Raw genomic sequence first — 284,857 nt, 5'->3', positions numbered from 1 at the left:
ATCTTAGAGTGCTTTTAATCCTCAATATCCATTGGGAAAGAAAGCTCCGTGGTAGAGAACCTCTGATAGGCTACACCTGGTCATGTGACACGCTTGCCTTAAAGGAGAAGCCCCTAATTTCTCTCAACTTCTGTCGGTCCTGGATTTTTCCTCCCCCCTCTGCCTTTTTCTATCCTCTCCCCTCCCCTCCAAGAAAAGAAAGAGGCTCCCTGCTTGGCTCCTCTCCCCACCCCCTTCAAGAAAAGAAAGAGGCTTGGCTCCCCCCCCCCACCTTCTGAACTACCTTAACCATGTGCAGAAGACTTTCCTGTTTCAATGGGGAAGGGGGGAAAGAGGAAGACCCGAGTTCAAAGCGATCTGTGTTCCGCGGGGCCTGTAAAATGGAGCTCTTCCGGCAGGTCCTTGGTTGAGGCTCGGGTTCAGAAGACCGCAGGGGCTCCTCCACAACCACAACCAAGAACTATTGGCATCCCTGGGGATTGGGGCCTTGAGGTGCTGACAGAGGGGGGACATGAGAGGTAGAGAAGGGGGGTATTTTTCTTGTCACCAGAGTACATGGGGGTTTGGTTTTATGGCTTTTATGTTTTTATGTATTCGGGTTTTATTCTTGCTGCAACCCGCCATGAGTCAATTCTGAGAGCGATGGGCAAGACATCTAATTTTTATTATTATTATTATTTATTAATTAACCCGGGATGTCCCAGTTTCCACTTCTGCCTTTTGGCCACTTGCTGAATTCACTTACATTCCGGTTCCCAGGCTTTTCACCAGCTCTATCCCTTGTCCGTGTTTTATGTGCCAAACAAAAGGGTATACAAATATCACCCCAAAGAGTGTGGACACAATGTGGATGATCAGGTACCCTAAAAAAGAGAACCCAAGTTGTCTATTAAAAAGGGAAAGAAAACGGGAGCCCCCAAGAATTAGCCCCAAATGCATGCCCCAAAACAGACCTTCACGTACCCCACAGAAGATATGCAATTTGCCAGCCCGAGTACCTCGCTATGGCTGCCTGCAGGTGTTAAAATAAAATGGAGAGGCACTCTGATATGCTGCGATTTCACACATGCCAAGGGGGAAAAAAAAGAGATTCGTACCCTGTTCACCCCGATTGTTCAGCAGACCACATGCTTACAGGTTGAGAATCACTGCTCTACAGGCCTCAGGTTTTTCCTAACCCAGAGCTAGCAACCCTAGTTAGTTACTCATAATCTTCAGGGTATCAAATCTACCACAAGGGAACTCCCAACCTTATTGGGGTTGACCACGGCTGTTGCCCCATTCAGGGATTTAGAGGTTAGTCAATTCATCAAGTTTAACTAAGTACTTGATTAATTCACTGAGTACCTTCCTTGAGCCCATATGGCAAACTCCCAAAACCTCAGCCTAACTGCAGAAGACAGAACACACACCACCCTTTGGTCCTTTAAAAAAATAAGCAAGTGCTGCTTTGCTCTCAGTTCCCTCAATTAACAACATCCTAATTAGCTTCTACCTTGTCTAGAGTTCTTTGATACCAGCCATGACAGTGATGTTCAAGAACGGAGAGTGAGAGGTCTGCAGGGGTGGGAGGAGGTGGGTATCAGAATAGGTAGGGTGGGCGGTTTCAGGTAAGGTTTGCCGTAGAATGGGAGGGCCAGCCTCCAGTTGGGTCTGGGAGGTTCCAGAAGATTTGGGGACCTCTCTGTCCCCCTGGAGAAAATGGCTGCCTTGCAGGGTGGACTCTATGCCCTCCCTAGGCTTCGCCCCCAAATATTCAGGAATTCACCAACCCAGAGCGGCCACCCCAAGACAGGACTCCAAGGGATGAAGAGTAAGGCAGCCTGAAAAACAGAAGACCCAAAACTTACCACACTGTAAGAAAGTTTGCAAGAACTCAGCGGAAGGAATTGCTTCTCCCCTGCCCACAGTCGCTTCATGTGTTTTCTAGAGAAATTCATGATCATTTCTTCGCAAATATCAGTCTCCTTTTTTTAAAGTGGGAGTACATAAGGGCTTGCTGGAAGCATCTCCTTTCCCTCTTCCCTGCTAGTTCGCCTTTCCCTTTGCTGAAAGCCCTATGGCCTCTCCCCTTTTGCTGCTTCCTTCTCTCCTTCTAGGGTTGCTGACCTGGAGATCTCTTGGAATCACAAGGGTTCTCCCAACTACAGAGATCAATTTCTCTTTAATCAGCTCCATGTTGGGAAATTTCTGGAGATTTGGGGGTGGAGCACATTTCAGCAGGGTATAACGCTAGAGAGGCCACCCTCTCCTGTCCCTAAAATCTGAACTCCTCAGACTCAACCACAAAATCTCCAGAATATCCCAAACTGGAGTTGGTAACGCTAACCAGGTCTGTTCCCAGTTAGTCCTCCAGCAAAGGCTCAAATAGGTCAGGAAAGGGCCCTCCCCCTGCTTTTTACTGACAGAACCCAGCTTGGAATCTGTGGTTGCCTAGAAGCGGCCACGGAGGAAAGCCACCACTTAAAGGTACAGACGCTATCATTTTAGCTTTTTATTTAAACCCCCTCCCATACATACCGTATTTTATTTTTTAGATTTCAGATTTTTCTCCAAACCTGGGATGTTGTTCAGGTTCGTAGAAAGATCTTTCTTGCCCATTTCCTGCTGTAGTCTTGGCTAATTTTGCTATTACTATACAGGCAAGGGGGAAGCCTGAGAGGCTCACCAGGGGGGGGAAACCATATCTCCCCCTATCATGACTCCAAGCCCCACCACCTACCTGCAGCAAAAGCATATGGCAGGCTCTCCGAGCCCGGAGTGACTCCCAGCATCCCCCACCACAACTGACCCCAGAGCATCTCCTGGAGCTTCTCACAGCATTCACCACAGCGGCAGCCAGGCACCAAGCTGCTCTTGGAGTCTGCTGCCTCAACAGCTGGGCCAGTAGCTGTTCCTGACACCTCCACCATGGCGACTGAGCCAAGAGCTGGCATCTACAATAACAGCCATCACATCAGCTCAATTAGTAAGTTTTTTTTTAACTTCACATTTTTCTGCAAACCTAGAGAGCACCCCCAGGTTTGCAGAAATATACATCTAGCGTCAATGTGGCCCCCATCCACGGATTTAAGGATCCGCAGATGGGGTCCACATGTCACTGTTAGATATATAGATGATAAAAAAAAGCTCTAGGCCTCAAGACTGTAAAGCAAACCCTGTTCAGTCATGGCCAGTGAGTTATGGAAGGCCAGCATGAGTATGAAGATGCTCAGACTGTCCCTCCATCCTTCCCTGGGTCTTCTGGCAAATTGTCAGGGGTAAAGTACAGCCATACCTGTAGCAAGCCAAGATGTGGAATATGTAGCAGACGCTGGTGAGGCAGGCGGTGAAGGTGGTGACAGTCCAGACATCTGTGGGACAAGCAAGCATCACTTAGGGAACTCCTATCTCACCTTTCCCATTCAAGAATAGCCCAAACAGGTTTCAAATAGTGGAGGGAATTATATAAAAAACATTGTCCCGATGAAAGGATGATGTCTACAGCTAATCACATAAATAGAACCAAAAAATCATTATTGAGAATACTGAGCAAAACAGCAATAGAAGCATACTAATAGGAAGACAGGAGAAATTCATCAATGAATTATGTTTAAAGACCTTTTTGAACTAACGTAGCCTTAAATTATGAAGGGAAGCTCTGGGTTGGGAAATATCTGGAGATTTTGGGGGTGGAGCCTGAAGAAAGCAGGGCTTGGGGAGAGAAGGGACTTCAGTAGGGTATAGAGCCATAGAGTCTACCTTCCAAGCAGCCATTTTTTCCAGGTGAGCGGATCACTGTTTTCTGGAGATAATTTGTAATCCCAGGTTAATTACTGTGTCCATGTGGGTCTTGCTAAACAGACATATACTGAGAGCTCCTGGTTCTTAGAGGCTTCTGAAAACCCAGTTCAGGCAGGAGCTATGTCACACAGGGAGAGGAAACTTAATTCTTTGCCCCTATCTAAGGTTGTCAGGCCCCTTGATTGAAGTGGGGGTCTCTTGCCACTTGGCCCCACTACCCCACTGCTGGTGGGGAGGACTTACCCTAAAAATTAGCAAGACCCAGTCAACATTACAGCTATGTGTCTACATCACTTCTGACATGACCCAGAAGTAATCTCATCACATCGGTGACATTGGGGCAACACTCTAGTATTTGGGCAAAAACTCTATGGTAGAAGCCAAATTCAACGTAGAGTTTTGCCCAAATACCAAGGCATCATTCACTGTTGCTGCCTGATGACATCACTTCCAGATCACAATAGAAGTGATGTAGACAGGTTGCTACAGTTTCAGCTGGGCCTCCCTTTCATTCCCACTAATCCCCCCACAATCCCCTAACAGTGATGTTGTTGTTTTGTGCTGGGGGGAAGGCATTCTGATAGAATCTGCCTGTGACAACTTTTGTTCTGAGGAAAATAATTTTAGACAAAGAAAACATTTCTTACTAAAAGCTGAAAACAGATCTACACAGTGTTTGAAGAACCAGGGCAGATATTTTGCAGTGGGAATTTGGGCAGTGAGAAGATACTCCAAATTCAGGCAAATGAAGAGGGGAGAATTCTTCTAACGAGAAAAGAAGGCTCCCTGCTCAGTTTAAAGGAAAATCAGGCATGAGGATTTCCTTGGGCTTATGTGACAAAATGCGTGCTTCAAACTCCTTAGAAGACAGAAAGATACAGGTACATCTAGGATGGGAAAATTGGGGTACTAGTAGAAGGATATCTTCTAGAAACCATGGGAATTCAGGGGATGTGTTTTGGGATAAACACAGAAACCAAAACCTCTAAGTTAAAATAAAGCTGAACATCTAAGAAAAAGCCTATGAACATCTTAAAAGCTCGTAGCAAATAACTTAATACTGTAAAATAACTTATTTGTATTCCTCATTCCAACCATCCTTTCCTTTCTGTAAATAAATCCTTTCTGTAAAATAAAATCTTTTGTTTCTTGTTAACAATGGCTCGGTGCCATTCCGACAAATTTTAAAGAAAAAAGGGCTCTATGCCTTCTCCAGAAAGTCCAGGGCTGAGTAAAGCCAAAAGTTCTGTCAGTGACAGAGTGGGACAGTCAGAAGAAACCACACAGCTCAGTCTGTGAGGCACCAACCTTTTATTTTGGAGAGAAAATTTACCTCAGAGTGGGGAATGTGTGTGTGGGTCCATCATGCCAACACACACACATGTACAGTAAACCATAGAGGAATCAAACATAGAGATGCCAACTTCCAGGTGGGATCTGGAGATCTCTTTTTATTACAACTGATCTCCAAACAACGAAGATTAATTCCTCTGCTGAACATGGCTGCATTGGAGGGTGGACTCTATGGCATTGTACCTTGCTAAGGTTCCTCTCCTTTCCAAACCCCACGCTCCCCATATTCCATCCCCAAAATCTCCAGGCGTTTCTCAACTCAGATCTGGTGACCCTAAACAACAGATAGATTCTTGAAGTGTGATATAATGTTTGTACCTTCCGTGACACCAATCAACTCTTTCAAAGGTTGGACAAGCAATGCAAGTCCTTCTGAAGTATTTCTGGCAGCTACCAGGATCTCAAAATTCTCCTCCAGAGTGTTCAAGGCATGTAGTACAAGTTTCTTAACATAAAACTCCATCACAACAAACTGGACAAACAGATGAGAAGAGCTGTTTAGTTACTTTGGCAACTCTTATTCCGCTACATTATTCCATGCACTATTAAAAGTTGAAAATTAAATAAAACAGCTGAAAATAAATAATCAGTAACAATTTTACAGTTGAATAAAAAGAGAAGAAAAAAAAACAGATTTGAAAAGGATCCAACCCACCCCCAACCCCCTAATAAAGAGATTGGCAGAAATGAAAGAAAGAAAATGGTAGCAAACTACTCACTCAAGAACTTTAGGAATAAACGGAATAAGAGCGAGAGCAACATAAAATGATAGATGAGGGCAATGGGAACATGTTGTGAGTTCACAACTTTCACATCTGTAAACTGATCCAATAGAAGAAGAGTTGGTTCTTATATGCCGTTTTTCTCTTCTCAAAAGAGTCTCAAAGCAGCTTCCCTTTCCTCTCCCCACAACAGGCACCCTGTGAGGCTGAGAGAATCCTAATATTACTAAAGAAGAAGAGTTGGTTCAGCAGGTAAGGCTGAGAGAGCCCTGATATTACTGCTCAGTCAGAACAGGACTGTGACTAGCTCAAGGTCACCCAGCTAGCTGCATGTGGGGGAGGAGCAGGGAATTCAATCCGGCTCACCAGATTAGAAGTCCATGCTCCTAACCACTACACCAAGAATGTGTGAAGAACTTTGTTGGATCACACCAGTGGTCAAGGTGGACAAGCAGGCTCAAAGTGTTCCGAATGAATAAAACACATGAGCTCCATTGCCTAGATTTCCACTGCTATGCGATGCTGTCTTGTTCCAACCAGTTTCCTTAACTTAAGCTGGGTAGCCTTCCTATTCTGCATTTTCACTGATCTATTGGCTCAATAGCTATGGGCCTGGTATTTTCTGTAGCGCAATGATTATATTACTGCTGTTTATCAGAGTGATGGAAGCTTTTAAAATATTTTATTACATTTTTAGCATTCTTAGCCACTTCAGACCTGGGGCTTTTCGGTATGATGTTGTCGTTTTTTTAAATCAATTCTGGCATCATACTGCTTTGGTTTATCCCTTGATTTCTGCACACATTTTTGTCTCTTTAGATTTCACTTTAGTGGTGGGAGGGTGTTTCCCCTCCAGTTTTCTTCCCAGCTTTTTAAAGGACATTTTTACCCCAATTTTTTCCTGGAAGCCAATTTTGTGTCAGCATAATGTTCCTACCAGTTTTCTTTGCCCCAGTCATTCCCACCCCTCTCTATCCCAATTTTCAATCATGATACCACTCGCTACCTCCCCCCAGCAGTGATTTCAATCACTATAATACTGTAGTGTTGTAATGATAGTTACACAGGTTCTCTAAATTCCCACCTTAATTTTCTTTTAAGTGTAGCATTTTCCTCACAGAAGGGAGTGCTGTGATGCTACCGATAACCCTACCATGAAGGTCCTCATGATTTAAGCCACTCATGGGGAAAAGGGGAATTAACTGGCTCAACAACTATAAAAATTCACAGGTAGGGGCAGATGTGTGGAAGAGCCTTGCCCAAACCAACTCCAGCACTTCTGGGTCAACTCCCAAGAAGAATTGGTTCTTATATGCTGCTTTTCCCTGCCCAAGGAAGTCCCAAAGTGGCTTACAATCACCTTCCCTTCCTCTCCCCACAACAGACACCCTGTGAGGTAGGTGAGGCTGGGAGAGCTCTGACAGGACTGCTTGGTCAGAAAGAGCACTATCAGGACAGTGACTAGACCAAGGTCACCCAGCTAGCTGCATGTGGAGGAGCAGAGAATCAAACCCGGCTCGTCAGCCGCTGCTCTGAATTACTATACCTACTGGCTCCAGCATGCAGAAAAGGTCTTGAGCATGAATGTGGAGTTCAAAAAATTAAATTAAATTGCATAATTAGGAGCTCAGCTCTCTTTTAAAAATGAACAGGAGTGACTTGAGGTCCCAGGGTCATTTTTTTTATTTTCAAAAACAACCAGTGGGCAGGGCACTAATTTGCATAATGCAAATGAAACCTGGGCTTCACACCGTTTTCCTGACCTGCCTATTTACTCTACTGGGATAAACATTCTGGCCCAATACACCTGCAATCCAAAGACCTCACGGCAACCCCAAGGACTTTGCAACTGGAACATCCGCCCAAACAGAGGCTACAAAGTGGGAAGCCGTCTCTTTTACATAAACGTGAAAAGCATGAAGCATGGCTACTCAGCACTAAGACCTGAGCTCTCTTCCGTAAGTTCTTGGGCAGTAAAACATGGCCCACAAAGAATGTAGCACGGCGGAATGTCCTTTCTCCACTTAGAGCTCCCAAATGCAAAATCTCGGATACTTGGGGACCTTACCATGTAGAGGCAGATTATGGCCAGCCCAGCCAGGCAGATCATCCGGCTGGGGAATCGAAAGTAAGGGTCCCATTTGTACACTTTCCGCTGGACCCAGGATTCCAGAGGCTGCCTGTTGGTAGGTAGGAACAAGAAGGTGGGTGATCGCAAAAGGAAAGTTGGTTTGTGGGGAAGAAATGTCTCCTAATTCCCCCTCCATCCTCAGGATCACTCTTCTCTCTCATCCCTCTTTCTCACAAAGTATGGGCCCAGCGAAGGAGAAGTTCCCAGCAGGCATCTGCTCTGTGCTACAATCCATCCTTTTAAGATTTGATTAGCACTGCTTCTTAATGGGCCTTTTTATTTTGCTTACTGTCAGCCAACAATATCTTTGCCCCCTACTGAGGGAGGTTAGCTGTTAATCAGGAAGCAGAGCTCCTAGCAAAACTGGGCACAAGGAGAAGGGGAGTTGGGGGTTTAACTCCCCCCCTCCAAAAAAAGGTTAAATACAAGAAATAATACAAAAAGCGACTCATTGAATCAATGAAAACCTATTAACAATGGTACGGGATAGAAAAATAATAGGGAGTTTTAAAATGCAAGAAAAAGTGAAAAAGAATGAATTAAGAAGTTTCACAGAGGATCTAGAATGTATTATAACCTTCCTTTTTTTAAAATATCCTGTGCACAGACCTGGCTCTTACAGAATTAGATGGAAAGCAATGGAGGGGAGAGTTATTGTTCCCATTTACATTTTAGCCACCTACTTGGAATCATAGAATCATAGAATAACAGGGTTGGAAGGGACCTCCTGGGTCATCTAGTCCAACCCCCTGCACTATGCAGGACACTCACAGCCGTATCACTCTCACACTGTAACCTGACATCCCCTTGAACTTCTACCCTTCATCTCTACAAGCAGGATAAAGTAGTTATAGGGGAGAAGTGAGCATACCTTTACCAGTTTCCCCACAGTTTTGTCTCCCCTCCCAGGCTAAATCAGTTTGAGGATATTTAACAAATCCCATGACCTTCCAAACTTCACCAAACTGTGAGCTAATTTTTGCTGCAGCATCCATCCTGTACAGTCTTACAAAACAGAAGGTGTCGGGGAGATAGGTTTAAGACCATTTGATAAAGCAACTAATCTCAGAACGGATCTTGATTAGAGCATAGCTGCAGGTCAGATTCTTTAAACCAGGCTTTCCAAATAGGGTTCCTTGACAGGAAGTCACAGCCTTCAGCTTGCAAGACCTGAGCAAGGTTGCCAATCATAGGAATTCATGACGGTCACTAATTCATAGGGTCACCATAAATTGGAAGTGAGTTAGCAGCATTTAATAAATAACAAAGACTCAAGATGGATCCATCTCTTGTCCAAATATTGAGCAAGTAGAAACCCAGCAGAAGGCGCAAAAACTTTGAACCAACCATTCCCAATGGCAGAATAGGGGCAGCGTTACATCAGGGAGGGTGGGGATGTATGAAATGCTAGGGAAAAGAGTGAGAATTGGTTGTTCCAGATTGAAAAGGCAAGTGTCTTTGGAACTGAATGGCTGACTGCTCACTGCTTTGGAGGCTTCCTCATCAGTCGCTGGACATAATGAACCTGATGCATCTCCAGGAAAGACCTCTCCTCCTGCAAAGGGGAGGGAAAGAATTGCTTATGATCCAACAAGCCATGTGATTCAGCAGTCAGAGTATTCAAAATACAGACAGAACTGGTTCTCTGAATAACAGAATGGGGAAGCACTCCTTGAAAATACACAGGCTAGAAGAATGGGGAAATGCACGGTATGTCAAACATTGCAAGAAAACTGGTATAAGATTTTTTAAATAGATGACACCTAAAGGAATTGGTAAAATGTCCAAGAAAACTGACGGTAAATGTTGGGAATGGCATGATGCTATTGGATCCTTTTTTCATATGTGGTGGAATTGTAACTTGGTTTTAAAAATTTGGATTAAAGTCCATGATCAATTGCAAACTGTGTTCCAATGTAAATTTGTATTGGATCAAAAAAATATGTTGTTGAGCTTTTTACCTGCAGGTCTTCCTAGGCGAGGGGCAGAATTCTTGCTTCATGCAACAGCAGCAGCAAGACAAGGACCGTTTATGCACTGGGAACTTCACTGCCCCAGGTCCTGTGCAGGAGCACAAATCAGAGGCGGATGTCGTGCACCAGGCCAAATGCTCCTCCATGTGGGTGCAGGAAGAGGTGGGGCAACCTGCCATGACTAAAACTCCAGCCTGCAGCCTGGCATGAAACCTCCAGTGCATAAACGGTATAAGTAATGCTTCTGGGCTGGAAGAAACAACAGGAGCCACACCCGGACGTGGGGTGTGAAAAACTCAGAGAACTAGCAGTGACGGCCAAATTTAACAGACTTGCTTAATCCTAGGCCGCCAGAAGAATTTCAAAAACACCGGGACAAGGGTTTAAAATGTCTGTGAAATTTCTGTTCTGTTTTTTTGTAAAATCTGTAAGCCTGTTAAAATAAACATCTGTAAGCCTGTTAAAATAAAAAAGAAATTACATAAAAACAAAAGAAAATACACACCCTGATAAGAGCGTCAGGGAGTTCAGCAGCTATATAAAAGACAGAAGCTTTACACCAGGGGTAGTCAAACCGCGGCCTTCCAGATGTCCATGGACTACAATTCCCATGAGCCCCTGCCACCATTGTAGTCTATGGACATCTGGGGGGCCACAGTTTGACTATCCCTGCTTTATGCAAAACTGCTGAACCAGCTCTGTTTGAGCAAACTCCAAACACATCAAAAGCCATCTCCGACATTATCAGACTCATTTCCCTTTCAAGAGAATGGGGTTCAGGGGGCTGTGAAAGTGCCCAGCAATTTTGGATAAGGATTTTTTTAAATCCAAGTGTAACACTGCAAGTGTGCTATTGGTGGTTGGAAAGGGATGCATCTTCTATGCTGAGGAACTATGGTTGTATTTTAAGGTCCTGGAGCAACTTCTGTAAGTTTCTAAATATGGAGAACATGGGCAGTTGGAGGTGCCTATTGGCTAGTGTTTGTGTCATCAACATACTTCAGCCATGGCCCAGCACAATTTAATAACTGTTTTGAAAATGTTGCAAATGTTTTTGCTGAAGGACATGTAAGATGGAAGATGGGTATGTTTGTGCCTAAAACCATATATTTCACTGGATGATGGATGATGATGCAGACAGACAGACAGATAATCAGTCCATCTGAAGGATAAAAGGGGGACAAGACTGAAAGCAGATTTCACGTTCAACTTGCACACCTGTACATAGGTAAGATAAATAATACATCTGAATTCAAATGAAGGGTACATAACCCATTCTGGCTGCTATTCAGAAAGTTGTCACATAAAGGAATGCTATGAGTCAATACTCACACTTGGAAGACCCAGCCGGAGACGAACCCATAACGCTTTCACCAATATATGGATAAATCTGCCCAGCAGGAAACTCAGGCAGAGCAAGGAAGGCCAGTAAAATAAGATTTTTTCATATTCCCCCACAACCTGTGCAAAAAAGGCTTAATTAAGAAAGGTACCTGCCAATATAGTGACCGGTCACTCCTATGCTCAGGACAGATGTGCAGCTATTGCTCCTCCACACCAAAGCAACACAGTGCATCCTGATTGGCAGAACTTGATCCAAAGCTACCTGTTTTCAGCTCCAACAATATTCAATAGCTTATATATTGCAAAGGCCCTGCTATCCCCAGCCTGCTTCTCTCACTAAGTCTCCCAGGAAGCTGACGACCGTGTTGGTCTGTGCCACCCTGAAAACATGCCTAGATATGCCAAACTGGAAAAAATAAAGGAAAATTTGGCAACATTAGTTGCAGTATGTGTGAATTTATCAATCGCCTTCCCTGCCCAAGCTGTGCCAAGGCCAGATGCGGCTATATTGTCCATCCCAAGTTATGCTATTGGCATCTGCAGGTAATGTCCCTCCGTTCTGCACAGAGGGGGACCGTGGCAGCTTTGTCAGCTGGAAGGCAGGACAAGCCAGTGAGAGGATGGAATGCATTGCAACTGGAAGGACACTTGGATAGCAAATACTGTTCTATATTATACTGGACTCAAAGATTCAAGTGGGTAGACGCGTTGGTCTGAAGTAACACAACAAAAATTGAGCCCAATAGGATCTTTAAAAAAGATTTATTCAAGGCGTGAGCTTTCAAGTGCAGGCTCTCTTCCTCAAACTAAATGGAACAAGGATCATAAGCGTCCAGATATAAGGCAATAGAAAAATAATGGCAAATTTGTAAACTGTATCATAATATCCAAATAAGCCATATTATGCCGTATGATAATTCTTTGCTTATGATTCTTGTTCCATTCAGTCTGAGGAAGAGAGCCTCCACTCGAAAGCTCACGCCTTGAATAAATCTTTGTTGGTCTTAAAGGTGCTATTGAAGTCAAATTTTGTTATACTGTACTGAAGTAATCCCAGGAATAGAAACAGAAGGGTAACTATATGTGTTTTTTTTTTAACTGTCTTACATCTTTTCTTGTTATTAGAACCTGGTTGCACAGTTGCTCGTTTACAGTATGCAAAGCATCCAAGCTAGCTGAAGAAGAGTTGGTTTTTATACCCCACTTTTCACTATCTTAAGGAGTCTCAAAGTGGCTTACAATGGCTTTCCCTTCCTCTCCCCACCATGGACACCCTGTGAGGTAGAGGAGGCTGAGAGAGCTCTGACAGAACTGCTGTGCAAAAACAGCTCCAACAGAGCTGTGACTAGGCCAAGGTCACCCAACTGGCTGCATGTGGAAGAGGACTGGGGGAATCAAACTTGGCTCGCCAGACTAGAGGCTGCCTCTCTTAACCACTACACCACATTACTGAGAATCCAGGACAGCAGTCTAGAAAAGACGGATGCTTGCTTTGCTGCTCTGAGAGGGAAGGAAATAATACTGGCCACGAGAGATCTTATTCATCTAGTTGCTCCTTGCAGTTGACCAGGAAAGATTAACTGTGCAAGAGACACACAGCAGTGATTGTGTGTGTGAAAGCAGATGGCTTTCAAAGCGAGTGCTTTGCCAGGGCTTTCCTCTGCAGAGCTTTCCTTGGGAGTCTCCCATCCAATTACCAACCCTACTGTGCTTCCAAGATCTGATGAGATCAGGCTATGGCCGCTATGCCACGCCATCTTTCTCCTCTATGCAAGACGGATGGGAATAAACGCCAGGCTGCCTACACCTTTCTTAACCACTGCACGCTATGCCGGGTCATTGTGTATCTGTTTCCTGTTCTGGCATGGTGACTTGAACATCTGGGCTCAGATCCCATCATAAACCTCTGTTGACAGAAAGGATTTCCCTCTGCAGGGTGGTGCCTCCCCTGCCTCCTTCTGCAGCCAAAAGTGATCTCCAAAATATTGTTTTAAGGGGACCTTCTAGGCCAGGGGTAGTCAAACTGCGGCTCTCCAGATGTCCATGGACTACAATTCGCAGAAGCCCCTGCCAGCGAATGCTGGCAGGGGCTTCTGGGAATTGTAGTCCATGGACATCTGGAGGGCCGCAGTTTGACTACCCCTGTTCTAGGCACTAAATGAGGAGGGATTCAAAAGCCTGCAGTGGGGTGGGGGTGGGGAATTTGCAAACATCGACCTTCCCTTGGAAATTTTCCAGGGGATCCAACACCTTGTGTGAGAGCTTCAATCTCCTTTGCTGGATAACAGCCATCTCTGAAACCAAGTTGGTGTCACAACCATGGCTCAGAGAATGACCTGTTATCACCCAGTTTGGGTTTCATTTCCAGTCTTAAATTCTAACTAGGGGGTCTTGGGACAAATTGTTTTGTCTCAGCCTCAGCCCCTCCTAGGGAACATGGTAGCAACAATTCTGGCCTGATTTTCAAGGTGGTTATAAAGAGTACAGAGATCAGTTCTGTGAAGCACTTTGAGTTCAGAGGAGGAGAGAGAGAGGAGGAGGAGATGTTAACACAAGTTGTTTGGATTTCATTTCACCGGCACTAATCCACGTAAATCCAATTTTTTTCCGGTTAAACAATGAACTTGTTGGACTGCCTGTTTCTGTAATCCATGCCTTCCTTTCCTCTTAACCCTACAGGCTGCTATTAAAAAAATAAAGGAAATCAAACTCAACCCCTACAAGAAGGAGGTCCTGGGGCTAGGTGGGAGGGAGCCAGATCAGGAAGCGTGCTTACCCAGCCTGGCCAGGGTGTAGATTATCATCTTGCCTTCTGCCAGGAATTTGGGGGTAATCCTGGATGCCTCTTTATTGATGGAGGCATAGGTCATGAGAGTAGCCCATCTGCCATTCTTCCACCTATACCAGGCAAGGCTACTAGTGCCCTATCTGTCCCCAGGGCACCTGGCCACAGTGATCCATGAGACAGTCACCTCTAGGACTGACTACTGTAACTCACTCCACATGGGCCTACCTTTGCCTTTGCCCCGGAAACTGCAGCTGGTGCAGAAGGCAACTGCCAGGGTCCTCACGGGAACACCTTGAAGGACCCACATCCAGCCCATGCTGAAGCAGCTGCACTGGTTGCAACTTGCGTCCCAGATCAAGTTCAAGGTTCTGGTGTCAACCTTTAAGGCCATCTGTGGTCTGGGCCACACATATCTGAGGGACCACCTATTGCCTTATGCTCCCCACAGGGCTTTATGCTCTGTGGGTGCAAAACTGTGGGTGGTCTCTGGCCCACAAGAAGCACACCTGGCCTCAACCAGGGCCAGGGCCTTTTTGGTCATGGCCCCGACCTGGTGGAATGAGCTCCCAGAAGAGCTGCAGGCCCTGAGGGAGATATCACAGTTCCAAGATGGAGCTCTTCTACCAGGCATTCAGTTGAGGCCGGGGCCATTAAGATCAAGGGCAGTTAAGACCAAGGGCTCTTCCTCAGCTTCGCTGGGACAGCAGGCCGTTCCTTTATCAATATCCCTCTGAGGCACCTGATAGGTTGGAGGTTGTTGCACGGGAGGGGTTTAGTTGAGGTTTTGGGCTTCACCACCTGGGAGGGTTAGGATTTTAAGACGGGAATTATTTTACTGCTGCATTATGGGGCTTTATTCTTTGTAACCTGTTGCGAGCCAGCAAGCTGGCTCACGGCGGGTAAGAAATCTAATAAATAAATAATAAATAAACATTTCAGGATCACTGCATGAGCCGTTCTTACTTGTCCATGTGGGCACTGTACAGTGTTCAGCAGTATGACTATAAACCTGAAAAACAAACAAACAAAAGATTGACACCTTTTACATTGGAGACAAAATTGCATCCACATCTGCTGATCCAGAAGTCACCATTCTCCAACAAAAAAATTGCAAAGGGAGAATGCATCAGGAAGCCTGAGGCCATCTCCCAAAAAAACTTAACCAGGATTTGGGGTTCTTATATTATCATAGAATCCTAGAGTTGGAAGGGGTCATACAGGCCATCTAGTCCAACCCCCTGCTCAATGCAGGCTCAGCCTAAAGCATCCAGGATAAGTAGCTGTCCAGCTGCTGCTTGAAGACCACCAGTGAGAGGGAGCTCACCACCTCCTTAGGCAGCCCATTACTTCCCTTGAACTTAGTGAACATTTTCCACAGGATCAAACACCTCGTGTAAGAGTTTTTATCTCCTTTCCTGGATAACAACCATCTCTGAAACCAAGCTCATGTCATAACAATGGCTCAGAGAATAACAGCATTCTCTGAGCCATCTTTTCCTGTTATTAGAACCTGGTGGCACAGTTGCCACTTACAGTATGAAGAGCACACTGTTAAAAGGCTCAGCAAAACCTGAGGTAAAAGGCTCAGCAACTCTAGGAACTCTAGTCTTGGTGGTAATGGAAACCATTTTAATTTATGCTATTGCCCACAAACACAAGGGCGGTTAGTCCCTCTGCACCCCTCCCTTATTTCCTTAAAGCCCACCATCTCTCTGAGTGGCATTCAGGGCAATATATCTCGGGCTACTTACCAAGACCCCGTATAAAGGAGTCCAAGGATGGCTCCTGTAATCCGGAAATGTGTTGAAAGGCAGGCGAAGAATGGATAGGAAGAAAGGCCAACCTCCATGGCACAGACTAGAATCACAAGAGCTGCAAAAAGATAGAAATTGTGGCAATCTCTCCTGGAGGGGCCCCTGATCTTCCATACCCTGATCTCAACCATATACCTGGAGGAAGAGCTCCGTTTTGCAGGCTCTGCAGAATACAGGCAGCTCCTGCAGGACCCTCAGCTCTTCCAGGAACTCATTCCACCAGGTTGGGGCCAGGTCCGAAAAGGTGAGCTTCCCGGAGCCCAGGAACCACCAACAAGTTGGTTCCCGCAAAGCCCTCTTTTTCCCCACTACCAGGATCTCAGTGGCTTAGATCATCATTCCCCCCCCCCCTCATTTTCCCACAACAATCTTGTGAGGTAGGTTAAGCTGAGAGAATGTGACTGACCCAAAGTCACCTAGCAGGCTTCCATGGTCAAAGTGGGGATACTCCAGATAGCTTTCCCCCCCCACTAATATGCCAAGGCACAAGTAAAATCACTGAAAAGGAGGGAGAAGAAAGCTCTTTTATACTCCGCTTTTCACTGCCTGAAGGAGTCTCAAACCAGCTTCCAATTGTCTTCCCTTCCTCTCCCCACAACAGACACCCTGTGAGGTAGGCGAGGCTGAGAGAGCTCTGAGAGAACTGGGACTGGTCCAAGGTCACCCAGCTGGCTGCAGGTGGAGAAGCAGGGAATCAAACCCAGTTCTCCAGATCAGAGGCTGCCCGTCTTAGCCACAACACCAAGCTGGCTCCCTGGAGGATGTTTTATAAGACTCTCTTGATTTCAGCTCAGCCTTCTAAAGTGGTGGTTCACCCTGGACTCCTGGAATTCAACTACTGTCAACAGGAGCACTTCCCTTCAGCATTGTCTCCACTTTAAAACAAAATCTGGAGAAACCCCAATCACTGCAGGGAGTGGTGCTGTCCATAGGGGAGAGACAAACATTGTGAACTGCAACCTTCAGTGCGACGCATTTCTCTAATTTTCAAATTCTTTACACAAATAACTCAGGGAACAGAGGATTCAGTCATTGCAAAACTGATTCATGCACCAGGGTGGAATTTCTGGATGGGAGCCATTTACCTCGAGCCCATTGGGGCACTTGCACAGGGATGTATCCTTCTGAGAACAGGATCATGACCTTGCTAGCTGTAGCCCCAAAGGCGAAGGCTAGAGACCACCGATTGTGGAATGCCCCTAGAAAATCCAAGGGTCTGTGAACAAGAAGGGTTGGAACTTTACTAAGTCAACATCTGATGTGCAGGTACATGTTGTCTGGCTGGGGATGGCTGCCATGTTTTAACTCAACACAGGTGAATACAGAAGAAACACAGAAGATTACAAAAGGACTATAGAAGAATACAGAACATAGAAGAATACAGAAGAAATGCTGTAGCAGCCAACCATAGAAAAGGGGAGAATCAAATATTCTAGGTAATAAGCAAAGCAAACTGGGAACCGGGAGTTTATGCTTTGATTCAGGCATTCATTGTTCAGTTTGTCTGCATTTTCAGAGAAAGTAACTAGGAATTTAATTTCTGAGGTCTACAGAGCCTTATGGATAGCAAATAGGAAAGGGGGGGGGTCTGCATTAGGAGATCAAGTTGGTAGAAATGCACCCTCTCAGCAAACAACATAAGTAACCTTCTAGGGGTGCCAACCTCCAGGTAGGAACTGGGGATCTCCTGGAATTACAGCTCCAGACTCCAGAAATCAGTTTTCCTGGAGACAATGGATCGTTTGGAGGGGGAACTCTTTGGCATTGCACTCCATTAAGGTCCATGTCCTCTCTGGGGTCCATCCTCAAATCTCTAGAAGCTTCTCAACCTGGATCTGGCCAACCCAACACCCCATCTCCTACTGGTAGCCCTAACAACCCAGCCTTGGGAACCAGGGTACAAGCCTATGATTAGCAGATATACATGATGGAAAGTTACGAGCATAGCCTACAGGCAAAAGTTGGGTCTGATGACTGAGAAAGCTCAAGTAAGGTTGCCAACTTTGGTTTGGGAAATCCCTATTGAATTGGGGTATGAAGCATGAAGATGGAGGGGTTTGAGAAAAGGAGGGATGCAGTGGGCTATAATGCCATAGCGCCAACCTTCCTAAGTAGCCATTTCCTCCTGGAGAGCTGATCTCTGTCATCGGGAGATCGGTTGTAGCAACACCAGGAGGTCTCCAGGCCCTACAGGCAAGACTAATCTCTGGAGCCGTTCTTTATTCAGACTCAGTGGACGCAACAATCAAAGTGGAATTTTGAATCAGGGTGGAAGGGAGACTGGATATTTTTAAAAGCTCACTTATCTCCTTAGCCTTCTCAGAAGCACCCACTTGACCATGGTTGGGAAAAATTTGGTTTTTGCTTATGTTCCAATCATGTTCATTTTGTGGATCACACTATTTTGTGGATCTGAACTATTTGTTCATGGGTTATGTGGCTCCTATTTGGAGGGGTCACCAGTACCTATAAAGTCAAAGGGAGCAGCAGCAAGAGTTGCTCTAGACTCACATCACAATCCCACACTGTCTCTGGAGAAGGGGCCCTTGTTCGTCGATGGGTCTTTTCCCAGGCCTTCTCTCGAGGCAGGATAGCACTATCATGATGGCAACCTGCAAGAAGGGGACAAAGTCCATCAATGGGAATGTGTCAATCCAGAGCCTTGTTGAGGCAGAGGGAAGCTGGTCTACTTACTGATGGAACAAGCGAATAGTGTAGAAGGTGTTGCAGGTCAATTGAACTTTTGCAGGTTTCATTTTTCAGCACCCTGATCAGGGAACACAAAAGTAGATAAACAGACGTTATTTGAAAGCTACAGACACTGTGAACTGAGGCAGATTGTAAGCGGGTGGGCAGAAGGGATTGTGTTGGTGCTTGTCTCTTGTGGTCCTTTCTTGCATGCCTCTTTGGGATTGCCTCTTTGGGATCAAAAGGCAAATTTTTTGAGCTGGAAGAAGATGGCAGCTCAGTAAGCTGCTACTCAGCAAGCTCCCAATCCAGGTGGGGGCTGAACGCATTGTCGATCAGCAGAAACAGGTGAGGTGTGCCAGCCTCACCTATTATCTCCCCCTAGGGACTTTCTGAGCTCAAGGAGGCCCTAAACTGATCAATGGAGAGGCATTCTCCGAATCAAGGAGCTGTCTTTGCCATCTTCTTCCACCTCACATTTCTCAAATTTCAAAGGCATATTTCATCCAGACCAGACTGGCCAGGGATTCTAATTGTGGGGGCATCATCTGGGCATGGAATTAGGGTCACCATGGGTGGGCAGGTAGTTATGAATTTCCTGCATTCTGCAGGAGGTTGAACTAGATGACCCCCAGAGGCCCCTTCCAACTCTATGATTCTATGAAAGTTTCCAGCTCCCTTAAATCTGTTCTAACCAGTTCTCTATATGAAGCTCAGCTTCTGCTGGGAACATGAAGAGAACACAGGGGAGAAAGAGCCCCTCACTAAAACAGAAACTTCAGCATATTCAAACTCTTGTATCAATTTCTCCAAATCCTTTCTGAGCCCTTCGGAAAGCAACATAAATATGAGTCTATGCTGGCTCGCCTGGAAAGCCCTGGCACATTTGAAGGGGGCCACAGATTGGAAAATGTGAGCAGGAGAGACCAAAGGGTTTAGGGGGGGGCATGGTAACTGAACCAATAAAATAGCCTTATTGTCATGTAAGAAACTCAATATCTATTGGCATAACAGAGGACATGGGGGATTTCCAAGTGTGAAATTGATCACAGAGGCACTGAAAAATGAGAACTTTACTGTTTATGTTTATACAACGATATGCAAGAAAGATTTAATGACCTGTGAAACCTCAGAATACCAGACTGGATTTTGAAATACACAAACACACACACACACACGCAAAAGCTGCGGCAGAAATTCAAGAGAGTTTGATTGATCTTCAGAGCGATGTAATTGCACCTTGTCATTTTGGTCAGTTTCAAAAAGTTTTTTCGGTCATCGAGAGGGATCTGCCAAATATACTGTGGGGAAAAGCCCCCCCAATTTTCCTATTGCCTTTCCCTCGACATATTTGGCTGAATGCGGATTCAGTCAGGTCGTTTCCTTGACAAAATCCAGGAAGAGAATTGATTCCGCAACAAGAGGTGACCTCCAACAGACATTGTCTAACTTGGACCTTGATATGATGAAACTTGCAAAAAAAGCCCCAAGTGCAAGGATCGCATTAGGCCTGACAGTCCTTTAAAAGGTTTTTTTTCCAGTTTGTCGGAATGTTCACATTTCCTTGGTGTTCTTTCACAGTTTGTGTTGTGTTGCATCCTTGTTTGATAGGGGGCCCTGGAACCCGAGAAGTGCTCCCAAAAGGGCCATGGCTGAACTACTCTGACTGTGATGGTCCCGCCCGCCCCCTATTATCTAGCCAGTACCATTCTACATGTAGTTTAAAAGCCATTCCTGTGGGTACTCTCCTCTGCAGCGAACAGGAACTATTCTCTTCCCTCCTTCAAGCGACAACCTTTCAGGGCAATCATGTCCCTTCTCTCTTGTTGTCTTCCCCCCTGGTGCCTTTCCGTGTGCTGAAACAGCTGTGGGGGCTGTTTTCATCTGGCTAAATTTTCTTTTAAAATGGTATACAAGGCTACAGGTTGAACCCATGACCACCGTAACATAGTTTGGCCCTCATCTAAGATTAATAGAAAGTGAATGAGAGAAAGAGAGCCTACCGTGTTTTTAAAAAAAGCATTTTTAGGTTACTTTTCTCCCCAAAGGATCCAAAAGATCTTACAAAAGGGGGTGAAGGTCAAATTACCAAAAAAGAAAGAGAAAATAAACAAATCTCAACAAGGGGATGCCAACCTATCTCATCAACTCAAGGGCTGTTGTTCCCAAACGGTTGTTCTAAAAAAAAAGGCTTTTGTCAAATGAGCTTTGCTTAGGGATGCCAACCTCCAGGTTGGAAATGGGGATCCCCTGGGATTACAGTGCTTCTCCAGACTACCGAGAATAGTTCCCCTGAGGAATAATGGATATTTGGGAGGCTGGACTCTATGGCCTTGTGCCCCACTGAACTCCTTGCCCTCCCAGGCTCTCTCCCCAAATCTTCAGAGTTTCCACGCCTGGATCTGGCCATCCCTCCCCCATCCAACAGCTTTTATCATCTGTCAAAGAGCTGCCACCTCCCCCCACCTTCTCCTTTTAAATGCCAATTACATTCCAGCTTCCTTTATTTCAGTTTTATTTTTTTTAATGACATCTCTTTGCTGGAGGGGCAGAATCTTTCACACTCTGCCCACCTGCACTTACATAAGGTTGCCAGCTCTGGATTGGGAAATGCCTGGAGATTTGGGGGGAGGAAAGCCTTCAGCGGGAGGGGGGAGTGTGGTAAGGGCAGGGTCCTCAGGGAAGTATAATGTCATCAAGTCCACCTTCTGTTGTGGGGAGAGGAATGGGAAGGTGACTGTAAGCCGCTTTGAGCCTCCTTCAGGTAGGGAAAAGCGGCATATAAAAACCAACTCTTCTTCTTCTTCCCCCCAACAGTCCCTTTTCTGTAACCTAGTGGTCCCCAACCACCGGTCCGTGGCCCAGTGCCGGTCTGCAAAGGCCCTGGCACCGGGCTGCGGCTCCCTCTCCCCGCCCCCCCCCCCCACAGTAAAAAACTTCCCGGGAAGCAGGGCTGCGCATGCACGTATGCGCCATGCGCGGCCAAAATCGCGAATGCGGGCACTTTGCCCTCCCTGCTGCCGCTGGTCCCCAGCCTCAAAAAGGTTGGGGACCACTGACATAGAGGACAGCCACCAAGAGATCTCCAACCACCACCTGGAAACTGACAGCTGTACATTAGAAGAATTGATCCTTATATGTCACTTTCTCTACCCAAAGGAGTCTCAAAGTGGCTTCCAATCACCTTCTCTTTCTTCTCCCCACAACAGACACCCTGTGAGGGAGTTGAGGCTGAGAGAGCCCTGATATTACTGGAGAAGAAGAGTTGGTTCTGATATGCCGCTTTTCTCTACCCAAAGGAGTCTCAAAGCGGCTTCCAGTCGCATTCCCTTTCCTCTCCCTACAACAGACACCCTGTGAGGGAGGTGAGGCTGAGAGAGCCTTGATATCACTACTCGGTCAGAACAGCTTTATCAGTGCTGTGGAGAGCCCAAGGTCACCCAGCTGCTCGCCAGATTAGAAATCCGCATTCCTAACCACTACACCAAGCTTTGAGCAAAGTATACCAAGCTGTTCTTCAGACAGTATTAAGGTTCTTTGATTTTTTTAAATCACAGATTTGTGCTAAAGTTCCAATTAGTTTGGACCCCACTGGGATACAGAGATGGATTCAAAGCAGTAGGTCACAGGTGAGAAAGATAAACTGGGTATGCATACTCCATACCCACCACAGCCTGCTGATGAGCATCACAACTGAGAAGGATTTGATCACAAGACTCTCTGGCCCTCAGCATTCAATCTTTAACTGAATTCAGTGTTGTTCCTCTCCCCTCTGCCACAAAATCCAACGCCCACTGCCCTTTTCAATGCCTTTCCCTTAATTACAGCAGATTCCTAATTCTCTTGATCTAATCTCCCATGGTTTTATGTACCTCTGCCAGGTTAAATGACAACAAGCAACATGAGCACAACTATCTGCAAAGTGCAATTGAAAGACAGCCAAAGGTCACGCTGGCAGAACACCGATCTTATTAACAGTGCTCGTGGAGCCTGGCGTGTTGCACTTGGTTAGGCATCTGGATTGAATGCTTTGCACAACGGAGTCACCACCTCCAGGTTTTACTTCCTGGGAGAGTTGGGAAAACAGTGTGTGTTTGGGGGAGAGGGGGTAATGTTGCTGAACAATATTATGGGTCCCAGTGAAACATGAATGCCCAGCCAAATAACCGGGCCATTTTTGGAGCAGTGGGTTCATTTTTATGAAAATTTGGTTTCAGGAACACAAATTATCATGCATTTTGTCTGCAATGAATATGATAGAAAGCAGTTTTATATCATGCTAATCAGGGCCACGCCTCCTTCTCTAGAACTAGGCCTCCCCTTCCATTTCTTGCCGTAACTATCAAGGCCATAACTTTCAAGGCAAGTGAGAAGCCAGAGTGGTTTGCCATTTCCTTCCTTCCTTCCTTCCTTCCTTCCTTCCTTCCTTCCTTCCTTCCTTCCTTCCTTCCTTCCTTCCTTCCTTCCCTCCCCGGAGGCTCAGGGCGGTTTCTTCCTTGGTGGCCCTCCATCCCAGCCCCGAACATAATTGGCCCTCCATCCCAGCCCCATAACATAACATGGGTGCCTCCCCACTCCACCAATCCCCCCTGCAAAAGCTCCTAATCATTTCCCTACCCAACTCAAATGCCCCATAACCATTCCCTTTCCCTTTCCCTTTTTTCCATGCCCTGCTGCCGATTCAATATAACACACGAGCTGCTGAGAATCTAGAACCGCAAAATATGGATAGCCCACCCAAAGGGAGCCTCACGATCAGGACTTCAAGGCCCAAACTCACCATGTGTCTGTGGAGATGATTGTGGCCATTGCTGGGAAGATCCGTGCCAGAAAGATGTGTTCAATTTTAGATTCGTAAGTAAGCAATTACACCTCCGCCAAGGATTTTGGGGTCCTGCTGTGCACCCTGAGCCTTGTACAATGCAGCTTTTGCTTCTACCTTTGAGCATGTGGGTCTATCGCTTGCAGCGATTCTCAGCTTTCCGCAACAGTCCCCGTGGGCACAAAGCAAACATTTAGTTAAACATTGACTTTGTGCTGGCGTAAAAAGCGGATTCTGCAGTTCTTTTGCGAAATACTCTGAGAGGTTTCCTTGTTAGTGACAGATGCTGTAACCCTCCAGAGCGATCAGTACCAAGCTCCAGCCAACAGTGACAATACCAACAACAGAATCAAAGATAAGATGGAAAAGTGTGAAGGCTCATAAGGTACAAAGCTGTTGCTAGTGCACACATGGTCATTTAACCGTGACTGGCATTGGCTGGAGGCAGGATTGCCAACTTCCAGGTGGCACCTGGAGATCTGCTATCGCAGTTGATCTACAAGCAACGGCAATCAGTTCCCCTGCAGAACATGGCTGCATTGGAGGGTTGATTCTATGGCCTTATAACCTGCAGAGATCTCTCCCCTCCCCAAGGGATGCACCCCAGCTATGCCCTTTGCAAAAAGGGAAGCGGCTGCAATCCTTGCATTTTTATTCCTGGTTTACCAAAAGCAAGACAGGTCAGGCCAAGGCGAGGTTACCCATAATGCTTTGCATGCCAGAAATAAGCCAAAAGTGGCCTGTGTGTGAAACCAGGTCTCCAGCAAGAGATTTCCTGGATGTGAGCTGTGCCTGCCCAGTGTTTTTAGAAAGTGGGAGAGGCCAGGTGTAGTTTTTGACTAGCAAGCCTTCTAGTGGACCAGAGGTTGGATTGGCTGTACAGGATATTTTAAATGATGCTTTGGTGGCAGCTTCCACCACTGCCCAAGGATCTTCAGTGAGTGATGGAAGATATGCTGCGGCAGCCATTTTGTGGTTGGCTTCACCTCCTGTGGCAGCCATCTTGCAGCCATGCATACCACCCCATCAGAATTCTGAAGGCATCAACAGGCTCAAAACAGATGGGGGTCTCTGTTTAGAGCAGGGGTAGTCAAACTGCAGCCCTCCAGATGCATTCGCTGGCAGGGGCTCCTGGGAATTGTAGTCCATGGACATCTGGAGGGCTGCAGTTTGACTACCCCTGGTTTAGAGGATGTAATAGTATGTGGTCCTTGACACATTGAATTTTATAGGTGTTGAAAAGGGAAAAAACAGAGATTAATTTTGCAATTAGAGGATACAAGTGTGTGTAGGGGGTGACAGGTCAACAAAGGAAGAAGCAATGTGGAAATGCCACCACCACCCCAAAAAAGAAAACCATCTACCTCTCCAGGATTCTCAAAACCCTCAAGGTCTTGAGTGGAATGATTTCTTCTTTCCCTTCTGCTCCTTTTGTTTAAGTGACTCCACAGCTGTTTATAATATTCTATTCCTTCCGTGACTTAACCCAATGGCAGGACGTTGATTAAATCAGCTATGCTAGATTTGTATCTAAGGCTTATTCATCAAAAACTCTTTTTGTGGAAACTCTGGATGAAAGGTCTGAAAGCCACAATAAACTCAGAGCATTGGTCATCAATCTTAAGTAGTTTAAATGTACCAGTAAACATCTCTGATTAGAAAACATAATAAAATGCTGTACCAGTGGCACCCGTCTTCCGAGAAACTGGTGAAAATAATGAGCCTCTTGTGGCACAGAGTGGTAAGCGGCAAAAATGTTGTCTGAAGCTGTCTGCCCATGAGGTTGGGAGTTCAATCCCAGCAGCCGGCTCAAGGTTGACTCAGCCTTCCATCCTTCCAAGGTTGGTAAAATGAGTACCCAGCTTGCTGGGGGGTAAAATGGTAATGACTGGGGAAGGTACTAGCAAACCGCCCCGTATTGAGTCTGCCATGAAAATGCTGGAGGGCGTCACCCCAAGGGTCAGACATGACTTGGTGCTTGCACAGGGGATATCTTTACTTTACCCAATGAGGATTGTTAGGTATGTGGAGCTCACAATGCCAATTTTATACATATTTGGTGGAATAGAAGAACAGCAGAATTCTGGAATATGATCCCTACAGTTTTCCCCTAAAGGTATAAAGAATTACCATTATCCCCGTAGGATTCTTTTGTTGAATTATGTGGATTTCCTTATTAAGGATGTCCATGAATTTGTTCTTAGTGCTATAACATCTGCAAGGTTAACATTCACTCAAAATTGGCAGAATATAATTCCAAGGAAGGAGAATTGGCTAGAAAAATTAGCAGAGTGTATTTGCTTATGTAAACTGTTTATTACATGGCCAGGTGTCTGATAAGTCAGGAAAACTGAATGTTTTTTTAAAAAAATCTGAAATAAAGATAACGTTGAGTTTTTATAATTGATACTTATACGAGCTCTGTAATATGTATCCTGTATTTCAGTGCTTTGTTTGCATCAGATTTATTTCTCTCTTCCCTTTTTAAAAAATCAAATAAAATTTACAAAAAAACAAAATAACCATTTTATGACTATGCTGGTATCCTGCTAGGATTATTTACTTTATAGTCTGTCTCCCTTTCTCGCCAAGGCTCCAGGCAGACTACACAATGTAAACCAACACACTCAAGAGGATGAAACACCTAATACACAATGTAATAGGACTAGGATTACAGAAATATGAAATAAATCATAAGAATCACACATGGTGTATTCAATAACACAGACAATGCTACTACGCAAGTAGAAAACAATGCAGGGAGAGTTGGGTAATACATACAGCAAACCATGCCTACTTGGCATGGTAATATAGTCTACAAGCCATGCTTGCAGGGGTGGCCAAACTGTGGCTCTCTAGATATCCATGGACTACAATTCCCATGAGCCCCTGCTAGCATAATGCTCACAGGCTCATGGGAATTGTAGCCCATGGACATCTGAAGAGCTACAGTTTGGCCACCCCTGCAAGTTCTTCTTTGGCCTGGAAACAACATCCCTTCCCTCCCCCGTATGAACCTACGCACACACACTGGTCTTCTTCAGAGGCCCTGCTTTGGTTTGAGGCTAGATAGATAGATGGCAACATGAGAAAGGACTTTCTTGATCCTAGCACCAAAACTTCGGAACTCCCTCCCCGAGGAGATTCGTCTGTCTCCTTCTAGCGGTGAATTCCGCCAGCAGGTGAAGATTTTTCTTCTTTCCTTTGGCACACTCCCAATAACAGTGAAGAGCCCTCCTGCCTTGCCCTGGTGTTGTTTATGTGCTTTTATTGAATCATTTTATCATTTTAAATCTTGCTTTGAACTGTTCAAATGGGGACCTGAGTGAGGCCGCAGGTCTCCAGTGTCCTCTTTCGGCATCTGCAACAGACCAACTGGGCAAGGCCAGGGACGGGGGATGTAGAGAACTCCATGTAAAAAAAAACAAAAAACACTGAGTCTTCATAGCTGATAGCCTCGCATGTAGCCGGCTCCTCCTCGGTGTCCTCTGGCAGCTGGCGTTGGGCTGCAAGGCATGCGCACCAGCCTGAGTCTCCTTCTGCAGAGCTCCAAGGGCTCTGGCAACCCTGGAGAGGCGGGAACAGCTGGCTGCCCTTTGGCTCCTGGGTTAAAGCTGGAGGGCTGAGGCGATTCCGCATCCACTCTTTGCTGCAGTTCACAGAACTCCTGAATCTCATTCCCCTGTTGCTCACTGCTGTTTGCTGCCAATCAGCCACACTGGGTCTCTCCTCCTGCAAGGGGTCTTCACTGTCGGTAGTCCCCGGCTAGTCCACAACACCCTGACCATGTGGGAAGGTGGTTTAAAAATGTTTTTAAATTAATTAAAGCACCTTTCTGAACCATTCTGTTATGACTATAACCCTATTAACTGACATGCCCTTCTCAACAATTCTATCTAACAGTTTGCGGAATGCCAGCAGCGTGGGAGTGTCTGTGGCTCAATGGAAGAGTGCTTGGCCTGCAGTGCTTGGCAAGCAGAAAGTCCCCGGTTCAATCCCTGGCATTTCTAGTTAAAAGGATCAGGCACTAGGTGATGCGAAAGGCCGCTACTTAGGGCCCTGGAGAGCCACTGTCAGCCAGAACGGACGATACTGACCTTAATGGACTGTTGGTCTGATTCAGTATAAGGCAAGTTTCATGTGTGTTCCACAAAGGAGGGGGGGCACAGCAGAGAACATACATATACCAGACAGTTGCTCGTCTTGCCAATAGCAAGGTGGCACAACCAGAAGACCTTGCTCAGGTAAGCAAAGGTGTCATGGCACGGCTTCAAGAGCGACGGCGTCTAACCTGGCAAGCTGGGTTTGACCTTGGGCCAGTCGCAGCCCTGATAGAGCTGTTCTCACACAGCAGTCAGAGATCTCTCAGCCTCTCCTACCTCCCAAGGTATCTGTTGTGGGGAGAGGAAGGAAAGGTTATTGTAGGCCACTTTGAGACTCCTTCAGGTAGTGAAAATGCAGGGTATAAGAACCAACTCTTCTTCTTCAAAAGGGCTTCCATGGTAGCCATTTTGTGGTTCACTGTACCACCCAGTGGTAGCCATTTTGTCATGGTGCTCAACTGCTGCTCTCAAAATTCCAAAAGCGATCACAGGCGCATTAGGTTGGAGACTTCCCACTCTCAGTGGTAGAGAGGTCAGGTTCCCTGCAGGTCTTGTTTCAATCACAATTCATAGTCTGCCCCTCAGACGGTTTCGTGGTCTTCTCTGTGGCCCCACTTCAGCAGCAGACCGCATCAGACAGAACACTTTACAGGGAATTCCGCAGGCTGAGGAACTGATTTTGGCTTCCTGAGTTTCGTAAGACTGGGATTGTTCAGCAGCGTGTACAGCAGCAGCCATCTTGTCCTGGCTCTGGCTGACACCCTACAATCTAAAAGAAGGGAACAGGACATCATTTCAAAGCCTGTTTGAGACATACATCCCATACATCCTCTTCCTGCCATTATGGACAGCTCCTAAAGTGGTATCTCCACAATATACCCTTCCCTTCCCCTGGTAGTAATACGATTTGTTCACTTTTTTCACTTTTTGTTCACTTCCGCCCCAAAAAAACATTAGAAGTTGAAGCACACAATGATGTGTGAACAGAGGCAATGGGAGATAACAATGCCTCTCTCTCACACACACTCTTTTCCTTTCTTAAAAAATGCTGTCCACCATCAGCCACGCTGTTTGCACTAAATTTCAAGTTTCCAAAGGAGAGAGGGGTCAAGACAGGGGCATGAGGTACGCCTCAAAACATTGCCTGCCACACTGAGTCCTGAAGTTTGATACACCCACGGCATGAGTGTAGCCCTTGGTTGATGATTAGTGGCCCGAGACCATAGCATAATTTCTAAAATTAAATTTTAATCATCCATAACCACACACCTATAAATGCAAGAATTAAAAAAAAAACAGTAAAACTGACGTTTGCTTCATCAATAACACAATTCTGATACAAACTCCTCAAAAACAATCTTAGGAAAGGATGAATATTTCAAAATCATTTTCTCAGGAATTTATCTCTTTCTGCTTCATATTTTGGACAGTAAAAGAGAACACAGGATAGTTTCTAAAATGTGGGGTGTAATTGTGAACATTTAGTTTGTAATGCAAAGCTATGGCAAATCTAGACAGCATCCTAAAAAGCAGAGACATCACCCTGCCAACAAAAGTGCGTCTAGTCAAGGCTATGGTCTTCCCAGTTGCAATGTATGGCTGTGAAAGTTGGACCATAAGGAAGGCCGAGCGTCAAAGAATTGAGGCTTTTGAACTCTGGTGCTGGAGAAGACTCTTGCGAGTCCCTTGGACTGCAAGGCGAACAAACTGGTCAGTCCTAGAGGAGATCAGCCCTGACTGCTCCTTAGAAGGCCAGATCCTGAAGATGAAACTCAAATACTTTGGCCACCTCTTGAGAAGGAAGGACTCCCTGGAGAAGAGCCTAATGTTGGGAGCAATTGAGGGCAAAAGAAGAAGGGGATGACAGAGAATGAGGTGGCTGGATGGAGTCACTGAAGCAGTTGGTGCAAGCTTAAATGGACTCCGGGGAATGGTAGAGGACAGGAAGGCCTGGAGGATCATTGTCCATGGGCTTGCGATGGGTTGGACATGACTTCGCAACTAACAACAAAGTTTGTAATGCAGACCAATGCCTCCCATTTGAATAAGCCAAACTATACAAGTCAACAGAATGGTCAACTGGAGGAGCTCCATCCCCTTTGCCTTCTTGGGTTGGGATTAGGGTGAGAGAAGATTTATGGCGGGTTCATTTCTTTCCTGGCAGCAGAGTCCCTCTCTTATCCTTCCAGAAACACACACACACACACACATCAAAGTCACAAACATGTGATAACTTGACTGCCTACATCCTGTGACACTGTTTACCTGTTCCCGTCAGTTCAGTCCCGGCAACGGGAATAGCCTTCTGAAGTTCTTTTTCTCTGTGTCTGGTGACAAGGATGTGGCAGAAGTAAAGGAGGCTGGGATTCGTGTGGTAGTGATCCATGAGCAGCATGCCAACCCACGTCTTGAACCCTGCGGGGAGACCATAGTTAGTCTCTGAGGCGTACCAACAGCACTTTTTCTGCTCATCAGGGAGAAGACAAAGAAGAAATATCTGCGGGACCATCTGTCACCCTATGTCCCCACAGAGCTCTGCAGTTACTAACCTGCTGGTTGTTCCCGGCCCCAGGAAAGCTCACTTGGCCTCAACCAGGGCCAGGACCTTTTCGGGCCCCCCTTGGTGCTAAGCCGTGGTACGCCAAGGTCACCTACGGCGGGGGTTATGGCTCCCCTCTTGTCATTTCCCTATTGGATTTATACCACCATTTTCTTTGATCTATGTGTTGTAATTTTATGTCCCTTTTTATTTTGTTTTTTTTTGGGGGGAGGGTTAATTGTGAACGATTGTAACCCGCCACGAGCCAGTCTCGGGAGTGGCGGGAAATAAAAATCGAAATAATAATAATAGTGGGCTATTAGTGACTTACCTGTCCCCAGTACCCTTGGCCACAGTGATCCATGCAATGGTCACTTACAGACTGGACTTCTGTAACTCGCAGGCCTTCCCTTGTCTCTGACCCAGAAATTGCAGTTGGTGCAAAATGTGGCTGCTAGGGTCCTCTCCAGGACTTACCTTTCCCTTCCTCTCCCTACAAAAGACATCCTGGGAGGTAGGTGGGGCTGAGAGAGCCCTGATATTACTGCTCGGTCAGAACAGCTCTATCATGGCTATGACAAGCTGGCTGCATGTGGAGGAGCAGGGAATCAAACCTGGCTCACAAGATTAGAAGCTGCCACTCTTAACCTCTACATCATGCCGGCACAAGTGTAATATATACACATAGGCACCTTATGACAGATCTGGGGATCCTCCAGGTTTCCCCCCATCACTTACCCATGTCGCAGGCTTCGTAACCTTTGGGCATGACTGGCCTGTCTATGCGTCCAATTAGCCAGGTTCCCAAAACGATGCTGCGCAACAGCCTCATCAGACAGGAAATCAGGCCCACCACCACGGTGTAGAAGAACAAGAAGTAGGTGAAGTTTTGGTATGCCTTTCTGCAAAGGAATCAGAGACATCTCTGAAGTGTTACTTCAGCTGACGCCCTGCATTGTAATGGGTTGTGAATGGGGAAGTTCTGCACAGGACTGGAGGGCATCGGAGAGCTGCCCACACTGACACCCATGACAGACGGAAGGATGCAGGTGTTCATGCTGAGCTGCCCACAGTCTGCACACTGCTGAGCCATCCTCCTCCTGCTGGGGCAGGTGTCACTGAGTGCGGGCATGAGTCCTAATCACCATGTCCTAAAAAAACCATTGCACCAGCCCTAAGAAAGCCCTACATCAACCAACCTCAGAGGCCTACAGTGTTTCCTCCGAAGAAAAGAGCAAGAGCCCGGTAATAAAGCAGCCTTTCTCGACCTTCTTACCGTTGAGAACCCCCTGAAATGTTCCTAAGGCTTCGAGAAACCCCATGATCATGTTGAATACGGTTGGGAAGCTTAGTTGTGTACATGCTCCCCCAGGGCTCCTCCTCTGCCCACCTCTCCAAGCCCATCACTGGCCATTTGGGAGGGTGTATGGGGCAACATGACCATATATGGTCATATCACCCAATAAATGTTTAATAACATTTGTAAAAATATATACAAAATTAATTAACTCCCACGCATTCAGGAAATAGGGAATAGGCTGCCTAAGGAGGTGGTGAGCTCCCCCTCACTGGCAGTCTTCAAGCAAAGATTGGATACACACTTTTCTTGGATGCTTTAGGATGCTTTGGGCTGATCCTGTGTTGAGCAGGGGGTTGGACTAGATGGCCTGTATGGCCCCTTCCAACTCTATGATTCTATGATTCTATGAAACCCTTCCAGAGCCATCAAGAAATACCAGGGTTTCAAGAAACCCTGATTGATAAAACCTGCTTTAAAGACTAACAACATTTTTGGCAGGGTATGAGCTTTCGTGAGTCACTGCTCAGTTCTTCAGTGACTCACAAAATCCCCTCCCCTCTCACAAATTCTGTTAGTCTTTTAGGTGCGACTGGACTCTTGCTCTCTTCGACTGCTACAGACAGACTAAGATGGCTACCCATCTTGATCTATCTCCATGGGGGGGGGGGGGATTCCTGAGAAAATCTCACGGAACCTGGGCAGAGGGCAGAGAACTGATCAGAAGGGAGCAATCTTTCACACATGAGATGCACTCTCTATGCAGAGTAAAACAATAGCTGAGGGTGGTGTTCCTAGCTATTACATATCTTAGAAGTTGGGGCTCCAAGAAGAAACTCTATACCAGTATTTGTTGGGGCTACACCTAACAGGTTTCTCTTGACCACCCAGCTATACTTCATAATTGGTTTTAGATAAGAGTGCATTATTTAATATAGTTGACCACTGAGGAAGACCCACTGGCGCTTGATCTGTTCATGAGCAGTTAGATCTGTAGTCTTTATATAGTTTTTACTTTGTTTTAACCTAATATTGGTGCGCGTTAATAAATAACTGTAGAATTTGATAATTGTTTTATAGCTCAACTTTTGAGTTCCTGCTTTTGAGGTTAGAACAAACACGCCGAAATAAACATGCAAAGGAGCAAGAGTGGCTTTTAGCACCCACTCTTCAAAGCGTGGCTAGTCTTCCTCAACAAGCAGAATTTCCCCCACGTCACCACGTCTGTGAACTCTGTGCAGTGGAATAATTCCAGGGAAAGGAAGAGAGAGGGAAAGAGCCCCTCTGGCAGGTACAGACCTGTTATCGAGTGCCAGTGGCTTCTGCTTGTCTTCTGGTGAAATCTTGGGCTGGAGAAAGAACCTCGATGCCATCAGAAGCATCAGCCGCTTGATCAGCAGGACGAGGAAAAAAGTGAGGCTGAAGAACAGGGGGCAGAAAAGAGACGGGTCTTGGCAGATTGTAGTGGAGGTTATCGGAACCTCCATAGGGAGAACTGAGACTGCCCGCCTCTTGTCCCAGGCCCTCAACATCCTGCTCCTTGTGTAGCTTCTGTCCGCTAATAAAGGGAGGGGAGGGTGGAGCTCAGCGGCAGCACAGCTACTCGATATGCAGGAAGTCCCAGGTTCAAACTCTGGGATCTCCACTTAAAAGGACCAGGCAGTGGGTGACACAAAAGACCTCTATCTGAAGCCCTGGAGAGCCACTGGCAGAATGAGTGGATAAGGCTATGATGGAGCAAGGGCCCGATTCAGTATAAGGCAGCTTCATGCATTCACTGGTTAAGACTACAGTCCAATTCACAAAGGGACAAATATGCACAAAGGAGGGAACTGAGCACATATCTCTCCAATGTGCTTCATCTCTTCCAGTGCTCATGCCAAGGACGCCTGCCTGAACCCCAGCCCTTGACAGTACAGAAGGCTCCACTGTGCTTCTGTATGCCGCATTCGTTTACCCTGAAATCGCCAGGTCTGGGTGGGATGCATGAACTTTGGGCTAAGGGTCACTTCCCCTACAACAGGCTCAAATTATTCTTCACCAGCTGTGTTTGAACTTGCACACTATTCACTGCATGGTGCCTTAGTGTTCATGCGCATGACATTTCCCTGCATGCACACTAGAAGCAAGAGACATCCGTTACCCACTCAAGTGGCCATCCTTTGCACATTTACAAAGTCTGGTGCTGCCACCAGAAGACCTAGTTATATTCTGGTAACATTGTAGTTCTTTTCTATATTCGATAATATGAACCATGCCCACACAATATTCTGCTGGATCAAGACTCAAGGCACTTTTACTGGCATAACTTTCTGCTGGATCCTTGTCAGGATCTTGACTTACAAGCTTATCTTAGAAATGCTTTTCTAGATTTCATAGCATATGAAGGACGTGCAATCATGTTTCATACACTGCTGATGACCATTTTCAAGGGATGTGAGATATACAATTGTCTTCCACTGATGCCCCCAGTCCACAGAAATTAGCAACTTCCTGCCTGGAAGATTATGGCAGTTATGTGATTTGCATGGACCTGCGACGTGGACAGACCTGATTATCACTTTGGTAGGTTTTTAAGGACATGGAAAGAAAAACTGCTATTGTAGTAGTTGGCATAGTACTGAAAGTATTCCAATAGCTATCTTCTGGCATCTTTTCCTGGTTCTTCTTCCTGGATTCCCCTAGGACGGTGGTTCTCAACCTGGGGGTCAGAACCCCTTTCAGGGTTGAATGACCCTTTCACAGGGGTTGTGGCAGGGTAAGCAGCTTGGCTGGGGACCCCATCCACACAACAGCCTTGCAGGGTAGATTGAGATAGAGCATTCGTCTGTCTGGAGCAGTGGAAAAGAGTGAGATCGGCATGGTGGGACAGGAGGCAGAACTGAACTGAGAAACTCCAGGAAAAAAAAACAATTTATATACCATCATGAACAATGGATCTTCATGCCATGGTCAGTTTCGGTTTAATTTCTGTGAAAGAACCCTTGCATAATTTATGGTTGGGGGTCACCACAACACGAGGAAGTGTATTAAAGGGTTGCGGCATTAGGAAGGTGGAGAACCACTGCACTAGGAAGAAGAACCTGGCCTTTCCTTCAAACATTGACTCTTTATTAACCGTATAATTATTTTTATAATGTTCACCTTAGCAAGTGCACTTACATCACCATTCCCCACTTGTCCAGCAGTTCCTGCCACTGACCATGTATCATGGGTATAATCACAATATATATGAAAACCATCACAGCCACCCACTGAACCAGATGCATGATAAAATATCCTAAAAAACAAACAAAACGAACGTCAAGTTGTCAGCAAAAGCAGGGACGCCCCATAATCTAGGCCAAACACCCGCCACATGTTCACATACCCCATACTGTGTATGCAATTTGCCAAGAAGAATATTTTGCCATTGCTACCTGTTGGCATTAAAAAAAGAACAGTCATTTATGCAAACATATGATAGCCATAATACAGGAATGAAATATATTCGTAGCACTTCCAAAGAGTAAACTAGTTATAGAATCAGCACATCTCTGGGCCAGGTTTTGGTGTGGGGGTGAGGAGGGCAGGATCCACAGCAAAATGCAAAAGACCTCTCGGACAAACAAAAGCACATTACATTACAAAATGACACTACTTTGCTCATTAAGAACATCTGTTGTGTTTCATACAGAACATATCAACAAGTGGTATGTGCAGAATAAACATGCGGGTGGTCTAGATAAGGCTCATAAATACACCATGTGCATATTCTTCTCTGATGAATATTGGAAGGGCTCAAATGTTAGCCTAAAAATGACACCCTCTCCAAACTATAGCTTCTGGTTTACATTTTAGGATACCTCCCACATTCACAGTACAGATTATCCGATGGGCTTTTGGGGAACTGTAGTGTCGCCTGTTACACCTCCAACTTTTTAACACAGCCTGCACAGTTAGGCTGGCAAACCCCAGCATGATTCAATGGGAAGAGTAACGCACAGTCCAGATCGGGAAGTGATTGGGAGTCAACTCGAACAAAATCCAAGTTGGCAAAGCCAGCAGTGGGAGATCATCCAAGGGGAAACAGCGGAAACTCACCACGCTTAAAGAATGTGAAACTTTAGCAAAGTCTGCCAAAAGGAACTGCTTCTTGCCCACCCGCAGCCGCTTCATGTGTTTCCTAGGAAGAAAGCAAGGTTGTTAGAGACTGGTGCACATCAAACCCCTCTCTGCCCCCATTCACTTGCCTCTCATGGACTGTTTATGCACTGGGAACTTCTGTGCCCCAGCTTCCATGCAAGAACACAAATCGGGGGCGGATGAGGCACGCCGGGCCAAATGCTCTCCCATGTGGGTGCAGGAAGAGGTGGGGCAACCTGCCACTACTAAAACTTCAGCCTGCAGCCCGGCATGAAACCTCAAGTGCATAAACGGTCATGGAGGCAACATTTGCCCTCCGTTTTTTCCCCCCTTCAGGGACTGAGCCACCCTAGTTGTCTGCTTTCTCCTTTTCTGAAGAATTCTGGCTCTCCCACCCTGTCACAAGATAATATCTTGGCTGTCTGCTCAGCCCAGGAACCTGAGGGAAGGAATGGGAGCCCCCACAGGTTTGGCCAGGCAAAACAAATTCCCACACACACTGAAAAGAAATCCAATACATAATGTTGCCCAGTATTTATACCCGGGTGCATAGCTAAACAGGGGGGAATCCTGTAGGCTCAGTCACTAAATCATCCCATTCCCCAATCTCGCAGAGGTAGGTGCTACAACTAACTACATTTAACATTATGTCTGCACGGGCCTTTGTTGCTAAGCGAGGAGCTCAAACTTCGGTTTGTGAATCTGTTTATGACTATGGCAGCAAACCATGGTTCAGCACAAGACCTGGTTTGCAGAAATTTCCATGCAGGCGTACTGTTAGCTGGAGAAACCTCTGAAAATGAATGGGAGGGGGGGAATGCTCACACTAGACAGAGGAAGCAGGTAGGGTGTGTGATCCCAAGCAACATTCCCACCATGCAAGCCTATGTAAAGTTACTTCAATCTAAGCCCACTGCAGTAACTCTGCACTGACGGCATTATTCATGGCCTGGTTAAGTTTACGCAGTTGAGCAGCGTTATGTCTGGCCAGGCCCCTGTACCCCAAAAGGTATTCATACCTATAGCAGACTAAGATATGGAACACGTAAATGATGCACGTCAGAGAGGAACTAGCGGTGGTGGCTAGCCAGGCACCTGCAAGAGAAGGAACCATCATCTTAAGACATTCCCTTGTAGCCCCACCCACCACCATCCTGGCAGCATTTTAACTGCACACATATTAGAGGGAATGGACAACTGGAATCAAAGTTCAGTGCGTCACATTGAAATAGAACCAGGGCAAAGACCCAGAAACTGCAACTGGTCCAGAATGCAGCAGCACATGTATATTTTTATATGTATATAGGCTCCATATTAGGCAACTGCATTGGATCCCCATTGAATTCTGGGTCAAGTTCAAGGTTCTGGTATTGACCGTTAAGGCCATACGCAGTCTGGGCCCATCATACCTGAGGGACTGGTGAACTGACTACACCCCCCCAGAAGCGCCTCATTCAGCCAATTTGAACTAATTGGTCATCCCCCGTCCTAGAGAACTACATCTAACTTCAAACAGGGCCAGGGCCTTTTTGGTCCTGGCCCCTACCTGGTTGAACAGGTTCCTGGAAGAGCTGTGGGAACTTTCTCCATTCTGATGGGCCTGCAAAACAGAGTTCTTCCACAAGGCTTTTGGTTGGTAAATGACTAGAGATAACATCAAATGGTCCCTCCCCAAGACTAATCCATCCCTGGAGACGGGGGGGGGGGATACAAAAACGAATGGTTTTTAGCTGATGCGGGTTGATTTATTCTTAACTTGCTTTCAAATTGTTAAATATTTAATATGTATTACTGATTTTAATGATGTCAACTGCCACAAGCAGATACATGCCAGGAGAGGTGGTATCCTTATCCATGGTTCTGCTATATATTTGTGAAACAGCCTGGGGGGTGGAACGTGTCCGGCTGTCCAAGTTGGAATAGGGCCAATCAGGTTGCAGCCAGCTTTGACTCAATTGGCCCTGCCCCTGCAGCTCCCACCCACAGTGCCTGTACTCTAGCCTCTTTGCTCTCAGATGCGCATCAGTGCCTGGAGCCAGCAGCAGGTAAAGGGAGAGGGTCATGGGCAAAGGGACATGGTGGAGGGCTTGCTAATGAGGGCCTCTTAGCCTGCTAGGCTGGGCCTGCTGATGAGGGCTTCTTGGCCTGCTAGGCTGGGCCTGCTGACGAAGGCCTCCCAGCCTACTGACTGCCTGCTGAGCTCTGTCCTGGCCCTGCTAACGAGCTGCCCAGCCCCCGCCTGCCCCACTTGATCTGGCTGTGAGTTGTGCCCCAAAGCCACCTTAAGCTGCCTGGCTGGGGGCGAAGGGAGTGGACCCTTTCAAGGCCCGTTCTTAGGAACGGGCTTTGAAGCTAGTACATATATAATTATAAAATAAAAAATTATGGAGTCTTTAAGAGCCAAATTGCATGTTATGGGCAGACATGAGAGAACCTGGGGCCACCAGCACTATTTAAAACAAAAATTACGCAATTTTTAATTCCTGCAAGGACCAGCAGCACATCAGCCTCACACACTCTTCTCCCCCCCCCCTAGCCTTCTCAAGTGCTGAAACAGGACCCCCCCACACACAGACACACAAACTATTTCAGTAGCTGAAAAGGCACTGTGGGGTGTCAGAATTGCATGGGGCACCCACGACACAGGCCTGATCAGGATCAAGACCCTTGTGGACATTATTAAATGGCAAAATTCTCATGCCCATCTAGAAGGAGTGGGTTGGCCCTGTGGTTGCACTCTTCTACCACTTCTGTATTTGGGCCCTGACAGCCAGTAAGTTGCAGAGGTTACTGTTGAACAAGGACCGTGGAAGCTCAGGCTAAGATTCTCTCTAACTGAGGAGCTGGCTGGCTGATCCTGGATCAGTCATTCTTCCTTGACCCAAGCTTTTCTCAAGGGGTTGTTGTAAAGATGGAGGAGGAAAATCACTTAGGCTTCCCTGAGCTCCTTGGAGGAAACATGGAGTAAAAATATAATCAACTGGGTAAAAATATAAACAGCTACATTTCCCCCCCCCCATGACCCCAAAGAGGGTTGAGGTCATCAGACCAAACCTTGCATGGGATCCCTGGGCCAAAAGAGGTGAGATTGGCCTTGACCATGGCCATTTTGGCCTTGGTCCTAACTGGTGGGATGCTCTGCTAAACAAGATCAGGGCTCTGTGGGACCTTAGCCATTGAAGTATTTCCTTCACTTTTCTCTCCACGACCGTTTATGCACTGGGACCTTCACTGCCCCACTCCCCTGTCAGGAGCACAGAATGGGGGTGGATGAGGTGCACTGGGCCAAATGCTCCCCCATGTGGGTGCAGGAAGAGGTGGGGCAACCTGCCACAACTAAAACTCCAACCTGCAGCCCTGTATGAAACCTCCAGTGCATAAACGGTCCACTAGGCACCCTGGCAAAGGAGCACAAAAAATATAGTTTTGACCAACAAAGCAAAATAAGCAGTAAACTGTCTCTTGTGGCCTTTGCAACTAGAGGTCAGAATCTGGCCCAAACAAGAGCTCGGGTACCTCAACAGGGTGCCCTTATCAGGAACTGTCCCCTGCTCCAGACGTGCTTCAATTCCATGGGATTTTGCTCTCCAACGCCCTCAAATTCACAGGCCTCCCCACTATTTGTACTATAGGGATATCATTGCCCATGGTGCTCGGGACTACACTGCTAAACATTTCTCCCCTTTCCAAACTCCAGCAGACTTCATGAGAAGCATCAGAGGCAGAAGCTACCTTGATTCAGAATCACACACCCCATCACATCTGTACCTGAAGCAACTTCTATAAATTCTTGCACCGAGCGCATTTCTTCTGAGAAGTTGAAAGCAGCAGCAGCTCCCTCAAATTCATTTGCCAGGTTTCTGGCAAGTGCTGAGATGTACTTGTAAACAATGATCTCAACCATAATAAACTGGAAGGCAAACGGAAAAAGGACAGAAAAGGTGGGTCTGAATATCTGAAAGGAAGCATGTGACTGCATGTACACACACATGGTTTTCTGAGGTTTGTTTGTTTGTTCAGCTTATATACCACCCCTCGCTATGCTATCTCTGGGCAGTGTACATAGAACAGAGAAACAAGAAAATACATTAAACATTTGCAACCACCTGAAACAAAGAAATATAACAGCAATGGCTAACGAATATGTAACATATATCAGATAACAAAGAACAGCCTAACAGATGTGTGGACGTATTGGGCGTTGGTGTTACTGTTTCCTGGAGCCTAGGTTGCTGATGGGGGTCCTCGTCACTGGTCTTATCCAAAAGCCTGGCAGAAGAGGGCAGTGCCCGACAGCCCAGGCAAGGCAGTGACGAATGAGAATCCTCTAGATTCCGCAGCAGGCTCTGCAGTCCCTATACAAGAAGTAGCAGCCATTTAACTGCTGGGCGGGGGGGGGAGGGATGTGCCACGCAGGCCCTTCACATACCATGTAAAGGCAGATGAGGACAACCACCGATGTGCTGATCATTCGGCTTGGGAACCGAAAGTAAGGATCCCATTCGTACAACTTCCGCTGAATCCAGGATTTCTCAGGCGGCCTGTGAGTAGGGATGAACCTATTGAATAGCAAGCTCAGGGACAATAAAAGGAAGCTTTACCCACTTCTTGGGGAGGGGGCTGTGGCTCAGCGGTAAAGCCTCTGCTTGGCATGCAGAAGGTCCCAGGTTCAATCCCAGGCCTCTCTTGATAAAAGGACCTGATGTAGGATTACTGATAATATTTATGAGGCATTTTGAACACTTTTGGTTGGTCTAGAAATGGTATTACTTCATTGGAGGTGGGAAAGATCTCTGCCTGAGACCCTGGGGAGCCTCTGCTTATCGGAATGGACAATGCTGACTTTGAAGGCCCAAGGGTCTGGTTCAGCATAAGGAAGTTTCATGCATCATGTGTGTCTCTTCATGATTCCTAAATTGCCTATAGAAAAGCATTTTAACAGGGTCCCATGTTCAGCTTTGCCCTTCAGTGCTCTGCTTCAGCCCTTCATCTTGAGGCAGGGGGCTGGCCTGTCCTTAACCAGCAACGATCACCCCCACACCCATCATTCATCAGCAGTCCTCACATCCTCTCCCACTCTCTTCCCTCTAAGGTGAACGACTTGGATCCCTCCTCCCTGCTCTAGAATGACAGAGCTGGAAGGGGCTATGCAGGCCAACCTCCTTCTCAAGACTGGATCAGCCTAAAGCTTTCGTGACATGTAGAGCACTCTAGAAAGAGTTTGGTCAGTTGGAGATCTGTTATGAAGACATTTGGCGATGCACTTTCCACCCCAAGGCCCCCAAGGAACAGAATGACCCTCACTGCAGTGGTGGTTTCCTCATCAGTTGTTGGACATGCAGAATTTGATGACGCTCCAGAAATGTAGACTCCTCCTGTGGGGAGAATGGAAGGAATGATACATGGTCTTATGAGACCTTCCTGGACTTTTTTGCCACTGAGGAACCCCTGAAACATTTTTCAGGCACGTCATTGACCCTCCAGGCCCATCATTGACCATTTTGGGAGGGGGGGGGTCGACATGACCCTATCAACCGATAAATGTTTAACAAATTTTTAAAAATCTAAAAATTATTTAATGCCCATCCATTCAGGAAACCCTTCCAGGGCCATCAAGAAACCCTAAGGGTTCACAAACCCTGGTTGAGAAAGCCTTCTCTATGGCCACACTGACTTCCCCCTGATTCAAGAAATCAGAAGCATCATTTTGATGTATTTTACCTTTTTAAAAAAGCAGAAATTGAATGTATCACAGAACAAATGCAGAAGATGTTGACAGCTCACGCTGGTCCATGAACCATTAGGAGCTTGGCCGGTCCCCTGCCTTGAACACAGTTCAGAGTTGGGACACCCTGTACCTTGACATCCAGAAACCCCAAGCAGCCATTGTTGGGGATATGCCCCCCCACCCCCAAAAGGGGCCAGGGAACTCAGCAGGCAATGGACAGAGATATCATACCCTGAACGTGTGTGGGCTCTTTATAAGCACAGGGATATTTTATATAGGGCTTTCATGACTTTATATAGCTTGGGTGGGAAAGTAGATCAAAGTCCAAGGCACATCCAAAAACAACCAAGGTTTCCAAGGTCCTAGAAATATTTAAGCATCACTGCTGGATGTGGATTCTTGCAGGAAATGCCTGTGGATCCAATTAAGAGTCACTTTTTTGACAGTCTGCTGAGGCAGCTATGTAGTTATCAAATACATGAACACGTTTGGAAAGAGACAGGGAGGACTACAGTCGTCAAGCTCAGACTGTCAAGAGAGCTCCCAGGGGGTCCCTACAAATCGTTAAAAAGTGGGAAGGCACTCACGTGACATTTTGAAAGTTGGAAGAGTGGGAGATGAAGGAGCAAAGACTGTCCTTTTATTTCGCCCCAGATTTGTCATTAGAGTAGCTAACTTGAACCAAAAGAAAAAAGGAAAGGAACTTGGCAGATTTCCTAGAACCCTGACTCTTCAATCCTAAACAGAGTTACCCCTCTCTAAGCCCACCGATTTCGGTGGACAGTTCATTAATTCTCAGACTCTTGCTGTCTTTAGGGGGGATAGTCTGTTTGATTCCATATCCATTGGGGTCCATTTCTGAAATAAAAAAACATCTTCTGTGAACAGTAAAGAATATGAAAACCTAAGGAAAGAATCTCAAGAAGACAGGAAGAAAGAAGTAATAGGGAAACACGGTTTCTTTAAAAATACTTACATGTAGAACAGCCTCCCCATTGAAGATTTTTAATGATTTCACAAAGATGCGAATAAATTGGGCTATCAGGAAAAACTGGCACAGGAATGAAGGCCAGTACAGAATGACACTTTCATACTGTTGTAAAATCTGAACACAAAAGAATATTAACAGTGTTACCGGTACACCTTCTCCCACCCTCTTTTATGTTTCTGCTTAATTTATACATAGGAAAAACAGCTGTTCCTCATCCTAGAAATCAAACCTCCTGTTCCCTGTAGACAAGTATACAACTGCTAGTAAGATTCAAAGGTCAAAGTAGTACCATGGACAGAAACCAGAGGGACAAAATTCCAGGGATCCTGGCTACTCCAGGGCCTCTTCTGCATGATGGAAAAGCTGATGAAAACTCACTAAATATATTGTTGTTTTTCTGATCTCTGCACAGAACAGTGAATTTACTCCATAAAACTGATTTTGCTCTGCATGGTAAACTCCCTCTTCGGTGCTTTAAGCGTCTTTTAAGTGTTGTTTCTGAAAGACGCTTTTCACCGATTCATTTCTCTCCTGCCTGCCTGCCTGAGACGCTCTATTAGTCATGCAGAGAAGCTCCTTAGTTATGCAGATAAGTGACTGCATTAGAGAACAAAGCGGAGTTGGCAAAACTACAGGGGGCAGGGCTATGAATTGTTTCATGCAGAAAGCATTGCAACGTAATTTTTCAACAGACTATATTCAATGCTTAACAACGATTGTAATATAATAAAGCAGTCTAAACTGGTTGTTTTTTAAACTGTTTTATTTGGCTCCGTGCAGAATACCTCCAGGAGCCCACAAAATCCGGTAAGTCACAGAATTTGTTTTCACATGGTATTTGAGTTGTGTCTAGGGAGTGGGACCTGTGTGGTATTGTTGGTTGGGAGCCTACAGTGGCTCTCAGCAGCCCTATTCATGAGCAGCCAACCTCTATAATTACAACCAAGGCTATTGCCCAAAACTAAAAGCTCAATTCACAGATTTCTCAATTAAGCAGTAATGCTGAGAGCTTTGGTTCCCTCTTGAGGAGAAAAATGGCGGATCAGCAGAGCACATAAATGCCTCTGCTTGTTGAATGTTTTTTCCATTCTGCCCAGAGAGATTTTTCACACTTCTTCACAAAGTTTCCTTACAAAATCAAAATAATGCTATGAAGAGGAGCAAAATAGCTCATCACAGTGAGGCAGAAGGCAAGTCAGTTGAGCAAGCGATTTCAGTAAGGCTATACTTATTGTTTGAAGACTGATTTCCAGTTCTGCGATACTGCCCTGTTGCATTATGTTGTTCATGTCACCTATCTATTCTCCATGGTGCTGTCAAGTCACAGCCATGACCCCATAGGCAAGAGGCAATGAGCCATTGCTGTTGTCTCACCCTGGATTTCGCATCCAACTTTTCACCAAGGTTGACCTTGCTTAGCTTCTGAGATCAAGCCACCCTGGGCTATCCAGGCCAAGGTACAGTGTATTTGTTAAGGAGCACCACCATTTCCCAGATATCTGGATGGTCTGCCTTGGATATATTAAGTTGTATATTGTATATAATGTACATTCTGGGATTTTAACTGCAAAAAAGACATCATAGTCAAGCAAGTGTAATTAAAAAGGGAGATTAAATCAAGTCACACAGAACCTAGTGAAAATAAGTCTTAGTACCGTATAAAGGTAAAGGTATCCCCTGTGCAAGCACTGGTTCATGTCTGACCCTTGAGATGGCGCCCTCTAGCATTTTCATGGCAGACTCAATATGGGGTGGTTTGCCAGTGCCTTCCCCAGTCATTATCGTTTACCCCCCAGCAAGCTGGGTAGTCATTTTACCAACCTCGGAAGGATGGAAGGCTGAGTCAACCTTGAGCCGGCTGCTGGGATCGAACTCCCAGCCACATGGGCAGACAGCTTCAGGCAGCATGTCGCTGCCTTACCACTCTGCACCACAAGAGGCTCTAGTACCATATAATAGAGGACAAATATTTAAGTTTCAAAATTCAATTTGTTTGTTCCATGCAGTGCAGGATTTCTTGTCATACTAAGTCAATCTTTGTTTCTCTGAGGAGCCAGAAGGTTGACATGCACATAAAAAGGTTTGACCTTATCTAGGAAGGTTCTCCTTGTTGACAAACGAATGTTGATAGTGTGGATAATGGAAAGTCTATTTTTAAGACATCCCTCTCCAAATAAAACTATTCCACTTTTTAAAGTTTTTATACCATCATTTTCCCAGTTGAACCACTACACCACTCTGGCTTTCAAGAAATACACAAATAACATACTTGAAAAATGAGAAAGGGACATAGGTGGTTGCCAGTTTGGGCAGAAGGACAGTCAGGGGCAGGGAAAGGAGAAATTAACCCTTTCCCCCACTGGCCAGCTTTACAGTGAAACCTGCTCCTATTTCAATACACAGGCATACATTTCCCCCTATAGGTGAAAGGAGTGGGGGAATTGATGCTGAGTGGGGGGAAATTGTTCAGGATCATTGGAGTCTGCAAGATCTTGTGTGCATAACTGAGAAGAATATAAAGGGTGTCCTGCAGGGGGCATCAGATGAGATATATATTTAGCATAGTTAGGATAGGAACTTCCTGATGATTTTAAAATTATCTCCTCCAGTACCCTGATTGGCTCAACAGGGGACTTCCTGCTCGCTTGAGCACAGTCCCCCCTGCTTCCCTCAAGAGCAGCAATTGGGCAACAGAAGAAACACAACAGCTGACAGTTAAGTTAGCTCTGTCCTTTCCTCTCCCCTACATAGTTGTTTCTCTTCTGAATAAAAACTACTTTAATCTTTAAGCTTCCTGGTGCTCCGCTCTTCCTGCATCCTGAAACTCTGCCAACAAGGAAAAGGTTAAAGAAAGGATGTTTTTTTGCCTTAAACAAGCAACCTCTGATTCCGTTAAAACAAACATGTTTTAGGAACATCCTTCAGGAAGTTTTATGTAAGCCTTCATTGCAACATCTAGTTTGGCCTAACCTCCCTCTAGTTCCCTTGGGCCCTGTCCATGGTCCTGACACTGCATATGTACCTGCTGTATTTCTGACCCTTGAACAACTATCTAAAGACACCTCAAACCACACATACAAGGCAACCTTTCTTCCGCAGGCCTCTCTCTTGAAGAGGACAGGCATGGGAAAATAAAATATACAGGCAAAATAAAATGCCTGGGGGAGGATATAGTTTGCTGCTTCATCTACTCTCATCTCACTCAAGTACTGGATCAGTCTGGATTTCTGTAGGCCAGTGGTTCTCAACCTTCCTAATATAGTTTCTCAAGTTGTGGTGACCCCCAACCATGAAATTATGCAAGTGTTCTTTCCCAGAAACTGAACCGGAACTGACCAATGGCGTGAAGATCCATTGTTCCGGATTGTATATAAATTGGTTTTTTCTCCAGGGTTTCTCAGTTCAGTTCTGCCTCTTGTCCCACCATGCCGATCTCACTCTTTTCCACTGCTCCAGGCTGACGAACGCTCTGTCTTGATCTACCCTGCAAGGCTGTTGTATGGATGGCACCCCCCTGACCAAGCTGCTTGCCCTGCCATGACTCTTGTGAAAAGGTCGTTTGACCCCCAAAGGGGTCTTGACCCCCCGATTGAGAACCACTGCTGTAGGGCAAATCCCCTCATTCAAGAATGGGAAGCCTGACCTTACAGAAGCCTGGAATTAGTGCACAGCTCTCTTGCCACAGCCCTCCTGGAGGAGCTTCAGGAGAAAGGGCTAACCTTTATTTTATTCCCATCTGAATGCTGATAACTCGCCTCTGGATGGATGGAGAGATGGAGAGACAGAGAGATAGACAGACAGACAGACAACAACCTTGCGGGGTAGATCAAGATAGAGTGTTCATCTGCCTGGAGCAGAGGAAAAGAGCAAGATCGGCATGGTGGGGCAAGAGGCAGAACTGAACTGAAATGCCGGGGGGGGGGAATATTTATATACAATCATGAACAATGGATCTTTATACCATTGGTCAGTTTTGGTTTAGTATCTTTGAAGGAACATTTGCATAATTTTATGGCTGGGGGTCACCACAACATGAGGAACTGTATTAAAGGGTCGCAGCATTAGGAAGGTTGAGAACCACTGACATAAACCTTGATTAGACCTAGACCTCTATAGTTTTCCCAAGACAGCTGTATCAACATGCTTTCAGCCCATGCAGCATTCATTAGGATACAACGGTCATAATTACATACATACACTTAAGGCTCCATGAGGGCACTGCACGACATCTATGAGCATGACTATTAGCCTGCAAAGAAACAAGACAAAACAATGGAGTAGCTGAGAACCCTTGAAATTGCCTGAATCACTGAATATGCATTTGCATCTTCCTTAAGCAAGACTTCCGTGGCTGAGTCTCTACAACAGAGCTTGTCAAATGCAGCCACATGCACATCTCCTGCCCACCCATGCAGACTCCCATCAACACTTTGCAGGGAAATGCCATCAGCAGCAATACAATTATTAGACTGGGGATGGTTCGTCCAACTTTCTGGAATCTCTTCTCAAAGACTTCTTCCCAAGAACACTCAATTCTGATTTGTACATTCCAACACCCCCCCTCCCAACACACACACACACACCCCTGACCCATCACATGGAGCCCAAAACCACCCACACAGCAGAGGTTTCCAACCGTGTCTTCAATGGACAGAAGCCCTAAGACTAAATCACTCCTTCAGTCTACTAATTCACTGCTTGCACCCACAGAGCAGGGGAAGATTTTATCTATTTAAAATATTTTTGGCCACCTTTCTTCCTTGCGGAGCTCGAGGCGGCTTACAATATACACAAAGATCACATTCTTAAAAAACATAAACCCCAAATCGCAATTTAGGACCTTTTGAGTCAACCGCAGCCCTAAATGAAACCATCACTGCACCCAAGCACTCACCCAAGCACACCCTCCGTTCTTAGAAGAGCACATGAAATGGGCCATTGGTTATTCTGACAGCATCCTTCCTTTGCACAAATGTAATGCCTCTTAGAGCAGGGGTAGTCAACCTGTGGTCCTCCAGATGTTCATGGACCACAATTCCCACGAACCCCTGCCAGTGTTTGCTGTCCGGGACTCATGGGAATTGTGGTCCATGAACATCTGGAGGACCACAGGTTAACCACTCCTGTCTTAGAGTGAGGGAAGAACTATTTTCCTTTTAAAAGCCTGACACTGGAGACCAAACTAAGTTAGCAAATGGCAAGCCCTGTCTGTTGCCAGCAGTAAGGAGAAAACTAAGCTGTAAACGAGGCCTCCATCACTGTATGACCCACAACTTCGACTGGGATCTTACAGGTCTGTGTCTGGCTGCCTCGATCCCAATGAAGTCTGCATGCCAGTGGTTCTCAACCTTGGGGTCCCACACAGTGGCAGTGGCAGGGGGTGGCAGCAGCGGCCCACAGTGGTAGCAGGCGGTGGTGGCGGCTGGCGGTAGCAGCGGGCGGAGGCAAGCAGAGGTAGGCGGGGTGGGCAGAGGCAGGCGGAGCAGAGCGGAGGTGGCAAGAGCAGAGCGGAGGTTGGCGTGAGTGGCCAGAGGCGGCAGAAGTGGGCGGGAGTGGCTGGAGGCAGGCGGAGGTGAACAGGGACAGCCAGAGCCGAGCGGAGGTGAGTGTGGCTGGCCAGAGGCGTCCAGAACAAAGCGAAAGTGGGCGGGAACGACCGAAGGCAGGCAGAGGCGAGTGGAGGCGGCTGGAGCAGAGCAGAGGCAAGTGAAGATAAGTGGAGGCTGCCAGAGCCAAGTGAAGATAAGTGGAGGCTGCCAGAGCCAAGCGGAGGCATGTGGAGGTAAGTGGAGGCTGCCGGAGCTGAGCGGAGGCAGCCGGAGCCATGGCACTGGCCGCTTCCACGCGGCTTCTTGATTGTTGTGTACCCCCACACACCGCCCCACACAAGTGCATGCCGCCCCTATCGCGGCAGGGCAAAGGTTGAGAACCCTGCTGTAATCTTGCTGAGAAGTGGCAAACACAGTTCAATGCAACGGGAAATTCTGTAACATCCTGGGTGATTCAGCAGAGACTACCACGAGCTTTCCAGAGACTCGTAGAGATACACTTCACACACCCCATCGTCTCCACAGTGGCACTCATGCCAGTAGCTCACCAGCTCGACGTATAAAGGAATCCTAACACAGCTCCTGTTTTCTGGTAATTTGTCGAAAGGCAGGCAAAGAAAGGATAGGAGGAGAGGCCCACTTCGATGGCGATGAGCATAACCCAAAAGACTATAAAAAAGAAAAAAGAATGGGAAGGGAACATTGTTCGACTCTTTTCTTCAACACCTGCAGATACCTCTGTGATTCCCCAACTGGGGCCTACCATCTTAGATTGGACAGCTACTGTAGCTCACTGGGGTTGTACATTAATCTGAGTTTCTGTCCTCTCCTGTCATTACTGTATGTAAGGCCAATCTATCGTACACATACTTTTGGACTGACACAGCCTGTCGTTGACATTAGGTTAGAGAAAACCATCTTGGAAATAGGGATCCTTAGTCTAGAATTTAAGAACTGGAGATACCTGTTTTGTACAAATTGGAAAAATTATCACAGGTCAAAAGGTGTTGCTGCCCATTTTGAGTGACTGGTGGCTCAAAAGACGGTTGTTACCCATGAAACAGACTGAGCAGAGCAAGTCTGCTGTATATGTACCAGATGCAAGCTCTTTTCTGTTCTCCGGAGAAAGTCTTTTTATGTACATCATCCAATGTCTCTGTCTGAGTGTCTGTCTGGAGATTTGATCTCATGAAAGGAGGGAATCCAGGGCTGCATCCAGGGCTCCTGGTCATTTTTAAATATTGAAGTATATGCAAAATGGAGCCGCTGCAAACCTTGGCCCTGCCAGCAGGGGCTTGTGGGAATTGTAATCCATGGACATCTGGAGAGCCACAGTCTGGCCACCCCTGGAACAGATCATGACGCCATGGAGACTGAGCACAAAGCTGAAAGCCCTAACTTGTGGGACTTGGTGCTTACAGAGCATCTTGCTTAAAGTTTTCATACTTTCCAAAGCAGCCCTCCACAGGCACACTAGTGTAGAACCCAGTTGGGAACAGGTGGATTCACAGATTAATCAGAGAAGGAGAGCCTGTTCTGTGTTCTCGAATCATAGAGTTGGAAGGGACCTCCAGGGTCATCCAGTCCAATCCCTGCACAATGTAGGAACTCACAACTACCTGCCTACCCACAGTGACCCCAATTTCATGCCCAAATGATCCTCCCACCACCTCTCCAGAATCCAGCCTGGCCTGGATGAAATTCACCTACCATCCCACAGTGGCGATCAGCAATTCCCTGAGTATGCAAGGAAGAGCCACAAGAGACAAACACTGGCACATCCCCTCCTTCCTGCCCACCCACTCACAATCTGCTGAAGTTCATAAAATCAGCATTTCTGTCAGATTACCATCTAGCCTCTGCTTAAAAACTTCCAAAGGAGAATCACCACCTCCCAAGGAAGCCTATTCCACTGAGGAGCTGCTCTAACTGTAAGGAACTTCTTCTGGATATTTAGTCAAAAATTCTTTTGAATTAATTTCAACCCATTGGTTCTGGTCTGACCCTCTGGGGCAACAGAAAACAACTCTGCTCCATCTTCTCTATGACAGACCTTCAAGAATTTGAAGATGGTTATCATATCACCTCTTAGTCATCTTCTCTCTGGACTAAACAGACCAAGTTCCCTCAACCTTTTCTCATGCAACTTGGCCTCCAAGCCCCTCACCATCCTTGTTGCCCTCCTCTGGACATGCTCGAATTTCTCTACATCTTTCTTCAGTTGTGGTGCCCAAAACTGAACACAGTACTCCAAGTGAGATCTTACCAGAGCAGAGATCTGGACACTATACTTCTTTTAATACAGCCCAAAATCCAGTTTGTCTTCTTAGCTACCAAGTCACACTGCTGACTCAGGTTTCGTGTATGGCCTACTAAAACGCCCTTGTCCCCATTGGCTTCTTGAGCCATGTTTTTTACCTCTGGCCACGCGAGGCATTTCCGGTTGGGGGAAGTCTTGTCCAAACAGGAACATGAGTTTATCAGCTGTTGCTCCAAATGCAAAACCGTACGACCATCGATTGTGGAACATCGAAACAAAATCAAATGGTCTGCAAAGAGGGAAAAAAGAAGAAGGAACATTAAGAATCTGAAAAGCACCAGGGATTCATTATGGAAATTTGTTCCTTTTACTCTGGAATGATGGGAACAATTACTGGAACCTAACAAAGTAATCCAACAAAGGGCTTTTCTGTATTCTTATTTTCCTTGTTGGTGTGTTTCTGTTGTTTGAGGAGTAGAGATCCTAGCCTCTAGGTGGGATCTGGGGAACCCCTGGAATTACAGATAATCTTCAGCTTACAAAGATCAGATCACCAGGAGAACATGGCTGCTTTGGAGGGTGGGTTCTAAGGCATGTTACCTCACTGAGGTCCCTGTCTCCCAGGCTCCACCTCCAAATTGTGAGCAGTTTCCCAATCTGCAGCCAACAGAAACAGCCTCCTGCCCTCCTCCAAGTGACAACCTTTTAAATACTTAAAGAGGGCTATCATGTCCCCTCTCAACCTCCTTTTCTCCAGGCTGAACATTCCCAAGTCCCTCAACCTATCTTCATAGGACTTGGTCCCTTGGCCCCAGATCATCCTCATCGCTCTCCTCTGAACCCTTTCAATTTTATCTACGTCCTTCTTGAAGTGAGGCCTCCAGAACTGCACACAGTACTCCAGGTGTGGTCTGACCCGTACTGTATACAATGGGACTATGACATCTTGTGAAAGAGTATCTCTTTCTGGAAGTACAGATCCATTGTAACCCTTTTAGCTGGTCATGGTGTTGTGGATGCCCCATTCAAAAAGTGAATAGCACGTAAAATTACTTCTATTTAAAGGTGGGGTTGAGAACTGGGACTTTAATACAAAATAGTGTGAATACTACATCATACTGAGCACTCCCACAGTCAGGGTGAAAACAGAAGGGAAATTCTTTAGAGTCAAACACCCATGCCAAGACATGGACAGTTTCCTGCCAAATGCCTTTCTCCATCACCAGGATCTTTTCTCCTCATGAGTTTCTTCTTTTCGACATTTTCTACACCCTCAGGAAGAAAATGCCTCAGGTTCTTCTCTCCTTGCTTCTCCATCTTGGCATCCCCCCACCCACCTTCTTCTCTTGGTCCATTGCCAGGCAACCAGGCCACTCTGCCTTTCTGTAAAAATCCCCCCTCATAGAGGGCCGTGTTTCCAGACCAAGGCTTGATCAGACTAGACTGATGAAAACATGTCACAAACTTTTAAAAACAAATATTTTTACAAGGCCTAAACTACCTTAATGGGTGTTGTTACTCATAGGATTAAGGGGAAGGGGAACCTCACCAGGTAGAGGTAGGGAACTTTCCCAGGTTCCAGGGCAAGTGTGAGTGGAGCTTCAAAGGTCATCCTTCACACCAGCTTCACACTTATTGTGGGAATAAAATGGGAATAGTATGATATACTGGACGTGGTTAAACAAGAAATGACAAGACTGAAAATCGACATTTTAGGAATCAGTGAACTAAAATGGACAGGAATGGGTGAATTTAATTCAGATGACCATCAGGTATACTACTGTGGACAAGAATCTCGCAGAAGAAATGGAGTAGCCTTCATAATCAATAAGAGAGTAGGAAAAGCAGTCTTGGGATACAATCCCCAAAATGACAGAATGATCTCAGTTCGAATCCAAGGCAAACCATTCAACATCACAGTGATCCAGGTCTATGCCCCAACCACTGCTGCTGAAGAGGATGAAGTTGATCAGTTCTATGAAGCCTTACAACACCTTATAGAAGCGACACCAAAAAATGATGTGCTTATCATCATGGGGGATTGGAATGCTAAAGTAGGAAGCCAAAAGATAACCGGGATAACAGGCAAGTTTGGCCTTGGAGTACAAAATGGAGCAGGGCACAGGCTGGTAGAATTTTGTCAAGAGAATACAATGGTCATAGCAAACACTCTTTTCCAACAACCCAAGAGACGACTCTACACATGGACATCACCAGACGGTCAACACAGAAATCAGATTGACTATGTGCTCTGCAGCCAAAGATGGAAAAGTTCTATCCAGTCAATAAAAACAAGACCAGGAGCTGATTGTGGTTCAGATCATGAGCTTCTTGTTGCAAAATTTAGGCTTAAATTGAAGAAAGTAGGGAAAACCACTAGGCCACTCAGGTATGAACTAAATCATATCCCCAACGAATACACAGTAGAGGTGACAAATAGATTTAAGGAATTAGATCTGATAGACAGAGTGCCTGAAGAACTATGGACGGAGGTTCGCGACATTGTACAAGAGGTAGCAACTAAAACCATCCCAAAGAAAAAGAAATGCAAGAAATCAAAATGGCTGTCTGAGGAAGCTTTACAAATAGCTAAGGAGAGAAGGGAAGTGAAAGGCAAGGGAGAAAGAGAAAGATACACCCAATTGAATGCAGAATTCCAGAGAAAAGCTAGAATAGATAAGAATGCCTTCTTAAATGAACAGTGCAAACAAATAGAAGAAAACAATAGAATGGGGAAAACCAGAGATCTTTTCAAGAAAATTGGAGATATGAAGAGAACGTTTCATGCAAAGATGGGTATGATAAGGGACCAAAATGGTAGGGACCTCACAGAAGCAGAAGAGATTAAACAAAGGTGGCAAAACTATACAGAAGAACTATACAAGAGCGAGCTTAACATCCCTGATGACCACAATGGGGTAGTTACTGACCTGGAGCCAGACATCCTGGAATGTGAAGTCAAATGGGCCTTAGGAAGTCTGAGCAACAATAAAGCTAGTGGTGGTGACAGCATTCCAGTTGAACTATTCAAAAGCTTAAAGGACGATGCAGTAAAAATGCTACACTCAATATGCCAGCAAATTTGGAAAACTCAACAATGGCCACAGGATTGGAAAAGGTCAGTTTACATTCCAATCCCAAAGAAGGGCAATGCCAAAGAATGTTCAAACTACCGCACCATTGCACTAATTTCTCATGCTAGCAAAGTTATGCTCAAAATCCTACAAGCTAGGCTCCAGCAATATGTGGACCGAGAACTTCCAGAAGTACAGGCAGGATTTCGAAGAGGCAGAGGAACTAGAGATCAAACTGCCAACATACGCTGGATCATGGAGAAAGCTAGGGAGTACCAGAAGAACGTCTACTTCTGCTTTATTGACTATGCTAAAGCCTTTGATTGTGTGGAGCACAACAAATTGTGACAAGTTCTTAAAGAGATGGGAATACCAGAGCATCTTATTTGTCTCTTGAGAAATTTATATGCAGGTCAAGAAGCAACAGTGAGAACTGAACATGGAATCACTAACTGGTTCAAAATTGAGAAAGGAGTTCGGCAAGGCTGTATACTGTCGCCTTGCCTATTTAACTTGTATGCAGAGCACATCATGAGAAATGCGGGATTAGAGGAGTCACAAATTGGGATCAAGATTGCAGGGAGAAACATCAACAACCTCAGATATGCAGACGATACCACTCTAATGGCAGAAAGTGAAGAGGAACTAAAGAGCCTGTTGATGCGGGTGAAGGAGGAGAGTGCAAAAGTTGGCTTGAAACTCAACATCAGGAAAACAAAGATCATGGCATCCGGCCCTCTCAATTCATGGCAAATAGATGGAGAAGAAATGGAGATAGTGACAGATTTTATTTTCCTGGGCTCCAAGATCACTGCAGATGGGGACTGCAGCAAAGAAATTAAAAGACGCTTGCTCCTGGGGAGGAAAGCTATGGCAAATCTAGACAGCATCATAAAAAGCAGAGACATCACCCTGCCAACAAAAGTGCGTTTAGTCAAGGCTATGGTCTTCCCAGTTGCAATGTATGGCTGCGAAAGTTGGACCATAAGGAAGGCCGAGCGTCAAAGAATTGAGGCTTTTGAACTCTGGTGCTGGAGAAGACTCTTGCGAGTCCCTTGGACTGCAAGGCGAACAAACCGGTCAGTCCTAGAGGAGATCAGCCCTGACTGCTCTTTAGAAGGCCAGATCCTGAAGATGAAACTCAAATACTTTGGCCACCTTATGAGAAGGAAGGACTCCCTGGAGAAGAGCCTAATGCTGGGAGCGATTGAGGGCAAAAGAAGAAGGGGACGACAGAGAATGAGGTGGTTGGATGGAGTCACTGAAGCAGTCGGTGCAAACCTAAATGGACTCCGGGGAATGGTAGAGGACAGGAAGGCCTGGAGGATCATTGTCCATGGGGTCGCGATGGGTCGGACACGACTTCGCACATAACAATAACAAGTATGATATAAGCTACTTTGGATCCCCATTAGGAAGGAACAGAGGGTATAAATGAAGTAAATATCTAATTTTGTTTTGCTGTGGAATAACTAAAAAGATAAATGAAGATGAAGTCACGTGAATTTTTTCCACTTCTCTGATACTGGAGGGAGCGATTCCCCATTGAACCCCACCAGCAGCGACACCTGTCAAGATTTCAGACTTGTAAATAAAAGCACCTCTGTGTTGCAAGAAGGCTGTTTTATTCAAGCTGTTCTCTAAGGACGTTCATAGACGAATCTAGCGCCCACAAGTCAAACCGATACGCTTATTCCCTCAGTTTTCCCGCCCTTCCAAAACCGTTAGTTTCCCACAAGCAAGCCATACTATCTATGGGTCTAGTTGTAGAGTCCAAGAACAGCGCCAAGGGAGATAACTGGGCAGCGGGCAATAACCTTGAGGTGCATGCCTAAATCTAAAAAGCAACATGATTACTGAGAAAGAACAAAATGGTTACAGAGAACAAAATGGTTAGAGAACAAAATGGTTACAGAGAAGGTCAGAGCAAGCTGTTACAATCATGGCAGAAACCAGAGGATTCTGACAACACGCAAACACTCTGAGAACAAAGGCAGAAAGACACAGTGAAAGAGTCAATTCAGTTTCCTAGAAGGGACATCATTCACTCTCCTACCCCCACATCTACTGAACTATCAGATTTGACCTGCCTGCGGGATCTACAAGAGATGAAAGGGAATGAAGACATGTGCCCTTTGGATTTCCAGAGTTGAAGGGAGACATTGTCACTGACTCCCACCCCCACTCCCCCTTGCTGTTTATATTTAGATAGTTAGATGCTTGTTTCCCCAGCACTGAGATCTCACTATTATGTGGCCTTTATAAAACATCTCCTGCTTCCCTTGAAGGAAACAAAGTTTAGTCCTTGGAGACCTTCAAGTTGCCTTCCTCCGTGAGTGAATCAGCGGTCTGGTACGGAGCTGGAAAATGTGGTTTTAATTTAAAAGTGTGTTTGTGTTTTTTCAGAGAGTCTCCCCTTTCCCTGGAAGAAATATTCTCCTGCCTTTGAGCTCTCCATTTAAACGGCTCAGAAAAATAGATAGGTTTGCGTTTTTTTCCCCTTTCTGAAACGTGGAGCCTTTCTGAGAAACAAAAAGCATTTTTATTCCTGCTTGAATACTTTTTCAAGCAGGAAAAATACTTTTTCACTATTTTTGAATACTTTTGAATACTTCTTGAATACTTGTTTCAATATTTTTATTCCTGTTTGAATACTTGTAGAAAAGCAAGATTAAGCTAAAAAGAAAAGAAAAAAAGATTATTTTCTCTTTTGTTTCATTCCTGTGTTTTGTTTTTGCAGTTTTGCACATATATCTTGAAACTTTTCCTGCGCTGCCAGAGCAGTAAGAAAGGCTGAAGGGAGTTCTGCTTCTCTCTGATCAAAAGAGGCTGAAACATGAATTGTGGTGATGAGACGATTTAGGTTTTTCACAGCTCAGCTCACAACAGTGGTCCAACAAACAAACTTGGTAAAAAAAAAAACCCATATCATTAATCAGCCCCAAGGCAACAGAAGGGAACCTATGTAGACACTTGTTGAAGCAGAGACCACGAAGATAGAAACTATTCTTTCTTTTATTTTATTTATTAAATTTATATCCCACCACCCAAGGCAAGCCGTCTCCTGGCGAGTCACATAGTTAAAACCCACATAAAACATAAAAAATACAATATCCCATTAAAAACCCCTTACATTACAACAAACATGGTGGTGAAAATCTAAGACCCTCCCTCCCCGAATGGAATGACTGCATCACGGCACGCCAGAAGGCCTGCATTAGCCGACAGCCACAAGTGTGATAGTCTGCAAATAAGGTGGCAATATCTTCCAGGGGGCTCTTGATCTGTATTAATTTGGCTACAAAATCAGTAAGAATGCTCTGAAAACTTAAGGAGGCACAAAGTGATTTTGCACATGTAGAATGCGACCATGGAGACATGAATGCCAATATCACTGGTTCCCACCCCTGGTGCTAGTTCCAGATGGCACAGAGCATAGACATGTGCATAGATCCCCTACACTTAGTAGTCTCTAATTTTGTAATTCAGTGTTACTGCTCTGTTTGCTGTGTGTCTTATCCCCATCTTTATTGCACGGTCCTCCCGTTTTGCAATCTGCCTCAAGACTCGTTTTCCTTCACTTACACTCCACGTATCTTCATTCATTTATTCCACTCAAAGGTCAGCCAACACAGATGTAAAAGCACACGCTAAACACAGATGAAAACATGCAAAAACATTTCATAATGCATAACCTCATTAAAGGTTAGTTCCAGGAACACAAGGAGGTTCAATTAAAGAATTGAAGCTTCTGCTTTTTTACTAACCAAGCCAAATTGCAAACAAATTGCAAACCACCTTAAGGGTGGATTCTTTAAGGCGATCTCTGCAGAGATGAGATGTAACAAAATTGTCAAATTTCGGTCAAATTATGTGCAGTGAACAAACATCCTTATACAACGACCTGGGGAATAACATGCAGGCAAGTGTCCCAGCTGTGTTCAGCAGGCTAAAACCACAAGCACCGACAATAGGGAATACCTAAGTATTTCCCTTGCAGCAGAAATGATGGTGAAGAGATAGGCCAAAGCAAAGACACTGTGGAATTTAGAAAATTCTATGGCATGGCGATAATTTGCTGGAACAAAGTTATGGCCGAATAAGAGTGGCTCTCTCAGCTTGCAGGGCTCTATCTCAGATGCATTGTTGGACGGTTTCTTGAGCTCTCAAAAGCCCAAGATGGCATGAAGCTCCTGGAGTAAACCCATAGAATTGTAATTTCTCAATGGCTTCCACTCATCAACATTTTTAATTATCTAAAAGAATTAAAGGGTTAATGCAAGAGGATTAAAGTTCAATTGAAGACAGAAGTGTGCCACTTGGTGCTAATTGCGTGCCTCAAGAGCCCCCAACCCTGATTCTATTTCAGGAAAGGCACTGGAAATGTAGCAAGGTTATAACTAGAGATTTAGAATAAAATTGTGTTTCCAAGAGACAGAAGTCCTTACAAGAGATGAGGGATCATCCTGTCCTGAAATACCTTAATAACATAAAGTTAGCACCTGCCAACTGGCGTTAGAAGGCAGCCAGGGTCAGGTGGGGCTTCTGTCAGTGGAGATGTGATTGGCTGTGCAGTTTTTCTAAAATGTTGCTTTGGCAGAGGATGCCACCACAGCACAAGGATATCTACTGTGCGACTGGAGGCCATCTGTGGCGGCCATTTTGTTGTAACCATTTTGTGTCTGCACCCATCATACTACATCAGAATTCCAGAAGTACCCATGGTCTATAAATGAAGCATGAAAGTAAATAAATAATCATGGTAGCTCCACTGACAGCTCTAGTCCTGAATTTGTCTAATTCTTTAAAAAAAACATATCACATGTTGCTGTACTGTATTATAATGATTTTAATGTAAATATGAATTGTATTGTAATAATTTTATCAACGATGATTTGTCCCTTGTTGTTTTTAACCCTGAAAGCTGCCCTAAGCCTTTGAGGAAGGCTGGCCTATAAGTAGAATAAATAATAATAATTAATAATAACATTAATAAACCATTCCATCATTTTAGTTTGCATTATGTGAAGAAGTTTGCACCTCCGACAGTTCCCATGAGCTTTTGTGCACATCCCTGGACCGGCGCAGATCAGAGAAGCAGCTGCGGTCAGTCTGTATCCATGTACTGCCTAATCTTGTTCTGTTCTTCCTACAAACACGGAGACTGAGATGAGGCCCGCATCTACAAAAACATTCCCCACCCGAGCACAAGAACTGACTTTAGAGAGGAAAGCCAAGAAGAGCCTCGTCAGAGCTGACAGCAGAAGAGGCTGAGCTATGAACGGAGAACCACCCAGTTCATATTTTGATCCTGCCACCAACTCAGTAGGTGGTCTTAGAGAAGGAGAGCGTAAGCCGCTTGGAGACCTTTTAAAGTAGAGGAAAGCAGGCTATAAAAACCCACTCCCTTTCTTCAAATTCCCAGCAGCAGTCATGCACACAGAATTGTTCCAAAGCAAGCTGACTCAGGTGCACTGAAGTACGTAATATGCACAAGCAGCGGCCCTGGGGATTTCAAGCAGCAAAGGCTAATAATCTCAGTCTTGTGAAACAACTTGGGGAAGTAGGGTGCAGCGGATGTAAGGGGAGAGCCATTCAAACAGTTCCCCCACCCTCAGCACAATGCCAATGCAACACCAGCAGCCAAAAGAGCTGTCCTTTCTATGCTGTCCCTGACCCCCAACTTCACTACCTCCAGCGTCTTGCACCGGCACTGTTCCCAAAAAGAGTGTCTCCAAGGCAACAGGCCTGGAGGTCTAGGCAGATCAGCTACAACAGAGCATTCTAGAATGGCGCCATCTTGCCCAAGAAGCTGCTGTACTCTGCTTGAGTGCTCTCACATGCAACACCCACATTCACCTCGAGCTTAGAGGTTCCTCTTTTCCTGCAGCTGCAGCAACAGGTTGATCAAGCAAGGCAGGGAGAGCAGCGACTTGGATCTTTCTGCCCAAGATGATCAACAGGATGCAGCCACCAGACTGATCCTGCATTGAGCAGAGGGTTGGCCTAGACGGCCTCTATGGCCCCCTCCAACTCTATGACCTAGGTTGGCCTAGAGAAGACCTATAGAAAGGAGAGGGTTGAGGTATTGGCATTCTGGAAGATCAATTGTTATTCAAGGAGTCCGTGACATGTCTTTCCTTCCACAATGATAAAATTCCTTGTCATACAACTGTACAAAATTCAGGAGCGACCATTGGGTCTCTCTCTGTAAAGTGCCTTTTTTTGCCTGTTTAGAGAAATGAAATTTGCCTCAGATTAAAGATATTTGCAGGTGTCTACCTCAAGCAGAGGACTTGTCAGCTGTTCATGACAATGCCGTTGGAGGATGGCCAACCCACCTGCAGCTAGAGAACTGGCGGGGGAGAGAGATGTAGGGTAGATAATGGCAGAATGCCAGTGCTAACTGCCAGTCAGGAACCTGAGTTCACCCTGCCTCATTTAGATGCTAAAAATCACACCCAGTTTTAAAACCCAACCCTCAGAGGGGCAAGGACCAAGCATGATAATCCTTAAAATCTAATCTGGATGGGTCTGATTGAGCAGAGATCATTAGGCCTGATAAGAATCTAGATCAGCCTTTCTCAATGGTATTACCATTGAGGAAGCCCTGAAACATTCTTCAGGCTTCAAGAAACACCAGGGGGCTTTTTGCACGCCTTCAAAATAGCACAATGGTTGCCAATTGAAAACGCTACTGATTTGCTGTTTTGCACAACGTCGTCGACAATCTGCCACACACCTGAAACCAATCTGCAAAAAGCGCTTCCTTGTAGCGCTTTCAGGGAAATCCCCAAAAGTGGATTCACCCTCCGGAAAGCGATACAGTCCTGCAACCAATCTGCAACACTAGCGAAAAAGACCTGTGCGTTAACATTGTTGCGGTTTCTACAAAGTCCCTCCCCCTGGCTCTCTTCTCTGATCTTCCAGCGAAGCGATCGCCATTTTTTTTTTCTCCGAGTGAGCGGGGATAAACGCACCAGCGAGCCTCTTTCAGTTTAGAGGCTTCCCCGGCTTCAGTCCCTCCCCTTTAGTCACTAAGCACAAACCACAGAAAAGCACGTTTGCTGAAATAAAGTCCCTTTATTTTTTACACATTCATTCAGCAGAAAATCGGGCCCGTGAGAGGGGGGGGGTTTCACTCGGAGGAAGCATGGCAACGATCAAACGATCAAACGACAGCTCAAACACACCAGGCAGCTGGATGGGTCTCTCCGTTGCAACGAATCTACCCAGATTCGTTGCTATGGGTCTGTTTTTTTTTTTTTAAAAAAACCTTTCTTAAAGGGAAAGGGGCTGTTTGGGAGCATGCTAACGGCTGCCCATTGGCTGCTTGACGGCCAGGGGCAGGACGAGCTTGGCAATAGCGCTTCCTTTCTAGCGATTTCTGCCGAGACCGGAAGCCTGTGGGAAACGCTACAAAACGCAACTGGATTCCACTACAAAGGCAGGTATGCATAACGACGAATTCCACTACTTTAAATGGCGATTTTTCATTCAGTGACCAATTTGCAACAAAGATCCCGGTGCGTAAAGCCCCCAGAAGTTGTGCAATGATGCACCACCACCCCCAGGCCCACCATTGGCCACTTGGGGAGGGGGCAAGAGTTGACATGACGATATATAGTCATACTACCTAATAATTTTTCTTTACAAATTTTAAAAATACATAAAAAATGAATTAACTTCCACTCATTCAGGAAACCCTTCAAGAGCCACCAAGAAACCCTGGCTGAGAAAGCGTGATCTAGATGCAGAGTAGACAATAATAATTGGGTGTGGCAGGATGCCAGTATAAAGCCAGCTGGCTGAGGGAGCTGGTTTGGTCAAGGAGTCGAGTGTCTGGGCACGCCACCACATCGGAGAATCCTGCCAAGAAGGAGAGCTGCAGAAGCCCTCCAGCTGCAGAGAAGACAGGCAAGGACTTAGCCTCCTCTGCTTTAGGGAGTAAAGGGGCTCCTGACAGGCTGCACAGGAAGACAGCAACCCCTTGCTTGATACGGGTTACGGTATTTATGCTATGCTAATACTTGTAATCCACCCACCAACTGGAGCTAACTGAAAGTCCAGGATATCTTTGTTCACCATCCCGCACACACTGGATAATGCACTTTCAGTGTGCTTTTGCAGCTGAATTTTCCTGTGCAGAACAGGAAAATCTACTTTGAAAGTGCATTGAAAGCACATTATCTAGCGTGTGCAAAATGGGCCCTGCTAATTGAGGTGAATTTATGCTCCTGTGCTATTCTTGCCTGCCTAATACAGGAGAAGATTCCCCCTTTTCCATTGAGTGCCTAGTTGTAGCCAGATCCAATAAAGAACCTGGCCAGAATTTTTGGCAAAATAGTTGACAACCTCCACATAGTCTAAGCCACATTTTAAAAAATAGATATAGATAAGCTTCTACTCAAGAAGGAAATGGAATACATTTTGATTTTCAATACCCTCATGCCTTCAGGTTTGAATAACAGAACTGAATTCTCTTTTAACTGTAAGGACCCTTTGTTTCAAGAAAAACACCCAGCAGATATTGCTCACAGCCCTTGTAAATGTTTCCAGTTGTAGATCAGCATTTAAGTGGGCTGCACTGCAGGGACTCAATGCCTAGGGGGAAGAGAAACCCAGTCTCTTGTTCAACTCTATTGGCGCAGTAAGAGATACTTTTTATGTGATATACAACAGTTAATTGTACACAGACATAGGTTGTTGTTCTGATCTTGTTTACTGTCTTTCGTTTTTAACAGAGATTAAATGTTTTCTGAAGAAAGGGTTATATTTCCAGAAAATAGCTTTAAACGGTAGCTATTCAAGCCTATTCTGGAAATCAAGATCCCCCCCGCCCCTGGGTTAATCATGGTGGACTGAGATCAATCCCCTGACCACTCTTGGGGGTGATGGTTGGGGGGGGTGGAGTTTGGTTGTGATTTCTTCCGTTGCGATAACAACAACAACAACAACAACAACAATAATAATAAAGGTTTCACCAGTCTGAAGAACACACTTTAAGTTGATTTTGTAAGGACTTTTGTGTCCAAATAAATTACATTATAATCAACATTCTTTCCTATCTTTTGCTCCTCACAGGATTTTCTCAACCTCCAAGCAGTGGCTAGAGATCTCCTGGGATTACAACTGATCTCCAGGTAACAGAGATCAGTTCCCATGGAGAAAACACCTGCTTTGGAAGATGGATTTTACAGCAATGAAGTCCCTCTCCTCTCTAAGCTCTGCCCTCCTCAGGATCCACACCCAAAATCTCCAGGTACTTCCCAACCTGAAACTGGCAAGCCTTAGAAAGAAAAGCTGCCTTTTTCACACATTAAATCCCCCTTGCTGGACCAGTCTTTTGGGCAAAAGGATTAAAGGAACCATACAGACTTCTCAACTCACATTACGACCCCACAACGTCCATAGAGTTTGTTCAGTTTTCCATCGATGCTCCATCTTCTTAATCGCCTTTCAAGGCAGGACAGCACTATAATGATGATGACCTACAAATCGGGAGAAAAGCCACGGAGGTTAGTGCGGGCAGTGATGAATCTTCAGAAACTAATGCAGGATAATGGGCATCAGATCTGCAAAAGCTCTACTAGCCCACGAGGAATCAAGAAGCTAGAAAGTGCTCTCAAAGGTACGGCCTTGACTCTCCATAACAGAAGAGTGTTAGCCTACTTATATTTTCAAATGATTAACAAGAACAGACTCGTTTTGCCACTCTGGCAGAGTCCAAGTGGACTTGGATAATGGAGACTCTTAAACTTTTGATCTTTAATTAAGCCACTGGACAGATTCTTTCTCTCAAAGGTATATCCGGCAGAATATATGTATACCAGATTGTCCATCTATTTCAAATGAAATGCTAAACTAGAACTCTTCAAAAAGATTAAATACTAGAGGCCGCCCTGGCTTAAACAGAGACTTGAGTTTCCTTAGTGAGTGTAATCTCTAATAGCTCTACAAGGGCTACTTTTTAGAAATCTTAACTGGCTGTTTTGGTTTGCCCTTGTCTGTCTCTGTGTAGCAACTTCCTTGGTGGTCTCCCATCCAAATACTAGCCAGGGCCACCCTTCCAAAATCTGAGACTGAGCCAGTCAGAACAGCTTTATCAGTACTGTGGTGAGCCCAAGGTCACCCAGCTGGCTGCACGTGGGGGAGGAGCGGGGAATCAAACCCGGCTCTCCAGATTAGAAGTCCGCACTCCTAACCACAACACCATGCTGGCTCTCCAGATGACCCTGAAGATCTCTTCCAACTCTATGATTCTACTAGGGTCATAGCCCATTGTATTCAGGAACACAATGGGTGCTAGATTGAGGGGGGGAGAACTGTATTAAAGGATCGTGGCATTAAGAAGGTTGAGAACCACTGGCTTATAGGAACAAGATGGCAATTTCCTTCTCACTCCCCACTTCAGATTCCCTACAAACTTTGCTCCCATGCCTTTCCTGAGGCTCCAGGGACCCTTAAAAACAAAAATCTGGGAAGGAGAACGCACAGGCTTCAGCAGAAGAGGAAGACCACACCACAAAATCTGCAGAAGGCTGGGTAAAAACCACCAATCAGAGAAGACCAAGCAGTCAACAATGGCCAGGGGTTTTCGATCTACTTACAGATGGGACAAGCGAGTAATGCAGGTACTGCTCCATGTCTATTAAACTGTGGCAGGTGAAGTTGGCCAAGTTGTCATCCTCACTGCTTATAAAACAAAGATAAACAGAGTTAGAAGTATATACAGATTTCAATACCCCCAAAAAACGTATCTTCTTATAACCCAACATCGCTGAAGACCAGTGCAGATGCAATAGGGATATTTGTGACTGGACCACCCCATGCTGTAAAGCAGGGGTAGTCAAACTGCAGCCCTCCAGATATCCATGGACTACAATTCCCATGATCACCTGCCAGCGTTCTCTGGCAGGGGCTCATGGGAATTGTAGTCCATGGACGTCTGGAAGGCCGCAGTTTGACTACCCCTGTCGTAAAGCAACAGCACTAGCGAAAGGAGGTTTAAGCCTCTCCCCTGCCCTCTTTTTACAACAAGGGGTGTACCACTGGATCAGACCAGTGACTCATCTAGTCCTGCATCCTGTTTTCTATAATGGTCAACCAGAGGAGGGCAAACAGACAAGGCACAGGACCTTTCCTCTGATGTTGCCTTCTCACATTGGGATGAAGAAGCTGACTGCTTCTAAATATAGAACACCTAGATTTGAACACCTTGGAGACCAATCATATTTTTGGGGTATGCGCTCTCGAGCCTGAGGGGTTCATTTTTCTGAATAACAGGGAGAGAAGATTTTTATCCCTCCATAGATACTAATTTTCTGTCCTTAAGCATTTCTTCTCTGCTCTAAGCAAGCTGATTACAATGTATGTTGTACCAATGCATCCTGAGTTCTGTCTCTGCAGCACCCTTGCCACTTTCTGACTGGTATCCATGGGCTTTCAGAAGCTAATTGACATGGGTCAGCCAGGTCTCAGCAATGTTGAGGACTCCTCAGAGGATGAAGGGGCCAGGCCAGAGGCAGCAGAAGTCAACAAACAAGAGGAGCTGCAAACATGCAAGACTTACAGCCAAGAGTTTGCACAGAGTCACTTCCACACACACACACCTAGCTCTGATTCAGCAGATGAAAGCCAGCTGCCTGTCTCCAGCCCTTCAGGATCACTTGCACCATCAGAGAGGTGATGATGCAGGTTGAAAGCCCAGCTATAGGCTAAGAGGAGAAGCACCTGCCTCATGGCTACCTGCTGAAAGTGACGATGAGTTGTTGCAGGACTGAGCAGCTGCTGTTTAACTATAAAACCTCTAGAGGGCTGTTGCTGTGGGGTATATGGATGCATTGTACATTATATGTTGATACCTCTTTGCTTAAGTTCTGAATGCTTTGACTTCTTTGACTAGACTATCATGCCTGCCTGACCTCTGGAATGCTGAACCTCAGACTGGAATCTGTCAAAGATGCGAGTTTCCAGCCTACCAGTCCTCGGAAAGAAATATTGGATTTCCCTGTCCCCAGACCTGGGACTGTGGAACAAACGCCCTTCTGATAGTTTGACTGAGACCGGGTTTGGACACTCACACATGCAGTAGAACACACCAATAATAGCAACAGGGTTATTGGGAAGATTTTTAAAAATCATAAGCATATGGTTACAATAAAGGAAATTGTTTTAAAAACAATTGCTCTTTTGGGTCCTCTAATAACCTGTTTGTCATGTCAAAAAAGCAGCACACTAGATTTTATTAAACCATTCATTCTGCCCTTTTTCCCACTTTCCAGTTCTAATCATTTTGGTGGTAATGAACAAATGTAAAACTAGCTTCAGATATGTGGGATCCACATAGCCTTTAAAGTATATTAGCAGTATTAGCTTCGGGGGGTATGTTGATAACCTAGCATTTTACTAGGCCCCCCGTTCTCCAAAACACTTGTATATCTTACAGCACGGTCAAAAAACATTAAATGTATCAGCAAATTATGACCCATATCTCTGCCATTTATCCCACAATGAATTAGAAATGAGTGCTATAGTGTGTGGGGATTCAGATACCACTGAAATAGCATTTTACTCTTTAAAAATTATTTAAGACCAGTTGAAATACCCCAAGGCCTAATGCTTTCCCAGATCCAACTCCATTTTTCCATACCAATATTAATCTCTTGCTCATTTTTAAATATAACTTGAGGGGCTATCATCTATATTAATAATAAATATCTTAGCAATACAGCTCCTAGATTTTTGGAGCCGTGATCAATAATTCAAAGGATGATGTCATTCTCAGCCCATCATATTTTCTCATCAATGTATTTACCAATCTGATCTGGGGGGAAAACGAAAGAGTGGGGGGTTAGACCCACCCATTTTCCAGCTGATTTCATCATAATCTAACACAAATCTTTAATTATTTAATGCTTTCCCTTCTTGCAGCACACTAAAATACTTGGGCACCCCTTGGGAACCTGCTGTGCTTTATTGGTGTCAGGATCTCAGACTTGTAAATAAGAGTTCCACTGTTTTCAAGTTAGAATCTTTATTCAAGCTGTGTCAATACTGAAAACTCAAAGACAGTTCTGGCTAAGCCAGGCCAAGCAGTACATTATAACAGAGGCTGTTAAGGCCATGGTACCGGGCCGCCAGCGGCCGCGCCTGCCTTCCCCTCCCCGCGCAGCGACGCAAACGCGCATGCGCGGAGCCGCCGTGCATGCGTGTTTGCGCCCCTGCTGGCGAAAACGCGCACGTACGGCAGTTATGCGCATGCATGTTAGCGCCACCTAGTGGCGAAAATGCTCATGCGCAGCAACTATGCGTGCGCGTTTACGTGCAGCTGCAGTGGCCGGGCCGCCGGCTCTCTCCCACCCTCGGAGGCGGTCCCCGACTACAAGAATGTTGGGGACTGCTGCATTATAAGACCCACATGACCCCCCCTAATTGGTAGCTGTTGGTAACAAGGGTATCAAGACAAGAAGCAACCCAAGTGCCGAGTCTGGGAACTCAGCCAACTAGCATACAGATAAGGCCAGCATGGGAGACTGACCTTGGGGAAACAGACAGAGGCTAGAATCTAGAAAGTTACAGCAGACAAGCAAAATGGTTACAGTATGATATAATATGAGCAAAGCAAGGCCCACGTAGGCATTCAATCATGGAAGAACCGTCAGGATTCTGACAATTGGAAGCATCTCTGTTTGGGGTGAAGAAGGTCATAAGTTCTATCACTGGCATTTCCAGAACGGTTCCCAAACTTGATCAGGCTGCCACCCCCTTGGCTCCCAGCCCACATCCCTAGTGCACCCACCCACACACACCCCTACACACATGAACACACACCTCTTTCCTGGTATTAGGCCTAATGCAAATTCTAAACACACTATGTTGCCTATATTGTTGATTGTTGCGCAGCGGCCATGTATACATAAAAGTCATTTGTAAACATACTTTGGATCCTCATTGTGAAGAAAGACAGACAGGGAAAGAGAGGGGAGGCAAGCAATGGAAAATCCCATGGCCAAGGGCAATTAGGAGAAGGCTTTTCCAGCCTCCCAAAGATGGAGACTTCTGGGAAAGGGTTGCTAACGCTGGGTTAAAAAATTCCTCGAGATCTGGGATAGAGTGTGGGATGGACAGAGGGTGAGGAGGGGAAGGAGCTCAGCAAGGAATATGGTCCCATCCAGCCCACCTTCTGAAGTTGTCGTTTTCTTCAGGAAGCTAAGCAGGGTTGACCTTTGTCAGCGCTGTGATGGAAGACCACCAAGAAAATCCAGAGTCACTACTACCCAGAGGCAAGCAACTGCAAGCCACCTTGGAACGTCTCTTGCTAGGAAAACCCAGGTGCAGCAGGAAGTGAGACTGCTGCCCCCCCTACTGCTCCAAAATTCCTCACTGCCCCTCTGGATCATTCCACTGCCTGGGGGGGCATACCGCCCATGTTGCGAAATCCTAAGTTAAAAGAACCAATCAGTGGGTGGTGTGAAGGACCCTGGAGAACGGCTGCCAATCTGAGAGGACAATGCTGACCTTGATGAACCATCAGTCTGATTCAGTACAAGGCAGCTTCATGTGTGTTCACATACTTCAGGAATTATTAGCCTAGAACACCATAACCAAGGAGCAGGGACCAGGACACTAACTCAGAGGAGAGGCACTAGAAATCTTATGTGTCAGGTGGTATGGATTGCAAACACAAAGCCCAACACAACCAGCTAGTGCTCCGAGTTGGAAAAACACAGATTTAGAATCAACCCACACGGAGACATGCCTTGCCATTAGAACCTCTCATCACCATGCTTTTGTCTCAAGGAACACTTCAAGGGGATGTGGCTCAGTGGGACAGCATCTGCTTGGCGTGAAGAAAGTTCCCAGTTCAATCCCCAGTGTCTCCAGTTAAAAAGACCAGGCAGTAGATGATGTTAAAGAACTCTGCTTAAGATCTTGGAGAGGGGCTCCCCTTCTAAGTAGCCAACGCTAACCTTGATGGACCTAGGTACATTGGAGCCAAAGTGTGGCATGGTGTTGGCAGGGGCTCATGGTAATTAAAGCCCATGGACATCTGGAGAGCCATGGTTTGGCCACCCTTGACCTAGGGTCTTATTTACTACTAGGAGCCAAGCCCAGTGCATTCAGGAATCCAACATTAGGGATTAGGGCGGTGGAGTTGAAGAACTCTGTGGACAGCCTCCCCCTCCCTTCAGGACCTGGAAAGGCTGCAGGCAGCTCTTAGGGAACTCACAGGCAGAGACAGCTCTCACGTGGCAGGGATCTGCAGCCTCCAAGCCTCAGAAGGAAATGGAAGGAGGAGGGGGTGGTCAGAGGCGGGGAACGGAAGGCGATTGGCTGGCTGCTGGACAGATAGGCAAGCCAGTTGGAGGAGGGAGCACTTAAGGCGGGACAGCTGCTTGATTGGGTGTTAAGCACTGAGTGGCACTTAAGCCATGAGACACGCTCCTCCTCCAAGGCATTACCAGAAATATATAGTGGGACAGATAAGACAGCTTTATGTATAAGTACCAAATTCATCCAGAATGAAGGAAATAGAATAGAAGGTTCAAAGGAAGGGGATCACTGCTCTAAAATTCTTCACTCCTCAGCACTGGCGCAGTCTCTGGGGTAGAGATGAGGATTAAAAACCTGGTACAGTCCCTGGTACAGAGTGTGGCCCCTTGTCAGCGGCTTGAGAACTGTCCCAGGTACTGCAGGGCTGATCTCAAATCTTGCCCCATTTGCATCTTGCTCCACAACCTCTGTTTTGTCTCTTTAATCCTGGATCCTGGCCACAAAGCAGACAACTCTTCTTGTTGGGTGTGTTTAGCCCTTTCCCCACACACATGCATGCCCCCTGGTCTATACTAATCTAATGTTCAAAAAGTATTTTTTCAACTTAAATGGGTAGATGACCTGGATTGCACAATATCTGTAGAAGCATGTCTCTTTCTTATTTAGAGAAAATTTACTGAAAATTCTTTATCAATGATACCTGACACCACATAAATGGGGGGGGGGGGAAATCCACAAGATGTATAAAAATCCACAAGATGTATGTTGGTTTTGTAGGATTTCAAACACAGACTTATATACGCATAGGGTGGTCTTGTACAGGGACCAAAAAAATGGTCATGGTTGAATGTATGAAAAATTAGGCTTACAGGTAGGCATGCTTCCCGACTGTATTCTGCATGACCACACCACTTCTGGGGTTTCTGGCCATTCCCACAGCTGCTCAGCTGAGAAGCAGGAAATATGGGGAGGGTCATAGCTGCCATCCTGAGAGTCTGATGCCACTCCTAGTCATGCTGGAAATGATGTCAGTGTGTTGCCAATGATGTTATTGTTTCATCTTTCCCTGGATCACTGAGCAGGGTATGTACAGCTTGAAAAAGTACCATTCAAGTAATAAACTAGTTCACTTTTTGGAGAATTCTTTTAAGGCAAATTGTAATTTATTCCCTCGAGGAACTTAAAAATATTATTACTTCTGTTGGGTCCACTGTGTAAGTGACCCTGCAAAACGGGGGACTGCGGGATCCTTATTTGGACTTGTTGGAACTAACCTGTTGAACTGCTGCCTGAAATGTTTTTGTATTGTATTATTGTACGCACATTTATAGTATTGTTTGGTTGTTACTAATTATTGTCTTGACAATGCTTTATAAATGACTAGTTTGCACTTTCTAAAGCATTATTTACTATAGTTTTAGAGTCACGATTAAACACACACACACACTCCTATTTTTCCTGGTATTCTCCATTTACTGTATACCCCAGTTTGTTTGTTGTATCCCCCTACAAGAATGGCAGGCAGTACTGAGGCAAGAAGCTCCCGCAGGAGGAGGCAAGCTACAGGCCAAGGATGGCCAAACTGTGGCTCATGGGAATTGTAGTCCATGGACATCTAGAGAGCCACAGTTTGCCCATCCCTGCCACAGGCTATGTGGGAAAAGGAAAATTAAACGAGCAAAGGAAGATTCACAAAAGGAGGGAGTTACAGACTACCAGGCACCAGGCTTTCTCGGCAGTGGTTTAGTGACAGCTCAAAGCATCTGGCAGAGATCCAAGACAGGAAAGAAATATCAGCTCTCTTAAAAGAAATAGAACAAGCTCCTGCATACGGGCATTCTTCTACTGCTAAGTCAGCTGGGTTCCGGCACATCAGTGAGAATGTTGTGAAAGGTTATGACAGACCCCTTAAGCGATGCCTCATCAACTGCAGAATTAAGGTTTCCAGCTAGGTAGCTAGAGATACGAAGAACATTTCAGGGTGGTCAGAAACAGTTCATTTTTGGTTCCTGGCTTGATTTTCAGGTTGGGTTTCTTCCCCCTTTTGTTATTTCCCAGAAAGCCTTCTTATGGATAAATTTGCAATAGGGGAAAATCCAGGGGGAGGACTCTTATGCAATATTTTTCCCCTTTCAGGATCAGGAATAAATGAAATGCTTTTTTTTAAGACAAAATTTTGCCCAATCAAAATGTTTGGTATGGAGATTTTAATGTTTACCATTACAGCGTGGTAGGCCCAGTGTACATTTCCAAGGACATTGCTGTTGCTTAAATATGACAGGTTTTGCTCAGTTAGTTGGTTATGGCATGTATGATAATACATTGGCTTCAGCTGTTGACATTTAACTCTTGTCCTTCTAGGTGTTATACTGGCTCAGATTTTACTGTCTGTATTTCTCACATTTCATGACTTTTCAGATGAAATATGCTATGGCAAAGCAAAGGTGAAACAAGATCTTCAATACCAGAACCTTGTCGCATATTGGAATAATAAAGAAGACAATCTTTGCATTTTTGGGTTGGTTTTGCCAGCTATGCCACAGTGTTTTTTCTCTCACTGATGTTGCAACCATTTCCTGTGGCTGCCTATAATTATTTGCTTGTACTGCACCAGACTCTTGGTCCATGAACCTGGGGCCTTCTGCAGACCAAGCAGACGCTCTCCCACTGAGCCATGGCCTCTCTCCTTATAAAGTGTAATCATATCCCAACATGCTGCTAATCATATTATGAATTATGAAACTGGTTCCCTCAGGGTAATCTATGGTCATGTGCCACTCAGCTGAGTCAGATTCTTCCTCCTGCCTAAGCAGCTCTTCTGCCTCTCGAAGACGGCTCTTAGGAAGGGAAGCAGAAGAAGCAGAAGAAGACGACGACTGCACTGTCAAAACAGCTTTCTCAGTGCTGTGGCGAGCCCAAGGTCACCCAGCTGGCTGCATGTGTAGAAGTGGGGAATCAAACCCGGCTTGCCAGATAAGAAGTCCACATTCTAACCACTACACCAAGCTGGCTCTTTTAGGCTTCTAAACTCCATACACATGCCAAGTGGTTCAGGTTTGCATGCTAACTCAGTCATTATAGTTTTTATGTTGATAAAGCAATGAAATAACTAAGTATTGCATATATTTCCCCAAAAATATCTGGTATTTCTTCGTGGAAATAAAACCCAGGAGGGAAAATCGTGTAAGTTTTCTTTCACCCAAGGCTTCAAGTTTTCAGGAAGTTTACATGTCTAGTGCCATTAGATAACTTTGGACTCTGGAATTTAAAGTCTTATTTCTCCCTCCCCCCGGGGATAAATGGGGTTTCCAGCCTCCAACTGGGACCCAGAAATCTCCCACTATTACAACTAATCACAAGACAAACAGAATCAGTTCCCCTGCAGAAAAGGGCTGGACATAGCATTATCCTCCACTGAGGTCCCTCCCTGGCCCAAACCCTGCCCTCCTCTGGCTCTACCCCAAAATTTCCCAACCCAGAGCTGGCAACCCAAATCATAATGCACACTTGAAATGCTGCATTACATCCTGCTGGGCGGGCTACCAAATCCCTGAGCAGGGCCTTGGACATCTATCTCAAGTTCAGACGTAATTGCACCATTAACATGTCCCTGTTTGTCACATTGAAGTTATTGGTCCTTATGAGTGGTTCTTGGGAGATGATCAAATTTTATTACAGTCGTTCAGACCAAGTTACATGAAGTCGATACATAAGAGACCCAAAGAATATGGTCATTTAATATAATACAATTTAAAACAGATCATAAAATAGGACTTAAAACTATGCTACTTTGGAGCATAGGATTTTTATGGCGGCGGCACAAAACTTAGCCAGCTGAGTTGTCACCTGGAGGGACTCATCACTTAGCAGCCTCTTTGCTCGATCTACATCATGATGTTCTGGCAACCAAGTTGCTACAAATGTCTACAAAAGCAGGGCAGTGGAACAATATATGCTCTCTTGTATCAATTTTGCCACTCCCACAAAAACATTGTCTCAGTGTAAGGGGAATGTTCTTACAGCGACCCTCTACAAGAGCTGAAGGCAAGACGGAGCATCTTGCAAGGCTGGCCCTTAGGTCAAGCTTTCTCAACCAGAGTTTTGTGAAACCCTGGGATTTCTTGACGACCCTGGAAGGGTTTCCCAAATGGGAGGGAGTTAATTTTTTTATAGATTTTAAAGATGTGTTAATGTATTGAGGTGATATGACCATATATGCTCATGTTGACCCATTCTCCCAAAATGGCCATGGATACTGGCAGGGGCTTTTGGGAATTATAGTGTGTGGACATCAAGAATTTGGCAGCCACTGGCTTAGGAATTAACCTAAACCAGGCTTTCTCAACCAGGGTTTCATGATAGCCCTGGAAGGGTTTCCCAAATGGATAGAATTGATTTTAATGTGTTTTTTAAATTGGTTAAACACTTATCAGGGGATATGACCATATACGGTCATATCAACCTGCTCCCCCCCTCTCAAAGTAGCTAATAATGTGCCTGGAGGGGGTGGGAAGGGGAGGGGCCCTGGGTGGGCGTGTCCACAGCCATGCTTCCCAAACATATTCTGCACGATCGCGCCACTTCTGGGGATTCTCGACGCTTGAAGAATGTTTCAGGGGTTTCTCAGTGGTAGAAAAGTTGAGAAAGGCTGTCTTAGATGGACTCAGAAACCTGCTGACTAGACCCTGACTAGATCTCGTTGATGCCATAAACTGGCAGCAGGGGCGTCGAAGGAAGCAAAGGAGAACAGGGCTCATGGGCATTTCACTAATCGGTATCTTAAAAAACTAAATGCACTGAAATATCCTTCTCTCCACTTACCCTCTCTTGAATGCTATAATGCGTGAACTGGCAGAAGTTCAAGTGACATGCACTTTTGTTCTCATCTCCTGGGTGAAAATGTCAAAGCAGGAATTCACACAATTAGTGTTTGCTAACTGTGGGTGATGCCTCTAAAATCAACTTAGCGTCAACACAACAGCACAGAGTCTGGAAAAAATTGGCGGGAAAGATTTGATTGTGCCTGGATTTGTGAATTGTTGCTTGCTTCTTCCAGCTAGTGTAGCTTCCTTTATTTCCAGCCAAGGCAGGATCTTCTGCTCAACATTTGGACTTCCAGCATGACTAACTGGAAGCCAGGCTGTTTTTCTTCCCATGGCAAGCTGCCAATTCAGAATCCATTGGGAGCTCCTTGATATGAAGGCCTGCAAAATGTATTAAAATTGGCCCAGAACAAGTGGCTTTGTTCCTGGTTTGTTGTTGGAATCTCTCTGGAAACTATCCTAAATGTGTTGGATTAATCTTTAAGGGGAATCTGTGTGCCCCTAGATATTAGCAAGCTAACTATTTTGATGCTTCTCAAAAGATTTCCATGAACATCAATGAGTTTTAAACTCTTATGAATATTCCCCTGTGAATCCATTGAGGTGGATGGGCTGTGAGGAAGAGTTGAGCCAGGGATTCCCCCTGGCACTGGAGCACCCTAGAGCAGCCATTTTCAACCTTTTGACCTTGGAGGAAAACCAAAAGTGGTGAAGCACCCCTCCAAAGAAGTGGGCAAGGAAGTAAGCTTTGGGAGCCTGCCAATCAATCATTTACTGTTTCCATTGTGGAGAAAGAGACAAATAGAGCAACAGTAGGGGTAGGTAACGTTTGAGGCCTCCCAAATTTCTGAAAACCACCCTGGGGAACTGCTGAATAACCTCAGAGCAGGGGTAGTCAAACTGCGGCCCTCCAAATGTCCACGGACTGCTGGCAGGGGCTCATGGGAATTGTAGTCCATGGACATCTGGAGGGCTGCAGTTTGACTACCCCTGCTCTAGAGTTCCACTTCCCTGGGAGAAGCAAACCCAGTGCAGGCAAAGCAAGTTTGAGGAAGAGTTCTGATCATTCTCATTTATCCTCTTTTCGTCTCTCCTCCCGACTGATGCCTCCAGCCCCTCTCCTTCTCCTTGGCAATCTCAGCTCCCATTCACAAGTCCCACCATGTAATGGCAGAGGCCCAGATCCAGCCCCAACTCCTCACAGCAAGCAACACCATCTAGAAAACTTCCTGGGAAGGAGAACCTGCTGTTGCTAATGGGGAAATCCCTACCCCTCTTCCCAGGGAAACAGGACAAAGCTGTAACCTGACCTGGAGAGCCCAGGCAAGCCCGTTCCTATCAGACCTCAGAAGCTGAGCAGGGTCGCCCCGGCTAGCGCTTGGAAAGATGACCTCCAAGGAATACCAGGGTTGGCAGTGGCAAAGCACCTCTGGACATCTCTTGCCTGGCTGCTGGACAATCTTAGGATCTCATGGCTACAGAACATACGTGCCATCTGATAAATAAAATAACAGGACACAGCTGAACTCATGAGAGATTATCACACCTCCCATATCTTTCTCCAGGTGGACTGGAACAGCCTCTAGTTACCCCAATTGCTCAAGAAAATGTGGGGGGATTAGCTTAGCGAGAGGGGGGGTAAACAGTGAAGACCATTTTACCAATATGTTATGAGATGATTACGCCCTTTGAGGAACCCAAGGCAGAAAGCAAGTATTTAAATATAAAGAATATAGCTTTATTAAAAAATAACACACAGGATAAACAATATGCAACTACACTAACACACATATGCAGGGAGAAATGAGGTAGGAAATGCCCAAGTTTCAGGGAAAAGGGTGTATATATTTACCAATTTGGATATGGGGGTGTGTAGATGGAAGGAGGAGAGGAATGTGAATGAGCCAGCATTTGAGTTGGGCTTGGATCTATCAACGAGGAGCAAATATTCCACATATATTTATCTGGATCGTCTCACCAGCCTTTAATTCAAAATAATACTGTTCCTTATAATTACATATACGCGGAGAACAAGAAATAATATATACATATCTGTTAGAAGAACATTAAGGAGAAAAAGAAGAATTAATATATTAAAAACCCAATAATCTACAGTGACTCTTAAAAGGCAGATGGGTAAATCTGGCCAGTGAATTTCTCCTTCCGGGGTATAATAAACAGTATCTATTGTGTATGAAATTTAGTAGCTTTTTTTAAAAAAATTGCACCTTCAATTTGTGTCCAGTGGCACCTTTAAGAGCAATAAAGTTTAATTCTAGGTCTTAACGGTGCCACTGGACTGGGTAAGCTGATTTCCATGCTTGGTGCTTTTGGTCAGATCCCAGCTGCGCGTAGCCCTTGCAGTGTTGTCTCTGAGCACCACAGGGCCACGCCACTTGCTGCTTTGTGCTTTCTTCATCTTTGCCTGTGCACCTGGGCTGTCAAAAGCTGGAACCTAGCCAGAGTTACATCCTTCTAAGCTCACATCTGCTCTCCTGGACTACCCAAGAAGCATTGGGGAAGTAAAGAACCACTTCTTGTCAGGGGCTATTCCAGGGAGCCTGGACTTGTTGGGCAAGCGCAAAGCCAGCGGAGGGGGTCTGCCCCCTCTAGAGTGTTACCCATGGCAACAGACCTCCAATTGTTACCCATAGCGATGAACCTCATATCTGGGCTAGAATGGCACCCTAGTGCCCCTACAATCATGACTCTGTGAACACTTGCTTGGCCTAGGCAAAGTCAATATAGCAATGCGCTGTAAAGAGAGCAACAGTGGCCATGTTATCCCCAGCTGACCTTGCTCATGAACTTTGCATCGCTGCACTAAGAAGCACTTTTGCATCTTCAATCAAGACAAAGGCCTGACGTTCCGCCCCCTGTCAGCCATTGTATTGCTAAAGTAGTAACTGGCCGACTTGCGTGCCTAATAAGACAGAAATGTGCCCTAACATGAATTTTATAATGTTATTTATTGTTGCTTTGGTAACATTTTAGTCTAATTTCGACCTGATCAGTAATGTTGAATGATGTGCATATTTTACTTTCTCAGCTTGTACTATGATAAGCTGATCTTTAATCATGATATTAAAGAACTCTGAACGTCCTGGAAAGTTATTGTTTTGAAAAACACACAGGACAAGATAGAATTGTGCTGAACCTTACTGGGCAGAAACCAAGAGTTAGAGCAGCAGTCCCCCAGGACCACCCTCTGAAAACTAGGGGAAAAAATGATCTGCCTTGATTTGTTTTCCCTCCAGTCAAAACTACAAAATTGCCAGAAGCTCAAATTGTGCTAAACATTTTCCTGTGAGTCTTCTCTTATCTAACACACACGGACAAGTCCAGATAGAAAGAACGGGCAGGTTTCTCACTTAGCACTACTGGCATTTAAAAACTGACTTTTGGATATTTTTTTTCATGTTGCGCTTCATTTTGCAACTGTATGCTGACCCTGGCATTCTAGGATATAAGCCAAGAGGGGAGACTTCCTTAGTGAATTGTTCGCATTTAAAGAAACAATATCTAACATGGTAACAACTTATGCTCCATCAGGGGCCAAGCCTGTTGCATTCAGGAATACAATGGGCGCTAGATGGGGGGGGGGAGTGGAAAAACTCTGTGGATGGCCTCCCCCCAGGACCTGGAAAGGCTGCAGGCAGCTGTTTGGGAACTCTCCGGCAGGGGCAGCTCTCATGCAGCAGGGATCTGCAGCCTGCAAGCCTCGGGGGGAAGTAGAAGGAGGAGGGGGTGGTCAGGGATGGGGGCTGGCCACTGGACAGACAGGCCAGACGGTTGGAGGAGGAGACACTTAGGGGCGGGACACCCGCCCTGAGTGGGTGTTAAGCGCTGAGTGGCAATTAAGCCATGAGACACACTCCTCCTCCAAGGCCTTACCAGAAAAATTAAGTGGAACAGATTATTGTTTTTAACAGTTAATTCTATTGTAAATATCAACCCTGCTGATTACTACGGTACTTTTGGAAGAGGGAGTTATTTTTCTAATGAGGCCAGCACAGTGTAGTGGTTAGCATATCAGACTAAAGTCCAGGAGATCCAGGTTCAAATCCCACCATTGTGCCATGAAAGCATGCTGAGTAACCTTGGGCCAGTCCCGCACCTCCAACCTATCCTACCTCACAGGGTTATTGTGAGATAAAAGATGTGTCTTGAGCCTCTTCATAATAAATTACCATAATACACATTTTTAACCACAGATACTTATCCCGGATGCTTTAGGCTGATCCTGCATTGAACAGGGGGATGGACTAGATGGCCTCTATGGCTACTTCCAATTCTATGATTCTACTCGAACAATATTTGCCCAGCCAACTGGTTAAATTTTTTTTGAACAGTCATATAGTGCAGAGGTGGTCAACCTGTGGTCCTCCAGATGTTCATGGACTACAATTCCCATGAGACCCTACCAGCAAACGCTGGCAGGGGCTCATGGGAATTGTAGCCCATGAACATCTGGAGGACCACACGTTGACTACCCATGATATAGTGGACCTTAGCAGATACACGGAATGAAGATTAACACAACGGCGTGGGTAGATGCATTTGCTGAAGCTTAATGAATATCCACCATCATTCAATTAGATGTGTTAATTCAGTCAAAAGATTTCATTACTCTACAAAGAGACTCAGAAGTAATCAGCTTCATAATTTCACTGGGCACATCATGAAAGGATTTCTCCAGAGACAGAAAGCAAGTGGCTTATCGGGTTCTCTCTCTTCACTGGATCGGAGGGAGGTGAGCAGTGGGGTGCCACGGGGATCAATACTGGGTCCGGTACGTTTCAACATTTTTATCAATGATCTGGATCAGAGGGTGGAGGGACTACTTATTAAATTTGCAGGTGACACCAAAACTGGAGGAATAGTGTACACCCCAGAATGCAGAGACAGAGTTCAACGAGATCTGAACAGGCTGAAAAAGTGGGTAAATGAGAACAAGATGCAATTCAACAAGGAGAAATACAGAGTTCTAGATCTGGGCCACAAAAATGAGAAGCACGCAGACTGGATGGGAGAGGCAGTGTGTGTGAATGAGATCTTGGGGTAGTGGACTGTAAGCAAAATATGAGCAGTGTGATGCGGCAGTAAAAACAGGTGAATGCAGTGTTGGGCTGCATTAACAGAGGCATCACATCAAAATCACAAGATGTCATAGTCCCACTGTATACCGCATTGGTCAGACTGCACCTGGAGGCCTCACTCCAAAAAGGAACTGAACTAAATTGAGGGAGGGCAGAGGAGAGTGACAAGGATGATCCAGGGCCTGGGGACCAAGCCCTGTGAGGAAAGGCTGAGGGACTTGGGAATGTTCAACTTGGAGAAGAGGAGGTTAAGAGGGGACATGATTGCTCTTTTGAAGTATCTGAAAGGTTGTCACTTGGAGAAGGGCAGGGAATGATTCCTATTGGCAGCAGAGGACCGGCAGTAATGGGTTTAAACTACGTGTAGAATGATACCAGATAGCAGGAAAAATATTTCCATGGTCAGAGTAGTAAGCAGTGGAATTAACTGCAAGGTTCTGGCAGGGGCTCATGGTAATTGTAGTCCATGGACATCTGGAGAGCCGCACTTTGTTCCCCATGCTATAAAGTTAAACCGTTATTCTGTAGAACATGACAAAGGCTGCAACATCTGCTTGGCACCAGCCAAAATTGTAACTATCATGGAAGAACAATACACAGATTGCAGACTGCATATTGGGAAACATGAACCAGAATGTGGGAACTGGCTAACTTATAAAGAGGCTATTGTATGAGAAATGGGCAGGCCAATCCTGCCCAGTGACCAATATGTTGCATCCTGACTGTAGTGCGATGATGAAATTTACGCAGAAGACCTTGTGTAGAGATTGTACAAGCTGAAGATGATTTACACATACTTGAGAAAGTAATTAGCATATTGATATAAAAGTTCTTGGCACTCTGGCTGGGGTTACCTCTCACTGCAATAAAAGCGTCACTGCTTACATTGAATCTCCCTGCTGCCTCTTCCATGGAGGTAAGGCACGCCAGGTCATGATCCCATTTGGACTTCAATGCTGTAACCATTACACTACATAGGGATCTCACATGGGATCACCACTCCTAAATTCAATGCATTCAGGCAGATATCTGAGGAACTCATGAACATTCAAGTATAAACTTCTCTCTGTATGACTGGGAACCTTTTGTTTTGCATAACTCCTCAAACTCTGCTTGGGTTCTTCAATTGTCAGTCTAGTCAAATCCAGGTTTAGAAGTTTGCCAAGAAATCTACACAGCTAAACCAGTGATATGCTTTAAATGGCTTGGAAGCTGTGTGTGGCTCTTTGACGTTTCACTTGTGGCTCTTCGGAGCACTGTTCCGCAGTGTGGCATCAACCTTATGGTTCAGGAAAGGGGGTAAGGCCCTTGCTCAGTTGGGGCTTGTGGTTTGCAGATGTTTCCTGTTGGATATTGTAACTGCACGCAAGAGGATCTGGGAGAGAAAGGGTTAAGAGAATTCTCTGGGGGGTTACACTCAGCAGTTGGCCCCACCCTCTCATGGGTCACTGAGTTGCTTTAGCCCTTGTTTGCCTTCTGTTTTGCTTATACAGGACCTCTCTTACCTGGGCTTGGAGCTGTAGCAAGTTAACCTTTTTGAAGCTAATCTATTAATCTGTTGAAGTTAATCTGTTTATTTAAATGTACCTACATGGATATGCCATGTAGGATCTGCCTGTGTTTTTGTAAGTAAAAAAATTCTTTCTCTTATTACCACTGGACTCCAATCATCTTTGTAATTTGTCTGAACAGCATTTCCCCCTTAACTGTGAACATGGAAGACTGGGGATACTGCAAAAAAAAAAAAAAGGGGGGGGGGAGAAAAGCTTCTGTGCTTCCAAATTGATTTTTTAAATTTTTACATGTAACCCAATACTTCCCTACCATGAAACAGCTACTGACTGAGGGAAAGTAGCCAGGCTCCTAAGATATAGGCTCCTGCCAAGGATGGAAGTCAATTTGCTTCCTTTCGTTGATGGTAATTGCAAATGGCCCTGACTCTAGGATCAGGGGTCGTCAAACTGCGGCCCTCCAGATGTCCATGGACTACAATTCCCAGGAGCCCCTGCCAGCATTCGCTGGCAGGGGCTCATGGGAATTGTAGTCCATGGACATCTGGAGGGTCACAGTTTGACTACCCCTGGTCTAGGATAGCCTAATCTTGAAAGCTAAGCAGGATCCACCATGGTTAGTACTTGAATGGAAGATCACCAAGGAAGTCCATGCCTGATCACAATGCAGAGGGAAGCAATGCAAAACCACCTCCAGACATCTCTTGCCTTTCAACCCCTACAGCAGGGGTAATCAAACTGCGGCCCTCCAGATGTCCATGGACTACAATTCCCATGATTGGGAATGCTGGCAGGGGCTCATGGGAATTGTAGTCCATGGACATCTGGAGGGCCACAGTTTGACTACCCCTGCCCTACAGGGTCCCCATAAGTCAGCTGTGACTTGACAGCAAAACACAACATTGCAGATGTGGCTATCTGTGAGCCCCAGCATGTGCATTGTTGTATCAAAGTACTGGTGAGAGAGGGCTGTGTTGGTTTTTGAGAGAAAATTGTATGTTTTTATTGTTAAGTGAATTTGAGAAAAAATACATTTTAAAACTGCAGATTTGGTTGTTTTTGAGAGCAATCCTAAGGAGTTCTGTTCAAAAGAAGTTCTATATTATTTAATGGACATTATGCCCAGGGAAAGTATTCCGGAGTGCAGGCTTTATGAAATAAACAGTCCAAAATGTGTGTTAATATTCATTCTGCGGTGTTTGCTAACTCTGAATTTGAGCTCGTGAGTAGGGCTGCTAGCCCCCTCCCCCATACCTGCCACCAGCAGGGGACTGGAGTGTAGCATTAGTGGATACTGGTTAGGAAACTCCTTGAGATTTGGGGATGAAGCCTAGGGAAGCCAGAGATCTCAGTAGGGCATAATACCAAAGTATCCACCCTCCAAAGCATCCATTGTCTCCAGGGGAACTGATCCCTGTAGCCTGGAGAGGAGCTGCTATTCTAGGGATTCCCCAGGGCCCACCTGGAGGCTGGCATCCCAACTTGTAAAGGATGCATTTTAGGTGCAGTTTTCTGAATCTGAATAGGGAATAATTAGTGTTTTGCATAAATAAGTGCCTCTCACAAACATTCACTAATACCATATTATGCCCCCTGCAGGGCTCTCCGCTCTGCAGGTATGAATCTGACATTCCCGGGCCCCCAGGACATTCACCTGGCCTCGACCAGGGCCAGGGCCAGGGCCTTTTTGGTCCTGGCCCCAACCTGGTGGAATGATCTCCTGGAGGAGCTAAGTGCCCTGTCTGAATTACCATCTTTCCACAGGGCCTGTAAGACGGAGCTCTTCCGCCAGGCGTATGGTTGAGGCCAGGGCAGAGCCCGGGTTCCATCCAAGATCTCTAATCCATTGGCCAGTCTTTCTCTCCTCTCTCTCTTACAGAATTAACGTCCGACCTCTCTCTGAACAAGCGGGGAAAGTGGGGAGAGTTATAGAATAGAATGCCATCTTTTTATTGTAATAATGGGGTATTTATAGGGTTTTATGTGATTTTACTGTGATTTTATATTTTACTGTGAACCGCCGTGAGACCTTTTGGAGATCGGCGGTATATAAATCCAGCTATAAATATAAATAAACAAACAAACAAACAAATAAAATCAGAGTCCAGTAGCACCTTTAAGACCAACAAAGATATATTCAAGGTGTGAGCTTTCGAGTGCAAGCACTCTTCCTCAGACTAGGGTTAGAGTTAGGTCTTAAAGGTGCTACTGGACTCTGATTTTATTGTGCTACTTCAGACCAACACGGCTACCCATCTGAATCTATTCACTAATACCGCCCTTGTGCCAGAAAAGGTAATAAGAGGGATTCGTCAACGAGCTATTTGGCTTAATAGCACCGGTTTGGAGGGCTAGCACAGAATACTAAATCTCCTTAACATGCTTAGGCGAATCCTCCACCTTTGATTTTCAAGGGCTAAATCTCCTTAACATGCTTAGGCGAATCCTCCACCTTTGATTTTCAAGGGCTAAATCTCCTTAACATGCTTAGGCGAATCCTCCACCTTTGATTTTCAAGGTCAGCGCTCCTGCATGAACTTCGAGAGGTTAAAGGAGTTTAGTCCGATTGTTCCCTAGTGCACTGAGAAAACACAAGGAAGTAGGGGCAAGTTGCACAGAAAAGAAATTCACAATAGAGCTTGCAGGGCTGGACAAAAGATGTTCCGGCGATGATTTGTCAGCTATAGAAAGGAAGCTGCCGCGAGAACCGAAACTACAGGACTGGAGTCGCGCCCAGTTTGTTTGGCATCGGGGATCTGGAGTATAATCCGATGTAACATGCCGCGCTGTATCTAAAAGGCCAGCGGGCATCGCTTACTGGAAGGCAGGATCATGGAAACGTCCGCCCTCACACGATTCCCGCGCGCAGAGCACGAAAACTAACGTCTACATGGACAGTGCGATCCGAAATGGAGTCAATCCGCTTCGAATTGCACCGCTTCGAATTGCACCGCCGGTCTCTGTGCCTAAAGAAAACCGTTTCGGACGGGCGATCTGGAGCGAGAGATCGTTTGCAAGGCGAGGCAGAGCGTCTCTCCCCCAGCCGCTCGGGTCCCATTGGCAGCCTCCCCCCACAGCCGTACAAGAACGCTCCAAAAACCCAAGCGGAGACTCCTGTCTGGGCTGGCTGCCGTCCCGCGCCCGTTCGCGCGGCGATCCACATGCACTTGAGTCGGAGAGCAGCCGCTAACTTTGCGGGGGAAGGGGCGGCCTCTGGGGCGCTGCTCTCCCCCCACCGCGAGTGCCCGCGCCCAGCAAGGCAGCCCGCCGCCGCCGGCTCCAATCTCAGGCGCCAAGTGGCGGCCTCTGGCCTCTTGCTGCGCCGACGGCTCCGAGGCGCGCCCCCAACTCACCCCGTGTCGTTCTCGACGTCCTCCATTGCTGCTGGGCTGGGGGGCGCGCAGCGGCGGGCGCAGAGGGGCTTCCGCGGCGCGTCCCGCCGGGCGACTGGGCGCGGCTGCTTCTCCTACTCGGACGCCGCCGCCAGCAGCATCTCTCCGCGGCCCCTCCCCGGCGCGGGCAGGGACTCCCCCGGGGTTGGGGGCGGGGGCGGCAGCGGCAGCAGCTGCGAGGGGGCCGGAGTCAAGGGGCGGGCGTTGGCATCCTGGGCAGCCGCCGCTTCCTCTCGGCCTCCTCCTCCGCCGGGCGGTGAGGCGCGCTCGGGGTTCCCGGGCCTGGCCGAGGCCCTCGTGGGGAGGGGGCGAAGAGGCCTTGGGCCGGGGCGAGAGAGAAGGCGGGAAGGAGGGCGGGCAGCGGCCGGAGGGCACCCTGGGCGAGTTAAAATTGGAAACAGGTCTCCGGCGGAGGCCCAAAGAAGGGCAGCTGCGCCGCGCAAGCGAGGGTCGCCAAGACACGGCGGCGCATCTCCGCGCCACAAACCTCACAGCAGTTTAAGCGACCGGCAGCCCTCTTGGGGGTCCCCTGGAATTAGAGCTCATCTCCAGGCGACAGAGAAAATGGCAGCATTGGGAGGGTGGCCTCCCTAGTATTATACTCCACCGAGGTCCCTACCTGACCCAAAGCCAGAGCACCCCCAAAGTCTCCAGTGGTTTCTCAACCTAGAGGCGGCAACCCCCAAACCAGCAGAGCCAAGACTTGGTAGCCCTGCCAGGGCTTCAGGGGCTGGTCAGCTCCTCACGGCCCTTCTCTGCCAACCAGAAGATGATGGTTTGGGTTTCCAGCTCCAGGTTGGGGAATACCTGGAGATTGGGGGAGGGGTGCCTGAGGAAGGCAGTAGGTTTGGGAAAGGGAGGTACTTCAGTAGGGTAGAACACCATAGAGTCCACCTTCTAAAAGATATTTCCTATCAGTGAACTGATCTCCTGGAGATCTCCAGCCACCCCCTGGATGTTGGCAACTATAGAGCCAGTGTGATGCCATGGTTAAGAGTGGCAGCTTCTAATCTGGCAAGCCAGATTTTATTCCCCGCTCCTCCACATGCAGCCAGCTGGGTGATCTTGGGCTAGTCACAGCCCTTTTCACAGAGTAGTCCTGTCAGGGCTCTCTCAACCCCTACCTGCCTCACAGGGTGTCTTGTTGTGGGGAGAAGAAGAGAAGGCAGTTGTAAGCTGCTTTGAGACTCCTGATAGTGAAAAACAGGGTATAAAAACAAACTCTTCTTGTTCTTCTTTAAACACTGGCATTTGAGAAACTTTCATGAGCTTCAGTTTCCCAGATGGTGTCGGATAAAGATGTGTGTATACCTATAAATGCCCAGACATCATGCATTTTCGGTGGCAAACACAGGATGTGATGCTAGTGTTTTCCGATGGCAATTGGACCACATGAAGTTGCTGCTAGATTGACACGTCATTAACAATAAACTTAATGGGGGGGGGGAACTATTATGGAAGGTGCACAGCAGCTTCTAAAGAGCCAATCAGCAGCAGGGCCCTTCTGCACACGTTGGATAATACACTTTCAACGTGCTTTTACAGCTGGATTTTCCAGTGTGAAACAGGAAAATCTCCTTTGAAAGTACATTATCCAGTGTGTGCAGTTAGTTACCGGGTCACAGCCCCATCTTACTCATTAATTGTATCTGAATTAATTTGGATATGTCCAGTCACAGCTGCCTGCTGCCAGCCCACTATATGTCACTACAATCTCCAGTTTTTAAGGAGGCACTGTTTAGGGGGGAAATCAGTTTGAGATCATGGAGATTAACTACTAAACTGTCTTTGTACATCTTCAGTGTCTGCCCCAGTTACCTAGCTCATTCTGCAGTTGGGTCTTGTAATCCAGACAAATACTGTATGGTGCAGTAATTAGCGTATTCAATTTGGACATGGAATGCTGAGGTCCCCACTGTGCCATGGAAACTTGTCAAGTGACCCTGAGGGCAGTCTTTCTCACTCCGCCTAACCTACCTCACAGGATTGTTGTGAGGATAAAACAGAGACAAGAACAACGTAAGCTTCCCGGTCCCTATTGGTGAGAAAGGTGGGGAATAAAGTGAATAAATAAGAATCTTACTTCTCTTGACATTATATTTGCTTAAAGATAGAAACCAGGAAGTGCGACTTTTAGAAGTATGATTCTACAACTAGTATGACTACTCTCCCCACCACAGGCTAGAACAAAGCACGGAAAGTTGTGTGCAAACTCAGTGAAATGTCATTCCATTCAAAGGAGGCAGATAGAGTTACAGAAGCCAAGAATAAATATCAGTGCCCACAGCTGTGGAGAGACGTATGGAGCCACCTTAGATACAGACAACATATCAACTACAAATGCTGGACATAGTAGGTAATTTTGCGTGGTGAAATAATGTATCCGCTGCGGTAGCACCTGGGAGACAGGTACAGGAATACAACCCAACAGACCTCAAGAGATAAAAGGATCTCACAAACAGCAGGCAAAAGGCAGTTTACTTTGCCTTGGAGCTGAACGGGCCCAGCCTGTATTTACATCGCCTCACCCCATGCAGATTTCAGTTCTTGGTGCAGCATGTAGAAGCAGAAGAAGAAGAGCTGGTTTTTATACCCTGCTTTTCACTGCCGGAGAGTCCTTCTTTTCCTCTTTCCACAACAGATGCCCTATGAGGTAGATGGGGCTGAGAGAGCTCTGACAGAACTGCTCTGTGAGAACAGCCCTAGGAGAACTGAGACTGATCCAGGGTCATCAGCGGGCTGCATGGAGGAGCGGGGAATCAAGTCCAGCTTGCCAGATTAGAAGCTACTGCTCTTAACCAGTACACTAAGGTGCATGAAACTTGGGATCTAATAAATATATTGAGGTACATACTAATTAAAGAATTGGCTAAGTAGCCCAGCCTATCCTGGGTTCATCAAAACTCAGAAAATAAGCAGGGATGGCTTATGGTTACTTCTTGGATGGGAGACCGTTGAAGAAGACTGACAAGGGATGCCAGATATCTGAGAAAGAGCACTTTGACTCAAAAGTTCAGATGCCAAAAATTCTTACTGGTCTCTGAAGTGCCACTAGACTGTAGCTGTTCTACTGAAGATCAACATGGCTACTGTCCTGAAGAGACCAGGGATGCTAAGTGTAGAAGAAAACAAGGAGAAACACCTCTTTTCTTCTCTTGCCTTGAAAATCCCGGAAGGGCTGGCCAAAAATTGCAATTTGGCAGCACTTATCAAGGATTCAAAATCAGAGTTCCAGGAAACTCTGGGGTGATGAGAGAGCTCCCCAGGGGTTATGCAGCCTTTCCCAGAAGTTCAGGTGGCCACTGATACCACTGGAGCCCACTTCCCCAGGCTAGCCCCTTTCTCCACAATGGAAACGGTAAATGATCCATTGATAGTCTGGCTGGCTCCTGCATCTTACTTTCATGGCCACTTCTCTGGAGGGGCCTGTCAAGACTTCTGGGATTCCTTGAAGCCTGCAAAATATTTCAGGGGTTCCTCCATGGTCAAAAGGCTGATTTCTGTGGCAGCCATGGTGGGAAGTGTTATGGGGAAGACTCTCATCCTCTACTTTTCAGTCCATAGACCCTACCCAGACTCTACCCCCTTGATAATTTATTACTTCCCTTCCGCACTCCTACCGCACTTAAGAAAGTGAAAAAATGTACTGTACTGCCGAAATTTAGCCCATTCCCCACATGGGGTCCAGTATTTGTCTATGAGGATGAGAACTCCCTTCCTTTCTCTCTCAAAGTGTAGCTTTGGTGGGGGAGGTATGTGAAATGCAGCTCTTAAGGGGGGTGTTGTGATACATTCCCACTACCTGGCAGCAAAGCAGCCAAGTACTGAAAGCTCAGTAAGTTTCTTGTGCAAGTTTCTTGTGGGAAAGTTTCTTGTGCAGTCCTCAGTGAAGTGCAGAGCAGGCCTTCTGCATCCCAGTAGGACCTTCCCACGAGAGACACCACATCCCCATGTGATTGTGTCCTAAAACCAGTGGCAGCCAACACTAGATTAGCAAGGCCCTCAATGGTACCTTTTAGTACGTACACCTCCTTTCCTTTCTTCTGCCCTCTGCCAAGTTTCCACTCCCAGTCAGAGGGGAGGGTGAGGTGAACCATGGTTGCTGTTCTTTCTCCTCAGAGGGGGCAGAAGTAGGAGGCCACGGGCTATGCAAGGGTTTGTAATGAGCCCCTTTCTAGAAGGGGGATTTGGTAGGGGTCCCCTGATTTTAGTCCTTTCTCAGGCAGGAGAACACCCTCCCTAAAAACAAATATTGAGTCGAGTACGAGTCAGTTTTGCTGCTCCTTAGCCTGTGCAGCTTCCAAAATCATCAGGAAAAAAAAAGTCATTTCCAGAACACAAGGAAATGCTGGCATTCCAGCTATTTATTTTGGGCGAATCACTTGTTATTGTGTGATTTTCCCATCAAGGCCACATGTGTAACAAAACAATGCAGCACATCCAAAGAAAAAAAAATAATTTTAAAAAGGAATCCGGTTACTTTTGCAAGTCAGAGCTCATTTTCTCAAATGCAAGACAGACGCCCTGTGTAGACTGTCTTTCCAAGAACAGTTATCAGCTCCCTGCAGTACAAAACATGACTTCAGGGTGTGGCTGGAATGCAAAACTACGACTGCTTAAGCCCTCTGTAAACTCAAATACTCCCAAAGCCAGGGCATGTTTTCCCAAAAGAAACGTCACCTTTTTCCAAGTAATAACCACTCCCAAGTAAATACACCTAAAATCTCCCTGTATTGGATTGCAGCCCACCTAAATCACAACTAGTTTTGCAGTGGGGAAAGACAGGAGGAGGGGTAGGAATTTCTGGCCAGTGGCAGGAAAAGGAATGGATCAGGTAGGTGGGGTATAGGCCACAGGAGATGAGGAGTGCCGAGTAGATGGAGGAAGCACAAAAGGATGAAGGGGGGGGGGGGGGGAACGTTTGGACAAAAGCAACCAACAGATGCAGGGAGGGAAAAGGGAAGGAAAAACTTGGCCAAGGAGGAATGAATCTGAAAGTCTGGGGCCACCTATTCACTGTAGTGTAGTGGTTTTGGTAGCATAGTGAGAATCCCCACTTGGCCATGGGAACTTTGGGTCAGTCCAGAGTCTCATCGCAACTTACCTCTTAAGGTGGCTGTTGTGTGGATAAAACTGATAACGGAAGAATGCTATCATCCATTCTGAATCCCCAGTGGAAAGAAAAGGTGTGTATAAATGAAGGAAATGCCATAACTGCCTGCCAGGAAAATCTCACAGTAAAGCAGCAGTTCCAAACTTCCTGGCACATGGGGGCCACATTAGACTGCCTCATGCCTAAAGAGGGCCACATCTTGAATAATAATGTAACCACACAATTAACCTCCCTATTTAGAACAAAAGTGAGCATTCAGAGGTGAAGGAATGTTAACAGGAACACAATCCACTTTGGAACAATATTTTACTGTGGAATCTTTTTATTTAGCTACACAAGTGCAAATATTGCGGCTGTTTTCCATTAGCCAAGACATTGATGTCCAAGTCAAGATTTGTGAAAGATACCCTTAAAATATCATGGAAATGTTCACCTGTAAGTCTTGACCTCCCCTTGGGCTTCACAATATTCATCTTGCAAAAAGTTTGTTCACAAAATGTAAACCTGTCTGCAACAAATTTCTTTAGGTTCATAAACATGTCAGGTAGGCCAGAATGGAAATCTAGCAGTTTTCTTTGTAAAAGTCTGAGATGATCACTGGCTTGTAAAATAATGAGTTCCATCTGGAAAAAGTTACTTGCATCTTCTTGTGCTAACATGCTTATTGCCTTTCCATGCTTACTGCAATCAGTGAATCTGTTCTGGAATTCCACCTGCAATAGGTTCAGTAGTTTGATGTGTCATTCAACAATGTAAATTCCTATCCTTCTCAAATTTTAGTCCACTGCAGCATAAGAAGTCTGAAAAGTTAACTTCACTAACTTGCCTCACAAGAATGTTTTGTTTTGCTTTAAAACTTCCAGTTCTGAATACATGTCACACACTAGTTTCCCATGCATCTGTAGATTCAATGTGTTCAGATGCTCTGTAATACTGAGAAAGCAAAATAAAAATTCATCCTGGGTCAGAAACTACTTCTTGACCTTTCCCTTTCTCTTTGAGAATGACATAAACTCCTTGATGAAGAGTGAAAAAAATGTTTTAGTACTGTCTCTGCTAAGCTACCTGACCTGCATGGTACAATAAATCTCCATATTCTGCATCTAGCTATGAGAAATTTTTTTGAAACTGACAATGAGTAAGGCTGTGATGTACAGGTATTACCAGTAGCAACACACCTCATCACTGGCCTGAAATGGCACTCCTCATGCCTCTACAGTCAAGACCCCCACTTTGGCCTAGGCAATGCCAAGGCACCCTAAAGAGAGCCAAAGTAGCCACGTTTGCCCTTGCTTGTGACCTCTGCCACACTGCACTGACTAGGCAGCATGTAGGTATCTTCATTCAAGACACAGAGATTCCTCCTTTCTGGCATCCCTCTCCAATACAACTATTTTTATTCACCACCAAACCTGCTTCCTGTCCTCACTGTCACACCAGTCTGCTAAGACTTTTATTACTCTCATCAACTAGATAGTAGAATTTCAACCCAGATCTGGAATCTTGCAGTAGCTTCATATTCATCCCCAAATACCACTCTTTGATCACCCTGATCTTTGCCATCCTGGAGCAATCAAAGCTTTTTATCATACAGATCAGAGGGAAATCACACCTTTTGTTTAAAGCCTACCTCCACCTATATGCCTTTTTACCACGTACCTGGCTAGGAAGAAGGGTATAAAATCTCTTCCCTTGAGCTCCGAAAATGTCCTCCTCTCTTTCATCTTGGATCCTACCAGGCGCCCAACTCAAATAGTGGCTTGTTCACAATGCTCTGTTTCTTCCTCTATGCACCTTGCGTCTAAACTGGCAATTATATGCACCCTTGCTGCCCCTCCTTCCCCAGAACATCTGCCATTTCCTCCCTTATTCCTCTATGCATACATGTGTTGGCGTAATTGCATATAGTCCATTATTGGTCTGGTGTGTTTTTCTTTGATAACATGACATTGTATATTTTTAATATTCATCGTCCACCTCGGATTCCTAGAAGGGTTCAATCACCTCATAAACATTGGCAAAAGATCTTCACTAGTTGCCCCTCTTTCGCATTGCCAATTTTAAGAGCACTTTGGGTAACACCTGGTGTCATTAATGCTGGACACAACAACACACCCCACACTTTTCCACTGAAACATCTTACTACCCAGCTCTTACAGATGAATGATGCACTAAAATTGCATAGAAACAATACCGTTTAATCTCAGTATCTCTTCATTGATTCTTGGGACTACACCAATTTTACTTCCCACCGTATTTCTTGCACCCTCCGTTGTGATGCTTTTTAATTTATCCCAACCCAAGCCAAAGTTTTCTGCTGATTTACACCCTGTCAAGGAGTCATTGTCCTTTTCAAACTCTGCCATGAACATAACTCTTTTTAAAATTTTTATTTTAATTTTTGTTCTAATTCTTTTTTTTTTTTAATTTCACAACTTTTCTGTAATTCCGAAGCTGGAATCTATCCCCCAATAAAAATTAGTAGTTGAGCAGTGTCTATAATTTCATTGCTGCCATAGAATGCAATTTTTTGCCTTTTCAGTCAGTGACATATGCAACTCTTCTGGACACCCCCAACACAAGATACCTTATCAAGGCATGCTTCCATTAAATTAATAATGTGTCAATGGTCTACCACTCTCGGTGATACATTTAGCAGCATGACAATAGGCCCTCCCGGTACACAGGTTCTCCTCAACATCTTTTCTAAAAACATTTTGCTGAAAAACATTGACTTTTGTGCTTCTCTGTTCTGACAGACTTTATCTGGTTCTATCCCCTCCTTTCCTTGCTGAGTGGCTCTTGTGACAGGATTCAAAGTGTCTTAACACTGTACTGCTTTACCACCGAAACAGTTTCAAGACAAAGTGCTCAAACCTTGTTCAAAACGAAGAAGTCCTCAGTAGTCCGTTTTTCATGAAAGGCGAGGAGCCCATCTAAAATTGCTTGTTCCTTTGAAACCACTTTCTTTTGCAGAGATCTTCTTAAAAGAAGTTTTAGCAGCACAGCAGTTGCAGAGTTTCAATATAATCCTTGAATAAGTAAAAATATGAGAAGTATAGTTTTGGGGGCCTAGCTCTTCCCTTTCCTATCAAATCCACCCCACTCTAGCTGGCATTAGCTGGGGATTTTCATTTTGACCATGGCAAAGAAGAGACCCTGCTCCATTACAACAGCCTGTGGGTCACATGCAGCCCCCAAGCTCTTTCTGTACAGCCCTCCAACCTGCTTGTTGGCTGCTATCACCCTGGAGTCATTTCCCCTCAGACCCACCCTATTCTTCCAAACTCACGCCACACCACCTACTGTTGTTCTTCCTTCCTTGGGCAAAAAAACCAAAACAAAACAAAACCCAACAACACAGCAGCAGCATTGTTCCCTCTGGTCTCCAAGGTTCTTTCTGGGAACTTCCTCTTGGTCCTGTTTCACCATTCTAAGGCCATGGGTAGCCAGCAAGACTCTGGTACCTGGACCACTCTGTTTTTTCACTCTCCAACTCCTTGCATTTCCATGTTGAAGGCTGTATACATGTGCAGGGAAGATGAAGCAGCTTTGCAAATGAGTTCAGGAAATGCCTGGCTGGCTCTTGTGAAAGTGGCAGGAGAAGGACAGGAAAAGGGCTGGTATTTTTTAAGGAAAAAAAGGATCTGCATACTGAACATTTCCAGGGCTCCGCCTGTCAAGGCCGCTCCAAGCGGCTTCCAGCATGACTGGTGAGCTTGTTGCTGCAGGCAAAAGCGTTCTTCTTTCCTCTACAAGAACTGGTTGCTTCTTGCCTTGCTTTCTGCCTCTTCTCCCCTAGTAGGGATGTCAGTCTCCAGGTGGGACCTGGGGATCCCCTAGAATTATAGCTCATAGACAGATCAGTTCCCCTGGAGAAAATGGCTGCTTTGGAGGGTGGACTTTTCTGCTCCACTGAGGTCCCTCCCTGCCCCAAATCCCGCCCACTCCTGGCTCCATCCCCAAAGTCTCCAGGTATTTCGCAACCCAGAGCTGGCAACCCAATCCCCACGAGTCTTCTCATGCATCGGTGATTGCAGGAGCAGTGATTGGCCCCTTGAGTTGAGAGGGAGGCGTAGTCTCTTAGAAGGGAAGCTTAGGAGGTGAACAGACCTGAGCAAGATTCTTAGGGCAGTGGTCCCCAACCCCCGGTACCGGTCCGGGGATCAGTCGGTACCGGGCCGTGACTCCTCCTCACCCTCCTCCCTGGCTGCTGCCTCAGGGGCTGCCCTGCCACTCTGCCACCGGTTCACCTTTGATGCTTTCCAGTGGCCGCCATGGCTGGGGCTTCCCCTTGGCGTGGCACTGCACAGCTGCTGCTGGCAGCGCCCCCCAGGGGGTGGTGGGAAGTCAGGAACACCGGCAGGAAAGCAAGTAGAGCAGGGGCTCAGCTGGTGGTGGCAACGTCCCTCTGCAAAAGACTACCTCCCCCCCCCCTGGGCCTCAGTAAAATTGTCAACCGTTGACCGGTCCCCGGTGGTAAAAAGGCTGGGGACCACAGTCTTAGGGTGTTTCCTTGGGATAGCATGACTCAGTTGTCCTAAGACCACTTCCCTGGGATTCTTGTTCCATGAGCTTGCCTTACCCTCTGAAGCCATCTTAACCAGTCCCCACAATGACATCTTGTGCCTAGTTAATTATATGCTGTGTAAAGAAGGATTTCCTTGTTATCAGCCTGAATTTACTGCCCATTAACCTCCTTGGGTACACTCAAGTTCTATTATTATGGGAAAGGAAGGAATAAAGTTTCCCCTATCCAAATTCTGTGCCCCAGGCATAATGATTTTCTACCATGCCTTGACATCTTTCTTCTGATCTCAAAAGCCTCTGAACCCTGGGCTATAGCCTTTCTTTAAAGGGAAAATGCTTCCAACGCCTTGATAGTGTTGGTTACCCTTTGCATCCTGCAGGTTCAGTGGGGCTCATTTGCTAAGAAAGAAATAGTTTAGAGGCTTAATGTGCAGAAATGGGAGGCTTTGGCATGGAGCTGAAAAGCATCACCTGATAAATAATATCCATTAAGCCTGTTTAAAGGGAAACGATTATTTTTCCCTCCAGTTACTTGACAAGCCCAAGAAGAGCTGCAGAGGTTAAGACTGTTGTAGCCCAAAGAAGCAGAAGTGTTGCAGCATGAGCAAATGTAATGTAGAACGAGCTTCTGTGGACTAGGATGAGGGTATAACAAAGTGAAGAAAGGAGTTGGTTTTATACCACGCTTTTCACTACCTTAAGGGGTCTCAAAGTGGCTTACAATCACCTTCCCTTCCTCTCCTCTCCGCACAACAGACACTCTATGTGGTAGGTAGGGCTGAGAAGAGTTCTGACAGAACTGCTCGGTGAGAACAGCCCTAAAAGAGCTATGATTAGCCCAAGCTGGCTGCATGCGGAGGAGTGGGGAATCAATTGGAGTCAGATGCTCTTAACCACTACAATAAGGCTGCCTGCTAATCTGATAGATTATGGCTGCAGTCCTCTTGATCTCGAAAGCTTCCATACAGGTACAAATCCAGTAGCATCTAGCCTAGAGCAGCAAGATTTTCAAGGGAAGAGCTTCCAAGAGTTAAAGCTCCTTACATCAGATATTACATGAGTATGTATTTTTTTTCTGCAGTCTTAAAATACTTTTGTTCCACTGACTAAAATGCCATTGGATAAAACTCCAAAGAAAGCTCCACTGAATCAAATAGGCTTTCTAAGCAAACCTGCATGAGATTGCTCCCCCTGTTGCACTACTATGGAGAGCAGAAACAGGATTGCCTGGAGGAGGGGGAATATCCTATCCCTTGAATGGAGTCTTAATGCACAGAAGACGGCAGCTGTAGTTTTCCATGCATTATATAGCAATCTAAGTCAAATGACATCCCATAGTGAAGGAACAGGACACTTTTTATCCAGGCAGTTAGCAACCCTGAGCTCTCTGAGAGTGTCAAATTATTATTATTATTATTATTATTATTATTATTATTATTATTATTATTATTATTATTATTATATTTATATCCCACCACTCCCTTGCGGCTTGTGGCGGGTAACAATATCACAAATCCCCATTAAAACCCCATAAAAACAATAATAACATTGCCAATATTGTCGGCATGGCAAGAACGGCAGCTCAACTTCCCCCCCCCTCCCTCCCACTACTAGCGGGTGGAGAGGAGGTCCTGATGATGTTTTGCTTCAGGTCCAGAACCCGAGTCCCCAGGGGAGGCATAGATCTATTATCAGCCCCGGCCTCAACCATAAACCTGGCGGAAGAGCTCTGTCTTGCAGGCTCTGCAGAACGTTGAAAGATCCTGCAGGGCCCGCAGCTCTCCCGGGAGCTCATTCCACCAGGTCGGGGCCAGGACTGAAAAGTCCCTGGCCCTGGTCGAGGCCAGGCGTGCTTCCCTAGGGCCGGGAACGACCAACAGATTTTCACCCACAGAGCGCAAGGCCCTGCGAGGGGCATAGGGCGAGGACCTACTGGGCAGCTAACGGGGACAGAGGAGGGTACTCAGTTGCCCTCACTGTAACAGAGAAGGCACAGAGGTTGAGCTCTCACAATTGCAGATGCTGACCCACCCATTGGTCCACCCTTCCTTCTGTACAGTTTCCATCTTTCAGCAACTTCACCCTCGGCATTTCCTCGCTGAATGACAGCAGCTGTTAAATCTGTTTCCAAATGGACCTGAGGCAGCAGCGCCTCACCACGGAGGTCCAAAAGATCAGGAAAAACTCTCTGCTGCGTAAAAGCCACAAAGGGTTCTTCATAATATTGGCAGCTTCCAACTGAGCAGCTGGTTGGAAGTGGGAGGGTGCCTGGGAAAGTCACGGCCAGCACCTCTTGAGTTCATGTTTGTCATTTAATTTTTAAAGAACAGTAATGCTGAAATTACTCTGATTTACAGTCTTGTAGACAGCAGCTGGAAGAGGCCTTTTCAAGTGGGCGCACGTGTCTGCATGAACTGGCTCCTCTGGGACACATAAGGAGGGAGCAGCATTCATAGAGAGACGGTGCTCTTTGCTGGTTTTAAAGTATAAAGGAGAAAGCTGGGAAAGAGTCCAAGCCACGCTAAGGACTGTAAGTCTCAAGGAAGTGGTGGAAGCAGCTTGCAAACAATTATATTTATATATATATATATAATGCATACACACCGCCTGCCTTCAAACACACAACAGTGCATGAGACTTGTACTATAGGGGCAAGCTGCCAAATCAGCTTTTGAAATCAGATCTCCAATGGCCAATTAAAAGCCCTAATGGGCAAACACTCCATCCCCCCTCCCAACTTTCTAAAAACATTTAGCGCTCCCCTCCTCCTCCTCCTCCTCCTCCAAGAAAGGCAGCATGTTGGGCCATCACAACATCCCTCTGCTCATCTCTCTACTACCAAAAAATAAACTGTACTTTTATAGAGTGCTATCTTTTAAAGTCACATTTCTTTAGTGTATTCCTTATCCTAGTCTTAGCTCCACACCATGAAAAACATCACCTGCCCTTGTCCACATGGTAAGCCTCTCTTAAAGAGGCTGAGCATTTTTCTCTTGGCTTGTTGGCAATCATCTACGCTAGTGTCCAGAAGAGCCAGAGGATAAGGTCCCGACTGGACATTATGTCATAAATCAAGGCTACTCTCTGGTAGGAGACAAGGCAACTGAGACATTCATCATAGAAAAGTGTTCAGAGATGTTTTATTGTGTCCAGGAGAGTATAGTTGGAACATCATGACAGAAAGTCTTTTGCTAAGAACATCTGGCTTGGCCAGTCTTAGGGTATATACAGACACTGCCCTGCCCCCCACCAATGCATCACTTTCCCACCGTTTGCTATTCCCGTGGCAGAAGGCCTTTTATCTTCAAAGGACAGACAGAACCAAGGGGAATCAATGTTTTTACACCTACTGGCCAAAAGGCATCCAGAATTACTCCCTAGTGGTTCTCAGCCTGGGGGTCAGGACCCCTTTGGGGGTTGAAGGTCCCTTTCACAGGAGTTGCGGCAGGGCATGCAGCTTGGCTGGGGGCGCCATCTACACAACAGCCTTGCTGGATAGAGCGAGATATAGCATTCTCCTGTCTGGAGCAGCGGAAAGAGTGAGATCGGCATGATGGGACAAGAGGCAGAACTGAACCTAGAAACTCTGGTGGAAAAACCAATTTATATACAATCATGAACAATGGATCTTCACGGAACCACTGTGCTGGAGCCATATCAAGTAGAATGAGAGAGAGTATCATGAAGGACACTCTTTTCCTTTTGGTGCTTTGCTCTGGTTTCTTCTGGAGGGACAAAGGGTATGTGTAAATGCGGACAGCAGTGCTGGAGACCTGTTTGCCCACAGCAATCTACATTTGGTGCCAGTGTGGCTGGAGAAACAGCACTTATAGAATGAACAACACAACTTTGTGTTTACTCAGAAGTAAGTCCCTCAAGAGGCCTCCCCAGTAAGTATACACAGGATGGTGGCTGTATTCTCTTCCCTATTGGTCGCTCCACACCCTGTAAAGCAAGACGCAGTGGTCTCTTACAGGTCTTCTGAGTCACCTATCAAATATGGCCCACCATTGTATATAAGGCCAATAGAGGTGCTAGCTGGCTTTGTATTGCGTTTTGGCAAGCAGGGTTTGTGGTGAGTTTAGTTTTAGTGCTTGGAGCTTGTTGTAAAGTTTTGCTTAGCTTGAGTTTGTCCTTGGCTATTCTTTGAGCATGCTCTGAAGTTTTTGGGAGGGAAGCCATGTACTTATGTTGCTATGGTGGCTAAGTCTGTGGCTGTGAGAGCTAGCTGGTACCTTCAAGGTATACTGCCTCTGGAAAGGGGGGTTAACTCTTGGGGAGAAGAATTGGAAAAGGTTTTTCCATAGGGTTGGTCACTAGTAGCAGTGGAGGGCTATAGTCATTCAGGAGTTGTGCTTTGGTATAGTTTTTCCATTTTGATGTGTGGTTGCCAGTTGAGCAATACCTCATAGGGAAAAGTGCAGACTCTTTTTCAGATATTAAATGCTGGAGGAAAATGATAGCATACCATGGGTGTTAAAAACTGACTTGAGGATTAATTTTTAAAAAATTGGCTGTATCTCTTAATATTCCATGTTTATTATGCAGGATTAGCATCTAGGGTTGCTAAAGAATTGGGAAATACCTGGACATTGGGGGGAGAGAACATCACCTGAGTCCACCTGACAAAGCTGCCCTTTTTCTCCAGGGGAATTGATAATGGTAACTTAGAGATCAATTCTAATAGTAGAAGCTCCTCTCAGTACCTCCTGGAGGTTGATGACATCCATAGCAATATCTCTGTCAAGCACCCACATGGTATACTTTCCAAGTGGTTGAGTTCAAGAATTGGGAAATTCCCAATGTTAGTTTAATTCTTGCTTTCAATTTGCCAGGTGGCCCTACTGGCCTGTGGAATGGCTATTACATCTGATTCAGACTCCTGTAGAAGACAGAGGCATATGTGAGGGTTGGCCACTCTTGCTTTTTGCAATTCCAGCTGTAGCCTCTGGGAGCACCTCCACTGACTACATTTGTAGGATAGATTCAAATGAGTAGTGTTGGTCTGAAGTAGCACAATAAAATCAGAGCCCAGTAGCACCTTTAAGACCAACAAAGATTTATTCAAGGCGTGAGCTTTCAAGTGCAAGCACTCTTCCTCAGACTCTTCTTCTGAGGAAGAGTGCTTGCACTCGAAAGCTCATGCCTTGAATAAACCTTTGTTGGTCTTAAAGTTGCTACTGCACTCTGATTTTATTGTACATTTGCAAGGAATTGAATGGACATTTGCACAGCCCTGGTGGGGTTCTTCAAGCTAGTAGACAAAATTTCTCAGTGGAAAACTTTTGGTGCTGCTGTTTCTGGGGGGGGGGGGTGGAATGGTGTCGATGTCTAGCAAACATTACTGCAGGCAAGGTTATGGTGGTTAGCACCATCATGGCCTAGTTCAACAGCTTGGTTATCTGAACGTGTTTCTTTTGGCTTTTTTGCAGTAGCATCTTGCTATGGCTGCGAAGGAAGAGACACCGAAGGAAGCAAGCACAGAAAATGAGCACCAGGTTGGTGGTTCATCCTTCCAGTACAGTGAAGCTTGGATGCTGCTATCAAAGCATGGAGAAATACACCTGGATTGAAACCTGTCTCTCTTCCTGTAGCAGCACTGAAAACCTCCAGAGGGCCCTGGGTGGTTCCTTCCCCTTCCCAGCAGTCAAGATGTACATAAGCTGTCTATGCCTCAGCAGTCACCTCCTATTCCCACGCGTTCCCCATGCTGGATTTGTGGTGGGGTAGTCCAGTTATGGAGTCGCCCTCATTCCACTGTCATTTGAACAAAATTTGAATCCAGTAATAGCTTTCAGAGCTATAATGTTTTTATTTAAGGCATAAGCATTTGTATGCATGCACAGCATGAAACAGCATTTCATCAACTATTACATGTAGGTGGTGGTGGGGATTAATTGCCAGTAAAGGCTAGTGGAATAAGTGACTGGGTGATTATAGCTGAGGCAGGATTAAAGCAGTTGGTAAGAGCTGCAAAGGAGCCTACAAATAAGAGTTAACAAACAGATGTCACAACTACATGTAAGTACATGTTCAAGAAAGTTCAGTTTGAGGTATAAGATGGAACTGAGGGACTATGATCCATCTGAATCCATAATGCTTAGATTTTGTAACTTAATGATTTCATGGAATCATAGAATAGAGTTCGAAGGGACCTCCTGGGTCATCTAGTCCAACCCCCTGCACTATGCAGGATACTTACAAGCCTATCGCTCATCCACTGTAACATGCCACCCCCCTGAATGTTTTATATGTTTTATACTTACTTATTATACATTGTTTTATATTTACTTATTATACATGGTTCTATTGGTTGTTGTGAGCATTGCCTAGTTTAAAACTGTTTTTCTTGAGCTCAGTGCAGAAGTATAAGATATTGACTTGGGCTTTGCCTTCATGTTGTAAAGTTCTGGCCTTCACAAGGATGCTGCTTGGCTCCGCTCAAGAAGGGTGGAGTCTAGCAGAAAGCCCTGTAAGGACCCTGCTGAGTCACAGATCTTGTTGACTTATTTTATTTATTTATTTATTGTATTTCTTCTTCCTAGTGTGTCATCAACAAAGTAGCTGCTCTGCCCATGGTCAGTGCTGCCTGCGAGATGGTTTCAGCCACGTACTCTTCTGCCAAAGAGTCCCACCCGGCTATCCAAGCAGTGTGTGACATGGCGGAAACGGGCGTGAAGACCGTGGCAACATCAGCTGTGAGCAGCGCACAGCCTCTTCTTGACAAATTTGAACCTCAGAGTGAGTAAACGCTGCAATTGCATAGATGCACACCTTGGTAGGAAAGTTGGACTTTTGCTCCCAGCTGGGCTTGTGCATCGCTCAGGAAAAGTGCAGCTGTGCATAGGTGCCTGTGCCATCTTCATAGCAGCAGTGCCAAGCTAGGAACCCTGGCTCTCCCAAAATGTTGCACGAATTGGACCGGCCATCTTTTGGAGCAGAAGGGCCGCTCTGGAAGTGTCCTGGTTGCATCCAGTTTAAATGTGCTGAAGCTTCTTGATAGCTTTGCGTGGAACTAGCCTGCTGGGCCATTCCCACAATAGCACTAAGGAGCAATTCCCTGCCCCCATGCCTGAAATTCCACACTGTTCAAAACACTTTCCACCAAAATACAATTCATGGATAAGTGGATGTTTATGAAACACACTTAATTTAAAAGAAAGCATACTATCTGGTGCAGAGAAACATTTGGTACTTGGACCAGCACTTTTTGGTTAACCGAGATTTCATACTGCATGTTTGGGGGTGGGGGGGCTGCTGTAAGCTCCCTTTAGGGATGCCAACCTCCAGATGGGACCTGGGGATTCCATGGAATTGCAGTTCATCTCCAGATATCAGATTCCCCTGGAGAAAATGGGTACTTTGGAGGGTGGACTACCACTGAGGTCCCTGTCCATCCCAGGGTCCATCTCCAAATTTCTAGAGGTTTCCCCAACCTGGATCTGTTAACCCTTCTCCTCCACTCCCCACTAGTGGCCAGAAAAGACATGGCAACCCTGGTTCCGTCAGAATATTTGTTTCCTCTTAACTGTGTCTTCTAAGATTCTCTTCTTTCAACTGTAAATGCTGTCGGCTTTTTCACACCTTAAATGCACTGCCAAATGAGTTAGAAGGAAACTCCTTGCCAGAGAAACTGATGAACTGTTGTGTCTGTTCCTAGAGGCTAGTCTATGGGTAAGGCCGGAATTCACTCGCATCACAGTTTTTTCCTCCTTTCATTCCAGCCTGAAGGTCTTTGTGCTGAAGGGGGTAGAACAGAGACCTCTTTAACGGGAGGTGTGTGTACTCCACGAGACAGACAAAGAGGTTGTGTGTGTCTTCTGGAAAAGTTAAAACCTGACCCCAAAAAATGTTTGGTTAGGGCAGGCTTTCTGAAGAAGAAGAAGAAGAGTTGGTTCTTATATGCCGCTTTTCCCTACCTGAAGTAGGCTCAAAGCGGCTTACAGTCGCCTTCCCATTCCTCTCCCCACAACAGACACCCTGTGGGGTGGGTGAGGCTGAGAGAGCACTGATATCACTGCCCGGTCAGAGCAGTTTTATCAGTGCCATGGCGAGCCCAAGGTCACCCAGCTGGTTGCATGTGGGGGAGCCCAGAATCGAACCTGGAATGCCAGATTACAAGTCCGCACTCCTAACCACTACACCAAACTGGCTCTCTGGACAGGGTTTTCGTGAAACCCTGGGGTTTCTTGATGGCTGTGGAGGGGGTTTCCCAATTGGATGGGAGTTAATTAATTTTTATATACACTTAAAAAAAATGGGTGATATGACCATATGTTAACAACAACAACAAAACCCACCAATGATGGGCCTGGAGGGGTAGAAAGGGTAGGAGCCTTAGGCATAAAAGTCCTTGACGGCTGAGCAGCAGATGCCTGTCCCAGCCCTGTTTCCAGCCCAGCAGAGTAGACTGCTGGGTAGTTTCTGGTGTTGCGGGGTGATGGAGCATGATGTCACATCCAGGGGGAGTTTCTGGGTGATGTCACTTCTGGTGACATGTGACTTCTGGAGGCATGGCAGAGAGATGGGGCCCGCGAACATCACTTCTGGGGTTTCTCAGAACCTGAAGAATGTTTCAGAGGTTTCTCAACAGCAAAAAGGATGAGAGAGGCTGGGTCAAGGTATCGAAAGGCACAAATTTATGTTCCATAAGCGTTCGCTTGACCCCTGCCTTCCATAGTGCCTTAAGATGGCCGATATGTTCTTGGCCTTCTTGGTCAATAACAACTGAGCGACTTTGTCCATGAATCAGCCTACTGCTGATTTTGCCCTGTGACTGTGAGGAGGGTAGTAATGCAAACCTTGACTGCAGTGAGGCAGCTAGGAAGAGATGTCACCTGTTCTTTTCTAGTTTCCGCAGCAAACTCCTATGCCTGTAAAGGCCTCAACAAGCTACAAGAGACGCTGCCTGCCCTGCAACAGTCGGTGGAAAAGGTAAAGGTTTCACCTAAATTCTTTCAGTACTTCCTGTGGCCTTCTCAGTTTGGGCCAAAATTCAGTCTATCGGCCTTTCTAGCATATGTTTTTCAGCTGATAAGCTGCTGCCTACAACTAAGAGGCACCCAACTGAAGATAGATCAGACAGCAGTATCATAACTATGACAAGATGGGTTTAGATCAGTGGTCCCCAACCTTTTTATCACCAGGGACCACTCAATGCCTTTTACTGAGGCCCGGTGGGGGGGGGTAGTTTACTCCTCTACTCTCAACCACTGCCCTGGTGCTCTCTGATCACTGTGGTAATGTTTAAACATCCCTTCAAAATAAGATACAGACATGCCACAACAATGAAGTGTGTTGTAAAGGGCTGGGGGGGATGAAGTAAAGGGCCGGGGGCAGGGACAAGGCGTCCTTCGGAGCTCACCTCCAATTAGTCGAAGGACCACATGTGGTACGCGGCCCACAGGTTGGGGATCGCTAGTTTAGATGACTGACCCCATTTTGGAAGCCAGATGGAGTGATCAATACTGTAGTGCAGTGTTCCTCACCACCTACTGGGTGGCAAACCCGGGGCTTTCTTCCTGCTTGCTGCATAGTGCATGTATGCGCGTGAAACAATTAAACCATGCGGCCTACTTCTTTATATATCTTGAGAAAAATAGCAATGCAAAGTTTTCTGCAGTGGACAGACTCCTCTATTGCTTCAACTCTTTATTTGTTCCTTATCAGCTTTGTGATTCCTGTCTAGTCTGCTACCTGTGGTCCTGATCCTGACACTGGAAAGATCATAATTCTGTTTCCTTGTCTTTTTGGCCCATGGCTCTCAAGGAAGCTTCTGTTGTATTCTTGCAGCTAGGTGGATCTCATGCAAGGTGGGCTCCCAGGTCTAGAGAGTTTTAAAGACTATTGGTGCAGTGTGCTAACAGCACAGGCAGACTCTGTGGCAGGCTTGGATGGCAGTAAGACCACAGGCAATGCAAGTCATGTTGCACTTCTGCCTGACCTCTTCCATGGTGCATTTAACTGAAGGCAAACCAAAGCACAGGATGTGGGCTGAAACCCCCCTGGAAGAATGGAGAAGCTTACCTGCTATGATTACCTGCTATTACCTGATTACCTGCTATGGCTCCTGCTGAGAGGGAGAGAGATAGAGACAAACTGCAAATGAGCCCCAAACTGCAAATGACCCTTGCTTCCCTGCTAGAAGGAGCCCTGATTACCTCCTATGGCTCCTGCTGCGATAGAGATCTGCGCCTGCTTGTGTCCCTTGGGTCCTAGCACCCATTGCATTCCTGGTTGCAATGGGCTTTGTTGCTAGTAGTAATATAAATAAATTGTTCTTCTATCTGGGTAGATACTTCAGTGATGGTTGTAACAGTAACTAGAAACAGCCTTTTCCTAGCTTGATATTGCTTGATATCCATGATATTGCTTCTTGGATTTCCCATCCTATTGAACTACACTGCGTGATCTGCTTTGAAAAGTGGCCTATGGTAATATAAATTGTTCTTCATTCTGGGTAGATACTTCAGTGATGGTTGTAACAGTAACTAGAAACAGCCTGTTCCTAGCAAGTGTGCTGAAAGGATCTCTGGTTCCAGATTGACTCAGAAGAAACTGTTAGGCTCTGCTCCAGTGGCATTCATAGCTGTCCTCCCTTGACTTTTGTCCCCTTGGACTTTTTCTCCAGGTGGTGTTGGATACCAAAGATCTTGTTGCAGATGCCAAGGACTCCATTTGTTCAAAAGTCACTGAAGTGAAGGACGTGGTGTCAAGTATGGTAGACGTGGCCAAAGAGACTGCCCAGGAAAGCATGGAGATGGCCAAATCAGCGGTGACCAGTGGGGTGAACACTGTGATGGAGACCAGTTTGGCCATGGTTGCTGGTGGGATTGGCAAAGTGATTGAAAAATCTGAGGAGCTAGTAGATCACTACCTCCCAATCACTGATGAAGAGCTAGGTAAGTAGTCCTGGAGACATGAGTTCCTTAAAGGTACCATTGCAAAAAATCTGAGGAGCTGGCAAATTAAAGGATGTCAAAGGAGGCGGGGCCAGCCACAAGATGGCGGCCCTGGCTTACCTTCAGTCAAAGCATTTGAAGAACTTTGTGTACTGGTACTTGTTCAAGGTCTGGTTTTCGTGAAACTCTATTCTGCAGCTTTTCAAGAACACCCGTCCTGTGTTTAAAAGAAAAAACACCCTGCAGGGGATGGTTAAATTTTTTTAAAGACAGAGTCATAAAAGTTACAACCACTGGAAGACTGCTCCCTGCCCTGAAGGAGTAAGCAACCTAAACTGAGAATGAATAGAAGGAAGGAAGGAATAGTAAAAAGAGCAAGGATTAAATGGAGTCTGCAGCTGTAGTAGGACTATTTTTTCAAGAATTTTAAGGGAAAGTCTTAACAATTAAGTGTTCAGAGACTGAATGTTAGTCCTAAAGCATAGCAGCAGCAATTGGGTCGTTGTGCAGAAGATTTGACAAGGGCTCCTTCGACATTTCCAGACTTAACACTTTAGAAGTAGCTAATTTGTTGCAGTCTTTGACCAGCGTAAACAATACAGTAAAATGAAATAAAAACAAGTCATAGTATTTACTTTAGGCCAAAACGTGGTAATTAAAAACAACAGATAAAACAGATATCACTGTTTGACCAAGCCCTTTTTCGAGAGATCGTTTTATTGCTTACAGACTATAAAGCAAAGGTTTTCTATAGCAAATGAGGTAGCGGGCTTTTTGCCTTCTAGTAGAAATGTAATCAGAAGGCTCTCTAAGGTTGCTGAGTGCTTTAAGTGTCTAAAGCAGGGGTAGTCAAACTGCGGCCCTCCAGATGTCCATGGACTACAATTCCCAGGAGCCCCTGCCAGAAAATGCTGGCAGGGGCTCCTGGGAATTGTTCTCCATGGACATCTGGAGGGTCGCAGTTAGACTACCTCTGGTCTAAAGGGAAGGAACAAGATACCAATTACAGGATCGTTATCCTCTGCATAGAGTTCACAGTGTAAAAGCGGGTGTGAGCGTTTCGATCACACCGGCAAAGCACGGACATAATTTCTGTGACTCCTTGGGTTGACAATGAAATCTCCCAGAAAGAGTGGCTGAGGGCAGGGCGTCATATCGGGCTCTAGAGAAGGCCCGTTTAAATTTAGATGAAACTCTTTCAGAGCAGACTTTCCTGTTTCGCACAGGAAAATCCAGCTGCAAGAGAACATAGTCTAAAGATAATACTTGTTCCTGCTGAACTTTCAATAGATTTAAGGGAGCTTAAAGGCATGTCTTAGTTTGAGTTGACAGTTAGACAGCCATTCTATGACTTCAGTTCTACTTCATTGTGCAAACACTTCTGTTCCACTCTCACATTAGTAAAAAGAGTGACGGACTATAATCTGGTTAGCCAGGTTTGATTCCTCACTCCTCTGAATGCAGTCAGCTAGGTGACCTTGGGCTAGTCATGGTTCTCTTAGAGCTGTCCTCACAGAGCAGCTCTCTCAGAACTCTCTCAGCCCCCCCTCCCACTTCATAGGGGGTCTTTTATGGGGAGAGAAAGGGCTTTGTAAGCGCTTTGGGACTCCTTCAGGTAGTATGAAGTGGGATATCATGCTCAAAACTATGTAATAGCTGCAGATCTGTAACTACACTGGTATGCGCTTCAGCTGCACGGAACCTGAAGGGTCCAACATAGACTGAAAAGGATTTAGGAGAAAGAGGAAAAGGAGATTCTAAAATCTCCTATCCATTTGTACAATAACTTAGTTTAAAATGTGGCCAGTAAGGGTGACGGAGCCAGTACGGAGTACAGTTCAAGTGTAGCAGCTGTTTTCAACCTTTTAACCATGAAATAATGGCAGGAAGTGACGTCAGCAGACTGTGCCCCTCCAGAAGTAAGAGGAGCCTTGGGAAGCAAAGGTTTTAAATAGGCAGGAGCCCTCCTCTTCCCATCATTGGCCACTTTGGGAGGGAGTGGGTGGGTCAACCTGCCCAGATAAGGGTAGAATGTTTATTTAATGCCTTTTTCTTTCATAGGGTGGGCCGTTTTGGAACCACTCATGCCGCAGTAGCATTGAGGGGCCCTTGTGGTACCACATGGTGCTTCAGTAACCCTGGGCTGGATCATCAGACTAGGAGCTGGGTTCAAATCTTGTCCTGCCATGGATGCTTGTGGGGTGACCCGTGGCCAGTCACACATGCTCAGCCTAAACTGCCCTTTTAGGCTTGTGGTATGGACTAAACGGAAGGGAGGAGACTCGAGAAGCCTCTTTGGGTCCCCGATGAAGGGGTTAAGTGGGGTATAAATGGCTGAAGTGACTCCTCCCATCTGCCAAGGGTCCTGATGAGGCTCAAAGAAGTGCTTGTGCTACTGTTGGACAGGAAGGGTAGGATGCTGCTAAAGGAACGAGCAGAGAAAGTGCGGAAAAGAAGAAACTGTAGCGGGTCATTCCTTTTCTAGCTCTAGATGGTCCACCTTGGCGTTCTTTCTGATCGTGGAAGTGAGAATTACTCCTTGAGGCCAAACTGTTCTGACCAAGTTATCTCCTCCCTCTAGCTTCTCTCGCAGCTTCCCTGCAGGTGGAAAGTTCTGGAATAGCTCCTATGGAGAAGCAGAAACAGCAGCAAAGCTACTACATACAGCTGGGCACCCTCTCGACCAAGCTCCGCTACAGAGCCTACCAGCATTCCCTGGGGAAACTTCAGCAAGCCAAGCAAAGCTCCCAGGAGACACTGGCCCAGCTTCAGCAAGCCATCGACTTGGTAAGGACTAAATCCACTTTTGGCAGTCTAGAGCAGGAGGTTCCAGCCTTGAGGAGCCAGCAGGTCCCTCCTCCTATGGAAGCAGTATCAGTCGCAACATGCCAAAAGGTTCCAAGCCAAGTAGTCTCCTGCCCTGGAAGCAACTGCAAGCCTTTGTGGCTGGGCTGCAAGCACGACTACATCCCATACATCTGCTTAATGGAGGACACTGCTCCTCCTTGCTAGCAGAGCACACACTGAGCTACTCTTCCTGAAGAAGCAGAAGTGGGCGGAGCCCTCCTTAAGCGAAGGAATTCCCAGAGCATGTGGGTCAGAATTCCCTGCAACCTCACCTAAGGAGCCCTTGAAGCCACCAGTGAGCACACAGGCACAGCCCAGCTGTTTACACAGCTTAACAACAGCCTTTCAAGGGCTGACTTCACCAAATGACTTGCTGACTGCAATTCCAACAATTTGGATAGGAGACCTCCAAGTATTTGGATGGCAGCTCTTCCAGGGACTACCAGGGGTCATGCTGCAGAAGCAGGAAATGTCCCTTGCCTGGCTGCCAAACAATCCTTGGATCTCCTAGCTACACTACACATACCATACAATAAATCTACTTATGGGAAGGGATGGAACCAAAGACTGAAGGGGGTTGGAGCTAAGTGAACGCTTACAACTAGGGGAGCCTAATTATGATACTACTTGATGTCCCAGATTAAGTATGCCAAGCAGGCTGTGGATCAAAAAATCCATGATGGACAGGAGAAGCTGCAGGAGATGTGGCGGGTCTGGAAGAAGAGCCAGCCAGTGGAGCAGCAGGAGGCTGATGGAGAGAGTCAGATGGAGGTGTGTTGCATTCTTAAAGTCTATTGGCCATACTGAGCTTGCATGATGACATGGTACTGCTGAAGCAAAGTCAGCCTTGGGCTGGTTAGTGCCTCTAAAGAGGCTCTCTGAAGACTGCCTATTCTTGTTTGTCACCCTATTTCTATCCCCAGCAGAGAGAAAAGCACTTTCAGGGAAGTCAGGCTCAAGGTCATCCAGAAAAGTCAGAATCATTGAATCCTAGAGTTTGAAGGGGCCATACAGGCCATCCAGTCCAACCCCTTGATCAATGCAGGATCAGCCCAAAGTATCCATGAGAAGTACCTGACCAGCTTCTGATTGAAGACTGCCAGTGAGGGAGAGCTCACCACCTCCTTAGGCAGCCGATTCCACTTTTAAACTACTCTGACTGAACATTTCTTCCCTGATACTTAGCCGGCATCAGTTTGATGGCCAAGTAGGATTATAAACCTGAGTCTCTCTGATTCCAGGCTCTTCTCTCCATAACAGATTGAGTCCAAGGCACTGGGCCTGTCTCACGCCCTAGCCCGGAAGCTCCAAGTCATCTGCAAGAACCTCCTAGTCAACATCCAGGGCCTCCCTGTTGTTCTTCAGGAAAAGATGAAGCACACCTACAGCAACATGGAAGACCTGCAGACAGCCTTTTCCAATGTGAGATCCTTCCAAGACATTTCCGGCAACCTGTTGGCCCAGAGTGAGGAAAAGATGGCCAAGGCCTGGGAGACTATAGATGAACTCCTGGAATATGTGGCTGAGCATGCTCCCCTCACCTGGATAGTGGGTCCTTTCTCTCCTGCTGAAACCTCAATGGCAAAATCAGCAGATCCGAAAGTGGAGGTGTAGATGGATGCCTGATGTCAACCCGACTCTTGAGAGGTCAGGCAGTAGGATGATGCTCCAGTGGATGGGTTCTGGTAAAGTAGGGGGCTTGTCTAAAAATGTAGCACTCTTTTTCTCTTGGTAAAGGAGATCAAAGCTGTGTTGGCTGACACATCTGCCTGCAGACTTAATAACGTCCTTCCAAGGAACTGGTGCATTTCTCAGCAATTTTCTTTAAAAGCTTCCAGGATTGGCATTTGACTAAGTTTGTGAGTTGTGTTGAGTCCGGTCCTTCCTTCCTGCTTGCAATGCATCTTAAAGAAAGGGTGTGGTATACAGAAGGCTGTGCCTTGAGGTTCTTATATCACAGTTGTGCTCTTGGTCTGTATGCCAATAAACAGTAAAGTGCAATGGACAGCTGAGTTGTTGGTCTCTTGAGTTTCAGGCTGTTTGGGGTCCAGCTCTTGTCGACCGCTGACTTGTGGGTGAGGCACTTAAGCAGAGAATGGCCTCTTGTATATTCATGCTCATTATGTGCATAGGGGAGGGATTCCCAACAAGGAGTCTGGGGAACCCTGGGGTTATGCAGCCTTTCCCAAAAGTTTGGATAGCCATTGACATCACTGGACCCCACTTCCTCTGTTGTTCTACAGGCCTAGTTTCCTTCACAATGGAAACGGTAAACGATTGATTGGCTGGCTCTCACACCCGCTTCTCTGGAGGGGCATGTCAACACTCCCAGAGTTCTTGAGGCCCGAACAATCTTTCAGGGGTTCCTTCATGGTCAAAAAGTCGAAAAAGGCTGGCATAGACTGTCTCAATATTATTGGCTTGCTTGCCTGGTAGAAGTAGCTCTTCCAAAATTGTTGTCACTCAGAGTAGCTGTGTTAGTTTGTCTGTAGTAGCAAAGGGAAAGAGTCCAGTAGTACTTTAAAGACTCACAAAATTTGTGGCAGGGTATGAGCTTTCACGAGTCGCTGTTCACTTCCGTAGATACAGCTAAAATGTGAGTCCATCTGTCCTTGAATCATGAGAAATGGAGCGATCTCAGATATCAAATGACAATAGCAGGTGAATAACAATAGCAGGGGTGATTGGATTAGGTGATGTATGCAGAGGGGTAGTGGGCTTGGAGAAATCAGCATTGGTAATGAGACAGGAAACCTGAGTCTGGATTCAGTCCAGGAGGATGCCTTGTCTTGAGCTTCATTATCAGTTGCAGTTCCAATCTTCCTCTGAAATTCCTTTGAAAAAGAACTGCTACTTTTAGGTTATCATGTTTCGCCACTTTAAAAATAAATACTGTGGTTTCTGATGTCAGACTAATGCCCAATTATTCTTTGTCATAGGGACTAGCCTCTTTGTCCAATGTGGAGAGTAGAAGGGCACTGCCGACACATGATATAAATCTATCGCATTAGAGGTTGAACAGCAGTATGAACCTGAGATGATATGGCTGACGCTACTGGGTCCAGTGATGGTGGTGCTGGAATCTATAGGAGATCAAAGTTGGCTTCTTGGTTTGTTGCAGGCCTGGTACCAGAGTCCATGGCCCTGTTAAGTAGTTTAGCATTGTAGGTGAGAAGCTGTCTTAGGTTAGCAGGTCTGTAAGCAAGATAACGTCAGCTACTCTGGTGCCCGTGTGAGGGAAACGTCACTATCCAGCATGGTTTATAGGTTAATAAAATAATATCTTGAACTAGCTTGAGTTGTGAGTTGCATGTGACCACCTGTGGCATTTGTTATATCCGTGGGTTCAGAGACCAGGACACTGGGAGTTCATTTCTGCTCTTTATTGTGACCCAGGCTCAAGGTAGAGGCAAAAAAAAACCCAACCCCTCCCAATTTATATACAATGCAGCACAATGGATCTTCACACCATGTATGCTATTGGTCAGTGTCGGGTCAAACTGATTGGACCCAGCTGTTGGGAATCTAACTGCACATTGGCTGATTGCATGCGGAGTTATGATCCTGTGTGGGACCTCAATTACCTGACACGAATTTTATTAGTCCATAAGGTGCTACTCGACTCTTGCTCTTTTCTACTAAAAATATGTCTGGGGACTAGTGTTGCCCAGCATCCTTCAAGGAGTTGGAGATCTCCAGGGATTAGAAATGATCTTCATCTAGACGTTTAGTGGGAGAAAATGGCCGCTGTGGAAGACGGACTCTATGGCATCATGGGGCACTGAAGTCCCTCCCCTTCCCAAACTCCACCCTCCTCAGGCTACACTCCCCGAAATGCCAAAAGATTTCCCAACCAAGAGCCGGCAACTCTACTGGGGTCCTTCATGTCATCCGCTGTCACTCTGAGCCAGTTTGTTGATTCAGTAGAATGAATAAGAAAACAGTACCTGGGGCAATACATTTCCATGCTTTTTCTTAATTAAAAAGAAAACTCCCCGCTTATAGAAAACTTATGTCAAGGTGAAAAGGTTCTACCTAGTTTTCTCCTGGACTGGATAACTTTGTCTTCACCCATGTATTTAAAGCCAATACATATTTGCCAGGCTGCAATCTGGCAAACCGGCAGGATTCATTTATTCACAGAGATTATCCCATTAGGCATGCCTGGCACGGCAGCACTTTAAGGGAACTCTAGTGTCAAACTGTTGTAAAAGGCAAAGAAGGAAGGCCAATTAAAAAAAAAAGCAGCCTTGTAATCCTGTACATAATCCATGTTTCTACATGTTCTGAGCTGCTTCCTTTATAACCTTAAACACGAGGTACAGTGTACTCCTTATGCATTGTCATAAAGATGTGGTGACAAGAGAATTGATCCAACAAGGTCTATGGTAGCCTAGAGAAATAATGCTGAGGAAAATCAAAGAAACAATGAATGGCATGTAGTGTGTTGAATGCTTTTGGATAAGGTTGCCAACCTCCAGGGATGGCTGGAGATCTCCCATTATTACCACTGGTTTCCGGGCAAAACAGATCAATTCACCTGGAGAAACCGAGCATTTTGGAAGGGCTCTGTGGCATTATATGCCACTGCAGTCTCTCTCCTCCCCGTGCTCCACCCCTAAAGTCTCCACGTACTTCCCAACCCAGAATTGGCAACCCTGTATTTTAAAGAGGGGTTTAAAAATGTGTTTGGGGTTTTGGATGTACTGGGGGCTTCAGTCTGTGGTAGGATGGAAGCCATTGTTTCTGAGCACCAGGAAAAGAGGGAGCATATACAAGATGCAGCTCCTTCTTGTAGCGCTGGAGTAGCAGGACTCCCCACTAGAGGGAGGTGGAGAGGTATGATTGTGAGAGGTCTTGGGCGTGCATGCAAGGATGCAAAACAATAATTTCAATGAGAGGCAGGGTGGGAAACTTCAGGTTTGGAGATGGTGCCTAGAGAGGACAGAGACCTTACTGGGGACACAAAGCCACCCTCCAAACATTCATTTTCTCTAGGGGAACTGATCTCTGGAGTTGGAAGATGAGCTGTGTTTCTGGGGGATCCCCAGGTCCCACCTGGAGGCTGGCCTCCCTACATAGCCCCAGTCTAGGCGTGATCATGTCAGTTCAACCACGCCTTCCTGTTTGAAACCATGGCCCCATCAATCAAATTATTAAATAAAAGAAAGAACCACGCCTTGGCTGTTTAAGCAAAACCCTGACGTGTACACAGTGGTCTGGCTTTACATCCTGCTGTTCTGACAATTGGGTGGGAAGGTGAAAATCCGGCTGGGTGACAGTCATTTTTATTTACACCGAGGCCCTGCTGTGCCTAGAGATTGAGATTCAGCCCAACCTAGTGCTTTGCATGTGGTTGTCCAGCAAGCCATTTGATACTCCAAGTGCTTTTCCTGTGGTTGTTTGCTGACTAAACCACTGCAGAGCCATTCTCCCAAACCTGCATCCCACAGCTACCACTAGAGGACTCTCGCTAGCTTTTGAGATTGCTCCAGCGGGTTTTACCCTGACAGAGCATGCCTGGATTTTTTCTTTCACTTTCCATTCCCTAGTATGCAATTTATAATTCCCATTTCCTCCGCCGGTTCCCTGTCTACTGCCAGCACACCCACTGACTTCTGTGGGGCGAGAGGGGCGTGGGGCTTCCTACCACCAGGGCTTCTGACTGGTCACTGGAGATCTGACAGGCTGTGTAGATCTTCTCAGAGGTTGCTTCAGCAACAGTTGCCATCTTAAGGATCTTCAAGGTGTAACTGAAGGTAAGCTGTATGCATGTAAACAATTATTTTAAAACAGTGCGTTCCCAAAAGGAGTCTTGTAAAACAGAACTTTTGCTTGAAATGTTGACGGTCTATGTATAACTTCACTCCTTGACTTTGAGGGGTGGAGGCCCACCACCCCGGGTCAGTATTCCAAGGGTGCTCAAAGGCTGAAAAAGGTTTGGGGTCCTTGAGATAGATTAATGTAATGTAATATATATAAATTTATTGGGTGATTACTATATATCAGGGGTAGTCACAAATTGTGGCCCTCCAGATGTCCATGGACTACTTCTGGGAATTGTAGTCCATGGACATCTGGAGGGCCGCAGTTTGACTACCCCTGCTATATATGGTCATGTCGACCCACCCCCTCCCAAAATATCCAATGATGGGCCTGGAAGTGGTGAGAAGGGGATGGGCCCCAGGTGGGCATGTACACAGCTATTATTCCCAACCACAGTGGCACCGCTTCAGGGGTTTCTCAAAGCCTGAAGAATGTTTCAGGGGGTTCTCAGGAGTAAAAAAAAAATGAGGAAGTGTGGTGTAAAATATAGATCAAATTACTAGCCATATTCATTCTCTGCCCCTCAAGAAGGTAAATGCTCTGAACTGCTGGCAAGGGTATGTGTGTAATGAAAAAGTTTTGAATTGCTCACATTAAAATCTAACAGATTCTGAATTCTGTCCATCTTCTAGGGAGCTAGGAATATGGTTCTCCCTCTTCTTTCACAACAGCCCTCTGAGGTAGGTAGGGTGGGTTTCCCTAAATGAGCACGGCAGTGTAAGGGTCACCGGGTGAGTTTCATAGCAGAGTGGAAATCTTTTCGTCTCTGAGGTATCCATCAGAATTATGCCTGTGATGCTCTGGAATAAGAGAATATTTTCATGAAGTCCCATAAATACAAGGATCTTTGGAATCCCTTGGCTGTGGTATCCTGGTCAACAGCAGATTTTTTTTGAGAGGAAGCACTCTGAACGGTGAAGAGTGACAAGTTGAGTGCTCCAAGGATCTAGATTTTAAAAAATACCTATCATATGGTACTTCATAAGAACTAGAAGGGTGCAGGATCACTTTCTCTCTGGCTCTGATGTGGGGATGCACATGTGCCGTATCATAGGTTTCTGTGCCTCCACCTGTATATTTGGACATAAAGTAAATATTACAGGAAGGCCATAGTGCCAACTCTATCTCCTCATAGACAGCTTCCCCCCAGATACATTTGCCATATGTTTGAAGCAGTCGCTGGATGGTTAGTTGTCTCGTGTGAAATGCAACCCCGTCAAGACTGAGTTCCTGTGGCTGGGCAGAAAGGAGGCAGGACAGGAAACTTGTTTACCCACTCTGGCTGTGGTGCAGCTTAACATCACACCCTCGGCTAGAAATGTGGGTGTGATTCTAGATACTTCCATTTCAAAGGAGGCCCAGATCACCCGTGTAGCCCAGACGGCATTTTACCCTCTTTGCTAGGCGAGGCTACTAGCATTGTACCTGCCCTCGGACTGTGTGGCTACAGTGATCTACACAAGGATCACCTCCAGATCATATTTCTGTAAATTGCTGAACATGGACCTTTGTCTTTGATCCAGAAATTACAGCTGCCAGGGTCCTCTTGGAGGACCCATATTCAGCCTGTCCTAAACCAGCTGCATTGGTTTCCAATTGTGGCCCGGATCAGATTCAAGGTTTTGGTATTAAGGCCATCCGTGGCTTGGGCCCTGCCTAAGGGAACGCTTGTCTGCTTGTGCCGTCCCACAGGGTTCTTCAGTCTGCGGGTACAAATCTACTTGTGGTCCCCAGCCCCAGAGAAGCACGACCCAGGCCAAGGCTTTTTCAGTCCTGGCCCCGACCTAGTGGAATGAGCTCCCAGAAGAGCTGAGGGCCCTGACAGAGGTGTCTTAGTTCCGCAGGACCTTAAAACAGAGCTCTTCCGCCAGGCCTTTTGTTGAGGCCAGGTTTCAGGGACAACTGGGACCCCTCCTCTGGCCAATGCTATTCCACTCTGTGATTCTGTACCAGTGACGGTTTGACTGTAAATTGGGGAAGCATTGGGGATTATACCTCCGTTTAATGCGGTTTTATGGGTTTTAATGGTATTGGGAATTTATGAATGATTTTAATGGGGTTTTGTCTTCGTGCAACCCGCCATGAGTCTTCGGAGAGTATCGGGATTAAAATCGAAATAAATACATAAATAATAAACCTCCAGCATTCTTCCTCCTTCAAAGGAAACTGCCTCGGGGGAATTGAGCACTGGAATGCCTTTCTGCTTGGGAAAGTGGGGACAATTCCCTTTCTAATGGATCCTGGAGTTGAATTTTTTCTAACATATTCAAGGGGTATGGAGTCCTCACTTCTTTCGCCCTGAGACACTCTGTCCCATACACAAGGGCAGGTTTTTAACTTCTTATTCTCTGGTATGCAAAAGTGTCTGCAAAACATTTAGCCATGTGATTTACTGAAGGCAATAAAATAAGGTTGACATTGGTGGATTATTCTCAAGTAGTTTGCCAGAATAAACATAAATTGTGTAGTTCTCTTCTGGGGATATTTAGAGAGGTACTGGTTAGATAATGTGTTTTGTTTGTTTGTTTTTAATGCACAATCAGTTTGAGAACTTGCCATGGTAAAGAATGTTAAATTGCAGTATTTGGTATATTTTGGTGGTTTACTGCTGATCGGAGAAGAGCCTCTTGTGCGCAGAGTGGTAAGGCAGCAGACATGCAGTCTGAAGCTTTGCCCATGAGGCTGGGAGTTCGATCCCAGCAGCCAGCTCAAGGTTGACTCAGCCTTCCATCCTTCCGAGGTCGGTAAAATGAGTACCCAGCTTGCTGGGGGGGTAAACGGTAATGCCTGGGGAAGGCACTGGCAAACCACCCCGTATTGAGTCTTGCTGGCTGGGGCTCATGGGAATTGTAGTCCATGACATCTGGAGGACCACAGGTTGAATATCCCAGCCTGGGAGAATCCTGTCACCTACAAGCACCATTGCAGGAGAAGGAAGGTGAGAAAGTCACGCTTCCCTACCAGAAAACCTTCCCACTGTAGAAATCCTCTGGGAGAATGCACCTTATTTATCCCCGATCCAAACTTCAATTCAATGCTGTGGAAAATCTATTCAAGTATAAAAATTAAGTTCTACACATATCCTGTATGTGTTTTATCAAATATCCATGTAATTAATGAAAAAGATGGCACATGAGAAAGGATCATCTGTAGCTTTTCTTGTGCCAGCCTGAATGCACTAGCATAGCGTTCTTACTCTTTTATGGCCGCAGAAGCCTTGAGGTAACATTTCACCTCGCGGAGGTGTTCTGCACTTGACACTGCAATGACCATGTGACTGTTTCCATACAGATGATCAAGGGTTATTTTTTTTAAAAAACCTATCATTTGGTGCGCCATAAAAACAGCTGTGCTGGATCAGACTCGTGGCCCATCTAGTCCCGCAGTCTGTTTCAAAAACTGGATGGCTAACAAGAAAAGCTACCTTACTCAGCATGGGGTAGTGGTTATGAGCGGTGGACTCTAATCTGGAGAACTGTGTTTGCTTTCCCACTCCTACACCTGCAGCCAATTGGGTCACCTTGACTATTCACAGTTCTCCTAAAGCTCTCTCAGCCCCACCTACCTCATAGGGTGTCTCTTTTGGGGGAAGCGGAAGGGAATTGTAAGCCACTTTGAGATTCCTTTGGGTAGAGAAAAGTGGCATATAGGAACCAACTCTTTTTCAGTAATATCAGGGCTCTCTCGGCTTCACCTACCTCACAGGGTGTGTGTTGTGGGGAGAGGAAGGGAAAGTGATTGTGAGCCACTTTGAGATTCCTTTGGGTAGTGAAAAGTAGGGTATAAAAACTAACCTTTCTTTTTTTAATATAATTTTGTTAAAGTTTTTTTCAATGCATAAAAGGTAAACAGTTATAGAACAGAAAAAAGGAAAAAGATAAAAGTATAAAATGTATAGCAAGAAAAGACTTAATAAACAATTATAAATATATTCCGATTTTACCCATCACCTATACATCTCACCAATTACTATTGCTTAGCCATTTTCCTTCTAGTTCAATATCCGTATTTCTCTTATCTAAAATCTCCTCTCTATTTTGTTACTAAACTGCAAGAAGTCCATAGGACATTTCCAGTTAACTCTAAAAGAGGAAATAAAGAAAAAAATATTTAAGGTTGCTCTGCTTAATAGTACCATTCCAACTTTTCTTCTTCGATGAGAAATTAAACGGTCAAATTATCTGGCAATGGAGGCTAGGAGTTTGAAAAGCTTTTTAAGGAGGTGAGACAGATTCACAGAGGATAGATCCATCAAGGTGACTAAAGAGACCCTCCATAACCAGAGGCAGCAAGGGATTCCCAACTAGGGGACTGTGGACCTCCAGGGGTCTGCAAGAACTCCCCTGCTGCCTTGATAGACTTAGCTACGAGTAGAGGAACCAATCACTTCCATTGCTCCCCCTTCTGTGAGTGAATTCTCTTGTGATTTCTGCACCTGGGAGGAGGTAGAGCCTGCATGCATACCCTTTCCTTAAACTACCTCCTGTCTCTCCTCCCTCAGTCCTCCACAAGCTGCCTATTAATGTGGGTGGTGATGTCACCTCAGGTGACATATCACTTCCAGGGAGTGTAGTAGGAAGGTGTGGCCAGGTGACTTCACTTCTGGGGCTATTGGAAGCATGTCAAATGATTGCAGGGGCTCCTCCACAGTCAAAAGGTTGAGAAAGGCTGCTCTAGAGGCAAATGAATTGTGCAAAGAAGTGAGATTACCAACTTGATTTTACTCTGGGTGACTGGGGGGGGGGATGGTAGCTGTGAATTTCCTGCATTGTGCAGGGTGTTGGACTTGATGGCCCTTGGGGTCCCTTCCAGTTCTTGGTTTTTTTACTTCCTACTACATTATGCATCCTTTTGCTTGTTACTACAGCCCAACATACCTATGTTTGCATGACCTTTGCTTCTAGCTGTTAAACAAAGGAGCAAGGATTCAAGGACTCGAGCCCTACCCTCATTTCCAGACGTCTGTGATTATACATTGTGAAATCTCTGAAGAGCCTTAAATTTCCAAGTTGCTAGCTAGCAAAGCCAAGTGCCCTAAAATATATCCAAAGGGCTAGGATATTTCAGTGGTTTATACTTTCATGGGAAAAGCCCATTTCCTGATCTTGGGAGAAGACACTGCACACACAACAAAATAAACCCACTTCCGTCTATTGCAGAATCTTAGAATCAGGCTCTGGTTCAAATAACGCCAGGTCAAGATGCCAAGGATTGGAACCTTAACAAGCTAGTTAACAAATTCACTGGGGACCATGTTGGGTTGGGAGCTCTGGATTGGGGAATACCTGGGAGTGGGTGAGATTTCGGGTGAGACCTCAGTGAAGTATAATGCTGTGGACTCCACCCTCCAAAGCAGCCATTTTCTCCAGGGGGACTGATCTCTTTAGGCTGGAGATGAGCTAGAATCCCAAGAGATCCTCCAGTCCCATCTGTGGACTGGCATCCCTAAGGCTGCACCATGCAACTGGAATGCAACCATTCACCACACTATTATAGGGCTGCCAACTCCAGGTTGGGAAATACCTGGAGATTTGGGGGCTGGGGCCTGAAGGCAGGTTTAGGGGAGGGGAAGGACCTCAGCAGGGTATAATGTCAATGCCTTCCAAAATGGTCATTTTCTCCAGGCGAACTTGTATCTATCACCTGGAGTTCAGTGGTTATGGTGGAAGAGCTCCAGCCACTACCTGGAGGTTGGCAACCGCATTACGTTATGTCGGCCCAACAAGGCCTGGATTTGCACCGGCCAGAGAACCAAGTCGCAGAACGCTGAAGCAACGGAATGGAACGTGCCACTCCACCCTGCAAGGGGAGGACCCCACGTGGACTATTCCTTCGCAACAATAACTCGTGAGGGGCAGTCATAGCGCAGCAAGGAGAAAAACGTCCCTCTCCCCCTAGTTCGTTGCCCTGGCGTTTTACCTGCAGGGATATGAAACGAGTACTGCAAAAAGGAGCGACCCTCCAATGATCCCCCCCGCAGCGTCAAGTGGCTGAATCCACCCCAGCACCCTTCCGCACGTGCCAACCGTAGGCTTTCCCGTTGAGCTCCTGCCCAAATCCAGTCTCCATGTAGGAGTTAAAAAGGGGAAGGGAAAAGTCGTAATACATCCCGTTTCATTGGCTCACGCTTCCTTCCCCCTCCCATACCCGGCGTCTCGATTGGCCAGCCTCCCATTGGGGGCGGGGAAAGGAGGACAGAACGGGCGACCGCGGAGGCGGCCTGGAGGCGCACGCGCCGCCTCCCCCAGCCCCCCCTTTTTTTTAAACCCCGCTGGCTAGTTCCCTCTGGCTCCGCCCACTTATCCTGGCGAAGCTTTGCGGCGGGGTGGGCGTGGCCGGGGAAGAGGGCGGGGTCCCGGGGGCGCCGTTGAGGGGCGGCGGCGGCGCTGGGGGGCGTGTGGGGCGGGGTCCTCGGCGGCCGTTTTCCCTGGTTCCTCTGCGGGTGTCGCTGGGCCGTCGGAGCCGGCGCGGGGAGTAGGCGGTCTGGGCCCCCGCTGGGGGCCGCCGTGGCCCTGGGTAAGTCGTCCCTTCCCGGGTCCGCTTCGTCCTTTCGGGGTGGGAGCGGCTGGAGGGACCCGCCTGGAGCCCTTGATTGGCCCGTGGGCGCCCTCCGAGCCTTTGCCCGCAAGGGAGGCGATGCACCTTCGAGCCAGGATTCCTCCCGGGACAGGAGTCGGTCTGGAGGAGGAGGGGGTGTGTGTCTTGATGCCTTCGTCCAGACTATGCCCGGGGTACCGAATTTGTTAACATTTTAATTACCCCCCCCCAAAAAAAATAAAGGGAGACGCTCGATGCGGTTATTGTGGTTCTCTTGGGTGTGACCCACGAACAACAGCCCTGTGAGGTCGCTTTGGCTCACACAGAGCCCCAGTGACGTAGATTAGCCTGGCAACGATTGGGCCAGAATGGCCCACGCTTCCTTGCAAGTCGGGGGTTTGCAACTGGGTGGACAGGGGTAGTCAACCCGTGGTCCTCCAGATGTCCATGGACTACAATTCCCATGAGCCCCTGCCAGCGTTAGCTGGCAGGGGCTCATGGGAACTGTAGTCCATGGTCATCTGGAGGACCACAGGTTGACTACCCCTGGACTAGAGGCTCCAGCTGGGACCTGGGGATCCCCTGGAGTTGCAGCTCAGCAGCAGGCTACAGAAATCAGGGACCCTGGGGAAATGGCTGCTTTGGAGGGTGGACTTTGTGCCCTTCTGAGGTCCCTGCCCTCCCCAGGTGTGCTCTCCAAATCTCCAGGAGTTACCTAACCTGGAGTTGGCATCCTCCCCCTTCTCTGCTGGTGGTTAGGGAACCTTACCTAGATACTAGTTTGGCATATTAAGAATGGCACTATATTAGCACTCTATTAAAATAATTTGTAAAATATATTACTGATGGTACACTTGAGTTCCTTTTTGTAGCTGTTTCCTATCCTGGCTTTCTCTTTTTGGTCAGTGATGTCATTCCTTGTATGTGGAAGATGTAGAGACCTTAAACCCCTTGGTCTGCTGTTTTTGACTTGCGTCCCTTTTACAGAGTAGTCCTAAACAGCTGTGCCTTTCTAAGTCGATTGATGTCCACGGATTTAGAAAGGTATAGCTCTGCTTAGTATTGTGCTGTTGGTGTCTCTACCCTTTGCTGTGTTGATGCTAGAAATTTCATGAACATTGCATTCTTTTTATTGTTTTAAACAAAAGGTACCAAGCAAGGGAAAAATGTGTTGGGGGGGGGAATACAACCCAGGAAATCAAAGGTGAGCAAGCAAACAAAAATCTCAAATAAAATACAATTCTTTAATGTCTAGTGCCCATAATTAGGATAAAAACTGCATACAAGGTTATCATTAAAAACATAAATCTACATTTAAAGCAATTTATGAAGTGTTGCATGTTCAGTTCCCTAGAATAACATTCACAGTTACATATGCCAAGACCAAATATGTTATGAATCCACTACTTTGGACACCTTGGCTTTTGGCTTGCACATGAGAACACACGCTGTGAGTTTAACTTTGGCCTAGGACAGGTTTCCTGAAATCTTCCTGACTTATTGTGGCATACTCAATATTATTTAATTAATGAATTTTATGCCTTAATAAGATGCCGATTCAGGTGGGTAGCGGTGTCAGTCTAAAGCGGCAGAACAGATTTAGAATCCAGCAGCAACTTTAAGGCCAACAAAGTTTTATTCAAGGTATATGAGCTTTAGTGTGCATGCACACTTCCTCAGATACAATATAGAATGCTCATATACCTTAAATGAAACTTCGTCGATCTTAACAGTGCCGCTGGTCTCTAAATTTAAACCCACATGTAGTCGGTGAATGTTGGTGTTTATCAGCATATGTCTGGGAAGCAGAAACATAGCCAGCGGGAAGTTTGGTGAATGCCCAGGCTTGTTATTTATGCCATTGAATGCTCACAAAAACCCTTTTCACTCGCATGCATCTCAGTGTTTGTAAATGTCTAACATAAGGATAGATTCAAATGAGTAGCCATGTTGGTTTGAACTAACACAATAAAACCAGAGTCCAGTAGCACGACCAACCAAGATTTATTCAGGGCGTGAGCTTTCGAGTGCAAGCACTCTTTGTCAGACTAAGCACTCGAAAGCTCACGCCTTGAATAAATCTTGGTTGGTCTTAAAGGTGCTAATGGACTCTGATTTTATTGTAAATGTCTAAATTCAACTGGGATTGCTAGGAATCATCCAATTGTCCCCTGAAATTGGATTCCTGTTGTGACGTGTTGAATGCAGGAGTTGTAAGTCATTCTGCTACACCAGGGATGGCCAAACTGGCTCTCCATATGCCCATGGACTGCAATTACCATGAGCCCTGCCAGCTGGCTGGCAGTCCATGGACATCCAGAGAACCACAGTTTGGCCACTCCCGTACTACACCAAAACTGATAAATCGGATGATTAGCATTAGTCCTATTTCCGTCTTGATTAAGAATAAATTTTTGGCATCTAGGGAGCACCTGAAGCAGTTTTGCACATGTTGTCAGTCTGGTAGAGTGGTTAGGAGTGTGGACTTCTAATCTGGTGAGCCGGGTTCGATTCTGCAGCCCTTCACATGCAGCCAGCTGGGTGACCTTGGGCTTGCCACAGCACTGATAAAGCTGTTCAGACCGAGCAGTAATCTCAGGGCTCTCTCAGCCTCACCCACCTCACAGGGTGTCTGTTGTGGGGAGAGGAAAGGGAAGGCGACTCTAAGCCGCTTTGAGACCGGGTAGAGAAAAGCGGAATATAAGAACCAATTCTTCTTCTAACAACAATCCTGTGAAGTAGGTTAATATTGTCCCCTCCTCCACTCAGTTGCAGGGCTGGGGCCAAAGGCCGCAAGTTTGTCAAAGGGCAAGTACCCATTTCTTTGCAAGCTAAACCGCATGAAACGGTTGGTATTTATCATGCATTATATAAATACTAGCCGCGAAGCCCGTCGGCGGGAAGGCTTTTCCAGGGCCGGGGGTGGTTCCTGGCCTGGGAGAAGCGGGCCCTCCCCCTCCCCAGGTGGCCGAAGGCTTCTCCCCCCAGGCGGCTGAAGGCTTGTCCTGGGCTGGGATGCACACCTGTGTGCTTCCCAGCCCGGGAGAAGAGGGCACGCCCCCCCTCAGCGCCGGAAAGCTTCTCTGGGGGAAGCACACCTGGCAACCTTGCAAGGTGCTGGGTGTGCTTCCTGGCCCCCGAGAAGTGCTCCCTCCCTGCCCGGCAGTCGGGCCTCTTACCTGGGGCCCAGCCAGGCCGTGGAGTGGCGGCGGAGAGTCAGCTAGGCACGTCTGTGAGGGACGGCTGGAGCTGTAAGACAGGGCCAATCAGGGTGCAGCTGGCTGCACCCTGATTGGCCCTATTCCAACTTGGACAGCCGGACCATTCGTCCCCCAAGGCTGTTTCACAAATATATACCGGAACCAATGGATAAATAAATGGTGCTCTTGCTCTAGGATGGATCATTTAGATTGACCTTGCTTCAAGGGAGAGGTGCTATTTATCCATCTTCTCTTGGGATTGGTGTACTGTGTGCCTTAGTAGTATCTTGTTCTTTGCTTCAAACAGTGTGCCAGCCTTTGCCTGGTGCAATTAAACTAGTTTGCCTCTCACCCATGCAATTGATGCTTGCTGGACATGTCAGGAAGGACACGAGTGTTACCTGGCACTCCACAAACGCTCAGAAAACCCATTACATGAGCATGCATGCAGCTGAGGAAGCTGCTTTCAAGGCTTATGTTAGATCCTCCCCCTCCCCCCAATTATTGCAGTTACTATGTTGTCTGATTTCTTCGCAGCAATAAGTAGTAAAAAAAAAAAAAGCTTGCCTCTTGCTGTGTTAGGTGTTATTACTGTGCCACAGATGCAGTAATGAAATCGCTCTATTTGCAAGGTTAAACACTAGGGCAATGTCGAGGCATTGGGCTACTGCAGAAAAATAACTTTCCAATATACAATTACTTCTGTGCCTGAATTGAGCAGTTTCTTTACACAATTGAGACAACAGCTGCTCTCTTCTGATGCAGTGTGCTGAGTAGGCTTGTTTTGGGTGACATATCCATGGCGTTTCCCGATTTGGGGACTGCCTCACCTTGGCTTAGTTCTCTGCCTCCCATTCCTCTTGAAGATGTTGGAGGTGATCTTGGCAGGCTCAGCGATGTGCCGTTCGAGTGTGTAGTTTATATTCCCAGCAATACGTTTTGTTCAGCGGAGTACTTGTATGCATAGCAGGAAGCAGAACTGAATGGCTGCAGCATGATCAAGGCCAGGGGTCACTGAGTAATCTTGTCTTGCTTTAAAAGGTGCCACATTTTCTGGTAGGGTATCTTGGGTGTTCGGCCTGCCTTGTCATTCTTGTGCTTGAGGACTTATTTGTGAGTATTTTCTGTATAGGGGATAGTCTCTTTATATGCCCTATCCTCTCCTCCTCCAAATATGCAAACTAATTGGATATTTTTGTGTTTTAAAAAATCTGCACTTTTCATTACAGTTGCCCATAGGATTTTAGCGATGGAATTGCCTTCTGTCGAAACTGCAGTTTAATTTAACGTCACAGGCAAGAGGAAATGATTGTTTTGCTGTTTAGGTAAGGCAGTTCTTTTAACAGAATAGGCCTGTCAAAATAATTTTTTTATCATCAGAGTATTTAAGCTACAGTCCTATAGAACAGTGTCTGGAAATGAATATCAGCTTTTATCTAGTGGGGAAAAGCTGTCTTGTTTCTAACAAGAGCTGTGCAGTCAGCTTCAGCGCTAAAATGCATTTAGGTAAGGGCTGCAACTTCAAAGGCAGCTGAAAAGTGTATGAAGCTTTAGGAAAACCCAGGAACATTTAAACGAGAACGCTGCTCTAAACTTCTGATAGTTGGGCCATGTTTCACTCACACACCCACTTTTGGATTGTATGAAATAAAAAATGGTGTATCCTGTTTTTTGCAGGCATTCTAGATGTACCCCCTGAACCAGTGGAAATGAGAACCCAGAGACATAATAGGCATCTTCATCTGTAGATGCATACTTATGAGCTTGGGGTCATCTGCCCATGTCTCATAGCATGCTAGCATACAATCAAAGTTACTGAACTAGAGAGTGGCCAGAGTGGTACGTTGCCCTTGTGGTTGTTGTGGAGTTGTTGGAGCAGAAATGCAGTTTTTCAAGCAGTCCCTTGCATCCGTAGGCCTGCTATTTGAGTATATCCTAGAGAGAAGTCTTAGAGTGCACAAGGATGCTGACACTGACATTGAATAAGCCTGCTTTATTTAAGAGACATAATGGCTATTTCATGTGCTCCTGTAGGCCACCCAGTGACCATTTACGCACTGGGAACTTCACTGCCCCAGATCCCATGCAGGAGCACAAATTGGGGGTGAATGAGGCGCACTGGGCCAAATGCTCCCCCATGTGGGTACAGGGAGAGATGGGGCAACCTGCCAAATCTAAAACTCCAACCAGCAGCCTGGCATAGAACCTCCAGTGCATAAACGGTCAGTGAGTGTATTTGCTATCAAAGTAACACTTGCACCTTCCTTCAAAGAGCAGGGTGTCCTTAGCAACTTGCGTAGGTCACCTTTGTATAGCTAAATCACAAATTGTGGGTCATTTTTACTTTAACAAGGGCTCCTCTGAGGTCAAATGCTGATGACTGCAAAATACAAGTCTTGGCAGATTATTAGATTTGATAAAACATTGTGTTATTAGGTAGCATTTCCCATGTAGCAAATATAGAACATGTTTTTGGATCGATTTTGTCTCTCTTCCTTATTTTGTTCTAATTTTTGGAGTTCCATAGGATGACCTCCAAAATGTTTTTCGTGCCCATTAACCCTGAGTGGTCCATGTGGTCACTGTAAACAAGTCTTTCCTTACAGAACACTACCCTTACTTCAAGGGACTCAGGGTAGTGAACATATCCCTTTCCATCCCATCAGCAACCTTATATGACAGGTTGGGTTGAGAGATGCAGACTGGCCCAAGGATCTTCACTGCTGAATCTTTGAACACGGATTTCCGTTGCCCAAGTATACGTGGCCTCCTTCTCTGCGTTGGCTCTCTTGCACCTTGTTGGAAATGTCTGGCAAGGTACTTGTGTGTTCTGTTTGCTACAACAATCCAAATTTAAAAAGCTGTTTTGGTTGCTGTGATTGTTTGCGGCCTTCTTTCCATGGGAATTTCTAACCTGTTCAGCTAGCGTTGATTATGTCGTTGCTGGGTTTACTACCCCTGGATCTCTTGCTTTATTAATTTAATGCTGCAAATCTCAAAAAGCATAAATAAAATAATAGTCTGAATCCTGATTGTCATTATCTTTCTGTTTCAGGTGAAAATGCAGGAAGCGGACCTAGTTAACAAAATGCTGCGAGCTGTTCTCCAGTCCCATAAAGATGGAGTACCTTTTTCTCGTTTGCAAGGGGAATATAAATCTTTGACTGGAGACTGGATTCCTTTTAAGCTGCTGGGGCACCCTTCTTTGGAAGCGTACCTGAAAAGCGTTCCTGGAGTCGTCAGGGTTGAGATCAGTAAAAATGGGGAGGTAAGCCATTGTGACTGGTGGGGTTTTTTGTCATTGGTATTGGTGCTACAGCTATACATGTAAAATCTACATGTCATTAAAGCTGTTGTTCTTGTAAAATCTCTAGGATTTAATGCAGATGTGCCTAATGTAGGCAGATAAAGAGTAGCCATTCGGTTAACTTATGTTGAGCTGCTGTTTTGAACCGGAACCTATTTTAAGACCCAAGTAGCAGCATGGAGTCCAGCGTGATTTTTTTTTTCCTTAAGTAGAGACCCTTCTACCATCTGTCCTCCCATGACATGCTTTAAAAATGGCAGTGTTGCCCCTTTAGAATCAATGTGCTGTGTGAGGTCCAAATTAAAGCTCATCTTTTTATTATTATTGTTTATGATATTTTTATCCCGCCATTTCCAGACAAGCTGGCGCGCAGTGACTTACAATGTTAAAACATAACGTCATAAATTCAAGCTAAAAACCAGATAAAACAGAAAAACAGTAATCCATAAAGATGGCAATCAGATAATCCTAAACCCCTATTCCTCTGATTCCATCTATTCACAGCTGTGTCCATCTGATGTAAGTCTGGGGACAATGGTAGGCCCCCTCCCGGGGGTCCAGATTGTACAAGCACAGTGGAGGACCCGATCTTATTGCCCAGTATGCAGGCCAGCCTCAACCAAAAGCCTTACGGAAGAGCTCCGTCTTGCAGGTCCTGTGGAAAGCTGACCATTCTGGCAGGGCCCTCAGCTCTTCTGGGAGCTCATTCCACCAGGCAGGGGCCAGGACTGAAAAGGCCCTGGTCAAGGTCAAGCGTGTTTCCCGGGGGCTTGGAACCTTCAAGATTCATACTCGCAGAGCAAAGTGTCCTGCGGGGGGCATAAGTAGATAAGTGGTCCTTCAGATAGGTAGGACGCACACCATGTATAGCCTTGTAGGTCAAAACCAGTACCTGAACCTGATTCAGAATCAGACAGGCGGCCAGTGGAGTTGTCGCAGCAACGGCTGGACATGGGTCTTCCAAGCTGACCGGGTTGTATGTGCACAGCTGCAGAAAAAGCCCCCCTACCCTGGCTGCCATTTCAGCTCAAAAAATGTTCATGTTGGGGGATGCAGAAGCACTTCCCACCATTTTGGAACAGAAGTGGACTCTCCTTCCTATTAAAAGAAACATTCCCCAGATCTGCTGTGTGCATGCCAGGAGAGTGAGTCTGTTGCAGGGAACCTGGGCCTAAAAAATAAACTGTGGTTTTTGGCCAAAACTTTGTGGTAGAGTTTTGTCCAAAACCCAGATGCCTTGTGCCTGCTCCCCCCTCTTCTCCCCCCCCCCAAACCTGCAGAGCCACTGTTGGTGTGCATCAGAGCTGCAAACAGCAACTCCACAAGTTAAATGGAGGGGAGGGGTGCGATGACTGTGGGTGACGTCTGTGGGCAGCAGAGCTGCAAACAGAGTCTCTGCAAGTTTATTTTCCCCCCCCCCACTCTCTTAAATCCTTGAAGCAGGGGAAGAGGGGTCAAAGTGGGAGATCCTCCAGACTCAACGGGGGTCTGGCACCCCGAGGTGAAAATAAGGTTGGCTTTATCTTTCCTGAGCAGGTCACTTGCCATGCTGTGGCTTGCCAGGAGACTGCAAGGATCGCTCAGCTGGTAGCCCGCCAGAGGACTTCCAAAAAGAAGACAGGGCGGCAAGTGAATTGCAGGATGCGGCTGAAAAGATGTGCTCCACTTGCCTTAGTGGGTAAGCTTGTCTGTTGGGAAATGCCACGCGGGTACGTGCTGAATTAATGGACTCCACACTAATCACCAGTGGAGCTTATCTATTGTGGTAATTCTGCTGACTGAATGAATTCCCAAATATGCTGCAGCGGATCATGTTGCAGAAAGCAACCTAGTCCTGCAAGTGTGCCTATAACTGCCATGTCTACCAGAAAGAAGGGCCTAGGGTCTTTCCCCTGTACACATGCCTTCAAGAAGAATGGACCGTCTGAAGCTCAGATACAAGTTACAGTGTTGTGATCAGAATGCCGGATTAGCATCCGATCTGAATCCCCACCAGGCCATGGCAGCTTGCTAGAGAAGTGTGAGGCTCTCACTCTCCCTCAGCCTCATCCACCTCACAGAATTCCTACTAGGATAAAATGGAGGAGAAGAGGATCATATGAGACACTTGGGGTCTCCATTGGAGAGAGAGAGATTGGGCATAAATAATCTAAAATAAATAATAAACAGTAATATACAAAACAGTTTTACCAGTTTTTAGGAGAATTAGTCTTGCATTTAGGTTTGTTTACCTTTTGGGTAAATATAGTAAACTGCATAAGGTAAAGGTATGCAAGCACCGTGTCATGTCTGACCCTTGGGGTGACGCCCTCCAGCGTTTTCATGGCAGACTCAATATGGGGTGGTTTGCCAGTGCCTTCCCCAGTCATTACCGTTTTACCCCCCAGCAAGCTGGGTACTCATTTTACTGACCTCGGAAAGATGGAAGGCTGAGTCAACCTTGAGCCGGCTGCTGGGATTGAACTCCCATCCTCATGGGCAGAGCTTTCAGACTACATGTCTGCTGCCTTACCACTCTCCGCCACAAGAGGCTCTTAGTAAACTGCATAGGAGAAAACAAATGTAAACTGGGTTGGAGCATATCATATACAGCAATGGTCCCCAACCTTTCTGAGGTTGGGTACTGGCAGGTCATCGGGTCGCGGCCCGCGTGCCGCGCCCGCGCGGGCCACGCCCATGCATCGGCGCCCACGCATCGGCCGCACAAGCTTGCGGCCTGGGAAGTTTTTTACTGGGGGGGGCGGGGAGAGGGAGCCGCGTCCCGGTGCCATGGCCTTGGCGGCCCGCCACCGGGCCACGGCCCGCAGGTTGGGGACCACTGATATACAGCATGACAAAATGTCCCTGTGCTGCTTTTTGAATGTTTACATAACCGACTTGATTAGTCCTGACCAGCCTGTACTTTGGGCTGCTGTCAAACCCAAGTTATTGAGAGAGGAAGAGGTGACTTATGTGCCGATAGTGTTTCTGAAGGTTCTGTTGACTGTATTATACACACTGCACATATAGCTTTTAGAAAATACGGATTTCTTGTGCATTTCTTTTGAACGTTCTATGAGATAATCAACCATTTCAATCTCTGTGTATATAAAATAATATATCCTGGGGGGGAAGAAAACCCAAGAGATGGGTTGACTCCGTGAAGGTTGCCCCGACCCTCAATTTGCAAGGCCTGAGCAAGGCTGTGAACAATAGCACATTTTGGAGTAGCCACACGTCAGAAGGGACTTGATGGCATTTGGTGCACTCACACAGCCTTATCTTGCTGATGGTCTGCTGAAATATGTAAGTCATAAGAAAGATGAGGCATCCTTCTCACATTCTGTTGTATTACAGGCAAGCCGAAATGCACTTTGAGGAAGCCTGGGTTCATGAGTCCAGTGGAAGAAAGTGAGAGGCCTACGCTCCCATTGCTGCAGAGCAGGGGAAGTCATGCTGTTGTCAGACCCAGCATGAGCACTGCACCATACCCTCTGTCCCCAGCATACAGGAGCGCCGAACCAAGAGAAGTCTTAATACAAGGACACATGACTGTGATGGACAGGTCAGCGTTTGGTTAAAAAATCTGCTGAGTGGTTGACACTACCTTCTACAATGGCAGCTAGGGGGTAGCTGCCCTCTGATTGTATGAAGAAACACACGGAATATAAATCTCAGCGGAAAGCTGAAACATTTTGAAACTCAGGCGAGGGCTGGCTTGGTCTGAAGCAGTGGAACAGAGTTTGAGTCCAGTGGCATCTTTAAGATAAGGTGACGAGATTTTAACATTGGTAAAGCGGGACACCATTGACCGGGGAGGTTCTTGATTAAAAATTTGGTCTATATGGAGCAACAAAAAGTTACATAGAGCTCATAGAACACAAAAATAGTATTGTAATATATATTTTTTAATTTCAACATAAGTACAATTTGCCAAGTACCCCTCAGATATCTGAAGAGGTGTGCATGAACACGAAAACTTATACCTCGAATAAAACTTAGTGGGTCTTAAAGGTGCCACTGGACTCAAAACATTGTTCTGCTGCTTCAGACAAACCCGGCCCTCACCGAGTTTCAAATTTTTTCAGCTTTCCGCTGAGATTTATATTCCGCACGTTTCTTCATACTGTTAATAGCTTGAGCAATGATTGCAACATTTTTTTGGTACATTTTGGTAGGTGATGCATAAAAAGAAATGTTCCGTCTTTTGTTCTGTGGGTTGATACCTATAAGTAATAAGAGAACCCTGTTCCATCTCTGCAGTGTTATTACACTGTTCTGCTAAAGTGGAGGAACATATAAATGGAGGGGGGTATTTTTGTATCTAAAAGATGATGAAATAGTTATAGTTTGTGAAGTTTGTGTATGTCTCATGGGGGGCGGGACTCTCACTCTCACTCTCATACACACACACACTTGTTTTGGCTAAGAAAATTAATGCTGCCAAGTTTGGGCTAATCACTTTGTTTAAATGTTCCTAATGGTATCGTTCACAATCCACTGCAAATCTTGGGCACCAAAAAACCATGTGAACCTGGTCCTTGACCGAGCTCTGATCACAAGAACAAACTTGCTTGCTTATACGTGTTATTGTAACGACTTCTTAAGATTTCTAGTAGTAAAAAAACCAACCGTTCCTTAGTAAAAACCTTCTTATGCTTAGAATGTATTAATTGTTTGGCTGCAAAAATCCTTAGCTACCTTAGATATTTTCCCAATACACCAAGTTTGGCTACTCCATTTAATACATGACTTCTCCATGAGTTAAATTTCATCTTGTCATAAGCCAGGATTTAAAAAATTGGAATTGGGCGAAAAAGGATTTCCAGGTGAAAATTAATGACAACTCTGAGGATTAGAGTTGATACTAGACAACTCAGATCTAACTATAGCTGATACTATTGAATTTTGGGTCTGCTAATAACACACGGGCAAATTTATTTTGCATAACTTCAAGTCAGTACAAATGTCCAAATCTCCAAACTGGAATTCAATATAATAACTGGAAAAGTATCTTTGTTTTGTAAATTTCTCAAATGGGGGGCACTAATCAGTTTCCTGTTCTGTAAAATCTGAGGCTACCAAACACGATCTTTTTGAAATCCTGCTTTGCATGTTCAGTGTGTACTGACCAAAAGTTGTGGAAGGCTAATCCTAGATAATTCTGCTTCAATGGGATTCCATCCATTGTCCATTGTGGAGATGGACTAATAGCCATGATCCTTGTTTTGTCACAATTTAGTAAACACTAAACTTATTTCAACAGCCTTCTAAGGCCAACTTGTATATGGAATATCAACCAAGTCAAGTAGTACTTGTAGCTTACTTATAGATTGTGGCCAAGTTACTGCCAAGTCTGCACTTGCATGTATATTCCTGTTACCGTCAGCAAGCTAGTAAAATAGCAAAGCTGAGCACAGATAGGTTTTTAGGATGTTTATAAACAGTTTTAAAGCATTTTTTAACAATTGGAATACAAATTGGGGGTTGGACAAGGTGACCCATGAGAGCCAGTTTGGTGTAGTGGTTAGGAGTGCGGCATTCTAATCTGGCATGCCAGGTTCGATTCTGCACTCCCCCACATGCATCCAGCTGGGTGACCTTGGGCTCGCCACGGCACTGATAAAATTGTTCTGACCGAGCAGTGATATCAGGGCTCTCTCAGCCTCACCCACCCCACAGGGTGTCTGTTGTGTGGAGAGGAATGGGAAGGCGACTGTAAGCCGCTTTGAGCCTCCTTCGGGTAGGGAAAAGCGGCATATAAGAACCAACTCTTCTTCTTCTTCTTCTCCCTTCCAACTCTATGATTCTATTTTCGATCTTTTATGCACCTACAGTCTGAATGAAGGCAGGTGAAGGCAGGTCGAAGTTCTGTTTATGCTTCAGCCCCCCTATGCATGCGCACACCAGCTGCCTTTAACTGAAGTTGAAGTTGGCAAGCTCAGCTGCTGCACCATCACTTTTCCCCCTGCATTGTTTGCTGCTGTACTGGGTCATCAAATCATGATTCAGATAATGGCTCCGCTGGCCCGTCACTGTGGTTGGCCTAAGCCTCTCAGAATAGCCCCGATTGCCCTCATAATCCCCCTGTTGTATGTCTATGGCTTGTTGTAATTGAGCATTGACTTGAAGTAGCAGAGGATGCCACCAGGGGAAAGCAGCCTGCAGAACGATATGTTAGCTTTTTCCTGGGAAGTACAATATTTCAAAGTAGGGGAGCCAGCATGGGAAAAGACATCATTGCTTGGTATTGGGAGGGGAAATAATTAGATCTATTAAAAAGAGCAAAACATACGAACACGGCGTCTGAGAACGAGTATGGGCATAATGGCATTGGTGAGGGAAGCTGAATAGGTACCTCAAGGTTTTGGGAAACCCCAGGGTTTCTTGATGGCCCTGGAAGGGTTTCCTGAATGGGTGGGTGATAATTAATATTAATATATATATTAAATTTGCGAAACATTTATTAGGGGATATGACCACGTATGGTCATGTCAACCCACTAACCTCCTCCCATAAATGGACAGTGATGAGCCTGGAGGGGTGGGAAAGGGGAAGGTTCCTGGGTAGGCAAATACACAGCTCTGCTTCCCAACCATATTCTGCACGAGTGTCCCACTTCTGGGGTTTCTCGAAGCCTGAAGAATGTTTCAGAGCTCTCTCAAAAATAAAAAGCTTGAGAAAGGCTGAGGTATCTAGTGGCGCCACTGGAAACCTCTCTCTTTCTTGGGCAAGGTTCCCAGATGTTGGTCTTCCATCTTTCCACAGTTCATCCGGTTCATCTGCTTGTCTAGCAGAATGGTTAGAGTAGATTAGGCTTCCTCACACAAAATTATTCCTGCACATTGAAAATAAGCACACTGTGCACAGTATAGTCCTTGCTGTGCTTCCTCTCTGCTTCCATGGGTTTATTTGCGCAAGAGAACATTTTAAAATGACATCTCCCAGTCTGCAGTTGGAAGCACTTAAGTCCATTGTACCATCTAGTTTGCCACATGTATAGATTCAGACTTGAGTAACATGAAGGAAGCCATGAGATTCAAAAGTAGCAGCCTATCTTCTCCCCCTCCCCCCCTCCTCCCCGAGTAATTAAAGGCGGCTGCATTGGCTACTTGGTAAATTGAAATATTATGAGAAATAATATTTCACCGAGTAATCAGTTTGTATGGAGAACTCTGCTTTCACACCTGCCTTTATCAGGCTGATGATTAGTCAATTTAACATTGACTATAAAAATTGTAAAATGTTCTCTTTAATTTCGCAAATGAAGTACCGTCTCCGGAAGGCAAAAATAGCAAACACAGCCAAGCACTTCATCCTGCCTTAAACATCTCCCGGGCAAGTGAGCTTGTGGATAATGAGCCCATCAAAATTGATGGGAATTTATGTTCCCCTCAGCTAGCTCTTGTTCCTAGCTTCTGCCGTGAGGGCGTATATATAAAAAGGAAAACGATGACTCAAGAGAGGTACAGTGGTCTACAGTCTTGTCAAATCACCTTTCCATCTTCTGTGGCTTTTTGATTTTTGCGTCAAAGACATGTATCGAATCAACCGGGCTTGAAGGGAAAAGGAGATGTAGCTGTCATTTCCTGCGTGACACTTTCCTGTGGAGTGAAATAGTCCCCTTGCCTCATGGACGGATTGCCTATAAACTTGACACGAAGGTCTAAAGCTTGAGTACAGATTCAGAGTACCTTTATTGGCATAGAATTGCAAAGCATAAAATGAAAATTTCAAACAGTTTCAGATGTAAAATCTATCGTAAAAGATTTTCATTTAAAATTGCCAGTAAAAACTTTGCTACTTTTATAATAGTTGCTGTGTCCCTCACATTTAGTATCATTTTAACCCAGTGTTTCTCGTTAACACAGCTGAATTTCAATTTCTTCAGATAATTAGCTAGCGGGCGACGAAATACTTCAAACTTAGGACACACCAGAAGTATATGGTACAACGTGTCAGGGACACTACATCCGTGTAAACAGTATCTCTCCTGAGGAGGGATCTTTAAAAATCTACCTCGGGTGACATTTGAGGGAAAGATGTTTAAGCGAGCAACTAGAAATGCTCTTCTTAACTGGCGTGTCTCCAAAATTTGGAGATACATGGGTATGGATTTGTAAGATAAGGGAATATCCCAGAAGTGGGGAGAACATACACTGTTGTTAGAAGAGCCCAGAATCTGTGTATCCTGATCTTCTAGTCCAGGGGTAGTCAAACTGCGGCCCTCCAGATGTCCATGGACTACAATTCCCAGGAGCCCCTGCCAGCGAATGCTGGCAGGGGCTCCTGGGAATTGTAGTCCATGGCCATCTGGAGGGCCGCAGTTTGACTACACCTGTTCTAGTCTCTGTGATATTAGCTTTAGTATCGTCCTTTCATCTTGCATGCGAAGGGCTTAAGTACAGACAGTCCCTCCTGCACAAATCCCCAACTTCTTTGAACCTGCAGGCACCTTTGGAATTTCGACCCAGTATTGCTGCCAGAGGAGGCAGCCATTGCGATCAGTTCCGACAGCAGTTCTTCAACATTTCAGGCAGAAGTTCTGTTTTTAACAGGATACCCTTTAAAACGAACATGCTGTTTTAAAAACATGTCCTTGCATACGCACCCCTTGCCTTCAGTCACCCACTGGAGATCCTTGTGACATAATGGCATCTGCTGCCCCAGCAACTTTTAAAAAAATATGCACACAACACGTTAAGTCCCCTAAGGCCCATTAGAAGCTTTACCTCATCCACTTCCTCTGAATACCTGGGCACCAAGAAATGTGTCAGCAGGCCCCACAGCATCCGTTGGGGGGGATCCCTCCTCTGCAGGCTTCATCTAGAACGCAGTTGGCTGGTACCTTGCAGTGAAAGTCAAGTTTACAGGAGTTCATTGGATCTTTGCCTTCCTTCTCTTTTTCTCTTTTGTTTAAAGGCCTGAAAAAAGACTAGTCCTCCCTCCGCGATTTCAGAAGGAGCTTCAGGTGCATCTGTCAAGAAACCTGTGTGACTTGAACGGTACGTTGTGCTGGCAGGACCTCATGCACACTTCTCTGCAACAGTTGCTCAAGGTGTAAACAGTGAGAGTGGGGCTCTGGTTTGCACTAAAGCTTTAATAGCAGGGAAAGTAACCCTTCAGTTTGCCCGCTGAATATTTTAATTGGCATTTTTAATGTAACTTATTTTCAAAGAAAACAAAAAAAGGTTACTGGGTTTAAGGATTCTGGTAAGAGCCTGCAGATTGCAGGAAAGGGAAGAAGGTGGGAGCGAGGGGTTGCCAGTACTAGAACAATGATGTGACCATGCAATAGGCTGAGTTCAGAATGCACTTCTGATAGTAAACTGGAATACGTGCAGGGCTGGCTTCTTGCAGAGCTGATGCATTTCCCACCCTAAGTTCTAAGCCTGTGTTGAACTCTGGTTTAAACACCCAGTTCATGAGGAACAAGGTAGCTCTGGGGACTCCGATGAACCTGAATGTCCATAATGGATGCTTGGGGTTGGTCTCTGAATTCTTCACACAAGGAGAAGAGGGGGTGTGCGCAAGCCCAGTTTACACACAGTCTGCCTTAATTCAGGTTAAAGGTGAGGTCTGAAAGCAGCCTTAGAATACGTACTTGCTTTCTTTGCAGCAAATACAAATGAAACAAGGCGAGTCATACAAGCTGTTCCTGCTTGCCCCGTGAGTGTTAACATAACTGAGATTCAGAACAGAGTCAAAGAGATCCTGAACAGGCACAGCAGTGGTGTATGGCTCTCGAAGATGCCACATCTGTACAGAGACGTGTATAAAGAGGACTTCAATCCAGGCTTGCTGCCCCAGTTTGAACACTGGCCGCACATTTGTGTAGTAGGTATCAACTTTTTTTTCTTTTACAGATACTTGCGTTAAACAAAAAAGTTGCTAAGTAATCCAGGTTAGCAGCAGCTTAGAATCCATAGCAAGGCACTCCTGAATTTTTCATCTTGCTTGTATTTATGTGCGCTCATCAAAAATGGTAGTCTGTCTTCACTTTACTGATTCCTGACTAGAAATGTGGACCTCACAGCTGGTAAAGCGAAGATGGGGTCAATAAGTTGTTAGGGCTTTGAGCAGATATCAGGAATTTCACCCTTTGTGCAGAATGTCAACATCCTGATTGTGGCAGAAGCATCGGTGGAATAGATTTAACTAGTTTTCGTTTGCTTTAGTTATCATGGGGGTGTTGTGCGATGGCAGAATTACCATTTTAATTTTAATTCCTTACTGGAAGGTTGGGAAGGGCATTATCGTGTCCCTTGGATATGAAGAGTGGTGCTAATGAATCAATGGGAAGTAGACCGGGCTTCCATTGCTCAGCTGTCAAGTCTTCCCATTGACAGTAACGATCCTTTAAAGTTCAAAGGGATAATCGTCCCTCGGAGTAGCTGTGGAGAGTGAAAATCTTCCTGAGCGGGTTTTGGATATTTCCAGGATCGGGCAGAAAACATTGGAATTAGGAAGATAGTGGGAAAGGCTTCTGCAATATTGGATATTACCAGTCAGAACCAATATAGAAAACATTGTGTCAGGTCATCAGCATCAGCATCATCGTAAGAGCCCAACTGGACCAGACTTTCCCCTGATGTTGCCTTTTGGCTTTGGGATTCAGAAGTATAGTGCCTCTGAACATGGAGGTTCGCCTCAGTCACCATGGCTAGTAGCCACTGAGAGACCTATCCCCCATTAATCTATCTAATCCTCTTTTAGAGTTGTTTATTTCTGTGGCCATTCCTTTGGCCGCGAATTCCACATTCGAATCACCCTCTGTCCTAAATAAATTGCCTTAAATAACACTATCGTGTATTTAATCATACTTGTCCGCTGTACTCAAATATACAGTAGCATGAAAAACATCAAGCTTGATTATGGCAGGAAATAGGGAATATTGTCTTTAAAAAAACGGAAATCTGCTCTCAGATGTGGGATATCAGTATAGACTTGTTGACTTACTTAATAATCCCCATCTATACTAGAAGGTAGTAGAATAAACCTGACCTGGATAGCCCAGTGTAGCCTGATCTCGGAAGCGAAGGCAAATTGGCCCTGGTTAGTGTTGGAGACCTTAAAGCAGGGGTAGTCAAACTGCGGCCCTCCAGATGTCCATGGGCTACAATTCCCATGAGCCCCGGCTGCAGTTTGACTATCCCTGCCTTAAAGGAATAACAGAGGCAGGCAGTGGCTAAACCACCTCAGTCTTTTGCCTTGGAAGTGACTACAAAGTCACTATAAGCCAGCTGTCGCTTGACCACCTCCACCTGAAGAACAAAATTTACAAATAACTCAGAAAAAGAGTTGTTTTTATTGGATGCTTTTCTATACCCAGGAGTCTTACCATCGCCTTCCCTACCCTTTCCCCACAACAGACATCCAGTGAGGAAGGTGAGGCTGAGAGAGCCCTGAGACTACTGCTCAGTCAGCACAGCTCTATCAGTGCTGTGATGGGCCCAAGGTCACTCGGCTGCATGTGGAGGAGCAGGGTATCAAACCCGGCTCGCTAGATTATAGAAGCCGCCACTCTTAACCACTGTACCAAGCTTGCTCCCAGGGTTTCCCTGGGGGTTCTCGATGGCCCCGGAAGGCTTTCCGGAATGGGTGGGAGTTAATTTTCTATGTACTTTTTTAATTTGTTCATAATTTATTGGATGACATGACCATATAAGGTCATGCCAGCCCACCCGCCCCCGCAGAATGGACAATGATGGGCCTGGAGGGGGTGGGAAGGGAAGGGGCCCCGGGTGGGCGTGTACACATCTAGGCTTCCCAACCATATTCTGCCTGATCACACCATTTCTTGAAGCCTGAAGGATGTTTCAGGGATTTCTGAACGGTAAAAAAGTTGAGAAAAGCTGCTAGAACTAGATGCTATCTGTATGTTTTCGTTTGTCAAGTTGCTTGGAGCTGTTTTATGTCGAGTGGTAATTATGTGCACAATTTTAAAGAAAATCTCAGGAAAGCACAACAGGTGAGGATTAAATAACATCACAGTTGAGGCCTTTGTGATGTGAAGCAGATGTTTAGGTCCAAACAACTGCTGGTTCCTTTATCCGACTGTTTGCCGTTCCTCTTCTCCCCAAGGCCCAAAAGGTGTGTTCTGGAGGCCATAGGGATGTCCTGCTCTTCCCTCCAACAAGAACACCTCTCCCGGAAAAGAGTGCCCCGAGCCAGGAAGGAAAGTCTCGGTCCACGTTAACCCACGAGCCTACCCAGAACAAAGCTGCTGCTCCTGCTGCTGCATCCCACGGGGACTTCAAGCAAAACATTGCAGCCCTCCTGTTAAACTATTCTAGCGGCCTTTGGGCTAACGCGCTCCCAAAGGTGTACGAAGACACCTACAAAGCAACCTTTCCACAAGACGTTCTGAGCCATCTCAACTCCCTCTCAGATGTTTGCACCGTGGACTACGTATCTGGCAACCCCAAAAAGGCAATCCTCTATGCAAAATCGAAACAGAACACCAAGAATGAGAACGTGGCCAGCAGAGTCCAAGTGCATGAAGACCTGAAGAAAGTGGCAGAGCAAGAGGCCTCTGCAATAGCACAGGAAGCCCAAGAGGAGAGTTCGGAGAATATAACTGTGCCTCCTTTAATAGTCCCAGCGGAAACATCGCCGTCAGTTTTGGTAGTGGAGCTGGACAATACAAATGAAGTTGTCATCAGGTAAATTGATGGTTGTGGCCTCCTGTAATGTTTCAGTAGTGTGTGTGTGTGTGTGTGTGTGGGAGGGGAGTGATTTTCTAGAATTCAAGTGCTGCTACTGCCAGCGACCCTGACTGTAAGGCTTAAGTAGCAGATAGTGGGCCCAATTCTTGAATTGCAGTTTTGTGTACTTTGATAGCCGCTTTTCCTTCTCTTGCTGTCAGGGTTTAGAACAGTGGTTCTCAGCTTGGGGGCCAGGAACCCTTTGGGAGTCGAACGACCCTTTCACAGGGGTTGTGGCAAGGCAAGCTGCTTGTCCAGGGGCGGGGGGCATCCACACAACAGCCTTTCGGGGTAGATCGAGATAGTGTTCGTCTGCCTGGAGCAGTGGAAAAGAGCAAGATCAGCATGGTGGGACAAGAGGCAGAATTGAACTGAGAAACCCCAGGAAAAAAAACAATTTATATACAATCATGAACAATGGATCTTCATGCCATTTGTCAATTTCGGTTTAATTCTTGTGAAAGGACACTGGCATAATGTTATGGTTGGGGGTCACTACAACATGAGGAACTGTATTAAAGGGTCACGGCATTAGGAAGGTTGAGAACCACTGGCTTAGAAGTTCCTCCACCACCTCGCTACATTGGATTGGACGCATGGTGCCCTCCGTTGTGGGTGGGATCCAGACATCCAATTCTAACAAACACAGTGGGATTCTAGAGTTTGCACACGTGTCTTGCTATACCATGTTTTACGCTATTTTTGAAATTCCTAATGTCTTCCGTAGGCTGTGTATTCCAGCTTTTGATTTGTATTGGATACAGTTGGGGTTATTGCTATCTACTGGAGGACCCTGGCCCCAAAGAAGCACACCTGGCCTTGACCTGGGCTAGAGCCTTTTTGGTCCTGGCCCCAACCTGGTGGAATGAGCTCCCGGGAGAGCTATCGGAGTTCTGCAGAGCATGCAAAACGGATCTCTTCTGCCAGGTCTTGGTTGAGGTCAGAGCCAGGACCAAAGGGTGACCCTCATTAGGTTATGCAATAGCATCCCGCATACTCCACTCTAGGGGGTGGATGGCTGCAAGGATGGGGGCAGGATTATACTGCCCATCTTGTATTATCCTCTTATCTTTGTTTGTTGTTTGTTATGGGATAGAGTTTTATCATGTTTTATGGGGGGGGGTTATACTGTACTCCCCACGAGTCTCCGGATCTCATAGGAATAAGTAAATCTAAAGAATCTAAGAAATAAGTAAAATTTTGGGAGGGGTGGCATGTCAACATGAGGATATGTAGTCATATCACCCGATAAACATTTAACAAATTTCAAAAATATATTAAAATTATTTAACTTCCACCTATTCAGGAAACCTTTCCAGGGTAGTCAAGCAACCCCGGGGTTTCATGAAACCCTGGTTGAGAAAGTCTTGGTTTGTGCAGGAAGAAGCAAATTTAAACTTGATTTAAATGAGTTTGAATTGCTTCTTTTAGAGATCAGAGTCTGTGCAGATATGTTCAGGTATAAAGATTAGTGCTATGTAACTATTGCTGGCCCTTGGGACAAGCTTATAAAGGAGAGCATGTTATAGAAGGTGGAAATGAGTCGCTTGCTAAAGACTGTTCTTTGAGGCCATGATTCCCGAGAGACAAGGTTGTGTCAGCTCTTACCATTTTATGGATTTCTGGATAAAAAGAGCTTTTTTACATACATACATACATACATACATACATACATACATACATACATACATACATACATATCCACCAGAGGACAAGTGCCTACATGGCAGAAAGAGGATCACCAACTAGTAACTAGGCTGAAGACTTTCATATAATGCAGCTTAAATTGATTAGCTCTGGATTGGATGCAGCCATGTGTGAACACTTAGCACTATTTTCCTTGTGCCGGTAGTAGCACTACATGAATTGCTGGCTCTGTGCATCTCAGTAATAATGTTTGGACATTCTGTGCCACTGGAAATCATAAGATCATAGAATCATAGAGTTGGAAGGGGCCACACAGGCCATCTAGTCCAACCCCCTGCTCTACGCTGGATCAGCCCAAAGCATCCTAAAGCATCCAAGAAAAGTGTGTATCCAACCTTTGCTTGAAGACTGCCAGTGAGGGGGAGCTCACCACCTCCTTAGGCAGCCTATTCCACTGCTGAAATGCTGTAGTGCAGTGGACTGCAACATTTTTAAGGCTGAGGACCGGTGGGGGGAGGGCGATCCGGCGGCCGCGCATGCGCAGCCGCAAACATGCATGCACGGCAGTTCTGCGCATGTGCGAAACTGCCGCACATGCATGTTTGCGGCCGTGCGTGGTGCAAATGTGCATGCATGGCACTCCCGCACATGCGCAGGCGGCCGCTCTTCCCTCTCCCCCCCCCCCCATGCAAAAAAGTAGCTTGCCGGGCCGCAAGCTAATTGGCCGCTTTGGTGGCCGATTTGCTTGCAGCCTGGGAAGTTTCCGACTGCGGGGGGGGGGGGGGGGAGCGGTGCCGGTGCCGGGGCCTTTGCGGACTGGTGGTTGGGGACCACTGCCGTAGTGTAAACGCTTGATGTACAAGCTGCAATCAAGATCTTTACTTCTGTTTGCAAAAAGATTCTATCACACGCAGGAATAGTCTGCTAGATCCAGCCCGTGGCCTCTTTGCTCTTGGGGCAGTTAATGGGGATGAAAAAAAAATCAGCTTTGCTAATCCACTTCTGTTGCCTCTTTCAGAAAAGATGGTTTGTCCACTATTGCCTTCAGTGCTCCTGTTTTTAATTACACTGATTTTGATTTCCACCTGGAATTCTGTAGGTACGTCGGCAAAGACTATTCTGCTGCCCAGGAATTAATGGAAGACGAGATGAAGGATCACTACAGTCAACAGAGCCCTTCAGCTCTTCCCATACGATCACTCAGAGTTGGCCAGCTTGTTGCTGTGCCTGCAGAGGAGGATGCTTGGCTGCGGGCAAAGATCATTGCCGTTGAAGGCAATAGGCTAAAAGTGAGTGTGCCCCATTTCTTTGCTAGCGACGAAGTCAAGTGCTAGCCCCCACGATTTGTCTACAGAAGCATTTGTGGTAGGGCAGTCACCTCTGCCATGACAACCAACCAACCAACCAACCAACTTTGTGTCTGCATGTCTCTCCTCTGGTTTCAGCTACAACCATAAAGTGCTTGGTCCAGGCCTTCTGTAAGAGTTTCTCTGGCAGGAACCTGTTCTTCCCAAGTCAGTGGCTCAGTAGTACAGCATCTGCCTGGCATGCAGAAGGTCCCAAGTTCAATCCCTGGCATCTCTAGCGGGAAGGAGATCAGATAGGAGATGTGAAAGACCTCAACCCAAAATCCTGGAGAGCCACTGCCACTCTTGAGTAGACAGGACTAACTTTGAGGGACCAAGGATCTGATTCAGTATAAGGCAGTTTCATGTGAATCTTCTTAGGGTCTTTCCAGCTTTGGAGGAGGAAAGTAATAACCAGAGCAGCTTTTCTCAACTTTTTTACCGTTGGGAAGCCCCTGAAACATTCTTCAGGCTCGAGAAACCCCAGAAGTGGTGCAATTATGCACAATATATGGCTGGGAAGCATAGCCATGTACATGCCCACCCAAGGCTCCTCCCCTTCCAGGCCCATCATTGGCTATGTGGGGTGACATTACCAAATATGGTTATATCACCTTATAATGTTTATTAATTAATTAATTATATTATATTTATATACCGCCTTCCCCGGAGGCTCAGGGTGGTTTGCATAAAACATATAAACAAAGTTTTACCAAAGTTGTTTACCAAATATATAAAAACTTAACTCCCACCCATTAAGGAAACTCTTCCAGGGCTGTCAGGAGATCCCAGGGTTTCATGAAACCGTGGTTGAGAAAGCCCGAACTGGAAGCAGGGCCTCCTTTTGACCTTCATATTGGGATGCGGACTCCGGATGTTTGTGTGACCTCCAGTTATACACGAAAGTCTTACAATCAATCAATAAACCAGTTAAAGAAAAAAACTTAAAATGGAAAGATCACCAACTGGAAACTTGGCTGAAGACTTTGTTACACCTTGAAAGTTATTTCAATCAGTGATTATAAAGTGAAAAATAATATCTGTCATTAAGGGGTTGGATCCATTGATTCCCTACCCCACTGCTCCGGTGCTACCACCACCACCCCCCCACACCCCATCGCTCAGGGTCGATCCCCTGTTCCCCCCAGGAGCAGTGTTTATTGGAGATGGGTGGGCTCAAGAGGAGAGGGAGGGGAGATAGGAAAGTATGCTTCCACTGCTGACAAAATTGCATTTGGGTCAAACCTTGGTGTCAGTCCTCGAGTGCTCAGTATTGTTTCTTCTGCATTACTAGGTGTGCTACGTTGATCATGGTTTCAATGAAAGCATTGAAAATACCAAAGTGTACAAGCTGGCAAAGCAGTTCTATTCACTGCCATTCCAGGCTTCAAAATGTAAACTGGCAGGTAAGAGAAATTCACTCAAACGATCTTTTTAAAAATAATTTTTAAAAAAATCATCCCACATTGGAATGGCGTTAGAGCAGTGAGGGTGGGAGGGGTTTATCCCAAGGAATGTTTGATTGTTGCAGTGGAAAAACTGAGATGTTTGGAACAGCCTGGGGGGAAATGCACAAATGGATCTGGAATAAATGGAATGTGCAGTTTGGCGCTCTCAGTTACTTTAGTATCAGATGTATTTGCAGTTTTGCTCACGGGGTGGGTTGGGGGGTTGGGGATTGTTGTAGGTGTTTTTATGTATTAGGGGTTTTATGGGGTTTTTACATGTTGTCACCCGCCACGAGCCTCAGGGGAGCAACGGGTTATAATAATAATAATATTATTATTATTATTATTATTATTAACAACAACAACAACAACAACAACAACAACAACAACAACAGAGAATTGAAACTTTTTTACATCTTTACCAATATGTAGATCAGTAATGTTTTATGTGCCAATGAAGTTAGAAAGGATGCATTTGACATTTAAAGCAACATAATGCTTTTATAAGAAACCGATATTACATATATTTGCATTGTTCCTCCAATATATTTTCTTTTCTGAAAAGTTTTTTTCCCCTGTGGCTTCACTATTTCTGGGACATTTATATCTGAGCATCAGGAGGGTTTGGGATCTTTGGGGACTAGTTTGCAGTTCTGTGTTGCTGCTTTAAAAAAAAAGTGTAGAAAGAGCTCTGTAGCAACAAGTGGTAACCCAGCAACTAGATTTTCTCACAAATTGTACCTTGCAGTGAAACTGTAACATCTTTTCTAATAGCCACCTATGGCCCCCATTTGTGGGTATTTGAATCTGTAGATCAGGGCCACAAGGAGGCTTAACAGATTCATTTTCTATACACTAGATGTCTTAAAAAAATACATGGGAAGAGCCAGCATGATTAAGTGGTTTAAGAGCAGCAGTCTCTAATCTGGAGAGCTAGGTTTGATTCCCCACACCTCTGTGTGCAGCCAGCTGACTAACCTTTGGGTAGTCACAGTCCTGCTAGAGCTGTTCTCACAGCAGTTCTGTCAAAGCTCTCTCAGCCCCACCTACCTCACAGGGTGTCTGTTGTGGGAAGAAGGGGAGGCAATTATAAGCCATTTTGAGACTCCTTCGGGAAGTGAAAAGCAGGGTATAAAAACCAACTCTTCTAAATTCCATGAAAAGTAAAGTCATGGTCTCTGAGCTAGTGCAGAGAACACTCCTCCTCTGTCCAGCAGTGGTAGAAGGTGACCAGGAGGTGTGGTGGCCCCAGTAATGTCTGTGTCGTGGGGGGGGGGGAGCGGCAACAAGCTATGGAAAGTTTTAGGCCCATCATGAGTGTTGGTGATTGGGGGGAGGAGAGTTGCTAGTAGCTGGTTTATGGCAGTGACATTGTGGAAGGAGAAGTTTCCGTGGACTGAGAACAGCAACAGTTCCACAAGCATTGTGGGGTAGCTGGGGGGCAGGCAGCCTTGGGGGCAGTGGGAAGGGGGGGAGAAGAAAGCACTGCAGCGGGCCCTGTACTGAGAAGCTGCTGTGGCTGTCAAAAAGGAAGTTGTGGCAGGCCCCCTAGTGGAGACTGGGAACTGCAGCGTGGGCGGGAAGCTACAAAAGGGAGCGTCAGTCTTACCCTGACTTCAGAGTAATGACACTTCCACCTTTTGGTTCTGTTTGGAGAATATGTACTCATGTAATATAAGAGGAGAAACACATGCATTTCTGGTTCACATTAATGGAAGCTGTTTCCGCACTGAGAATTTATGCATTGCCCAAGGTGTGTGACTCTGAATATCGGATGCATCCCAGGAATCAGGCACTAATGGTAGTCTGCATTTATAAGGTGCCATGACTGTCATGACCTTAGAACCCAAGTACTGTATTCTTGTATGCCAGACATTTTGCAAACCAGATCTCCCTGCATTCCTCTTTTTTTTCAATATCCGTAACTTCTTTTCTGGGGGCGGGGTCTGCTGTTCCGTTTAGGGTTGGAGGCCTTCTGCGACGATCCCGTTTTGGTCAAAATGGTGGAGACTCAAACCTGTGGCAAGATATTTGCCGTTGAAATACTGGAGAAAAGCGACGTTCCTCTCGTCGTCCTTTACGACACTTCAGGGGACGATGACGTCAACATCAATGCTACTTGCCTGAAAGCACTTTCTGACAAGTCTCTGGAGCTTCATCTCCAGGTAATATCCTCGTCTGTTTGTATCATTTCAGCAGGCATCCCGCAAGCAGGAACTGAGGATGCTTAAAATGTCAGAGGTGTTAATCAGGATCTCTGTTCTTGTGTTTCGCTAGGTGAATGCCCTCTATACAAATGTTAGAGTAACCAATGTATGTTCAGACGGGACTTTATACTGCCAAGTGCCATCCAAGGGCCTGACCAAGCTCTCAGAATGCTTGCAGAAACTGGAAAGCTATTTCCACCACAAGGTAAGTCAGAATTCCACATTAGTCAGTGACTGTGCTCAGCAGTTAGATGAGGTGCTTGTAGATTTATCTGCTCCATGCTGGCAGAGACCCATGGTAGTTGTAGTCCACGGACATCTGGAGAGCTGTAGTCGTCTCTTAAGGACTGTAAGCCTGAATTAACAGCCTCTTACATACTAATGAGAAATTCTAGAGTAGTCTGTTCTCCCCTTGTTGGCCATTTCCTTTACTAAAGTACAAGAAGCGTATTCATTTCAGCTGCTCCTTGTTTTTGCTGCCCAGTTGATGTATTGGCCATGCATGACTCCCATAATCAAAGACCTTTATTGGCATAGGCTATAAAACAATACATAAATCGGTATCGGGGTAAAATTCAAATTAAATTTAATACAAAATACTTGGAAAGGATAAACGACCCATTCCACGAACTTAATGGCAGCAAAGTACGCAGAAAAACTGCTACTGAAACCTGAAATAAGAGGGGCCCTATCTTCCAGAAGAAACAGCACCCGGACTTCTTACTCAAGCATGGTGTAAGATAATGTAATCGTGGAACTGCAAGACTGGGTCAGTGGAGTAACAAATGTGCGACTGTTGGGGGTTGATTTTTATTTCAAAGACATTGCCGATCTTCATAAGGAACCCTAACATATTTCCCTCTGGACCAAGACGATGGAAAAGAGCTTAGGCTTGCAAGCATAAAGCAAAGCCTAGACTGCGGATTTAGCAGCATAGAAAACCAGGAAGGGAGGAATTGATATGTGGGTTGAATGCCAATGGCTAAGGGCAAACATTTCTTGTTGCTCAATGCCCAACAGTATCTCTTACAAAAGTCTTTTCCCACTCCACAGCGGGAACACAAGGGCAATTCATTGTTCTTATTGATAGACACCTCTCACGATAACTACAAAGAGAACTGGTTGCGAGTAAAACTAAAGGACTTCTGACTTCCAACAATTCACAGTGCCCTTCTCCTTGGGCTGTTGGGGTTGTTAGGTATTCAGTCTGACTATAACTCTTTATTCCTGCAGGTGGCAGAAAGCTCCGTGGCCTTACCTTACTGTGGCAAGATCTGCTTGTTCAACTCTAAAGGAAAGTGGGCCCGTGTAGAGGTAGGAAATATTATTGGTTGGGGCTAACAAACGGGTTCCAGAAGGGTTCTAAACTCTTCTCTTGATTAAACTTGGGAAATGTGTCCTAAAGAGGAATGTTAATTTGGTTCCAGAACAGCATCCGACTTCCATCATTCAGTGGCCTATTTCTTCTCCACTGTTGCTAGTTTGGCACTAACCCCCCCAATTCCCCCGTGGGTTTTCTCTGCCAGTTTTTGACACAGCAGAATCTGGGTATGGCCGTAAGGTGGAGCCATTCCCCTTAGTGTAGGAATGAATGATCACTGAATCAAAGTTGGCTAAATGTGTTGCGTGTGAAAGTTTCAGCCGGCAATTGGTGAACTAAGTTAAAACAGTTTTATGATTCGAGAGAAACTGACTTAAGAACATTAAAGTAATTAAAGGAGAGGGGGAAAAAGAAAGGTTACAATGTAGTTTGACTTGATGTGATGAATTACTTGGAAAGTTTCTCAGATTGTATTCTATGGAGATGGCTGATGTACTAGAGACTAGAAATAATGGACTCGAATTGTTATAATGTAATAGTAGTAGTAATAAGTAATAATGGAAATAGCTAATTGAAGTTTCAGAGTGGTTGTTTTATGTGTTTTGTTTTTGTCATTTTTATGGTTCTTGTTATGTTGATCTACCTTTGTATGGAATTTCCCTCTTTTCTTCTGCATTGCCTTACCCACAGAAAAATAAAACAAATAAAAAAATTAAACTGCTGTGGTTACAGAGATGCTTGGTAGAGTTGTCGTGATTTACAGCTTGGTAGAGCAGTAATGTTTGCAGTGCATGGCCCTTAGTCCAGCTGTTGATTTTTAGCTCCTTGCTCCAGAGCAGCCTTTCTCAACTTTTTTACTATTGAGAAACCCCCGAAACTTTCTTCAGGCTTGGAGAAACCCCGGAAGTGGCGCAATCATGCAAAATATGGTTGGAAACCATAGCAGTGGGCATACCCACCCAAGTCCCCTCACCTTCCTACCCCTCCAGGCCCATCATTGGCCATTTGGGGAGGGGAGGGAGGTTGTCATGACCATATGTAGTCATTTTACTTGATAAATGTTTTTTTAAAAACATTTAAAAAAAATATGAAAAGTTAACTCCCACCCATCCAGGAAACCCCATGGTTTCATGGAACCCTGGTTGAGCAAGCCTGTTCCAGAGAGAGTTCCTTGGTCACGCAATAGTCAACCAAGTAGCTTCTGAATTATTTGCTTATGATGCCTAGTTGACCCCTGTAGTTTGAGATGCTTAAAATGTTGACATTTCTGAAGTCTCCGAATACTCTTAATGAATTCTCGATCTCATGAATGTTTATACATTGGCTATAAGTGTGAATTCTAAACTTCTGCTGTGGTAATTCAGTATTAATTTTCACGGCAAACATGGTGTAAGACAGGGGTAGTCAAACTGCGGCCAGCGAATGCTGGCAGGGGCTCCTGGGAATTGTAGTCCATGGACATCTGGAGGGCCGCAGTTTGAGTACCCCTGGTGTAAGAGTTCGGGTGTTGGACTAGAATCTGGGAATCTCGGGTCTGAATCTCCACTCCATGCTGGAAGCTTGCTGGGTGACCTGGGGCCTATTCTTTCAGCCTGCACTACCTTACAAGGTGGTTGTCATGAAGATAAAATGGAGAGAAGAATCATATAAGGTGCTTTGGTCTTCAGCCAGGGGGTGGGTGGTATAAATGAACTATATAAATAAATGTTATCAGCCTGTCCATTTTGATATTGTGCCCTTCCAATATTTCTGCTTTTTTTCTTCTCCTCAGATAACAAGTGTTCATAGCAGCCGGGCTCTTGATGTGCAGTTCATGGATACTGGAACAGTAGCATCTGTCAAAGTAGCAGAGTTGAGAGAGGTCCCCCCAACATTTCTCCGAGAAATTATTGCCATACCACCTCAGGTACAAAGCTTGCTGGTATTTTCGGGCTGCTTTTCCTGCTTGGTCCTTGAAAAGCTGCGGATCTCAATATACCTGTTGTGGGTTATTTTTAGGCAACCAAATGCTGCTTAGCTGACCTTCCTCTTCATATTGGGATGTGGACTCCAGATGCTGTACTTTGGCTGAGAGATACGGTGTTAAACTGCCCCGACTGCAGTGTTAAGGTAACCCAAAAAGCAATGTCACTTAATGTTCGAGGCGCAGGGTGTCTTAACCACCTGTTAGCATTGTACTATTTTTGCTTGCATTCCCACACATGCACACATGTTTCCTGGCTGGAAAAAAGCATTCATTGATGGGTGTTGGCTTTCTGCAGCCTCCATCTTTCCTTGTATGGTGTAATCTAATCTTTACTTATTTAACCCTGAAGTATTTGGTTGGGGGAGGGAGATTATGCTGTATGGCATGATATAACAGCTGGGTATCTATGGACTGATTCTGAGGCAGGTTCTTAAGATATGCTGTGAATTATGTACGTGGTGTTGGGTGAGCCAGCATTCCCTCTTCCATAAACGCTCATCTGCCATATTGGGCTGATCCAATTTTGTTAATCCTGCTGTTGCTGGCTGTCAGTAATTGGAAGTGGTCCTCCCTCCAAACAGATGAGTTTCTTTTGGTTTGATTATCACCTTAAATGGGCGTCACTTTGAAGCACCTGTCCACTCCTACCTTTCTATTACTTGCAACTTTAAATATTACTCCTATGGATCTGGGCTTTGTGCATCTGTCAGAGTGAGCTTAGACTCCAAAAATCTGATGCCAGAATAAAATTTGCCAGTCATTAAAAGTGCCTCCAGGCAAGCTTCCACAATTTTATTCCTTTTATTATGTACTCTGTTCTGTGATGCTGAGAGTGATTTTAAGCATCTGTTTCAAAATATTCCTTCCTGTGATAAAATTATGCAGATAGCTTGCTATAAAATACCTCACGCCCCGCATTATGGCAGCCAGAGCAGTCAAGAACTTAGACTGCTCCCTAAATTAGATCGGTCCAGCCCAGTAAAAGCCGCCACAAAACACCAAAATCTGGCCAAACCAACCAAAAACCTATATATTAGAAACCCAAGCCAAATTAAACTATGGAAAAAAATAAAGCCCAAAAGGAACCTAACAGATCGGAAGCTAAATCTACAGGACAATGCTAACACACTACAAACAAAAAGAACAAATCAAACTAGAAGAAGAAAGTGAAGGAAAGAAACAGATAGAAAGCTAACCAAGAAAGTCTGAAACCAAGGAAAAAGAAAGGTACCAAGCTCCGCTGGAGATGCCATCAGAGGCTGGCTACCGCTGCCATTGATTTGGGCTGTGCTGGAGGCTCTCTGCTGCCCGGAGCCGTGCCAGGCCACTGTCACTGCCACTAGGGCACTGGCACCGCAGCAGCAATCTGGATGGCTCCGGGAGCCACCATTGCTGCCACTGCTTGGAGGCCCACCCAGGAGTCACCACAGCTGCTGGGGCCTCAAATTGCACTGTGCTTGGTGCTCTGCTGCCCCAGGGGTGCTGTGATCTCCATTGCCCAGGTCACATTTTATCACCTTTGCCAAGCCAAACTATAAGCACCCTACTTAGCCCTGGAATCACCTACCCATAGTGATCAACGCAACAGTCACCTCTAGACTGGACTTCTGCAACTCGCTCTACACAGGCTGCCATTAACCTTTATCTGGAAACTACAGCTGGCCCAGAATGCAGCAGCCAGAATGCAGTAACACCAGGGAGGTCCCACATTCGGCCCATCCTCCAACAACTGTGCTGGCTTCCAGTCGAATTCCACATCAGACTTAAGGTTCTGGTAATCATCTTTAAGGCCATACACAGTCTGGACCAGTGTACTTGAGGGGACCGCCTTTCCGCCTACACCCCTCAAAGAGCCTTATGCTCCGCTACCTCCAACTGCCTGGTGATCCCTGGCCCCAAGGAAACTCGCTTGACCTCAACCAGGGCCAGAGCTTTCTCTGTCCTGGCCCCCAGGTAGAACGAACTCCCGGAGGAAATCAGGACCCTAATGAATCTGGAACAATTCTACAGGGCCTGCAAAAGGGAGTTCTTCTGCAAGGCATTTTGTTGTGGTCAACCTGAACCAATCACCTTCCATTGGCCCCCGAGCCTCCCTCCCATGAAAACCACCGCCGATTCGTCCAACCCACAGGGCCATCAGTATGTTGTTGTTGAATTAATGTTCTCACCATTGTTCTACTGTTCTATTATATTGTTATATCTGTTATCACCGTATTTTTATTATTTATAACTACTGAGTTCCCTGTTTTATGTAAACTATCCTGAGCCTTAGGGGAGGGTGTTATATAAATATAATAAATAAACAAATAAACTAGCAACATCTGACAGGGAGTCAAAATAGGGTTTAGCAGCCATAAACCCTTAGTCAGTAGAATAGCTCTGTGAAAGAGCACTGCCATACAGGCCTTCCTGAAGCCTGCCAACAAAGGCACCCTGGCACTTCTACAGTATCCTGCCTCTTAAGTCAGTCAGTGGGTGAACTTCAAAGATGTAAGAAGAAACAACAAGGCATGGACCGCTGTGAGGAGCACACATAGGAAGAGATGGTCCTTCTGTCCCCCACCTCACCAAAGTTGACTTTCTTAAGGTAGTGACTAAAGGAGAGAGCAGGTTTAATTTAATTCTAAGATCATTCCTTCTGCACACAGAATTTGACTCTTGGGGAAACTAGGACCATTTTCTCCATACCTCTTGGCCTGTGGGATAACGGACAACAGTTCCATCATTTTCCTCCTTTCCTTTTCAGCCCTTACCTCTCCAGAAGCAAGTCAGTACGCAAAAGTGGTGTCAAAACAGATTTTAGATCCTGCTAGAGTCAGTGACAGATCATTGTTTAACATTGGTTGATTGCTGTATATTGTAACTTGTACCAAGTCTTGCCAAAGCACTAGAAATGGAGATGTCAGCAGGGAGGGTTGGGGATATTTTACACTGGCATAAGTAGCTTTAGACCTGTCTGCAATACTTAATTGACTGTTTGCTTAACATGTTGTCAAGCGAAACCGTATGTTAAGTTACTTTGATGATTGTAGAGAGAAAAATACAGACTGAGCGGCAGTATTGTCATGCATGTTCCCTGCTTCTCTCTCTCTTTTCTATTGGCTTAAGGTTGTTAAACTGGATGAGTCTCATAGAATGGCACACATCTATTTATTCACACCAAAGAACTTCCCAGACCCAGACCGCAGCATAAACAGGCAGATCGCCAACGCAGACTTGTGGAAGTATCAGAAAGACGTCTTTCTGAGTGTCTCTTCTAGCAATTTCTCCCTCGGGAAGGGGAAAGGGGACTTTCAACACTGGAGAAACTTGGAGACTGAGAAGGGTCCCTCCGGTTCAGTTCCGCGCACCGTGGAGCGCAGTGGTGAGGAAACGGCATCGGGTATGCCACCTCGGTTGTCGCTGCCCAAAACTGGGGAGCAAATGGATATCTTTGTCTCCCTGGCCTGCCACCCCGGTTACTTTGTCCTCCAGCCTTGGCAGGAGATGCACAGTTTAGAAGTGCTGATGGAAGAGATGCTGCTTTACTACAGCCGAGCGGAGGAGAGACGGGTCACGGTCGAGAAGAACAAACTCTATGCTGCTAAAGTGGAGAACAGGTTAGTAGCGGTTGGATACGACTCCCAGGTTTGCACTGGCAGCTGCTGGTTTCAGCTCTGGTGATTCTGCTCCGAAGAGCCATAATAGATTGGAGCTTGAGATGCGAAGGCCCAGAAGAAACCCAGGAAAAATTGGGATGGGGGAGCCTTTTTCCCCCAAAGGAAATTTTTCAGCTTCATTTGAAAATTGGGGGGGGAGGAGTTTGAGGGAAATCTTATGAAATATTTCCCCTTTTAAAATGAATGAGTAAAATGCTTCTTAAGGCAAGGGTTTACATTCTTAAAAGGGTAGCTTGAAAAAACACCTGACTTTTTCTATTTTCTGATGAAATATTGGGAAATCTAGGAGGCTGGAGACATATACACTGGTTTTCCAATTTATTGTTTTTGTTTAAACAATTTTGGCAATAATATTGTTTAATAATACATTATTAAAGAATTGTGTCTTCGCTATTATAAAGTTTAGTATCCATGCATACTCGTAGTCCTGCTGATGTGACACTTTATGTCCAAATAATACTTTTGTTTACTGCAGACTTTAAACATTTTTCAGCATTTATTTTTTTTTCTAGCTGTCAGATGACAAATATGAAGGTTCATGTGGTCTAATAAACATAGGGTGCATTATTTAACAACTTTATCAAGCATTGAACATACTTGCAAGTTTTCTTCTAGAAAAAGATATGCCTGTATATCCCACGTAGAATGTTCGGTACTGTTACACATGATGCATTTTATGTTAAATTAGTGAAATTTTGTTAGATTAGTGAAAGTTTGATAAGGAACTATTGCACATTTCCATTTTCTCAAAAGCATGCTTCATCCCCTTTTCACTCATAGCACAGATTCATACTTTTACTCTGACAAATGTCATTCATAGGGAACTATTAAAATATTGAGAATGATGGACTTAACTAGCAGAAACATTTTAACTGATGTGTGTATATTTTTTGGGGGGGGTATACTTTTATCATAGGTGGTACCGAGTGTTAATCAAAGGAGTGCTGACAAATGGGTTGGTGTCGGTGTACGAGCTGGACTATGGAAAACACGAGCTTGTCAACATCCAAAAAGTACAACCTCTTCCGGACACATTCCGCATACTGCCGTTTCAGGCCATAACAGCCCAGCTAGCTGGTAGGTGACAGTCTTTATTAAGTGCTGAAGGAAAAGAAATGGAGGTAGGGTTTTCCCCCTTAAATACATACCTCAGAACTTTGAATGTCCTTTGGTGAGCCTTAATCTCGAAATGTTTAGATCCCTGCATGTGGCACCTGTGCTGTTCTCTCTGTTGCTGCTTCATGGTAGGTAGAATGTTGGGGGGGTGGGTAGCCCTGATCTTGGATGGCCCAGACTAGCCTCATCTCCTCAGATCTCAGAAGCTAAGCAGGGGTAGCCTTGGTTAGTATTTGGATGGGAGACCACCAAAGAAGTCCAGAATTGGTTACACAGAGTTGGGCACCTCTGCTCCTCTCTTGCCTTGAAAATCCCATGGAGTCACCTTAAATCCGCAGCCACTTGATGGCACTTTATACACACAGTTGGCTAGACACCTGCTATTAGAAGCCATTGTGCCCCAAGAGGAAGAGAGAAGGGATGGTGGCTAAGTGGGAGAGCATCTGCCTTGGTTGCAGAAGGTCCCAGGTTCAATCCCAGGCATCTCCAGTGGACAGAAACAGGTATATTAGGTGATCTAAAAGACCATTCCTCAAGACTTTGGAGAACAGTTGCCAGTCTGAGTAGATGATACTGACCTTGATGGACCAAGAGCCTGATTCAGTAGACAGCATCTTCCTTTGTTTGTCTCTTAGGAAAAGACATGTAGGACCTCCAGTGCTGACAAGAACCAGGAAACTGATTATGTTAAAGCATAAAATTAAAATAGCATTCTCTCTCCACAGCAAAGCGGCAACTGAAAGCCCAAAACAAAACTTGGCTTAGTAGCTAATTATAAGTTGTTTTCACAGGAACAAAAATGTCTCTGAAAAAGGACAAGGGAGAGGGCCAAATAGCTTGGTGCAAAACATTCCAGAGAGAGACACTGGAAGTCTCTCTAGTTCCTGTAAAGTGTACTCATTGTGGATGCACTCATTCATATAAGGTCCAAAGCATATTTCCTGATCCATTTTTGGTAATAAATGCTGGTTGAGATTGGGTACAGCTATAAGATACAGGTGCATATAGAAAGGTACATGTCTTTCAAAATGGACAGATCTCATCATCAGCCACCTTCACTCACTCTGAACTTCCTGTGAAGGTTGGTCCAAATGAAAGATTCCAAATCCTGGGTACTCCTTACAGTCTTCTGTGCCTTTTCCCTCCCTACTAGGAGTTGACCGGCAGCAGTGGTCTGAGGAAGCATCTGTAGTATTCCGAAACCACGTGGAGAAGAAAGCTCTGGTAGCACAGCTGCAAGCAGTTGTGGAGGGAGCTAATCCATGGGACCGAAAAGTCGTAACCTACCTAGTTGACACTTCCCTACCAGAGACAGATATATGGATTCATGACCTCATGACCCAGTACCATATGGAAATTTCAAAAGCTAATTAATCGGTTTTTGAAAACTTGAGTACCTTGAGCAATAAGAATGTGGTAGGCTTTAAACAAAACGAAAACGTGAATGTTAACATAGCTGTAACTAAAAAAAAAAAGTTGGTTGATTTCTCCTGGTTTTTTGCACTCTTTGTTTAATGCTAAGATTAACAAATACAGAATGTTATCTATATTAAATAAAGTATGCCTGTTATTCTATTGGAACGTTTTCTTGCTTCGCACTCAGTTGTATAAAGGGGAATGGACATGTTTGACTGACTTCAAGTGGTGGCCCGGTAGGCCAGATGAAAACCCCCAGGGGCATTCCTGTTTGCCCCTTGCATACCATAACAACCTCCTCAGGAACCTTGGGAAAGAGCTGCCTCTCATCTCGATAGCATTGACTAGATAGCCCAAGTATTGGATGCTGCCCAAGGCATTTTCATTGAGGTTTACATGATCAGGTATATGAAGAAGGGAACACCTTCTAGAGTCTGGCTACCCCACATCTGTCTGGAAAGCAATGGCTCCCTGGAAAATACATACTTTGGACCAGGAGTAGCTGACTTGTTTCTGCACAGATCAACCCATCAATGCTTGCTTTCACTCCTCCCCTAGTGCTAAGAAAACCTTGTTTACACATTGTTTCCAAGGTTTGGAATAACCAGTTTGAACATCATTGTACAATTATGCAGAACGGTCTCCTTCCTTCCCTGGTGGCTTTTGTTATAAAGTCCACTTGGATCTTACCTGCTGGTTCATTGACACTGCTGGAAGAAGGGATCTTCATTCTGTGCCTCCCCTTCCCAAATCTCAGTGGTATTCCTGCTATCATATAGTACGGTGGGGGGTCAGTCGTCCTAACAAGTAAGCAGCAGTGTTTATATCTTCCACACCCCAGGCTGCTGTATTTGCTACCTTATTTTTGGTTTGTTCACATAACTGAGCACCAGCTATGTGCCTGTGGCTTGACAGAATGAGAAGCCAGGTCCTCATTTGACTTTATTGAGGAGGGAATTAGCAAGAATATACTGCTTTTAGTGTCAAGAATTCCAGACCATGATTACAACTGAGGTTCGGGCAAAGTGTATTTGGTCTAATACATAGTGACACTGGTTGCAAAACTGGTAATCTATTAAAAGGGCTGGGACCATGATACAAATCTAGGGGGCATTGGGCCCATTTTATGGAACTGAGGATTTAAGTTTCTAGGCCCTGGGGAGATGAGCTCATCCAAACTTTCTGAGTAACATTCCCAGTTCTAGGGTTTACCGCATGGCCCCTCCCTGGTGGTTGGTGACATTTCAGGTGCTTAGTGGACCAAACAAAATAGGAATCATTCTTAGAATAAATTGTTAAGTGACTGCAGAGCCTACACACAGTGCAGTATTCCAGTGTTATGGGGCCAACGCACATGGTGCAGCAGGTGCTTTCTTCTTGACTAGACATAGGCTGGTTGCTGTAAATAAGCCTTATTCAGCATTCCTCCAGGAGCAGCGCCAGGGTTTTGTTGCCCGGTCTCCACCTCTGCATGTTTTGTTGGGAAAGTGTTTTGGGTTTGATGCGACGCCTTTCCAAGAAACGCAATCAGGATCTGAGGCTTCGAGGAGCCCGCGATCCCGGGTTTGCGCTCCATACATCGGCGCCCAGGATCCGCGTGCGCCCATGGCCAGGCGCTCCAGCCATCTGCCCTGGCCCGCCGCCCCCCGCGTGGAGCGAGCAGGCGCTTGGCTGCGGCGAGGCGAGACGAGGGGGGGCGGGGGTGCCGGGGCCTCTCGCCAGCAGCCAGTGAGGGCGGGCGGCCTTCGCGTCCGTCCGTCCTCTCGGCCGGATGAGTGACAGCGCCGGGGTGGGGTGGGGTGGGGGGAAGCCCCCTGCCTGCCTGCCTGCCTGCCTGCCTTCTCTCTCCCTGCTGCGCAACTTTGGAGCGTCTCTCCAGGGCGCGCGTGTCGGCGGCGGAGCCACGGGCGGCGTGCGTGTGCTTCGCAGGGCCCGGAGCCTGGGGCGGCGGCGGCGGCGGTGGCGGCAGGTACGCAGGCGGGAAGGGCCGCGGGGGGGCTCGGGCCCTGCGTGGCGCTCCCGTTCCCACGCCGCGCGGAGGGCGGTCATCCGAGCCATATCTGGGCAAAGCATTCCGCGGCCACCGAAGGGGACCGGCTGGCTCAGCGCGGTGGCGACGCGCCTATAAATAGCCGCCCCGGCCTGTAGCTTTGGGGGGCTTGGGGGTGGATGCTGGAAGGGTTTGGAGAGGGGCGGCAAGTCGAAGCGGGAGGGAGGGAGGGAGGGAGGCCAGCCTCCTGGTGGGACCGGGGCATCCCCCGGAATTACAGCTCCTGGCCAGACTGCAGAGATCACTCCCCCTGGAGAAAAGGGCTGCTTTGAGGAGGAGGAGTCGAGTTGGTCCTTATCTTCCGCTTTCCTCTACCCGAAAGAGTCTCAAAGCGGTTTACAGTCGCCGTCCCTTTCCTCTCCTCACAACAGACACCCTGTGAGGGAGGTGAGGCTGAGAGAGCTTTGAGAGAACTGCTCCATCAGAACAGCTTTATCAGTGTTGTGGGGAGCCCGAGGACACCTAGCTGGCTGTAGGTGGACGAGGAGCAGGGAATCAGAAACGGTTCACCAGATTAGATAGCCACCCGCCAAACCACGACACCAAGCTTGCTCTCCGGGCCACCCCGTGCCATAGGGTGGACCATGGCATTGTAGCCCACTGAGGTCCCTATCCTTCCCATATCTCCAGGAGTTCCCCTGCCTGGATCTGGCATCCCTACACCCCCTCCCCATCCCCCAGATGGCCTGGTGGGACCTGGCAACCCTACAGAGACAGCTGAGAAGTTGATTCTGTGGGTTTGCCGTCTATGGGCTTGGCCCTGTCGCTTGTGCCTGGTTTACTAACAACAGCCATCCTACACCTTAGAAATAAAGGCAGTGAAGCCCTTTTTTTTTGTCACGCTGGGGAGAAAATGTGCTTCCTTCAGTTCTGGAAATGCAGAAGGGCAGAGCCAGAGTGAAATTTGGTAACCCGCATTGATCCCCTTGCCTTGTTCAGCACTGCATGTGTGAAATTGTGTGGGGAAAGCACCTTTCTAAATAATCAGTGCCCAGGGGGCTTGCTGCATAGCAAGACAACGGTCATGCATAAGGACCCTATTTTAGAAACCCAGTGCATTGGTTGGGGTGGCTGCCCTTGAAAAATGCCTCCCCCCATAGCCAATCACACACTTCAGCTCTGGGGCCTTTGCCAGTCCACAATGTCCCTTCATGTCCCCCAGTGTCCTGTGCTGCATGGAGAACCTGGACTCTCTCATGGCTTTCTGTATTGACTTATCGTAGCTCAGCCTGGCTTTCCTACTTACCAATTTTTAACTTCACAACAACCTGATGATGTAGGCTAGGCTGAGAGTGCAGGACTGGACCAAGGCTGCCCCAGTGAGCCCTCATGGGTGGGGACTCCAACCTGGGTCTCCGAGATCCTCGCCCTACACTCTTAACCACGGCGCCACCCTGGCTGCCGGACCCCTCATACCAGCCCTGGTTAGCACAATTGGCAAGGAAGTAAGTTTGTGTTTAGAAATCGGGGGGGGGGGGGAGGGGGAGTGTCACTGGCTTTCCTCGCAGGTAATTCATCGCTCAGAGAGCGTGATCCATTGATCCTCTCTGCCAGACCCTGAGGCCAGTTCTCTCCCTTGCCTCTTCTGGGCATTATGAAACCTTACACAATCCCTGGCAAGAAAAGTGAGTCATCAAGCAGGACTGGTGGGTGGGTTGCCATGCTGCAAGGCGGGAGTGCTGTGGAGATGGGGGGGGGGGGGGGCTGGCAGAATAGTGTTGCCACAGGTGTAAAACCGGAGTTAAAACAGCAGCCGGGGTTGCAAGCAGATTGGGAAGGACGACCTTGCTTCTATCCCGTTAACAGGACCTTTATGCGGAGAATAGCGACATTTGAGTCCAGTTAGCATCTCTTGAGACGAATAGAATTTTCAGGGTATCGGCTTTCGGGGCTCCCGGAAGCTTATGGTTTTCCTTGTCATGTGGAGTTGTTGTTGTTGTTGTTGTTGTTGTTATTTAGATTTAGATTTAGATTTAGATTTAGATTTAGATTTAGATTTAGATTTAGATTTATTTCCCACCACTCCCCATAGGCTCGTGGCAGGTCACAACAGTCTTATCACCATTAAAATACCCATTGAAAGACTTAAATAAAGACTTTTATGACTGTAACCTGCCACAAGATGGTTTCCGATAGCGGCAGGATACAAATCAAAACAATAAATAAATGAGACGGGGGGAGAGAGACCCTAAAGACTGTTGGTAGGGTTGCCAGTCTCTTCCCCCCCCCCCCCAGCCACTGGTGGAAAATAGGATGGATGGGGTAGAGTTGCCAGACCCAGGATGGGAACTCCTGGAGATTTGGAGATGGAGCGTGGACGGGGACCTCAGTGGGGTCCAATACCACAGAGTCCCCCCTCCAAAGCATCCTTTTTTTCCAGGGGAAGTGATCTCTGTAGCCTGGAGATGAGCTCTAATTCCAGGGGATCTCCAGGTCCCACCTGGAGGCTGGCCTCCCCACTCTGGAGAGAAAAACAGGTAAGTGGTAAGCTAGCTAGCTGTTCAGGGAAACTTCCCTGAGGAACTTCCTTGTTTGCCATCATTGCCCTGTGCAGTCCTAACAGCTGGTGCCGAACCTAACACAGAAACCGGAGTGATGGTTTAGCATAAGGGTAGATAGACGCAGAAGAGAGCAAGACTCCCCAAACGGTCATGTACGCAAAGGAATTTTGCCAGCTGGTTGCTTTTCTCACCTTTGAGCTGCGCCTGTCAAAATTCCCTCTTCTGCACAGCTCTTAAAGGGTCAGGAATCCCTGATCTCTTTTTGATTGGGTCTACAGCCAGGCATTCCTCAGCGTGTCGCTTTCAGTTAACCGGGTGGTGTTTAGCTCTGCGCTGGAATGCGGCCAGCGTCTGAACAGAACCAGCATCAAGAAATGTGGATTTGTAGAAGCATTTTAAATAGAGGTGAATTTAAAACATATCTCACTAGGCTACTTCATCAAGATCCTCTAATGTTCCCTCCATGAGTTCTCTCACGTGCTGGTGTTTGTTTCTCAGAGTGTGCACTGTGAATCAGGAAAGTGCAGTTTTATCCTTATTACTAGCTTCAAAGCCCATTTTAGAAAAATGGGCTTTGAAAGGGGAGAAGGGGGAAGGGAGAAGGGGGAAGAAGGAGACCACCCCCCTCCCGCAGCCTACCTGATCCTGGCATCTGGGGGCTGTTGTCGCCATGAGAAGGAGAGCTAGGTGGCAGAGAGCAGGCCCCCGGCTAGAGGGGCTGGGGAGAGGGCTCTCTCCACAGGGCGTGGTGACAGAGAGCCGCCTCTGGGCCTGGGCAGTGGTCTCGCCGCAGCAGAGGCCTTCCTGGGCTCAGGGGCAGCAGAGAGGCCTCTTACAAGTGGGTGCACCTGTGGAAAGCTGTGCCTGGGCCCGTGAAGGGCTCGCGCCGTGTCTGTGACATGGCACCAGCCATTCTCAGGCGCAAAGGCAGCAGAGAGGCCCCCCTCCCCGCCGGCTGTGCCAGCGGAGAGCTGCTCCTGGGCCCAGATAGGGCTCTCGCCGCATCTGCGACATGGTGCAAGCCCTTCCCGGGCCCAGGGGCAGCAGAGGCCTCTCCCCGCTGGGTGCAGCTGCGGAGAGCTATGCTTGGGCCTGTGAAGATCTGTGATGCGGCATGAGCCCTTCCCGGGTCCAGAGGCAGCAGAGAGGCTCCCCTCCCCTTGGCCGCGGAAGGCCTTCTGCCACATCTGTGACGCGGCAAAAGGCCTTCCAGGCACCAGGGATAGCGCTGGTGGGAGCTGTCCAGGGTGGGCCCTGATTGGCCGTATTCCGCCTCAGGCAGCCGGAATGGCTCCACCCCAGGGCCAGTTTCGCTTTTATATATAAGAACCATGGATGGATGGATAAGGATAAGGCAGCCTTTCTCAACTTTTTTACCATTGAGAAACCCCTGAAATTTCTCCAGGCTTCAAGAAACCCCAGAAGTGGCATATGAACAAGAGTCTGGATGTGTACTCCTATTCAGCTTTTATTTGGGTTGCCCGTAAACGTGACCCATATTTTTACCATGCTCCAAATACCTAAACTCTGTACTCTACCGGCTTTCACTGTTTAAAACAAGCCAGTCAACTTTTTCCTCAGCTTTTAACCAGGTTTTAAACCTTGCAAACCCTGTTTGATCAGAGGTGATCGTAAGTGCAAAAGAAACATCATGCGCTTCCCACTTTTAGCCCTGTTGAAAGCTTTCAGCATCTCCAGACATTCTTTGTTTTATCTTCGCCTTCGGCTCTGGCCAGAAGAAAGGGGGAAAGTATTTGCAGCAGCTGCCGGGAAGATGATTTATGGGATCCTTGTGACCGTTTAAAAATAATTGCCCTGACTTACGACTTGAATTTTCACTTAACTCATATAAATCACACCCTTATACAATCTTGGCCAATGCACTTCTAGGGACTGACTGGCTGGTGTATGAGGGGGTAGGTTTAAAGTGTTGTAGCGATTTAAAACAACCTTCACACTCAGTTTGTTCCCCTTCTCCCTTTGACTCAGTGAGCGGCGTATTATAGTTTTACTTCTAAATAGGCTTGCCAGCTCCTGCTTGGGAAATACCTGGAAATTTCGGGAATAGAGCTTGAGGAAGGTGAGGTTTGGGGAGGGTATGCCGCCATGGAGTCCACCTTTCCAGCCATTCCCTCCAGGTGAACTGTTCTCTGTCACGTGGAATAGAATCATAGAATCATCTTTCCACCTTCATATTTAGTTAAGGGGTAAGTGGGCGGAGAGTGGGCGGGGCTTCCGATTGGCCCCTCAACCAGACGGACAACAGTTCTGACCAGTCAGGTGAAAGCGCAATCGGAAGAGCTGTTGCCAGAAGCCGAACCGACTGCCGTAAGTGTCCTGTCAGTCCGGCCTCTGGCCTTGCCGCTGGCCAGGAGGCCGGGAAAGGCTTTCTCAGGGCCCTCTGGCCAGGCCCACCGCGGGGGTCGGGCAGGGATAGCTTTGGCGCTGGCCTCCGTGCAGGCCTGCTGCATCAGAGACGTGGCAGCCCTGTTTGGAGGCCGGCACCAATGCCGGGACGCTGCCGGGGAGTCCAGGGGCACTTTTAAGACCAGGGGTAGTCAAACTGCGGCCCTCCAGATGTCCGTGGACTACAATTCCCAGGAGCCCCTGCTAGGATTTGCTGGTAGGGGCTCATGGGAATTGTAGTCCATGGACATCTGGAGGGCCGCAGTTTGACTACCCCTGTTTAAGACCAACAAAAGTTCATCCTGGGCTTAAGCTTTCATTTAATGTGTCTGAAGAAATGTGCCTACACATGAAAGCCAATCCAAGAACTGGTGGTGTTATGGGTGCCACAGGATTCAAGTTTGCCCTATAGCCATCATTTGTATTTTATGAGCTCTGAAACCATGCATTGCTTTCCAATGGTTCTCTTTTAAGCCAAAGGAGATTTTAATATGTCTAATATATATTGTGTAGAGTTGTTAATACATATGAGTTGTTAATACACATGATTGTTACTGACTCCTTTCTCCTTCTCTCCCCTGCCTCCAACCAGGAAATATGTGTTTTCATTTTACCCTTCCTCCCATCACATGCAGGATATCTATTTTGAAGAGACGAAGACAGATAAATATTTTTAAAACCGAATTGTGTTCAGAATGTCGTACAGAAAAGGACTGGAGAAATACCAGGATCTGGACGAAGATCGGATCCTGGCCGCACTGACAGAGGAAGAAATCAAGGTGCTCGAGGAAGAAATGGTGGAGCTCGATCCAGACGTAAGTGCTTCTGACGGGCGGGTAAATCCTGTTGATGGCATTTAACTGACATAGCTGAATGGAACCTCCATGGTCAGAGGCTGTATAGAGTAGTAAATGCTGGAAATAAATAACAGAACTATCACTTCGCGCTGTGCTTGAAAGATTCCAGCAGTGTCCAATTGGATGTTGGGATCCGAAGTCGCAGCAAATCCTGAACCACAGACTCTGGAAGCGCAAGGAGGGATCCCACTGTCCGTCATCATGGTTCTACTTATGTATTAATTTGGAAGATTTATATCCCGTCTTTCAGACCAGTCGGGCAACTATCGACTAAAACCACATCCATACAAAAACATTTGAAGCAAATAATGGAGGAAAGGGTTTCTATTTTTAAGGCAGCAGTTCCCAAATTCCTCAGTATGGTGACCCACAAGTCCAAATTTGCTTGTTATGGTGACTCATTGAACAGTGGCCCAAGGGTTCTTGGCCCCCTAGGCAACCTTTTGACTTAGACTGGCACCCATCTAGTTTGGCATTCCATTTTCCACTCTGGCTGACCAGATGTTTTTGAGAAACCCAACAACACGTCACAAAAAGGGCACAGCTGGCCTTCCAGCATACACTGCCTTTGTGTATGGAGATTACATTCTACCCTCTCCTTCTACATTACTTCCAGTAATTTGACTCTTACTTCCAGTAACTCATTCTACTAATTGTCCAGACACTTTATCCTCCATCAGCATGTAGACAAAGTAAAGAAACATTATTATTATTAGATTTATTTCCCCCCTCTCCCGACAGGCTCGAGGCGGGTCACAACAACTAACCCCATTAAAATTCCCATTAAAACATCAAACTACTAACACAACGGCTAAAAATCCCATCCCTCCCCCATTATCAAAGAGGTGAAGAGGAAAGGATGAGGGGAGTAGCATACACTCCAACTCCTGGGGGGGGGAGCGATGTCCCTGATTCGCTGACCCCAGCCTCAGCCATAGACCTGGTGGAAGAGCTCCATTTTATAGGCCCTGCAGAAAGCTGACAAATCCCGCAGGGTCTGCAGTTCACCCGGGAGCTCATTCCACCAGGTAGGGGCCAGGACCGAAAAGGCCCTGGCCCTGGTTGAGGCCAGACGCGCTTCCTTCGGACTGCGGATGACCAACAGGTTCTCACCCGCAGAGCGTAAGGCCCTGCGTGGGGCATAGGGCAGTAGGCGGTCCCTCAGGTATGTGGCTCCCAACCCTTAAAGGTTAAAACCAAAACCTCGAACCGGATCCGGGCAGCAATTGGCAGCCAACATACCATCTAATGCAGCCTTTTCCAACCTTTTGACTATGGAAGAGCCCCTGAAATAATTTTGCAGGTTTCAAGGCACCTCAGAGGTAGTCAGCTGGCCACGCCTCCCTGTCACACCTCATGGAAGTGGCCCTTCACTGGAAATGACATCACCACCCACATTAACAGGCAGGCTTGGAGGCAGTTTAAGGGAGGTGTGCAAGCTCTGCCCCCTCCTAGGCCCAGAAACCATGTTAGAAGTCATGCTCAGGATGAGGGGGGAGGGGAGCAATGAGAACAGCCAGTTCCCTGGCTTGTGGCTGAGTCCATTAAGGCAGGAGGAAAAATGCCGTGGATCCCCACCCCGAGCTCCTGGGGACCCCTGGAAGTTTACGGACCCCTAGTTGGGAATCCCTGATGTAATGTATGACATGGAAGATCCTGTTTCCGGAATTAGATCTTTGTTTCTAGAATACAAAAGAAAGCAATTGAAAAGTCAGGGGCAGCCATTAGGGAAGACTGGTCCGCAACACACTTATAGAGGCTCACACCCCAATTTTGGGTCCCGACCCGCAGGTTGGGAAGCACTGTGCCAGGGCTACAGAAAATACTGTGAAAGGATTTGCTTGAGGAAAGACAACCCCTGATCTGTTCTCTCTGAGCAAGTAGTCTGGATTCATGGAGCTGCCTGGATGGACAGAAAAATAGACCCAATCGGTGCAGTGGGACAAGATAAGTTGATGATGGTGGTGCCTTGTCTTTTTTGTTTTCTCCCCCCCCCCCCAATCTAGAATGCCTTGTTGCCTGCAGGGATGAGACAGAGAGACCAGACCAAAAAAACACCCACCGGCCCATTTAAAAGGGACGACCTTCTAGCCCACCTGGAGCACCAGGCCAGCAGCACCAAAGACCGAGAGGATCTAGTCCCTTTTACAGGAGAGAAAAGAGGTATGTCCACTGAGTTTCCTTGCATTTGTGTTTTTGGGAAGATTGGGAGTGTCGCTTGGGTTGCCAGCTCCAAGTTGGGAAATATCTGGAGATATTTTTTTTGGGGGGGGGAGTGGAGCCTGAGGTTACATTGCCAACTCCTTTGTGCCAGATATTTTCAGTCAAAATGGAGATCCCCTGTCCTAAAAAAGCATCTTTAAGCCATTATTCTACAAGGGTCAGATTTTCAGATTTCGGGGAGCCTTTATTGACATAAAGTACAAGTGTCATGACTTGATTCTTTTTTTAAAAAAGGAGTGTGTTTTCACTAAAACGCTTCCCTCCTTCCATGCATGTTTCAGTCATTTTGAAGGGAATACATAGAGGCTGTTTGAGTTTCATCTCGAGAGAGGGAGCCCAGAGTGCAGTTGCTTCTCCCCGAGGGCTAAATTTAGCCCTGCTCAACCTTCAAGCTGCTTTCTGGACTGCATTGGCCTTTGTTCTCCTTTTTGTTCTGAGTTGCACAGGCCGAGAGGACAGAAATAGCCCCCCATGTTACATTCCATGCCCAGAGCTATGAGTATGCTATCTCGTTCACAGGCCTCTTCTGGATTGTTCTCTGAAGAGACACCTCATGGCTTTTTTTTCCCCCTCTTCGTAACACGGCTTGTGTTGTCACTCTTTCACGTCCAGTCCTTCGAACTCCAGTTTGCTCTTCAGAATAACTCTGTCCTTGAAACCCTAAAGAAAACAAATATGTGCATTTTCCTCATGGGAAAAGGCATTAAAAGAAAAATGTAAACCATTCTTCTGCTAAGTGCGAACAATTCATAGTTCAAGTAATCCTTTACAATTAACGGGGTTGATGCTTCAAATGTACAGCTTGTGTTTTAGTTGGAAAATGTCACTAAATGTCACGAGCCTTCCGGGAAAGGCGGGAAATAAATCAAATAATAACAACAACAACAACAACAATATAATAACAATAAAACGGTATGAAGATCAGTTAGATCAGGGGTTCTCAACCAGGGTTTCATGAAACTCTGGGGTTTCTTGACGGCCCTGGGGTTTCTTGAATGGTTAGAGCATCTGCTTGGAAGTTTAATTATTATATTTTTGTATTTTTATATGGAGTTTTTACATTTATATAGTTATAATTATATATTAATTTTTAAAGTTATTATTTTAATTGAGATTTATAATGTAGTACAGAAAAGATAGAAAATAAGTAAAGTAGATGGTCATATCATGATAAATGTTTAACAAATTTTAAATATATATAAAAACTAATATAGCAGATAACTACATTATATTAATGTATATTTATTTATTTATTTATTTTATTTATCATACAAATTTTTAAAATCTGTTAAACATTTATCATGATATGACCATATATACACAACTATGCTTCTCAACCATATTCGTGCCACTTCTGGGATTTCTCGAAGCCTGAAGAATATTTCAAGAGTTTCTGAACAGTAAAAAAGTTGAGAAAAGGCTGGGTTAGATGGAAAAAAAAACAGGAATGGTTTTTAAAAATTGAGTCTACATAACCTTAGCATGGGGGGGGGGGAAGCGGTGTCAGTTCCCTGGCCAATGCATGTCAGTGTGGTAGTTATGAAGGTCTTAATTACTTTGATAGATTTGTTCCTCAGACCCATAAGAAATTTTGAGTTGAAAGAAATTATGTGTGTGCAAATAAAGGGTTTCCTATTTATTTATTTATTTATTATATGACACCCTGAAGGGATAAACACTGAGCCTCTTGTGGCACAGAGTGGTAAGGCAGCAGACATGCAGTCTGAAAGCTCTGCCCATGAGGTTGGGAGTTCAATCCCAGCAAACCACCCCATATTGAGTCTGCCATGAAAACACTAGAGGGCATCACCCCAAGGGTCAGACATGACCTAGTGCTTTCACAGGGAATACCTTTACCTTTACCTTTAGGGATAAACACTGGTAATCATGTTTGCATCCCATTACAGTTGTGTCCTTGCTTTATAATTAATATATTTTCATATTTTTGACATCTGATTGGAACTATTGATTAATGTATCTTTGTGTTTTTCTATATTCAAACTTTGTTAATTGAGGGCTGTTATTAATTAATTAATTATATTATATTATATTTATATGCCGCCATTCCTGAAGGCTCAACACAGCAAGCAACATAGTAGAATAGAAAAATATGGAGAACATTAACATATACCAATAGCCCAGTGGGTTGGACGGAGTTGTAGTGGGTGCCATAGGAGAGGCTGCTCAGGGGGGAGGGCCCATGGGAAGCGGTGGTTATTCCCCAGTAACCCATAAATGCTCTATATGAGCACAGAAGTGGCTGCTTATGACAGATTTAGAGACCTGCTTGTTTTTGTCCCGTTTTTGTTCATTTCCTTTGCTCACCGGGGGCGGGGGCCGGGGCTGCTAGGATGTAGTTGTCGGCAGGAAAGAACTTCAGTCCCTAAATCTAAACAGTTTCTGTGCCTTCTGGAAAGGAGCTGATAACCCTGTTTCTATTTACAGGGAAAGTCTGGGTCCCCAAGCAGAAGGCCACCGATCCTGTCTTGGAGAGCGTGACGCTGGAACCAGAACTAGAGGAGGCGCTAGCAAATGCTTCCGATGCTGAGCTTTGTGACATTGCTGGTAAGAGAGGAGAGTGTGCATTGATTGGAGCTTGGGGGCTGGAGGGGGGATCGCTATTTCTGTGGCTTCTGGCGCCGTCCGATGCAAAGTTATTCCGTTCTAAACCATTAAAATCGATGAAGCCACTTTGCATAAGCCTGAAATGCAGTCCTAAGCAGAGATTTAAGCCCGTTTACATTCGTGGACTCAGAAGGACATATTTATTTGTTTGTGTGTTTGTTTGTATTTATAATTAAATTTCCATACTGTCCCTCTCGGTATTACTGGCTCGGGGCAGTTCACATCATTGAAAATACAAAATAATAAATAATTGAAAACAGTTATAAAGCAGTTAAAAACACTCCAAACCCGAATCAGCTGAACATCTTAGTTTCTGTGTCTCCCTGTCCTATTTTTAGGGAGGGCCCTCTCAGATGCTATTGTTTAGTCATTTACTGGCCTCAACCAAATGTCTTGTAGGCCACTTGGAACTGACAAAGTTCCTGTAGGGCCCACAGCTCTTCCGAGAGCTCATTCCGTCACATGGGGCCAGGACCAAGAAGACCCTGCCCATGGTTGAGGCTGAACATACTTCTTGTTTTAGGATTGCACCGTCCTGTGCCCTGGTGCAGGTATTAAAGAAAACATGCCAGTGAGAGGTTTTAGGGCAGGGTTACCAACCTCAAGGTGGAGCCTGGAGAGATCCCAGAATTCCAGCCGATCCCCAGACTATGGTGATCGGTTCTCCTGGATGAAAGTGCAGCTGCAAAAGGTGAAGTAGAAGTCTCTGGAAATTTCCCTAGCCAGAGTTGATGGCCCTAGTTGGGGAGAAGCAGGTAGACAGTCCTCCAGCCCTGTTTCAAACCCTTGGCTGTGATAGCCTTCAAGCAAGCTTTCTCAACCAGGTTTTTGTGAATTCTTGGGTTTTTTTGACTGCCTTGGAAGGGTTTCCCGAATGGGCAGGACTTAATTAATTTTTAATATAATTTTAAAATTTGTTAAACATTTATTGGGGCATATAACCATATACGGTCATGTTGACCTGCCCTCCTTCCCAAAATGGCCAATGATGGGCCTGGAGGGGGGGAAGGGGCGGAGTCCCATGTGGGCATGTACACAGCTCTGCTTCCCAACCATATTCCGCATGATGGTGCTACTCCTGCGGTTTCTCCAAGTCTGAAGAATGTTTCAGGGGTTTCTCAATGGTTAAAAATGTTGACAAAGGCTGCCTTAAGAGTGAAGACTGACCTGGTACTTACAGACCAATAGAATTGTTTTGAAAGTCCCCCTCCCCATACATCATAAAATTAACTCTCATGGTGCTGCCGTTGACCTTCTTAACTAATCTCTTTTCCTTTGGTCACCCTCCTTGACCGAACCTGCCCACTCTTGCTTCAACTCTGTTTTTTTGTTTTTGCAGCCCGCTGTGTGTTCCTCTCGTGTTCCCCTGACATCATCCATCTCTTTAGGAATCGCAGAGGGAGTGTAAGAGACCTTAAGCTAGCGACCTCTTTAGCGGTGCAGTCCTGCTGCCTCAGGCCTGCTGGTCTGCCCTGTCTGAAACATGCTGCCGCTTTGCCATTTTTTATTCCACAAGTTGTGCATTTAAAACCAGCCAACAGAAATGGTCTGAATTGAATTATGGGAGCTTGCAGGCATGAATGCTGTTTACTGATCTGGTTCGGTATCATTCCTCGGTTGCAGCTTGGCTGGAAAGGGTCTTTTTGAAGCATGCTTGCTGTAGGCTGGTAATTGCTAAGTGCATGCCAGGACAGGGCAGCGAGCTGCCAGAAAGAAACAAAAGAAACATTTAAATGACACTGGGAGTTGAAAGTATCCACCCACAAAGGAGGTTGCCAGCCGCTTCCCTGCATGATTTGCTTCTCTGGTCTTTGTTCTTTCCCATCAGCCTTTGCTGATGCAGGCGGATAATTCCGCTGCAGCTCCGGACCAGGGCCCATTCCGCACATATAGGATAATGTACTTTGGCAGCTGGATTGTCCTGTGCAGAACAGGAAAATCTACTTCGAAAGTGCATGGAAAGTGCATTATCTATTGTGTGCAAAATAGGCCCAGGTATGGTCGAATGAGCCAGTCAGTCCCAATGCAGAGACAACAGCATTGCCCATCCTCCTGGGACATTTCCTGTTGTGTCTCTGCATGACTCACTGTTCAGAATTGGCCTCCTTGCAGTTAAAAGGTATACCCAGAATGGTAATTTGTGCAGGAGTGATGGAATAAGCTTCTTGGAAGGTCAGTCACTTACTAATGGTGAACCTTTGCATGACATTTTTTAATCATTTATTTTTTCCACTTGTATGCCACCCTTCCCCAGAAGTCTCGGGGTGACTCACAGCACTTATAAATTACATTAAGTTGCATACAATCAGTTAAATAATCAGTCCTAGAAATTATTAGCATTTGAAACAAGTTTCAGACAGGATGCCTCTTTCTCTTGGAGAGAGAAGGGCACATAAAGTGCATCCATATCTTGGTGGCAAATATTAATTGCAGTTCAGGCGCTTTAAATAGGGAGGCCAGAATTTTGATGCTGTTCCTTGGCCATAGGCCTGCCAGAACAGCTCTGTCTTACAGGCCCCATGAAACTGTTTAAGGTCTATCCCCATTGCAAATGCGTGTTTTTGCTGGTAAACACTCTACTCTGAAATAGTCTGCTGTCCTGGAGCTAGAAGAAAAGCTAGCTAAGAGAAGAGCTGGTTTGGCACTCTTTGAAATCTGCACCTGAAGTTCCGCTTTCCTTGAACCAATTAATTCATTTTCCCAAAGTCTGTTTAGCCCATGCTTTTCACATGGAGGGGCTGTGAATCAGTGGCAGAGCATCAGCTTGGCCTGCAGACTCAATCCCTGGCATCTCCAGTTACTAGTATCAGGTAATAGATGATGGGAAAGACCCCAGCTGAGGCCCTGGAGAGTCAGATGGTGCAGTTCAGTATGAGGCAGCTTCATGTGTTTTGTGCGGTTTTCAAAACACTAGGAAACCTCCAGGCATCTAGTTTGAGTTTCTTGTTAAAAAGTTCAGAACAGCAGAGAAGACTCAGCCTGTCGCATTTCAAAGCTACGCCTGATGGTTGCTAACACAGTCTCACAGAGGCAAGATAATTAATCAGCTGTCACATTCAGGCCAGTGCCTGATGCTTTTATTCTGCCCAGGAGTTTCCAAGAGGCCCAGAGGCAATTACAAGGTGATAAAGTACTAAATGAAGCAGAATTAGCTAACCATTCCACAACAGGACTGGAAGCCAGGTGTTCTGCCCAAGGGACCAGGGAGGACCACAAGCAAGGGTGGAAAGATCTCTGAAAAATAAACACAAGACACAAGCAATACTCTGTTTGACCAAGAGTCTTGGAGGGCAGAGTAGTGATTTACAAGAGTTTCCACCACAAATGGCTCAGCCCATCCTCTGCTTTTATCACCTTAATTACTGAAGCCCAGTTGTTCTGAGTCCAAGGTCCTGCACCAACTCAGTGTCAGGAGTCAAGGTCAAATGGTGCTGTACCAATAGCCTGACTTGCCAGCACATTCCCTGAGCTGTAAATCGCTTTCATGCGCAAGGCTCTGCTGGCTCAGGAGATCCCAAAGCTGAGAGGCAAACTGATTTCTGTCCCCTTGTCTCCTGCCAGAAAGAACAGCCCTCATCCCTCGGTGCTTCTTTTGCTGGTTCTGGCTCTAAATCCTGCTGCTCTGGCAGCCATTCCACCGGTGCGGCTCCTCATTCCTCTATTTCCTCACCCTCACGGCTGCCGCTGTCTTCCGGCTTCCCCTGAGACCACTAACCTGCTGCTGGTATTTCCCTTAGTGATGCATAGCCACAGGGAGAGGCCAAGAAGTCTTCCAGCACTCCTTTTCTGAAAGCAACTTCTGTGAGTTGCAAAGGCGGAGAGCCTCCTCTGTAATAAGCAAGAAAGGCGTTAAGGGACCAGAGCGGATTGGTTGAGGGAGGAAAGGTCTCCTGGGGGCAGTCTGCTTGGAAGCTGTGGGTCTAGGATGTAAATCACGACGATTCGATATAATTTGCTTGAGGTTGTTCACCCAAGGTGAGTTCTTTTGTGTTGCATTGCTGAATGCTCGGAATATAAAGTGAACCTTGGCTCCTCTGCGGCTGAGCACCTGGGCTGTGAGGGTTTTTTTTTTTTTTTTGCTGCTTGTACCGTAGCCTGCTGGCGTCTTTCCAAAGGTTTATTTGGGAGGGCCTGAAAAGCATGCCCTACCTGTATAGCTTTGTTAAAACAATGAATTTCCCCCCAGCATAAGTCCTTCAAGAATCCCTGGCTTGGGTCCCAAACACACTGTGGTTAGAGGATGACTACAGTTGTTCCAGGGGGTGAAGATCTCCTGGAAGTATAACTCTCTCCAGACGACAAAGATCGGTTTCTTTGGAGAAAATGGCTGCCTTGGCGCGTGGTCTCTGTGGTCTTCTACCCTGCTGAGGTCCCTCTCCCCCCTAATCCCACCCGCACCAAGTTCCACCTCCGAAATTCCCAGGAATTTCACAACCCAGACTTGGCAACTCTAAATTCATCCTTTACCTCATAGAAAGGGCCAGGTGTGCCTGCAGCCTACTTGGTAAACTATCCCTAATGTCCTCCCAGGGAGAGAGGAGAATTTCGTCACTCCCTGTATAGTGTATTTCTCGGAATGTGGATTGTGACCCCAAAGTGGGTCACAGATGTCTTGCAAGTGCATCAGTCTCCTGACTTACGGCAGGGGCAGTCAACCTGTGGTCCTCCAGATGTCCATGGACTACAATTCCCATGAGCCCCTGCCAGCAAACGCTGGCAGGGGCTCATGGGAATTGTAGTCCATGGACATCTGGAGGACCACAGGTTGACTGACCCTGATTTACGGGATGGCGGGGACTGTGCCCTCTTTCTGCTAGCAGTGGGGAGAGATGAAAAGAGAGTGGAGTGGCATTCTCTCTTTCCCTTTGCCCAGTAATTCCACTTGCTTCCAGTAGTTTGGGAGATGATGGGCATAACCTCTGCCCTTTCCCTCCCTGTGATGCCAGCAGCCTTGGGTGCTGTTGGTGGAGGGTCCCAGAAAATACGATAAGTTTAGAAGTGGGTTCCGTTTCCGAAATGTGAGAACCACTGCCTTCAGTTTCCTGGATTTAGCAGTCTGTTGCAATTAAAATTCCCCACAGAATTTTACTGACATTGATGTTTATCTAACCGTCCACGGACTCTGCAGCGTGGGATTTTCCCACTACAACCACTCTGCTTCCCCTCCCCCAAAAAATGCTAATCCGGGGAGAGGGTCCATCAAATCCTCAAGAATAGCATTGGGAGCAAAGGGAGGAGATTTGCTGGAAATTGCCACCCCTACTTTCATGATCAGAAATGCCATTCCATCAAAGGAAGAGACCACGTAGTTTGATACAGGCGAGCAAACCTACCAGGAGGTTCTCATGCTCTGTGCGGTAAGTTGTCACATCAAATCCCCAGTGGATTCCTTGAGAATGGGAACCCGTTTCACGTCATGCCACATGACCCGGGCTGAGCCCCATCCAACTCATTAGACCTCCCTCCCAACTCGCACCTCCATCTTGGAAATGGGAACCAAATAAAGCAACAGATTGTCCAGTTTTATGATTTCAGGCCCTTTCCAGGCTGTTGTGTACCTTGGCTCGCTTCTCGTCTTTCCAAAGAAAGGGAGTGTTAGTAAGCTTCCTTAGATTTTGTTTTGTTTCCCCCCCCCTCCTCTCTCTTGTAGCTATTCTTGGCATGCATACCCTGATGAGTAACCAACAGTACTATGAGGCACTTGGAACCACGACGATTGTCAACAAGGAAGGCCTGGACAGTAAGTAAGGGCTCCTCAGATTCGAGAGGACTGAACCAGCAGAGGCTTGCCTCTTGTGCGGTTCACAGCCATTCCTTTTGTTAATTTTCTCTCCTTTCTTCCATGTCTTCCAGGCATTGTGTTTGTATGTGAGCTTCGCAAAGTTTTGTTTTGAAGGTTCCGATTAAAAATTTCACAACTCAAACACCGTCAGATCTGATCTGTTCCTGTCCACAGGGAAACTTGACAGGCAGGACTGAGGCAATGTTTGGACCCCAACTTTTTGTTTTCTTTCTTTCACAAGACGAAGCCCCAGAACTTAATCTAAAGCCTTTTTTAAAATACAAGATCTGAACCCCAGTGTCTTTATATTAGGGTTGTCGTCTTCCAGGTGGGGCCTGGAGGATTACAGCTGATAGGCACGCTACAGCTACAGATGCAGAAAATGGTTGGAGGATGGACACTGACATGTCCCTGCTTCCCCAAACCCCATCAGGCCGTGCCCCTAAATCTCCAGATATTATAAATAAATAAGCCTGGAGTGGGTACTTTCCCCCCATATCGTGCTAATTGATTGCTCAGTATACAAGTCAAACAAGTTAATTTCCTGTGTTCCCTCACAGATGTTTAGCATTTATTCCTCTCTGGAAAGGATCATAGAAAAAATATCTCTGCTTAGATCATGTCGACCAGCCTTCCCCCGCCCCCTTCCAAAGTGGCCCATTACGGGCCTGGAGGGGTGGGAAGGGGAGGGACCCTGCTGGGGGGGGGTGCAAACAGCTATTCCTCCCAGCACTTCTGGGGTTTCTCGAAGCCTGAGGCATTTTTCAGGCGTTTCCCAGTGGTAAAAAAAGTTGAGCAAGGCTGCTCTATAGGTCAGATCCAAACTAAATTTTCCACACCAGAAGACACTTGGAGATTTCCCCACATTCTAATTTTCCTTGTTTGTACAGATCTGTTTCTTCGGGGTGGGGATGGGGGTGTTCTTTTCTACACATCTTTTTTTCCTCCCTAGCAGCCAATTCGGTATCACACAGTTTTATATCTGGCATCCGAACATAAATGTGTGTGATATTAAACTGACCGTTAGAAGGAACGAAAATATGTGCGGAATGGGGGGGGACTCTGAAGAAACTGGAGCTTACAAACAAGGAAACAGAAGAGATGTTTGCTCCCTCCCTCCTCCCATTGCAGCCCATTGATTTCCCTGAAATGTCCTTCCTGAGGAACAGAAAGACCTTCAGCTGTGGCCTGAGGGGAAAATCAGGAATCAGCAGCAGGAAAGCGGAAATGACACCTGTCTTTCCAGTAATGGAAACATCAGCCTATGTACAGCCAATGCCCTAAGGATAAGTAGTCAGAGAAAGGGGGACTTCTTAACCCCTTCTTTATTACTCTTTTCTTGCAGGTATAATTAAGCCTACACAATATAAACCAGTTCCTGATGAACCAAATTCAACTGATGTAGAAGAAACCTTAGAAAGAGTGAAAAACAATGATCCGGACCTTGAGGAAGTCAATCTCAACAATATTAAGGTAGGGGCTTCTTCCCTGGTAAGTTTACATCCGGTAGCAAGGATGGGGTAAATTTGAGTCACAGTTTGCTAGATCACTCCTCTTCCTAAACCCTACTGAAATAAATGTGAATTATTTGATGGCATTACAATGGATCTTACACAGAAGAATGTTCAGTGGATAGGCTTACCACTTGCCTGACTCAGTGGGCAAACCTCCATCCTTGGCCCCAATGCTTTGTCTTGATGTTTTGAAAAGTGGGAGAAAAAAAAGGGGGAATAGCACTGACAATGAAGCTCTTAAGAATGTCTCTGATCTCTATGATTAAGACCATAGAACCCTCCAGCCACAAGTGACTAATTATATGTGATGTTCTAGGAATCCATACAATCTCTATGGTTAAGACTTAGAACATCATGTGCAATTGATGTCACTTGTGGGTGGAGGGCTGGATCATGTGACATCAATTCAGCATGAATCCTTATAATCTTTATGCTCTGTGATTGAAATTGGAGGAATTCCTATAAAATCACAGAAAAGGTGACATCATATTTCTGAAACTTCACCTGCCCAAGGTAGTGCCTGAAAAATCTCCTGGGATTTGACAGAGCGGGGCTAGCAACTATACACTGTGGATCATGCCTAGGTATTAGGCCTGGTCTGCAAACACAGCAAAATATATAAAAACTCTATGGTGGTAGATTGGACCATACCACCTAAGTTTGCTGTTGATGGTCCCATTTATAATGCTTCTGTAAATCTAGGCAGACCTCTCCCTTCATTCCCATTTCTCAGCTACAATGATCGCTGTCTCTATTTATTGTTAAAGAATTGCATTACTTTAGGTCTCTGGGTCTTTGGGGGAGTAGTGATGTTTCTTTTTTGCTTTCTACCATCCCTAAAAGATACCTGATTGAATAGGAATGTTAGAAAACAGAAATCCCCAGCAGATTAAGTATATTAATTGTTCTGATTAGCAGATGCTGAGTAAACTACTGACTGGTAGTAAAAATATCTACTGAAAACTACAGTTTTATCTCGCCAACCCTACTGGGAGCTCAAGCAGATAGGCCAAAGAGCATATGTTTTGATCTTTAGAATAGAAATGGCAGGCGTGTAGTGCTTCTATTTGTACCAGGCCATGATGGGAAGGGAGGGTGGGTTTATTCCTTCATCCTCCATAATCAAACCCAGCACCGCCCCCCTCTCCATTCCACTAGTAGGGGTTCAAGCATTTTAAAGGAAAAAATACGTCTCCTTGAAAACATACATATCTTTTTCTTTAAAAGGCTAACAGCAGTGCAGGTGATCTGAATTGTGAAAATGACTCTTTTCCCTTCCCCGCATGGCCCCAAGGTAAATGGAAGTTGCACCAGCCTGCAGTTTGCATTGTACAAGCAGCCCAAGGTGTGTGAACGTCATCTCTTCTCTTCAAATCCAGAATGCAGAGTTAATGTCAGGGGATAATTGTTGGGAATATGGGGTGCTCAACCTCCCACCCCCAAAGTTGGCTCATTCCCTCTCCCCTCAGCCTCCATTTTGGGACATTTTCTCCCCTGCTGAATTTTGAAACCAGAAACAAGCTAGGTTGGTAGAAATAAACATTGAAAAACTCTTTGCCAGAGAGAATCAGCAGCGGGGGCAGCTGCATGACCCGTCTTCCCCACTGGTCATCCTCTGCCAGCAAAAGGAAAGAGACTGGGTGAGGGACATGTGCTTCCCTGCATTACGTGGCTCAGCCTAGAGACATCAGCCCTACCAGCCTTGTTTGTTTCTCTCCGAAGGACATTCCCATCCCGACCTTAAAAGCTTACGCCGAAGCGCTGAAGAGCAACACCTATGTGAAAAAGTTCAGCATCGTTGGAACCAGAAGCAATGACCCCGTTGCTTATGTAAGTGAGATAGATTACCCAGACTAATCTGCTCAGGGCAGCTTTTAGTGGATCAGTTTCCTTAAACGATGACCCGCTGGAGGAGGAGGGTGTCAAAATGTGATTCTGGTGTGGCGCATTCTTCCCTTGCCTGCCGGGAAATGATATTGAGGCAGAAATCCTACAAACACCCTGCCAGAAGACAAGCCCAATTGTTATCGGGGCAGCTTCCTTCTGACTAAGTGCACTTGGGATTTGACTGTTTCTTTGCATCCAAGCTTTGGTGGGGTTGTGGTTGTACAGAGAAGCAGGGGATGGGGGTACAGGAGGCCTAGCATGTGCTTAACACACCTTACCCTGTGTGAGCACAAGCAGGCACATGTCACTTGGCTCAGAGAAAAGATTTTCTGTGTTTTATACGGCTGAATTAGCACTCTGGGAAAGTGGGTTCTGTGCAGGCCTGCAGGTCCAGATGGGCATATTGAGTTGGGGAGGGGGTGTGACTCAGTGGAAGAGCCTCTGCTTTGTATGCAGAAGGTCCCAGGTTCAATGCCAGGTGTCTGCAGTTAAAAGGGATCGGCAACTGTTGATGTGAAAGACCACTCTGCTTAAGATCATGGAGAGCTACAGCCAGTCTGGGTAGACAGTAACAGTTTCGGATTTCAGTCCTTTAATGGCATAGGAACACTAACAAAATGATTGGCTTCTCATAAAGCAGAGATAGAGGAGCTGTCCAGCAAACCCTGCTTAGCTTCCAAGATCTGACGAGATTGGACTAGCCTGGACCATCCAAGTCAAGAATAGTTTGATACTAAAGGTAAAGGTATCCCCTGTGCAAGCACCGAGTCATGTCTGGCTCTTGGGGTGATGGCCTTTAGCATTTTCTTGGCAGACACAATACGGGGTGGTTTGCCAGTGCCTTCCCCAGTCATTACCGTTTACCCCCCAGCAATCTGGGTACTCATTTTACCGACCTTGGAATAATGGGAGGCTGAGTCAACCTTGAGCCGGCTGCTGGGATCGAACTCCCAGCCTCATGGGCAGAGCTTCAGACAGCATGTCGGCTGCCTTACCACCCTGCGCCACAAGAGGCTCACTAACCATGCTTAAAGGGAGGTGGAGCTCGGCACCTCTGAAAATTTAGCCAGAGCTTGTTTATCCAGTTCCAATTCTTGTGTTAACAGAGGCACACTTGAATGCTCAATTGAAATTAGAGATACACACACCCCTAAAACAGTTTGGGGTGAGGGGTTTGGCCTGCTTTCTTGGTTAGTCTGATGGTCACTGTTGGAGCTTGTGATAGGACAGCATCTTCCGGACCAGAGTCTGTCATGTGCTACTCCGCAGACTAGGCTTCAGTGCTATAGGCTGAAGTTGTGTCCATGGTCCTGATAATGCAAGGCTGTTGGCCATGAAAACGAAATAGGACCTCCATGTTTACCTGCAACGTGTCTCTGATTAAATAATCAGGGAACCTGCAGCAGAGGTCATGGCAGGTTTCTCAAGGTTATCAGCTGGCTGTTGCTGTTGTTATTATTGCTATCATTTTATGGAGAACATCAATAAAGACACCCCGTATATCTCTCCTTTTTGTTTCGCGCTCCTCTTCTGATGAAAGGCACTAGCAGAAATGCTAAAAGTCAACAGTGTCTTGAAGAGCCTGAATGTGGAATCTAACTTCATTTCTGGATCGGGGATCCTGGCCATCATAGAAGCACTTCAGAACAACAAGACACTGATTGAGCTCAAAATCGACAATCAGGTAACATAAAAATTACTATTTTGGCTCTCTTGTTCCCAGGGGTACACAGGCCCCAGTCTAGATCAGGACGCCAGCATGAACCTTCCCCATTGCACTGGTTTCACAGGGTGATGTGGCCCAGAGAGGGCATAGTCTCAGTGGGGAAATCTTCATGTATTCCATCAGTCCCATGGAGCTCTAAGCAAGCCAGACATTGACCACCCAGAGTGATTTCATGTTCAAAAAAGTACAGGATACACTACCCTCTCTGTGCACCGAAGTATAACTCTGAATCATTCACTCCTGCACACCTGAGTTCCTGGTAGGAACCTGGTGGTGCATATGCAATTGAGAATGCTCTTGAGGTGGCTGGACACAGCTTGAGGAGTGTGTCATATGCAAATGGGCCATGTGTGGGATAGGTGGTCTACTGCAGAGAAGGAGCATTTAACCCATGCACAGCCACAGTAGGGTGAATCCTTTGGAAATCAGGGGTACTTTCTAGAAGGATAGCATGAATTCCTACACCCAAATGCTGGGGATGAATGTTGACTGTCCAGCAAGCTCACAAGGGCCCCTTACTGAGACACCTCTGGGTAGTGAAAAGACTAAACTTACTGATAAGGACGCTTTGTTTCCTTCCTCTTTTAATAAAGAGCCAGCCATTGGGGAATAAGGTGGAAATGGAGATCGCAAGTATGCTAGAAAAAAACACATCTCTTTTGAAGTTCGGGTATCACTTCACCCAGCAAGGACCCCGGCTTCGTGCCTCCAACGCCATGATGAACAACAATGACCTTGGTGAGTTAACAGGTTGTGGCATATTTAGAATCAGAAGTTCTTTTCCAGAAGCAGGGTGGGAATTCTTCCATCCAACTAAACCAGGGTTTCATGAAACTCCAGGGTTTCATGATAGCCCTGGAAGGGTTTCCCGAATGGGTGGGTTTAATTAATTTTTTCTATATTTTTTAAATTTGTTAAACACTTATTGGTTGATATGACCATATATGGTCATGTTGATCCGCCCTTCCCTGCCCAAATGGCCAGTGATGGGCCTGGAGAGGGTGGGAAGGGGAGGAGCCCTGGGTGGGCATGTACACTGCTCTGCTTCCCAACCGTATTCTGCACGATCGTGCCACTTCTGGGGTTTCTCAAAGCCTGAAGAATGTTTCAGGGGGTTCTCAGTGGTAAAAAAAACTGAGAAAGGATCAACTAAACACTGAGATTGCTTATTGTCTCTTACCTGTATTGTTTTTGCCTTGCATAATATTGGGGAAGAGGGATAAAATTTGAGAGGAATTGGGAGATTCTGGGTTTGTAAAAAATTAGCAAGAATTGGCATATCATAAGGAGAGATGTGAATATGTTAAGAGACGAGTAGGTGAGAGAATAAGAGATGGCTGCAGAAGACACAACTATTCGTTCTAGCTACTGGATTGTGAATATTCCCACCCACACCACCCCCTGGTTAGGACTTTCCTGCATGACACACATGGGTCATCCTAACCAACTGAGGATAATATAGTAGATGTGATGTCACAACATTAAGAAGCCAATTCAGTTTGGCTACATGTTGATGAAATTTTATTTGTTGGTATTTCAGGGACTTGTATCCTGTCCTTTCTGGATTTATAAAATCTTGGAGGACAAGGAGATTTGAAGCTGTTATGAAAAAAAATTGTCAAAAGTTAGAGGGTGGAGGATGCTTTTGGTTACTGGCAAAAACTCTCAGGAAAAACACTGAACATTTGAGATTTGGCTCTCTTCTAGCTCCATCCCATCTATGATGGAATGTCTGGTAGAGTTAAGGTTATAGATGATCCATCCTAGGAGAACAACTTTGGAAATGGCAGTCTTTCTTTTGCTATCCCATTCCATTCCAGCGATACAGGGAGCAAAATTGTCTGCTGTAGATTCTTCACAATGTGGTGTCAGTAAAAAGGGACAATTGTTGGTTTGTCTGGGAACAAAATGCCATATAGACTTTGTGTGAGACAAGCTGAAGGGCAGAAGGTAGGCAGGGAGTCCTCAGGGAGCAGGGCAGGCCTAATTAAACAGTACACTATTCCTGGGTACAAAAGCAAGGAGGGTGAGAACTTTTCAGATGTGGATTATTTGTAGAAGCTCCAGTTATATGGAAGCCCAGCAAGTACATGAGGCTTGTTCCCTTTCAGCCTTTAAAAAAAATCAGTGAAAGTATCTTAGTTTTGCTAGGAATTTGGAGATTATTAAATCAGATCTTGTAGGATAAAAGTAACTGGTGTTGTTTGTTTTCTGAGTGCTGGATGCTGGCACTGGAGCCTTGGAGGTTAATTGGTGTAATCGTGTTAATTTATTTCACGTTTACAGTATAAGATTGGAACCGGCCATGACACGCCCCAAATGGCAGTCACCCCCCTGTAATCAGTAAAAATTAATCACAATTGATGTTGTCTTTATGGGCAGCTGACTGGGAGTCAAAGTTCTGACCAACAGGGCACAATGTATTGAAAAATTCTTCAATGCAGCCCTCATTGAAATAAATAGAAAGGCCTCAGGGGTCTCAAACTTGGATCTTTGGCAGTGGACAATGGTCATCAGCCACCTGCCGTCCACTGGCAGCAGGGCATGTTAGTTACATCAATGTAACTAACTACATAACCATAAGTGATGTCATGGTGGTACTCTAGGAATCTCCTGTTGAATCTTTATGGTAAAAACCATAGAGCTTTAGGAAATTCTTAGAACATCAGCATGTTGTCACATCCAGGCATGTAACCCCCATTTCCTCCTGCCCCAGTTTGTTCCACCCCGCTTTGCTGAGCAGAATCCCAGAATCCAGGATTTTGCTATACTGGGAGACCTGACACCCCTGCAATAGAGCCCAGGAATTTAATAGTCTGGACCACTGTGGCAGCATATGCTGGGCTGATCTTTGCCATGCTGCAGCGCCACCACTGCAGATGGCAAGAGGGTGTACTGCAGCTTTCAGCCTAACAAGAACAAGAAGAAATTAGTCATATCCGACCATCTAAAGCCACCAATTTATTTCCACGGAGCTTGTTATGGAGAATTTCCTGAGGCCATCAGATATTATATCTCGAGGACCAAAATACCAGGGGCCCCTCTTGCATATCACCTGTTAGCACCTTTGTCTTCTTGTTTGCAAGAGCTGTGTAGAAGGTATCTTACGTGGTTCTCATTTGCAGCTCGTATCCAGCGATGTGGCAGCCATTGGCATAACACGTCGGCCCTGGGACTGGACGATGTCTAAGTATAGATCTCCCCACTCTCCTTGACCATTGCTTGTCTTCTCTTGAACTGAACTAGCAGTGCCCTCCTACTTTTCCTACTAGGTTTATTACTCTCTTCCAGCTTCTGTTCTGGGATTCACTGCAGATGTCTTCCTTCCTTCTTTCTTTTTTTGAAAAGCTTCAACTCTCATGTTGGAAAAAAGACCTTTTGTCATCTTCTTTGTGACCATTGGCAATTCTTACCTTTTGCTTCCTCCCTTTTCCCTGTCTGCTGTTTCAAGTGGCTGAACACAGAAACGATGTCGGGGGTGGGAGGGATGGCGGGGAGAAGAGATTCACTGTGTAGAAAACTTGGCCTGTGCTTCAAGTGGTAAAGCAGTGGCGAGTTCAGACGGATTCATTCATGAGATTAGAGAGAAAGAAATAAAGAGACGGTTCCCATAAAATAAGGGCAAACCTAGAAGCAGAGGTCTAGTAGTTAGTGCCAAGCTAGGATCCAAAAGGCCAAAATTCAAAACCCTGCTCTGGCCCTGGAACTTGTTGGGTGACCTTGGTGACATGGTGGTTGTGAGGGCAGAATGGGGGAATGTTGTAAGCCACTTGGCATCCCCCTGGAAAAGAAAGGTGGGTAAATCAATTAATTACAAAGAAAATAGCTGTTTCCTGGAGTAAACTCAGCATATGATTTGGAGAGGGGAAAGTTATAAAAAGGGCAGATGTGCCTTTTCCTCCTTTCCTCCAGTATCGCCACCTAGAGTGTGTTCTTGAAGGAGCAGAACATTTTGTTAGCCCTGAAGGAAAAGTTGCAGCAGAGTGCCTGATCTCCAGATCTAGAGAAATGTGAGGTCTCAGCATTTGCCTGGCTGTGTACAAATTCTGCCCCCCCCCCCAAACCAGAGCATCTAACGTGGTAATAGAGCCATTTCTGCCTGCCACGGAAGTATTTTTTTGTTCTGCAACAACCTAGTAAGTTTTGCAGTAGAAATTCTAAAGCCTTTTTGATCAGATCCTACGGTTGTGGTGGAGGCAGAATCCTGGGAGAATTTAAAAAGAAAAGAAGGCCTTGTCTATCATAGAATTCATGGTAATTCTTAGACTGACCCAGAAGTAACAAAGGGTCGCTCTAGGAATAGCTAGAACCTGATGTTCTTATCATAGAGTTTCAGGCACTTCCTTTCTCAGTTCTGAGTAGCTCTAGGGGTGCCAGGAATTCTATGGTAACGTCCTATAAGTTGACAAGATCTTTTTTTTCCCCTCCCACTGCTGCAATGGCACCTAGGGTAGGTGATTCCCTCACCTTCATCACGGGCTTGGTAGTCCTATCAGATTCCGGAATGATGCAAGATAACCTATAAATACATCTAGCATAAAAAGTGGTAGCTCTGTCAGGGTACCTCCAAAGACTCTGGGAAGTTGCCATCTTGGGAATTGTTCTGCCGGGAACTAGAAGTTCTCCATTAATATGCCTAGCTCCAGGGTTCCTTGACTGATAGTAGTGACATTTATAATTGCTGTTTGACTACTTTAGCCTAGTCAATTGGTAGGGCATACCTGAGCTACAGATGTAGGGTTGGAGCCAGCTACCTTTTTTGCTAATGAAAAAGAAGAATCTTCTTTAACCACTGAAAAAGCTTGGGGTGGGTAAGACTTCAGGGAAACACTGACTGGATCCAACCATGTAACAGTCATCTTGGAAACTCTGGGTATTGTAGTCCAGGAGAGGGGATCTCTCTAAGCATACCCTCAAACTACAATTCCCACAGTTCTTTGAGAGGAATGAGAGTTATAGAGGCAAGAAATTGATGCAAATGGGTGGAGTAGATGGGGATCTGTTTAAAACAGCAGCACTGCTTAGATCAGAAGAGCTTTACCCCAGATTTTGTGTGTATAAACTTCTTTTTGTAGTGAGGTTGAGAATCTCAGTAAGCAAAATCCCTCTGCATAGGTGTCTGGGGACTTTTTGCCTCAACCTTGTTTCTATCCTCTTTTGTTCCCAGTGAGAAAGAGGCGGCTGGCAGATCTGAATGGGCCCATCCTTCCCAAGTGCCGGACCACTGTGTAGCTCTTGGCTGGAGGTGGAGTTGGCGAGGTCACGCCGGACTGAGAACTGTGGTGGAGCAACTGTGCAGTGAATTTGTGGTGCCTGAAGTTTGTTTGTTTGTATCCCCTCCTTGTGCACTCAAAAAGGTTTTCGACGAATTAGCGATTGTAGGCGAAAGATCTTTTATTATCAATGCATGGGAAATGCCTTTTTTGTTGTTGTTGGTTCTGGAAAAAGCTATCCCAACTTTCAGGCTGTTCATGTGGGATGATCTGAGACAATGCCTCATAGCGCAAAGATCTCTGGAGTTCAACAGTTTAGGCTGTCGCCTCCTTCACGGACAGATTTCTGGTGTGATGCGCATGAGTCGTTAGCCTCAAAGCAAAAAAACCAAACCACCCCAGATAATTGCTCTGCAGAGGTAGCCAAATGGTTTAAAAATACTTTATTGTTCCATTTTTCACTTGCTCTCAAGAATTAGAAAGCTACCATTTTGACAGTATTTCTGCCTTCCCGAAGTACATCTTCAATTCACACGCGTGAACGACAATCAGTTAGCGGCATCCCCAGCTCTAAGATCTAACTCTGCCGTATGTCTCCCTTTTGTAAAAGTTTATCTACACACCCACCCTATAGAAATAATGTAAGGCCACTCTTTTCCGAAGCACAACAGAAAGCCAACTGCTGAGTGGGCCGTTGGCCGTGACTCTTTTGTCATTGTGGTTTTTGCTGAAGAATTTCAAGAGACCTTAAAATTGTCCATTTAGACATGGCGTTCTCTCAAACCTTCTGATGGTACACACAAGATGGTTTGGAGCCACGTTGTTTCTGGAGGATAGCCTTGTCATTTATTTATTCCATGGCTTCTGCTTCAAAAAACGGCCCATGCTGTTGTCACGGGTTTCTGGATTGATGCAAGAGGCCCAGGAAGCCACTCCCTCTGCTGGACCACTCTGCACCTTTTGCTGTGCAATTTGCTGCAAAAATGCAGGAAGAGGCGGGGTAGATTTGCTCCGCCTCTGGCCTTCCTGGATTTTCTTGTGCAGCTGAAAGGCTGTGCCACCCTGAGGATCTTGCCAGGTACTGGTGCCATCTGCCTGGAAGTCAGACTTCCTGCAGACATCCGGCTGCTTCCTCGGCAGGAATATTATGACCTGCCTGCCCCCCACTTCAGGTGGAGGGTGGAAAAGTGCCAAGAAAGCAACTGGGGCGGGGGGGGGGGAGAGAACAGGATCTTGGCCTTCCCACTCAAATGTTGTCAGACCAGGGTTTGCAGCCGAGTGGGAATAGCTTACTCAGGTAGGCTAGATCCATGGAGCCCTGCGCAACTCACAAAAAGGAATGGGGAAGCGCCTGCTTGGTTTGCACCAAAATATTGTGTTGCTTGTAAATTATGCCTTAATAAAGCGTTGCTCATAAGGACATGGGCCAAGTGCGTGGACTGGGCTTTCTCGCTGGAAGTGCATCTAGCCCTTCTTAGGTAGTACAAATTCTTATGTTAAATCCCTTCGCTTGCCAAGGTTGGCTGGCCTGTGGAATACCAGCAAACACCCACTCAAGTTCCCAGACGTTTGCAAGGCCAGAGAGTCACCAGATGCCCAGATGAGATTATTTGTGGGCAGTTCGCTGAAGGACATGGCTTCCCCTCAGTTTAAGCCACTGATCATCAAATAATAGAAAGGCAGTTCTGCTGCGTTTCGAAACTTGCCCTCTTGGGCAAATCACCCCACACGCCAAGGAATGCTGGATGCCATATAATTTCCCTAAAATAAACAGCTCTGCCGTGTTTCTCTTGTATTGCACCACTGAATCTGCAGTTGAGAACGTGCATGTCATGATGTCATGAAGAGCAGCATGCGTGGGGCTAAAGAGAGCACTGGATCCCACCCCCGCCCCAGCACGATCCTATGCATCTTTCCTTAGCGGTGAGATCCACTGTGTCCAATATGGCTTAATCCCAGGTGTTTTGGACCGTAGCTTCTTTGATATCATAGTTTTAGCCAGATCAAGGCCAGCAGTTAGAAACAGCATTCTATATTTTTTTAAAGTGAGCTTCAGGGTCTTAGATTCTGAAATTGCTCAGACGCCATTCCTCCCCCAAGCCCAGCATTCCGCTGCAATTAGCAAGGGGATTCCGTTGGCCCTCGATGGTGACCTGATTTCATTTCCACACACGCCAGTGGCGGTGTGCATCCTTGGTTGCAACTAGTGGGCATCTCCATCTTAGTCTGAAAGGTTGCTCCTCCCAATTCACCCACTTCCCAGTAATGCCAATAAAAAAAAGAAAAAGTCCTTGGAGAAAGGCTGTCACTCAATGACTGGGCGCAATTTGCATGCACCATCTGCTCGACCCCTTCCTCCCCCGACTCCCCGATAGAGGTTAATTAGGAAAGCGGTATGCCTTAGGCCAGGGGTGGCCAAACTGTGGCTCTCCAGATGTCCATGAACTGCAAGTCCCATGAGCCCCTGCCAGCATGTCTTGGTAGGGGCTCATGGGGATTTAGTGCACAGACATCAGGAGAGTAACAGTTTGGCCACCGCTGAAGGAGTCCTCTGTGCACTGGAGAAGACAGAAGGCAGTCTGGGGGGATGCAAGTTCTGGTATAACGCGAGGAAGCAGAATCTTAACCCTCGGCCTTGGGTCATTCTCAGAGCACCACTCTTGAAGTTTTCAAAAATCGTTTTTCCAGCCCTGGGCCAGAGATACCATGGAGCTCATTCATCCAATCCTCTGGCAAACTGAATTGGGTTGATGACTCCTGGGGCATCTACTTTGCGAGTTCTTGCAAGTTCTATAGTTGTTACTCCTTGCTCCCATTTTGCAGTTGAGAGCACCGAGGTTGAAAAGAGAAGGCCCACCTAGCGCCAAGCATTGGGTCTCGGAGAGGCAGAATTTGCACCAAGATCAAATCCACTCCTCTAGCCTGTAGTCCCTGAAAACACATACCAAATGCTAGCGTAACACGATACTAATGGCGTCCACCCTCCTCCGGTCTTGCAAATCCAGTTGCAAGAGCCCACCTACTCGTCCATTTTTAGCATGAAAGGAGGCACAGTGACAGGAAGCCTTGTCTGGTCACCCAGACGAGAATCCTAGTCGCCCAAGGTGACTGCCTGAGTGTCTGTTTACAAACCTAAGGACATCTGATACCACGTCTGATCCTCTCAAGCTGTAAAGCCTTGGTACCAGTTCTTGTACTTCTCTGACAGGAAAGGCCCCACTATGCTGTGGCTTTTGGAAGACAAATTAACCCAGCACTGTCTCCCAGTGCTTGAGACACTTGGGGGTCCAGGGAGGGGCAGAGGCAGACTGTGCAAGTGGGACACAGCAGAAGGGCTCCTTTCTGCGATGGTAAGAGAACCACACAGTTCTCTCGCCTGCCTAGAACGTACCTCCTCTCTCGGGAAGAGCACAGACTCCATGGGTCTGCAGCAGCGAGTAATGCAAGCCCATGCTTGAGTGCAGAAGGCAAGATGTGCGTTCACCAGGGAACCAGGGCCCATCGTGGCTCCCTCACTGTGCATGCACGCGACAGCCCACCCACAGGTATGAACTTTTTGGAAGCTCAGGTAGCAATGCCATTGGCTCGTTTGCCCAGTGACCTTACTAAGCGGAGCTGCAGCAAGCGCGGGCAGCACTCTGCGTCGGATTGCAAGCGAGGGTGGTCACCTCGCATGAGGAAATAGCTGCGTAGCACCGTGGGTGTACTTTGGGAGGGGTTTGCTTTGGGCGCAACATTAATTGACTCCCAAGAGCAAATTGCATCAAAGCCCTGACGACTATCTAGATCAGAGGTCTGCAAAGCTGCCTAACGGAGCTGGTTGTCCCCCCCAGAACCCATTAACAGGGATCCAGGGATCAGGTCCTGAGGCAGACGCCTGTGCAGCGGAGACTGGTTTTCTGGCTCCAGAACTCTTCGTTAAACGCGTTCCACCGGCACCCGCTGCCGCATCTCTGTACACTCGCATTGTTCTTTGAAGGCTCGTCCAGATGGGTTGGAGGCCAGGAGGGGTCCCTTCTTCTGGCAAAGGGGGCAGCAGGCGGTTAGCCCTTCCCGCTGGCACTGGGGGCACGTCAGGACGAGCTGTCGACAGGGCTGGGTGGAGCAAAGCTGATACTGGTCCCAGAGATTCCCACAGTAGCGGCAAGCTACAAGAAGAAAGGGTAAAGGCCTATGTGGTCATACATTTTAATCAGCCTTGGTGGGCTGCCATTATTAATATTTGCCAATGGCCTGCTACAGTCTATGGACTCACCTAAGTCTTCTAGATTCTAGCCGGGCCACGAGTGAAGCGGCTGCTTTGGCGGCCACTTCTCTCGTGGCCTGGTGAGCTTCTCGCTGCAGGGGGGGGAGACACAGGCTTGGCCACCGCTGGCCCATTACTGAGGCCTTCGCAGCCCGGTACCGGGCCACAGACTGGGGATGGACAACCCCCGCCCTTAAGGACAAACTGAGACTTCCCCAAATCTTGCTGAAGACACTTCAGCAGACTTCACGCATGATACTCTTAAGGTGTACTCATGCACATCTGAAAAACATAAAGGCCCCAATCCAGTTTCATGCGTAAGCAGCAGCAAGCTTCCACCACACGGACCGGCTAAAGGAACACCCAGGAGCCATGGTAGCTGCAGGCCGCGTTTTTAAGGCCACATGCTCAGAGGAAAGCAGATGATGTTTCAAATATGGCACTGGAAGGCGAGAATCACCCACCTGAAATAACATCGCCATTGGAGGAGATGGTGTACCGCTCGTCAAAGACAAAAAGCTTCCCTCGGTAGAACCCGTCCGGAAATTCTTCCAAGTATTTATGGATGCCACCCTTGAGGTGGTACACTCCTTTGCATATGCCCTGTGTCAAAAGAGCACCAGACAAGCTGTAGGTTTTGGAATGTTTGATCTGCAGGTTGTGTTCCATCTCAGTATTCATAATCTCCAAAAATAGATTGTACACATCAGTTGCTTGTCTAGGACATGACTACCAATGTGCCCTGAGAACATCAAGAGTTTTGGTTCCACTTGGGAGGAACTGCTGTTGAAAATCCCTCAAGAATACAGACTATCCAGGAGTTCCCAGATGTGTCAATTACATTCAGCTGCATCAGCCACATCAATTACACTCCTCTTGCTGTCACCCTCTGTCCCCCCATTTAAGGTAGCATTTATCAAAACCTGCCCCTTTCCAATTTTGGATAAAGGCCTCCCTGAGGAGGGGAGGAAGATGCCATCCTTTGTGATTTCTAGCACTTTATGCTGCAGGAGTGGAATACACACTCTATGCTCTTGGAGGAGGGAGGGACAATGGGCCTTATTGTATTACTAGTATCAAAGCCCATTGTAAAAAAAATTGTAAAAATGGGCTTTGAAAGGGGCAGCAGGCAGGAGGGCGTGAGAGGGTGGCCACGGCACCCTTTGGCCCGCAAAGCGGGCTAAAGGGTGTGAAAAGCCGCCCCCGCCCTGCCGGTAGTGACAGGGCTTTGCGGCCCTCCGGGAGGCTGCAAACTCCCCCCCCCCCTCCCTCCTGCAGGCTGCAAAGCCCTGTCGCTGCCTCTCTCCTCGTGGGCGACAATGGAGGCCGCAACCACAAGGCTTCTAGCAGGCAAGGAGGGAGGGTGGGAGCTGGAGGGGGAGGGCCAATCAGGGTGAACCTGGACAGACAAGGCCCCGGACAGTCTCCTCCCAGAAGGCTGTTTCCCAAATATATAAGGGAGTGAAATAGTGTTAAGGATGGATGGTTTCAGTTTAGAATTGTAAGCCTCTTAAGACCCAAGGTGGACTATAAATAAATATTTTCATTTTAAAAAAAGATAAAAAATAGAGCCAGCTTGTTGTAGTGGTTAAGAGTGGCAGCCTCCAATTCTCCACATGAAGCCAGATGGGTAACCTTGGGATAGTCACAGTCCTGTTGGGGCTGTTCTCAAACAGAAGTCCTGTAAGAGCTCTCTCAGCTCTGAGTACCTCACAGGGTGTCTGTTGTGGGGAGAGGAAGGGAGGACGATTGTAAGCCGCTTTGAAATTCCTTTGGGCAGTACAAAGCGGGATATAAAACCAAAACCGTTGCTGCTTCTTTAATGAAAAATCCAAAATTTGAAGATTCTAGAACTCAAAATGGCTTCCATAACTAGATTTGAGAAGCCTTGACGTTAGTAGCTTTTCCTAACTTTTGACTTGCAGAGTCATGTATTTGGCCTTACAAAGAGCTCTACTGCTTCAATCATATTCCACGGCCCACCAGTTCTTCCAACAGCTCTTCATTTCTCCAAGACTTTTTACCTTGGATCTGAGGTAGGCTGAGCCTCTCTCGCAGCGGATCCCCCCGGTGCAGTACATCAGGACACGCTTCCCTCTGAAAAGTTCCAAGTTCTCATCGACGTAGCTCGGGAAGTAGCTGAATTTCCGGATGTCTGGTGCCAAACAGCCTTGGAAATGTCCCTGGAGTCCAAGGGAAGGAGGAGGAAATGTTTTAATCCCAAAGTTTTCCATGGTTTGGTGGGAGGTCATTATTGGTGTGGAACACATCTTCTGGCACGCTTGGTGAAACAGAAGTAGTCCGTAAGTCCTGCCCTCAACGTGCGGCAGAAGACATTGAGCAGCAGCCACTATGGAGGAGGCCAGTGGTGGTGGCGTGGCCAAGAAGGTTGGCCCAGCCATGGGATCACCACCCACTGAGTCAGGGCGAGCATGGCAGAAGAGAAGGCCAACTAAACCACAGAGCTGGCATTGGTAGAGGCTGGGTCAGCTACTGCGGCAGAGCAGGCCAGCCAAGCCACAGAGCTGGTGCCCACAGAGGCTGGGGCAACCACTGTGGCGGAACAAGCCAGCTCAGCTGCAGTGCCATGGGAGCCCCACAGCTGCCAGCCATGGGCCACCCAGCTGAGGCAGTGGAGGATTGCCAAATACAGCAGCCCTCCTGCCGCAAAAAGGGAGGAGGAAGACAGGAGTCTGTGTGTGTGGGGAAAGGGACAGGGTTGAGAGCGAGGAAGCAATAGGTAAAGGAGAGAGGGCAGCAGGGAGTGGGGGGAATGTGTGTGTGTGTGTCTCTAAGAGAGAGAGGGAAGGGACCAGGAAGGACGTCGTGGAAGCAAAAGGGGGAGAGACAAAGGGGGGAAGGAGTCTGTGCCAGCACCCCCTTATGTGGATGTGTTCCACATAAGTGATGAGAAACCTTGTCGGGAGATTTTTGGGGGAGCACAGAAAGCCTAGATCCATATGTGTTTGAAGACTGCATTGTTTTGCAGTTGGGTTTTTCACAGGAAAATGCATTGCTTGGACTTTCACACGAAAATCCAAATTAACCCATGATTACAACAGTACAATCTTCAAAGCGGAGTGGACGCCACCAAAATATCATTCTGCTAAAGTTGCAAGCAGCTACCGACACAATTCTGCCATACTCAGGAGAAAGCCTGGCAAACAACTATTTTACATAAATAAATTCAAAACACAACTGGGTAAGGCAGGAGGACCACACGCAGGAGACAGACTACTAGGAAGGGGCTGTGAATCAGTGGTAGAGCATCTCCATGGCATGCAGAAGGTCCTAGGTTCAATACCCGGCATCTCCAGTTAGAGGATCTGGCCAGAGATGATGGGAAAGGCCTCCGTCGGAGACCCTGGAAAGCTGCTGCCAGTCAGAGTAGACAATACTGACTTTGATGGACCAAAGGTCTGTTTCCTCTGGCTAGGTCAGAGCCGTGTCCTCTGGCAGCGGCTCTCCAGAAGGTCTTTCACATCAGTCCTTTTAACTGGAGATCCTAGTTGAATGAGTACAACAGAGTTTGTGGTCAATGAGTTGCCATATTCCCTTACAGACGTGACCTGCATGTTTAGCAAAAAGATTTGTGAATTCCCATTCAGTCTCAGGAGATGGGGTGAACCTTGGGGGTGAGAGGCAGCCAATTCCATCTGTCTCCACACTCAATCATCTTCCAATACCTTCCCCCTATCCGTACGACACACACTGCTGGTTCTTCCTTCTCAGGATAATGCCAGCATCCTAGGATATTTGCTTTCTCTTGGGGGATAGGATTTTGTGAACATGGATGATTGGCAGGAAGTTCAGAGCCAATTGAGGCTCAAGTGGCGGGGGGGGGGGCACCCTTTCTGGAACCGCATGAGTGATGGAAATGTGGAAGCCACAGTTTCTGCAGTCAATGCGGTCCCTTGTAAAAGAGAAACAAAGAGGCCTTTGGAGGGCACCTCTGATGAGCCAGTTCACAAATGTAACCTCTTCGACACAACTCTGAGAGCCAAAGCAGACACGGCCTGTGAGTTCCATGTCTGGACCTCCCAACAATTTGTAAAAACTTCCTCCTCGGGGGCGCAGGGTTACAGACGTCCCAGCATGCAGTGCCCTGAATCTGGTGGCAATCCTGTACACTCCTAAGATGACATTTTATGTGAACTGGTTGTACATCTGTGTGAGAGGGAGGTTGTTTGGATTGCTATACCCCCCAATGCAGAAAAGCCAAAAGATTTTTTAAAAGATCACCTACTATTTTACTTTCATAGAAGTTCCTGCAGTCCAGCAGAATGGTGTCCTTCTGTACTTTCTTACCCTGAGAAAGATAGTTCTCCACTTCCATATGAAACTCCTTTGGAGTTAAACGGATTCCTACAACCAATAAAAAAAAAAAACATATGTGGAGCATCTATACATCCCCCTGAGTCAGGACACAAAGCAGGTAAAATATATATGTATTGATTTCGATATTTATACCCCACTCTTCTCACCAATGAGGAGTCCAAGCTGTTTACAACACCCTCTCCTAAGTTTTATGTTCACAACAGCCCTTTGTGGTAAGTTAGACTAAAAGTGTGCGACTGCCCCAAAGTCACCCCGCGAACTTCCATGGCAATTTGACCCTCAGTCCCACCAGAACCCAAGCTGATATGCCACACCACTCAAAACACCACTAAATACAACACAACGAATCATGTGGCCAAGAGAGGAGCCTAAGTCTGGAGGGGCACGATGAAGAGAGGGTAAGTAAAATGTCTCTTTATGATGTTAACAAATTTTCATCCTCAACAAAATTAATCTAGAGACAAGTATCCATAGACAAATATGTCTCCTTTAAGCAATGCTGAAAGCTGAGGCTGAAAGCGGAGCAAGGTTCCGGAAAATCCTTGTTTCAAAGATATTTCCTCAGCAGTAAAACCCACGAGGCACAGAGAACAGATGCACTAACAGGCAGCAATACCTCAAGCTAATTGCTCAAGCAAGAAAACTTTAAACCGCCACTTAAGGAAGTGGGCTTCTTCCTAAAGGGCTTCTTCCTTGAGTTGTTGTCACAGGTTTTGCTGCTGAGGAAATCTTTCTGAAACAAGGAGCTTGTTCCGCTTTCAGCCTCAGCTTTCAGCATTACTTAAAGGAGACATTCTTGTCCATGGATTAGTTCCTCTGGATTAATTTTGTTTAGGATGAAGATTTGTTAACATACTAAAGAGTCTTTTTTACTTACCCTTTCTTCATTGCACTCATAAACACATCGATTCATATCTTGGCCACACAATTTGTTGTTTCTTTTGCTTGATCCCACTCCAATAGCTTCAGGTGGACTACCCCCACAGCCACACCACCCACAGCCACCCCATTATTTCCCCTTTGACTAGAGAAAATGAGTTTTTAAATTTTTTCTAGGTCAAAGGGGATGGAAATCGGGAGCCAGGTATGTCCTGTTCTAAGTGGACTCCATAGCTTCCGGATGCTCCCATTTATTGCAGGACCTCCCTGCAGCCCAGGTGGGAAGAATTCCCCGCTTTAGTCTAGCTCTGGAGAGCAGCTGCAGTGTCCTTTGACAGCATTTTCTGCATCTCCCTCTTGTCCCCCCTCAATCTGACGAGGCTTGTTCTTCATACCAGTTTCTTTGTAGGAGACTTTCTTGGGGCTAATCCCTAGAGGGACGATTTCTTCAAAGACACCAATCCGAAGGTCTGGGAAGCAGTGAGCTCCACCAGCGCTGGCCTGAGACACGGGAAGAATCGACAAATGAGAGCATGATAAAGAAACAATCCTGAGTTGATCTTCAGACAACAGTTTTTCCATAAGAGTCAAAGGCTGCCAGAGAGAGCGAGAGAGAGAGAGAGAGAGAGCGGTTTTCTGGTCTGTCTTTTTCAACAGCTGCTGACCAGAAGCAATGCTTGGAAAACAGGAAGTATATATTAACCAGAGGAAGCATGGAGGTTCCCTCAAATCACTTTTGACTCTTTTCAAAGTTAGGGCCATGACTGTCCCATTCTAATTTAGGGGCCAAAGGTAATGTTTTTAGGAGAATAACAATATTTCTCAAAGACTCTAATTACTGTAGAAATATTTGCTTAGATGCACAGGTTTTCTATGGGCAGAGGGATGTGTGTTCATGGGCTGCAATTCTCCTACCTCTATCTTGCCACACTAGTCAGAAATACCCTCTGAAACCATGGATACAGGGAAGATTTCATGCTGCTGGGAAGGGGGGGCAAGAAAGTTGCACTCCACAAGCACAAATCCCTCCCATAGAACATCACTGGTGGATCTAAGCCAGCCTTTCTCAACTTTTTCACCCTTGAGAAACCCCTGAAACATTCTTCAGGCTTTGAAAAACTCCAGAAGTGGCTCAATCATGCAGAATATGGTTAGGAAGCACAGCTATATACATGCTCACCCAGGGACCCTCCCCTTCCCACTCCCTCCAGGCCCTTCACTGGCCATTTTGGAAGGGTTGAGTGGGCCAACATGGGTGTGTGGGTCAACATGATATGGTCACATCACCCCAATAAATGTTTTTAAAAAATTAAAAATATATTAAAATTGATTAACTCCCACCCATTCGGAAGACACTTCCAGGACCATTGAGAAACCCCAGAGGTTCATGAAACCCTGGCTGAGAAAGCCTGATCTAAGCCAATATCATATAAGCCTTTTTATATGTGGCGATGTCCCAGGCACTAGCCAGTACCTCCCTATGGCAGTCTCACAACTATATGACAAGCAAAACTTCATTATTGAAGAGAAAGCAATCCTCAGATGAGAAAAAGGACAGGCACTTAGATGTCATGTAGAGATCAGCCCCTCTCACCTTGAAGTCATCCCTTGTCAAAATGCCTTTGAAGAGTGGATGAGAAAGCATCGTGTCCACATAAAGGCGGATTGCAGCTGTGCTCCCCCCGACAGTTCCGTTGATGCCTTCGGAAGCGATTCGTACCTGGAAGCCAAGAACAAAGTTCTGGATAAGTAGCAAAGACGGATGCCTTTCTCCGGCCCAAGACGCCTCCTTCCACCTCAAGTGCTCCTTCTGCCAGGGATGGAAGAGCCACTAAAGTTGGAACAAAGCCTCTTCAACCAGAGGAAGGCTTCCAACTTTACTGAGCAGAGTCACAGGATGCAGGCCAGTGATTTTAATGGGCTTTACTCCCAGGTAACTACAGCCTTAACAATTGTAACATGAAGGACATGTTCTACAACAGAGAGCAATAAGAAACAAAGAAAGGGAGCGGAATAAGAAAGATCTTGTGCAGATAATCTTTTGCTCAGCAAAATGCCCAGTCAGGAACAAATGCATGAAAAAACTTCCACACACATTGTAGGCAGGGCCTCTGCCAGAGATAACTTCCTGCCAACATGAGTGGACCATTACAACAACTGGAGGGAGGCTGTGGCTGGGGATCCTGCAGCTTATTACATTGCCCCATTCCCCCTCCCCCAGTCATGCTTCAGGGAATATCACTGCTTCAGGAAGCCTGCAGCCCCTTGAAGCCAATGCCGATTGTCCTCTCAAACCTATGTGCATGTCTAGCATCCAAGGGACAACACCCACTGTACTTGCAGAGGATCAAGAATGAATGTGAAGCAACAAAGGAGTGCAATGAACTTCCCTGTCCTCCTCTGTTCCATTCCATCTTTACAACCGTATTTATTTTTTTGAAAAGTTAGATATTTCAACTAGTAATCCATTAGGAATCCACCTCTGCTTCTACCCCAGTTGGTTCTTATATGCCACTTTTCCCTACCCGAAGGAGTCTCAAAGTGGCTTACAATCCCCTTCCCTTTCCTCTCCCCACAACAGACACCCTGTGAGGGAGGTGAGGCGGAGAGAGTCCTGAGATTACTGAAGAAGAGTTGGTTCTTATATGCCACTTTTCTCTCCCTGAAGGAGTCTCAAAGCGGCTTTCAATCCCCTTCCCTTTCCTCTCCCCACAACAGACACCCTGAAGAAGAGTTGTTTCTTATATGCTGCTTTTCTCTACCATAAGGAGAACCCCGCTGTCCTTCTGAAGCCACAGGGGACCCCCCCTTACCTTTCCTTTCAGGTGCAGGTGTTGACACAAGGCCTTCTGCCACAGACACAGTCCCTCCAGATCAGCCACCTCGCAGTAGCAGTAGAAGAGCAGAACCTGTCCCACCTCACTTAGGGGCACACAAAGAAAAGCAGAGTCAAAACAAAACGCATCTTCCGCTCAAAACCCAAGCCGTTTCTCCTCTACACGGCTACCTTCTCAGAATGCCACTGCTGTTGGGAAACAAACCTCATCAAATTGTCTGCCCCGATATGGCTTATTTCTGGGAACATCTCCTGAGGTCGATACAGGGCCCCCTCGGGCCTAGGGAGCTTGTCTGCGGAGACCTGGCTGCTTGTGACATCAGCTTCGGCTGCTCTCTGCTTTAGGATCGCGGCTGTCTGTTGCCCCACATCCACAAAATGCTGGGCGGCCACGTGCTGGTGGATGCCCACCAGGTCTTTGAAGGTCTGCTGGCAGCATCTCCAGTGAACCGTCCCTCGGCAAGCAGGTGTCGGGCAGCGAGAATCAGCGGCGGCTTCTTTGGCTTTGACAAAGAGGGCGAAGGCCTGCGACAAAGGATGCCGTGCAATGAGGAGGGCAGGTCAAGAGAAGGGGTACCGGGTCAAGAGCGGCCTCAGTGGGCTCTTCAGCTGGGGAGAGGTTGAAACTCACATGGCAGATGGACCCAACGACAAGACCAGGGAAATTCAAGCTTGGGCCTATTTGCTCATTTACTCACAGTGTGATTTTGCAAGGTTCTCGTGTCTTGTGCATCCAACGCTCACGGGGCCCAATGAGGTTTGTTGGGGGAACCCACGCACATCCCATGGCACTTGCCATGTTCATGACATCAAGTTGCAATCAACTCACAGCAACCCCAGCAAGGGGGTTTCAAAGCCGAGGTGGGTTGCCACTGACTTCCTCGGCAGAATCTTTTGTGGTGGTCTCCCCTCTAAGGAACGGCCCTGCTTAGCTTCCAAAGAGAACGTCATTTCCCCAAATAGCGCCCCCCCAGGGGACTGTTTCGGTTTAGGGAAACAGTGCAGAGGGGAAGGCTGAAGTTGCTTCTCCGCGATCCACGCACCTGGTAATTAAAAGAACCCACAACTCACATCTGCTTGTTGCACAGAACGCAAGGTGGGGACCCCATACTCAACCAGTGTGTAATCACCCTCTCAAATATGATGTGGGTCTCCTACCCCATCAGCAGGCCTCTGCCTTTCTAGTCTAGAAATATTTCTGTAAAATGTGGCACACACATATTTGTTTGCGTACATCCTTGTCTTCCCTTCTGCGCACACAACTGCATTGGAAACGAAACCTGCTTGCTAGACTGATGTGTTTGCAATGATGTGGATACTAGCCTGTAGGAGCCTTCCACGGTCACGCTCCTCCCAGTCTGAGCTTTAAAAATGGAGGAAAAAAAACATGTTTCTTGGCACAGCAGTGGGGGTGTTAGTCAATCAGCTCAGCTACTGAACTGCTGAAGGCTTTCAGGGTCAGAGTTAACTGATTAATGTGAGCCTTCCAGGTGGTCTATTAGATTTAGCCCCTGATGTTTTGCCAGGCTGGTGTCTTCAGAGTAAGGCACAGCAAGATGGGGAATCTCTTCCAAAGTGTGGAGTGTGTGAACAGTTGCTGGGCATTTTATTTACTTTGGGAGGAGGGGGAAGGAACACATCACAGTCCTGTCTCATCTGGGAGTCTCCCAGAATATGGATTAGAACTAGGAAGTGCTGGTTTCCGGGGGGGGGGGGGGGGAGATCTCATAACAGTTAATCAAATACGACAGGCAAGACTTTGACTAGTGGACTTTCTAATGAACTCCACTCAGCCACAGGAAAAACACTTCCTAATAGCCTTTCTAATGAACTCCACCCAGACACAGAAAGAGGCATTTGTTTTTATGCCCGGCTTTTCATTACCCAAAGGAGTCCTAAAGTGGCCTTCCCCGCTCCCTCTCCACAGAACAGACACCTTGTGTGGTGGGTGAGGCTGAGAGAGCTCTTCATGGCTGCATGTGGAAGAGTAGGAAATCAAACCCAGTCCCCAGATTAGAGGCCACCGCCCTTAATCACCACACCATGCTGGAAAAGTGCTTCCTAGTTCCAGCCCATCCCTTGGGATACTCCCATGTAAGACAGGAATGTGCTGTGTTTTACATACACCCAAAAAGTAAATAAAATGCCCAGCAACTGTTCACGCACTATACCCTTCGGATCAGAGAGATTCCCATCTTGCCAGGCCTTACCTCTGAAGATGCCAGCCAGTTACTGGTGAAATGCCAGGGCCTAAAAGTACCAGGCCACAGCCACACAGCCTAGAAAACCCACAACTAGCTCAGGCATTCCTTAAATTTTATATTCACACTAACCTTTGACTCCCCACCCATCCCAGCCATTTTGGAGCACGGTTCTCAATGTGCAAGGCTGCTCTCCCTCAGTTGGAGCAATGAGTTCTTCAGGCAGATCCGGTTTCCTCTTCTGGCTGCCAACAGGCCTAGGGGAAAATGTCCTGTCCTCTTGCTTGTGGAAAGTGGCATTAAGTTGCAGCTGACTTACAGCAATCCTGCAGAGTAGCCTTTCTCAACTTTTTTACCATTGAGAAATCCCTGAGATGTGCTCTAATTCCAGGGGATCTCCAGGTCCCACCTGGGGACTGGCATCATTAAGGAGGCCCTAGCAGCAAGTCAATGGCTCTCTTGGACTGTTCTACCTCACTGTGCTGTTGTGAGAACAAAACAGAGGAGGAGAGAAGGGTGTAAGCTTACTAGAGGAAAAGTAGGGGGAGTATGTTAGGGACACAGCTTGGGAGAGGAAAGAAAAACTGGGAGACCGAATGAGCAGAGCAGGGAGGCATAGTCAGGAAGATGGAGGTAGGAAACCACAAGCCAAAGCTTGGGCTTCAACAGGGATCCTAGCATGAAAGGTGCATTCCAAACGCTTTTGTTCTTGTGCCAGTTCCAAGCTTTCCACCCCACCCTCCCCACATTTGGTCACACTCCAGTGTGGCCAAGAAAGGACAGAATGAATCTAATACAGGAAAGGCACCGTCCTTTCAAAATGGCTTTTACAGAAGCATGATGGGGTCCGGATTCTCAGTGTTGCACTGCAGTGGTAAAGCAGAGCAGACGGATACAGACGATAGATTCACACTGCACTGAATGTTTCACCAAGATGCTTGGATAAATTATCAGGGTCTGTGGTCTACGCTACTGCGTACAGCTGGCTGAAACTAGGATCCCACTGGGGAGTTTTATTTATTTATTTTATTATATTTGTATTTTCTGGGAGGAAGGTAAGGGGCCCTGTAGATGTTGCTGATTTTGGTCGGCCTCAACCATATGCCTGGCTGAAGATCTCCTTTTTGCAGGCCCTGCAGAACTGCTTTAGTTCCATCTGAGCCCTGATGTCCTCCGGGAGCTCATTCCACCAGGTGGGGGCCAGGACAGAGAAAGGTCTGGCCCTGGTTGAGGCCAAGCAGGCTTCTTTTGGACCAGGGATCCTTAGATGGTTGGTGGTGGTAGAACGTAGGGCTCTTTGAGGGGCACAGGCCAAGAGGCAGTCCCTCAGGTACACTGGGCCCTGATCGCATATAGCCTTTAGCCAGATCCAGAATGACTGGTAGCCATTGCAGCTGATGAAGGATGGGCCGAATGTGGGACCTCCATGGTGTTACTGTGAACAGCCTGGCTGCTGCGTTTTGGACCAGCTGTAGTTTCCAGATCAAGGTTAAAGGCAGGCCTGCATACAGTGAATTGTAGAAGTCCAGTCTAGAGGTGACCATCGCATGTATCACTGTGGCTAGGTGTTCCGGGGCCAGGTAGGGCGCTAGTAGCTTGGCTTGGTAAAATGCCAGCTGCACTACCTTTGTGACCTGGGCTTCCCTTGTGAGAGAAGCATCCAGGATCATGCTCAGGTTCCTGGCACAGTGAATTGCTGAGAGCTGCACACCACCAAGGGTGGGCAGAAGCGCTTCCTCACATGGACCCTTATTTAATGTGCCATGTCAAGATGCTCTGCTACAGTTCTGTTTTTAGACTTCTGGCTGGGACCACAACCCTAAATCCTATTGCACTGTCCACTGAACATTCCACCCTGTCAATTAGAATCATAGAGTTTGAAGGGATCTCCAGGGTCATCTAGTCCAGCCCGCTGCAGAATTCATGAAATTCACAACTACAATTGTATGGACTCATTCTGTGTAATCCCCCTTGAGCTCAAATGGGAAAGGATTATAAATAACACAAATGAAATAAAATATAATAAACGTTGCAACACTAGCATGTTTTTTTTAATCCCCTGCCCACAAATTCTTCCCTCCTCCATTTTCTATCACAACAACCCTGTGGGGTAGGCAACAAAAAGCAGTACCTTCCTTTTTGCAGATGCATGCTTCTTTCTAGCCCTGGCGTCACACTCCGCTTTCAGGTGGCTTTTGGGTGAGAAAGGAAGTTGTTCTTTCAGTTCTAAGTCTGCAAACGTCAAAATGCTGGCATCTCTTTCATCATCTCCATCAGGCAAGGATGGCGAGATCATTGCTGTGTCACTGCAGCCAGGCATGAGGTTTTCTCTGGGGCAAGACAGTCCCAAAACAGGGATTTACAAACAGTCATAAGGGGAAATCTCAAAGCAGGTATGAGTGAAAAGTCATGGTGAAAACTGAACTGAGCAGGTATGGTGAAAACCGAACATGTTCTTAGAGCTGGGGATTGGCTTTGGGAGTATCTTTGTTGCCAGTAGTTGAAACTCACCTATTCTCCTCTGGAGCCACTTTCTTTTAGGGCTCTGAAAGTTGGGGAAAGCATTTAAGAACTAAAAAAAAAAAGAAAAGAAAAGGGGAACCAACCTGATGTTTTGGAGATGGGCAAGACTGGAGGAAAAAGAGCTGCTTTTTTATACCTTCATTATCTGAAGTAGTCCGAAAATGGCTTACAAACACCCTTCCTCTCCCCACAACAGACACCCTGTGAGGTAAGAGAGGCTGAGAGCCTAGGGCCCCGCAAAGCCTTAAACCAGGGCTGGGTGTGGCCTGTGAGTCCCAAAGCTTGGGAAGCCAGGGACCCAGCAGCCCTACATCTCTCTCACTGGGGGAAATCTCCTCACAGGAAGAGTATCCCACGGCAAGGCCAGCCCATGGCAATTCTGGCCAGTGGGAGCCCTTCCTAGCCCAGCCAGGCTATACTGGCATAGATGGGGTTGCCAACTTCCAGGTGCGGGGCCAGAGATCTCCCATTATGACAAATCAATCTTCAGACCTCTGTTTCCATGCAGGCCGTAGCAGTTTATCCATGTAGCGCCTTACAAGCCCTGTGGTTCCAGGGGCCCTGCACAGTGCCTTCTCTGCCATAGATGACTGTGGCCAGGTGCTGTATCCAGACCTGTGAGTTGCGACCCCTCGCAGCCATGACCCCCACACTTTAAGTGTACGTGGCATGGCCCGCTTGGCCCCTGGCTGCCCGCTGGCACTCCCACTAACTTCCTGTCTGCCCCGGCCACATAAGTGTGAAAATCCCCTTATTGCTCTCCTACCAAGGTTCGAGAAATGTTTTCAGCCAAGTGGAGGTGACAGCTGCCTCCAAATTCCCAACTATCCCTGTCCCTCGTGCCCCACAAGGAACAGCGCCAACAGGGCTCTGCTAGGGCCTCCTGGATCCTTAAGCTAGTTCTGGTGCTACGGTCCCGCGGATCCTTAAGCCGGCCTTGCCTGCCAGAAAGGGCAGCTTTGGAGAATGGGGCTCTATGGCACAAGTGCCAAACTCCGCAACCCCAAATCTCCGGGCATTTCCTAACCCGGAGTGGGCAACCCTATGGGGGGGGGTGGCCTGTGCCAGAAGCGACCGAAAGGCGAAGAGATCCATGCAGTGGGGCATCCCGGTGAGCAGCTGGCCGTGCCCGCACAGCCACAGGCGAAAGTTCGTCGAGTTAGCTGCCCTGCCCTCCACTCCCAGCCCCCAGAGTGGCTCCGTGGGGCTCCCCTGCTGGGAATCGGGGCTGCCCCCAAGCCTGGCCTGGGCAGCCCCTCCAGCCTGCGCCCCTCTTCACCTGGCCGCCCGCCGCACTCCTCCTGCGCCGCCGGGCTGGGCGAAGGGAAAGCATGGCTCCGGCTGGCCCCGCCCACGCCGCTCCGCCCCCACATCGCCGGCCGGCTCCAGGGACCGCGCGCAAGGCTGCGGCTCGGGCGACGTCGCCTTGCAAGAATACGGGAATAGAATGTGCGTGCAGCGGCACCTTTAAGACCGACCAAGTTTTGTTCAAGGCGTGGGCTTTCCAGCGCAGGCACGCTTCCAGGGGACAAAGATCTTCCTAAGGGTACAGATTTAAGGAGACGGATGGGACTAGCAACAGTCTTTTAATCCCTTCTTTCCACAACTGGGAAAACACCTGCCATTAATCACTAGCCTTGACATTTTTATTGCCCCTTTGTTTTTTTTGTGAAGGACAGCTGAACCCAAGAAACAGGTTTTGTTATTCTAGCAAGGAACTTGCCAGTCTTCGTCTTCTTGCTGCATATTTGTTGTGAGGCTGTTTCCCTCGTATCTGCACGCTTATGATTTTGTTTAGTTGTCTGAGGAAGTGTGCATGCACTCAAAAGCTCACACCTTGTTGGTCTTAAAGGTGCCTTGGAATTCACATTTTGTTCTGCTATTGCCTAGTCCGATGAGTTACTTCAAGAAAATTAAGAGGAAGTTGTGTATTATTCATGCTAAAAGACCATTTTTCCTTCATTATGCCCCACCTTGTACTCATAATGAAAGAACATCCTTAAAGCCTCAAGTCAACGTATCCCCATCTTCAGCTACGCATATAAAGCACATGTCCAAATATTACGGTTGTTTCACTGTCCTTTTGGGGTTCTTTGCTTGTTTCATTGATGGTTTTAATGTGGATAATGTTTATGTTTGCTGTTTTTCTGTCAGTCGTTATTTTGCTTTATCTTGTGAGCATCCTTGGCAGAGTCTCTGAAGAAGCAGCACAAACATTTTCTAAGTAAACAATAAACTAAAAATCAGTAGGGAAACAATTGGAGGAGCCATTAGTAACTGTACTGGAGTTTCCACTAGCAAGGACATCACTGAGCTGTTTATGGGGTCTGCAAAAGATAGGCTTGTTTTGGCCTGGGAAGGCAGATGTATATCATACAGGACAGCAGCCCTCTCTTCCTTCGTAGTTAGAAAAGCCCCATTCTTGAATCCAGCTGTTCTAAGAGCCAGCATGGTGTAGTAGTTCAGAGGGGCAGATTCTTAATTTGGAGAACCGATTAGTAAGTTCCCCATTCCTCATGCAGTCAGCTGGGTAACCTTGGACCAGTCACAATCCTCTTAGAGCTGTTCTCACAGAGCTCTCTCAGTCCCACCAACTTCACAAGTCACTGTTGTGGGGAGAGGAAAAGGTGTTTATAAGCTGCTTTGGGACTCCTTTGGGTAGTGAAAACCCAGTTCTTCTAATGTAACCTCTACGCTGGACTACTGCAATGCAGGTGACATAGGGTTTCCCTCAGAACAATTCAGAAGCTTTAGTGGCTGTAAATTTCAGACATATCTGAGATAAGCCTCTTGAAGCACAGAGAACCTATTTCAAAATAATTCTGTTGGTTGCTTGGTCTGCCCTCAGAAGGCCTTCAGGATGTGAGACCCAGATCTCTGAAGGGGCTGACACCCAGCATGAATCCACGTGCCAATGACGCTCCTCTGCTTCACTTCTTTCCAGCCTGCTCTCCAAAACAACAGCCCATTCCTTCGCCATAAGCTTTTTCAGTCCCCACTCTACCTTGCTTACTGGATAGCCTTAGTGGGACATTCACTGTCTCTTTCTCTCTTAACCTAGCCCAGCCCATAGGGTGATTATAAGGAATCAAGGGAGGAAGGTGGGAGACCATATATGCCACCCTCATCTTCGTCTTGGAAAAGCAGGATGGAATTAAAAGTAAGAAGTAAAACGAAATTCCAGTAGCAATTTAACGACTGACAACATGAGTTTTGGTAATTAAGTGAACTGTGACTTGGGACAGCTCAACCTGGAATAAATAAAGTCAGGAGGGGAACAATGTTGGTCTGAAGCAGCAGAACAAAGTTCGAGTCCAGCTGCACCTTCAAGATCAACCAAGTTTTATTCCAGGTATGAGCTTGCTTGGTAGTTTTGTTTCAGCTCTCCACGGCGCGGCTCCTCCTTGGCAACCAACACCTTCCCTCTTGGAAGACGCCGATCAAGAAACCTTCCTCTTTCTCGACGCTCCCTAACTCCCGTTTCGCTCCCCGGAAGCGTTTCGCCGATCACAACCCTCCAATCAGAAGAGGGCAAAGAGGCAAGCGGGAGGAGGGAGGAGACGTCCGAACAGGGAGCGGCACCATAGAGCCGCGCGGTGGCTAGAGCGGCATCCGCTTTTCGTACGCGAGCAAACCGGAAGGAGGGAAGAAAGGGAAGGAAGGAAGGGCGGACGGGCGGACGCAGGGCTTGCGCGCGCGGTTGGCTGGCTCTGGGGCGGGCGACGGGGAGGCCGCAGCGTCGGAGAGCGCCGGGAATTGGCGCGCGGGTGGCCGTTGCCGTGGCCCGGGAGCCCCTCACGCTCGCCCGCCTTGACTGCCCCCATCGCCTCCCTTTCCCGCGGCTGCTTTCGACCGGAGGAGCGGAGCCATGTCGCGCAGGCGGCACAGCGACGAGAACGACGGTGAGAAAGGGGGGCTCCTCTCACCCACCTCCCTCCCCCCATAAGCGAGGGGGCTCTGCCCTCTTCGTAGGTTGGTTTGGGAGTCTCTCTTCTTCCCTGAAGGGCGAGGGGCTGAGGCGGCTGCTTTGCGTGTTTACGCCCGCCCTTGTCCTTCTGCCCGACAGCTGCCCCGCGAGGTAGGCCAAGCTCACGCCGCCAGCTTCTCACTCGCTGCAGCTGATGCCGGGGCTCGGGATCGTCTTGGTGTGGTGGTTAAGAGCAGCAGGTCCAGATTTGCCGAACTGGGTTTCATCCTTCTCCATGCAGCCAGCTGGGTGACCTTGGCTCCGTCATGGTCCGGGTAGAGCTGTTCTCACAGAACAGTCCTGTCAGAGCTCTCTCAGCCCCACCTACCTCGCAGGGTGTCCATTGTGGAGAGGGGAAGGAAGACAATTGGAAGCTGCCTTGAGACTCCTTTCGGTAGTGAAAAGTGTATAAAAACAATTCTTTCCTTGCTGGGAGATCTGGGTTCAAATGCGCCATTCACCATGGTGGAATGTTTTTGGGCCTGAAGGGCTGCTTACACAGCAGTTGTGAGAAGAGAATGGTATGTACTTGGACTCACAGGCTTTTTTGACTGTGGAGGAATCTCTGAAATGTTTTTCAGGCTTCAGGGAACCAGGGAAGGGGTGACATACCCTTCAGAGACGTGGGCACAGAAGTAAGATGTGGGAACCAGCTAGTCAATCTATTGATCATTTACAGTTTCCATTATAGAGAACATTTAGGCTCCAGTGACATCTAGTGATGTCAACAGCCATCCGAACTTCTAGGAAAAGCAGTGTAACACCTGGGTTGTTCTTGCATATCCCCAGGGTTTTCTGGAACCCTGATTGGGAATCCCTGGCTTGGAAGAAGGGTGGGATAGAAATATGTGAAATAAATCAACTTTGCCTGGGCTGTGGAACCACGGCCTTTCCTCTGTGCCTGTCTATTGTTGAGTGTCAGTGACACATGAGGACATGCATATGTTGCGTTGGAGGATAAGCAAGTGAATGAGCCCGAAATGGAATAGCCAATGTCATTCGTTCTTGTAATTGTGCTCTTTGAGTATCAATGAGGACAAAGTTGATATCTAAGTTTGATGCTTAGTTTGATTCCTGAATTTGTTTCTGTATTAGCGGGGTCATTTATTTGTTTTAGGTCAGGGGCTGCCTGTTAGTGAGGGAAAATCTGTCATCTATGGTGTGTGAAAAAGAAAAGTCATTATCTAGTCTGAGTGGTGGTTATGATCTCCTTTGGATCTGCATTATAGAAGGCTGCTTCTGTGCACCACTCTGGTTTTGTTGGTCTTTTTATCGGATGAGTATGATAATTCCAAGAATATCTGTTGCAAGCCCTTCAGATGAGAGCACCTATTGGAGGGATGGGAACAAATGTGGCTATAATTGTGTTTGACTAGTGGCTATGATTAGCTTGGTAAACCCCTCATGATAGCTGGGAGCATGCAAATATGTGTGGAGGAAAAGGCAGCCTCTTCCGTTTGCAGGTTGATTGTGAGTCGAAAGTTGCTGGAATCTTCCTGTCCCTAGGCCCAGATAATGGGAGCAGCATTGATAGATAGTATTGACAGGAGATGTGTTAATGAGTAGGAGTTGAGAAAGCACTGCACTAAGTCATCTATGAAAACGTTGCATAGTGTGGTGTCAAAGTGAGACATGGGTCCATTATGCACGGCTGCCGAAACAGCGATTTCGGGTCACATGGAAAATGTGGAGGGGGAAGAAGCGAAGCAAACTGCTTATGCACGGGACGGGACGTAACTGCGGAAAAACCCAGAGTAACCGATTATGCACGAGGCGACCCCGGCGCTGCTTCTGGTTGCGCCCCGGTCACCCAGAAGCTGCGCTTTCTTCTGCGTTTCGCTAACACGGCTTTTTCAGCGGCATGCACCAAATCTGCGGCTGGTTGCAGCCGTCTCCGTGCGTTATCGGTGATTTTAGTCGCCGCCATTCCACCCCGAATGTGCGCTATCCCCCCCCCCCCCGTGCATAATGGGCCATGGAAATAAAATGTCAGTTCCTCGAGTATGGTCACACAAAGTGGGATCTCTAAACACAAGGTAGGCTTATAAAGTTGTTGCAGAAACAAAATTTGTTGTGAATGGAAATGTCAGTCTTTTGAATCATGGGATTTGCTAATTTGGCACTCCATTAATAAAACCTTGTATTAGACAAACAATATTTGCAGCCATACAAATGTGAAGATCTCAGTATGGCTTCCTAGTGGGTCTTAAGCAAATACTTACGAGCATTTTGTCTTAGAGCACCCAATATAGCATGGTCAGCATTTCCCCCCCACTGTGTCTTATCAAAACAGGAGGGCAGCGACACAAGAAGAGGAGAACATCTGAGTCATCTGAAATTGTAGATCGGCTGGAATCCTTAATATGCAGAGTGGGAGAAAAGGTAAGAGACTAGTGGCTTCTTATTTGACCCATTTAGCTTAGAGTCTTTGACAAGCATTTGAATTCTGCATGCCGCTTTTTAAAATACTTAGTCTTGAAAGTTGAGTCATCAGTATATGGGAAGGTCAATTGGTTTCTAATTGCTCCAAAAGATACAGAGACTGCACATTAGAGTGTACGTATAAACTGCAAACTGTTCATTGCAAATGGTAAGAAGAGGACAGAGCCAGGAGCAGATCTGGAATTGGTTCATGTAATGGCTTTTCTGTTTTTGCATCTAGGATCTCCCCAAATGGGAAAACAGTTGTTCAGTTCCAATCTTACACTGATTTTTTGCCCACCAGAATTCCTGTTTCAAGATGTCTTTTTATGGCCTGTAATTTTTTAAAAAATGAACATGCTGTTGAGAGACTGTAGACGGGAGATTCCAACTTTTGATTCAAAATAATTTAAGATAATTTTCCAGAAATTTTCCATATGTTCAAACACATCGTAGCATGCAAGACGTAGGGATACATGAAGTATTGAAGAATTGTAGGATGTATTACTCTCATGTATTGGAGAGATCTTAGCAAGTGAGAAAATATAGCACCTGCTTCGTTGAAAATAGCTTTACACTTTTAAAATGCTGGGTTTTTTCACCTTTGGCTGGTTCATGAGGCCTGATTGCTGGCTGATGGAAGGACAACATACTCGAACAGGGAGGAAAAAATCAAAATCTGTGGTCCAAAACATCATCTAGAGGTAGCGGAAACCAAGTTGCTGTGAGATTTTCGGCTCCCATCGCTAGATGATGAATATTTTTTCCTCTTATTAGATTTTGAAGTTTTTATTCCAGCATTTGGCCCAATATAGCTTCACTGCTGCTGTATTTAAAAACCCAGGGGTATACACCTAGCTCATAAACAAACTACCCAGTCTGGTAAATATCCTGACATAACAATCCAAGTAAAGGAGCAGCAAAGTCTCCTTTATAGGGACTGTTCAGTCATCGTGCCAGAACCTTCAAATTTACATTGATAGCTAGAATTAAAATAGCTTTCTTTTAAAATAGAAAGAAGGTAAATGTGTGTACTTGATGTGTGCCTCTCTATTAAACAGTAGCAAAGTGTACTAGTATTATTATAAAGACTTTTTCAAAAGCGTGTAATTGAACTTAACAGTGCTGACGTGTTTGTATCAACTAATTATACGGGCCTTTTCCTGCTGAGCAAGAGAGGTGAAGTAGCTTTAGCCCAGTGTTACACAAGGCTGATTGGTTAGTTGTATTTGACCACTTTGTTCAAGGTGCATGCTCTCCAAGAATTGCTAGTCTTTTTGGATCCTTGGCCTATGGGAGGTTTCATTACTCCCTTAATCAGGGGAATTGTTTTCAGTGCCAGCCATTCTGCTTATAGACATTAGCACTTGAAAGTGCAATCTCTTGCAGAGTTACTCCCCCTGAAGTCTACCTATCTTAATGGGCTTAAACTAGAGAAACACTTAGTGGGATAACACTGTAGGTCAAGCAGGAACCTGTGCAGTGACCTTCTTGGTAGCTTAACCGTGACTAGCAAACCGGAAGGCTGAAGGATTTTATTGCTCCTCTCAAACAAGTCATATTTTGTTGCATCTCCACTCTACTAACCACACCTTCCCTTGCCAATTTTCAACCCTGATGAAATGTTGTGATGGTAATTATGTTAATTATGGCTGTAACAGTAATCGGGACTCTCTTTCCATCAGGAATTGCTAAACTGCTTTAAACGCAGGTTTGATATCCTAATTAAGAGCGAAACTCTCTTAAACATAACCACAGCTTACATTAATGTCAGTGGCAGCTGTGGTTAGGAGAAGTGAGGTTCATCCAAGGAAGGGAGAGAATGCTTGATTCCATTGGCAGTTCTCTTTCTCCCTCGCTGGTCTTGAACAAGAGGGCATCTCTCTACTGGGAGTAGGCATATGGAAGTTCTTAAGCAGGCTTCCTTTCCCCCTTCTCCTACATTGCTTATTGTTGTATATTATATTGTTTTATTTCATCCTTCTCTAAAGGTGTAAGCCCATTTTCTTGCATTGTTCAATGCGTTTATTATACCGGCCTTCACTGCATTGTGTGTACGTGATTTTTTAAAAGAACTTTGCAATTTGCCTTGAGCCTTAATGAAGAATATGGATTGTTAGCAAAATCGTAATTGGCCACAGTAAAAATTGCACTAGGCCTAAGATGCGAACGTGCAAACGCCCTTCTAGATATTGCAGTTGAACTTGGAGCTGCTTGCTTTATCTGCCATTGTGGAGTTTGTAACATAGTGTTTTGAAAACCAGATTCCTGGCAGAGTTTGTCTCTTGTCAGGTTTTCTTGCCTTCTGCTAAGAGGCTGCGCATTGAATTTGCCTGTTACTGAGAACCTCCTTGATAATGTCTTTGGGTGATGATATGAATCAGACTCTCTCTCTCTCTCCTCTCCCCCCCCCTTAGAGTTCTTCCTCTTTGGAGAGTAATTTAGAGGACATGGCCGGGGTCCTGGAGGCAGATCTACCAAACTTCAAAAGCAAGATACTGCGACTCCTTTGCACAGTGTATGTATGCAAAACGTTTGTATGTATGCAAAACGTTTGTGGAACCAGGTGATAAAGTATTGCCTACATTTTGAAGCGCCCCTATGCTTTCTATCTGTTTGCATTTAAGGGCTTTTTGCTTTTAAGTCCTGGAACTGGGAAGAAAAACCTGACTGATTGGAAGGAGCAACCTGGGTAGAATGTCCCGGAGCTGGAAATGAGTTGTTCTGGTGTAAATGGGATGTTCTTCCTCATTGGACGTGCTTGACATTGATGGCTAGGAACAGCGTCAAGATTTAGTTAGGGACTTCTGGATTCAGGGGCAACTTTGTTGTGGGTAGTTCTCTTGATCACCCGCTTATTGGCTTCTGAGTGGGTTCTTTCTAGAGCACTGTAGCTAGTCGTTCAGCCACATGCTCTGCCTTGCAAATGCCACCATGAGCAGAATTGTTGCAACTGTGGGGGAGGGGGTTTCCCCAGGTCTTCAGCAGATTTATTATGACTTTGCCTCATTTAGGGCTTTTGGTTCACCTCTTCTTTTCAGCCAAGGCCCTGATCTGCAAGGATGGCTGATGTGCTGCACAGCTGCCTAACTGTGGAGCTTAAACAAGTGAAGCAAAGAAAAGAGTCAGTCGAGGATATGCAACAGTCCTATAGAATTCTGTGGTCAGGTAGAGGGAGTTGGGCCAGTTCACCGTCAGAGATGCTTTCCTCCTGCAGACAGAGCCTTGGCCTGTTATTGAAGGCCAAGTGTCTCAGCTGTTGGAAAGGGATCTGCTGAGAGCCCACCCAGAGCCAATTCCAGCTTCTAACTTCTTGCACCAGAGATGAGCCATCCCAAATTCAAAGCACATCTGCTTCTTGAATTTTGCTATGCGTCAGGATGCTGACAACAGGGGTTGCAGTCTGAGTTAACGTATTTGTTTGTTTTGTCTCCTTTTCATGGGGGGAAAAATCAGTGCCCGCTTGTTACCAGAGAAGCTGACTATCTACACAACTCTAGTTGGCTTGGTGAATGCCAGGAACTACAATTTTGGTGGAGAGTTTGTGGAAGCCATGATCCGTCAGCTCAAAGAGTGTCTGAAAGTCAACATGTATAATGAAGCTGTGTATTTAGTAAGTTGCTTGGTTGCTTTCTCGCTTCTTCTTTTTGTTTCTTTCTCGCTTCTTCTTGTTTTTGCTTCTTGTACTCATGTGGTTTGTCTTGCTGACCAGCAAACCTGAAGTCTTTTGTCTTGCAGGGCATATTGTGGAAAACTGAATCTCCTGCTCACTCATTTGAAAGTTTTGTGCTGGCCTCTCTCGTAGTTTTATTATAGCACCCCTTCAGGGCTGATGTTATGTCATTTTGGAATTGAATATTCCTGAAGCTGCCTTATCCAACCCTTGGGCTTTTGAAATCAATATTAGCTGCTCAGACTGAGCATGGCCTCTCCAGGGTCTCAAGCAAAGGTCTTTCACACCACCTACTGCCTGGTCCCCTGATCTGGAGGTGTTGGGGATTGAACCTGGGAACTTCTACATTCCAAACAGAGGATCTACCACTGAGCCGCCACCACCACTTGTGGTCATGTATGTTTTGTGATATGGTGCTGGGGTAGTCTACATCCTGACTACTTATTTTATGGCGAATGAAGGCCTGTGGTCCAGCACACTGTGAATTCCCTTTAACTTTTTAATAATCTACAGTAGGAACGTGGTGCCTGTTTTTCTGCTTTGTACCTGTTTGCTTGGTTTTTTTTTAACCCTGAGGAGGCCAGTTAAAATTTCTGCAGTGAAGCTGGGATTGAGGTTCATATGCTTCCCTGTGGAACTTACTGAACCGCAAAATGCCTATGTTTGTTTAAAGCTTGGAATGTGGAGTTCCTTTGCAACCTCTCTGCCCGTCGTGAGGGGAATAGAGGAAGGGAAACACATAGACTGACTCCTGATAATTGCCCCCTTAGATTCCAAGTCAGCCAAATGTGTGTCTGTGAGGGGTGTTCTTCTATAAAACCCTGGGGTGTTCATTTTCTTTCCCCAGGTCCGTTTTCTTTCTGATCTAGTGAACTGCCATGTAATAGCTGCACCTTCGATGGTAGCCATGTTTGAGAACTTTGTTGGGGTGACTCAGGAGGAGGATGTACCGCAGGTAAGCAGTGGTATTTTTGTCATCGTGGATGACTTACTGTTGAGATATAGCAGCAGTTCTCAATCCAGGGGTTGTGACCCCCGAGGGGTCATTCAGCCACGGCGGAGGAGGCCAGTGCCATGCTGCTGCCACCACTCCAGCCACTGCCGCTAGCTCTCCTGTGATGCTGGCCTCCGAGGCGGCGCAGAGGAGGCCAGCGCAATGCCTCTGCTGCTCTGGCCACCGGCGGTGTCTGTGCATGCGCACTGCCATATCTGTGCATGAGCCCGCATACCCTGCTGTAGGGGTCGCGGGGCGGGGGCGGTTGAGAACCTCTGAGATATGCCATTACAGCCGTATCCCCAAAGGGAATATTCCAGCACAGTCAGTTTGCAGGTTTAGTCTCGCTCCAAATTATTTACTTATGGGAGATGGGAGATTGGAAGCTGTATGAATAAGGCAGACTCCCTAATGTCAGGTGGGCAGGTATCACATCTTGACACCCAAGAACCTTTCTGCTGTAGCACACATAAATTCTTGTCCATCGTTGTGCCATATGTGTGAGATTATGAAACGCGCTCACATATGTGCTTTCACAGTAATTTTTGCCGTGATTGAGTTCTTATCAACTGTGGTTGCTGGCATACTATTAAAATTAAACATTCTGTCTTTAAGGTACATAAAGAGGGGTTTGTTCCTATCAGATTCAAGCTGTTGCCCAATTACTAGAACACTATTTGACAGGGCATAATTAAACCCCTGTTCAGTTATTGGCTTTGGTGGAGAGCTTGATTGGCAAGGGAATGGACGGTAGCAGGCCAGGGGTCCATCCCCCGTCTCCCAAATTATTTGCTGCTACTCTTGCCCTATAAGCTGCTCGTTCTCTCCCATCTCATATGCTGGAGTTGGCAACTGGAAGCCCAGATAATGCAACACAGGGGGTTGGATTTGACCCAGGACTGCTAGTTGCTGACTCCTTGGCTGAAGGATCTGGTTAGCCATTCATTAGCCTCCTTTATCAGCATCTCTAGAAATGGTATGTGTTATTTTGAAAAATGTCATTATCAGTGAAGTAAGTTAATTCTATCAACAGTTGAGGACCATAGGTCTGGGTAAAGGCAGGGTTAATAAGAACAGACATATTGTACATAGGCTGTTAAAAAGCTTTCTATTTGCATAAACTCTTCATGGGTGAGAGTCGATTGCTTTATGGAAGAAGAGCAGTTAATGGCAGAATGCGTGGCTTCCTAGGAAATGCAGGATTATTTCTTTTGTGTATCACAGAAAGAAGAAAAGGGCTGGTCCTGGTCCAGCTAAGAAAATAGAAAAAAATGGTGCATGTAGGGAAAAATCTTGATTTATGAAACCCCAACGTAAAGGGAAAGTAACATTCTACTAAGAATCTGAATTAATATTCCTCTGAGGAAGGTTGATGTGACACATGTTGGGGTTTCACAAATATTAAAGATTCTTTCCCTGCAAGCACCAGTTATTTTTTTTTCTGTCTTCTTTGTTACTATCCCAGGACAGAAGCAGGAAGTATCTAGTACACAAAAACCTGGGGGCAGTTCTGACATTCCAATCAAAATGTTGAGGTTTTCCTTCAGGGTTTCAAATGCAGTATATTCTTCAGACTGATCTGAAATGATCATGGCAAAGCACATGCACATTTTGTATATATAAAAATAAAATCTGATATGTTCTATCTTAATTTCTGATATGTGCTAGCTTATTGTTTGTGCAGAACAGGTGGATTTGAGCAGCTCCCTTTCAGTGGAGGCCCATGTCACAGGTGTAGCCTGCACGGCGTTTTTCCATCTTCGCCTGGCGGAGCTACTAGCACCCTACCTGCCCTCGAACTGTCTGGCTACAGTAATCCATGCAAAATGGAGCTTTTCCGCCAGGTCTTTGGTTGTGGACGGGACCAGGAACAACTGGGGCACCTCTTCCGGCCAACGCTATATACCATCTTGTGAACCCCCACCCTGTGTTGATTGGACTGCAGATGGGGGAGGAATGAGGGTTATGCTGCTTCTTGTGTTTTATGTTATTAAGGGGTTCAAGATTGGGGGTTTTATTTGTTTTATGTAACCCACCATGGTTCCATGGAAAGTGGTGGGATATAAACAAATAATAAATAAATAAGCTCAGCCACCTGTGCTTGTGCACAGCTGTTCTTATATTCATTTTTAAGGTTTGTGCTTCAGGCACAGTTCCAAAGCACTGCTGGACATCTTAAAATCCGAAGTCGGTCTTTACTATGTTTAATCTGTTGCGACCTGATCCATCATTACACTGACTTGGGATAAGAAATCTCCCGTGCTTTTTCCTCCTTACCGGCACACAGTTGAGCCTTATCGTTTTTGTTTGCCGCAGGTGCGCTGTGACTGGTACGTGTATGCCTTTCTGTCATCCTTACCTTGGGTGGGAAAGGAACTGTATGAGAAGAAGGATGCCGAGATGGACCGCATCTTGTCCCATGTTGAGAATTACTTGAAGTAAGGGAACCAACAGGCTTATGTGCTGTGCTTGGTGGGTTATTAATACCGTGGGAAAAGAGTCTTCTCTGAAGTTATTCTGAAGTGGTAGAAGCTCTTGACACATTATAGGTAAATGCACATAAAAATTGGTGCCCAAAAAATTGTGCTGCTAGTTACTAGGAAACATTTCGGGTTTTTTTCTGGCATGGTGAATGTCAAGTGTAGGACAGGCCCCTGCAAGTTATGGCTTGCAATTTGGGAGAAAACCTTTCCCTCCTTCCTCTTCAGCTCGAATTCCTACATCTGCTTTCAACATCATTCTGAGACATATCTGTGCTGTTTCTATATAATAACTAACCAAGACAGTTTATGAGACACAGACTGTGAAATCCTAGTTGGAGGTTTATATGGAATGCTCATTTGTGTTACGTGTGCAACGTAAAACTGTAGTTAAAACAAACCCCGGAAGGCAGAAGGGGCTTCGTGGCGGGTGGACGGCTGTTCCTGCTTTGCAAACTGTGGTTTGTGGAGAGTTAGATCCACACCAGACATAGGACTGAAGGCTATCTTTCAAAGTGCTCACCTTTTCCATGTGGGAAAGGAAGGGGCTGAGATTGTGGCCCCAAGACTTCATTACTACAGTTGTATATATTTGTGGGGCTCCAGTTTTGACAGTGGGCTTCTCTAAAAGAAAGAATTTCTTGGTAAGCAGCATATGGTGTATAATCAACCCATATGAAGAAGAGTTCAATCGGAAAGCTTGGCCACCTTATGCCCAGACTTTCTCTCCAGTTACAGGGTGGGCCTGTTCTAGGTGATGCATCTCACATTTTGACAACTAAATTACTAAATTAAATGTTTTTATTTTCCTCTTGCTTCAGACGCCGTCAGAAGATTCACGTGCCCATGTTACAAGTTTGGTCTGCCGAACAGCCGCATCCTCAAGAAGAGGTAGGTGTAGCTGGACTTCTTTAAGTCCATGCCGGTGCAGTCCATAAAGAATGTGCAGTTTGAATGCCTCATTTTGATTTGGGCTGCTGTGGGAAACTCCAGTGATAACTTTGGTGTGCTCTCCTCCTTCCTCCAAAGTTGCTGCTGTTTATCAAGAGGCGCCCTGGCACTGACTTTTCTGAATGCTGAAATAACAGTCCACTAATATCCTTTTGTTACCAGCGCTCTTTCTACCTGAATGGCTCCCACCCACCCCTAAACTTTGACCTAGACTGAATCCCTCCATCTGAGCAGGGCTGGAAATGGGAATTCCATCTTTCATGATTCCAGACTCCTTTGGGATAATAACTTGATGGAGCAAGCGATCGGTGTATAATTTTAACTAGATTAATTTTTAGGATTTTAAGGATTTTTATTGTATGGGGTTTTATTCCGTGTTTGTTGTGAGCTGTCCTGAGAGGGATGGTCTAGAAATGCAGTAAATAAGCCTATCTTGGTCGTGTCACACTGGGCTGATGAGCTTTCTGAAGCTTAGAAAGGAATGCTTAGCAGTCAAATGGATCCTAAAGCAAAATCCCCCCCCCAAAAAAACCCCCTGACATTCTCCATAATACCTCTTATTAGGAGCAACCAAATGACACCTAGTAATGCCTGAGTTTCAAGCTCACCAGAACTCATAATCAAACTAGACGTTGCAAAAAAAAAACTTTTAAAGGTTAAATGAATTCTTTTAAATCTTTCTTGGGGGGGTCACATCAGCCTGTCAAAGAGTTCTGGTGAACTCGCATGCTCACACGTTGCCGTGTCCTTTGGTTGCTCTTAATAAAAAGGTATCATGCAGATTGCATTCCTTGAATCTTAGCAGACGACTGCTTATCCCAGTGGTGGGTCTGGGGGGGGGGGGGGGAGGGAGTTCATTGCCAAGCTAGAAAGCATAAGTGGAGGGGTGACTTCAAAGGAGCAAGGAGAATTCCTGCCCAAAGAGCTTGGAAATCGCTGAAAGGTCATTCTTTTTGTCATTAAGTACTTAGACTGCCTCTGGGCTCAGGTTCAGAAGCTGAAGAAAGACCGCTGGCAGGAAAGGCACATCCCGCGGCCCTACCTGGCCTTCGACAATGTGCTGTGCGAGGCCCTACAGCACAACCTGCCTCCCTTCACTCCGCCACCGCACACGGAAGACTCGGCCTACCCGATGCCTAGGGTGATCTTCCGAATGTTTGACTACACGGATGATCCCGAGGTGAGCTGTGGGCAGGGGATGGGGCCTGTTCATCTGCCGCTGTGAGAATAAGCAGCTGAAGGATTCCTTCATCGCTGGGAGAAGCTGAAGTGTTCCTGAAAAAAATCAAGCCGCTGCATGGAATGTATCCATGTCCCTCGAAGAAGGTCACTGCACGCCACTGATTCCTCCTCTGCCCATACAGAGAGGGGAATTCACAACCGAGGGCGTGAAGGTACGTTGGGATTCCCTGGCTCAGCTGAGCTACACCTGATGGGCTTGGAGCAGCTCACATGGAGACTTCACAGCCCTCCTCCGCAGGCAGTTGAAGGGGGAGGGGTACGCCATGCCCTTGGCACAGCAGCCATCCAGCTGCTTCCTGATGCTCTCCAGATGGGCACAGTTCCCTCCTTTGGAGGTGGGGTGGGGGGAATGCTTTCTGCAGTCCACATGTGAGCTCTTGCCACTGGCATCAGGGGAGGGTGGGATTTCCACAAGCAGTTGGGTTTCCTTGGAGTTGCATGGAGGCTGCATGGACAGTGCTGGACACTGGAGAGGGGGCAATACAGAATTTCCTGAGTACCAGAGTGAAATGTGACTTCAGTTTTAATCCAGAAAAAAGAATCCCTACATTGAGCTAAATGGTAACTGAGGACACCCACAGGGTTAGAAACATTCATAGCTGAGGATCCCAACTTTTGTCTAGTCTCAATTTGATAATTTTGTTGGTTTGGTCCAGGTCAGAGATCCAGAGAGCCACTGCTGCTCATGCAAGGGTTAAGGTTTTGATTATTATTTTTTAGTAGCTGCTCTTTGCTTCTAAAAACAGCTGGCCACATGACATAGGAAAACTGCGGTTTGAGGAAAGTCAGAAACTGCCTTTTGTGTTCACAGAAGTAGCTTGGTGGGGGCTATGCCATTCTCTATTCTTTCTATCCTTTAGCTGGCGATTGGTGGAGGAGGTTGTTCTCTCGGCCAATACACTGCTGTAGGTGCCGCTGGATTTTTTTTTGCCTTGTTTATAATACGTTTCCAGTCTTGGCGACTGGTGACAGTAATTTTGGCCATGTGGATTGTCAGTTGCTGTTTTCTAAGGTCTTCCTCGATCGGTTGGAGCCACGTTTTCTTTGGCGCCAGTCGTTGGATCTTCCATTCAGTTGGTCGTTCCTCTGCTGGTGTTCATTCTGCAGACACGGCCAAACCATTGCAGTCCGCACTTTTGGATTTGTTCTTTGATTTGCGGCTGATTGTCACATTTTATCCGAATTGCCTCTGTTTGTAAACAGTAACAGAACTTAACTGTGGCCTATACACTTTCCAGGCTGAAAAGACTTGGCAAAATGTTTAAATCCCCATGCAAAATACATTGCTAGAACAGAGCTCTAATGACGGTCATGTGATCAGACTTTGCCATTCAGGCCGGCTGTGAGACTGTCCCTCTCGTCTCCTCTGCATCCTTCCCACAGGGTCCTGTCATGCCAGGCAGCCATTCCGTAGAGAGGTTTGTCATAGAAGAAAATCTGCACTGCATCATCAAGTCACACTGGAAGGAGAGAAAAACATGGTGAGGAATCTTGGCCTTTATATGGGACAGGGGTGTATGCGTGTGTGTTGGGAGGGGAATGGTCACCCTCCTCCAGCACTGTTTTCCATCCTCAGGTTGTGTGTGTGTGTTTGATTCATGGAGCAGAGCAAACTGCTATGTAGCGCCTCATGCACATAATATACAACTAAAAGCATATTTCGTTCTTCCTAGCTAGCCTCATATAGACTTGTATCCTCAGTCGCACATCTGTCTCTTTCTCTAGTGCTGCCAAATTACTGAGCTACCCTGGAAAGAACAAGATCCCTCTGAACTACCACATAGTTGAGGTATGTTTTCTTAACATAGACCATTAAATTTGACCTACTAAATACAACAGAGCCTCTTGTGGCGCAGGGTGGTAAGGCAGCCAACATGCAGTCTGAAGCTCTGACCTTGAGGCTGGGAGTTCGATCCATCCTTCCGAGGTTGGTAAAATGAGTACCCAGCTTGCTGGGGGGTAAATGACTGGGGAAGGGAATGGCAAACTACCCTGTACTGAGTCTGCCAAGGGAATGCTAGAGGGCGTCACCCCAAGAGTCAGACATGACTCGGTGCTTGCACAAAGGATACCTTTACCTTTACTAAATACAACTTAGGTAGTAAACTTCAGTCGATACAATCTGTCTGTCCAGTAACAGTGATACCCTGATTGGCATATAGCTCTAAAACGTACATTACAAAGCTATGGAGAATTGCTTCGGTCCGAGGCCCCTGAAATCTGCCCATTCTTGTTATACTTCATCTTAAATGAAGGCACAAAAGAAACCCAAAGAAATGCCTAATTTCTGACTGTACAGGTTGTGTTGGGAGCTTTAGCTGAGTGGGTAGGCAAAATGTTTGAAATGCTTCCAAAGTATTTGCACAGGCCTTTAAGAGTTAGGAAGTCAGTGCCTAGAATGGAAGTCTGGGGAGAAAGACACACAATCTGCGTGTGTCGTTGCGTTATGTCTTGTGCCGGTCGCTCCCTATTCCCACTAATCGCAGTGTGCTGAAATCCATCTGTGCACAAAAGGACAACAAATCTGGCAGACTCCTTGTCAAGGCAGCAACACTTCTAGCTTCGAAGTGGCCTGAAGTGGGGAGATCTTTGACCTTGTGAAATGGCAAAACAAAAAGCCACCTTCCAGTATGATGTACGCCAACATTCAGAGAAAGTCCAGGCAGATGACCAGATTGTTCTGCACGGGCCTGCTGGATAGCGAGACACATCCCATGTGGATAAGATGGTTGTCTGTCTTGGCTTAGCATCGCCCTGGACTCTGGTGATAGCCCATCCCTCGTTTTTTGCCCTTTCTTCTGCCTTGTTCGGTGCGATAACATGTATGTTGAAAGTGCCCTTGGCGTTCTTGCATGACATTTTTGCATAAATCTGCATTGTTTTATATAATGTTTATAAAAGCAGCTCTTTCACAAAGCAAGAGGGCCGAGAGTTATCAGGGGCAGGTTAACAATGCCTGTCAGGAGTGAAATCAGTCGCTTGCAGACCAAATGCATTTCCGCCTCTCCATTGAATCTGTTTTCCCCCCCACAGGTCATCTTTTCGGAGCTGTTCCAGCTTCCTGTCCCGCCACGCACAGAGGTCATGTACACAACACTTCTTATTGAACTCTGTAAACTTCAGCCTGGCTCTTTACCCCAAGTTGTATCCTTTCTTTTAAAAGTCTCTCTCATCCTCAGCGTGGTGTAGTGGTTAAGAGCAGTGGCCTCTCATCTGAAAGAGCCAGGTTTGATTCCCTGCTCCTCCACATGCAGCCAGCTGGGCTACCTTGGGCTAGTCACAATCCTGTCAGAGCTGTTCTTACTGAGCAGGGTGTTTGTTGTGGGGAAAGGAAGGGAAGGCGATTGTAAACTGCTTTGAAACTCCTTTGGGTAGTGAAAAGCAGGGTATAAAAATCAACTTCTCTTCTTATTTGGGAGCAGATGATTATAGCAGTAGCTGTTTTTCTTTTTTAGTACAAGCAGTGACCATGCTATCTTTGGGATGGAGATTGTGATAAAATAATACTGATAAATACCTTTTCCAGATTTTGCTTTTTGCATTGCTTCTTGTTACTTGTTTCAGAGGATTGTTTTCTTCCAACCACAGTGGCTTATTTCTCAGAGCGTCCCACTTTATAAGTATGCACTTAGAGTTAATTGGGATATCTCTTCCTATTCCAAATTGAACTTTGCAGTGTTTAGAAGTCAGAATAGGGCTGAAGTCAAAGGTGGTAGTCAGCAAGTGCAGTTTCCTTAATTATCCACTGGTAATTCTCCTCATTCCTAACTTAATTTCGTCATTGTAATTGGAAAGAGCTTTAATGGATTAATAAGTCTACCCATCATTTTAGTGTAGGGTTTCCCTGGCCATATGATTGGAAACCCCTGTTATTGTGGGGGTGGGGGAGTATTCTCCACCATATTCCCTCTATGAAAAGCCCTCCCCGTCAAAATATGCTTTCTAATATTTAACTGGAACCTCCTTTTCTTGTAATGTGTTAGAAGCAAATATTGTTAACACTCTGCTGTAAAGAGTGGGGTTGGAGGTGGTATCTGAAAGCTCACGACAATGTTTCTCCCTGGGTTTTAGTCCCTGAATAAGCTCCAAGATAGTAAGGAGATACTTTGGTTGGTATCTATGGTATATTTGTAAACCTTCACGGTGAAATGTTGCTCATCCTCAGCACCACGAAAAGTAAGTCGATTGCATATTCAGCTACTGGTGACATCTCTGAGAAGAAAGCAAAACATTCTTGTATCCACGGCTAAACTTTTTTGTCAGAAAAATGACTTGAAAGCTTAATTCTGGAAAGCAGGTACAATAAATAAGCATGCTGCCTCTGCTTTTGTATTATGGAGCTGTGACAAGTCTCTAACCGGTGGGAGGGGCAGGCTGCACATATCCCTCAAAACCCCATAACCTTTGGTACCTTAACCAGAAATGCACAGCTGGCACAAGCCACTGAAATGCTATACATGCGCCTGGATACAATGAATACAACATGCATAGACAGGTAAGTGTGGTAGATCACTAAGGAGCTCAGTGGAAGTGCCATCTTCCCCCCCAGTTTGTATATAGTTTTATGGGCCATTTTTTATGGGCCCTTCTTGTTTTTTGTGTCCCTGTAATGGCAGTGAGTTGGAAAGAACACTCCGGTATAAAATATATAGCTTGGTTTGGAAGTTAATGGGAGATGACCTATCGTTTTAAGATCTGTTTGGTTATGTAACCATTTTATTATTTTGTTGAAATTATAAGCCCTATTTCTGTATGTTTTATACATATTTTATGCCAATAAAAGGTTACTGACTAAAGTAACGACCCTGTGAACGGCCCTGGGCCAGAGACTGAGAAATAACCAGAACTTGAATTTTGTTTTTCATTTAAGGTTCATCAATTGGTTTTCCCACCATTTGAGCAATTTTCAGTTCCGTTGGAGTTGGGAAGACTGGTAAGTTTCTGGGTGCCCTAGTCTAAGCTTTTGCTTCGTGCTGCCTCGCAAAATGATTTAGCTTCCTGCTGTGCCCTTAAAGGTAGTGTCATTCTTAGCTCCTTCTGAGATTTTATTTATTATATTTATATTTATATACCGCCCTCCCCGGGGGCTCAGGGAGGCCTTGTCAATTTACAGTACATTCCCAAAATGGTGATGATTCTGGCTATTTGTGCGGAAAGTTAACTCGTCCATCTCCCTCGTTTAAAAATATTGCCCTTTTTGAGCACCTTATGTAGGAATAAATTTGCAATTTGCAGTCACACATCGTGCTCCAGTATTAATTTGCTTTCTTACTGACATTGCAGTAGTTCTTAAAAGTGTCTAACCAGCATGTACAAGGGAAAACATAAGTGGATTGACAATAATTACATGATTTTATTGTTACTTTTTGATGTTATTAGGTCGGACTGTCTTACTCACGACCTAGATAAGCCCAAACCTAAATTTGTTAAAGAAGTATTGGAGAAATGCATGAGGTAAGTCAAATCTCAGAATTGCAAATGGGATGTGTGTGTGTGTGTGTGTTTGGGTACTGGTAGCCAGAATAAGCTATGTATTATGATGAAATTAACCGGGGGGGAGGGAGAGAGCCATGAAGAAACCTCTGAAGCAGACTCTCTGTTCTTACACTGGTTTGTCACAGTGTGTTCATGTCCTCCATCCTCCCTGCACATGTTCAATGCTTTTGTGCAAACCAGCTTTTGCTGTGGCGTACAAACTGTGGCCAGCCACAGTCGCCCTTCAAACCACAGTTTGGAGGGTCAAGTTCTGGCCATCTGTTGCCGGTGTAGATGAGTGGTTTGCACTAAAAGTGGACCTTTCTAATTGATTGGGAGCATGTGGTTGAAGGAGGAAGAGCTCATCCATGTGATGTTACACTGCAGCCTGGCATTCCACCTGAAGCTGGAGGCAGCCACACTGTCTTTTGCAGTCTTGCTACCCCAACAACAGGACATTTGCAGCTGAAACAAATCCTGTTCCATTCTGTAGGACTGACTTCTCCAACTTAAGAGGTCTAGAGTAAGAATCAGAAGATCTTATTGGCATACACAAAAGGAAGCCAAAAAAATACATCATAGTGTTGATCTCCAAGTACAAAACCTCATAGCCAGGCGTATAAACTTGGCAACCGATTCAGTGACCAGAGAGCCTTTGTTTTTTAGTTAAAAAATGACCTTAGCCTCATTGTCAAATCTGTGTCATTCAGAAAGGAGTGGGTTGATGAGCTGCCCACAAGTAATGGCATAGATTCTACAGTAGAAAAACACACATGTTTCCAACATGGACGGAATTACAGGGACGTATCTTGTGGCGCAGAGTGGTAAGGCAGCCTGACTACCCCTGCTGTAACCGCCCATCGAGTGGTAAATGCTGAGGATCTACAAGTGTAAAGAGTTCTTACAACCAGCTCCATTGTTAGATGAGACATAGGCTACAGTGGTCAGTTTAATGTACAGTAGACAAAGGAGAGCCTCCAGCCATGGGTCACTGGGTGGGTATACTCAGGTGACAGAAGAGGGTCAGTTACAAGTGTAAAAGAATGTGCCTATTTTCATTTGTTGGCTGTGAGAAGATCAAGTGAGCACACTCTCACCTGTCTAGCTCTTGTTGGGACGCTAGCTGTATGTCTTGAAGTGTTCAAATACTGACCCTCTGATTCCTTTGTGACAAGAAACGGGCTGGTTTTTTTATTCTTTATTTTGTTTTTGGGGGAACACAGTTGTGTCTTTGTTATACTTGTTCCATTAACTTCAGAAATGGCAAGGGAAAGATGGGGAATGGAACAGACAATCCCCTCCCCTTGTACTATACAACTTGAGATAACAAAATTTGAGTCCAATGAAGATTTATTCAATTCGTGAGCTATCGTGTGCATGCACACTTCCTCAGACAATAGAGCAGGGATCATAAGAGAACAGATATAAGGAGAAAGTAAATTTGTGGCAAATTCGTAAACAGCATCACATCCTAAATATGCAGTATGATAATTCCTTGGTATGAGCCTCTTGTGGCGCAGAGTGGTAAGGCAGCACACATGCAGTCTGAAAGCTCTGCCCATGAGGCTGGGAGTTCAATCCCAGCAGCCGGCTCAAGGTTGACTCAGCCTTCCATCCTTGCGAGGTCGGTAAAATGAGTACCCAGCTTGCTGGGGGGTAAACGGTAATGACTGGGGAAGGCACTGGCAAACCACCCCGTATTGAGTCTGCCATGAAAACGCTAGAGGGCGTCACCCCAAGGGTCAGACATGACCCGGTGCTTGCACAGGGGATACCTTTACTTTACCTTTATTCTTTCAGAATAGGGCAGAGGAGAGAGCATTAAATCTTGCTTGACATAAATGGTCACCGCAGTTGGGGACCTGTTAATTGGTAAAAATATAAGGCAAGGGACCCATCACTTGGCAGAAGTCCCAAATTCAAAGGAGTCCTCTGGCTGTCTCACGGAGATTTTGTGATTTCATGCCCAGTAATCTACACTTTAGGCTTCCATTTGCATAAGATTCAGTTGCCGTTAAAAAAAAAAAAAAGATTCTAAGGAAATCCCCATAGTTCTGCTCTTTTGTTCAGTGTGTCTTAGCCACTCAGATGCATCTTTTGTGTGTGTGTATGTATAGATGATTGGCTGTTTTGACAAAGGATTATCATTGGCTGTATTTGGTTGTGACACAGTCTACTGACGTAACAGAATTGATTTTTGCTATATATTCCCTGTCATGTAAGGAGATCATAGTCTGATGAAGAGTGCTTGCACTCGAAAGCTCACGCCCTGAATAAATCTTTGTTGGTCTTAAACGTGCTACTGGACTCTGATTCTATTATGTGTTATGTATGATACATTTCCAGCCATTGAACACATACATCCTTAGCATAGGCTATTGCCTTGCTTTTAGCACATAGGAATGAAGGGTTTCATTTCTGAAAGGTTTCTAGGCTGCAGTAAGAGTTCTGCAAGCATGGCTGGGTTGCAGTCTGGTGCAAGGACAGATTTTTAAGAAGGCAAACTGTGTTTCTCAGCTGGCAACGTGACTTGGAAACTACCAGCATTGGCCAGGGGAGTGCTGTACTAACTCATGGGTCTGTCTGCTCTGTGTTTGGCATCGGTCAAAGCCCTTTGTCCACTTCCTGTAAAATATTTCCTTTTTTCTTTCCCCCAGGCTGTCGTACCATCAGCAAACCGTAGATATCGTTCCTGCCACCTTTTCAGTCCTACTCCCGGCAAATCCAGCGTGCATTTATAAATACGGAGACGAAAGTAACAGTATGTGTGCTGTTTGTGTGGCTTTTTTTAGAAGAAATGATGGTTTCTGGGAAAACTGTTGTTACTTTTGGAGAGGATGCACCCACATCACTCTTAAGGGCAAAGCCTGATAGTTCTGAGGGAAAAGGGCTTTTGGAGAATTGGTTTTCTGAAAGAGCATGTAGTGTGGCAGCTCAAAGATTGGCAAGGCAGATTACTCCATTTGAATCCTGTTGAAATCTTGGGGCCTTACACAAGCTCTTCTGTCATAGCCTCAGCTCTAGGTCTACAAGATGGGAATCCTTCTTGCCTTTCTCACCAGGTTCCCGTAAGGGGCAGTAGATCGGGCATCTGACTTATGTATTTATAATTCCATTTATATTTCGACCTTCCCCAAAGGCTCCAGATGGATCACAGCATTAAAACGTATGGTTTAAATTCATAAAATTAAAATTTTAAACCTTATTTTATCCCCATCAAAAAGACTCGAGCCTTGAAGCTCAGTCGGATATAGAATCGGCAAAGAGATGTAGTTACAGTACAGCCAGTTCTCAGGAGCTCCAAAGAAATTTCAGGGAACGGGGCCCCAGTGTCTTTGAACCTTTGGAATTCTGACACGGACTGGCTGGTGCAGCTGCGGAATGGCGGCCGGCAGAAGCAGAGCCAGCCACAGAATGTCGAGGGCTGTGGTGACATTCAACTCGAATAATATCAACATTTCTGGCAGGAGTTCTGTTTAACAAGATGCCTTCTAAAACGAGCTATATTGCTTAAAAGTATTCTTGCCTACGCTGAGCATATTTGCAGTCACGTAGCAGAGATCCTTGTGCCGTGGTGGTAGTTGCTGTCAAAGCTTCTTTTCTTTTAAATCCTGCTGGGCAAATGTGCCATCTGGCCACACCACTTTCTGTAAACCCTTGGTAGGGCACCGTGTTGCCCAAGGGACCTCTACTTGAAGGAGTTTGATCATTTCCTAGTGGCTAGAATTCATTTGGTCCCACAGCTCTTAACATTTTGATGGTATGATTGGGTTCATCTATTGGTGCACAGCCACCTGGCGTCACACAGCCACACACCACACCCTGATAAGTAGACACCCTGCCCTTCTGATGTATAATCTCAAACTTTAAAATACGGGTCCAGACCCGAGGAGGAGTTGGAAGAAGAGGGCGAACGTGGATGTCTCTCAGAAGTTTGCAGCCCTTCTAAGAACAGCCGCTTGGCAGTAAGCACACTGTCTTTCATTTGCAAAAGGATTGTGCCAAGTTTCTAACTGATTTCTTTTTGTCCTTATGTGCAGAGGCTCTTCCTGGATACAACGTTGCACTCTGTTTGAACATCGCCATTAAAAACAAAGCCACCACCGAGGAAATCCTCACTATCCTGAAAGACGTTCCCAACCCTAATCAGGACGATGATGATGGTAAAGGGTTTTCACAGCAGCAAAAGAATAGATAGTACTATGAATTACCAAATTACCGTGTCTCATTCTAAGATTGCATAGGCCAGGCATAAAGGGATTCTTTGGAGTTAAATTTGAGCTAAACTAAATCTGCAGCTCTTCTCGGAACAGAGCTTGCGTGGTGTTATGGTTAAGAGCAGCAGCCTCTACTCTGGAGAACTGGGTTTGATTCCCTGCTACTCCACATGTAGCCAGCTGCGTGAAGTTGTGTGCTTTCATAGTTCTCTTAGAGCTCTCTCAGCCCCACCTGCCTCGCAGGGTGCCTGTTGTGGAGAGAGGGGAGGGGAGGCAATTGTAAGCCGCTTTGCGACTCCCTGGTGTATGAATCCTGGTGTATGAAAACCAACTCTCTTTCTTAATCCCTTTTGGGATTAGTTGCATGGTTCCTTGGATACAGGCGATATGTGTCATGGCACCAAAGTGGGCGGATCTCAGTGGCTTGTTTACATGAGCATGCAGAAAGACTAAGTGTTAAACAAGACTCCTTGGCCTACTTGAAAAATCTCGTTTTCCCCATGTTCATGTTCACGTAATTTATTATGAAAATATATAATAAAATACACCTTGAAATTAATTTATTAAAATATAATTATTAAACTATACCATGAAAGTGGCATCGTCATATCTTTGGTGAATACATTCTTATGCAAGTTTTGTCTGAATGGGTGCTGGTGTAATTTTAAAAAAACCCATTACACCCCTTGTATGAAGAAGGCACAGCCTCGGCCAAATACGCTGTGGCTCCTTTGGGATGGATAGCCTGATGTGCCGGAGAAGAGTCGTGTTAACCATTCCCACTTAATTATCATTATGAGAGAGTCTTGTACTTTTTAGCAAAGGTTTAAGATGGGCAAAAAAAAAAATCCTGATGAATTCCCCTGGGCAGGATAGGGCAAGGGTATAAATGCAAAATAATAAAACAAACAAATCAAAGATGCTTGGGAAGTACTGACTGAACTTTTTTCCCTCTCTAGACGAAGGCTTCTCCTTCAATCCCCTGAAGATTGAAATTTTCGTACAAACTCTGCTGCATCTGGCTGCCAAGTCATTCAGTCATTCCTTCAGCGCTCTGGGAAAGTAAGCATTGCCAGTTCATTTTACCTGTCCAGTTACAATTGGTTTATTTTTAGTGATGATGTGATGGGACTTGACATGCAAGCAAAATCCATACGTTTAAGAGAACAACTGACATCCAGCCTTTTGAATAAAGATACAAGACCTACTTTATGGCCCGGCTCAAGATGAGGGGCTAATAGCTGGGCAGTAACTCCAGATGTGGGGTGGACACGGGTCCCATTTAGATGTTGGAGATATGACCCTGGAACTCAACCAAATGGGGACCAGCTTGCCAAAAGAAGACTTAAGTTTAGATGTGGGTTCCACTTTCAAAATTTGAACTACTGATACATAGGACTAAAAAGGTCTGAATGTTTTGACTCTGGTGGGGAGAGGCATCTTGCTGCTGTCCCTTGGTCCTTTTTGCCCATCATTGCAATTTGTGAGCAGTGGACGGATGGAGTGAGGGGGGACCGAGGGCTCAGTGCAGACAAAGGCAGCCCTGCTGAGTTGACACTTTGCTTGTGATCGCTGGGGCAGGCTTTGCATGAGAGCCTCGAGGTGAGGAGAAAGGCATCCCCAGGTCATTCCTTTTCCTCGCTGGCTTCCAGTAGAAGGCCAATGCTTGACTCCTTTACTGGGGACCAGCAATGCACTTGGTATTGCTCCCTTCCCACTCGAGGCAAGATTCTCCTCTGACGAGTGGAAATGAGAAGCATGGAACAATCTGGAGAGACTTTGGCCAGTGGGACACTGGTGGGCTATAAACATTTTGGCTGGGAGGGAAAAGGTGCCTGACTTACTATGGTGTGGTGTTGGATCCCTGTTTTTCCCCCGTTTGAATAAGGTTCCGTAAAGTCTTCAAAGCACTGGCAGAAAGCGATGAAGGGAAGCTCCATGTCCTCAGAGTGATGTACGACGTATGGAAGAACCATCCGCAGGTGAGAGGAATTCATCAAACACTCCAAGATTTTGTTTCACTGTCTTTTACTTTCTTCTCATTGAAGGCTTCCTAGTTCGGCTTTGCCCCTGTCCACTGTCTGATTTAAGGCTTGACACGAATCAGAGGCTCAGACATGCTTGAGATAAAAATATCCATATTATGTGCAAAGCCGGACCAAAAAGATAAGCTTGCACTTCTTACAGTACATGCAGTAATTCACAACCCCCTTTGCATGTCTGCTCCCAGGAATTTTTACAGTGGTAAGCTAAGCTAGGCTGGGACTACTGTTCCCATCACATGGTGTTTCCCAGACATCGGATGTTGATGACAGTTTAAAGCATCTCCAGTAGGGTACAATAGCTAAGAATAACAATCCGTACTACGGTATTCACACTACAGGCACAGTTCTTCTAGAATTAAAATTGGAGACCCAGTTTAATGGTCTCCAAAAGCATGCACACACATTGTGTCAGTCAGCTCCCATTGCACAGGGGACAAATCTTGCACAACGACTCATAGAAATGCAGGGGGAAGACTCCGAGGTCAGGTGGTATGAGCTCCTAGACACTTTTTAAACAAAAATCTAAAACCATTGTGAGGCACGGGAGTGTCGCTTCCTGCACTGGTTGGGTGGGAGAGTGACAAACTGTTTGAACTCTGTATTGGGATGTACATAAATTGTTACCACTTAGAGCAGGGGTAGTCAAACTGCGGCCCTCCAGATGTCCATGAACTACAATTCCCAGGAGCCCCTGCCAGCATTTGCTGGCCGGGGCTCCTGGGAATTGTAGTCCATGGACATCTGGAGGGCCGCAGTTTGACTACCCCTGACTTAGAGTGTGGAGGGGGGCAGCAGAGCACCCACCAAAAGAAGTGGTGCCTTGTGTTATTGTGGCTTTGGCTATAAAAAGGGGTCTACTTCTGAAAAACTGAACCGAGGCCTTCCATTCCCATCGTGCAGATGATTGCTGTACTGGTGGACAAGATGATTCGGACTCAAATTGTGGATTGTGCCGCAGTAGCCAACTGGATTTTCTCGTCCGAACTGGCTCATGACTTTACTAGGTAACTACTAAATGTATCTTCTCCCTTCCTCTCGACTGTGTATGTGAAGTGCTGTCCAGTTGCAGCCAATCCCTCTTGGGGTTTTCAGGCCAAAGGACAAACATAGCCAGGCCATGGCTTGGGGGAGACTGCAAGGGCAGCAGAGAAGGGACGGAGCCATCAAGGCTCAAGGTTGACTCAGCCTTCCATCCTTCTGAGGTCGGTAAAATGAGTACCCAGCTTGCTGGGGGGTAAACGGTAATGACTGGGGAAGGCACTGGCAAACCACCCCGTATTGAGTCAGCCATGAAAACGCTAGAGGGCGTCACCCCAAGGGTCAGACATGACTCAGTGCTTGCACAGGGGGTACCTTTACCTTTTTATAATGATGACACAAGCTGATTACTGATGATGCAGGCTGTCTACAGTATCCTGCATCGTATCACTCTTTGTAAGAAAACGTAACACCGTTCTTCAGCTGATACAAGCAAACTTATTTTGTACAAGTGGGTTCACATTGTTGCCTTCTCCACTAGATTTTATATCTGGGAAATCTTACACTCCACCATCCGAAAGATGAACAAGCATGTGCTGATGATCGAGAAAGAATTAGAAGAGGCCAAAGCAAGACTAGCCAAGCAGCATAAACGGGTATGTAACGTTTCAGGGGGAAGGGCTGCGGCTTGTTGGCAGAGTGTTTGCTTGGCATGCAGAAGGACACGGGTTCAATCCCAAGCATCTCCAGTTAAAACAGCAGGTGGTAGGTGATGATGAAAGACCTGGATCTAAAGACCCTAGAGGGCAGCTGCTAGCCTGAGCAGGCACTACTGTCCTTGATGGGCCAAAGATCTGGTACAGTGTAAGGCCATATATGTGCTTACACATATATGGAGGGGGAGGGCAGGTAAAAGTGCTGAGATTGTCCCCAGGTGTCTTCAAGCTCTAAATAAAAGCTTGGGTAGGCTAAGCAAGAATGTGTAATGGCTGGTTAATGCTCTGGACATTCTTGCCATATCACGCACGAAATCTGTTAAGCCAGACACTAACTTGACCCGAGTTTTCTGTTTTAAACGACCTCTCGGCCTGCCCACACTCAGCATGTTTACCTGTAACCTTCATTCCAGCGAGACAGTGATGACGATGACGACGACCGTAGCAGTGACCGGGAGGATCGGCTCCTGGAGGAACAGATAGAGCGCTTGCAAGAGAAAGTCGAGTCAGCTCAAAGCGAGCAGAAGAACCTCTTCCTTGTCATATTCCAGGTAGGGGCTGATGTGTTCACTGCCCAATAGATGGCTGGTACTTTAGTCCGGTGAGCAAACAGGGGTCAGCCTGGGATTCGGCTAGGGTTGTGCACTCCGGTGCGGTTTGGCCACTTCGGTGATCACCGGAGCCCGAGGTGGCCATTGCCGTGGTGCAGAGAGGAGGGGTTGTGGCGTGCCACCTGTTGCTCGCATGCAGGCACAGAGCTCTTCACCTGTGTGCAGGTGCCAGCAGGTGCGCCACTGTGATTCTTGCCACCTCAGGCTTCGGTGATAGCCAAAGCGGCTGAACCGGACCGGAGCGCGCAACCCTAGATTCGGCTCTTGGCTTTATAGCAAAGCTGTAGGTCAGAATGCTGTTTCAGGAGGGCAGCTGTGTCGGCCTGCCGTAGAACAGCACTTTAGAGGCCAGCAAGGGTTTCCAAGGTACGGGCTATCAAGAGCCAACACTCTGTGTGTTGAAGAGTCAAAGCTCTCTGAAGAATGGAGCTCCGACTCTCAAAAGCTGGGAATCTTGTTGGTGTCAAAGGTGCTACTCGACTCAAACTTAGATTAGAAATCGGCACTTCCGTCGGCACTAGACTAGAATCATGGAGTCATAGAGCTGGAAAGGGGATCTGTAGGGTCATCTAGTCCAACCGCCTGCAGAATGCAGGAAAGTCACGACAATATTCACAAGATTTCCAGACCACTCTGCTGCTCCTCCTGATTATATCGTCCCGTAATTCATCCAGAGCTGCTGTTTCTCAAACGTCCTGATTCTGTCCCGGAGTTTGTAACAGGGGCATTGTCTTGTCTGTGGAGGCTGGCTCCCCTGCAATTTGAGAATCATCGGTCGGACGGCAGCTCCGTCACCTTCTCTTTCCTTTCCAGCGCTTCATCATGATCCTCACAGAGCACCTTGTGCGGTGTGAAACTGGCGGGATTGACGCAATCACACCTTGGTACAAGAACTGCATAGAGAGGCTGCAGCAGATCTTTTTACAGGTAAGCACCAGATGCAGTCGAAGGTTGGGGGGGAGCTGGGATTCAACTTGACTTGCTCCTTGTGCCCCCATCCCTTGACAATGCGCTTGGCTCGGCGTGCCAGTCCCAAACCCAGGGCTTAGATTACAAGCCCTCCAAAGTTGCTTTTTTTGTTGCATTCCACTTGATTCTCCTGACGTGCATCCTCAGGATTTCAGGAAGGTGCTTAGAGCCGACAGCTGCTGTCATTGAACGTAATTGCCCTGTTGGCTGTGGACAGCTGTCCTTGTTGCTCTGTGAAGGGGGGGCTAAGCGTTCTTAGGCAGGGAGGCGGCTCCAGCACTTTGCCAGGTATCTAGTAAGCAGGGAGGAACTGCTGCTAAAAGCAGAGCACAACACTTTTAGCTGTGAATAGGAGCCGGTGATGTCCATATACACTAAAGGCCTCTTTGTGCATCCTCTTTGGTGGAGAATTCCACAGGTTGCCATCTATTCTATACATTAATACAACTTTAAATCCTATTGCTGGGTTATTTCAGTGGATAACTTTGAGGGGTTTTTTTTAACCTTTTAATACCTTGCCCCCTTGTGATGTTATCAATTTCATGGTGGAAAAACACAGTAAGGGTCTAAAGCTGTTTAAACCTTCCTTCAGACAAAATGCCATCTTGGCCCCTGTGGTCGGTTGCCCTTTTTGAGTTCTAGAATGTTAGGCGGATGGCCACAAATTCTGTAGCACTTAAAAAGCGCAGGAGCCCAGTAGCACCTTGAAGGCTAATAAAATTCACGAGTCACTCCTCACTTCCTGAGATACAGCCGTAACGGAAGAAGCGAGCGGTGACTCACAGGCGCTCCTTCATTGCTGCAAATTGTGTTTGTCTCCGAGGTGCTACTGGGCTCTTGCTCTTTTCTACAGCCACAGACAGACTACCAAGGTTCCCCATGTTGTTCTGTAGCACTGGCAAGCGTGGATGCACAATAACAATCCGTATCTAAACTTCTGTTCCGTCAGCCATGGGAACAAACTGTGAGGGGGGGGGAATTGTTGCCGCTACAGTGCAATAGAGCAGGAGTAGTCAACCTGTGGTCCTCCAGATGTCCATGGACTACAATTCCCATGAGCCCCTGCCAGCGTTTGCTGGCAGGGGCTCATGGGAGTTGTAGTCCATGGACATCTGGAGGACCACAGGTTGACTACCCCCGCAATAGAGAATCACAGCATTGGAAGGTACCTTTAGAGTTATCTAGCCCAACCCCTGCAGAATACAGGAAACTCACAACTACCTGCCCACCTACAGTGACCCCCAATTCCATGCCCAGATGATTCCCCCCCCAAAAAAAAAACCAAAAAAAAAAACACCACCACCACCAGGATCCTTGGTCAGTCTGCTCTGGAGAAAATTCTCTTTCTGACCCCAGAGGGGCCATCAGCTGTGGGCTTTCACGGGGAGAGGGGGGGGTGTCACATGGAGGCCAATGGCACAGGTCGCTGAGATGCCTCTTTCCCCCCTGCAGCATCATCAGACCATCCAGCAATACATGGTGACCTTGGAGAACCTTCTGTTCACAGCGGAACTGGATCATCACATACTGGCTGTGTTCCAGCAGTTCTGTGCGCTGCAGGCCTGAGCAGCTCCTCCTCCTCTTTTGTACAGGACCTTGTTGACCTTGTCCTTTTAAAACAGGAACAGGACGATTCGGCATCTTTTAAACCTGAAAAGCAAGCTTACCGTGCTGTCCTAGATGAGCTATACAGTACTCTAATGGGGGGGGAGGGGGGGTTGTTTTAGCGGTAGAGGCCTTACTCTAGTTAACAACTGCCTAGGTGATTGGGGAGGAATAATGTGTTTGTGGTTTGTTTGTTTTTTTGTTTTATTTTGTTTTAATTATTTTGAAATGGTTTGAAATGCCGGTTTCCTCGGTAGCATTCGTTTCGTCCCCTCGATGGTTTATATAAAAATAGGAAAACCCGAATTGGAAACCCGTGGATCTTTGCTTGACCCCCTTTGTGAACCGATCCCCTCATTCTAATAATGTGAAGTGAGTCTCGAGGCTCGCATACCTGACCGAAGAGCAGCTTTGACGGAGGGTGAGATTAAACTCCTCGGGGGTGGGGGCACCATAAGACTTGTGGAAACGCCGAGAAGGGTCGAGCCTAGAGTATATGTTTGTTATCTAAATTAATTTTCACAGTTGGAGGAAAACAGGATTGAAATACAATCGAAGTATGTTTTTGAAAAAACGCTGCCTAGTTGTTTCTTTTGGGTCACAATGCAAGTCGACAATCCCATTCACTCTAAAATGGCCCTTACTTAGAACCTCTTGAGAGCTGGGCTGCCACTGATGAGTCTGAGTCTCAGGTAAGGCTCCTAGGGAAGCTCATCATGCCCCCCACAGGTGCTCTTTGCTCTGCTCACAAGGAGGAGAGTGGTCTGAAAGCCAGAATGGCCTGGAGCTGCCCTAGGAAGGAACACTTTCCGTTCCAGATGTGTATTGGCAAGGAGGAAGCAGTGTGGTGTTCAGCAGTTTCAGTTTGCCTGCATTCCGAGTTTCAAGCATATGTTACAACCTGTGCAAAATAGGTTGGTTAGCAAACTATTACATGTGTTTTAGACGAGCTGCGACACAGTTTAAATAAGGCCCTAGGCCAGCCTTTCCCAACTTTTTTACCACGGAGAAACCACTGAGAAACCCCGGAAACATTTTTCTGGCTTCAAGAAACCCCAGAAGTGGCGCAATTGTGCAGAATATGGATGGGAAGCAGAGCTGTGAACACACCCACTCGGCCCTTCCCCTTCCCACCCTCTTGAGGCCCGCCATTGGCCATTTTGGGAAGGTGGGGCGGGTTGACATGACCATATATAGTTATTTCACACAATGTTTAACAAATTAAAAAAATATATGTGCCACATAATAATAATAATACATTTCTGGTAAGGCCTAAGTGGAGGAGCTGGCCTCATGGCTTAAGGGCCACTCAGCGCAGGGCAGCTGTCCCGCCCAAGTGCCTCCTCCTCCAACTGGCATGCCTGTCTGTTCACCGGCCAGCCAATCGCCTTCCATCCCCCACCCCTGACCACCCCCTCCTCGTTCTACTTCCCACTGAGGCTTGGAGGCTGCAGATCCCTGCCGCATGAGAGCCACCCCTGCCAGTGAGTTTCCCAACAGCTGCCTGCAGCCTTTCCCGGTCCTGGGGAGAGGGGGAGGCCATCTGCAGAGTTCTCCCATCCCACCCCAATCTAGCGCCCATTGTATTCCTGAATGCAACAGGCTTGGCCCCTAGTATATATATAATTAACTCCCACCCATTCGGGAAACCCTACCCTAAGCCTTCATGAAATCCCACACAAGGAAGCTTTTCTGTTTTACAGGCCTCATGGGTAAGCTGAGCCAAAGGCCAGAACTGCAGTTCATTCTCCTGGACCTTTATTTACCCTTGGAAAGATGGGAAAGGGAGAGGCAGAGATGGGTGGTTTTTAAAGTCAGCACCTTCACTGCCTAGGGGAGGAATGAGCCACCGGGGAGCGGGGGTGAGCAGGAATGAATGCTGCTTCTGAGCAGACCCAGGCACCAGTGGTCACCCCCTGTCTGAGGAAGAGAACTGTTGTATCAAATAAACTGCTGCTTGTTTCAGTGTGTTCGTGACCCCTAAGCCCTGCCATGAAGGATTCTCAAGAATATAGAAAGATGGTGTGAGAAACCTTGGAAATGTTGCTTCTATATGCTCCAAAAACCGCTGCATCAATCAAGTGAGGATAAAAAACTTAAAAAATACTGTCACATTCAGGAAGCGGCTCTATCCGTGCAGGTAACAGAACTAAAGTAACTTTCCTTGCAAATTGCCATGGCTGTAATCAGGGCTCTCAACGGGCACCACAAAAGCTCCATTGAGTCATAGAGTTGGAAGGGACCTCCTGGGTCATCTAGTCCAACCCCCTGCACTATGCAGGACACTTACAACCCTATCGCTTATCCACGCTAACCTGCCACCCTCTTGAGCCTTCGCAGAACTGAAGAGAACTAACAGGGTGACCAGTATTCCTGGAGCCCTTTGCCTCCTGTTGTTCGATAGCGTAGCTCTTCATGGTTGTGACTCACCCAGCTCCAAATATCTGCATGTACATGTGAACAGAGTTACGTGGCCAGCAACCACTATTTAACAGAGTAGCATCCACCAGTCTCCTTCCTCTCATTTATATTTCTATACCACCCTCTTGTGGCGCAGAGTGGTAAGGCAGCAGAAATGCAGTCTGAAGCTGTCTGTCCATGAGGCTGGAAGTTCGATCCCAGCAGCCGGCTCAAGGTTGACCCAGCCTTCCATCCTTCCGAGGTCGGTAAAATGAGTACACAGCTTGCTGGGGGGTGTAAATGGTAATGACTGGGGAAGGCACTGGCAAACCACCCCGTATTGAGTCTGCCATGAAAACGCTGGAGGGCGTCACCCCAAGGGTCAGACATGACCCAGTTCTTGCACAGGGGATACCTTTACCTTTTAACCACCCTCCCATAAGGCTCCTGAAGTAAACACAGGAATTGTTGCAAGCAAAAGAGCTCTGTACTGAGAAGACGCATCCTTCCTTTTCTCCAATACTTGATCATTTGTAATTTGGGCCCTGCTGAATAGCTGCTAGAGAATAGACCACCCATTCAACATCATTTAGTCAGAAAAACACAGCAAAGATTAACAAAGTGATGCTTTTTACTTTAGAGGCGTTACAAAAAAAGTGCATTTTTCTATCGAAGCAAATCTATTTACATCTTTTCAAACGTTAATTCGTAACCACAGGTGATGCAGGTCTTTTTGTACAAGTCCTCTTCTACCATTTCTTCCGCTCCATATTCATGCTGGTGGACGCTGGTGTCTTTCTTCCAAACGCTGCTCCTTACGGCTCGACGCAGCTCTAGTGGAAAGCAAAGGATCTTTTCACTGGCTAGAAGGCAAACAGGTCCAAGTTCTGCCCTGAGATGGCCTGCTGTTTCAGAAACACCCTTGGGAGCTGAGCACCCTTGGTTGCTTCTCAGAGTGGGCATGTGCAGTCAGAGAACAGGATGAGAACCACTCACCTGCATAGTCCCAAACACTCCTAGAGGCCCTGTCAGCTAAAACGGGGGTAGTCAAACCTGTAGTCCTCCAGACGCTCATGGACTACAATTCTCATGAGCCCCTGCCAGCATTTGCTGGCAGGGGCTCATGGGAGTTGTAGTCCACGAACCTCTGGAGGACCACAGGTTTGACTACCCCTGATTTCTAAAATGTAAATGAATGCCAGTAATTCATTTTGGTTTGCCTCCCATGTAAAACTACCTGAAGATTTAGAAGAAGAGTTGGTTGTTATATGCCACTTTTCTCTACCTGATGGAGGCTCAAAGCAGCCTTCCCTTTCCTCTCCCCACAACAGACAACCTGTGAGGTGGGTGAGGCTGAGAGAGCCCCGATATTACTGAAGAAGAAAAGTTGGTTCTTATATGCCGCTTTTCTCTACCAGAAGGAGTCTCAAAGCAGCTTACAGTCGCCTTCCCTTTCCTCTCCCCACAACAGACACCCTGTGGGGTGGGTGAGGCTGAGAGAGCCCTGATATCACTGCCCGGTCAGAACAGCTTTATCAGTGCCGTGGCGATCCCAAGGTCACCCAGCTGGCTGCATGTGAGAAAACGGGGAATCGAACCCGGCTCGTCGGATTAGAACTCCGCACTCCTAACCACTACACCACTATTTACTCTCTGCCAGAAGGTGTTAGGACTAGTGATACCTTATATCAGGCTTTTTCAACAAGGGTTTTGTGAAACCCAGGGGTTTCTTGATGGCCCTGCAAGGGTTCCCCGAATGATCGTATATTATGATCATATATTGTCATTTTGACCCACCCACTCCTCCCCAAATGGCCGATGATGGGTCGGCGGGGGGCGGGGGGGGGGGCTGGGAAGGGCCCCAGATGGGCACATGCACAGCTATCCTTCCGAACCGTGTTCTGAATGATCGCTCCACCTCTGGGGCTTCTCAAAGCCTGAAGAATATTTCAGGGGTTTCCAAACAGTAAAAAGGTTAAGTAAGGCTGGCTGCCCTATATCGGTACTGGTTATCTGTAAGTAACCGATACGGTGGCCTGGATTTAACCACATGGTTGAAGGAATGGTGATTCTAATTCCCTTTGACATTTTGTTCCTAGGGGACAGGAGACCCATAGGAATAGCATAATTATACCCCCCGCAGCGAGAAGTGGCCGCTTCACTCGCGGCCCGGCTAGCTTCTTGCTGCGAGGGGTGGGGAAGAGGCAGGAGCGGCCGCTGGCACACCGGCGGACACAAATGTGCATGTGCGTTAGCACCCCGATTGTGAAAACATGCATGCGCAGAACTGCCGCGCATGCACGTTTTCACCACCAGGGGGCGCTAACGCACATGCACGGCGCCCGGGCCACCGGCTCTTCCCCTCCCCTGGAGGCGGTCCTCAACCATAAAAAGGTTGGAGACGGCTGCCCTAGTGTGTGCATGGGGGGGGGGGGGGATTGCCAAAGAAAAACCTTCTAACAGCAATTAGGGGCTGTCCATTTTAATGTGCTTGGATGCCAGTCAGTAAATTAAGAGCCATTAGCAGAAAATATATGACTAATGAAACTTGTCAAAAATGTGATGCTTTTTAAAACACTGGTTGCTTTGTAAGACATGGGTCAGCCTGTTAGGAAATCAAGCATTGCGCTAATATGTGAGCGTCATCTTTTACTGGGAGACACAACCACTGATCCTCTACCTTTAACTTTTTTGTCAAACTTTTTCTGCTTCATTTTCTCTCGGCTGTCTTGGCGGCTTTCCTTGGCTTCTTCTAACGCCTCTTCGCTACCCCAGATTTCAAGAGCGCGCTTTGTTACCTGCAGAATGACACAGCCAGACAGTTTCAGCTGCAAAAAAGGTTTTTTCAAACGTCTGTCAAGGACTTTCTCTGTGATCTTCTCTTTTGTAGCCTCATTACTGAGACCATAATAACTGGTCGTGGTAGGAAGTAATGCGGTCTGAACCGAGAGAGTTGATCATTAGGGTGCTGCGTGGGTGATGCAAACGTTCTTGTTCCTTCCAATTCTATAAAAAGTTGCTTTAACAAACAGGAAACAAAGACCAGACAGATGCGCTCAGTCTTTTTAGAAGAGAGAAGACCTTGCTTTTTACTACCCCCCAAGTGGCTTACAAACATATTTCCCTTCCTCTCCCCACATCAGACACCCTGTGAAGTAGGTGGAGCTGAAAGCTCTAAGCGAGTTGCTCAGGGAGCTCTGAGAGAACTGTGACTAGCCCAAGGTCACCCAACTGGATGCATGTGGAGGAGTGAGGAATCAAACCCGGCTCTCCAGATTACAATCTGCCACTCTTTAACTGCTACATCATGCTGCCTGTTACACCAGCGGTCCCCAACCTTTTTGCAGTTGAGGACCGCCTCTGGGGTGGGAGAGAGCCGGCGGCCCGGGCACCGCGCACGCGCTGTAGTTGCATGCAAACGTACATGCGCAGAGTTGCTGCGCATGTGCGTTTCGCCAACGGGGTGTTAACACGGCCTGGCGAGCTTCTCGCCGCGGGGAGGGGGGGGAGAGGCAGGTGCGGCCACTGACGGCTCAGTACTGGGACACAGACCGTGGGTTGATGACCCCCGTTTTACACTTCACTCTCCTCCTGCATTTGGTATTCTGGTAACTTTGCTACTCTGATCTGGATGGCCCACCCTATCCTGATCCCATCTGCTAAGCAGGGTTGGCCCTGGTTAAGACTTGGATGGGAGACCACCAAGGCAGTCTGAGGTGGTCACCTCTTGCTCTCGTTAACAAAACAGTGGTCCATGGTGGTCAGTGGCGCCACACTGAGGACCCCTGCATTACTGCAACCAATAAATTCTTTAAGAATTGTAAGCGAATGTCATTAATTATCATACCGTCACATTTTGTGTCTGGTTTCTATTAAAGCAAATGCTAACCTAAGAGTGCAAATGTTACACTACAGATAAAACAGTGGTTGTACGCAGAATGCAAAGGGTGCCGAGGGGCGGGGAGTTTTTTGGCAAGCTCCGGTACCTGCAGTTTTAAATATAGTTTCATGTCACCCCACCGGGGGTTGTGAGGGTTCTTCTTCAAAATAAACTTGAGCACTGGTTCTCGCTTGTCTAAATCGCAGTCTTTTAGAAGGTATGCTTGCTTCGCTTCAGTTCTGGTGATGAGCTTATGCTTATCTTCAGCATCTCTGAAATGAGATTTCAGTCACGGAAACAGTAAATCCTTGATCTTTTTTTCCTCCCACAATGTCTATTCCCCCCAAGGAATTTAACCCCCAGTAGTTAGGGATTTGTGAGTCTGCCCTGGAGTGTTAATTTACAAATCGCTCCCCATTGTGGCTTTTCACCCACGATACTGGGAACAATCCCAACAAAGCTAAGCACAGTATCTGTAGAATAAAAAATGCAACAGAAATCATTATGAAGATGTACCTAGAAGACCGGGATCCTTAGACAGCTTTCTAAACTACAATATTCCACAAGTACGTCCTCAGGAGCCTTCAGTGCCTTTAAGTACTTGCAAACTGCAGTTATCTATTTTTGAACTTCTAATCCACCCTCTGTAGACCAGCCTTTCTCAACATTTTTACCATTGAGAAACACTTGAAACATTCTTCAGGCTTCAAGAAACCCCAGAAATGGTGCAGAATATAGTTGGGAAGCAGAGCTGTGTACATGCCCCATCCAGGGCCCGCCTCCTCCCCATCCCCTACAGGCCCATCATTGGCTGTTTTATTTGGGAAGGATATATGGTCATGTCACCCATATATACAAAATTAACTCCTACCCATATGGGAAACCCTTCCAGGGCTGTCAAAAACCCCAGGGCTTCACAAAACCCTGGTGGAGAAAGCCTGCTATGGACTCAGGGTGGATCACAACAGGTGAAATTCTAAGCAAAATACAAATCTCAATTGATTAAAGTTCAGATTTAAAACATCACAGAATTAGAATACTAATGTTCCCCATGATTATTTGTTTATTGTATGAGAAAGGGGGAGTCATAATAACACAACCCTCCCTGGGGGTATGGTTTGGCAGGGAAAGAAAGAGGGGCAGCAGATTTAGGTGTTACTTCAGGCCTCCATCATAGGCCCAGCAGAACGATTCCGTCTTACAAGTCCTGCAAAACCTGTCTTAAGGTCCCACAGCGCTCTGATCTTGTTTGGCAGAGCATTCCACCAGGCCTGGGCCAAAAAATTAAACTCTGCAATCTCTAGATTCTTTTTAAAAAATTATATCTGCAGTTAAGCATGTAGTAACCTTCAGGTTTCTTGGGATTGGTAGGGTAGAAGCCCAAGGATCTATTTAATTAGTTTGGAGGAGTAGCAAGACATCAACTAATGTTCAGGATGAAAATGAACCCAGCTGTTCTGCTCAGCAAAATCATCTGCTACGTGAGATACGTGACTGCAGCATTCCTCATTCTGTTCGATTACACCATTTTCATCAGACTCCCCTGACCTTGACCTTATAAAGGAATGCTTATTTTCTACACAGAGCTGAGAGTACATTTTAGAACATAAAGGATGGGAAATCAAGACACCAAGCCCTGTCCCCTCCTCAACCTCACCCCATAGTGTTAGGAACTTGGTTAGCATTTAATAAACTGAACACATTTCTTTATACCTGCAATTATCACAGGTTGCTAGGTCAAAGTTGCTCATGAGGTAGGAGTCCATGAATTCTTTCCCACATTCTTCACAGATAAGATAGTCACATTCTAATACAGGCCCTGTGAGAAACAAAGAAACAATGGATGTCCTTAACAGAACATTCAGATACCCTCCATCAGGGGTGGCCAAACTGCATCTCCAGATGTCCATGGATTACAATTCCCATGAGCCCCTGCCAGCAAAATTGTAATCATAGTCTATGGACATCTGGAGAGCCACAGTTTGGCCACCCTTGCATTCAAGTACATCTGCATTCAGCCACACACACAAAATTTATAGCAAAATTTAAATGGAAATCTGAGTAGGGCAGATGGCTCATCTTCAGAGTGATAGGGCAGTTCCATGTGGGAGAGACTGTGGCTAAGTGGTAGAGCATGCAATGCAGAAGGTCCCAGGTTCAATCCTTGGCTTCTCCAGTTAAGGACCGAGTAGTAGGGGATGGGAAAGACCTCTGCTTGAGACCCTGGAGAGCTGTTTCCAGTCTGTGTAGACAATATGGACTTCAATGGACCAAGACTCTGACTCGGTATCAGGCAGTTTCATCGGTAGGTGATGCATAATTGCACAACCCACCGCTCAATTATTTATCTGCTTCCTCTATACACCATTTTGCTCCCCAATGGGGGCCGAAATCTTCTTACATTGCTGAACTCCGCACTGCCTTCACCACAACCCTGTGAGGTAGGTTAAGGGGACAGCCTGGTCTGAGGTCACCCAGAAAGCTTTCCAGTTATAGGGAAGCTCCCCCAAGTTTTCCTTTGGCTTTACAATCTACAGATCCTCATTTTAAAATTAATCTTTATTTTTTAAAACAGTAGTTCTCAACCTTCCTAATGCCATGACCCTTTAATACAGTTCCTCATGTTGTGGTGAGCCCCAACCATAAAATTATGCAAGTGTGCTTTCACAGAAATTAAACAGAAACTGACCAATGGCATGAAGATCCATTGTTCAGGATTGTATAGAAATTGGGTTTTTTTCGTGGTTTTTCAGTTCAGTCATGCCTCTTGTCCCACCATGCCGATCTTGCTCTTTTCTGCTGCGCCGGACAGACGAATGCTCTATCTTGATCCACCCCGCAAGGCTGTTGTGTGGATGCCCCCCCCCCCGGCCAAGCTGCTTGCCCTGCCGCGACCCCTGTGAAAGGGTTGTTCGACCCCCAGGTTGAGAACCACTGTTTTAAAAGTTCTTAACAAACGCTAATACCGTATGTGTCATTTTTACCACAAGGAAAAAAAATGCATTGGTTCCACTTTACTTTTGAAGTGCTCAAGAGCACAGTTGTCACTAATCATTATGTTCTCTTGTGTGCGCATCGGTGAAATTTTAATGGAGCTTGCACATGGGAACTGCCTGCAGGACAGCACTACACAACACCAATTCTCTCCTAAGAAGCCAAACAGTTTAACGCACCGTATTGCAAGCCACTGCTAAAAGACCTGTCAGGCACCTCCTGACACAGTAATAAATAAGGAAAGAATCGTTTGTTGATTCCTTTTGCTTGGACTTTGGGGAGAAAATATAAATACGGACTGGATATAGACAGAAGAAGCTATAAAAAGACTGCTTATATTGAAAATAAAAATTGTGTGTGTGTGTGTGGGGGGGGGAACAAAATGAGACCAAAAGCAACCAACCCTTAAACAGAGTTACACCATTCTAAGCACAATGAAATCAAGAGGAGTTGGGTTTTACACCCCGCTTTTCTCTACCTGAAGGAATCTCAAAGCGGCTTTCAGATGCTTTCCCTTCCGCTCCCCCCAACAGACTCCATGTGAGGGAGGTGAGGCCGAGAGAGCTCTGACAGGAGTGCTCTGTGAGAACAGCGCTACCAGGGCTGCACGTGGAGGAGCAGGAAATCAAGCCCAGCTTGCCAGGTGAGAAGCCGCCACCGTTAACCGCTTTGAAGAGTGTAACTCCGCTTAGGACAGCACTGCCTGGCCGTTAATCTAAACCCCCTTTTGCCAGGACTCAAAGTACCTACAGAAACAAACCACCAAGAACCGCGCTCTTCTCCCCTGCGCCTTCATTTCATCCTTTCTCCAGGCAGCCTACCTTCTCTCAGGTGACTCAGGTCCTGCCTACTGCGGCTGCCATCTCCAGATGCCTGAATCCGTCATCCTCGAGGCAGCATATTTTTTTTTGGTCTGTGGCTAAGGAGAAGGGCTATTAACTGCATGATGGAGTAGGAAGCACTTTTCACTCCCAACCTATCAGCACCATGAATGCAAAGACAAGCTCTTTCCTGGGGTAGACAGCAACGCACATGCAGACTGATGCTATGGCAGGAAGAGCTCACGATGGGCCGCTTAGCTCCGTGGAAGAGCCTCTGCTTTGCATGCGGAAGGGCCCAGGTTCAAACCCCAATATCTCCAGTTAAAAGAAGAAGAGCTGATTTTATATACCCTGATTTATAAAGACCTTTCCTCTCCCCACAACAAACACACTGTGAGCGAGGTGGGGCTGAGTGAGCTCTGAAACAACTGCTCTGCAAGAACAGCTCTAAGAGAACTGACTGGCCTGAGGTCACCCAGCTGGCTACATGTGGAGGGTTGGGGAATCAAACCTGGCTCTTCCAGATTACAGGCTGCCGCTCCTAACCAGCAGGAGGCTAGTAAAGGTTGCTTGGGTGTAACACAGCCATTCCTGGCCAGGGTTACTCCAGGGGGGATTTAATTTTTTTGGAATATATATATTTAAAAATAAGTAAGCCAAGTGGCTTTCTGTTCATCTGTCTGTTCTGCAATGCCTTGATGAATTCACTCAAAATGGAAAAGGAATGGGAGGGAAGACCTGGATCTGCTGCACTTCCGCCCTTGGCTCCTCCCATTTTCCCCTTTCAGAGCTCTGCTGGCAGGAGATGGCCTGAAGAGGGCTTTGCAAGGAAAGGATTCAGTCAAGCAGGAAAGGACTGTGTCCAATCCCACAGAATCTACCCTCCAAAGCAGCCATTTTTTTCAGGGAAACAAATCTCTGTAGACTGGAGATGAGCTATAATTCCGGGGGATCCCCAGGTCCCATCTATAGGCTGGCATCCCTAGATCAAAGTTTCTACATCTGGATCCAGTGCAATGACTCTGCACATCCTGCTCAACGATTCCTTTCTTCCCAGGTTTCCCCTTGCCCTGGCAAGCCATTTCTGACCCTGGGGAAAAAGATTCTCAGGTCTTGCTAGGATTGCCAACCCCCGGCGGTGCCTGGAGATCTCTCAAAGTTACAAGTGATCTCCAAATCACAGAGATCATTTCCCCCGGGGAGAACTGCTGCTTTGTATGGTGGGCTTTATGATAGCTTATTTATGCCTCTTTCTTTTGCTCAGGCAAGGTTCTGCATACACAAAAATGAAACTAACATCTTATTTAACAAGCTTTTTTTTTTAGTGATGCCACACACACTGTAAACATGTGTCTTCTGTGTGCGTGGCAGGGAGGCATGGCCAGCTAGTACACTTCTGGGGTGAGGGGACTCGAAGCCTGCAGAATATCTCAGGGGTTACTCCACAGTCAAAAGCCTGAAAACGGCTGGTGTCACATTTTGTAGATGCTCTTGCTTGCAGGGAAGAAATAACCCCCACACAACCACAAAACAAAAAGTTTCCATCTATTATATAAATATTCCAGATTTCTTTTATAGCTCCCCTAGAAATAATGGCCAGTTTATCCTCCAGTCCTATTCTCCTTTTGTTCCATTTTTCGCAAACTTAATACTTGCCGGCAAAGGCCGTCGTTTCAGCATCATCACCACTTACCTGGAAGGTGAACAATTTTCTCAGCCACATCTTCTTCCTCCTCCTCCTCCTCCAGAAAGAATCCTCCCCCGGTGTCTGTTACTTTAGGAGGTGCTTTAACTTTAGAACTGCCTGGGGGGGAAAAAATGGTGAATACTGTCACAGGCACACACATATTTAAAAGTCATTTAGCTATTAGTACATGGCATTAATCTTGACACCTCTTTGCAGATGAGACTTCCACTTTGACCATTACATCATCTCCTTCCCTAATTATTTTCTATCTTCAGCATGTCTCCCTCTTGGGCCAGCTGCAGGCTAAACTGCGCCTGAACTGCCAGGCCCCAACCCCGGGTACCATGGTGCATAAGCCAACCTTCGCCGGTGGCCGGATAGGGCCGAGTAGCCAGCCTGGCGTGCCGCAGCATCAGAGCCCGCTGACGATTCCGTTCAATCTTCGCCCTCGTCGCGGCAGAGAGTTGGGGGGCTTCCCCCTCAGGGGACTGGGCCTCCATGACCAGACACAGGGACACAGCACTAAAGACGTGAAAAGGGGGAAAATATATATATACATTAGAAATGCAACCAACCAGGCATATATCAAACTTGCAAGATGTTACGTTGCTATTGTTGTTAGTTGCGAAGTCGTGTCCGACCCATCGCGACCCCATGGACAATGATCCTCCAGGCCTTCCTGTCCTCTACCATCCCCCGGAGTCCATTTAAGTTTGCACCTACTGCTTCAGTGACTCCATCCAGCCACCTCGTTCTCTGTCGTCCCCTTCTTCTTTTGCCCTCAATCACTCCCAGCATTAGGCTCTTCTCCAGGGAGTCCTTCCTTCTCATGAGGTGGCCAAAGTATTTGAGTTTCATCTTCAGGTTCTGGCCTTCTAAGGAGCAGTCAGGGCTGATCGCCTCTGGGACTGACCGGTTTGTTCGCCTTGCAGTCCAAGGGACTCGCAAGAGTCTTCTCCAACACCAGAGTTCAAGATGTCATAGTCCCACTATATACCACATTGGACAGACTGCACCTGGAGTGCTGTGTGCAGTTCTGGATGCCTCACTTCAAAAAGGAGGTAGACAAAATTGAGAGGGAGCAGAGGAGAGCAAGGAGAATGAGAGTGCCTGGGGAACAATCCCTGTGAGGAAAGGCTGAGGGCCTTGGGAATGTTCAGCCTACAGAAGTGGAGGTTGAGAGGGGACATGATTGCTCTCTTTAAGTATCTGAAAGGTTGTCACTTGGAGGAGGGCAGGGAAAGGTTCCTGTGGGCAGCAGAGGATAGGACCTGCAATAACAAGTTTAAACTACATGTAGGATTGAACCAGCTAGATATCAGGAGAATAATAGTCAGAGTGGTTCAGCAGTAGAATGGGCTGCCTAGGTGGTAAGCTCCTCCTCACTGGCAGACTTCAAACATCGGCTGGACAAATACTTCTCAGGGTTGCTTCAGCCTGATCCTGCACTGAACAGAGGGTTGGACTAGATGGCCTGTATGGCTCTTTCCAACTCTAGGATTCTATAGCCAGAAGTTACACAAGCTCCCCCCCCCCCTCCAGACTTAACATTGTCTTCTTAAGGCACTGGCCATAACTTGTCATTGGGACTAAAATGAGCAAAATACATCAAGGCCCCAGAGATCACCCTGAAAGAGACATGCCAATGCTGACCTAACACTGCATCCTTCTGCAGGTGAGCATCTCTCTTATTATCTATGCCGTACCTGCCCTTGTGGTCAGGGTCTTAAAAGAAAAGCGGTGTGATTTATTACAGGCTGCCCTGGCAGGAGGCAAATCCCTGAATGCATGAAAGGCAAGTATGCCATTGTTTTGACATAAGCTTGAATGGAAAAGGTTTTGTAGCCGGCCTATCAGCACGAACAGATGCCTTTGCAAGTACTCTGCAGGCAAAGGTCAACCCAACACCTGCCTCCTTCTGGTGTGGTAGTTAAGAGCAGCAGCAGCTTCCCATTTGGCAAGCTGGGTTTGATTACCCGCTCCCCCACATGCAGCCAGCTGGGTGATCTTGGGCCAGTCGCAGTTCTCTCAGAGTTCCCTTAGTCTCACTTTCCTCACAGGGTGTCTGCTGTGGGGAGAGGAAAGGGAAGGTGATTGTAAGCTCCCTTGAGACTCCTGGTAGAGAAAAGCGGCATCCAAAAACCAACTCTTCTTCTTTTGATATTTAAAATCAGATCCATTTATTTTTTCGTTACACAGAAGAACCATCTATTTCTCACAGCACAAAACATACTGATCTCAAGAAATGTAAAAACTTTCACTTCAAAATTTCACTTCAAACAGGGTTTATCCTTGTGATAGAAACATACACAGGTGGCATTTAGTCACCCCAGATCTGTCTGCATCAGCCCCTCTCAACCTGTGAAACATTTTTCAGGTTTCCAGAAATCCCAGAAGTGGTGCGACTGTGCAGAATTTGGCAGGGAAACACAGCTGTGGACACGCCCACCCATGGTCCCTCCCCTTCCAGGCCCATCATTGGCCATGGGGGGGGGAGAACAGGTCGATATGACCATATATAGTCGTATCATCTGATAAATTTTTGACTTTTTAAACAGATAATAAAAATTAACTGCCACCCATTTGAGAAACCCCAGAGTTTCACGAAAGCCTGATTGAGAAAGCCTGGTCTACATATTTTGCATCTTATAGAACCCTCAGGCCCAAATGCTGCGTGCTCTCTGTTTACCAACGAAAACACCTCGGACACAATCCAGCTGGCGCTGAACCGTTTTATACCTAATCGTGCACTTCGCTGTACCACCGGAATCAGTGGGACTTGAAAAGGTTTACCTTTTCACTAGACAGCGCCCCTAACTTGATAGCTGCTTTGCACATTACATGTTGAAGATTTTTGTTACGTAAACTTAAACCAAATGGCCACCGCTGATGTTTTGAAGTCACAAATGTTCCATCACTGAAAGGCCTTCATGGGACAACAGCAAAGAAAAAAACCCCAATTCTTGCCTTCCGGATGAGCATTTTGGTCTCCCTCTGCCAAGTGTCCTGCCATTAGAGAAAGGGAGGTTGTTTCAGGCTGACCTTTGTACAGAGAAAGATGTCTGCAGGTGCCTTGGCAGCCTTCCACAGCACTGTACAGAGTAAATAATGGGGACATCATTCCAATTTTCCATCAGGAATCCTTCTGTCATTACTGGTGTTAACCAGCTTGGCAAAAATAAGAACATTTGCATTTAACAGTCTCTGTTCTTGTGAATGACCCCTGTACCTCCTTCACATTTGAGTGTCACGCCATTGCATATCACTTGCACAGTCCGGATTTCATGGCCCTGCTGTTTATTTTATTTACAGCCTACCTCTCCCCGCCCCGCCCCTCCATAACCTCATATGGCCCTTAGGGTGAAATCCTTTCCACACTTAACTAAGAGTACTCAACATTGACCATCCTGGTACATACTTCTTAACAGATATTTCTAATATTGCACCGTTACTGAGGTTCATTCCATTGTCCTTTTGTTAGGTTAGCTATCAAAACAGTTTTGTGCTACTCTCAATTGATTTTCTATAATTAGGAGTTGGTTTTTATACCCTGCTTTTCACTACCTGAAGGAATCTCAAACAGCTTACAAACACCTTTCCCTTCCTCTCCCCAACACCTCTGTGAGGTAGGTAGGGTTGAGAGAGCTCTGACAGGATTGCTCTGAGAACAGCTCTAAACAGGACTTGTAACTAGCTCAAGGTCACCCAGCTAGTGGCATGTGGGGGAGTGGGGAATCGAACCCGGCTCTCTAGATTAGAAACCAATGCTCTTAACCATGACACCAAGATAGTGTATAATGTCATTAATGCAACTGGGCATGCTCTAACTTGTTGGTAACCACCCTAAGGAACCTAGAGTGGGAAAGTGGCCTAAAAATACACAATATAAAGTGAGAGATCCTGAAAAAGAGTGTCTCTACTGCACATAACAAGAACCCAGTACATAAATCTTGTGAAGGGACTCGACAAAAGATTATGCTGCAATTAAAAAACACCACAGCCATATTCATCTGGAAAATGTGATTTCTTTATCATCTCTATGACTCTTCTCCTGTTTGCTGTGATGTGGAACAATAATTGCCACTGCCTCGCTTGCCACGTGAACTAACAAAACATCCTAAGCTGAGTTACACCCTTCTAAGAGGGTGTAACTCTGCTCAGGACTAGCAGCAAGCAAGGCCAAACGGGATTAAACCCTTTTCTTTTCCAGCCGATCAGATCTTGCATTCCTTAAGCACAAAGCAGGTCTAAGGGGACCCAGCATGGCAGCCACCTGACGCAGCAGAAACGGGTAGCCACCTAGGGTTGCAACGGATTGCACCATTTGTGACAGTCTGAGGGAAGTCCGTCTTGCTTCCGCCAGGGGCTAGAGGGTAGGGCTGCCAGATCCGGGCTGGGGCGGAGACCTCAGTAGGGCACAGCGCCCTATTTTCCCGTCCATTTTCTTCAGGGGCGCGGATCTGTCGTCTGGCGATGCGCTGTCCTTCCAGGGGATCTCCGGGTCCCACCTGGCGGCTGGCACCTCTAAGCCTGTGGAAGGGCATGCTAGAACCTGCCCCGTTCTCCGGGGGGCACCGCTCTCTGCAGTCTGGGGATGGGCTGCAATCCCAGGGGCATCCCTCGAGCAGGCGCAGACCAAGCGGCGGCCGCCTTGTGCTCCGTCTGCTTTGCAAGCTCCCTACCCCCTCGGCAAGACCCCTGTCCAAACTCCGCCGCCTTCCGCACCGAACCCGGCCCACGCGCTCCGACCCCAGGAGCGCGCGGCCCCTCCGGACGCCACGGCGGAACTTACACAAGCGCCCTCGCTCTCGCCTGCCCCGAGCCTTGCGCGCATGCGCCTCGGCGAGGCCCCGGCCCTATGGTGAGGCGCGAGTCCGGGAACGCGCGTGACGGGACTGCGCGGGGACGCGCGCTCCCGACCTTTCCTTCTCTCCTCCCTCAGCTGTCTCTCCGGGAACGCGCTGCGGGGAAGAGGAGGAGGAGGAAGAAGAAAATGTCGGTCGTGCGTCGTTGTGGCGAGGGCGCTGCTTCAGCTTCCCCCTGAGCCCAGAAGGCGCTGAACGCGTTTCTGCAACCCAGAGCCCTTCCGTCGCGGCCTCGGGTCGTCCTTGCGGCCAAACCTGCGCAGAAGGACGCGGGTCTCCGAGGGTCTCCGCCTCACACTGAAGAGCCTGTTTAGAATGTGCGCGGGATTTGCACTTTTCAAATCCTGCCCAGGACAAGGCTTTTTAAAGAAACCTTTACACACACACACACACACACACCTGCTTCGTGTCCCCAAGCCTACTTAGCTGACGCAGAAGTAACCCCATTCAGAACAAAGTTTGAGTCCAGTGACATCTACGAGACTGAGAAGCCATGTTCTTTGTAAAATCCAGCCCATCCACCCCTTAATCCAAAGGATCAAGCAACCTCCATGACCCTGCTTACAACTAATGGCTGCCCCAGGCCTCCCAGTCTCTGTAAACTTTGGTGAAGCTACATTCTACTAAAGCTGTCTTCAATGTTCTACTAAATCTTATTTTCTAGGATCCCACAAGATCAGCAAAGTTTAATTCTGGGAGAAGCTTTTGTATGCATGCACACTTCTTGAGATACACCCTTCTCCAAAAGTGTGCATGCACACTAAAGCTTCTACCCAGAATTAAATTTTGTTGGTCTCACAGGTGCTGCTGGACTCCAAATTTGTTCTACTGCTTCAGAATAACATGGCTACCTGCCTGAATCTGTAGCCCCATTCAATTATCACTTAAAGGAAGACTCAAAGGAACTGTTGATAAAGTACAGAAGCAGATCAAATTCCGTGGAGTCTTTAATTCTGAGGTGAAATGGAGAGCATTTCTACCTAGCATCTCTTTGCAGATCAATCCAATCATATTTACATTTATTTATTTAATGGATTTATAGCCCCCTGCTCTCGGAGACTGGCTCGCTGTGCGTCACACAATGATTTATGTATGGGTAGTGATTGTCCTTTTTTGAGTTAACATAATCCCAGATGCCTCATTTTAGCATCCACATCGGCATGCCATCTTGACCAGCAGCTGATGACACAGAAAGAACTGAGGTACTGTTAACATTAACCAGTCAAAAGTTATATCTTATTATGGTCTTCCATTATCCGTGTTGAAATGTTTAAAATAAGGTGACTAGATTGTCCCACTTTTGGAGGGACATCTGGGGGCACCTGGCAAATTGTACTTATGTTGAAATTAAAATATATATATTACAATACTATTTTTGCATTCTATGAACATTTTTGTTGCTCCATATAGACCAAATTTTTAATCAAGAAGCCCCCCCCCCCCCAAGTCAATAGTGCCCCACTTTACCAATGTTAACATCTGGTCACCTTAAGGCCGTTTGAGTCACACTACATCAGAAGTGTAATGGTGGCAGAGTTAATATTTAGCACACAAAAAAATAGATTGAAGTTTCTCAAGTTGTCTTATTGGACCCAGGAACCAAATTTGAGATCCATAGAGTGGGAAAGTCAACATATATTGCTAACAACAACTCACTACCAACGGCTTCGGTGAAGAGTTGTTTTTCTTGAAATACCTTCAAACCAATGCTATTGTGACTGCCAGATGGCAAAACTTGATTCATTAGCCCATATTTTATTGTCCAAAATATGAAGCAGAAGGGGATACATTTATGAGAAAATGGATTTTGAAATATTCATATTCCTGATAATGTAAGACCAAGATTGTTGTGTTGTTGATGTAGCAAGCTCCTGTTTCACTGCTTTTTAACATTCTTGAATGTATGGCTATGGGCTATCTTTAACCGCTCTGTGGGAGCGGTATAAATAAAGCAGTAAGAGGGTTTGGGGTAGGCCCAGTGCTGGATGGGGAAGGGCGCCCATTGGCCCCTTGCCCTGGACTGATAAGTGGAGGGCCCAATCGGCAGGCGCAAAACGCCTGCCGATTGGGCCCTCTGCTTGTCAGTCCGACACCAAGGGGCCAATTGGCCCCGGACTGGGCCCACTCCCTGGCCGCAGACACAACAGATAGGCGGACAGCCGGCCGGCCCAGCCTGTCCTGTGGGCCTCGGCCGGGAGGTGGACAGGGGGGGGGGAGCTTCGGGGCCGCCAAAGGATCAGCCGCGGCGGGCTTGTCTCTTTGCCAGCCCTGAAGCCCCGGTGTCGCCTAGGAGGCAGGTGGGGGGGATTTAGAGACTGGGGAAGGGACAGCCCTGCCGCATTGCAGACACGGCAGGGCTGTCCCTTTGCCAGCCCTGAAGCCCCGGTGTCGCCTGGGTGGCGGCCAGGTGGGGGAAGCCTCCGGGGCTGCCACAGCCTTGGAGAGGAGCAGGGACCATGCTCCTTCCCCCAGGTCGGGGTCCTGGGGGGGAGGGGAGCGGGGGTGCCGCCACTACAGCTCCTAGTGCCTGCTGTATTATGCATACAGCGGGCTTGATTTCTAGTGAAACAATAAAATTGAAACTGAAGACTCAAAGGATGGGTGGCTTGGGTCAGGCATTAATTGCAATGCTAAGGTGGAAACTTAATATCTCCTCATATCTGCTTTCAAGCACAATGCTTTTGCAATGGTGGCTCCCAGTGGGTTCACCTATCAAAGGAACCAGTAATCAACTATAAAGAGAACTAAGGGTGGACATCTGTGCATGGAAGTCATACCTACAAGCTCCTTCAAACTGTCATCTCCATCAATTTTGTTCAGGTTTCATAGAGTGCTAGATAAGGGATCAATGATCAGTCTTCAACTTTTTTCATCATGGAAGCCAGAAAACTATTGCCTGGACTCAGAGTTTGGCTCAAAGGTCAGCTTTGAGACTGAATCAGTTTTCTGTAAAAACAAGATATCCCTCTGGCTCCACGCACACTGATTGTATTGTCTGAAGTTTAAACATAAAAAAAAATAGTCCTTGACCAGCCAGGCCAAAAAGTCTATTAGAAAAATAAAAGAATTCTAGCTTTTGAAAATTGCTTTCTGGTTTCTATCTATATCTCCCCCCCCCCCCTCCCCAATAACCTCATGTGGCCCTTAGGGTGAATTCCCGTCCAAACTTACCTAAGAGTATGTACCACTGAACATCTTGATACTAATTTCTTAATAGATATTTCTAAGATTGCACTGTTATTGAGGTTGATTCCATTGTTCTTTTGTTAGGGTGATTTCTGAACCGTTTTATGCTGCTTGATATTGATTTTCCATAATTAGTGTAATTTTATAAAATATAATGTCATTAATGCAACTGGGTATGCTCTAACTTGTTGGTAACCACGCTAAGGAACCTAGAGTGGAAAAGTGGCCTAAAAATAACTATACAAATTGCTTTCTTGTTTCTTTCTGCATGCCCCTTCATGCCTTTCCTTAAGATAGGGTTGACATTTTCAGGTTGGGAAATTCTTTGAGGATTGGTGGTGGAGTTTGGAGACTGTGACATTTGGAGAGGGAGGGACTTCAGTGGGGTATAGTGCCATACAGTCTGCCTACCAAAGCAGCCGTTTCATTCATTCATTCATTCATTCATTCATTCATTCATTCATTTGATTTCTATATCGCCCTTCCATATGGCTCAGGAACTGATCTCTGTTATCAATCGTGATTCTGAGCGATCACCAGACCCCCACGGATGCCAGCCACTGAACAAGGAAATTAAGATGCCGTACATGCTTCTTCACTTGCATTTTATTTTCTCAACCCTGTGAGTAGGGCTTTTGGTGGGGCCAAAGTTAACATCTATCCACCTACCTACTTATGCCCCCACCACCCATCTGTCCATCTACTGGTGCACTGATTAACGCTCAGACCAGCCTGAACTTTTGGGAGAATTCCAATAACTATAGTACATGCTCTGTGGAAATATTGTTTCTATTCTAATCTGCTGACCCAGCCACAAATCCCCAGAAATTTCCAAGCCAGAGTTGGCAACTGTATGAGATAAATTTGACTGAGCAAGAGTGACTGGCCCAAGATCACCCCACAAACTTCATGGCAGAGTGAGAATTTGAACCCAGGTTTGATATCCTGGTCTGACAAATGTTAGTCCATCTTAGCTAATCTTTTGCTCAATATATTTTTGTTTCTGATAGGTTTTCAGGAAATCCAATGATTCCCAATCGGGCTACCAGCCTCCAAGTCTCCCAGTATTACCACTGATTTCCAGATCCGTTCCCCTGGAAAAAATGACTGCCTAGACTCTATGGTGTTATACCCTGCTGAGGCCTTTCCCCTCCCCTTCCACTACTAAAAACTCCAGGTATATCCCAACCCTAGTTCCTGAGCACACACTTTGAAAACCATTGCTCCATATGCAAAATTTAACTTTTCATGCCTTCAACCTTAATTCTTCTAGGGTATTTTTTATAAACCCAGAGGCACAGTCACTCTGGATAACAGATGTTATTAGCAGTCATGATCGTCCACAAGAAAATCCAAATAACCAGAACACAATCCCCGTAATATCTTTTATTAGGACTAATCAAATGACACATAAAAGCATGCAAACTTAACAACAGACAGCAGAGGGCGCTATGAGCATTGTGGATCAACGGTCACATTGCTTTGTGCAAGCAGGTCCATTTATATTCAAATGTTGTGATATAAGGGGACCCATCCTCTCCTCCCTCAGGTGAGCCAACTACTAGCTGCATAGCTTACCATTCCCCCACCCTTCCCGCACCAAATAAGGAGGGAATTAGCTTGGACCTCCCTTTCCCATTGTCCTCCCCACCTACCTACCTGCCTGCCTTCCTGTCCCTCTCCCTGGGCCTGGCAATGGCAGGGATGATGGAGACTCCCCCACCTGCTCACCTGCCTACTCACCTCTACCACTGTGACCCTATTGGGAGCTGGAGAGGCCCCCCTCCTCCTCATCCAGGCTCCTGCATGCCTCTCACAAGGCAGTTTTGGTGAAAGATATAAGAGGAGAAAGCTTCCCAGAGTCACGGTTTTTAAAAACTCCTTTTTACAGTCTCAGATTTTTCAGCAAACCTGGAGGAGAATCCCACAAGTCTGAAGAAAAATCTCCATTCCGTCAAACTAAATGGAACCAAGAATGCATAAGAATGTAGTTGCATTCACGTGTAACGTAAGGACCAGGTTTTGTTTCTGTTTTGTTACAGAAAATCGAACAAAGATGAGAAGAGCTCTATCCTTTGAAGCATTTTCTCCCTGTCTGGTTCTGATGCCAGAAGTAAGCCAGACTGGAAGAAAAATGCTTCAAGCCATAGGGGAGTGAAGTCAACAGACATTCACCAGTGTTTTCTGTTAGAGAACCCCCAGGAAAAAGCCCTCCGCTCTCAATTTAAATGTGGACAGGCAGACATATTAATAAACACATTTAAATAAATCTAGTTTGGCATTTGGACTGTGAGCCCACACTGGGCAGGGACCTATATTTTGTGAATGTTCCTCTCCCAAGTGACATATAAGTACTGTTCCAGCTGTTCTGCAGAATGGCTAGGCATGAGTCGACTAACAAGATTTTCAGAGGATAAGCTATCAAGTGTCAAGCCTCTCTTCATCAGAGACAAGTAGGATTGAATCTCTCTGAGTCCCTGTATCTCAGAAGATGGGATGGTTGTGGCAAAGAAAGAACTCAGGATGGGAAGGACCCCTTGTTGGTCTCTAAAGCGATACTGGAGTTGAACCTAGGAGCCATTCCGCACAGCGTTAATGTTGCTGAAGTCTCTGCAACACTCCTGCAACACTCCCGCAAAAATCACTTTGCTGTAGCGCTTTAAAAAAACCCCTAAAAAAACCTGCTAGACTCTTGAGAACAACTTGCAACACATCCGAAAAAGACATGTGCGTTCTCAGTATAGTGGTAGCAAGCATGTCCCTCCCTAAACTCTTGCACCCGAGCTTCCAGCATCACAATCGCCATTTCCCCCCCTTAAACTGGCAAAAGCAATGAATAAGCGATGCTTGTTCGGCTGAAATCCCTCCACAAGTAAAGTTTCCAAGCACAATACAGCCCCCTGTTCGACACTGCCCGTAATTTCGGCCAGAAATTGCACCGGGGGGATATTTTTTTTTACTTTAAGGGCGTGGAAACTATTAAGTGCCAGCTCCCACGCCAATGAAAAGGGTCTTTCTGATACATCAAATGAACAAATATGCGTTGCTACAGGTGTTTTCGGGTTTTTAAAAAACAGTTTTTAAAGGGAAGCATGAACACAACAGTTAATTGGCTGTTCTGTTTGATTGACAGCCAGGGGCGGGAGGAAGTGTGGAAAAATATGGCCTCCTTTGTTGCGATTTCAGTGCGTTACGAGAACAGTGCTAGTGGGAGAACCTGTTTCCCGCGAAAAATGGCTGTGTGCGTTACCGAGACCTGCCGCTATTTATTGCAGCTCTTTTCAATAGCGCTCAGACTTAGTAACATTGCCCGTTGTGTGGAATGGCCCTAGCTATTCTCCTGCAGACCAGCATGGCTACCCTTTGAAACTTTCGTTTACCTGAAATGTGAAGAGAAAAAGAGGAGAAAGGATTTAACCCCATAAATTCAACCCCATAAACCCAAACAATTCAAACCCTGTGTCACAGTGTATAGAGCCAATAAGTTCTTGTTGTTAGGTGCGAAGTCTTGTCCGACCCATCGCGACCCCATGGACAATGATCCTCCAGGCCTTCCTGTCCTCTACCATTCCCCGGAGTCTATTTAAGTTTGCACCGACTGCTTCAGTTACTCCATCCAGCCACCTCGTTCTCTGTCGTCCCCTTCTTCTTTTGCCCTCAATCGCTCCCAGCATTAGGCTCTTCTCCAGGGAGTCCTTCCTTCTCATGAGGTGGCCAAAGTATTTGAGTTTCATCTTCAGGATCTAGCCTTCTAAGGAGCAGTCAGGGCTGATCTCCTCTAGGACTGACCGGTTTGTTCACATTGCAGTCCAAGGGACTCGCAAGAACCAATAAGTAGTTTACATCAAATTCAAAATTTAAACATAATTTTGATATGTCATATATTCAATGTTATCATGCACTAGATTAAACATTCAATGCAGAAACAAAAAAGGAAACTGAAACCCAACCTGAACAGAAAGTCAGGAACCCAAAGTTTGAGCTGCAACATTAAAAAATCTTTACAAATATTTATTAAACAAAGTGCACTAATTCAACATATTTAAACATAGTAAAAACAGCAGATATCTAACTGCACATGACAGAATATTATCTGATTTTTGAAAGACTAGTTGGAGCAACACCTAATAGATTTTTTCTTTGCCACCCAACAAGCCATTAGATTTTGATCTTGTACAAAAGAGCATTCCACACAATAATTTGCCTACTGACCCCCGGGGTCGAATCACGTTTGGTCTACCCTTTTCTGTCATGTGCAGTTGTTTTTACTATGTGCAGTTGTTTTTACTATATATTGTTTTTACTATGTTTTAAATATATTGAATCAGTGCACTTTGTTTAATAAATATTTGCAAACATTTTTTACCATTGTTGTTGCAGCTCAACCTTTGGGTTCCTGACTAAGCATTGACATTTTGGTGCAGTATTTAGGAGTGTGGACTTCCTATCTGGCATGCCGGGTTTGATTCTGCACTTCCTCACATGCAGCCAGCTGGGTGCCGTTGGGCTTGCCAAAACACTGATAAAACTGTTCTGACCAAGCAGTAATATCAGGGCTCTTCTGGCCTCACCTCCCTCACAGGGTGTCTGTTGTGGGGAGAGGAAAGGGAAGGCAATTGGAAGACGCTTTGAGCATCTTTTGGGTAGGGAAAAGCGCATATAAGAACCAACTCTTCTTTTTCTTCTTCCCAATGTCTACTGGATCCTTTTCATTACTTGATAGTATATGTACTATATGACTGGAGCCTGTGTATTTTACAATTTATGTATGTTAATGTATGCCTGACCACTGTGTGCCAGAATGCATTTGGTCTAGGCCATTTGGTCCTTGTTTGTGATTTTTAGGCATGATTTGGTAGTGAGGCTCATTGAGGCCTGTAGCATTTTTAACGTTATTAGTAAATAAATACATGTATTTTCATACATAATAACATTTTTAATTTTTCTAGGAATTGCACATAATTGCACACACCTGTCTTTTTGATGAATAGCATGCCAGAAATAGGAAAAGACAGCATGGTATAGTCCAGTCTTGTCAGATCTTGGAAGCTAAGCAGGATCAGTACTTGAATGAGAGACCACCAAGGAAGACTCTCGAGGAAGGCAATGGCAAACCATCCATGTTTCTCTGTCACCTTGAATACACCTTGCTGGGGTTGCAATAAACTGGTGAAGACTAGATGGTACTTTACCCAACACAGAGACACAGACCAGGAATGATGATGATGATGATGATGATGATGATGATGTCATCCGTTCAGTCGTGTCCAGCCCTCGACAATTCTATAGGAAAGTCTTCATCATGCGGCCGTGTCTCTGACTGCTTCTTTTAGTTGGTTCATGGTCATCCCTACATCAGCTTTGATCGTGTTGAGCCAGCGGATCCTTTGGCGGCCATGTTTCCTTTTGCTGCTGACCATGCCGAGCATTAAAGATTTTTCTAGCGAGTTTGATCGCATTATGTGTCCAAAGTAAGTGAGCTTTAGCCGTAATATCTTCCCTTCTAATGACATAGTTGGTTTGCTCCTCTCTAAAACTATCTTGTTGATAACTTTGGCTGTCCATAGAATTTGCAGCATTTGTCTCCAACACCATAATTCGAAGGCATCTATTCTCCTCCTGCCTTCCTTCTTCAGGGTCCAGCTTTCGCATCCATAGGTTGTTATGGGGAAGACAACTGCGTTGACTAGCCGGCACTTTGTATTAAGGCTGATATCCTTACTCTTCCATATTCGGTTCACACCTAACATTGCGTTCCGGCCCAGTGTTATTCGCCATTTGGTTTCACGGCTGCATCCACCACTTTGATCAGAGAACTAATATTTTGGGGGAGGGAGGATTTTCTTCTTGTTTTTAGACCCAATATGTAAGGATGCCAATTTTCCAACCTATTGTTACTGTGTAAAACATTAATATGTAGGGTTGGCAGTTTCCAAGTGGGAACATGAAGATCATCTGGAATCACGACAGATCTCCAGTGTACAGAGAACGGTTCCCCTGGAGACAACAACTACTTTGGAAGGTGCACTCTGTGGCATTCTAGTCCTCTGATGCCCCCCCCTTCCACAAACTCCATCCTTCTAGGCTCTACCCCCCCCCCCCCAGATCTCCATGAATATCCCAACCCAGGCTTGGTAAGCCTCATCGTTTGGCATCCAAGCATAAGCAGGTGTCAATGCTCGTCTCTGTGCATGACAAGCTGGATTGCTCCTGTCAGAGGCAGAGGAGTGGAGCAGCTTAGACGTGCTGGGGAGGGGCGCTCAGTTGGCAATGTCACCTGCAATTGGCTTACAGCTCACATTGTGCACCAAAATCCCAGTTTTTTCTCTCGACAGAATGGAGACATCCTACTCTACTCAATTATGTTTAGATGAAGATTTTTCTAAGTCACTTACCACCTGGCAGGGGTGGGAGGTGGGGAGGAACGACGACACTTTTCAGTAGTTGATGCTGTCTTTCTGCTTCTTTAATCTTAGCCCAGCGATTGTCTACGATTTTGGCTGATTGATTGGCAATTAAGGAAACGTGGGAAGTGTTGAAAGCTGCTGCCCCAGACCTGAAAAGCACAGGTATGCGAGTAGAAATGAAGTGTAAAGAACGACGACAACAAAAAAAAGAGGGAAACCTGGCTCTGTTCCCCGACAGGTAATCTTAATGTAAGATTGTTGGTTTTGCCATTATCGCTGAAGACGACAGAACGATATGACAGGATGTGAAGATGTCTGTTTTTTTTTTTTTCCAAAAAGAATACTTTTGTGGCCGTCTTCATTACCGTTATTCAACAGGATTTTATGTCCCGGCATGATCACTTTGCATGTATCCAGGAGGTGCTTAAACATCTCTGAACAAGAACATGGCAGGCGGCTGTGCCCAGCAAGCGTCAGAACCCACTCTTTCTCTCTGACTTGCACACAATTGGATCCATTCATGCTGTTTTACCGACACAGCACTCACGCCATGCTTTGTTGTCAACTCGTAATCCAGGAAGTGAAAAGCTGTGATTTACTAGTCAATCCTCCTGCTGCTGCCAAAGAATCACCTTTCAGGCTCCCTGCACACAGAATCTTTGGGCATGGTAACAAAATGCCACACAGGCACTGAAACTGAGAAGATCCAGACTTCCCCACCTTTTGATAACAATGGTTTGGATCCCGCCAGCTGTTTTTGTTCAGTCTTGTTGAGTTCAGATCCTTACTCCCTTCCCGCGACTTTTGTCCATGCAGGTCCCATAATCCCCCTCCCCATAAAAACCTTTCTTTGCAGTCAAAGGGGACCCGTTTCCCCTTTTTAATCGGCAGAAAACATGGCTGGATGCAGCCCATTGTTTTCCAGCTCAAAGATGATTTTTCTCTTTCTCCCTATTGGATTGAATGACACCCTCAGTAGTTATGAACTAAGGCCCTGTACAATTTTCTAACTTGTTGTAGAAGATGAGCTGGTTTTTTATACCCTGCTTTTAACTACTTGAAGGAACCCCAAAGCGGCTTACAAACACCTTTCCCTTCCTCTCCCCACAATAAACACCCTGTGACGTAGATGGGGCCGTAACCAGCTATACAACCATGATGCACCCCAGGGACCACCACCAGAACCACCACTTATTGACTTGCCAGAAAATATATTCATCAGCAGTGAGCCAACTATTAGAGAACTAAAAAATGCAATAAAATCACTGAAGAATGGAAAGGCACCTAGAGCAGACCAAGTTCCTGCTGAAATGATTAAAGTTGGGAAAGACATTCTGCTTCTTTAGCTCCACACCCTCTTAACACTCGTATGGCGCTCAGAATGCATTCCATCAACACGGAAGAAAGCCATCATAGTGCCAATCCTGAAGAAAGGTGACAACTGAGAATGTAAGAGTCACTGTGGCATCAGCCTCTTGTCAGTTATTAGCAAAGCATTTGTGCAGATCATACAATCAAGGCTACGGGAACATCGTGAACAGACTAGTAGAGAAGAGCAAGCAGGATTTAGGCCACATTGGGGCTGTATTGATCAAATGTTCATCCGTCAACTAGCAGAGGAAAAAATTAGGTGCGGAAAGAGAACTATCATTGTTTTTATTGACTTCAAATCTGCTTTTGACTGTGTCCACTGGCCTTCTCTCTGGAAGGTTCTAGAAAGTGAAAATGTGCCCCCCCCCAAATAATCACATTCCTCCAAACAGCATTTGATGGTTCAACAAGCCTAATGTAAATTCAAAATGAGTTATCAGAGGAGTTCACCATCCAGACTGGAGTGCACTAAGGAGATGTTACCTCTCCCCTAATATTTAACATCGCAGTTGATGCCATTATGAGAAAAGTATTCAAGAATAGACATGGAGTTCAATACAGCCAAAACAACTTTTTGACAGATCTAATGTCTGCAGATGATAGTGCCATATTTGCCGATACAGATACAGAGGCTACTAACATGACATTGCCTGCATCGCTCAATCTTACACCTTAAAGATCAATGTGGATAAAACCAAAGTGATAACCATAGATGGATCACCAACAAATGTATACCTCAATAGTGCCCAAATTGAGCAAGTCAAAGAATTTAATACTTAAGCTCATTGGTGCAAGAAAAAAAAAACAAAATCAGAGTCCAGTGGCACCTTTAAGACCAACAAAGATTTATTCAAGACGTGAGCTTTCGAGTGCAAGCACTCTTCCTCAGACTATGAACAGGGTGAGATCAGCCAACTGAGTCAACTGAGGGGATCAGGAAGCAACAGGCGGGGCTTTGAAGCGGCAGAGAGCTCCCATTGGCACAGAAACCAGAGTGATCCACATCTTTCTCTTGTTCTTCGTTTCACCCTCACAATCACTCTGTGAGAATGGGAAATAACAAGAAAAGTGCAATCACGAAGAAAAGGAAAAAAACAAAGTGCCTCATGGCAGATTAGCATCCACCATGAAATTACAATATGAAAAAAGGGAAGAAAGGTTCAAAACATAAACAGAGAAAAGCAGAAACTTTCCATTGGTTGGTCCTTAAAAAATTATCAATATATAAAATTTATTGCACCAATTGCCTTGGAAAGGTTCTGCTTTTCTCAGATTAGGATCCACCAGCAAATGAACCGGTTTTGACAGGAGGAAGCGAGTCATGTATAAGGTGCATTGCTCTCTTCCGCCATTTCCAGCAGCAGTTGTGCAGGGTGAGACCTGCAAAAAGGCGCAGACAAAGGCGAGACAGCCGAAAAGGTGAGAAAGGGCTCAGAAGCACAAAATTTTTTAGAGCTTTGCCATTCAGCTGGGGTAACATTTTTTTAACTGATGTGCAGAAATGCCCACTGGGATTGTCAGTGATATGAAAGACCTCTATCATAGCCCCTGGAGAGCCACTGCCAGGCTGGGTAGTCATACTAACTTTGATGGATCAGTGGCCCAATTCAGTGGAGGACAGCCTTGTTTGTCATGGGTCATTTTTTTGGCATCCCAACATACTGCTTTTTGTGAGTCTTATATTAGGAAGTGGCACACACAAGGTAATATACACAGGAGCACCATGCACAATTGCTTTCATGCAAACCTAAATGGTTTCTCCGTGACCTACCGTCAGCATCCGTGACTCCTCTAATCTCCATCCTATTCATAGGGTCCTTGGATAAAGGCCATTCTTCCTCTTCCTCTTAATATTGACAGTTTTCCACCCTCTGCAACATGAAATAGCAGAAATACTGAACTTTGCCACCAGTACAGGAATCTATTGTTTTATGAGTGACAGATTTAAAAGGAACATACAGGGGGGGCGGGGGACGACACCAGCCCAGAGGCTGCCAGTAGTGTGAAAGCATTCCTTCTTTTGACTTTGGGTGGTCCCCTGGACGGCTGCCTTGGACTCAGCACAGCTCATCACAAAAGAGGGTGCAGTTTGTGTATACAAAAGCAGTATGGGGGGGGGATTAATTACATGATTTTTAAAGACCAGGCTACTGACTGCGGGATTAATCTGCATGTTAATTTGATGGCAGAAACAGTTCGAACCATTTAGGGAACAAAAGAAAGATGGTCACAAGTGAAGTGCCTAATAACCTGATGGGCTGTCTTGGCTTTCTGCCATTCATCCTTACAATTGCTTATTCCTTGCCAGACGTATCTGTTCCTCTCCCCTCACAATGGTTTCTTATTTTGGTTTGCTTTTTACTACCCGGAGGAGTCTCAAAGTGGCTTACAAGCACCTTTCCCTTCCTTTCCCCACAACAGACACCTTGTGAGGTAGGTGGGACTGCAAGAGCTCTGGGGGAACTCTGACTGGCCCAAGGTCACCCAACTGGCAGCATGTGGAGGAGAGGGGAATTAAACTTATTTCTAGAGGCCACTGCTCTTAACCACTACACCAAGCTGTCTCTCTCTCAAGATATCTCTCTCTCTCTTTTTACAAAGCAGCAAAAGTGTTTTATAATAAAAATATTTTAAGAGTACAACATAATGACAGGTTTTCCTCTTATAGTAACAGAGTTTTCTGGCTGAGGTAAAATTCCAACCAGAGCCATCTGGATGTAGTGGTTAAGAGCAGTGGTTTCTAAGTTGGCAATCCAGCTTTGATTCCCTGCTCCTCCACATGCAGCCAGCTGGATGAGCTTGAGTCAGTCACAGTCCTGTTAAAGCTGTTCTCACAGCAGTTCTCTCAGATCTCTCTCAGCCCCACCAACCTCACAGAGTGTTTATTGTGGGGAGAGGAAGGGAAGACAATTGTAAGCCACTTTGAGACTTCTGGTAGTGAAAAGCAGGATATAAAAACCAACTGTGGAGAGAAAAGCAGAAAATGGATGGATGGATTTAAATGATCCCTTGTTTGAGGCAGAGTTACCTGATGAGTTTCTGCCTGAGGCAAAATTTGAACCAGAACATACCATTTTAGGTTATAAGTCTAATATTATTATTAGCCTACTTGTTTTCTCTATGTGACATTATCCCATAAGTTATGTACATCATCCCTGTGAGCAGAAAGAAGATATAAAGTCAATATTGGACTTTATGACTGAGGAGTTAAATGCATCCAGTTTTCTCTAGCCCATGCCAAGCACTCTGTTATGACACATGCATCCTGCAAAAAACAAAACTAGCAACAGTAATTTATCGAGGACAAGTAGCACTGCCCCTTATAAACACAGGCCATTGGTATACATTAAATGGATTAAGCACACCTGTGCTGTATTGCTCCTTTATTTCCTAAACAGCACAGAAATATATTGATGTTTCGGCTTTTAGTCCAGAGGCGATGGTAGGGGATACCAGCCCATCTGAAAAAAATATGGTTTTTACACAAGGTATTGCTGGGTGTAATTACCCACTGCAAAGGCACCTTTACAGTGTCAAAACTGCTAAGGGATGCACATTCCTCTTCAAATGCCCAGACTGTTTACATGACGATTCACAACTCTAGAGGCCAGTGTTCTACCTCCCAAGAAGTCAGATGTACAGATCACAGAAGAGTGCTTGAAATGGCTCTGGGGAAATAAGAGTTTTCTGATTTCTTCCACAGCAGACATCTTTCGGACTGTTCAAAACATAAGGAGAGCCTTGCTGGGGCAGACCAAAGGTCCGTCTTGTGAAACCTTCGGTTCCCAGCATTGTGTAATGGCCAAGAGTGTGGCTTCCAATCTGGTGAGCTGGGTTTGATTCCCTACTCCTCCCCATGAAACCAACTGGGTGACCTTGAGCTAGTCACAGTCCTGTTAGGGGCTGTTCCCACAAAGCAGTCTCTCCCAGAGCTCTCTCAGTGGCACTTACCTCACAGAGTGTCTGTTGTGGGGAGAGGAAGGAAAGATGATTGCAAGCCCTTTTTGGTGTAGTGGTTAGGAGTGCGGACTTCCAATCTGGCATGCTGGGTTCGATTCTGCACTCCCCCACATGCAGCCAGCTGGGTGACTTTGGGCTCGCCACGGCATTGATAAAACTGTTCTGACCGAGCAGTGATATCAGGGCTCTCTCAGCCTCACCCACCCCACAGGGTGTCTGTTGTGAAGTGAGGAATGGGAAGGCGACTGTAAGCCGCTTTGAGCCTCCTTCGGGTAGGGAAAAGCGGCATATAAGAACCAACTCTTCTTCCTCTTCCTCTTCCTTTTGAGACTCCTTTGGGCAATGCAAAGCGGGGTATAAAAATGAGCCCCTTTTCTTTTTCCATGACCAGTGAGATGCTTGTGCAGGGCTGAGTGGGAGGACAACAGCACTCCTCTGTTAGCTGTGCCCAGCTTCTGGTATTCAGAGGTATACTGTCTCTGTCCATGCTTTTCATAGTTCGGATTAGGGTTACCACCAGGTCTGGGTTGGAAAATTTCTGGAAATTTGGGAGTGAAGCCTGGCAAGGTTTGAGGAGGGGAGGGATTTCGGTGGGGTATAATGCCATGGAGTCCACCCTCCAAAGCAGCCATTTTCTCCAGGGGAACTGACCTCAGTCGTGTGAAGATCAATTGTAGCAGGGAACCCTACAAGTGTCACCTGGAGGTTGGCATCCCTAGTTTAGATTTTGCTGTGAACCGATGCAGTTAATATTCAATCTCCTTCAGTGATGGGGTTTACTGCAATGACGGGGTTATTTTAAACTATAGCCCCTCAATTCATTAATAGTTTCGTTCTTTAAGATCCAGATAGAATTATTCCTGTAGGAAAGGGGAAACGATGCCTTACATTCGTTTTCTGTCCCCAAAAGTGTGAAAATAGCCACTCATCATCTTCAGAGTTCCTGGCAAATACATGTACTGACTAGTCTGTGAGAGATTAGAAATACGCTTGGCTCTGAAACATTTGAGGTGGGGGGTGGTGGGAGATTTAATTAGAGAGAACTGTGGGGGAAATGGCTGCGCCTACATTTTTCTGCAGCCCTCTAGTTTCAACTGCTGAAATATGGGATACACATTTTTGTGTACTTAGTGAAGTCTGGCTGACTCCAAATAAGTGCAGTGGTTCGGAACGCTGCACTTATAACGTTGCAAGCATTTGATCAAACTGGTTTGACATTTTTTCTCCTCTCCCTGGAATGTAACTTCAGCCTGCAGAACATACAGGACAAGTGTATATTATACATGGCCTTTTCACACAATAAAACACATGCTGGACCAGTTTCAGGGGTGTCTGTTCCATTTGTGAAGGCGAGTTTGCCACGGGGGGGATAAAATTCTTACCATCAGAGCGGCCACAAAGCAAAATGTGGTACGGGAACTGTTCTGTTTCGATATCAAATACAGTTGCCAGCTCTGGGCTGAGAAATACCGGGAGACTTTGGGAGTAGAGTCAGGAGTGGGTAGGATTTGGGGCGGGACCTCAGTGAGTCCACCCTCCAAAGCAGCCATTTTCTCCAGGGAATAGATCTCTGTCACCTGGAAATGAGCTATAATTCCAGGGGATCCCCAAATCCTACCTGGGGACTGGCATCCCTAATAATAAACGAAATAATCATTTTAATTAGATTGCACGCTAAGGAGCACTGATGACCTTTCTAGGACATGGGTGAAAAGAAGGTAGATTGTCAAAATGGTAGATGACCAACCATCTTCCGTCAAGTCACTTGGTTGTTGAGAAGATCTCCATTGATAAGTCCATTCAATGGAGAAGAGGAGAAGATGTTCTAAGGTACACTGGATCCCCATTATGGAAAAAAAATGGACATAAAGATTTTAAATTAATTAATTAACCATGCACCATGATAGCTAAGTGAGGTCACCCACTCCAGAGGCAGTATGCTTCAGAATATCAGAATAATTGCTAGAGGATGGCTGCTACTTCTGTGCTCTGAGAGCTGAAGATGCCAGGTTGTCACTCTTGGAAACAGGATGCTGGACCAGATGGATGCTTGGTGTGATCCATCAGGGTGGTTCCTGTTCCCCCGTTGGAAATGAATGCTGGATGAGGTGATGGTCTGATTGATTGAGTGGCCTCTTACTCTAATGTTAAAGCACACTTTTTCAACCAGGGTTTCATGAAACCCTGGGGTTTCTTGATGGCCCTGGAAGGGTTTCCCGAATGGGTGGGAGTTAATTAATCTCATATATTTTTAAAATTTGTTAAACCTTTATTAGGTGATATTCATTCATTCGTTCATATTTAGATCCATGTTGACCTGCCTCCCCTCCCAAAATGGCCAATGATGGTGGGAAGAGGAGGGGCCTGGGTGGATATGTCCACAGCTATGGCTTCCCAACCATATTCTTCACGATCACACCACTTCTGGGTTTTCTCAAAGTCTGACAAATATTTCAGGGGGTTGTCGACGGTAAAAAAGTTAAGAAAGGCTGTGTTAAAGTATCTTGATTCCTGAGGGTTGTTCTGGATGATCTTTGGTCAGGCCTGCTTCATATATAGGTGTGCACTTAAGCCCACGGGGTCTAGTTGCCCTGACTAGAATATTCCAAGCTGGTCCAATCTTGTCCTATCTTGGAAGCTAAACAGAGTCAGTCCAGATTAGGACTTGGATGGGAGACCACCAAGGAAGTCCAGGGTTGCCATGCAGTGGTAGGTAATGGCCAGCCTGTGAGTCTCTTGCCCTGATATCCCTGCAGGGTCACCGTAGGTCACCTGTACCTTGACCTAACTTTCCTCCTCCACCATATATCTAGTTAGCTTTCCTCTATCAGATCTATCAGATTCTGTTTTTTTTTTAAGATTGATTGCAACTTTTCCATAAATCTGGATATCTGTTGTCCCTAAACCAATATACCCCATCTTTGAATGATATTTTCACTTCTGTAAATTGGACATTGTTCCCATTCTCAGACACTTCAGCATCTGGAGACTCAACACTTGAGCCTTTTATGCACTGGTGTTTTCCCATGCTTTTCCAGTGCATGTCCATTGGGGTTTTGTCCCCGTATCACTGCATTGCCCCTCGCTTTCCCCATGTACCTCCTACAGGTTTTATTTTTCATTTTGCATGGCTTTTCCTTCCTTCAGTTCCCAGTTTACTTTCCAGTCGCTGCTCCCTTGGGGTTTCTGAGAGTGCTCTTGTAGCGGCTTTTCTCCTTGCTTCCCTCCCAAACCAAAGGTAATTCCAAAGCATAAAACTTCCATAGGTCTTAAAGGTGTCACAGTGCATAGTGTTATCTGTTTGCTGTACATATTAACTGACTCTCACTGCATGGTTTTTAACCTATGTAATGCAGATTATGCATTACCTGACATGCCGTATTGAATACTTTATTTTTGTTTCAAGATGTTGTAATCCTAGTCCTGTTGCATTGCTTAATAGATGTCTAATCCTACTGATTGCATTTGCTTACACTGTGTAATCTGCCTTGAGTCTCAATGAAAAAGGCAGACTATAAATAAAGTGGTAGTAGTAGTAGTAGAAGAAGAAGAAGAAGAAGAAGAAGAAGAAGAAGAGTAGCAGCAGCAGCAGCAATAGGAGAGACCGAAAATAATGATTGAAGTGTAGAAAGTTGCCATCTCTATGAGACAGCTTTCTAGAAAAGGAGGGTACATCTAGGGTTACTACTCCATGTTGGGAAATACCTGGAGATTTTTGGGGTGGAGCCTGAGGAGGGTAGGGTTTTGGGAGGGACTCCTATGGTGTTTAATTCCATAGAGTCCACCTCCCAAAGTGGCCATGTTCTGTAGGCTTGGTGAATTGATCACTATCAACTGAAGATCAGTTGTAATCCCACAAGATCCTACAGAAGCACTGTTGAGCAAGTGACCTTGAAGAGAGCATTCGAGGGGCACTAACCTCCATTGGTTTTCATTTTTAAATTCTTGTTTGCACCATGCTTACTTTGCTGCAAGCTAGCATTGCAAAATTCCTGAGCTGAGAGGACAGGAGGGATTGAAATATTTTAATAATAAATAAAGGCCGTTTTAGGTGTTAAGCTTGAGGCAGTAATTCATTCCTGACCCACCCCTGCCCACTTTCTCCAGTACTTACTGCCCAGTGCTGCAGGGGAAGGGCTGTAGCAGCATTCTACACATTCCAAAAGGGTGTTTGTCAGTCTTCAGCCATCATAAGCTTTGTATTTGTATGCAGGGATGAGTCAAAATTCATGAGTCAAAATTTGGCACTAAGTTGGCCTGATACGTAGCCCCTGAACTAAGGCGCCTTCCCTGAGTATTTAACAGAATTTTGTCTGGTTTGGTTCAGCTGATGAGACAATTTCGACCTAACAGATGAGCAGGGTGGGTCTTCCAATCAGCTGGCAGCCATTCAAATGTCTGTTTCGCTCCCCTTACTTTGGAGCAGGGGGAACAAGACTGAAGGGTTAAATAGTTGCCAGCCATTTAATCCTTCCCAGGTGATATCCCCCTTTCTGCCAGCTGCAGCTCAGGGTATCTGAATTGGCCGGTTCAGTCCAGGGAAATCCGGGCTTGTTTCAGTCGGGGTTCAGTTCAAGGGCTGCTGCAAACCGAAATGAACCAGAACGTTTTGTCTTTCTCTAAGGTAGTTCCAGCCATGGGTTTTCAGAAATTGATTCCTTTGCAGAAACTCCAGCCAATTCCATGCCAGAGATATCCTGCAAGACATTTGCTAAAGCCATCCAACTGACAGGAAAGTAAACATTCAAGGGATACAATGGCCCTGTGAAAACATTGAGAGGTTGAAGGTAATGAAGATCGCCATAACTTTCACTGGGTGTGCATAGCTGCTTGAAAATGGGGGAGAGCAAACAAAGGCAGAAATATGGTCTAACAGGCATTCGTTTGTGATTAACTGAGGGAATTTGTTATCCGAAGTTGTGGAACAGCACAGGCATTCTGGGAAGGATTATTGGACAGATTGATATAGGATTCACTCAAGGGCTATTAGACATCATTGCAGAATAGAACCTCGTTGTACAGAACGCCATACCTTTGATTGCTGGGTTCTGGGGATAAAACATCAGGGGATGACTACCAATTTCAAATCCCAGTATACTGGACTAGATGAATCCAGCAAAGCAATGCTTATGATCAGGAATCAGAATTGTTATCACAGTCTTTCTCTATTGGCTCTCCAAAACAAATTATTGGGTTTATAAAGAAGGCTTGTTTCTAGGGTTGCTGGTTCTGGGTGGGGAAATATCTGGAGAATTTGGGGGTAGACCCTAGAGAGGACACACTAAAAAACTGAAGAAGAACTGGGCGTGTAAACATGTGTAAAATATCCCGCTTTCAACTACCTGAAGGAAGCTCAAAGCAGTTTACAAACATCTTTCCCTTCCTCTCCTCACAACAGACACCCTGTGAGGTAGGTGGGGCTGAGAGAGAAATGAGAGAACTATCACTAGCCTAAGGTTACCCAGCTTGGCTGCATGTGGCAGAGGGGGAAATCAAATCCTGTTTTCCAGATTAGGGAGAGCCACTCTTAACCATTAAGCCATACTGGTTCTCTCTATGACTCAATGCCGAGTCCACGCTCCAAAGCAGCCGTTTTCTCTAGGGGAACTGATCTGTTTTACCTGGAGATCTGTTGTAATAGTGGGAGATCTCCAGACCTGAAGTGGTCTGCAACCCTCCCTGTTGGCAACCCATTCTGGTCCTTGCAAAATTAACTGGAATGTATAAAATAATCCTGCTCGTTATACATTGCCTTCCACAGCAGAAAGCAAGTCTCTCTCTGAGTCTGAAGAATGCAACGTAGAGAAAAGCTTGATGCCACTAAGAAGAATACATTTTGGAAGCAACCCGGGGAACAAATGAAACCGTTCTGAGATGTGCTCAAACAGCTCAACAGCCCCTGAAGTGACGGCTGTGTATTTAATTCTATTTATTCGGAGAGCGTGTTGAGTGTTGTCATTACTTAGCTGAGCTCTTTGTACTCCTGTTTGCACTGAATACAATTTAAGGCGGCTAAAATCCACAGTCCTTAATTGAGCATTTGTAAGGCCTAGCTCTATGCTGTTCATAATACCTTAGTCCCCCAACTAGATAGGAGTGGGGTTTCCCCATTCTCACTCGCTTTCTCTGTAGACAGATAGGGGCTGCCAGGAACTAGTTTTTAATGTGCCACAGGAGCTAGATTTGTAAGGAGACCACTATATGGGGTAGGGCTGCCAACCTCCAGGTGGTGGCTGGAGATCCCCAGATAACAGAGAAGAAGAAAGGCTGTTTTTTTAATACTCCGCTTTTCACTACCTGAAACAGGCCCAGATCTCAGTCTACCTGAAGAATATGGCTGCCTTGGAAGGTGGGCTCTGTGATACTGTACCCCATTGAAGTCCCTGCCCTCTGCAAATACTGCCCTCCACAGTCTCTACCCCCCAGAATCTCCAGGGGTTTATCAAACTGGAGCTGGCAACATTAGTAAGGGGGCCAGAGGGGCTACAGTCTCTCCTCCCACCCCGCTGTTTTCCTGATCTGAAACAGCCAGGGGGAGACATTATTTGTCCAATTTTGGAGCTACATGTATACATAACACTGAAGCCACTTCCTCCCACATCAAGGCCCCCTGTGGAATCAGGCACCTGCAAGACTTGAAAACTAAGGGCCATTCCACACTCGTTCAAAATTGCACAATGGTTGCAAATGGAAATCGCTACTGATTTGCTGTTATGCACAACGTCGTTGACAATCTGCAACACTCCTGAAACTGATCCGCAAAAAGTGCTTCGTTGTAGCGCTTTCAGGGAAGTCCCAAAAAGTGGATTCACCCTCCGGAAAGCGCTACACTCTTGCAACCAATCTGCAACACTAGCGGGAAAGTTCTGTGCGTTACCATTGTTGCGGTTTCTGCAAAGTCCCTCCCCTAGCCCTCTCCTCTGATCTTCCGGCAAAGCGATCGCCATTTTTTGTTCTCGGAGCGAGCGGAGACCAACGCAACAGCGAGCCTTCATTTACCCAGTGAGGCTTCCCTGGCTGCAGTCCCTCCCCAGAGCTGTTTTAAGTCACCAAGCACCAAGCAACACACAGCCCCATTTGCTGGTTTATTTTCCCTTTATTTTTCACTCTATTTTCAGCCAAAAATCGCGCCCGTGCAGGGGGGGTATTTTTTTTCATTCGGGGGGAACGTGGCAACAATGAAACGGCAGCTCAAACACCACCTGCTAGCTAGATGGGTCCCTCCATTACAACGAATCAACGCAGATTTGTTGCAACGTGTGTGTGTGTGTGTTTTTAAACCTTCCTTATAGGGAAAGGGGCTTTTGGGGGGAAAAGATAATGGCCGCCCATTGGCTGCTTGACGGCCAGGGGCGGGACAAAGCTCGGCAATATCGCTTCCTGGCTAGCGATTTTTGCCGAGACCGGAAACCTGTGGGAAACAATAGAAACGCAACTGGATTCCACTACAAAGGCAGGTATGCATAACGACGAATTCCACTATTTAAAATGGCGTTTTTTCGTTCTGCAACCAATTTGCTACATAGATCCTGGTGCGGAATGGCCCTTAGTTCCCTACAAGAAGGTCCAAACCTGAGGCCCTTCTCATAGCACCCCCCACACACACACACACTTCACCACCCTCTAGCAGCACTTCTCCACTGAGCCCAAACAACAACAGTTAAAAAAATAGAAAAGATCAGGGAGTCAAGCCGTCGAGGTTTTCTCCAGAGACGATCAGAATCAGTCCGGACTCACAAGTCCAGAAGGGGCTCTCAAAGCAAGCCAAGCAGCAGAGTCAGGCAGACTCAGATTAGCCACAAGCAGAAGCTACAAGCCACAGATAGGATCAGCCAGACCTTTGTTTTCATGCCCTCTCTGGTCATGCACAGAAGATTTCAAAAAAGAGCCATCTTCTATGATTGGCCAAAGATCTGTTCCCTCCCCACAAAAAATAACCCCTGCGTTCCTGTTTGCCAAATCCCACCCCATTCCTCCCCCCCTACCTTGGCTTTGCAACTTTACAGACCTCAAGGCAATGCATGACTGTAGCTCACCCTGAGGTGCTTCAGCCATGGGTCTGAAAAGATGCTTCTTCCCCGTTTCCCTAGAAACCAGAGCAAAAGGTATAAAAGTGCCTTAGGAGAAGGGGGGGGGGAGGTAAGTTTGTTTGCCTTTTTCTTAAGTAGTCCCAAATCACCCAAATCAAAACACAAATGGATTCGGGTTTTGGTGATTCATTTTATGGGTTGTGTGACTCGGCTTAAAGGAGCTCAAAAAACCCCAAATCAATATTGATTTGTTTTTTTTTGTTGGTTTTTTTTTTTTTTTGATAAATTGAACCAATTCACACATCCCTACGTCACCACTGAATTATTTCTCAGTAGAAGAGCTGAAAAAAAATATCTCGATCAGGTCAAGTGGGCAGGTTCCCTCCTGCACATATGAAAACCAGAAATGATTGGTATGTGGAAGAGGGAGCAAGATGGCGGCCACTGGACTGGATCCTGATCTTTTTTCAGGACTTCTGCTCAGAGACAACTCAGTGGGGAGCCCCATATATCCTGCCATCCACATGTCACCTCCACAGGAAGAAGGAAATCCCTTTTTTGCTGTTATTTGATGAACTCTGCTTGCCCCCCCCCCCCCCCCAGGTGGCTACAAGATTCTCCACGGGCCGGGACAAGAGGGCCTGTGGGCGGCTAGCAATGCCACGCCTGTTCTTTGACAGAAAGACACCCTGGTTCTCATGCCCTGACAACCGGCAGTGACTGTGCAGTATCCGAGGGATTAAGGCTAGTCCTTGAAATCTCTCCAGCCCATTCAAAGGAACGAGAAGGAGAGTGCTTCTTTAGCTATGTGTCGGCTGCAGGTATTTTGGCAGGGATTATTCACTGAACTGCTTTGTCACGATATCATAGAAAAGAACACACAGACTACTGGGAAAGGCAGGTTATTTTGTTCCAAATAAGCTCCCATAGTTCTTCATATTCCTCTTTGTCAGGAGATAATGGAAGCATTACAGCTCCCCTTTTTCTGATGGCTTGCTGTCTGTTTACCCATCGTTTTCAGGGCATTTCCTGTGAGCGCCATCCGCCATTCTTTATCTCATCAACAATACTTGAACTTTCTGACTTGGGAGGGAGACAATAGAATGGATTTCTGAACAGGGTTTGACAAGATCCCCCCCCCTTTCCCTAGAAAGAAGGTTTAGGAACAAAACGAGCTATTTCCTCCTTGTGTGTCAAATCAGACATGTCACGGACAAGTTTGTAGATGAATCAGCCTTTAAGTCATCCAAGAATCTTCTTTTCTAACAGGACCAGGACTGGCTGCATGTGGAGGAGTGGGGGATCAAATCCGGCTCTCCAGATTAGAGGCCACCGCTCTTAACCACTAGATCAAACTGGGTCCCTTAGGAACTGCCTTTCTCTGGGACCTCATATAGAGATGGAGTGGCCGTGTAATTTACTGGCGGGGTGCTGCCCTGGAAAATCTGCGGCGGCCAAGAAGGGGACAGTAGCGCTCTCAATATACCTGTCAAGTCTCCTTAGGCTTTCAGTGCTCTTTCTGCCAAAGGAACCAGTCCTGTCAGTATGCGGCCCTGGAGTTCGCACGGCTTGAAGAAGAGCAAATAAACATATTGTTTTGTATATTCCTTTTCAAAGAAAAGGCCTTGGGAACCTCTGCAACCGGCTTAACCACCAGTATCAGAGGAAATAAACCTGAAATTGGTAGAGTGTTCACTAGGGTTGCCGTTTGCCCAATGTAAGCAGTTAACCCCTGTTACCTTGTTGTCAAGGAACTCCATCAGAAACCCCTCAGTCTCTATAGTTTTCACCATAGGGATGGGGAAAATTCCTAGAGTGTTGCTTGACACGGTGACAATCACCTGGAAGAGATGTAGCTGTGTTGTGTGACTCTCTCCTTCCCCCTGCCACAACTCAGCATGCTCCAAGTGCCTGGCACAGGCCTGGTGGTAACCATTGTGGTCCCTTGGTTAAAGTGAGGATAATGCTTGCTGCCCCCCCCCCCCGGTATTGGCTTTTTGATGTTGTCACATAGCCAAATTTGATTGGCTTATACTGGAACCACTGTCCTTACTCCGAAATGGCTTTGAGATATCATAAAGTAGCCAAACTTAATCAGGTATGTGACAACACTGTGATGCCATTACAGGGACTACATGTTCCCATTGCCCTGGATAATGTTGCCTTAAAAAGTCTTCTTTAACCTACTTGCTGAACGGAGGGGAAGGTTGATGTTTTATGGTCTGCCATCTTGTCTTAATGTTGATGTTTCATTGAGATATTTTAAGGGTATTGTTAGGGATTGTATTTTATCGACTTTTGTAAACCACTGCGAGACATTTGTGAGCTGCAGTATATAAATATAATTATAAATATAATTTATAAATTATAAATATTATATAAATATTTTATAAATATTTATATATTTATAAATATTTTATAAATATTATATAAATTATAAATTTTTTATAAATATAATTTATAAATAAATAAACCAAGCATAGTGCAGGGGGTTGGACTAGATGACCCATGAGGTCCCTTCCAACTGTGATTCTATGATTCTATGGGAAAAAAGCACTAAAGAAAATGCCGACGGAGGAGCAAACAAAAGCAAAACAATATGGCAAAAGGGAAAGGTTCAAGGATAGTTTGTTTTTAAACACACAGTCCCTAAAAGTGCTGTTTTTGTCCCAAAATATTTAAGTGTGAACATTTGCCACAGATTCAGAACATCTCACCATCTGAGAAGTTCCTCGCAGGACTGAGAAAGACGGCTTTGGATGAAATGCAGACTTCTCTTGCAGAACGGATGCCTCATAATTCCCTCCTCACCTTTCAGCAGAGCCGGTGGTACCACTTCACAGGTGGGCTTCCGTGCTCCCGAGGAGCCAGACAAAGAGGCACAGCTTGACGTCTGCAGAAATGCAACCCTTGGTTCTTCTTCAAAACAAATAAACACTCTCTGTTTTGGCAGAGGAGCAAAATGTCACTTTGCATGGTCCGCTCCTCCCCCGCTGATCAAAGAAACCCTGGAAGAGTTCCTGCAGCAACAAGCCTGAATCACGGCCCAAGTTCAGCATGACTGAAAACCATTGCTTTCCCCAAGGAAATCGACAAGGTCTACATCCCGGCTGGACTTGTTTAAACAGACCCAGGTGAAAGTACCTGACATACACTGGAGAGGGGAGTGGGAATTGCAGACAGACAGACAAGTACGGGCAGCTGAAGAGAGAGAGCTGCTTTGCCTGGGGTGGGGGGGATCTATTTGCAAAACAGTACTCCACAGTGCTGTTCCTTACTTTTCGAGCAACGCCATCCTGCTCCAAATAAAGTATTAGGAGCAATATGTTGACTATGGCTAAGAAGAGGGAGAGGACAGGGTTGAGGGTTAAAACCATAGAGTTTGGAGATCAGTTGTAAGAGTGGGTCTTCAGGCCGACCTGGAGGTTGGCAACCTTAACTCTCAGTGAAACTAAACTGAACAAAGAAGATCCTTCTGTGCTGCCCACTGAGTACCACGGTTTGGTCCATATTCTCTACAGTTTGTTTTAATGGCTTTTAACAGCCGTGCACAGAAAAAGACTCTTTCTCCCGGCCTTGACAAAGAGGCTCTTCAGATAATCTTTGGAAGAAACCCATCAAGACAAGTCAGAGTAAGAGAGCCGGCTCCACGCTCCCTGCCCCGGAAAGCTGAAACTCTGGAGGATTTACCACTCAAGCAGTCTGTAACTCAACGACATTCTTTTTAACCTGAAGTATTCAGGCGAGGCCTGCAGAAAGCACTCGGCTACTTAAAGGTTACGTAGCACTCCGGACAGCCAAGTGGAGAGGAGTGGAGAGGAGCAAAGGAGAAGCGACAGCCGTGTGGGCACAACACCGTAACATAACACCGAGCGCCGAGTGTGGCAGACCATGGCAGTGTTGTTACAGCGAAGGGCTCAGGTGGATAACTGGCATGGAAAGAAACAACAACAGAGAAAATGGAGGGAAATTGGAAGTCTGTTGGTGAGCTGAGAAGGGTATGATTGTGCTTAGGAGGGCACTGTTAAATGGCCTACAGTGGTTTTAAAGTGTTGGTTTCATCTGACTGTGATGGTGACAGATGGGCACAGAGGGCTAATCCCAAAGTCCAGAGTTGCTAAGAGGTCACATTTAACGTGTGTGTTACAGACCAAACAGTGCATTCCTCGGTTGAGGTACAATCCTTCCAAATTAGGGATGTCAGTCCCCTGGTAGGACCTGAGGATTCCCTGGAAGTTTAGCTCGTCTCCAGGTGACAGAGATCAGTTCCCTTCGAGAAAATGGCTGCTTTGGAGGGGAATCTCCATAGCATTATACTCCACTGAGGTCCCTCCCCTACTCCAAATCCTGCCCACTCCCAGCCCCACCCTAGAAATCTCCAGGTTTGATTCCCCACTTCTGTTCCACATGCAGCCTGTTGGGTGACTTTGGGTTAGTAACAGTCGTATTAGAACTGTTCGCACAGAGCAGTTCTGTCAGAGTTCTCTCAGTCCCACCTACTTCACAGGGTGTCTGCTGTGGGGAGAGGAAGAGAAGGTAATTGTAGGCCATTTTGAGACTCCTTAGGGTAGCAAAAAGCAACCAACTCTTCTTCTTCTAAACCCACTGATGTCAAGGTGTGTGACTCTGCTTAGGAAGGCACTGGTTAGAGTAGAGATGGAGGCAGCTGCGCCAGTTGAATTTCTGCCTCTTGCCCCACAGCCTGATTGATAAGCAACAGAGGTGGTGTTTATAGTTGTAATTTAATCAGGACTGGTGACTGGATTAGATTCAAAGTTTTGGTCCTGACCTTCAAAGCTATAAATGGCGTGGGACCATCATTCCTACAGGACCACCTCTCCCATTACATTCCCCAAAGAGTTCCATGGTCTATGGACCAAAATCAGCCTAGACTGGCCTCAACCAGGGAGGGTAAGAGACTTTTCTGCCTTGACCTGTTGGAGTGCTCTCCTGGCTGAGATCCCTTGAACAGTTCCACATGGCCTGTAAGACAGAGCTATTCCATCAGGCCTTTGCTTGAGGCCAAGAAGATAACATCTTTAACATCTATCAGCTGACCTTCCTAGAACTCTGGAGAATTTGCAATCTAATCAACATCAGGGGAAGATGCATCTCTCCAAATAAGGACATTCTCCTAATAACTTTAATGTTCAATATTGTTAATGAGTGGCAGGTGGAGCTGTTTTAATGTAAACTATGATTTTAATTTTAATTTATTGATGATTGATGTTACTCGCCTTAAGCCTATAGGAAAGTTAGAAAAATAACGTTGTATTATTATTTTTTTATTTTAAATGAATGTAGTAACAGAACAAAAGAATTTGGCAGCCTGGAGAAGAGAGACAAAAAGGGCAAGTAAAAACATAAGCAATTTGTTTTACAATTTAACAAAATATTATTGCAGTTCTAAAGTATGACTTTATATTAAGTGGCATTTTCTTGAGATTCTTGGGCTATGATAGAAGATGCTGAGTTGACAGAAGATATAAACGGATTCCAAGTGACAAGTAGGTTTCTGAGAGTAGTCCCTGGCCATGCTGACCAGCATATCTAAGTATCTTTCCTTCATGCACCATCTTGGGAAGGTGGGCTTGGACATGTTCCATAGCATTTTAAAACTTTTTTTTCACCATAAACAGCAGACACACATACACCTGGAGCCAGATTACAAACGACTTTTGAAGATTCCTTCAGTTTTAAGGGTTGAGTTCCAGAACCCTTACCTGGATAGCCCAGGCTATCCCAATCTTACCAATTCTTAGAAATTAAACAGGGTCAGCCCTGTCTAGTATTTGGATGGGAGACCACAATGCAAAGGCAGGTGACAGCAAATCACCTCTGAGCATGTCTTGCCTTGAAAACCCTACAGGGTCACCATAAGTCAGCTGTGATTTGGTGGTCCTTTCAACCACCAGCGTTCCAGAATGACTTGTGTGGTTCTTAAGCAGTGTGCCAAATCATTAAAAAAGATGCTAACAAGTTAAAGCACTTTTTTAATATGACCACGTGCCTCAAAATGTAAGATTCATATAGAACGTTTCATAGTCAATCTTTAGCAGCCTTGACCTGATAGGCTACTATTTGGATGGGAGGCTTTCAAAGGTTGGGTCGGTATTTCTTCCAGGGAACACTAGGGGTCATGACGCAGAGACAGACAATGGCAAACCACTTCCGAATAATCCTTGCCCGGCTGCCAGATGGGAACTGATTTTTCAGGGCTGGAGGTCAATTGTAATAGCGGAAGATCCCAGGTGCCACCTGGAAGTCGGCAAACCTAACAGAAACTTGGCCCAGTTTGTCTCTGCTGAATTTACCTGACAGAGTTGTTGTGAGGCTAAAACAGATGAGGAGCATACGATACCATAAGTTGCTTTGGGCCTCCTCAAAGGAGAAAGCAGGGTATAAACAGCCTCATAAATAAAAATGCTTAACAGGCAAAAATGGGTTTAAGGAATGGATTCAGCCCCTGGTTGGGGTTTTCGCAGCCATAGAGCAGAAACACTGAGCCTGAGGGACTATTTATATGATTGAAAACACCACTGAGGAAAAAAACAACTTTGAAAATGGGCTATTGAAAAAGAAATTTTTTTGTGTTTATCCCGAGCCCGTTTTGGTTTATGTTTGCACATCATAGATATGAAGGCAATATCTACAAAATAAATTGGAAGAATTATAACCAAAAAGGTTACATTTGTGTACCAGCCAATTGGTTGAATTTTTCTAGCCTGGTTGGACTGAGGCGGCCCCAGTCCGACTATCAATATAACTTTCCATTAACTTCATAATACAAACACCATGGCCAAAAGCAGCCCAGAGGCCGACTGCACATAGAATACAAAGTGCAGAAGAAACCCAATATGTTTGTTTAAGTGCTGGGACACCCAACTGAGATCTTAAACTCAACCAGACGAGCCGTTTCTCTGTGGGTGGCTCCGTTCTTCTACATTTCCTTCCATTGTCCCTCGATGTCAAAGAGGTGGCGTATGATTCACACACAGCAAACAGTTCTCAGAGCTTGATCCATTTTTACACATCACCAGACGTCTTCCAGCAATGCCGGTGATATTCTGATCCACTTAGGGCTAATCCTCCAGTGTGTTTACAGTTTGCAAAGCGCTGCCTCTGTGACATCTGAGTGGCAAAAAAAAAATGTTTGCAAAAGCTTTACCTGCTAAAAAATGTCCTTTTAAGAAAAAAAGCACCGGGCGGGTAGGTAGGAGGAAGTAACTGGCACGATTAATAAGCTGCAAACTGTTTGAGACAGGCCAGAACTGAAAAGTTTTAAGGTGCATTAGGCTGCATTTGGTGACTCATAAAACTGGTTGGAGATGCCTGAAAGAATCTAGGTAGCTGGCACCTGAGCCAAGAACAGGCATCTCCTGTACTGGAGCTGACAGAAAGGGGAATGTCAAGAGGCCAAGTCTTCCTAGGTACATGACTGGCAAGGAGTGGACGGAACGTATTTCAGGGTGCATCCACCCCAAAGGGAAAGCCAGTGAGATCAAGTGTTGGAGCTTGGGGGGGGGGGGTGTCAAAGGGCACATCAAGAGCAGAGGGTTCAAAGGTTTGGAGAGGAGGGGTCAAAGGGTGGGGTCAAGGGATGGAGCCAAGGAGCAAAGCTGAGACAAAAATACAGTATTGTCTAGGGTACACAGCCTGCAGAAAAACCTGCACTGACAACAAAAGTTGAAATCGGGCCACCAGCTTAGTGCTGTAAAGGTCTAAAAGGCCACTCGGCATCTTATTTTGCCTTAAAAGACATTAAGCAGGTAAAAACTGGTCAATTCTGTATGCTGGGCGAAAAACCGACAACCAGACAGAAGTGGGAAAACCAGTCACACCAGTGGAAAATTGTGTAGCCGACAGCTGATGGGAACAAGGCTGCAACCCTGAAGGGGAGGGAGATAAATATCAGCTCAAGCGCTATTCAAACTTTATGGTAAAACCATAGAGTTTGTTGGCAATTCCTAGGGAGGTCTGGCCTGTCTCAAACAGTTTGCAGCATATTTCCAGAAAACTTCTGGGTTTTTTTGAAGTAATGTCACACCGGCACCTACCGTCCACCCAAGAAATCTCCAGTCACCCACTGGTTGCCAAGCTTGACAACCCTAAAATGCCATGATCAAGGCATGTGCAGCTGAACTTGTGACACAAACTTCCTGTTTATCCAGATGCTGGGCGCTGAGTTCATTTTTAAAATGAATACATAGTATTCAAAAATGTGATAAGATCCCACCAGTTTTTACTGCATTCTGACAAATGCCTTCCAAATGAGCTGTTAACGGGACAGGATAAATTAACAGCCGCATGAATTATATATAATCAAATGGGTTATTTCATACTTAGTTGTATTAACATCAATCGGATAGTCTGACAGATTAGAAAACAATAAATAGCATATTTATCATTTTCATTGCTTCGTAAAAGAAACTTTTACAAAACTTAGAAAACGATTATACATATTTTTATTCTTATGTACCATTAGATGGCACTCTTTGTGTGCAGCCACACGAAGCTGGTCTGGAAATTTCAACAAATGTATCTACAAATAATAATAGTTAATGGGAAAAGCCATTTTATTTTCGAAAATATACTAATATACTGCTAGGCAGTTAGCAAAAAGAGACGAGTAAAGCAAAAGATTGATTTTGGCTTTTCAGGATAATAGTAAAGCACACAGTCAAATGTGTGTTCGAGGAGATCAATTGATTTATTAATGCCACCATCTTTTAGTTTAATAATCTTTAAACCGCCCGTGGCGCCACGGGCGCCACGGACTATATAATTCGGTAAGGGGGGTAGAGGTGGGATTAGTCCGTGATGAGGAAGGGTCCGGATTGGACCCTTCCTCACGACAGACAATCGGAGGGACCAATCGGCAGGCGCGAAGCGCCTGCTGATTGGCCCCTCCGATTCCCAGCTCCAGGAACTGCAAGCCGCGCGCAGTGCGGCTCGCAGTTCCTCCCAGCCTGACGCGGCGAGAGGCGCCAAGCGCCTCTCACCGTGTCAGGGCGCCGACCCAGGGAGCCCTTGGCAGTCGCGCGAAGCGCGGCTGCCAGGGGTTCCCTGCCTGGCGGCCTGACGCGGCGAGAGGTGCCAAGCGCCTCTCGCCGCGTTAGGCCGCCACCCGAGGAAGCCCCCGGCAGTCGCGCGAAGCGCGGCTGCCGGGGGTTCCCTGCCTGGCGCGCTGACGCGGCGAGAGGCGCGAAGCGCCTCTCACCGCGTCAGCGCGCCGCCAACTAAACGAGCTCGCCGACGACGACCAGCCCGCCGCCGACCAGCCCACCACCGTCGCCGACCAGCCCGCCGCCGCCGACTGAGGTAGGACCTAGCGCCCACTGCATTCCCCTGCAGCGGGCTTGATTACTAGTTTTAACAATATAATCGGGGTATTTTAGGGGTTTTATTGTATTTTTACTCTTTTATTGTGTAAACTGCCGTGAGCCCGAATGGGAACGGCGGTATATAAATTCAAGTAATAAATTAAATAAATTAATTAATAAACTTAAAAAATAATTATGTTTATCTGACAGCACTGAATAATGAGGAATGTTTTCAAGTGAGCCAAATTCCCCAAACATTCACTGTTCTAGCCACTAGAGAGGATTCTGTAGATTTCTTCTCTGTTGTGATGGATCAAATAAGATCTAGACAAGCCATTCTCAATGGGGTCCATATGGCCCCCTGGGGGTCCTGGGACAATTGAAGGGGGGCAGAGACTGAAATATGTAAGCAGGGAAGTCCAAAGGATTTGTGGGGTGGCCCTGGTAGCTGAACCGATGAAATGCCCTTTTTGTCACATATGATATCATTAATTGCTAGAAAGATCCAGCTTGGTCAAGGGAAAAGAAAAGAAACCATGCAATTCATTCCTTTGGATATGCCGGAGTTAATGCAATCAAGAAAAAAAATTAATGCACATGCTTCTTGTGTATATATAAAGCAAGGTATATCGAATATAGTTAAGAAGAAGAAGAAGAGTTGGTTCTTATATGCCGCTTTTCTTTGTCCGAAGGAGGCTCAAAGTGGCTTACAGTCACCTTCCCTTTCCTCTCCCCACAACAGACACCCTGTGGGGTGGGTGAGGCTGAGAGAGCCCTGATATCACTGCCCGGTCAGAACAGTTTTATCAGTGCCGTGGCGAGCCCAAGGCCACCCAACTGGCTGTATGTGGGGGAGTTCAGAATCGAATCTGGCATGCCAGATTAGAAGTCCGCACTCCTAACCACTACACGAAACTGGCTCTCTCTTAGTTAGTTCACTCTTAGGGCCTTTACGCACGGGGATCTTTGTTGCAAATTGTTTGCGGAATGAAAAATCGCCATTTAAAATAGTGGAATTCGTCGTTATGCATACCTGCCTTTGTAGTGGAATCAGTTGCGTTTTTTAGCGTTTCCCACAGGCTTCCGGTCTCAGCAGAAATCGCTAGAAAGGAAGCGCTATTGCCAAGCTCGTCCCGCCCCTGGCCGTCAAGCAGCCAATGGGCAGCCGTTAGCATGCTCCCAAACAGCCCCTTTCCCTTTAAGAAAGGTTTTAAAAAAAAAAAAAAACAGACCCATAGCAACGAATCTAGGTAGATTCGTTGCAACGGAGAGACCCATCCAGCTGCCTAATGTGAGCTGTCGTTTGATCGTATGATCATTGCCACGCTGCCTCGAGTGATAAAAAAAAATCCCCCCCCCCCTCACGGGCCCGATTTTCGGCTGAATTAATGTGTAAAAAATAAAGGGACTTTATTTCAGCAAACGGGCTTTTATGTGGTTTGTGCTTAGTGACTAAAGGTAAAGGACTGAAGCCAGGGAAGCCTCTAAACAGAAAGAGGCTCGCTGGTGCGTTTATCCCCGCTCGCTCGGAGAAAAAAAAATGGCGATCGCTTCGCCGGAAGTTTGGAGGACAGGCTCAGGAGGAGGGACTTTGAAGAAACCGCAACAATGGTAACGCACAGGTCTTTATCGCTAGTGTTACAGATTGTTTGCAAGAGTGTAGCGCTTTCCGGAGAGTGAATCCACTTTTTGGGATTCCCCTGAAAGCGCTACAACGAAGCGCTTTTTGCTGATCGGTTTCAGGAGTGTTGCAGATTGTCTACGACGTCGTGCGTTAAGGCAAATCAATAGCGTTTCCAATTAGCAACCATTGTGCGATTTTGAAGCCGTACAAAAAGCCCCTTAGTTTAGGCCTTTTTTAGCCTAGTTCATTGCACAAGTGGCCAACCTGCTGCATGGGGCCCTGGAACATGCGAGGAATTCCTAAAAGGGCTGTGGCCAAAGAAAGGTTGAGAATGGCTGATCTAGACCATAAATCATGTTCTACAGCTACAGATGCGGATGTGTAGGAAAAAGAGTTGGTTTTTATACTCTACTTTTCAATGCCCAAAGGAGTCTCAAAGCGGCTTATAATCGCCTTCCCTTCCTCTCCCCACAGCAGACACCCTGTGAGGTAGGAGGGGATGAGAGAGCTCCCATATTATTTCTTTGTGAGAACAGCTCTAAGAGGGCTGTGGCTAGCCCAAGGTCACCCAGCCGGCTGCATGTGGAGGAACAGGGAATCAAACCTGGCTCGCCAGATTAGAAGCTGCCGCTCTTAACCACTACACCACACTGGCTCTAATAAAAAGTAGGGTACAAAAAAAACAGCTTTTCTTTTTCAGTAAACTTCCTGCCATTGTTGACTTTCCTGGAGCCCAAAACAAGGCCTGGGAGACCATAATCTGTAGTTCTCAGGTTTCCCTTGGTTCTTTGGGCCACAAATTGCACAAGCTCCAACAAGGACTTCTGTCTTCACCATGAAGACAGCAGCCACAGAGACCTTTCTCCCTCATGGGACCGTGAAATACACATCCCAGATTTTATGGAATTTCATTGAACGGATTACAATTCATTATTTCCATGACCTCAGTCACTAACTTAGAACTTCACAAAGCACTGGTTGCAAAAGGAGTATTGAAAAGTATTGTTATGGGAGGATTATGCTACCACAATAGAACCTCTCGTTTGAGCTGCAGGAAACAAGTCTTGCTTCATACCAGGAACGTTGCTAGAGAAAGGCGTTGCCATGGGAAGTGGATGCTGCTTCTAGGTCAACCCCTTTCTTCCCCTCCCAGTATTGCAGGAAGGGAATTCATTGACAGAATTTCATGAACTGTGCTCTTGAAACCTCAAGCCCTGCTCTGTTTTTCTTGTGAATTTGTAATTTGGTGAAAGAACATGAAGAAGATCTGGCTTTTGTAACCCGCTTTTCTACCTGAAGGAGTCTCAAAGTGGCTTACAATCGCCTTCCCTTCCTCTCCCCACAACTGACACCCTGTGACATAGGTGGGGCTGGCATAGCTCTGAAAGAACTGTGACTGGCCCAAGGTCACCTAGCTGGCTTCATATGGAGGTCTCCAGATTAGACGCTCTTAACCAGTACATTAAGGCACATATATTAATTTGGTTCACTTTTTGTAAATATTGAATCACCGTGGGCAAGCCCTTCGGCTATTAAGTGAATAATCTAGAGCAGCCTTTTTCAAACTTTTGACTATGGAGGAGCCCCTGAAATAATTTTTCAGGCTTCAAGAAGTCCTGGAAGTGATGTCAGCTCACCATGCCCTCCCGCCCCCAGAAGTGACATCACTAGTTGTACTTTTAGCCCTCCTTTTTCTCCCTCCCCCACCTTTACTACTACTATGGCAGCTCTGCGTCATGTAGGCTGGAAAGAAGAGTAGGAGCTGAGAAGATTACCTGGAGCCCCCCCATGCCACACCCCTTCAGAGACCCTCTTCAAAGCTCCCACAGAATCCCTGATCTAGAGTTAGGGCTGCCAGCTCTGGTTTGGAAATATCCTGGAGATCTGTGAGGTAAAGCCT

General features: G+C 46.2%; 8 protein-coding genes and 1 long non-coding RNA gene across 25 annotated transcripts in view; 4 read left to right on the top strand and 5 right to left on the bottom strand.

Annotated features, from left to right (window-relative positions):
• The window catches only part of LOC143841346 (stimulated by retinoic acid gene 6 protein-like), a 29,934-nt gene extending 6,011 nt beyond the window's left edge, over positions 1-23,923 (bottom strand). Inside the window, exons 1-14 of one of the 2 annotated variants that reach the window (XR_013232672.1) lie at positions 23,377-23,923; positions 18,603-18,675; positions 18,420-18,520; positions 16,994-17,124; positions 15,846-15,966; positions 15,058-15,103; positions 11,295-11,423; positions 9,474-9,544; positions 7,927-8,038; positions 5,455-5,608; positions 3,278-3,353; positions 1,851-1,926; positions 964-1,012; positions 746-863 (exon numbers count right to left, since the gene is read on the bottom strand). Coding sequence is in view for 1 of the 2 variants with exons in the window: in XM_077345521.1 (XP_077201636.1) it covers positions 746-863; positions 964-1,012; positions 1,851-1,926; positions 3,278-3,353; positions 5,455-5,608; positions 7,927-8,038; positions 9,474-9,544; positions 11,295-11,423; positions 15,058-15,103; positions 15,846-15,966; positions 16,994-17,124; positions 18,420-18,520; positions 18,603-18,675; positions 23,377-23,405 (1,286 nt within the window). In the remaining variant the exon portion in view is untranslated. The remainder of the gene's footprint in view (positions 1-745; positions 864-963; positions 1,013-1,850; positions 1,927-3,277; positions 3,354-5,454; positions 5,609-7,926; positions 8,039-9,473; positions 9,545-11,294; positions 11,424-15,057; positions 15,104-15,845; positions 15,967-16,993; positions 17,125-18,419; positions 18,521-18,602; positions 18,676-23,376) is intronic. The other variant, XM_077345521.1, reaches the window with a different exon arrangement.
• Positions 23,924-25,712: 1,789 nt separating this feature from the next.
• On the bottom strand, positions 25,713-83,505 carry LOC143841343 (stimulated by retinoic acid gene 6 protein-like). 2 transcript variants are annotated; one of them, XM_077345519.1, is made up of 18 exons: positions 83,147-83,505; positions 63,695-63,779; positions 62,475-62,575; positions 50,169-50,299; positions 48,299-48,419; positions 46,399-46,450; positions 42,187-42,315; positions 40,787-40,857; positions 39,912-40,023; positions 39,251-39,392; positions 36,502-36,577; positions 35,441-35,522; positions 34,728-34,776; positions 34,520-34,637; positions 32,657-32,776; positions 30,799-30,962; positions 29,787-29,936; positions 25,713-28,290 (listed from the first exon to the last, which is right to left on the bottom strand). In XM_077345519.1, the coding sequence occupies exons 1-18, from the start codon at positions 83,170-83,172 to the stop codon at positions 28,154-28,156; spliced, it is 1,866 nt and encodes a 621-aa protein (XP_077201634.1). In that variant the 5' UTR covers positions 83,173-83,505; the 3' UTR covers positions 25,713-28,153. The 2 variants fall into 2 exon arrangements, with proteins under 2 accessions (XP_077201634.1, XP_077201635.1); XM_077345520.1 differs by having other exon boundaries at positions 63,695-63,776.
• A 13,269-nt stretch (positions 83,506-96,774) lies between these two features.
• On the top strand, positions 96,775-108,581 carry LOC143841342 (perilipin-3-like). Its single transcript, XM_077345518.1, has 8 exons — positions 96,775-96,903; positions 98,261-98,326; positions 99,374-99,569; positions 101,680-101,762; positions 103,459-103,729; positions 106,311-106,516; positions 107,216-107,347; positions 107,837-108,581. The coding sequence occupies exons 2-8, from the start codon at positions 98,273-98,275 to the stop codon at positions 108,188-108,190; spliced, it is 1,296 nt and encodes a 431-aa protein (XP_077201633.1). The 5' UTR covers positions 96,775-96,903; positions 98,261-98,272; the 3' UTR covers positions 108,191-108,581.
• Positions 108,582-112,182: 3,601 nt separating this feature from the next.
• TDRD7 (tudor domain containing 7) lies at positions 112,183-154,417 on the top strand. Of its 6 annotated transcripts, XM_077345512.1 has the most exons (19): positions 118,776-118,918; positions 123,369-123,464; positions 124,806-124,956; positions 125,195-125,407; positions 126,983-127,124; positions 128,783-128,990; positions 134,348-134,430; positions 135,045-135,262; positions 137,510-138,090; positions 140,879-141,068; positions 142,420-142,531; positions 144,536-144,738; positions 144,851-144,985; positions 146,014-146,094; positions 147,873-148,007; positions 148,100-148,210; positions 151,176-151,666; positions 152,643-152,803; positions 153,996-154,417. In XM_077345512.1, exons 3-19 carry the CDS (start codon positions 124,945-124,947, stop codon positions 154,214-154,216), a joined length of 3,297 nt encoding a protein of 1,098 aa, XP_077201627.1. In that variant the 5' UTR covers positions 118,776-118,918; positions 123,369-123,464; positions 124,806-124,944; the 3' UTR covers positions 154,217-154,417. The 6 variants fall into 6 exon arrangements, with proteins under 6 accessions (XP_077201632.1, XP_077201627.1, XP_077201631.1 ...); XM_077345516.1 differs by lacking the exon at positions 124,806-124,956; XM_077345514.1 differs by lacking the exon at positions 123,369-123,464 and having other exon boundaries at positions 118,792-118,918.
• A 1,625-nt stretch (positions 154,418-156,042) lies between these two features.
• On the top strand, positions 156,043-184,467 carry TMOD1 (tropomodulin 1). 4 transcript variants are annotated; one of them, XM_077345511.1, is made up of 11 exons: positions 156,043-156,227; positions 161,851-162,030; positions 164,079-164,235; positions 166,741-166,860; positions 172,571-172,660; positions 174,048-174,175; positions 175,939-176,046; positions 177,644-177,787; positions 178,423-178,567; positions 180,955-181,019; positions 182,997-184,467. In XM_077345511.1, the coding sequence occupies exons 2-10, from the start codon at positions 161,911-161,913 to the stop codon at positions 181,017-181,019; spliced, it is 1,077 nt and encodes a 358-aa protein (XP_077201626.1). In that variant the 5' UTR covers positions 156,043-156,227; positions 161,851-161,910; the 3' UTR covers positions 182,997-184,467. The 4 variants fall into 4 exon arrangements, with proteins under 4 accessions (XP_077201626.1, XP_077201623.1, XP_077201622.1 ...); XM_077345508.1 differs by lacking the exon at positions 180,955-181,019 and adding an exon at positions 158,689-158,785 and having other exon boundaries at positions 156,044-156,227; XM_077345507.1 differs by lacking the exon at positions 180,955-181,019 and having other exon boundaries at positions 156,045-156,227.
• On the bottom strand, positions 183,471-201,461 carry TSTD2 (thiosulfate sulfurtransferase like domain containing 2). 3 transcript variants are annotated; one of them, XM_077345504.1, is made up of 10 exons: positions 201,345-201,461; positions 199,674-199,872; positions 195,547-195,866; positions 195,319-195,427; positions 194,100-194,225; positions 192,901-193,006; positions 191,535-191,653; positions 189,313-189,471; positions 187,753-187,891; positions 183,471-187,190 (listed from the first exon to the last, which is right to left on the bottom strand). In XM_077345504.1, exons 2-10 carry the CDS (start codon positions 199,860-199,862, stop codon positions 186,961-186,963), a joined length of 1,497 nt encoding a protein of 498 aa, XP_077201619.1. In that variant the 5' UTR covers positions 199,863-199,872; positions 201,345-201,461; the 3' UTR covers positions 183,471-186,960. The 3 variants fall into 3 exon arrangements, with proteins under 3 accessions (XP_077201619.1, XP_077201620.1, XP_077201621.1); XM_077345505.1 differs by lacking the exon at positions 201,345-201,461 and adding an exon at positions 200,149-201,336; XM_077345506.1 differs by lacking the exon at positions 201,345-201,461 and adding an exon at positions 200,054-200,070.
• Positions 201,462-203,699: 2,238 nt separating this feature from the next.
• On the top strand, positions 203,700-233,020 carry NCBP1 (nuclear cap binding protein subunit 1). Its single transcript, XM_077345498.1, has 23 exons — positions 203,700-203,967; positions 206,326-206,414; positions 208,871-208,971; positions 209,910-210,066; positions 210,974-211,081; positions 213,437-213,558; positions 214,422-214,491; positions 215,516-215,731; positions 217,177-217,274; positions 217,519-217,582; positions 218,827-218,937; positions 220,224-220,288; positions 220,664-220,726; positions 221,173-221,247; positions 223,926-224,029; positions 225,309-225,431; positions 226,445-226,547; positions 227,374-227,467; positions 228,431-228,534; positions 229,050-229,164; positions 229,638-229,775; positions 230,649-230,762; positions 232,257-233,020. Exons 1-23 carry the CDS (start codon positions 203,934-203,936, stop codon positions 232,368-232,370), a joined length of 2,382 nt encoding a protein of 793 aa, XP_077201613.1. The 5' UTR covers positions 203,700-203,933; the 3' UTR covers positions 232,371-233,020.
• Positions 233,021-235,422: 2,402 nt separating this feature from the next.
• On the bottom strand, positions 235,423-249,197 carry XPA (XPA, DNA damage recognition and repair factor). 5 transcript variants are annotated; one of them, XM_077345502.1, is made up of 7 exons: positions 248,984-249,197; positions 244,553-244,713; positions 244,198-244,308; positions 240,403-240,508; positions 238,796-238,961; positions 237,490-237,607; positions 235,423-235,642 (listed from the first exon to the last, which is right to left on the bottom strand). In XM_077345502.1, exons 2-7 carry the CDS (start codon positions 244,689-244,691, stop codon positions 235,494-235,496), a joined length of 789 nt encoding a protein of 262 aa, XP_077201617.1. In that variant the 5' UTR covers positions 244,692-244,713; positions 248,984-249,197; the 3' UTR covers positions 235,423-235,493. The 5 variants fall into 5 exon arrangements, with proteins under 5 accessions (XP_077201617.1, XP_077201615.1, XP_077201614.1 ...); XM_077345500.1 differs by lacking the exons at positions 237,490-237,607; positions 248,984-249,197 and adding exons at positions 237,608-237,828; positions 248,491-248,977; XM_077345499.1 differs by lacking the exon at positions 248,984-249,197 and adding an exon at positions 248,491-248,977.
• Positions 249,198-260,938: 11,741 nt separating this feature from the next.
• Positions 260,939-275,061, bottom strand: LOC143841863 (uncharacterized). Its single transcript, XR_013232907.1, has 3 exons — positions 274,728-275,061; positions 261,792-261,891; positions 260,939-261,061 (listed from the first exon to the last, which is right to left on the bottom strand). It is a non-coding gene; the product is annotated as an uncharacterized LOC143841863 (long non-coding RNA).
• Between the last annotated feature and the right edge of the window lie 9,796 nt (positions 275,062-284,857).

The sequence above is a fragment of the Paroedura picta genome, chromosome 7 (genome assembly GCF_049243985.1).
Source record: "Paroedura picta isolate Pp20150507F chromosome 7, Ppicta_v3.0, whole genome shotgun sequence".
Classification (NCBI taxonomy): Eukaryota; Metazoa; Chordata; class Lepidosauria; order Squamata; family Gekkonidae; genus Paroedura; species Paroedura picta.
This window is presented reverse-complemented; position numbering and strand designations above follow the sequence as displayed.

Excerpts from the sequence above, each read along its gene's own strand:
- LOC143841342 (XM_077345518.1), top strand. The coding sequence starts at position 98,273 with ATGGCTGCGAAGGAAGAGACACCGAAGGAAGCAAGCACAGAAAATGAG. Across the intron at positions 98,327-99,373 it reads GCACAGAAAATGAGCACCAG|TGTGTCATCAACAAAGTAGC; the intron begins GTTGGTGGTTCA and ends TCTTCTTCCTAG. Across the intron at positions 103,730-106,310 it reads AATCACTGATGAAGAGCTAG|CTTCTCTCGCAGCTTCCCTG; the intron begins GTAAGTAGTCCT and ends TCCTCCCTCTAG.
- LOC143841343 (XM_077345519.1), bottom strand. The coding sequence starts at position 83,172 with ATGGAGGACGTCGAGAACGACACGGG. Across the intron at positions 35,523-36,501 it reads CATATCTTAGTCTGCTATAG|GAAACACATGAAGCGGCTGC; the intron begins GTATGAATACCT and ends CTTTCTTCCTAG. Across the intron at positions 29,937-30,798 it reads TTACGAAGCCTGCGACATGG|GGTTCAAGACGTGGGTTGGC; the intron begins GTAAGTGATGGG and ends GTCTCCCCGCAG.
- NCBP1 (XM_077345498.1), top strand. The coding sequence starts at position 203,934 with ATGTCGCGCAGGCGGCACAGCGACGAGAACGACG. Across the intron at positions 227,468-228,430 it reads TATGGAAGAACCATCCGCAG|ATGATTGCTGTACTGGTGGA; the intron begins GTGAGAGGAATT and ends CCCATCGTGCAG. Across the intron at positions 229,165-229,637 it reads TAGCCAAGCAGCATAAACGG|CGAGACAGTGATGACGATGA; the intron begins GTATGTAACGTT and ends CCTTCATTCCAG.
- TDRD7 (XM_077345512.1), top strand. Across the intron at positions 144,986-146,013 it reads AAAGCTATTTCCACCACAAG|GTGGCAGAAAGCTCCGTGGC; the intron begins GTAAGTCAGAAT and ends TTATTCCTGCAG. Across the intron at positions 148,008-148,099 it reads TTATTGCCATACCACCTCAG|GCAACCAAATGCTGCTTAGC; the intron begins GTACAAAGCTTG and ends GGTTATTTTTAG.
- TMOD1 (XM_077345511.1), top strand. The coding sequence starts at position 161,911 with ATGTCGTACAGAAAAGGACTGGAGAAATACCAGGATCTGGACGAAGAT. Across the intron at positions 162,031-164,078 it reads TGGTGGAGCTCGATCCAGAC|AATGCCTTGTTGCCTGCAGG; the intron begins GTAAGTGCTTCT and ends CCCCCAATCTAG. Across the intron at positions 164,236-166,740 it reads TTTTACAGGAGAGAAAAGAG|GGAAAGTCTGGGTCCCCAAG; the intron begins GTATGTCCACTG and ends TTCTATTTACAG.
- XPA (XM_077345499.1), bottom strand. The coding sequence starts at position 248,735 with ATGCCCTTCCACAGGCTTAGAGGTGCCAGCCGCCAGGTGGGACCCGGA. Across the intron at positions 244,714-248,490 it reads GCAATCCGTTGCAACCCTAG|TGCTGTGTCCCTGTGTCTGG; the intron begins GTGGCTACCCGT and ends TCACGTCTTTAG. Across the intron at positions 240,509-244,197 it reads GAAAATTGTTCACCTTCCAG|GGCCTGTATTAGAATGTGAC; the intron begins GTAAGTGGTGAT and ends TGTTTCTCACAG.
- TSTD2 (XM_077345504.1), bottom strand. The coding sequence starts at position 199,862 with ATGCCTGGCTGCAGTGACACAGCAATGATCTCGCCATCCTTGCCTGAT. Across the intron at positions 195,428-195,546 it reads GGGGCAGACAATTTGATGAG|TGAGGTGGGACAGGTTCTGC; the intron begins GTTTGTTTCCCA and ends TGTGCCCCTAAG. Across the intron at positions 187,892-189,312 it reads CAGCCTACCTCAGATCCAAG|GGCATATGCAAAGGAGTGTA; the intron begins GTAAAAAGTCTT and ends CTTTTGACACAG.